The sequence below is a fragment of the Armigeres subalbatus genome, chromosome 2, assembly GCF_024139115.2.
Source record: "Armigeres subalbatus isolate Guangzhou_Male chromosome 2, GZ_Asu_2, whole genome shotgun sequence".
Lineage (NCBI taxonomy): Eukaryota > Metazoa > Arthropoda > Insecta > Diptera > Culicidae > Armigeres > Armigeres subalbatus.
This window is the reverse complement of record NC_085140.1, coordinates 386,562,892-386,770,736: the sequence shown is the minus strand read 5'-3', so window position 1 is coordinate 386,770,736 and position 207,845 is coordinate 386,562,892. Positions and strand designations below refer to the sequence as shown.

The 207,845-nt window shown below is 39.8% G+C and overlaps 6 protein-coding genes and 2 non-coding genes across 12 annotated transcripts; 5 read left to right on the top strand and 3 right to left on the bottom strand.

Annotated features, from left to right (window-relative positions):
• Nucleotides 1-341: 341 nt before the first annotated feature.
• Nucleotides 342-549, top strand: LOC134218643 (small nucleolar RNA U3). The gene has a single exon (XR_009981419.1). It is a non-coding gene; the product is annotated as a small nucleolar RNA U3 (small nucleolar RNA).
• A 12,077-nt stretch (nt 550-12,626) lies between these two features.
• Nucleotides 12,627-12,834, top strand: LOC134218641 (small nucleolar RNA U3). The gene has a single exon (XR_009981417.1). It is a non-coding gene; the product is annotated as a small nucleolar RNA U3 (small nucleolar RNA).
• Nucleotides 12,835-26,988: 14,154 nt separating this feature from the next.
• Nucleotides 26,989-68,636, bottom strand: LOC134213177 (uncharacterized). Its single transcript, XM_062691862.1, has 6 exons — nt 68,139-68,636; nt 63,963-64,143; nt 63,803-63,900; nt 63,458-63,732; nt 45,191-46,753; nt 26,989-29,224 (listed from the first exon to the last, which is right to left on the bottom strand). Exons 2-6 carry the CDS (start codon nt 63,963-63,965, stop codon nt 27,396-27,398), a joined length of 3,768 nt encoding a protein of 1,255 aa, XP_062547846.1. The 5' UTR covers nt 63,966-64,143; nt 68,139-68,636; the 3' UTR covers nt 26,989-27,395.
• Nucleotides 68,637-83,010: 14,374 nt separating this feature from the next.
• Nucleotides 83,011-153,341, bottom strand: LOC134213175 (uncharacterized). 3 transcript variants are annotated; one of them, XR_009979410.1, is made up of 8 exons: nt 153,098-153,341; nt 152,877-153,018; nt 152,316-152,799; nt 152,103-152,260; nt 151,882-152,047; nt 83,703-83,777; nt 83,260-83,637; nt 83,011-83,197 (listed from the first exon to the last, which is right to left on the bottom strand). XR_009979410.1 is itself a non-coding variant. In XM_062691860.1 (7 exons), the coding sequence occupies exons 1-7, from the start codon at nt 153,121-153,123 to the stop codon at nt 141,354-141,356; spliced, it is 1,089 nt and encodes a 362-aa protein (XP_062547844.1). In that variant the 5' UTR covers nt 153,124-153,341; the 3' UTR covers nt 140,330-141,353. The 3 variants fall into 3 exon arrangements, 2 of the variants coding, with proteins under 2 accessions (XP_062547844.1, XP_062547845.1); XM_062691860.1 differs by lacking the exons at nt 83,011-83,197; nt 83,260-83,637; nt 83,703-83,777 and adding exons at nt 140,330-141,365; nt 141,438-141,538; XM_062691861.1 differs by lacking the exons at nt 83,011-83,197; nt 83,260-83,637; nt 83,703-83,777 and adding exons at nt 140,330-141,365; nt 141,438-141,538 and having other exon boundaries at nt 151,948-152,047.
• On the top strand, nt 85,452-123,683 carry LOC134213174 (dnaJ homolog subfamily C member 7). Of its 2 annotated transcripts, none has more exons than XM_062691858.1 (4): nt 85,452-85,862; nt 120,773-121,023; nt 121,957-123,006; nt 123,073-123,683. In XM_062691858.1, the coding sequence occupies exons 1-4, from the start codon at nt 85,636-85,638 to the stop codon at nt 123,198-123,200; spliced, it is 1,656 nt and encodes a 551-aa protein (XP_062547842.1). In that variant the 5' UTR covers nt 85,452-85,635; the 3' UTR covers nt 123,201-123,683. The 2 variants fall into 2 exon arrangements, with proteins under 2 accessions (XP_062547842.1, XP_062547843.1); XM_062691859.1 differs by lacking the exon at nt 85,452-85,862 and adding an exon at nt 119,858-120,130.
• On the bottom strand, nt 104,292-110,044 carry LOC134213173 (zinc finger protein 27-like). The gene is made up of 4 exons (XM_062691857.1): nt 109,585-110,044; nt 108,083-108,814; nt 106,716-108,018; nt 104,292-106,247 (listed from the first exon to the last, which is right to left on the bottom strand). Exons 2-4 carry the CDS (start codon nt 108,807-108,809, stop codon nt 104,519-104,521), a joined length of 3,759 nt encoding a protein of 1,252 aa, XP_062547841.1. The 5' UTR covers nt 108,810-108,814; nt 109,585-110,044; the 3' UTR covers nt 104,292-104,518.
• A 5,997-nt stretch (nt 153,342-159,338) lies between the features above and the next one.
• LOC134217333 (uncharacterized) lies at nt 159,339-159,958 on the top strand. Its single transcript, XM_062696080.1, has 2 exons — nt 159,339-159,560; nt 159,616-159,958. Exons 1-2 carry the CDS (start codon nt 159,432-159,434, stop codon nt 159,898-159,900), a joined length of 414 nt encoding a protein of 137 aa, XP_062552064.1. The 5' UTR covers nt 159,339-159,431; the 3' UTR covers nt 159,901-159,958.
• Nucleotides 159,959-170,114: 10,156 nt separating this feature from the next.
• LOC134213172 (zinc finger protein 558-like) lies at nt 170,115-173,390 on the top strand. 2 transcript variants are annotated; one of them, XM_062691856.1, is made up of 3 exons: nt 170,115-170,323; nt 170,544-170,733; nt 170,829-173,390. In XM_062691856.1, the coding sequence occupies exons 2-3, from the start codon at nt 170,599-170,601 to the stop codon at nt 172,098-172,100; spliced, it is 1,407 nt and encodes a 468-aa protein (XP_062547840.1). In that variant the 5' UTR covers nt 170,115-170,323; nt 170,544-170,598; the 3' UTR covers nt 172,101-173,390. The 2 variants fall into 2 exon arrangements, with proteins under 2 accessions (XP_062547840.1, XP_062547839.1); XM_062691855.1 differs by lacking the exon at nt 170,115-170,323 and adding an exon at nt 170,384-170,495 and having other exon boundaries at nt 170,605-170,733.
• The last annotated feature ends 34,455 nt before the right edge of the window (nt 173,391-207,845 follow it).

The following is a 207,845-nucleotide window of genomic DNA, read 5'->3' as shown; positions in this document are numbered from 1 at the left end:
AAATTATCACCTCATGAAGATGCACTCCCGCAAACTTTGCACTCGGCTTGTACACAAGTTTTAATTCCATTTCTAAAACTTGCATATAAATCAATGAATTAACCTCCGTCAAGAATATGTCCATCGTCTACCAGTGGGTAACAGTGCATCACGTATTCACCACACTACTACTAATACCGCTACCTGCCAGTCCACTGACCTAAACAGAAAGCACGTTGTGTGCGCTCTCCATTCATAATTTTCTCAGAGCGCAAGCGTTTTTGATGAGTCGTATCGCTGGCACATCGCTAACGGGACAAAACCGTGTGGAATGAGTTGACTAGATTTCTCTTGAATTAACTAAGACTGTGCTTCACAGGATCATTTCTGTAGGCAAGTTTTCACCACACGTTTTTTCCGACAGGAAAAGATATCCCACCCACGATGATGAGAAGTAGTGCCCGGTCTGGAGCGTGAAACTTGGTTTGGATTTGTTCTATCTTATTAAGATGGATCTCCTTGCCTTTGAAGATCGGCTCTCTTGCAAGACTAGGTCGCGTTCTGAGTGGTTATTTTGATAGTTTTTAAATTTGAGAAAAGTTGTAAGATGACAAAATTCTTCTAAATATATTTCGAAAACTCAGTGCACTAAGTTATTTACAAATTACAATCAGAAAAGAAAACAGAATGGGGAATGAAATTGAACGCATTTTCATATACGGCAAGAAGTCATTGAATTTAAAATGATTTTAAAAAATATGAATACTCGCGCTTAGAATCATAGGGGCGTAACTACTTTAATGGAATTCGCTTCGTCGATGTTTCCTTTTTGTTAATGTGGCGAATTTTGCCAAATATTTTATTGTTTATTTATTTTATTTGTTTTTTTCAATGTTTGGTGCATTCGACGCAGAATCCTGTCCCATTGTTTCCTATTATAAATTGGCCATATCGGACTATGGGCTCAAAAGTTATGGCCAAAATACTATTTTTATAATACACGCTCCACAGACAAACAGACATAACACTCGTCAAATTTCCATCGTTCACTGATTTACTGGTCAATTCAAATAATCATTAGTTGCAATTACTTGCATATTATTCGGCAACTCGGCCGTACGAAAACCATTTTTTTGTTAAATATCTTGGCTGTGCATATTCACAGCACATGTTTCGAAATGGACAAATTGATATGAAATTTGCGAAAAAGAATCCACGTGTCTTGGAGGGACTCGAACCCTCAACCTCCTACTCTCTAGATAGGCGTGATAACCCCTACACAACAAGACCACTTAAAGGTCACGTTTGCGGAAAAGCCATCAGAATCCGAGTACCAACCTCCACCGCGGTTAGCTCTCTTTTTTGCAAATTGAATATATTTCGGATGTTTGATTTGTCCAATCTCCACATGTGCTTTACTGTTGTATATAAACAGTCAAGCGAATGCACATTGTTTATTAAACGAGAGGATCGCACTCCATGTTTTTGCTTGAGTTTGACGTTTGCTCACTACCGCCATCTGGGTTGTGATTTACCCAACTAACTAAAATCAACAAATGTCGTTAGTGTTTGAACGACGATGAATTTGATGAGTAAATGTTCAATGTATTATGTCTGTTTGTCTGTGCACGCTCCATCACCGCTAGGTGGATCAATCTGAGTTTTTTCATAGTTCCTCAAAGTGGAGCGTCGCGACCCCCAGCTCGTGTAAATCTAATGGAAGGTGGCTGCAACCTCCCAGGTTTGAGCAGATTTGTTAAGAATCGTGAGTATTTCATGGTTTCTGAAGTTGTTACTGACTTATCACGATAAATAGTCCTCCTGACCTGTAAGGTCAAACATATTTTTGACGGACATCTCATTGTGTCTGTGGATTCATTAGAAATAGCACAGATAACAGATATTGAGGCTGGCATCCCATACGTGTGTAAACATCCGCAACCGTTAATTCAAATGTATTTTAAATTGGGACCGCGTTTGGCAATCGATTGGAGATGGCGCAAGGATCATTGTTATTGAAAACGCAGCCCGTTTGCGGCTGTCAAATGCATTGGCTGCGTTCGACGGTTGTTATTCAGTTGCATCCTTAGGTACTGCCGCAATCAGTTGAGTAGATGGCAGTAGTGGGCCAACGTATATCAATTCAAAAGTTTACACAGAGTTTTCAATAAAATTTGTTCTAGCTTCAATATCTGTTATCTGTGGAAATAGGAACTTTTTTTAAAGTCACCTGGAATTTCGTTTTGATCGTTAAGTACTATTTGTAAATCTTGTCGATGTTTTATGATTTGTTTAGGTGGATTATATTGCTCCAACATATATTTTATTTCCTTTGAGCTGTTTGTCGTCAATTTTGGAACGCCCAATCTACTACTTGTACACAAGTGAATCAAACCATAAATTGAAAGATTTTCATCCGGGGCCTGAACCAGTTGCTGGAAATAAAAGATATTTTAGTTACTAGATAAAGATTGTCGCTTCGGTTCCCTTTGTTCTGCTGTCCGAAACATGTGTGGTACATACCTGTCAAATCGTATGGATTTTCCTTCTTTGACATTTAGCTCCCCTATCCTCGCCAGCAAAAGATGTTCCGGACAGCGACGACAGCGACAATCTTTATCTAGTAACTAAAATATCTTTTCTGGAAATTGATGAAGAAATTTCTCGAGGTACTCGAAGATCAATGCAGAGATTTTTATGAGACTTTTAAGAATGCATTGATCTTCGAGTTCCTCGAGAAATTTCCTCATCAATTTCCAGAAAAGATATTTTAGTTACTAGTTAAAGATTGTCGCTGTCGTCGCTGTCCGGAACATCTTTTGCTGGCGAGGATAGGGGAGCTAAATGTCAAAGAAGGAAAATCCATACGATTTGTCAGGTAAGGTAATTATTATGAATAAGAGGAATTAGAAGGATTCATGAGAAGAATGTGGGTTTAAGCGTGTTTTTTTTTTTTCAAAAAAATCTGGAGTTCTGGAAGTATTTTTGGTAAATGGGAAAATTTTAATTAATTTTAAATAATTTTAGATTTTTTTATTGAATCCAGAATATTTGCAGACCTTTTACCTAAAAAATAAAGAATAAGTTCCATAACTTTGAAAATTCTAATATTGTAATACTGGATGAAAATTTTCAAACTTTAAATGTGGTGAAAAATCGGCATGAATCAACAATGTTGAATTTTAATCACTAGACAAGATCGATTTAAGAAAGTGTTTTTGAGCAGAGAAAATAAAAGTTTGGGTCTTAGAATGTTAAAGAACATCATCAATAAAATTCTGAAGCAATTCCAAAGGTTTCTAGAGTTATTTTCAGAAGACTATTTTGAGATTATTCCTGTCTTGAGGAATTGAGAGGAAGATCTAGGCCTAAGTCACTTCAAGGAGAAATTGTGCTTCTTCTTTTTCTGTTCTGTCTAAAGTAATATTGGAATTTCTTAAATTAATTGATTGATTATCCTTATTAAAGAGATTTGCAACTCTGGGCTGGCTCATCTATGAAGATTCTCTATTCTAGAATTAGAATCCACACAATAAATTATTGTGGATTCTAATTGCTTCGATTCCGTATGTGACAAAACCGGGATTAATTCATGCTGAACGGATCTAAGAGCTTCCTAGCCATCCCTCAAATAAAACAAATGATATTTTAGTATCATTCCCTCCAACCGGGAAAAAAACCGGGAATCTGATAATCGATTTTGAATCCTGTAACCAGAAAAAAATATGTTGAGTTCTTAGGCTCCATGCTCCAGAGCAGGGTTATTTTTAACCACGGCGAAATAACCATCGAACTGTCAAATTTTAACTAAAAGTTAAACGAATCGGTGTAATGGTTCACAGCCTTAGTGGAATGTATTCAACCATCTAAGACGAAAAGTCGAGTCAAGTACGAGACACTGAAGACGGCCTCACAGTTGAGGTCGAAATACGTATCTGCAAACATAACAAAACGTAGTGGATTTAAATGTAAAGTACTAAACTGTGGAATTAAATGTAAAGTACTAAACGTATTGAGTTAATAACAAAGTATAAAATCAATTAGGAGACATTGATCAATATCAACACGAAAATAGATTCAATTTTTCTTAGCTCAATCCAGAAAGTGAACCCAATTCCCAATTAGCGGAGGATCACTGTAAAGGCAATCAAGTTCAATATCTTTAAAAAATGTAGAATTATTTAATTGAGTTTCTAATTACTTTTTGGAGTAAAATCATGATAATCTAATAAATGGCACGTCTATTCAAAACACGCGGTCTTTCACGAAGCCTAAGTATTACTCGTATTACTTAAGTATTACTCGTGATTCATGTGACGCCGCCAGATACCGTTCACCTGTTTACCGCCGAGCATTGTTTGCAGCACCTTACGCTCAAACATTCCGAAAGCTCTTCGATCAGCCTCGTTTAACGTTCATGTTTCATGGCGATGGCAGTATAAAGCCACAGGAAGAATCAGAGTAGTATACAGCGCGAATTTTGTCTTCGTTTGCAGATGATGGAATGGTTCACAGCGTAGTTCACCCACTAAACCCATTCTGTGTTCACATGGTCATACTTTATTGGAGATTAGGGAGCTGCTTTCTCATGATCGATAGCCGGTCGATACTCCCGGCGGCTCAAAATAGAAAAGCCCATCTTTAAAGCTGGGGGTGTCATCGGCGTTTGGTGGTCATCATACAGGGGAAGCCGGAGTAGACGCGACCGAATTTTTTTCAGTTCATTGATAATAATTGTTATTCCTACACGTGAGTCGTGTTTTCTTTGGCAGTCACCCAAGAAGCAGCAGAAGCGAACCAAAGAAAGTTTTTTTCATAACGCATCCACTGCAGCAGCGGAGAAGATTAAGGCTCGATGCATACGTAGCGTTTTTTTCAACGCCACGTGCACGCAGCGGTCAAATAACGCAGATCGACGCTGCGTTACCGCTTTTTCCCGGTGCACACCCGCGTCTAGCGTTTTGACGCCGCGTACACTCAGCGTTGAAAAGACGCTACGTGGGCATCGGGCCTAAGAGTGTCTCTCCACTGGCGCCAATAGACGTGTGCGAAAAGCTTTTTTTTTTATTAAAGATTAAAGTCTTTATTAAAGAGACTTTCAGCCCGAGGCTGGCTCGTCTCCGAGTGCGAAAAGCTGTCGTGAAGCAGTTGTTGGATTTTCCTCCAGATACAGGCAACTTTCCCAACTTCGGAAGTAGTGCGCTGGATTCGCCTAAAGATGCGCAAAACAACGCATCAATTAGTTTGACAGATAAAACTTCGGAAAAAAGTTCGGTTCGGAAGACCCGACTGCCGATTTCTAAGTTGGTGCTACGCCGACAATATCACCACAGACAAACAGACGAAACAACTTGAACAATTTTCTGAAAAATCCATCGCTCAATTCCTCTACCACCATCTTGCGACCATGTTACACGAAACAATGTTTCGTACGACATTGTCACCAGAAGGCGCAGGAGTGAAATGGCAAACTCGAAGGATTACGACGCTAGCGCCTCTAGTCGTGAAACGCACAATCTATCAAATTTAAATTGATCGTTGAAGTCATGGTCGATGGTAATTTCTCTAGTGTTACGTCTGTTTTTCTGTGATATCACCTTTGATGTGTAAAAACTGGTAACCCAAAATTAAGCAATACCGGCGTCAGCCGAGTTCGAATTCAGATAAATTAACTGCCCATGATCGCATATTTGTAACAATCGACAAAAGTAGGCATGGGAGAAATGGAAAGATGAAGTTTATGATATGCATTAGTATGGAAATCTAACTCATTTTCAAAAAAAAATCTAAAAATTGCACAAACACTTTTCGCAGTTAAAATCGTCGGCAGCTATGTCTGCATCACTTAATATATGAGTGCAAATCAATTGTGCTATTTTTTGTTCAAGGAACATGGCACACCGGTGAAATAATTTTCCAGTGTTACAATTATGCGGTCACTATGCTCGATGTTACAAAACAACTTGGTGGTTTTTTCAAAATTTTTAAAACAAACTTTCAGATTTCACCAATTTAAATGAAAGAACTAACAATTTGAAGACAATTCATGAGCCTAACTCAAAATCGCAAAAAATGCAATTGTTACAAATATGCGATCATGGGCAGTTAAGGAATGGCTTGAAATATGTTGACGTGATACTCGCATTAATAGAAGCCGAAGAGTCATGTGCACTTCCATGATTAATCATAATGGGATGTTGGATATATGGGGTAGGGAGGTAGAGAGGTTCTTTTTGGTAAACGGTATGCCACGTGTAATGTGAAGTTTTTTCGCACAAAGCAGAACAAAATAACGCTAGTCTCGAGACTGTTTTGCACATCCAAATCATGTTCGATCACGTACCTAATAATTAACTTTCGAACGCCCACAACAGAAACATAATAACGCGAGTCTCGAGTCTGTTCTGCACATGTAAATCATTTTTGATCGCGCAACAATTAATTTACTTTTCAGAATTCAGAATTCACAGAAATCATACATTTGTATTAAATTGCTATGTTATTTAATATTTACTTTGCAGGAATCGAATCAGACGAACTTTTGAAAATCTTTCACAAACTACCCTGATTCTGATCGTCAAGATTTTGTGTTTGCGTTTTCTGTTGGTGGTATTTGGCTTGACCAAATAATTAAATGTTACTGAAAGTGATTGGCAATAGCTATATTTTTGACTATAAGATGAAAAGTGAACTAAATTTTGAATTGGTAATGAATTTCTGGTGGTGTTTCTAATGAGTATTTCTCCAAACTTACGCATTGCAATATCATAGAAAACTGGTGTGTTAAAATTTTTATAAAAATGGAGAGAAAATTAAACTGCTGTTTGAAAGAGCCACATCATTTGTAGTGAAATGAATTTGCTTTTTGATTGGACCACTCGTTCTCATTGACTACGCATTACGTTCCAATATGATTATTAGGACAAAAAACTGCAAACATTTTTTTTAGATTTTGATACGCTTGTTATTTTCTTCCATTTTCAGCCACCTTTAGCATGGCGTTGCTTTGTAGACACATATATTACCGCCTGGCTAAGGAAGGCTCTCATATCACCATGATAAATTATTGTGTAGATGTGTAATAGATTACGATGCAGTGCCCAGTGCATAATCTCCATCCAAGCCTTTCTTAGCTATTTTCAGAGGACAACGTAAATTTATCGAGTTCGGCTTCGTAATGCTCTTTGACGCTTGAGCTCCTATAAACAAGTTATTTAGACTAGAACTAAGAATAATCGATTCTCCCTAATTTTTATATGATGATTGGAAGAAAAAAATCCAGGAATCTCATTTAATAGGGGACGCTGTAAATAATGGTTTTCCAAAACATCTGTTTCAGGGAGATAAAAAAAAGTTATTCGGTACTACTCGGTAGATTGTTTTTCAAATAGTCACTAAGAAAGCTAAAGAGTTATATTTTCACGTAGTGAAAGTAGGGTGACCATATGATTTTTTTCTAAAGGAGGACAATTCACCCAAATCGTAGCGAAAAAGGAGGACATTTGGTTAAAAAGGAGGACATAAAAACATCGATCGGTTTTTGGTTTTAAATATGATTAAAAATATCATATTTGTTAGAGTTTTGCACATCAATGTTTATTGGAAGAAGTTTTTGTAAGAACCAGCAAGTAACCCAGCAAACACGAGATCGTATAACATTGCGAATAAGTGCACAAAGTGGAGGCCATATACGTACACTTGGCATAAACTCAAATAAAGGCATGTGCCTAAATCGCCTCAACCTTACACTTATTCGCTAGCACATGCAACTTTGTTTTAGCTGGGAGATAGAACATCTACTATTTTATTAGTATTACATCTCCAGATGAAATATTATAAACTGTCATTATAGTCTATATCACTTTCCAGTTATAAACTTCAAGCACCTCCTTTGAAATGGTAAGATTTTAGCTTCAACTAATTTTGAAATCAACAGTGAACAGAATTTAAACAAGACAACATATAATTCTAAAAATTTGTCAATAAATAACTGACTGAACATAAGGTTATATAAGGACTGAATACAAGATGCTTAGTACACCAGTGAAATTTGTTTCTTGAATGGCATTGAGAATCACAATTAAAGGCATGTAAAGGAGAATGATATTGTTAACTGTATCACCAAGTTCTTAACTGAAGAAATTTCAAACTGTTCAGATTTAGACTAAAGAAACTCAACTGTTCAGATTAGTTCAAATTTCTATTCTATTCTAGGCATGGCATAAGGGCTGTTCTTTGCCTGACATATTCAAGAAACGTACCGTGCGATGCGTTCCAAAGGCAATTCGATGGGGGTTAACTCGTAGAAAATTTTGAGAAGCATTTGCATTTTTCCTAATCCATTTTCCCCAATACCTATTCTTCTGTTATCTTCGACATCTGTGTTACTGTAACTCAAGCATTTAATTTCCGATATTAACATTGACTTTATTTAAAAACTTAAAGGAAAATATTTCATATTAGAAAGCAGAACACCGTAATATGTGCAACGATTAATTTGCGAATGGATCTCTGTTATTATTATTATTTATTCAGACTAAGGCCGAAGTGGCCTGTGCGGTATATAAGAGTCTTCTCCATTCGGCTCGGTCCATGGCTACACGTCGCCAACCACGCAGTCTACGGAGGCAAGTCATCTTCCACCTGATCGGTCCACCTTGCCCGCTGCGCACCTCGCCTTCTTGTGCCCGTCGGATCGTTGTCGAGAACCATTTTCACCGGGTTACTGTCCGACATTCTGGCTACGTGCCCGGCCCATCGCAGTCGTCCGATTTTCGCGGTGTGAACGATGGATGGTTCTCCCAACAGCTGATGCAATTCGTGGTTCATTCGCCTCCTCCACGTACCGTCCGCCATCTGCACCCCACCATAGATGGTACGCAGCACTTTCCTTTCGAAAACTCCAAGTGCGCGTTGGTCCTCCACGAGCATCGTCCAGGTCTCGTGTCCGTAGAGGACTACCGGTCTAATTAGCGTTTTGTAGATTGTCAGTTTGGTACGGCGGCGAACTCTATTCGATCGGAGCGTCTTGCGGAGTCCAAAGTACGTACGATTTCCAGCCACTATGCGTCTCCGAATTTCTCTGCTGGTGTCATTTTCGGCAGTACACAAATTCTTCTACCACCTCGATTTCGTCACCACCGATACAAACTCGCGGTGGGTGGCTCACATTGTCTTCTCTTGAACCTCTTCCTATCATGTACTTCGTCTTCGACGTGTTGATGACTAGTCCGATCCGCTTAGCTTCCCTCTTCAGTCTGATGTAGGCTTCCTCCATCTTCTCAAAGTTACGTGCCATAATATCTATGTCGTCGGCGAAACCAAATAGCTGGACGGACTTATTGAAAATTGTACCACTCGTGTTAATCCCTGCTCTTCGTATTACACCTTCCAAAGCGATGTTGAATAGCAGACACGAAAGACCATCACCTTGCCGTAACCCTCTGCGGGTTTCGAAGGGACTCGAGAATGCCCCTGAAACTCGAACTACGCACATCACCCGATCCATCGTCGCTTTGATCAACCGTGTCAGTTTATCCGGAAAACCGTGTTCGTGCATTAGCTGCCATAGCTGGTCCCGATCGATTGTATCATATGCGGCTTTGAAGTCGATGAATAGATGATGTGTGGGCACGTTGTATTCGCGGCATTTCTGCAGTACTTGGCGAATGGCAAACACCTGGTCCGTGGTGGAGCGTTCGCCCATAAAACCCGCCTGGTACTGCCCCACGAACTCCCTTGCAGTTGGTGCTAGTCGACGGCATACAATTTGGGAGAGTACCTTGTAGGCGGCGTTCAGCAATGTGATTGCGCGGTAGTTGCTACAATCCAGCTTATCACCCTTTTGTTAGATGGGACGACACCTTCCATCCACTCCTGCGGCAAAACTTCCTCCTCCCAAATCTTGGTAATGACCCAGTGCAGCGCTCTAGCCAGTGCCTCACCACCGTGTTTAAATAGCTCTCCTGGTAGTTGGTCAACCCCAGGGGCTTTGTTGTTCTTGAGCCGGCCAATCTCCTCCTGGATTTCCTGGAGATCCGGAGCCAGTAGAATTATGTCCTGCGCGCGTTCTCCCAGGTCCATCACCATACCGCCATCTTCGTCTGCCACATCGCCATTCAGGTGTTCTTCGTAGTGCTGCCGCCACCTTTGGATCACCTCACGCTCGTTCGTAAGAAGGTTTCCGTTTATGTCCTTACACATATCGGGCTGTGGCACGTAGCCCTTACGTGAACGGTTTAACTTCTCATAGAACTTTCGTGTGTTATTAGCGCGGTACAGTTGCTCCGTTTCTTCACGGTCTCGATCTTCCTGCTGGCGCTTTTTCCTCCGGAAAATCGAGTTTTGTCTGTTCCGCGCCTGTTTATATCGTGCCTCGTTCGCCCTCGTGCGGTGTTGCAGCAATCTCGCCCATGCTGCATTCTTCTCTTCCACTAACTGCTCACATTCGCCGTCATACCAGTCGTTTCTCTGATCCGGGGCACCGTGCCAAGTGCAGCGGTTGCGGTGCTACCAATGGCGGATCGAATATCTCTCCAGCCATCTTCAAGAGATGCTGCGCCTAGCTGCTCTTCCGTTGGAAGTGCCACTTCCAGCTGCTGCGCGTATTCTTGGGCTAGTCTACCGTCTTGTAGCCGCCCAATGTTAAGCCGCGGCGTCCGACTTCGACGCGTGTTGTACACCGTCGAGAGTTTTGAGCGCAGGCATACTGCAACGAGGTAGTGGTCGGATTCAATATTCGCACTGCGGTAAGTGCGGACGTTCGTGATGTCGGAGATGAATTTACCGTCGATTAGAACGTGGTCGATTTGGTTTTCCGTTTCTTGGTTAGGTGATCTCCATGTGGCCTTGTGGATATTTTTGCGGGGAAAGAAGGTGCTTCGGACTACCATTCCGCGGGAGGCTGCGAAGTTTATGCATCGTTGGCCGTTGTCATTCGATACGGTGTGCAGACTATCCGGTCCGATGACCGGTCAATACATTTCCTCCCTTCCTACCTGTGCGTTCATGTCACCGATGACGATTTTAACGTCCCGCAGTGGGCATCCCTCGTATGTCTGCTCCAGCTGTGCGTAGAACGCTTCTTTCTCGTCGTCGGGTCTCCCTTCGTGTGGGCAGTGCACGTTGATGATGCTATAGTTGAAGAAACGGCCTTTAATCCTCAGCTTGCACATCCTTGCGTTGATTGGCTGCCACCCAATCACGCGTTGGCGCATCTTACCCAGCACTATGAAGCCGGTTCCCAGCTCGTTGGTGGTGCCACAGCTTTGGTAGAAGGTAGCCGCTCGATGCCCGCTTTTCCACACTTTCTGTCCTGTCCAGCAAATCTCCTGCAGCGCCACGACGTCGAAGTTGCGGGGATGTAATTCATCGTAGATCATCCTGTCGCAACCTGCGAAACCTAGCGACTTGCAATTCCATGTTCCAAGCTTCCAATCGTGATCCTGTATTCGTCGCCTAGGTCTTTGCCGATTATATCGAGTCGCATTATCTTTTATATTGTTCGTAATGATTGGTTTTCTAGGCGGCTTATTGGGCCTGCGCAAACCTCCTGTCTCGTCGGAGGGCCGTCGTGTCAGGGCTGTTTAGCGTCCCACCTAACACCAGGACTTGGGCTTGTGCGCTTTGAGCGGCACACGGTCGCTTTGGTGGAGCCTACTTGCGGATACATGCAGCTTTTTATAGAGGTTTAACAGGGCCCACTGTCAAACCCCACCACATCCTAGGCAAGCCCCACAACTCGCAGATGGCCTGGGGAGGGATCGTCAAGCCCTTGGACATAGTCCCTGCTGCCCGAATCTCTGTTACAGTTACTAAAATTACTACAGAAAAAAAAGTTATTTTTTAAAAATATCCAAAAAGGAGGTCATTTTAGCGCAAAAGGAGGACATCTGATTTTTAATGAAAAAGGAGGACATGTCCTCCTTTAGGATACCACATGGTCACCCTAAGTGAAAGTGATGATAATCTTTCCTCTTTAAACTTTTCTTAGATTGGATAGAGCTTCGAACCAAGTCCGTTTGCCTGAAAATCACGCATATCAATAGCTAACTAAAGTACGAAAAGCCCTCAATATGATTAAAATTGCAATCAAATCTAACTGAAGTGTACTTGTTCAAACCGTCAGATTTAGAATATAATATGATAACCTCTATACCCCCAGACAACCCAGACAATTTCTTAAAATTTACCTGAAGAGTTCATTTGGTATTTTAGCAATTTATATTTTTGAACTCATCCAAAGATTTCATTGAAATGTTCACTACCAAAATTTCTAAATCCTATTTCTCAATGATCACAATTATCAATTATCACATCATGAAGATGCACACCCGCAAACTTTGCACTCGGCTTGTACACAAGTTTTAATTCCATTTCTAAAACTTGCATATGAATCAATGAATGAACCTCCGTACGACGTCTACCAGTGGGAAGAGGTCTTGATAACAGTACATCACGTATTCACCACACAACTACTAATACCGCTACCTGCCAGTCCACTGACGTAAACAGAAAGCACGTGGTGTGCGCTCTCCATTCATAATTTTCTCAGAGCGCAAGCGTTTTTGATGAGTCGTATCGCTGGCACATCGCTAACGGGACAAAACCGTGTGGAATGAGTTGACTAGATTTCGCTTGAATTAACTAAGACTGTGCTTCACAGGATCATTTCTGTAGGCAAGTTTTCACCACACGTTTTTTCCGACAGGAAAAGATATCCCACCCACGATGATGAGAAGTAGTGCCCGGTCTGGAGCGTGAAACTTGGTTTGGATTTGTTCTATCTTTTTAAGATGGATCTCCTTGCCTTTGAAGATCGGCTCTCTTGCAAGACTAGGTCGCGTTCTGAGTGGTTATTTCGATTAATATTGAACTTGCGCTAACTGAAAGATGACAAAAGTTTTGTATGATTCATGTACTGCCGTTCTACAAATAATTGTCCCATGTTACATTTGATGAATAAAACCAAACTCGAGTCAACTTGTCCCACTAATTTCAGAATCGATTGGATCTTGAAATTTCACAAATATTTTTGGGATGTTATGAGCGTAGGCAACACTATTCCAGGACATAAAACGAATCACTACTTATTCAAACGGTTTTAAGTCTCAATTATCATCAAACAACAACTTCATTTGTACAGTGGGACAAATTGACTCGAGTTTGAGATTTTTCATCAAAGGTAACATGGGACAATTATGCGTAGAACGGCAGTATATTATTTTTACAAATTACGATTCAAAAATAAATGAGAACGAACACCAGCATAAGAAGAAAATCATTTGAAATCAGTAGGTATGGATGAAGTCAATGATTTTAGAAAATTAATACAAGATTAAATTTTCCTTTGGTTAATCCACAAAGAAATCAACATCGCTTGTCAAAATGCACGTTGTGGTGTGGTCATGTCCCAATTAGCGGACAATCACTGTGAAGACAATCAAGCTGAAAATCCTTAAAAAAAATATTTTATTTAAAACTCGCTTTTTTGTAGTAGAATCATTATGATCATATAAATCTAGACCAACACTTGAAAAGGGCGTAAAATCCAAAATTTATTCCTTCTGCTTCTTCGTCTACATATAAATGTAGCTATATATGTAGACAATGAATCAGAAGGAATAAATTTTGGCTGTTACGCCTTTTTCAAATGCTAGTCTAAAAATAAGCACGTTTATGAAAAACCTAAATGATTTCGCGTTTCTCGCATTTAGCCTTGTTCTTCTTCTTCTTATTGGCATTACATTCCCCACAGCGACATTGCCGCCTCGCTGCTTAGTGTTCCCAAGGAACCAAAAGTTTCTTTAAGAGTACGTTATTCGCTTAATCAGCTTTACTGAGCTGCCTAAGCGAAAAACGTACTCTTAAAGGATCTTTCGGTTACTTGGGTTCATTCAGCACTTCCACAGTTATGACCGAGAGGTTTCTAAGGCTAGCTATCATTTTTGCAATCGTGTATCATGAGGCCAACACGATGATACTTTTATGCCAAGGGAAGTTGAGACAATTTCCAAATTAAAAATTTCCTAGACCGGCACCGGGAATCGAACCCAGGCGCAGGCATTAGCGATTGGCCCAGGGGCCAGCCAGGATCGAGTCCAGTGGAGAAGGATACTCCATTCGGCGTATGTTCATCGAAGATCTGTAGCCCATTAAGTATCAAGAAAGAACACAATTTTTTCATAACTTTTGAATGAAACAATCGTTTTAATATTCTGTCTGTGCTCAAATAAACTTGCGATATCTATGCTCTGAAGTCATATTGACCCCAAATTGAAATTGTTTGGTCAATTCTGGATTTTTAGGGCAGTTTCGAAAGATAATTAAATCATCTTTCATGACGTTACCTAAGATTGATCATAGGTGGGCGGGTACCTCGTAGGGAGGAATTTTCGTGAAAAGGTAACAGTAACAGTAACCCAGTTCAAGTAAAAACCTTGTTTACCCATTTTTGGGTGGGTGACTTTTCACAAAAGATATTTTAGTTACTAGATAAAGATTTTATCAAAAAATGCAAAATCTAAGCAAAGTTCCATGTGGTTCCATAGTCGAAATATAGGGTCATACCATTCCGACTAAAGAATAGATACTGATGGGTGTTTGATACCGTTATCTGCATTTTTTTAACAATGGATGCGTGCTTTAATTGGTCAATCGATTATCAAACCAATAACGATATTCAATTCTAGAATTGAGCGAAATAAGAACCACTTTTGTGCAAAATTTGGAACCATATCCTATTCTCATGCGCGAAATAAGGAACATACAATAGTCCCAAATTCATACCGCAAATTTTTGTATATAGCAGCAAAATTTGCAAGTAAATTTTTTTTATCCCAGAATCATTCCACTACCTACATGTTTTTCAATGAACGTTTTAACTTCACAATGTTCTGAAAACTAATGCGAGTATAACAGCTTCTAACTACTATTATTCTACACGAATTCTGGTCTTACTTCTCTCCATTATGAACATAAACACTAAATTAAAATTAATTTTTACCTTTAATTTTTACCTATTAAACATTGAAAGCAACACTTAAACCCGAGCAAGTTAGCCATACAAAAACATACTTAAGTCAGTTTCCTTAGCCGTGCGGTAAGACGCGCGGCTACAAAGCAAGACCATGCTGAGGGTGGCTGGGTTCGATTCCCGGTGCCGGTCTAGGCAATTTTCGGATTGGAAATTGTCTCGACTTCCCTGGGCATAAAAGTATCATCGTACTAGCCTCATGATATACGAATGCAAAAATGGTAACTTGGCTTAGAAACCTCGCAGTTAATAACTGTGGAAGTGCTTAATGAACACTAAGCTGCGAGGCGGCTCTGTCCCAGTGTGGGGATGTAATGCCAATAAGAAGAAGTTAGCCATACAAAAACATACTTAAGTCAGTTTGATAAGATAAGTCAGTTGAAAATATTTATAGTTCTAATAACGGCAACGCGTGCTTAGGGCCATCTTTGGCGTTGTGCAAGAGAATGGTGTGTGGCGGCGAAGGTTGAAACAAGAGCTCGCCCAGCTCTACGGCGAACCCAGTACCCAGAAGGTAGCTAAAGCTGGAAGGGTACGATGGGCAGGGCATATTTCAAGAATGCCGGACAGCAACCCTGCAAAGCTGGTGGTTACTTCCGACTGGCAGGTTCAAGAAGAATTGAAGGACATCTATCTAGGTGGATTAATCAGGGTTTTTGGTGATATTTTTGGATTCTTATATGGAATCTTTTGAAATTTCTTAACTAAAAACTTCAAATCGAGATTTCTCGAGATTCCTCCTAGGGATTTTTTAAAAAATTAGTCCAGAGGTGCAGAATTACCACAGAAATCGAGCCCTGTACTTGGCTTTGATGGACATTTTTATTTTATAATAACGGTCTACCGGGGCACCGTGAATATGTGAATATGTACATTATGTGGAAGATATTGATTTGAAAAATGTATTGGAGGTAACCTTACCTGCAGTATGCCTGCGCTCAAAACTCTCGACGGTGTACAACACGCGTCGAAGTCGGACGCCGCGGCTTTACATTGGGCGGCTACAAGACGGTAGACTAGCCCAAGAATACGCGCAGCAGCTGGAAGTGGCACTCCCAACGGAAGAGCAGCTAGGCGCAGCGTCTCTTGAAGATGGCTGGAGAGATATTCGATCCGCCATTGGTAGCACCGCAACTGCTGCACTTGGCACGGTGTCCCCGGATCGTGGTCGACTGTCGGCGAATGTGAGCAGTTAGTAGGAGAGAAGAATGCATCATGGGCGAGATTGCTGCAACACCGCACGAGGGCGAACGAGGCACGATATAAACAGGCGCGGAACAGACAAAACTACGAGACCGTGAAGAGACGGAGCAACGGAGCAACTGTACCGCGCTAATAACACACGAAAGTTCTATGAGAAGTTGAACCGTTCACGTAAGGGCCACGTGCCACAGCCTGATATGTGTGAGGACATAAACGGGAACCTTCTTACGAACGAGCGTGAGGTGATCCAAAGGTGGCGGCGCCACTACGAAGAGCACCTGAATGGCGATGTGGCGGTATGGTGATGGACCTGGGGGAACGCGCACAGGACATAATTCTACCGGCTCCGGATCTCCAGGAAATCCAGGAGGAGATTGGCCGGCTGAAAAACAACAAAGCCCCTGGGGTTGACCAACTACCAGGAGAGCTATTTAAACACGGTGGTGAGGCACTGGCTAGAGCGCTGTACTGGGTCATTACCAAGATTTGGGACGAGGAAGTTTTGCCGCAGGAGTGGATGGAAGGTGTCGTGAGTCCCATCTACAAAAAGGGCGATAAGCTGGATTGTAGCAACTACCGCGCAATCACATTGCTGAACGCCGCCTACAAGGTACTCTCCCAAATTTTATGCCGTCGACTAGCACCAATTGCAAGGGATTTCGTGGGGCAGTACCAGGCGGGTTTTATGGGCGAATGCTCCACCACGGACCAGATGTTCGCCATTCGCCAAGTACTGCAGAAATTCCGCGAATACAACGTGCTCACACATCATCTATTCATCGACTTCAAAGCCGCATATGATACAATCGATCGGGACCAGCTATGGCAGCTAATGCACGAACACGGTTTTCCGGATAAACTGACACGGTTGATCAAAGCGACGATGGATCGGGTGATGTGCGTAGTTCGAGTTTCAGGGGCATTCTCGAGTCCCTTTGAAACCCGCAGAGGGTTACGGCAAGGTGATGGTCTTTCGTGTCTGCTATTCAACATCGCTTTGGAAGGGGTAATACGAAGAGCAGGGGTACACGAGTGGTACAATTTTCAATAAGTCCGTCCAGCTATTTGGCTTCGCCGACGACATAGATATTATGGCACGTAACTTTGAGAAGATGGAGGATGCCTACATTAGACTGAAGAGGGAAGCTAAGCGGATCGGACTAGTAATCAACACGTCGAAGACGAAGTACATGATAGGAAGAGGTTCAAGAGAAGACAATGTGAGCCATCCACCGCGAGTTTGCATCGGTGGTGACGAAATCGAGGTGGTAGAAGAATTAGTGTACTTGGGCTCACTGGTGACTGCCGAAAATGACACCAGCAGAGAAATTCGAAGGCGCATAGTGGCTGGAAATCGTACGTACTTTGGACTCCGCAAGACGCTCCGATCGAATAGAGTTCGCCGCCGTACCAAACTGACAATCTACCAATCGCTTATTAGACCGGTAGTCCTCTACGGACACGAGACCTGGACGATGCTCGAACTAACGCGCACTTGGAGTTTTCGAAAGGAAAGTGCTGCGTACCATCTATGGTGGGGTGCAGATGGCGGACGGTACGTGGAGGAGGCGAATGAGCCACGAGTTGCATCAGATGTTGGGAGAAACATCTATCGTTCACACCGCGAAAATCGGACGACCGCTGTGGGCCGGGCACGTAGCCAGCATGTCGGACAGTAACCCGGTGAAAATGGTTCTCGATAACGATCCGACGGGCACAAGAAGGCGAGGTGCGCAGCGGGCAAGGTGGATCGATCAGGTGGAAGATGACTTGCGGACCCTCCGTAGACTGCGTGGTTGGCGTGGTTGCAATTTAGCAATAATTATAATATTTAGCAGTTAAGGTTTCGGTGAATCAGTCAATCTCGTAAGTGTATCGCAAGCTTCTTCTTCCATTTCCATAGCACTACATTCCAACTGGAACTTGGCCTGCTTTCCAAAGTAATCTATTAGCATTGTTTTAGTTATTAATTGAAAGCTTTATATGCCCGATATTGCATGAGTAGTCAATATGTATCTTGTGTGACAAATACAATGGATACACTATGCTCGGGGTGTCGAGAATGTTTCCCACCCGAAAATATCCTAGATTGGATCGAGAATCGAACTCGCCATCTCCGGTTTCTGAACCTTTGTTCGCAAGGCTAACTGGAGACCTCAAACCAGCATAGAAGTCAAATTAATGCAACTTACAGGGCTGCACCAGCTGGTGCAGTTCGTTTCTGCTAGCTTACACGCGCGTTTTCTCTCAAAACCTTGGGGGTGTTTGACGGCAGCTTCTCGCTTACGTCTATTGATGCCAGTAGAGAAGCTCGGAATCTTCTTCACTGCTGCAGTGGATGTGTTCTGGGAAACTTTCTTCGGTTCGTTTTTGCAGATTCCTATGTGTCCAAAGTCCGACGCAACTCACATGAAGGAATAATAATTATTATCAAACTTATTTATCGCGTCAATTCTGACTTCCTCCATAGGAAGACCACCAAACGCCATTATCAGCCCAGCTTTCACGATGTGATTTTCTATGCCACCGGGGTTTTAGACTGAGGAATCATAAAATGAGTACTAATTTGCTCTGACCCCAACATCTTAATAATTATATCTATGACCAGAGTGCGTAATGCTCACTCAATCTCAGGAGATAAATCTAGACCAACATTCGAAAAGGGCGTAACTGTTACGCCCTTTTCAAATGTTGGTCTAGAAATAACGAAAACAGATTCAACCTGGGCTTGAAAATCGCTTGCTTTGGTTTCTCTCATCGAACAGAAAAGTCGAAAACCTGTACATTATATAATGCCACGTAGTTCAACGTCACCTTTGCGTACAACCCAATTGGGCTGCACCTTTGAGTTTTTTCATAAATGTTGTACAAAATACAACATCACGCGTGCTCGAGTGTTAATTTCATTATAATGAATATTTAAGCTAAATTAATGATTTTGTGTGTGTTACTTCTACGTGAAGTTAAACGATTTACAATGATATGGAAATGCTAATATCATCTTCCAAACTTAGACGTACATGTTCATGATAGAATTAGAGGCGAAAGTATAGAATTGATAGTTTCGTTAGGATACGGCAGGCATGAAGAATGTTTTTATAGAAGTCGATTTGAAAGCGAGCGGAGGGCAATATTTGTGATGGCACATATCACACGACCTTCCTTCTGCCAAGCTCCCGTATGAAGGGGGAGGGAAGAATATCAGTGTGGAAGCTGATATACAGGGGTTAGGCAAAATGATTGAGATAGGCAAAACTTGGCCCAAATTCAAATCCTTATAACTTTTTGAAAAATTGATGAAATTGGACAAAACCGGAAGCATTCGACGGCAAATTTAGTCAAGATTTAGGAACATGTGCGGTCACGAATACTGGCCACCGGACACCGGAGATGTTCCGGATTTTTGGAGTCCATGTCAAAAACACATTTTTTCTGCCGCTCGTACTTTTGTGTGGTTTGAAGTTACATCGATAAACACTATTTTCCTAGAAACTAGATCTTATTGAAAATTGAATGCGGGCTGTTGCGGTAAGATCCGTTGAAAAATATCCGAGATATGGCCATTTCAGTGAACCTGGTTCCGGATACTATGGTCAATTATGTATATCCTTCTAATCACGTATATATTATCCGGTACCATATCAATATTGGTATCAAACTTCAAGATTTTTCATGGAGATGCTTCAGGAAGCATATGCAGGACGATCAGTTGCCCTGACCACTCTATGGTAGGTTCCAGGTGCCCCGGGGGAAGTGGCCAATTTGAAAAACGTTCAGAACCCTATCAATATGGGTATCAAACTTCAAGATTTTTCATGGAGATGCTTTAGGAAGCATATTCAGGATGGTCAGTTGCTCTGACCACTTTGTAGTAGGTTCAAGGTGCCCCGGGGAAGTGGCCAATTTGAAAAACGTTCAGAACCCTATCAATATGGGTATCAAACTTCAAGATTTTTCATGGAGATGCTTAAGGAAGCATATTCAGGACGATCAGTTGCCCTGACCACTCTGTGGTAGGTTCCAGGTGCCCCGGGGGAAGTGGCCAATTTGAAAAACGTTCAGAACCCTATCAATATGGGTATCAAACTTCAAGATTTTTCTTGGAGATGCTTCAGGAAGCATATTCAGGACGATCAGTTGCCCTGACCACTCTGTGGTAGGTTCCAGGTGCCCCGGGGGAAGTGGCCAATTTGAAAAACGTTCAGAACCCTATCAATATGGGTATCAAACTTCAAGATTTTTCATGGAGATGCTTTAGGAAGCATATTCAGGATGGTCAGTTGCTCTGACCACTTTGTAGTAGGTTCAAGGTGCCCCGGGGGAAGTGGCCAATTTGAAAAACGTTCAGAACCCTATCAATATGGGTATCAAACTTCAAGATTTTTCTTGGAGATGCTTCAGGAAGCATATTCAGGACGATCAGTTGCCCTGACCACTCTGTGGTAGGTTCCAGGTGCCCCGGGGGAAGTGGCCAATTTGAAAAACGTTCAGAACCCTATCAATATGGGTATCAAACTTCAAGATTTTTCATGGAGGTGCTTTAGGAAGCATATTCAGGACGATCAGTTGCTCTGACCACTCTGTAGTAACTTCCAGATGCCCCGGGGGAAGTGGCCAATTTGAAAAACGTTCAGAACCCTATCAATATGGGTATCAAACTTCAAGATTTTTCATGGAGATGCTTAAGGAAGCATATTCAGGACGATCAGTTGCCCTGACCACTCTGTGGTAGGTTCCAGGTGCCCCGGGGGAAATGGCCAATTTGAAAAACGTTCAGAACCCTATCAATATGGGTATCAAACTTCAAGATTTTTCTTGGAGATGCTTCAGGAAGCATATTCAGGACGATCAGTTGCCCTGACCACTCTGTGGTAGGTTCCAGGTGCCCCGGGGGAAGTGGCCAATTTGAAAAACGTTCAGAACCCTATCAATATGGGTATCAAACTTCAAGATTTTTCATGGAGATGCTTTAGGAAGCATATTCAGGATGGTCAGTTGCTCTGACCACTTTGTAGTAGGTTCAAGGTGCCCCGGGGGAAGTGGCCAATTTGAAAAACGTTCAGAACCCTATCAATATGGGTATCAAACTTCAAGATTTTTCATGGAGATGCTTAAGGAAGCATATTCAGGACGATCAGTTGCCCTGACCACTCTGTGGTAGGTTCCAGGTGCCCCGGGGGAAATGGCCAATTTGAAAAACGTTCAGAACCCTATCAATATGGGTATCAAACCTCAAGATTTTTCATGGAGGTGCTTTAGGAAGCATATTCAGGATGGTCAGTTGCGCTAACCATTCTGTAGTATGTTCAAGGTGCCCTGGGGAAGTGGCCAATTTGAAAACGTTCAGAACCCTATCAATATGGGTATCAAACTTCAAGATTTTTCTTGGAGATGCTTCAGGAAGCATATTCAGGACGATCAGTTGCCCTGACCACTCTGTGGTAGGTTCCAGGTGCCCCGGGGGAAGTGGCCAATTTGAAAAACGTTCAGAACCCTATCAATATGGGTATCAAACTTCAAGATTTTTCATGGAGGTGCTTTAGGAAGCATATTCAGGACGATCAGTTGCTCTGACCACTCTGTAGTAACTTCTAGATGCCCCGGGGGAAGTGGCCAATTTGAAAAACGTTCAGAACCCTATCAATATGGGTATCAAACTTCAAGATTTTTCATGGAGATGCTTAAGGAAGCATATTCAGGACGATCAGTTGCCCTGACCACTCTGTGGTTGGTTCCAGGTGCCCCGGGGGAAATGGCCAATTTGAAAAACGTTCAGAACCCTATCAATATGGGTATCAAACTTCAAGATTTTTCTTGGAGATGCTTAAGGAAGCATATTCAGGACGATCAGTTGCCCTGACCACTCTGTGGTAGGTTCCAGGTGCCCCGGAGGAAGTGGCCAATTTGAAAAACGTTCAGAACCCTATCAATATGGGTATCAAACTTTAAGATTTTTCATGGAGATGCTTTAGGAAGCATATTCAGGATGGTCAGTTGCTCTGACCACTTTGTAGTAGGTTCAAGGTGCCCCGGGGGAAGTGGCCAATTTGAAAAACGTTCAGAACCCTATCAATATGGGTATCAAACTTCAAGACTTTTCATGGAGGTGCTTCAGGAAGCATATTCAGGACGATCAGTTGCTCTGACCACTCTGTAGTAACTTCCAGATGCCCCGGGGGAAGTGGCCAATTTGAAAAACGTTCAGAACCCTATCAATATAAGTATCAAACCTCAAGATTTTTCGAGGTGCTACTTTTAAATGCATTTTAGAACCAGCAGCTGTCATGACCACTCTGTAGTAGGTTTCAGGTGTCCTGGGGAAGTGGCCAATTTGCAAAATGTTCGAAACCATATCAAAATGAGCATCAAAGTTCAAGGTTTTTCATGGAGATGCTTTTGGACTCTCCTGTCGAATAGAGTTCGCCGCAGCACGAAGTTGACCATCTACAAAACAATCATTAGGCTGGTCTGCCTCTATGGCCACGAAAGTTGGATGTTGCTGGCGAAGGACCAACGCGCCCTTGGAGTTTGGAATGGAAGGTGTTGCGGACTATTTATGGTGGGGTGCAGATGGAATACAATGGAGGTGGTGATGGAGGTCAATGAACCACGAGTTGTACCTGTTAGGAGAACTACCCACACGGTACAATTTTGGCGGTTACGATGGGCCGGGCAAGAAGCCAGAATGTCAGACGATAACCCGATTGAGATGATGCTTCGATAATAATCCAACCGGTACAAGAAGAAGAGGCGTGCAGCGGTCACGGTGGATCGACCAAGTGGAACGCGACCTGCGGATCTTTCGCAAAAATGAAAAACAGACGTCATATTCAGGATTTGTCATCATATCAACAAATACCTTGTCTTCCAAAACAATTTGATAATCGGCAGGCTTCACTTTGCCCTTGAGTGCCATAATAGGACCATGGCCATGTCAAGATATAGCACCCCACACAATTGCTAAGTCATGCTTGCGACCTGCTGCCATTGATGGCAGGCCATCTTACACTTGGTCGATCCACCGTGATCGCATCGCGCCTCTTCTTCTTGTACCGGTCGGATCATTATCGTGCACCATCTCAATAGAGTTGTCGTCTGACATTCTGGCTACATGCCCGGCCCATCGTAACCGCCAAAATTGTACCATGTGGTAGTTCTCCTAACAGTTACAACTCGTGGTTCATTGGCCTCCACCACCACCTCCATTAGCTTCCATCTGCACCACACCATAAACAGTCCGAAACACCTTCCATTCGGAAACTCCTTCGCCAGCAACATCCAACTTTCGTTGCCATAGAGGCCGACCAGTCTAATGAGCGTTTTGTAGATGGTCAACTTCGTGCGGCGGCGAACTCTATTCGACAGGAGAGTCCAAAAGCATCTCCATGCAAAACCTTGAACTTTGATAATGAGTATTGAGTATTTGATATGGTTTCGAACATTTTGCAAATTGGCCACTTCCCCAAGACACCTGGAACCTACTACTAGTGGTCATGACAGCTGCTGGTTCTAAAATGCATTAAGAAGTATCACCTCGAAAAATCTTGAAGTTTGATACCCATATTGATAGGGTTCTGAAAGTTTTTCAAATTGGCCACTTCCCCCGGGGCACCTGGAACCTACTACAGAGTGGTCAGAGCAACTGATCATCCTGAATATCTGAATATGCTTCCTGAAGCATCTTCATGAAAAATCTTGAAGTTTGATACCCATATTGATAGGGTGCTGAACGTTTTTCAAATTGGCCACTTCCCCCGGGGCACATGGAACCTACTACAGAGTGGTCAGGGCAACTGATCGTCCTGAATATGCTTCCTGAAGCATCTCCAAGAAAAATCTTGAAGTTTGATACCCATATTGATAGGGTTCTGAACGTTTTTCAAATTGGCCACTTCCCCCGGGGCACCTGGAACCTACCACAGAGTGGTCAGGGCAACTGATCGTCCTGAATATGCTTCCTGAAGCATCTCCATGAAAAATCTTGAAGTTTGACACCTATATTGATAGGGTTCTGAACGTTTTTCAAATTGGCCACTTCCCCCGGGGCACCTGGAACCTACCACAGAGTGGTCAGGGCAACTGATCGTCCTGAATATGCTTCCTGAAGCATCTCCATGAAAAATCTTGAAGTTTGACACCTATATTGATAGGGTTCTGAACGTTTTTCAAATTGGCCACTTTCTCCGGGGCACCTGGAACCTACTACAGAGTGGTCAGAGCAACTGACCATCCTGAATATGCTTCCTAAAGCATCTTCATGAAAAATCTTGAAGTTTGATACCCATATTGATAGGGTTCTGAACGTTTTTCAAATTGGCCACTTCCCCCGGGGCACCAGGAACCTACCACAGAGTGGTCAGGGCAACTGATCGTCCTGAATATGCCTTCTGAAGCATCTCCATGAAAAATCTTGAAGTTTGACACCTATATTGATAGGGTTCTGAACGTTTTTCAAATTGGCCACTTCCTCCGGGGCACCTGGAACCTACTACAGAGTGGTCAGAGCAACTGACCATCCTGAATATGCTTCCTAAAGCATCTTCATGAAAAATCTTGAAGTTTGATACCCATATTGATAGGGTTCTGAACGTTTTTCAAATTGGCCACTTCCCCCCGGGGCACCTGGAACCTACCACAGAGTGGTCAGGGCAACTGATCGTCCTGAATATGCTTCCTGAAGCATCTCCATGAAAAATCTTGAAGTTTGACACCTATATTGATAGGGTTCTGAACGTTTTTCAAATTGGCCACTTCCCCCGGGGCACCTGGAACCTACTACAGAGTGGTCAGAGCAACTGACCATCCTGAATATTCTTCCTAAAGCATCTCCATGAAAAATCTTGAAGTTTGATACCCATATTGATAGGGTTCTGAACGTTTTTCAAATTGGCCACTTCCCCCGGGGCACCAGGAACCTACCACAGAGTGGTCAGGGCAACTGATCGTCCTGAATATGCCTTCTGAAGCATCTCCATGAAAAATCTTGAAGTTTGACACCAATATTGATATGGTACCGGATAATATATACGTGATTGGAAGGATATACATAATTGACCATAGTATCCGGAACCAGGTTCACTGAAATGGCCATATCTCGGATATTTTTCAAAGGATCTTAGCGCAACAGCCCGCATTCAATTTTCAATAAGATCTAGTTTCTAGGAAAATAGTGTTTATCGATTTAACTTCAAACCACACAAAAATACGAGCGGCAAAAAAAAATGTTTTTTTGACATGGCCTCCGAAAATCCGGAACATCTCCGGTGTCCGGTGGCCAGTATTCGTGACCGCACATGTTCCTAAATCTTGACTAAATTTGCCGTCGAATGCTTCCGGTTTTGCCTAATTTCATCAATTTTTCAAAAAGTTATAAGGATTTGAATTTGGGCCAAGTTTTGCCTAACCCCTGTATCTCCACAGCTGATATTGAGCCAGTTTGCAGTTGCAGTTTCTTCTGGAGCCCATAGTAGCCCGACTTCCACAGATGATGCGCCTTCGTATTTCACGACTAACATTGTTATCAGCCGTTAGCAAGGATCCGAGGTAGACGAATTCCTCGACCACCTCGAAGGTATCCCCGTCTATCGTAACACTGCTTCCCAGGCGCGCCCTGTCGCGCTCGGTTCCGCCCACAAGCATGTACTTTGTCTTTGACGCATTCACCACCAGTCCAACTTTTGTTGCTTCACGTTTCAGGCGGGTGTACAGTTCTGCCACCTTATGTCATCCGCGAAACAAATAAATTGACTGGATCTGTTGAACATCGTACGCCGGCTGTTACACCCGGTTCTCCGCATGACACCTACTAGCGCGATGTTGAACAACAGGCACGAAAGTCCATCACCTTGTCTTAGTCCCCGGCGCGATTTGAACGAACTGGAGTGTTCGCCCGAAATCTTCACACAGTTTTGCACACCATCCACCGTTGCTTTGATCAGTCTGGTAAGCTTCCCAGGGAAGCTGTTCTCGTCCATAAATTTCCATAGCTCTACGCGGTCTATACGCTCTATACTGTCGTATGCCGCCTTGAAATCAACGAACAGATGGTGCGTTGGAACCTGGTTGTTGGAAATAAAATAATGATTTCCTTCAGTGTGCCAGTGAGCCCCGTTTACCCCATTGTACGAATGCATAGAAATTAGATTAGTATGATTGCAAAACAGTTTGAGAGCAGTGAAAATCTACTGTTCTGCAGTTCCTAGTTTTTTTAGTAATGAATTCGTTAGGGCAGTCGTAACCCGGGAATAAGATTTAAATGTAAGTTTACTGAAATGAATTTAATTATAGTAGTTAATTATGTATAATAAATTATAGTCTTGAAGCTGCTCATACAGAAGCTGCTATTGAGAGGTCTTCATTTCTCCCGACACATTTACACCCTAACACTGGTATTCACGGCATTTTTGAAGGATTTGCCGTACAGTAAAGATCTGGTCCGTTGTCGAGTGGCCGCAAACGATGCCGGCTTGATAACTTCCCACGAACTTATTCACTAATGGTGACAGGCGTCGGAAGATGATCTGGGATATCACTTTGTAGGCGGCATTAAGAATGGGACTCATTGTGTATCAACGGTATTAATGCTGTCCAATGAGCAGCTCGAAGTAGCTCGAAGTTGTTCTTGTCACGCTCATGCCCGTTTGTTGACAAAAAAGAACGAGCAGGACGGGAACAACTTCGAGCTACTTCGAGCTGCTCATTGGACAGCACTATTATTAACAATCAACGAAAGGGAGGGCTGTCGCAAGGTGAAAGAAAACTACAGTAAACCATTTTGTTTTTCAAATGTCATTACTTATATTATAAACAAACAATAGACATACAACAAATTCATAATATTTCTTACGCATTTTATTTACACTTCTGAAATAATCCTAAACGTTTATTGAATCATTCATATGAAACCCTTATAAACCTAAAGAAAAAAATTATATTACAAAGAATTACAACTATCAGGCTTGCGTAACTGATTTGTACCTTCTAGGTTTACACAAGTAGCTTTTCAGACTTAATCGTACATAAGAATAAAATGCTGTTAAATCGAATCCTGCCTTATAGTTCTGTCGATGTGTCTAGTTACCAGTCTAGAGAAAGGTATGTGCTTTAAAACAAGCTCATAATTCAATTGTTTTGTTTTGCTACACTATTATCATACACTATCACTTGGGGTTTGTTGATTCTACCATTTCCGGCCTCCGCCACGATGGTTGTTTTGATTACCACGATTGTTGTTCAACCACGGAGGTCGATAGTTGCCACCGCGCGGTCCACCTCGATCATGGTCACGATTATTATTCCAGTTGCCACCATCTCTTCGGTTTCCACCGAATCGATCCACGTTACCACCGCTGCCAGCACCACTGCCACTGCGGTTGTTGAAGTTACCTTGATGGGGTGGTGGGACACGGTTGTTTCCACCATTGTTGTTGTTGTTGCCGCCGAACCACGCAGGTGGAGGTGGAGGACCATTTCGGAAGTTCTCATCTTCTCGATCATTTATGTGCTGCATCGGATGGGGTCCCCGAACAAAGTTGTTTTGGAACATGTTCGGGTGCGGGTTTCCCATATTTGGCCCTCCCATGTTCGGTGGCATATTATGGTTTATATTCATCTGTCGCATCATTGGAGGAGCTCCACCGGGGGGACCGTTGTTTCCGCCCATTGGTGGCATTCCTTGGCCCATCCTGCCTGGCGGGAACATGCCTGGCAGCGAACCGGGATTCATGCCAGGCAGATCCCAGTTACTGTTGTTCATAAACGATGGGAAATCGTTTGCTGCGCCGGGGAAGAATGGGGAATTGAACCCGGCAGACTCGTGAGGGGGAGTAGACTTCGGTTCCGGCCAAGGCATATTGGTGAAATCGTTTACCGAATCTGGATTACCGGTAACATCGTCCATAGGGATATGAGTGGGTTCGGAGATCGAGTACACTTCGACGTCCGGTTCGGCAGGGGAGTCGGGGATCATATGCCGATTGAAATACAAAGCTTGCAGGACAGTTCGTTCACGATTCTGCTGGAGGCGTCTCTCTTGACTGTTGACACCTTCGGGATGGGGCGGAACGTTATCGATGACAATCAGCGGTAACCAGGGTGTTCGTTCCATCATCATATCGTCGGTGTTCACCTTCCTAGCCAGCATGTACTTGTTTCGTTCATCGACACGTTCCATGTGTTTAAGATCAGTGAAGGTTCTGGTCACGTTGCATCGTTCGGTAACGTCGAGTTCAAAGTATCGAACTTCCTCAAGTTCTTCCTGAGCTTTCCACTTCAACTGCTTTTTCGGACCCTTGCGTCGATGGATCACCAATACTCCTGGTGGACCGTTCGGCCCACAACCTGGACCAGGAAGCTTTTTCTCTGGAAGTTCCTCTTCCATCTTCTTCGCTACATCATCGCTAACGGAATCGACCAGATTAGTTTTATCGTCACCTTCATCGTCGTCAATGATCGCACATTTTAATCGTTTCGGTCTCTTAATGATGTCGTCTTCGTCATCATCGTCCGGTTCAGCCGGCGTCTCCGGAATAGATTCGGATTTTATTTCCTCACCTTCCTGAGGCGCTGTTACTTCTTCTGTTTCCTTCTTTTCTTCCGGAAGTTCTTTTTTGACCTCGGCTACGTCTTCAGTGTCCGCGAGCGTGTCGCGGTAGAATGACATTGGCGCCACAACTACCTTCGACGGTGAGCTAGGCTCTGCTGGAACTGGTGAGGTGGGTGCGGCTGCAACCGGCACATCTTGTGTTGTGGCGGACTGGTTTTCTGCTTTTGGACTTGTTGGCGGTGACGGGAGAATGGACTTTTCCGGTGATGCTGCCTTAGCAATGATCGGTGTTTTGTCGGGGGTAGGGGTTGTCGGTGTAGTTGGGGTGGTTGGTGTAGCAGGAGATTTGGGATCGTGATGTTTGCCCTGATCCGACCCACTAAGTTTCCGTTTGCGTTTCTTTACATCTTTTTTGAGCGTAGCGGATAGCGCATCCATGAACATATCCGACTCTATAAGGGATGCTGCAATGAAGAGAGAAATAGGTAAGTAGGTTGTTCACTGTTTAGTCAAAATATAGTATTAAATCATTGAGTTTTGAACGTTTGATCACGAGAAGGAAGTGTGCATAAAATGTTGCGCGTTCTGCAGAACCTAGAAAGAGATTAAATATGTTTACAACTTAACTAATATAACATGAGAAATCATTTGTTAAAGAAAAATAAACTCGACGGCTTATGAATTAGACTTCTAGGCTTAATTGTGTACATTTATTGCATAATATGAATATGATGACAATATGATCATAATCAAGTTCGGTTTTCGAGCATAGCTGACATATTTTTGGAATGGAACAAGTTCCTTATGGTGGAAATTTGAAACGATACTTGCTATTGAAAATAGGGCGATACAAGAAAAAATACTCTTACCTTTTCCCTGTAACAAAATTAGTCACACCAAGTTGGTTTTCATGCTTTGTCAATCAGGAAGCGGCATATTCTGCGCATTCAGTATGGGGGTAATTAGATATGAGTTTCATCTTCAGAAGTACGTTTTCGATGATTCCAAAATTATTCTTGTATGTGAGTGTCACCTTAATGCAAGAATTAACAATATCAATTTCGTAATTTTTGCCAATTTGACTAAAAATGCGTTGAATCGGAATAGTGTGGTCATGGTATTGCTACAGATGTCAATAAAATATTGCAATAACCCCATAAATAACATTCTATTATGCAAAAGGTGGGGACCTCGATCTAAATAGATAAAATTGGTCCTATATCGAGCTCTGTGCTTTTTTTACTCCGAGCGTTAAACGTAGAATCGTTTAAGAGAGATGCCTACAAATATCGAATCATGATTGTTCCAAATTCAAAATTTCCGCCCCTCGCTTGATCCTAATCAAGCCCCCCAATTGATTATAAATCCATTCAATGTAAAGAGGTCCAAAATTCCTATAAAATCACTGAAAAGGTTTTAGTTTCTTAAATTTGTTTAATTTTTGCAAGGAATGATCGAATGGTCGTGCACAGAATGTAATAAAGCACTAAAACAGAATGAAGAGAATACCATAATCTTAGTTTACAAGACCATAATCTTAAAATCTCATTTAATTTATAAAATCACTGTGTATATAATGTGCGTGAAACATGACCCACGTGGTTCCTACTACTATCATATAGTACCTTTTTATTATTCCATCGCTCTCCGTTTGGTTTGGTACTTGCCTCTTCCTCGATAAATGGTAGCACCATTGTACCTACCCAGACAAGCGTGTATTCGAATGCTGTTGGCGGAAGTTGATGCGCATGAGCAGACTGTAGACGTAGAAGGTGAGCTTTCCTCCTCACTGCATCGAACCGTTGAATCAATTTAAATTTGGCAACGTCTGGCCAACAATTTGTGTATTCATTTATATTTTTTTCAGCGAAATTGGTTCGGGAAGCCCGATTGAGAACATAATTACAAAAAGGGCAGTGGGTATGTTGAGAACAATTCCACAGAGCATTATAGGTACGATGATTAAATAAACTTTTATGTGGGTGATGTACTTTGGAACTCATTGTTTGCCTTGAAAGGCATATGCATGCAGCATACAATCAGAGATGCCTGCAATGTGTGGTTTTGCGCGCGCCTACAGAAAGTGCACGCGCACCACACAACACATATCGCGGCTAGCTTCGATAACATGCGCATGTTTTTCATGGCAATCAATACATTCCTGCATACACAGCCCAACCCCTAATAAATCAGCCGAAAACTAAGTAAAAGTTCACTCGATCGTCCTACAATGTTTTGTTGAAATTTTCCCTGGTCTGTCAACTCCATTGGATGAGTATCATAAAGTTTGACCTGAACACCCCCATAACAATGTAATAGGACCCAAAATTACGCCATTTTTTTCAGGAAAAAAAATGAACATGTACCTCTTAAATAGCTCATTTAAACCAATTTTAAGTACCATTAGTTAAACTATTGAAAACAATAAATTTACAATTGATTTACAATCAAAAACTTTTTTTTTCATTTTTCACTAATTTTAGCTATGCCAAATAACTTTTGTTCTAGCATTTTTCTCAAAAATGATTCCCTCCTATTGAAATCTAAAAAAAGTCGTGAGCGGAAAAGGGGTAATAATGTGAAAATGCTTACTGATGCTACAATCGTTGTTGGCGATCTTGACCCACTTTTCCCTACTCAAAGATGTACGCCTATGCATGTGAACGTTGTTTGTCCTCATTGCTCGTTCTCTTGGCTCTTATTTTAAATTTTCAATGGGAGCGTCCACAAATTACGTAACGCTTAGAGGGGGGAGGGGGGTTGGTTGAAGTGTGACGACCCATACATAATTTTTGGATGCTTCATACAAAAAATGTGACATAGGGGGGAGGGGGGTTGAAAATGCCCAATTTTTGCGTTACGTAATTAATGGATCTTCCCAATTCTGTTTTCCCAAATCATGTCTCATTATTTTCTACTGAAAACGGGTCAAATTTAATAGGACGAAAAGTAAAAAATGTTGGTTACATAATAAATTATTAACAAAGCGAAATTTAGATTTTTATATTGAATTGCAGCCTTTTTAGTCCAGTAGAAAGACACATAGCTATCAACAAGTCCATACTTGGCGTAATTGAGTTAAAATTATGCCGACTGCCTACTTCAAGCTTCATTAGTCACACGACCTACAAATTTACGCATTTTGAGGAGGCGTCCATAAAGCACGGCGCCCTTTAGAGAGCGTGACTAATGCCGGACCTGCTTCACCCACAATAAGACTAATCCAGGCCTGGTAGCGATGAACGCCATTCAAAATAGTGACTTAGTGACCAACGATGACTAAAAAAGTGACCAAATAGTGACTTTTAGTTTCAGGAAAAGTGACCAAATAGTGACTTTTGTATACAGTTTATAACCAGATAGTGAGCAACAAGTTGCATTAACATTGTTACGGTGTAATTCGTAGACTAAAAACTATGTAGCGATACTCATATTTATCCTTAATCCATATCTAGAATGCTATCAGAAATCAAGAAAAGACAAAAATAAAAATAATAAAATCACGTAGTTGGATATTGGAGAAGGTATTCGTTGGTTAAGTTAGAAACTTGCAGTTTGACCATGATAAATCATATTTAATTACACTACAAAAAAGTATATATTAGCCGGCACGGAAACAGGTAGGGAGTTACAAGTTTATAATTTCAGCAACGATTTTGAAGCAATTACAGCATTGTGGTAATAATGTTTGCTAAGACATCAAAACAGTCTTTGCTCAGGTAGGTCGGTCAATCCTTTCGATTGTTTTTATGGGTGTTTGTATGAACCTCGTGTGAAACATAACTCGGTCTCTGTAAGAATTCTTAATGGGAAGCTAATTTAATGCAACTTCAACTGCTTGAAATTCACAAAGTTGCGGATAGTTGCAGTTGCAATGTACATGATTTCATAGGGTACACCGAAAACACAGATTCTGTTGATGTTTTAGGGTGGAACTCTTTGGAACTTTTTTCTGAGCTACAAATTACTTTAAGTTTAAGAATGTTCATCGATTAATATTTCAACGAATTTAACATTTCTGTTTCTCGCATACAAGGTCTAACTTAAATGATTTCTTTTGTTTGCAATACAATATTTTTTGCTTAATATTAGATATTTGATTTACGAGTTGTGGCTTCGTGCAGTAAAAAATCCGTAGGAACGTTTTTATGGACCTTGTTATTTGAGAGAAACTTCTGGTTGACTTATGCTTAACCATTCATATAAGTTTTCAAGCATATCGTGACACATGTGACTGTTCTCTAATCTTCCAAAATACGTTCATAAAACAGGAACTATATACAAATACTTTTATGTGCAGAATATGCTAGAATACGAATTTCCAAAATTTAATTTTTGTCTATGAGTCAACGCACTGTGCGACCTTATTTCCAACTAAAACGTGCCTAACATGCATACAAAAACAGTATGGCTCTCCGGGCCTCCTATAAAAAGTTCATTTTTGGAGCGAAAATATAGCCTTTACGTATACTTTGTATACGAGAAAGGCAAAAACAATCATAATTTGGGATGCCAAAAATGTCCTAAATTTGATCGCTAGAACTCGAGATAATGATCCTCAAACATGAAAGCACAGCGCTTTCAGCATATTACTTCAAATTTATACATTGCTACCAGATTTACATTTTATTCGGTTGATAATAAAAGTAGGTATACACGATTTTTATTTAAAACTTTTTTCAACAATAGGTGCAAAAATAGTGACTTTAGTGACCATTTTCCGAAAAATAGTGACTTTAGTGACTTTTGGATGCAAATAGTGACTTTTTAGTGACTTTTGACTTTTAGTCAAAATAGTGACCAAGTCACTAAAAAGTGACTCGCTACCAGGCCTGCCAATCAAACAGTTTTGTTTCCATTGAGCGAATGCAAATGTGACACCGAATGCTTTTCTCGTGCTTAACCCTTCCACCCAAATCTTTTTTTTAAGCATTTCAATAGGAAGAAAGCAACTTTGATAAAAATTCTAGAATAAAAGTTATTTGGCATAGCCAAAATTAGTGGAAAAAAGAAAGAAAAAAGCGTTGAAATGTAAATCAATTGTTACTAAATTGTTTTCGATAATTTCACTATATTTACATGGAGATTAGAACGAGGAAATTTTTTTTTCAATTATAGGAGAAGTGTACCGGTTTTGGCCACATTGCCTTATTTGGTCAACCCAAAAAAATGCATAATTTTCAAAAATTATCGTTCAGTTTATACAGCATGGAAGCCTGAAGCTCCGAACACAATTCAGCGGAACGGCGACGGAAACGGAAAATTAGGCAGAAAATATATGGGCTAAGTGTGAAATCTGCGTGGGAGCCTTAAGCGATATACCTCCTATTCTGCCGTAATCTGAGAAAGTGACGTAAGCGCCAAATTACAACAAGCATGTTTTCTATTTTTCTGTTAAAAAGCTCGATGAGTATTACTCGTTAAAACCATTTTTGGAAAATGGCGTATACGATTCAGATTACGGTAGTATTGGAACTATTGAAACCTACTAAAATGGCTTTATTTTCGCAAAAATGGTCAAATTTGTAGCCATGGCGAAAACCGGTACAGTTACCTCACTGATTATAGCGCATTTCCATCGCATTGCTGCTCCTGGCGCGAAGGATAGCAAAAACAAATTCAGGCTACTATGTTGCACTGCACGTTTCATTGATGCCCTTTAAGTCAAAGATATCTAATGATCATGACATGACTAAATATTCGCTACTTGTATTCAAATCGATTACTAATTGGCGATTACTCAAGATGCGGATTTCCTTGAGTATAATCTCTTGAGTATTCTTTTAAGCTATGCAGGTTTTCTTTTCACCGGCGCTTAATATGGAAGCGCTATAATCAGTAAAATGAAAAATTTAATTTCTCTGCGCTTAAGACTTAGTGAAGAACTGAAGTAATTTTAAAATTCACAAAAATATTGAAAACAAATTCTCCGCATTAATTTCCATGCAAGCTTGAAACGGCTTATGCTAAATCAGCTCAAATTTTTGGAGGACACTCAGAACATGAGACAGAATCAGATGGACGTGGTGGAGCGAAATCGATTTTTTGACCCACCGTTATAAGCAGTTCAAAAGAACCAAAAACCTTATTTGTTCCAATATCCACACTCAGTTTTTATTTCTGCAGCTCGGCAAAAATCCGCACAGCCGTGCGCCAGCAAAATAAAAAACTGATATTTCAGCAGAAATGACGTTTGTTAGCTGATTTTCGGCAAAATATTTGCTGATTTTCAGCAATTTTGACAGATATCTCGGCAAAAAACATGATTGCTGGGGCACGGCTGTGCGAATCTCGGTAAAAGTTGACCATTTTGCTGAGATCCCGGTAAAAAAAATTAAGTGTGTCTAATTGAATAAAAGCTGCAAGGTACCTGTCATCTACCATGGCAGACACAAAAGTGTGAATCACCTCTTCTTTCGTGCAAAGATAAGAAATTATACTCAAGCTACCCCTCCGTTCACAAAATAAAAAAAATCAGAATGTGACTAATGGATAAGATTACCACCGAGTAAATTGTGTATAAAAAATATTTGAACCGTTTGTTTCAGAAACTGAATATGTGACATTTTTGGCCAAAATGAGATTTTTGTGTATTCTGGGGGAGGGAGGTCTGTTATTTTCTTACTCTGTATATAAACAAAGCATAATTTGTATGGGGAGGGGGGGTCCGAAAAACCAAGAAAAATGCTTACGTAATTATTGAACGACCCCGTATGCAGTTTCTCAAACAAATGATTCATTTGGTACCGTGTCGAAGCTCTAGCACTTAATGTGTCACGGATCACAAGTCCAAATGTGGCTACGACAATGGCCGACCGTCAATGCGCAATTTTCACACGGCACAAATGACGATTATCTATCTGGGGTCGAATTGTCTACGGATAGATTTTATCTCGGTCTACAAAAAAAATCAAAACTAGTTTAATACCACTTGATTTTTTTAACGATTTTCTGTAAATTTTGTCATGGGGTCCATCTAATTTTTTATCAAATTAAACGGCCAGAAACAAATTGCGGAGAAAGCGAACCCAGTGGAATAGGTGATCCGGGGTGCTAGAGCGGGGCATCGGGGTAATTTTTTTGGAAATCGTCGATCTTTCGAAATCATTCGGAGATCCAAACTATGCACAAACCAATGGCACACTGCGTTAAAATATAACTCAAAGGATGTTGCAAAATTTTTCAAAAGAAAGTACGTTACTGGAACTTCTTCAAAATGAAAATATAAGCTTCGAAGATCGATTGATCAAACCATATGTAAAAAAAATCTCATAATTCCACCTAGCGGTGTTGGTGCCCGTCTCTTGCAAAAAAAATAACTGAATAATATGAGCGAGTATTTTTAGCGTGTTTTGGGCAAGGAAAAAAGTATTTTGACCAGAACTTCTAATCCTATAGTTCAATCTGGCCAATTTTCAACAGCAAACAATGGGACAGGATTGCCCGTCGAATGAAACTTGTTGCGAGTAGTTCGGCCAATGCTAAGTTCCAAAAAGTATGCCTATCAAATTTTGTGCACACACACACATACATTAAAAGCGACATACTCAAACACATACAGTCAAAAGCGACCCCAGAGTAATCACACTGAGTATATTTCAGAATTATGTATCTTATAGGGCTGGGTGGGGTGTTTCGTGTTCCTTGTTATTCGGAATTGGGCCGGCACAAATTTAATTTTCTTCTTCTGTCTCCACCCCCTCGATTTTTTGTGATTTTATTTTATTTGAGGGGGAATTCAGAATTGTATTGGAAAAATAATAAAATATTGAGATTTTCCAGAAAATTCTTTAAAAAAAACTTTCATCAGTTTATTTATGTATAGAGGTTGCTGGCGTTTAATCATCTTTCTCTTTCAAGCGCAAAGGAAAGATAGGATTTGTTTTCATCGGGAAACGTTTCCCGATGAAAACAAATTCTATCTTTGCCGTGCGCTTGAAAGAGAAAGATGATTAAACGTCAGCAACCCTTATTTTGTATTTCCCACCCCCTTCGTTATCCAAAGGCTAACAGGACAAAAGAAAGAATTCGTATTTGTTCCGGCCTGTACCTCAAAGTAAAGAACCGGACAAGAATGTCTATCTGACCCTTGGACTCGTAAACTACTAGGGCGATTCAAATATGACGTCCAATACTTTTGGAATTTTTCGCTCCCCTCCCCCCCTTTCACACTTTTTTGTCTACCTAGTACATGTACAGTAGGGTGGCTCACATTAGCATGAAAAAAAAACTTTTTTCAATTTTCTTGATGGACCGTCCTCTTATTCGGTTCTCTTTGATGCCCTGATATTCTGGACAAAATTTCAGCCAAATCGATCAACGTTTGGGCAATGCTAAGTTCGTTGGGAGTTTATATGAAAGATTTATGTTTGTCCGACAGTTATTAGCATTTCTCTGAAGTGGGGTTTGAGCAAATTTTGTTTCTATTACCTTTGAAAAGAAATAATTCATCCATACACTCTAGTAAAATGCTAATATCTTTGCCTAATAAACTCTAATCTTCTCTCGATTTTTAGCATAACATTCTGTATTTAATTCTACAATAACTGAATGAGTAAGTATCATAGTTCTTCATTGTAAATTGTGCCGTCCAAATGCAAATCACGGATTTTCGATGTTTCTGCATACATTTTTCCATATAAACTTCCAACAAGCTTAGCACCGCCCAATCGTTGACCGATTTGGCTTAAATTTTGTCTAGAACATCAGGGCATCAAATAGAACCAAATAAGAGAGCCCATAAAAAAAAATTTAAGTGTTTTTGAGCCACCTTAATGTACAGTCACCCAACCTTGGACCGCCTCCCCTCCCTAAAATCACGGACGTCATTTTTGAACTACCCCTTCTGAACCGATCGCTGTGAAAATACGTATGCATGGGTTTTTGAAGGCAGAGAAAGTTATTATAATGGTTCGAGAAACCCCTCCTCCTCTGGAAAAAGGGGAGGGGAGGAGCTTCTCATACAAATGATACACAAATTTCTATATAACTCGAAAACTAACCAAGCAAATCGAACCAAATTTGGCATGTGAAGGTTTTTGGACGCAAGAAATGGTTTGAGTCCCCCCTTTGGCGTAGCAAAGCGCACCGGATAGCAACTATGGCGATGCGGAAAGCGGATAAAGTTTGCGTTTTCTCCATACAAATGCGTCCCATTCTAGTGCATGCACATCTTAAATCGCTATTCGTCTTTGAAAACAACAACGCAGGCAAAGTTTGTATTTCATTAGGGTCTATGCGGTAACTATTTTCGTGTATTTTTCTACATTTTGTTCATATAAATTATCAAAATTATTCATTCAAATGAACCCAGGTGGTCAATAGTGTTGAAAAACATTTATAAATTCCTTTGTACATCAGGTCTAATACAGAGCCGCATTTGAGGCAGAATAATATCTGGTTCAAGGACAAGCCTCCCGGAATCCAAAACAAAATGCACTCACGTTTTCAAGGGCACCCCATTCAAAACGGGAGCCACGCACAACTCATTTTTATTATTTCACGCATACTGTGACGCAGCAATGCTGGAATAATAAAAATGACAGTTGTGCGTGGTTCTGTTTTGAATGGGGTGCCCTTGAAAACGCCAGTGCATTCAGTTTTGGAAGATCAGGCAACCCTTAGTTGGGCTTATTTTTGAAAAATTCAAATCTTTTACTTTGAATTATTAGTAGTTTTATGTAAACTTTCTAATATATGTTTAAACATGTCCAAATCGGAACCATAATATTTGATTTCTATTGACAATTTTGATTGTCATTTTTTCATCTGTACTGCTTTTATTCAATTAGAAACCGCCTGCCATTGGATAAAGGTGAATTAGCTACCAAGGTTTTTCTTTCAAACTCTGAGTAGAATGAGTTTCCAACGATCCCAAAGATTGTATATGGACTGTATATAATGGATGCGGTGTAGCAAGATCGGTAGCGCAAAAAAAAAATCTCTGGAGAAAACAAAAATAAAAGCACACTCTCTGTGGCTACATCGCTGGGTACAATAATTCCTTTTTCTTCGATCATTGGTCATGCTGAGCTAAGCTTAACATATTAAAGCTTAAATTATGAGCAGCTAATTGTGCACAGATCTCAAGAACAGTTTTATATAAAAATTTGCCTCCCTCGTACGCCTAGAAACTGAACGAGTTAGACTAATCCAGGAGATCATATTAAATACGTAGACAGTCCTTTCTATTGAGGTCAAAATACGTATCTGAATAGATATTTTTTACGAGCCGAACAAAAAAAAATATTTTTTTTAAAATATCTTGGCTGTGCATTTGCCGCACATGTTTCGTAATGGACAAATTGATATGAATTTCGCGAAAAAGAATCCACGTGGCTTGGAGGGACCCTCAACTTCCTACTCTTTAGATAGGCGTAAAAACCCATACACAACAAGTATGAACAAAAAAAGTATGACTATTTTTTTTAGAATACCTCTCTATTCGATCCAATAACATAACTCTAGCAAGACGCATCAACTAAAACCCACATACAGTATATACCGTTCCGTTTTTATTACCCCCTGGTAATAATGATACAGTAATATCCCAATTTTATCACCATCCATGATATGATTTGTAACAAAATCGGAGAATTTTTCATTTTAATTTTTTTAATCTATTTTGCAAATATGAATTAGTGCCTTAAAAAAGGCAAAATGAGTTAACGGTGCTCATTATTTCTTGTCGAAAACGCTTTCAAAATCCTCGACAGGTACTCAAAAATTATTCATAAATAACCACAGACAGTGAAAGTTATTTTCATGAAAATCATTGTTGTTTGCGATTTTATTTACGAAATATAATTGATAAAATCTTATCACGTAAAAGCTACCACTGTGTGATAAAAACGGGCCATCACCGTAATAACGTAAATCGTATTGAAAATCCACCAACTCCACTTCTGGTACTATCCCCACCAAGGCTACGATGACCGTATACATATAAATGAATGCGCCAAAGTCTTAAGGCATCCTTCCAAAAGATCAATGAAAACTGGCGGGCAAACTTTTTGTATAAAACCTCTAATTTTTTTGTCTTTATTTGAGAGGTTTTCAGCCCTAGGCTGGCTCACATATACATCTCTCTAAAAGTGGGATGTACTTTGTGGATGGCCCGTAACACTAGTATCAGCAAAATGGCGTATGCGTCAATTAGCCAAATACGACAGATAATGCTTATCACCCGATGGGACGATTGATTTAATAAAATTTTCCAAATGAAGTATTTATTGAGATTGTCAGTGATGACAGCATGATGACGAGACAATTTAGGGATTTGTCATACTATGCTTTATTCAAGGACAATTATTGGTGCTATAATACGTCGTACATACATAAAATAATTAATTATCACTAATCGAAGAGATAGACAGGTCGAGAATAGTTCTTAAATAAATAATGAAGTCCCCCAATATCGAAGGTCAACATTTATGAACACTGACCCCCACATGTATGGGTTACTGCTTTGTAACAATAATTAGTCATTCCGTTTTGCATGTTGATCAAATGGGAATGACTCATATTAGTGCATGGGCCATTACTGTGGGTCTGGTTTACATGCGAGTTATGTTACGTTGGGGGTCTCCAGCAGCCTTGCGAGCAAAGGCGTAGGATTGCTAATCCGGAGATGGCGAGTTCGATTCTCGGTCCGGTCTTGGGATGTTTTCGGGTTGGAAACTTTCTCGACACGCTGGGCATAGTGTATCCATTGTACTTGCCACACAAGATACATACTCATGCAATGGCGGGCACAGAAAAGCTTTCAATTAATAACTGAGGAAATGCTAAAAGAATACTTGAAAGTTGAAAAGCAGGCCAAGTTCCAGTTGGAATGGCTACATTCCAGTTTCTGGCTACGCCAGTGGGCGGGAGATACTTGCGTTTTCAATTACCGTGATAAGCTGGGCTACAAATCCGCAAGAAAAGCCCCAATGTACTGAATTATCTTCGACCAATTTTTAATTTGAGAGTTGGCAGTAGCCTGATCTTTTAATCATTGCCAGACATCATAGCCTGTGATCAAAAAAGGTACCGAAGACGCCAATTTAAATTGGGTGACGGATTGAAGAACATACTAAGTGTACGATAATGGAGCCTAATTATGCGCCTTTTTAGCAACGTTTAAAAAATTGCAAAACAAGATCCCAAAATTATTATTTTCAACACTTGCATGACAATGTTGTTATCTCAGGCAAGGAGGCTATTCAGAACCACAATCAAAATGGTATTTTGAAAACTATCAAACAGTGCGCAGGGTTAGAGAACCTGTGCAGAATATGGTGCTTTCACGGTTTAATTGTGTTTACCTCAAGCTGTTTTCCTTGAAAGCCCTCTTACTGAGGAAGTGCATTTAGAAAACTAAGGGCCGATGCCCATGTAGCCTATTTTTCCTAGCTGCGTGCACGAAATGTACCCAGCATCAAATGTAGTCTTGCATATTACTCCATTTGATGCTGGGTACCATGCGTGGATGCGGTGTGCATGCAGCTTAAAAAAACCGCTACCTGGACATCGGCCCTAAGTACTGAGTAAGATTCCAGCTAATTGCCAAAGTTTGTGAAGATATTCAAGTGTTTCCTGTTCGTATTTTTTTTCGGATGAAGTAAGCCAAGTGAGTCATTCATAAGAGCCTCTTTCTCTCTACTCACGCAAAAATTATGCTTCTGACCAGGAGCACACCCAATCACACTTTTGAATCCGCTCTAGTCCTAACAATTCTCATGGATTTGTGTTCACCGTTGTGATTAGGGGCGAAGTGAAGGTGAAAGATAACTAAAATAAAAATACCCACGTCGAAAGTCGAACCAGCAGAAGGAAGTGCATGCTGTCTGTGCTGACTAATTTAGCTGAGAGTGTTGGAGACGGTGGTTGCTTTGATTTAATAAGTCGTTGATTTGAAACCGGAGTCCGAGTAAATATCAATTCATCAGTTCATTTAACTTTTCGGAATATGCAAAAATGTTAGTTTTGACACGCTCTTGTTTTACGCATAACTGTCCTATGTGCGTAGGAATCCTTGCAAATATGGGACAAATAGGCGTATTACGGCAGTATGTACATATTGTAGTTTAGTGAGGCGGGTCCTTAAAACCTGAAACTACCGCACCACCCCGCAATATCTGGCACAGCCTATGGTTATAAATAACCCTATTGCTGATAAAACTCAAATGGGCCAGCTTCGGAGTGTACTTTTGAAACCACGATGAGGAAATAACCAATGAACTGTCAAATTTTGTATTCAATGGCACATAAACTTAGAGGATAGATGGAATGTCGAGAAACCGATTGTAATAAGGATAGTTGGATTTGCCGAAGCCATGCCGAAGCTGATGGAGGGTTCGATTCCCGATCCGATCGGATCCCTCTCTGATCATTAGAGTATCATTGCATATATTCCAAATTTTAAAATCAATTCTCGGGTACTTATTCCAATCTGATAGTACTCCCACGCAAACCATCACCACAGACAGGTAGGGGAAGCCTTCGGCTACTTGTTGGTGGCGTTGGTTTGCGTTGGAGTGCCATCAGATTGGACAAATTGAATTTTTGTTTATAAAATCACATACATCGTTTTGAATAAGTACCCGAGAATTAAATAATTTAAATAGATTCTACATTGAACTAGATTATTCAGGAGATTAGATTAATCATTGTAAAATACTTACTCCCTCACTGTTTTTAATAATTAAAAAGGACCCGATCGTTGCTTTCGGAATTATGACCAAATATTATTCTTTAAAGAATATATCAAAAAAACTAGCATTGAAATTTTGATCGTGAAGGTAAATATAAAATAAATTATGTTATTGTCACACAAATGAATATTACCTAGCGAACAGATTCATCATCCTTTTTGTCTAAGAATGCGGCGCCATTTATTTGGGGACACCACTTGGTTCAAAAACGTTTGTCTTTGAGAATTATAGCGTGCTTGCGACGAGTGTTCCCCCACCTCTGGCTCCACCAATGTCTAAGGGTGATGGCATGCTGAAGCATCGAGCGATGCGGAGCGCGTTCCAGCACTCAAAAAGCAGAATATCAGCAAGAGGATTTGTTTGTTTTGGACGCGTTCGCGCACACACACGCGTCAGTATTTCATCGGCCTAAGACTCGGCAGTTTTAAATATACATACTGAAGGTCGTCACAAAATTAGATCTAAAATCATTGAGATCAAACCGTGATGGGGTGAGAATTGTGGGAAAAACCAACACGATTACATAGAAATCTTATCGTATAGTATGATGTGGCAATCAACATTATATTTGAAAGAGAACAGAGAAGTCTGATTGCAATATATCAACTAGAGACGTCAAACTCCCTGATTTACACGAAGACTACCCCTACCCCCTTGGGGTAGAGAACCATTTGGGGAGTACCCCCTATTCCCGTCCAAAACGTTCATTACTCGATCGCATTACAACCGAGTTACTTATTTTTTAGTACATGGTTAGTTTCTGTCGACATCTAGTGATGTACAAAAAATCAAGCCATTTGGTTGGAACGCGGTCGAGTTATTAACGTTGCGGACGGGAATAGGGAGTGCTGCCCAAATGGTCCCGCTCCCTAATTTTGAATAAGTACCCGAGAAATGGTCATTGGTTGAGTTGATCAACCGTTCTTCGACACCTTTTTCGTATGGATAGCAACGCCTCTCGAGTCCACTTTCCACTGAAAGATTAACTTACTATATGGATGGCCATCAATGAAACTCACGTAAGAATGAAGCTTGAGTTTTCTAAATCATGTGTCAAAAATTGCACGACGGTGCCGAATAGAGTGCGGCTAACAAAATGTATTGTGGTGCGCACTTTGTGGAATTTTAGTGCACACCTCGTGTTGCTTGGTTGTAGATATTTTGACAGGAAACTTGAAAAATCATCTAAAATTGCGCTCAATAAAATAAACCCAACTTTGTCGAATTAAAGTATTACTTGCCCTCGCTCTGAATATGAGACAAAACTGACAATAGTAAAACAACCTTTTTCGGAGAATGCATGTACGTACATAGTTCACGATATTTAATGCGTACGAAACATTTCTTTTTTTGTACTGGGTAATTCATACACAGCAAGATCAACGTCCAAATTGACTCACAAATAGGAAAATGGGTGCAAAAAGGGACATGTCATATGAAAGATAAGGAACATCATACCCCTTGCCTTGATTAGAAGCTATTCAGACTACGAGCTTTATTACTTAATAAAATGTATCTTGATATGAAACGTCATTACATTATTTCCGGTCAAAATCAGATGCATAATCTTTGAAATCAAGTTACTCTATATCATACGATATAGCTCATACTCTGAATAGCCTATTCTGGACGACCGAGACGACCACTTCGTTCCCCGCTCATTTTTTTCTGACGTAAACCAAGCCAATCAACTTTCGAAAATGCATTGCAATCAGGAAAACGGAACCTTTAGCCTCTGAACAGACGATTTAATCAAAACAACCACCCATAACCAAACATTTGCCTTTTTTTCGCAGCATTCACAGACAACAGCAAGGGATACGATACCTCCCCAACGAAAACAGTTCAAGAGCACCCCCTTGCTAATTCGGCTTTGGACACGAAGGGATTCCGTACGGTTACGCTTTGTATTCGTTTCTTTTATTTGACTAGGACTTTTTTTCTCATTTGACAGTTACAACCTCTTAGATTTTATTCACCATAATGCTCATTTGCTCGCCCTTGTTCCTTCCGGGGGTGGCAGTGTGATTTTTCTCGTGCTCGTATTTTGAACGTCATGGTAAAATTGCATGCCCCACCGAAAGTTACAATAAGTTACAAGAGCGAGAAATTTGCTTGCCGCAACCTGAAAAAAACATGTTATCGTTTGGCACAGAAATACAGTGCGAGAGTGACTTAATGTGAGCTTACAATCTAATGGCACATATAGTAATTAGAAAATTGCTCCGTTTTCCATCGTAGTCCCCAAATCGGCGCGGGTTGGTTGCAAACTTGAACTGCACGCACTCACGCACTGCCGGAGCCTTTTTATCATTTGAATAGGGTTCGTGTAAAAATAAGACTAATATTTAAGTATCTTACTCATCGTTGCTCGGTGGTTAATAATCTCTTCTCGCTGGAATCCCTCGTTGTCCTTGAACAAATCCCACGATGTTTATAATCAACCGCTACTTTATGATTTTAATCTACTTAACAGCATTCACAACGGACAAGTTAGTCAAAATAACTTGATAGAAAAATTCAAAAAAGTTCTCTAATCGAATGTCATTTTTATACATATTTCTAACAAAGCATTGTTTCTCATTGTTTCGCACAACTGACACAATTTAACCACAAACCCATTGTATCCCACCTTTCGTTACGCGGCTATTGAATATGCACACTTCCAACCGTGATCTGAAACGAGACTAAACAAACTCCCATGAATAGCGAGTTGTACCGCCGGATACTTACGTTGCCTTTTCGGTGGAATCAATTTTATTGCACCAGGACGATCGGCAGGCTCCTCGCGAGCCTTCTTCTCTGGAGGTCCCTCCTTGGAAGATGGGGGCGGCGATGGTCGCTTGTTTTGATGAACTGTTCCGGTAGCGGTTGAACCTATCACCGCTGGCGTTGTCGATGGTTTTTTCAAACCCTTTCTTGACGGCGGCGGAGGAGCTTCCTCAATCAGGCCATGGGATCGGAACTGTGAGTTGAATGTTTTCACCGTCTTCGGACGATGCTCAGCGTTGCGAACTTCGATCGAAATTGAAGCCTTCTTAGTGTTTCCTGGCGAGGCCTTGATATCCTCTGAAGCACCTGCTAGCCGCTCATCAGATGCATCTTTTGATTTTTTAGATGATTTATCCACCTTACTACTCGACGGAGAAGACAGCTTCGAATCCTTATCTTTGCTGGAATGACTAGATTTGTCTTTATGTTCGCGATGTTTATCACTCGAACTACTGCTGCTGCTTTTAGAGCTGCTGGATGATTTTGAGGACGATGAACTTTTGTGATGATGCTTGCTGCTGCTGCTACTACTGCTGTTGCTGCTGTTGTGTCTATCCTTTTCCTTGTCTCGGGAGCTGGAGTTGGAAGTTGAACTCTTGCTACTAGAACTTGAACTTGAGGATTTGCTTTTACTACTGCTACTGTTATGCTTCGAAGATGAAGAAGACGAAGAAGACTTAGACGATGACGACCTATGGCTACTACTGCTAGATTTCTTGTCCCTATCCTTATCCCGATGTTTATCTTTATCCTTAGAGGAACCCTTATCTCTACAATCTTTACTTCGCTCTTTTTCGTCACTTTTCCTTCTATCTTTACTCTTTTCAACATCCACTTCACTTTCTTTCTTCTCATCCTTCATAGAGTTATCTAAATCACTTTTGTTCACCGATTCCGCAGAGTCCGTTAGCTCAACTTCCGGCACATTTTTTTCTTCAACTGTTTCCATCTTGTTATCTTCTTTAACATCATCTTTGTTATCATCCTCTTCGTCCTTCTCTACCTCATCTTCATCGTCCCTCACAGATGCATCATTTTTCTTAGTCGGGGATTCGACCTTTGCCAACACTTGTTTGCCATTTTTCATTGTAATTTTGAATAACAGTGGAGTCTTCTTGTCGTTGCTCTCTGCTACTGCATCGCTGAAAGCTTTCTTCGTTTCTGCTACATCTTCTTCGTCTTGTTTTTCCTCCGAATCCTCTTCAATTGATCCATTTTCAATGGTTTCCGCACTAGAAGTTCCCAACGGATCGGTTTCCGGTAAGACCTCTTGTTCATCTTCGACAATAGTCTCATCCAATACCTCTTCGTGGGGTGCATTGACAACCTCTGTTTGTACGTCCTGCAATGCATCTTGCTCTTCATGTTGCTTATCCGGATTCGTAGACGAATCGTCCAAACTGGATGATGGTGTTGCCAACGTCGATTGAGAAGATGATTGTGATTGTTGTTGGCCTGAACGAATATCATTACGTGCTATCTTGAGCCATTGTTCAACAAGCTTGGATGCAAGTAGACGAACTCCTGTGGAAGAAACAAGAAAAGAGGAAGCGCGTAAGATGCGTTGTTTTTTTTTATATTTTGGTAACTAGTTCAAGTTGCTCCTATTCTGGTTTTTTATTCAGAAATTTTTAAGCATTTTTATATTTTAGTTTTTTTCGTATAGTAAAAAGCACGCATTTCACCGAAACTAAAATATTTTATTTTGATAAAAGCGAAGATTAAAGGATCGTCACGCTTCTTGAAAGGCCTCTTCTTATCCGTAAAGCGTGACGTACTTTTTGGATGCACAATAGACTGGCCCAGACTTGTATGGGCTGAAACAAGTGTTGTCGAATTCTACGGGACACCCTCCAGGAAACATATGTAAATGCACGCGCGCCAAAACACATAGGGGTGATTCAAATATGACGTCCACTACTTTGCGCACGTTTTTCATGGTATGCAATGAGTTCCAAAGTACATACACAACTCCTGATAAATCATCCGGAAACTGTACAAAAGTTCATTTAATGATCACATAATGTTTCTGTGGAATTGATCTTTAACATATCAACTAGCTTTGTTGCAATTCTGAGCTCAATCGGACATCCTGGGCCAGTCTAATGCACAATCATCCTATAGTATCGAACACTCCCAAATATCGGCACCAATATTTCAAAAGGACAAAAACTACTTTTGTAAACAAGAGCTTCTCATGTCGCTGGTGGAATAATTTGTACCCACACGCAAATATTGATATGTATTGTACAGTAATATCCCGATTTTATCACCCTCCTATTGAATTTTAGAGTGAAATGGAACATGTGAAAAAATCGGAAAATTTTTTATTTTCATTTTGTTAATTCATTTCACAAACATGAATCAGTTTATGCCTTGGAAATGCAAAATGCGTAAACGGTACTCGTTATTTATTGTCGAAAGTGCTTATAGAATCCTTCACAGGTATTTAGAAGTAATTCATATTATTAAACCACAGGCGATAAAAGTTATTTCATGAAAATTCTTGTTGTTTGTGTCGAAAACGTGATAAAACAAGGTGTAACAAAATCCGGGTCAACACTGTATTTCCAAAACAAAAACAGGTATTATTATGAACAATTTGACCTAGTGTGTAATTTTTTAACGGGTGGTTAGAAAAAAATGATAATAAACATATGAAAACTTCAACATATTTGTAGTTCACTGTCAAATTTTCAGCCCAATCGATCGTTTTGGTACAAAGTTGTAGCTTGTCAAAGTAGGGCATTTTGTATGAAAAACGGCCTCCGCTGCTATACAAAAGACTACTCTAATAGGGAAGGTGGGGGTAAAATGATCACGTGTCCGTATCATGTGGATCTTACTGCTTGTTTCAAATTATGAGTACGGCATGTTTTAAACATTCAAATTGTGTTCAATGATGATTTAATGTAAACTATGCCTGAAATGCTATGGGGATGTTTTTTGTGTGCAGTATTTAAGCTTTTTAAAACATAAATCAGCAAAAGTAAACCGCATGAGCCTTGGGGATTTCAAGCATAGTCTATTCAAAAATTGTGTACTGGTTGAATTGATGATTTATCTCAAAATTCGATTTTTTGAGAATTTTTAAAGAAATTGGATCCTGGTGGGGTAAAACGGACACACGGTTTGTATGACAGTTGATATGGCGATGTTAAATTTTACATTATTCTAATTGTGACACTCCGGCATTGGGCGCTGGCGAGGGGGGAGACCATATGACTGGATGAAATGTACAACTCCATAGACAATGCATATACTACAAGTAGCTACAAATATATTGTGTTCTGATTCCAGCTTCATATTCTTGCTTATCTGATATCTGATGTCTAGAAAAAAATCTTCATATATTGATATGTCTCTATCTCAGAGGTCAGAGAGGCAAGCCTGTCTGGTTTGTGCAAATACTCGCATTATTTTATGCTGTCGGCACTAAATTCGCAGAACATCTATGCAGTACTCAAATTTCACCAAACCATCAACAGAACAGCTCACTTGTTCTCGCTCCGTATAGTGCCAGGCATTTGGTATTTATTATTTGTTGATAATCTAGCAGTAGCTTCAATAAAAATCACCTATGGGCATTCTGGAAGATATTCTGGAAAAGATCAATATTGTAAAACATTGACTTCTGTCAAAAATATAAACTAACTTTATTTGCGTAATAAGTAACCACATTATTACAAAATTATCGAGTTAACTTACGTTCAATTATCGAACTCCGATTATTATTGAGTTATCTCAGAAGACATCAGAGAAACGTGTAAGGTGTAATTCAACCAAATAGCCAGAATTTGTCTGTGATATCTATCGCACCAGGGATAGATACTTCATACAAAAAGTGTGACATGGGGTGAGCGGGGTATAAAATGCTATTTTTGCGTTATGTAATCAATGGATCTTTCCTGCGGTACAGTTTTCGATCAGTGAAGTCTCTGAAATGTTGCTTTCAACTATGTGGGTTCTCTTTCCGCCAGTGTTTGGAGGGGAAGCGCTGTAGCCAGTGTAATGAAAGGTTTAGTTTCCCATACTGGTTTTCATACAAACTTGAACCGGCTTGTACTAAACCAGTTTTAGTTCAAATCGGTTTTTGAAGGACACTCGGAGCATGGGACGGAAACGAATGAGCTACTAATATTCTTTGTTATTTTTTTAAATACGACACCAATACTACTACAGCAACAGTTCGCTAACTGGGCGCCTTTTAACTGAACTGTTTTTTAACTGGGCGTTCGCTAACTGGGCCAAATCCTAATTAAAAAGCAGTTATCCGTCAAAAAACAACAACAAAGACTCGGTGACGAGGGGGTTCTGAATGGTATATTCTTTAAGCTTCATGTAAAACACGATCACAACAATGCATCGCGAATTCCCTCGTCAGCCCAGTTAAAAAGCGGCATTCGTTAACTGGGTTGGTGTTTTAGCCCAGTTAGCGAACGGTTGCTGTACATTATATGACAGTTTTTATTGTACCAATACTTTCAAAGCTTTGTTTTGGTGCTCAACCCACCTTCACCTTAACAACGTTTTTCAGCATCATTTGGGTTATACTTTAACGCAATGTGTCACTCGGTTACGATGAACTGAACTGAACTCTAGAAGTAAAAATGCAAAAATATACGTTTTCCATACTAATTTCCATGCAAACTTCAAACGCGATGCGGAAGGCAAGGAAGCAACCAATCGGACCCAAATTCTGCACAGTTGTTTGGGACCCATAATGGTTTAAAAAACAACTAAATTGACTTCAAGCTATCGTAGTGCTCCAGTTTAGGATTCACGTAACTGGCCCCAATATTACAACGTTTTCTATGTGAAAATTACGCGATTCCTTAGCTGCCGATTCACGGCAGTTAGGGTGTCCATATTTCTCCCTTAATTGATTAGCACATTTAGTGTTCTTCCTTCTCTTCCGGTTGTCAGGAGTGTACACAGGTTTTATCACAATGAAATTAAATTGCAATATCCCGATGTCAAAAGCATACAGTTGCATAACTGCCGTAACTGTGTGATTATTGAAATGGTCAGTAAAGATATGGCATCGCGATACCAATTGGAGCAAAACTGGAAGAGAACAATGCTTTGCGCGGATAAAGAGTTTCGCATTCCATTACATATTTTATATGTCGCGCCGCCACCAAACCGGTCCCCGCGATTGAGCACTCGCGATGCGACGCGAGTCGCGACAATTTGAATTATGTCATTAATAGTGCGCATCATGCACGCGTGGATGTACTATCATGCGCACGGGGGAAGCCCATATGGCATAATGCCATTTGGCATAACGATTTAAATGTCTAAAGGCCATTTGGCATAAAGACCATTTGGCATAACGACTATTTGGCATAATTTGTTGGGTACCTCGAGGCCATTTGGCATAACGACCGTTTGGCATAATGACCATTTGGCATAATCCTCGAAAAATGAATTAAACACAACGGGCCGTTTAGCAAAACTACCATTTGGCACAAAAAAAGGTTAATCGTAGGAATATATCGACATTGTTGTTTCATAAGGGCGAAAGTCGCAAATGTAAACATTGACTTCTTCTGCTGATTTCAGGAAGGTTAAAGACTTTTGGCAATATTTTCCACTTCTGTTTGATAGAAGGCGCGGAGCGCCACCAGTTCCAAGCTGGGAGCGCTCCTAGTTGTTGAGACATTTGCAGGAAAAGGCATTGTTTACGATTGCGAGTATGCATTTGCCCGGGATGAAGCAAAAAAGAAGATAACTCCTTCTTTAAAAGTACGTATTTGCCCGGAATAATGCAAAAGAGTAGATGACTCCTTCTTTAAAAGTACACAGGTAACCAGTAAGCATTATATAAAGCATTTAGGTGGCATTGTATGCGCCTTTACTGCAATACATTAAATGCCTATAAGCCCTGTAGTCGCCATTGGCTCAATGCCCACGTAGTGTCATTTCGACGCAGAGTGCACGTGGCGTCAAAAAGACGCAGGTGTGCACCGGGAAAAAGCGGTAACGCAGCGTCACTACGCCGATGCACACCAGCGTTATTTTAACGCTGCGTGCACGTGGCGTTGAAAAACCGCTACGTGGGCATCGGCCCTTTAATGCTATTTTAATGCTGGTTTTGGCCCAATATATATGGCTGCTTAAATGCTCAATCCTACTTTATCGATAAAGTAGAAATTTCGCTGAGTAGCATTTATTCAGCATCCGAAATGCTGAATAAATGCTTAATTTTAAAAACAAGAAAAAGGTTTTTTTATTGGCATTTTTTTCTAATTCTCTTACATAGTTTTTTTTTTCATTTTATATCGTTATTGTTATATTTTCATATTTGAAATGGAACATATTTTTTACTTTCTTCGAGCGGGATTCGAACTCGCGCTCTTGCCACCCGACGCTGTAGTTGTCATCGCCCTTACCAGCTGGGCCATAAGAGAGAGATGGTAGTGGGAATAATTTTGCCCAACATAAACATTACGCCCCTCATCCAGTTGCAATGGAACAGCTACAGTAGTGCTGCTTTAATGCATCCATCGAAAATAGTGCAGAGGAATAATAAAATGTAGCCAAACTATGTAATTAGTCATAGGGTTAGGTTAACGACAAGTACTCCTGTCAATGGTCGGAATGGAAAAAACATTCTGCACGTACCGATTTCTTTTCTCATATATAAGTTCATTGGATAAATAGTCCCCGCTTTATGATTCCATGTTGGAAAACGTTTGACGTATGAATACTACAGGCCTTAAAGTGGCACTAATGTAGCTGTTCCATTGCACTTAACGAAAAACAACATTGTGCATTCAAAATGCTATTATAAGGCTATGCCTCACATGATTGCTTTGAGAATGCTTATTTAGAACAGCCAGGTTTTCGAAATGCTTATTTACAGCAAGGAGCATATGCAATGCCAGTATAATGCTACTATAGTGCTTACTTTGATGCTTATTGGTTACCTGGGTAGTTAAGACAGCCTGGTCATCTGGTTCACGGATTGTGTCCCAGTCTAGTTTTTAGTGGCGGGAGTGAAGAGATTTTGACACGATAAATGAATTATCCCGCTGCCCAGGTAACCAATAAGCATTAAAGTAAGCACTATAGTAGCATTATACAGGTATTATCAGGTACAAACTTAAAAATTTAAAAATGTCTTGTGATATTCCGAGAAGTTTAGGCCAGGGCCAGAATCTAGAAAAAATGGGACATCAGAAAGTTTGTGAAATCTGGGGTATTCTTAAATCTGCAAAGATCTAAAAATCTTCATAATCAAGAAAGTCCTTTAAACAATGCGTCAAACAACGACGGTCGTTTCGTTGGACACTTACATAATATGGGGCACACACTTGTGGTATTCGTACCATGGTACAAGGCGACAAGAAAATAATTTCAAGGCTATCTTTAATGAGACAATAATTGGTATGGCACTCATTACCATTTTTGTACCATGGTACGAATACCACAAGTGTGTCCCCCAAATAAGACAATGGACGACGGTAGTAGACCAATGAAGAATGTTTCGTTTATCGAAGACTTTCCACGGCTAAAGCGGAAACCGAACTCTCAACTCATAATACACATAATATAATTAAAAATATGCTCAGACGCCTGTCGCCGTACAGCCACGAGATTTAGATTGTAAATCATTTCTTATTTCAAATATGTTTAAAAAAATTGTTTCTATCTGGATGTCGTAAGTTGATAGGAGGAAAATCTCATTGACGATTTGATATGCTTTCAAAATATGGTGTCCCGGATTGGTCCAAGAAAAATCTGATCACTTTATATTAAAATAAAATTTCGAATAGAAATATTGTGTTTATTATACAGTAGAAGGAAAGTCCAACCCCGTACTGCTTACCGTTTTAACCCTTAAATGCGCAATGTTGTTTTAAAACAACAAACCGAAAATACGTTTAATGTTAATGATTTCAATGGTTATTTACGTTAAAAATATTTCCGACGATTTCTAAAAAAATCGCCTTGCGCCTTTAAGGGTTAAATTAAATTGCTTTTAGATTTTTTTAAGAAGAGTGTATAACTTCTTCGTACGCTTTCCCGTGGACATTTTTGCCTTTCCTGTACAACAAAGTTGTACCGAAAAGCTATCATTTCACTCCAAAATCGAACTTTTTATAGAAGTCTCGGAGACCCATGATGTTATATACCAATCGTCTCAGCTCGTCCAGCTGAACAAATGTCTGTCTGTCCGTGTGTATGTGTGCATATGTGTGTATGTGTGTGCACACTAGGGTGGCTCAAAAACACTTTCAAATATTTTGATGGGCCGCCCTCTTATTCAGTTCTATTTGATGTCCTGATGCTCTGGACAAAGTTTCAGCCAAATCGGTCAACGTTTGGGCGGTGCTAAACTCAGTGGTGCAATTTATCAACAATGCCTGCTGAGTGTGATTCTTTTGTTTTGTATTTTTCTCTTGATAGTATTCACCCATGCATTTATATAGGGCCGTCGTATTCACACAGCAGCGAGTGAACTGAATGGACTGTCACTGCGGGCTGCAATGAGAAGAGAGGTCTTTTGTTTACTTTATCTGTGATTGTTGCTGCTAATCATTTTCAGTTTTCACTGCTAGGAAGTGAGTGTGAAGAGGGAATGGTATCAATATCCAACAAATTTCAGTCACTGAGATTGGAAATTCGCACCACTGGCTAAAATCTTTGGAAGTTTATATGGAAGAATGTATGCAGAAACATCGAAAAACAGTGATTTGCACTGAAACTTGATTATGCATATGTACAACATGTGATAGATTTAGTTCGGAAAAGGTATTGGAGGTACTTCGGTGTTTGTCCACCGCAGCTTAGCGGGTCCCGCTAAACTGCGGTGGACGACGGAGGTCCTTCGTAGCTTAGTAGGGAAAGCACCTGTCATGCGAACTGGGGTCGTGGGATCAAACCCCATCGAAGGGGCGGTTACCCTCCAATACCTTTTCCTAACTAAATCTATCACATGTTGTACATATGCATAATCAAGTTTCAGACATAGTAATTAATTTCCACTCCGGGTGGCTTAATACCCGGCATATAGGCAATTAACTTTGAATGTACTGAGTGATTTGCAGTTGGACGGTACAATTTACGATTAAAAATATGATACTCATTCAGTTTTTGTAAAATTAAATACAGAATGTTATGCTGAAAACCGCGAGAAGATTAGAGTTCATTGGGCAAAGATATTAGTATTTTACTGGAGTGTTGTATGGGTGATTTATTTCTTTTCAAAGGTAAAAGAAACGAAATTTGCTCGAACCCTACTGCAGAGAAATGCTAATAACTTCGCCGCGCAAACACTAATCTTTTCACGATTTTCTGCATAACATTCTGTATTAAATTCTTCAAGATCTGAATAAGTATCATAGTTCTTCATTGTAAATTATGCCACCTAATAGCAAATCACTGTTTTTGGATGTTTAGCACCGGCCAAACGTTGGCCGATTTAGCTGAAATTTTGTCCAGAGTATCAGGGCATCAAAAAGAACCGAGCAAGAGGGCGGCCCATCGAAAAAATTGAAAAAAGTTTTTTCCATACTACGATTCAACAACTGAAACACGGCATCATCAAAACGACGAGGACTGGACCGACATTGAAGACAATACATCTAAGGGACTGTCCATATAACACGTGGACAAATTTGGGGGGAAAGGGGGGTTATGTTGACTGTCCACGGTTCATGAAGAATTGTCCACGGTTATCATTAGATGTTAATTTAACCGATTACTTCGATTAATTGATTCATCGTTGTGATAATCGATTAATTTAGAATCAATTATTACTCAACGATTAATCGATTCAATAATCGGCAAGAATCGAGAGCAATCGATTAGATTAGTTAATAATAGATTAATCGGGATTTTATGACATTTATGGGCATCATCACCGATACATGAATTCATTCTCGCAAGGCAAAATGTGTCGTTTATGCGCCCTCGCCAATGTAGGGTAAAGCCCTGTCCGCAACATGCACTGTGAAAAACCGATTAATCTGCAGGATCTAACCAGTTTTGCATTTCTCGTACACTAAGGGGCAAGCCAGAGTAAACGCGACGTGCGATGCGACGCGACGCGACAGTGCAATTTGACAGCCTGATGATATTGATTGTTATTCTTTTACGTGAGTCGCGTCGCGTCCATCGCTCGTCGCGTTTACTCGCGTTTTTAACATAACCGCGAGTAGACGTAGGACTTGTATGAACGTAGCGTATTAACATTTAAGTTCTAACTTTCGGATCTATGGAGTTTGATTATAGTATTGATGTTGGAAACGACAACTTCCATGCTGTGTAGAATTATTAGCAATTTGTTTATTCAAAACTTCTGGAAATAAAACTAATAACTAAATAGGGGGAATGACGGCTTTGGCAGGTTTTGTTCTATTATTGTCAGGGGGGTTTTTATAACTGATTATGCTCAAATTCGGCCTAAACATTCTTTGCATATCAAAGAATATTTTGGCCAAATTTCATTAAATTCGGTCAACAAAATCCCCCTGACAATAATAGAACAAAACCTGCCAAAGCCGTCTTTTCCCCTACATAATTAGAATTGCTTTGTTTCTAACTTTTTAGCCCTTATTTACTCAAGCAAATGTAGGGCAATTATAGATTTCATATTGGTGATAGTATTTGAAGTTTTAAAATTGTATTTATAAAATTTTCAAACTTGGGCTAAATGTGCTATTTTGGGGAAACTACCCCGTTTCCAATCAAATAAATACAGCACCAATTTCGTTACTTCTTTTTGCTAACATGCGTGCTTACTGCTGAAAAAATCACACTAATACGAAACAAGTCAAGGAGCAAAAACCCTACTAAAATAGAGGGGGTACTGCTAATACATCAACGAAAAATTATTTAATGTTTTGATTTCAAACTCCGAGTCTACGTCAAATTTAATAATACAATTTCTCAGAAAATGAAAAACGAAGAATAAGATAAAGTTTATTAAAATATTCTCCTTGAAATTATTTTTTGCGGACCTTTTTAAAAGATTACATGTAATACAGCGAAATTTTCTAATCTAAAATAGATATTAACACTATTGCTGATTGTGCATCTTTAATTGCTAATGCCTTCTGCAAATAAATGAAAGTAATCGTTTTAATCAAACTTTTATTTTTATCAGTGTAGTTGATTTTTTTGCTGGGGAATCAGAACTGTTATAGTACCATGTTTCAATGTACGTATCGTTTAGTAGCAAGCACAACTTAACATATGGTCAGTCATATGACATGACTCGTACCCATCCCGGGATCATGTGGATTATGAAACCAATCACTTTTCGTGGATGAGCAGACCAAATCCCTCTCATTTTATTCTTCTCCATCCACCACCGCTGCCCTCGCTGGCTCAGTCATCATCGGCCTCTAGCCGTAAACTCCGAGCGATGCGATGGGCGATTGCATCCATCGCAACCGACACCACTGCATCCGACCATCATCAAGCACAGAATGATAAAAAAAATGCGCCCACTTCTTTCATGCATATTCGCAGACCCACCGGCAGTTCTACCGCTGGTGACAGCATGCTGTCGCTGTGTAGGTAAACAGCAAACGAACGAATGAAACAAAAAATGCGCGAGCAAAAAGCACGTCAGTACGCGCTGCTGTCACAAATTGCAATGACTCGCCTCGCACACGGCAGACACTGCTTATTTTATACACAAAGAAAATCTTCCGGTGGACCCGGAGGCCCGTGACATACCGCATTCTGATGTCCGTGTTAGGAATGCACGGGATTGGTTACATTTGAAAATTTTACTGGCTTTGACAAGAATTGAAATTTTCAATAGCTTATGGTTAATAATCTTAAGTTTCAATGAAATAGGCAAAATGGTGGAGAGTGTCCGAGTCGATTGATATATAAATCTTAAAAATCCATCGAAAGATAAAGGCGCTAGTAGCGTTCAAAATCTTCCCTTCCAGCGTAACGCTCTCGATTTCCAAAAATCTAAATGACACCCAGTATAGTAAAGAAAGACGTAAGTCCTACGTCAAAACCTCGAAAGTCCGGCCATACATTTGTCGGATCAGCAGGGGTATACTGTATTCACTCAAAATAATTGTTACTTTAATTCCACTAAGGTACAGTGGGGTAAGTGGGTAAATGGGGTAAGTGAAAAAAACCCAAGTATTTCACTGATGAAGCACAGAATTATTCAATTTCACTTCACAATCATACAAGGCCATTCAAATCAATGCGTTGAATTAGTGAAACATGAAATAATGAACCATTTCAGCATGCGAGAGTAAAAGTTTATCAACCTTTCAAGTTTATCTTTTGCACAAGTTGTTTTGCGTGTCAATAAATACAAATATTTTTTATGTTGGTTTCCATAACACATTCAATTAGTGCATTGATAAGTTGGTTTTCTTTGTAGTTCTGAATTCCAGCCACAAAAATATTTATATGAACATCAAAAAATTTAAAAAAAATATTTCATTGCTTTGCCTGTTTTTTACCATGGGTGGGGCAAGTGAAAATTTTCCGACACTGAATGCATTTCTCTATTTTTCCAAAAACAAATAAGTTCTGTTAAGCGTATATAAACAAATGATACCAATTCGAACTTATTCGAAGGTTTTTGGTTATTACAGTGATACGTGGTAATACTAAATCAGGAACCCAAAGTGCCAAGCCTGTCAGTGTTTTAAATAATCCATGTTTGATAAATAATTCGTGAAAAAATGTTATTTATATAACTTAAATACAAGAATCACTACTATTGCAAATATATCAACAATTATGATATATTTAGTTGAAATTAAAAAAAAATTATTTATTTGTTAATGTAGACTCTTCTACTAAAATCATAAGTAGAGTGTTATTTAAAACACAATATGATTCCAGGTTTGATGAATATTTCAAAGATAATTTCTCTGCATTATCGCCAACGTTCATTATCTTACTATAAACCTGAAATAGAAAGTAGTGTTAGACACTAAAGGAGATGAGATATTAGATCTCAAAAAAATTCAAGTGAAGAAAACATAAAAACATAAAAATCATTTAATGGAGGCACTCTAGTGCCCTTTGACTTTCATGTAGTGTCAAAAAGCATCACAACAGATCATAGTTATGCTCTATTCAGTATAATTATCATTTGCATGAAATATATGAACAGAAAATGTGTTCTTATGATGAAAAATCTTCTTTTTAAATCATTTTTTCACTTACCCCACATGTGGGGCAAGTGAAAAATTGGAACCGATTTTTTTGTTTTCCAAATATTTTGTACCCTAAAAGAATTTTTCAAAGATCTTGTTCGCAGACATATAAAGATTGGATAGATGATTCGTTATGTCATAAATATGATCAATTTCAATATTCTATTCAACTTTTATGACTTGATGAACATGAAGAATATGATTTCCTTTACCCACTTGCCCCACTGTACCTTAAATTTTATTTTATTTTCTACACTCAAAATAATTTTCACTTAAGAGTTACATGAAAACATATGCGGATATTTTCCATCTAGTTTCGTTTGTAGAAGTTAAATGATTTGTTAGTGATGGTACTCACTGCTCTCAATTCACTACAAAATGTAATTAAATTTAAGTGAATTGAAATTTCAACAAACACATAGATTTTAAGTGAATTGGAATAATAGTTTGCCAATACCCGTGTGAGTGTAAGTAATTCCCGTCCACTAGAGACGGACGGGACCAAAAACGGAGTTATGAAATAATTATTTCATACTCAAGTTAATTTTTGTAAATTGCTCTCATGATGTTTCTGCACAATTTTGCATTAGCGATTGATGCAAAACATAGACTTTGGTCTGAGTACCCCACTCATATATTTTTCATACATTCGTGACAAGTAGTATTCACTAGAAAAGAATATAGATATCGTTTTCTACGTTTTCATTTAAATTTCACTACATTTCTTTTTGGAATGCATATGACATGTGAGTAAGTTTTATTTGACACAAGTAAGGTCGTCATAAATGTAGATTTTTAAAGCCTACCTGATTTTTATAGTGGATATTAAGTGACAATTAGTTTTGAGTGTAGTGAATTAAGGATAATGAGTGCCATCACTAATGAATCATTTAAGTTTTACACCCGAAACTAGATGGAAAATATCTGCATATGTTTTAGGGTAGCTTCTAAGTGAAAATTATTTTGATTTCGGCAGCATGACGTCACGAATGAATTCGGTCCTCGTCAAATGAACTTTTTTGACAGTTCAGTAGTACTTTCCACTGACTCCGACAAGGGTCGAGTTCGTGATTGGTTGGCTGCCCCCGAGTCCTACAAGAAGTAAGATTACATACAGCCTAATAGGCTAATAGGTTCATTATTTCACGTTTGAGAGGTGCCGAAGTTCATTTTGAATGGGCTAGGAGAACCGGATGATTGTAAATGGTTGAATCAGGGTTCTTATATCAGGGTTCACTAACTTCAACAGTAGATGGGAGAGCGCGGGGGTGAAAAATTCATTTTCAGTGCAAAACATAAACAAACTCGGTGGCTGCCCTATATAAAAATCCAAAATGGCTGAATCATGAAATTAGCATACTGCTACACCTGTTTGTATTCACCTTGGGTAGAATCACAAAAAAATTCTACCACAGCATGGTATAAGGCATTTTATGAGACAGATCGAAACAGCTGTTTTTCTCGTGTTTATCTATTTTAACAATTAGTTTAACTAATAACTAAAATTAGTTTGTACATAAAGTCCGTTTGTTTGGGTGTTTGGCGCAGAACATTCCAATCCAATAGGTCGTATCATCATTTCTACCTGTTTTGCTTTTCGGTTACTAGGACTTTGCTGCCCATAAATTCATATCAGTCCCATGTTTGCTTGATTTCCCATCTTCATAGTACACGGTACACGGAAAATTCAGGGGGTATTTAAAAAGCTGTGAATGTTCAGGTTAACCGAGAAATTAATGAATTCCAACCGCGTAAAAAAACCTGGGTGTAATTTTAAATAGAAACTAACCAAAAGTTAGGTAAATTTTACTCAACTTTTGTAAACATGAAATTACTTAACGTTGGGTTCCCACACTTTACTGCCCTTGTTGGGTTGTTTTGCTTTTCATTTTATGACAACAAAGGGAAGAGGGAAGGAGATGCAAGAGAAAAAAACGTACCTAAAATTAATTAGGTACTTTTTTCTAACCGTGTACAGAAAAAAAGATTTTCATAAGATTTCCAATACGTGTCGCTAGATTATTCATACACTGAGGATACTGGTCGTAAGACCATCATATACGATTCTCTTTTGGAATTCCGCCGCAAGAAAATGTATTTATTTTCATACAATTCACTAATGGAATGCATTTCATACGACAATCTTATGAAATATTTTAAGTGCGTTTAAAAAAATGTAACCTGGTTTCAAACCATGGACGTCGTGATTAGGAGGCGTGTGATCATACCACACGCCCATCGACGCTTCAAGGAATAGTCTTACTGAATATCCAATAAAAAGATAGATTTGACTGAAATAAGATCTTAAGATTTTCATAGTTTCAAATTATGAAACATTACATTCCCATAAGTTTGGTCAAAAGATATTTTAGTTACTAGATAAAGATTGTCGCTGTCCGGAACATCTTTTGCTGGCGAGGATAGGGGAGCTAAATGTCAAAGAAGGAAAATCCATACAATTTGACAGGTATGTACCACACATGTTTCCTACAGCAGAACAAAACTTAACCGAAGCGACAATCTTTATCTAGTAACTAAAATATCTTTTGTTTGGTCATATGAAAATCCTCAGTATTACCAGTTAGAATACCATTGTATTCTAACGATAAAATTCTGAAGAAAACACGAATAAAAAGTAAAACGTTACTATCATTATTTTGTGTTCGAACCTAACGGAATGCTCACGGAGAATCATACATTCATACCAAAACAGAACATTAAATGTAAATAATCGGGACGCCGCAAAACGTCTCATAAAATACCTTATAGCCAATGGAATCCAAAATAGTTAAAAAAATCACGACTTTCTTTAACGGTTTATTACGCGAGATTAGAAATTCAATAAACATCAAAACTAGTTCCTTTTTCTGGACCAATTTGGTAAAAAATTATTATCATTATCAATCAAATAAATAGGTATATGTATGTATTGCCGATTTCACCAATTTGAAGAGGTATGTGTAGATTGTGATTTGCCGGCTTCTTTTTCTCACACTCACTCTCATTTCGGTTTGATCGATTTTTGTTACTGAAATTTACCCAATTATAACCCATTACTAAATCACATGTAAGCGTGTACACTAAATCGATCCCCGCCATGGTTTGACGTCTATTTGTTTTCAGATTGAGCACTCACACACAAATACACTGCCAAAAATATCTATATAAGATATATGTGTCGCCGTTATAAAATTTTGCAATAGCTCCACCCTAATATAATCGATATAGATCCACTCCACACATAAATTAAATAATTGCTAATTCTAGACCACACATAAAGTTTATTTGGATATATATTTTATTAGTAGTTCGCGTGGAGAATGATTATGTGTGCGCTTATATACATCATAAGTTAAATCTATGGATTTTTGCCAATAAATATGTGTGGATTTTTAGTAGTGTATTATACACGGAAAATTAAACTTTTTTGAGTGTATTGAGTGTGAGAAAAAGATAACTGTGAGAAAAAAAATCTCGCAAAACTCTTATAAAGTGCAAAAATCGCAATACATACAACTAAACAAAATCGTTGAATTTAGCGCCCTATCCTCGCCAGCAAAAGATGTTTCGCCAGTGACGAAAGCGACTATCTCATTCTACAGTTTAAAACCTCTATTGATCAGAGTGTATGTAATTAATTAAATTAATAAATTATTAAAACTTATAAATTAATCAAATTAATTACATACACAGTTAGAAATAAGTACCTCCACTCCCTCTTTCCTTTGTTGTCATAAAATGAAGAGCAAAACTACTCAACAAGGGCAGTAAAGTATGGCAACATTAAGTAATTTTATGTTTAGAAAAATTAAGTAAAATCTAGTTTGTTTCTGCCTGAAATTAAGTTTATTTTACTTAGGGCCGATTTCTTCACCTCCGCTTAGTGCTTAAACCCGGTTTAATCGTATGGGTAAGCACCGCTTAAGAGTTAAGCGAAGGTGAAGAAATTGGCCTTTAATATTTTAAGAAAATATCACTTAATTTCAAGAAAAATTTTGCCTAATTTTGGGTTCTCACACAAAACCCCCGATTTGATTGAAAAGTACCTAATATTAGGTACTTTTTTTTCTAACCGTGTACACTCTGAACTCGCTCTAGGGCAAAGTGCCACATAATGGACCCCAAACCAATAGTGGACCCTCCAGCCATTTTTGCATTATTACAGCACAATGTAAACATTTTGCTATGAAATTCCATCGGGAGAACCTACCTTCCAGTTCTATGATTTGATTACATGCATTGGAAATGCTATGGAAAGTAAAAATAGATGATTTTTTACAATTCTAAAAAAAATAAACACGAGTGTGTCTATTATAGGAATATTTTGGGGGGTCCATAATAGGGAAGAAGAACGTCTCGAAACGGAACATAAAAATCAAATGAAGTGTCGACTATAGGGAAGCAATTTCCTATTATGGACCCCCAGGGGGTCTACTATAGGGCGAATTCAGTCAGACTTTAAAATGTTAATTTCAACGAATAACGTCGAGTATTTGCGTGTTTCATGTATGTATCGTGAAGAGGAGATGCAGAGCTTGATATTTGATATCACGCAGAATTAATATTTTGAAAATTTCCACTCCTTATGCCAGGAAGAGCAAAATTTCCCTACTAGGGGGTCCACTATTGGGCATTTTACCCTATGAAAAAGTGTTCATTTTTAGTAAACAGTTCACCGCTCAAACGTCATCGTGGTCATTCGGTGCACGTCCTCATTCTCCATTTTGAATGGACTTGCATGCAATTTGTCAATATTGTACTCAACAATGTTGAATATAGAAATTGATTAATAGGTATTGCAAACAAAAAAAAAACGTGTAATCGCATATCTGTCCCATATGAACAGGAAAAACAGGAAAAGAAAACGATGAGACACAATTACAAACAACGTATAAGAACAAACATGTTCAATAATTCAAATTTTGATAAATAAGACCAGGAATTTGATCTAATGCCATTTTTTATCAAAGAATGCGTTTCGACGGCATTTGCGTTCAACTTTTTGATTCCACAACAATGTAAACAAGTATTCTGGAAATACATTCATGATACACGAAAAAACTTTACTCACCCTCATGTGTGCTATCTTTGGATAAAGTTTTGACCAGCTTGGGAGCGGTGTTGCTCTTCAGCCGTTCGACATCCACTGGACAGCACAGCAGCAGCTCCAACAGTTCTTGTATCAATGGCCAATTCTTGGTAGTGATCCCATCGGCAAGCCACATGTGCACCAAGGACCACCCACCGGCCGCCATAAACTGTCCCAGCAGTTCTGTTTCAGTGCATTTTAGAATTTGTATGTAAATACACTTGGACACGAGTTTTTTGGAGAACTTGGCCATCAAACTGTGGATGAAACGAAAGAAAACATTTGTAATGTTCCGTGGCTACTCTTCTTATATTAGGTAATACTCACTTAGCAAGCCGTTTAACTTCATTGGCACTCCGAATACCACCGTTTGGGGCCAATAGCACACTAAGGCACACCAAAAGTTTCAAAGGGTCTATCCGTGGCTATAAAACAAAATTAAAAATAAATTAACTCTTTTCATAAAACTTCTGTGCAAAATACTCACCATTTTTATCCAGAGCAAAAATCAGGAACCCTTACAAATGTTACAGCTTTATTTCAGTAACTTGTATGCAATCTAGTGTCAATCGCCTCGAAGAGCTGTCACTTCTGCTTCCTGTTCACCACGTATTTTCTTCGCGATTTTTCTCCGCAGTATGTTTGCGTCTTTTTTTCGATTCTCAAAACTAAACAAAAAGTACTTTTTTAGTAAATTACTCACTTTCTTCAACACTCTTTGGATTAACAGCTTATTTTTGAAGGTTTCAGGGAATTATGGATTCGCAAATACTGCCACATAACTAAACTTTCAAATTGTTCTATAAAAAAAATATCTATACACCTAAGTGAGATGCACCCTCTAATCTCTAATAAAGATTAAAGTGGATTTCTACAAGAAAACCGGAGACTGCAGCAGTTCATGATTAAAACCTATTTGAAAAAATAGTGCTGTCCAATGAGCAGCTCGAAGTAGCTCGAAGTTGTTCCCGTCCTGCTCGTTCTTTCTTGTCAACAAATGGGCATGAGCAGGACAGGGAGAAACTTCGAGCTACTTCAAGCTCTCATTGGACAGCACTAATAATGGAGCTTTTCAAGCAAGTTTGACTTCGCTGTCAAATTGTACATGTGCACTGGGTGCACTGTAAGGCTGATGCCATACTGGGAGAGAAGAGAAGCGATTAGAAGAGTTGAGAGGGAAGCGAAGCGTCCGCGTGCAAGCTACCTCAATGAGCGATGTATGGAAATCGCTTATACCTGGCATAGTGGAAGCGATGAGAAGAGGCGAGAAGCGGTAGCCAAAGAGGTGAAGCAGTTCGTAGAGTGCTTTGCCGCGCGAGATCGCAAAGGATCACTTCTGTATGTTTGTTGATTTGAGTTTACCCTCGTTCGCAGTTGTGTAAAATGGCTGTGGGTGAAAAGTATTGCGGGAGAGGAAAGCAACATTGTTTATTTTGTTAATTTTGTTAATGAAAACATTAAAATATGTATGGTTTTAGCTACATGTACGGAGCAAATCTGATGTATTTCGTAGTAGCGGTACTCATTAAAATTGGGAATATTCTGGCGCAGTCCATACATTTAGAAACACTTTGGAACAAAAAGCACGTATTTTGTTGTTACCACAGACAAACTGATGTGGAGCTTGTTATTTTAATATCGTTCTCGTATTTAGGATTAGTTTTAAATGATAGATTTTTCACGCATCTGTAATGCGCGTTTGAACCGAAAGAAATTGTTGTGTTCAATCGCTTTGATATTTGATTTTACACTGAAGTCGGTTTTTACGCGGGAGATACGTACCGTGTATCTTGAAATTCCCGTTAAGGTGACTCGGGGAGGCACTAAACACCGTGTTATTTTTCCTATCTTTTGTCTCTTTCTAGGATTCTCACCTCGTAACTTGGAGCGGCGTATTTCGGTTTTTACTTGTTTGATGTAACTGTAAATGTATCAGCATGCAGATTGCGAGTAAGCACGCGCCGGTGATACTTTTTCAAAGTCATATTCGTTGTAGTAAAAAAATAAGCATTCAATGATGAAAATGATGACGATTTGATGATTGTTCGGTTATCTAGATTTAAACAACGTAAATCTAGATAACCGCAGATAAAACAACTTCAACGAAAATCGTGTTTGCGCAATTACTGGTTATTTCTGCATGCATAATAAAACTTCGGGAACAATCCGATGGATAAGAAAATTGCTGTCCCAATTTTTGCCGACTATTGGTGGGACGGTTTCCCCGTTTTTTCTGCGGATTTTTGGGAGATGCGTTTGTTTACGCCTTTTTTCAAAAAGGTGGCCGAGACAAAACGATTTTTGTGGAAGTTGTTTTCATGATGTACGTTTCTGCCGAGTACAAATCAACTATAGAAATGTCGTAAGAGGAACATCCATAAATTACGTAACGCTTGATGGGGGAGGGGTGTTGTCGGCGAAGTGTGACGATCCATACAACATTTCCAGATGTTTCATACAAAACGTGTTACGTAGGGGGGGGGGGTGTTAAAAATTTCCCGTTACGTAATGAATGGATCTTCCATAGGAGCAAACGTAAAATAGGAATAAAACATGGCCCAAAAAGTTTTACCATAGCTACGCTTTACGTCTGTTTGTATGTGGTGATAAACTATCGCTCACATCATAATATTGCGACATTCTATAAATCAAGACAAAATTTTCAAAACGACTTATCTGCTTTTGTAAACAAAGATTCAAACGACGATTTGACGAATCTGATAGCTCTCCCACGCAAACCAACACCACCAATAGGTAGGTAAAGGTTTCCGCTACCTGTTGATGGTGTTGGTTTGCGTGGGAGAGCTATCAGATTCGTCAAATCGTCGTTTGAATCTTTGTTTACAAAAGCAGATAAGTAGTTTTGAAAATTTTGTCTTGAAATCTCCCCAACACTCTTCTTCTTTGTGCTAAATGTGCTTGGAGAAGCAAAATATTCTCCATCTGACGAAATCCATGTTTTTACACTTGTATTTGTTGCGAGATCAACACTCTGAAAAACTCTTTCAGTATGTCATGGCTCGCTTTGATCGCCGCTTCACTTCGCTTTGCTTATCTCCAACCTCTTCGCTTCGCTTCTCTTCGCTCCCAGTATGTCATCAGCCTACACTGAAAACCAAAACTACCCAAAAGTGGGTTGTTTGCACTCAAAACCGTGGTTTGGGCCAATAACCCAAATTTGAGTAAAATGACTTTTCTGGCACTAGGTAGTTTGCCTTTAATCCCATGTAAACAATTTACCCAAAGCTGAGTTTAATTTATCCAAAGCGGACCTTGATCAACCCAAAATAGAGAATATTGAATTTACTTAAATTTGAGTTATTGGGCTGAGCAACCTCGGTGAGGTGTTTGCATCTTGCTCTAGTTTTGATAGCAATCATGGGAAAGAAAGGGAAAACTACCCAAATTTGGGTAAATTTTTTCTGCGATATTCTCAATAGTGCGTATATTGAACTCAAAGTTTGGGTTGATTTATCTGTCCGTGTATGACACTGACAACACTACACAACTAGTGCTGCCATATTCATAGACTTTTGCAAATTAAACTGTACATATTTGATTGATGGTATATTTTTTAATTAGACAACCATTACATACACATAAGAAATAAAAACTTTGTGTTCCATTATTAAAATATAATTTATGCTTAAAGCAAAATTTGACCATAGGGATGTAAAAACCAAATGCGATCGTAAAATACAAAATATCGCAATATCGTCTATAATAGACCCTATAGGGTCTCGCCGACATTTCTCACCACTAAGAACGCACGGTACGTGGTTGCAAACAATCCCATTTGATTTTGCCGTGACAGCTGCTCGTGGTTGCAAACAAACTGAGTAAAAGTGTGAGTGAAATGTCCGTGTACGTACACGCTCGCAAAAAGCCTAATAGGATGTCCAAATTCCAAAAATTTAAAGGCGGAACAAAAATCGATTAATTCGAGATAAAAAAAAAGCTTAGAGATTCACCAAAATCCTAAAATTATGGGGCGGTGTTCTTTAAATGCCTGTATAAACGACTAAGCGTTATTGAATACAAACAAAGAAGTGTATAATACTTTCGCCGCCCTTTACCTAATGATTTTAATTGTAATTTATTAATCATACAATTCCCTATCGGTTGCACCTTATTTCAGGTCGAGGCAATTGATGAATGAAATTTAATGAATCTCACTATCGCATGTCTTCTTTTAACTTCTCGAACTCGTCAATTACTCACCCGATCATGCTAATTGTTTCCAATTCCGAAGGTGGATTTATCGAAAACAGTACATCTGGCAGGTAATCTTGCTTAGGGTCGATTTCTTCACATCCGCTTAGGCCTTAAACCATGTTTAAGCGTATGGGTAAGCACCGCTTAAGAGTTAAGCGGAGGTGAAGAAATTAACCCTTAGCAAGAATATACGAAAATTAATAAACTACTGTCACTTGAAGTTTAGTACACTTCAAAAATTGACAGCTCTAATGTATTTAGTAATGACCTACTGGCAACACTGCCCGTCAGGAATGTCATGTTTTACCTCCTGCGGTACTATGCCCTGGGGCCCACTTCAAGGATTTTGTGCGAGTCATCCTAATTCCCTACAACCTTCAAATAAGCTTATAAAATAAAAATCGTCACTGTATATTCCTGAAATATTCAATTTAACGTAATAACTCACTCGAAATCCTTAGAAATCTCCTGCCGTCCACTAATAAATTAGATTTTTCCCGAACTACGATTAACAGTCCATAATGTATTCTATATGTCCGTTTTACCAATTTTCGCAGCCTTTATTTTATTTTACTTGGCTGCCACCACAACGTAAAAGTGGAATTTTCTCGAATGTTCTTCTCCGCAAGGCATGGTTTCTAAGATGGCGGCGTCGACGATGACCACTGCGACATATGAAAATTACTGATTTCCATGAAAAATCATAATCATGATTTTTACCCCGTGCCGTTGTGGTAGATCTGCGAGAAACCACGAAATAAACGCGAATTAACTTTGTTCGATGGCCGATTCACTCGAAATAATGGTAAAAACGATAAATGAGACTGGGGCAAGATGGAGGAAAATTGCCTGAAATCCAATTTTTGCTAGCCTTCAGTGAAATATCTACTTCTCAAACACAATCGTAAACACGTCATAACTCACCAAGCGCTAAAATCTTTCTGAACAAAGAACATGAGCGGCGGCTTGTTCCTACTCCGATCCGAAGTCCGAAACAGGTTCGAAAAAGCTCGGCTGCCAAATCCGAAAAAGCTCAAACTTGTGAAGTTGGGCGATAAGCCTTTTCATGAGACGTTTCAAAATCAGCTGATGTTGCCAAAAGACATTTTAGTTACTACACTCTGAGAAAAATCTATACTAAATAGAGTCATTCTAACTGCGGCTATTCGCCTGGTTGGCCCCGTGTTCGTTTAAATGCAGTTTATTCTAAGATTAGTACTTGGATTAGTATAACTTTGATAAATACGGTGTATAGTATATAGCAAAGTTATCGTTGATATATACTATATACTATATATACTATAGTATTACTTAGATGAGATCTATTTTGGATTGAATTGTTTCGAAAGTTTATGTTTACAAATAATACAACAAAAAAGATTTCTGTTGATATTTATTGCGCTTTTACTTTTATACTTTTTATACTGGCTGATTATAAATTTAAAAAATGCTCAATTCGTTTGAATTTTAATCGAAATACGATTAACTTAATTTCTGAGTGTAGATAAAGATTGTCGCTGTCGTCGCTGTCCGGAACATCTTTTGCTGGCGAGGATAGACCTGTGCAAGACTTCATCAAATTCACTCACCCGATGGATTTTGACATTTGAGCGGGTCGTCTTCTCGAACAAAACAAGACAAAATTTTCAAAACGACTTATCTGCTTTTGTAAACAAAGATTCAAACGACGATTTGACGAATCTGATAGCTCACCCACGCAAACCAACACCATCAATAGGTAGGGGAAGGATGCCGCTACCTGTTGATGGTGTTGGTTTGCGTGGGAGAGCTATCAGATTCGTCAAATCGTCGTTTGAATCTTTGTTTACAAAAGCAGATAAGTCGTTTTGAAAATTTTGTCTTGAAAAGTTCATTTTGCGTTCATTATGCGACCCGCTCAAACGTCATAATTTCTTGGGGGAGTTCATTTTGCGTTAGTCTATCCAGCTTTCCACGCTCGGTAATGGCGGCTTGTCGGTGTTTAAAAATCAATCAGTCACTGTACTATTTGACACTAGCTGGAGGAAAACTCACTGGGGAAAAGGCCTTTTTTCCCTTCCCCTCACCCACACGCTTACTTTAGTTCACCCAAATATGCACTCAGAATAATCAACCCGTTAACGTTACGTGAAAATTCACGTAACCACCAAATCTCACTCACGCCACTAGCTTTACCTGACACCCATGCAACGTAAGTGGTGTAACATGATTATTAAAGCAGATTAACATCAAATTCGCCTAAATAAACCATATGATTTACGTGAATTTCAGATAACTGGGCATGTCACTGAGCTGAGAACTCACTCAGACTGTTGTTTATTCTGTCAGAAAAATTCATCATAACCATAGTCATTAATTAGTTAGATATAATTATTAATTTATCTACAATCCTGATCTCCCATGGGTATGCAGGAATCATTGTTTAATAGGTTAGTACTATTTAGTTGTGAAACATATTTAAACATTCTGAAATACTACTTTCAAAATCGTTTGCAGCGAAATATAATCGGTTCTCGAACGACAACTGCCCACCACTAAGCCAACCTAACGCAGTTCGCAGGCATCAGACGTGTCCACCGACGAAATTGTTAATCAACACCAGGGGGGGCTACAAGTTTTTTTTTTCACAAGGATGAATCAAGCCGAAAAATACTGAAAGAACGGCACATTTCATGGAAAACCTGACAACACATGATATGCCGTCTTTTTAGTGGGATATACAGTCTTTTTCAGTACTTTTCGGTTTGGAAAAAGTTATGTCGTTCCTCCTGTTCAACACTCTAATGTATTTTTGTTAAGATTTTCAATCTCGAAATAAAAACTGGAAAATAATTCGGTTTTATATCATTCACTTTTAATTCAGCAAAAGAAAAAAATCAAATTCAAGTCATGACAGAAATAAAACAGTCACGTAATCTTCATGTGACATGCTAGTGACAGCCGATTGGGTGGAACTGAGTTCCTCCACCTTTGACTCACTTAATTGTTACGTGAAAAGTGCTGTGGAAAAATACCACGTACTTTTTCACGTAAATATGATGGGAAGATTATTTTGGGTGTGGGTGAAGAGTACCTAAAATCACCAAAAAGTGCACATACCTAGATATGGGTGAATCACCATTTACCCATATTTGGGCGTTTCGTTAGGAAAAGTGAATATTACCCAAATCTAGGTACTTTCTTGAGCTTTTACCTGGGGATCGTTTTTATTAGGGACTCAAAATTGCATCCTGTATGTTCTGATTTCCTTTTAATTTAAAAAAAATGTTTATAAAATTATACGTGATAAAAATCATGTTTATTTGTGTTCTGTTTATGATATACATTTCAAGACAATAATAAACTGATTAAAAGGGTTAATAATACGTGTGGGAGATAATTTATGTCGTGATTTTCTTGTAGAACCATCTTAAAAGGCCGTTACGAATTTAAATTTCTGAATCAGTAGTGGTGCTCGTGCTGGCGACTTATTGCTTACATAGCTGATGTTGTGCCTTATTGTGTCCAGTTTTGTGCTGCTGATGTTTCCGTGGTCGGCATCGTCGGCCCCGATGATTGTTGACCACGATAGCTCAAATACGCAGATATTCGGCACACCATACAGTGAAATAAATTGTAATTTAGCATAATATCTGTCGTTTCATTGTGCATGTCGATATAAATCCAAATGTTCGTTTCCACTGCTGCGCGGTGGACAACGCTCGGGCGGAAACATCTGAAATTCAAAAAGAAAATGTTCATGAAAGGTAAAAATATGGTGCCTCTTGCCATATATAGACAATAATGACTTAGTTATACTCACCAGTAAATAAAATACATCTTAGATGCAATCATTCCAAATAAAGAGGAATCACATTAATCACACCGAGGTTCGCACTGGTATCCATGATGATCTAGACTGAACGAGAATATTATTTTTTTCATCCAAATATGGGTAAGTTCATTTACCCATAAATGGGTAAAGCTGCTTCACCAATATTATAGGTGAACTTTACTGACTTTATTGGTATATTTCACCCATAAGTATGGTGTACTCAAATATGGGTGAATCAAGTACCCATAAATAGGTAAAGTGAACTAAGCAGGAACGCCAGTGAGCTTTCCTCCAGCTAGTGTCAAACAGTACAGTGACTGATTGATTTTTACACAGCAGCAAGCCGCCATTATCGAGCGTGGAAAGCTGGATAGGGGAGCTATAAATGTCAAAGAAGGAAAATCCATCCAGCTTTCCACGCTCGATAATGGCGGCTTGCTGCTGTGTAAAAATCAATCAGTCACTGTACTGTTTGACACTAGCTGGAGGAAAGCTCACTGGCGTTCCTGGGTGAGGGGAAGGGAAAAAAGGCCTTTTCGCCAGTGAGTTTTCCTCCAGCTAGTGTCAAAAAGTACAGTGGTTGATTAATTTTTACACACCGACAAGCCGCCATTACCGAGCGTGGAAAGCTGGATACGATTTGACAGCTTGGTACCCAACATGTTCCGGACAGCATAAAGATAGCCTCACACCTCGAGAATTTGATCCGCGGATTTTTTCTCCATGCATTTTTGCATATGCGATGTTTTCGGGATTTGGACACGGAAAATCAAAATCCCGGCCCCCTTTAAAATGCACGGGGACCAAATTCCGGCGGAAAATTTTCCCGAGGTGTAAGGCAGCCTTAACAAAGAGAACCGAAGCGACAATCTTTATCTAGTTACTGAAATATCTTTTATGTTGCCGGTGACTGACAGTAATGGGCCAAACACAATGGATACCTTTGCAAACGTATCAATTGTGTTTGGCCCATAACTGATAATATTTAATAAATATTGATTTAACAGGAATAAGAGTCGATTTCTTCACCTCCGCTTAGGGCTTAAACCAGGTTTAAGCGTATGGGTAAGCACCGCTTAAGAGTTAAGCGGAGGTGAAGAAATCGGCCCTAAGCCATTTTATAGAAAGCTCAAATGACCGGAGACATAATATTTACATTTTACAAGGAACATGTGCGAAAATGGAATGAAATGATGATGATGATGGTTTGCATGCAAAATTCACCAAAATAAAGACCGACCCGTCAACTCAAAATTTCGATCAGCTGTTCGAATCTGTCTCATAAAAAGGCTTAAGCCCCAAACGCAATACAGTGAACGTTCGCTAATTGGGGGTTTTCTAGTTGGGGCGCTTTTTAGTTGGGGGTTCGCTAATTGGGGCGAAACCCAATTAAAAAGCAGCTAAACGTCAGAATGTGATGTCAAAAAAGAGTTGACGTTTTGTTTCCGTGTTTGGCGGGATCGATATTTTCTGGCGCGTAAAATTTTCCTTTGTTCAATGCAAAAAGTAAACAACATTGACGCTTGTCAAAACGCCCCAATTAGCGAACGGCATTCGCTAGTTGGGGTGAGGTCGTGCCCCAATTAGCGAACGATCACTGTACAACGGAACGGCGACGGAAACGGAAAATTTGACAGTTAGCCCATATATTTTCTGTCAAATTTTCCGTTTCCGTCGCCGTTCCGTTATACAGTGTGCAGTGGTACAGTGTGCAGTGGAGAGTGTGCAGTTTGTTTTGTTTCGCAGCCACTATAGTTTTTCGATACGTTGTGGTCTGATCAAAAACATCGCGAATAGTACTGACGCGTGCTCCCGGTTTTTCGACGTCAAGTTGTCTTGTTTCGCGAAAGGCAAATTTTAGAAATTCAAATTGTGAATGTTGAAAATGTCTCTGATTTGCCACTCTTGTGCCGGTGACGCAAACGAAACCCACGTCAAATGTGGAGGATTTTGTAAAGCGATATTTCACCCTAAATGCACCGGTCTTTCTGCCGACGCGCTTGAGATGGTGAAGGATATCAATCAAGTTTTTGGTTCTGTCCATCGTGCACCTCGTTGATGAAGGATATGCGTTTCCGGAATACCGTTCAAGCTGCCCAGGAGGCTGGACATGAACAAGCTTCTAATTATCATGGGGATATTTTGGCGCAGCTTAAGTCTGAGATACTGACGGAGCTGAAATCTGAAATCCAGACGAATTTTACCAAATTAATGAATTCTAACTTGCTCACCCCGAAGGCAACGAACAGAGTTATACTGGAACCCCGGTTTACGAAAAAACGGCGCCTTTTCAGTATGACTAACGATTCTGTCCCAGTTACGAAACCTAATCTCTTGCTCGGAACCGGCAGCACTCTTTCGCCCTCATCAGAAATCAAGACAGTCCCTAAGCCCCAGCCTAAATTCTGGCTTTATTTGTCGCGGATTGCACCAGACCACAGACAAACAGACGTAACACTAGAAAAAATAACATCGACCATGATTTCAACGATCAATTTGAATTTGATTGGTTACGCGTTTCACAACTAGAGGCGCTTGCGTCGTAAACCTTCGAGTTTGACATTTCACTCCAGCGCCTTCTGGTGACAATGTCATACGAAATATTGTTTCGTGTTACATGCTCGCAAGATGGTGGTAGAGGAGTTGGGCGATGGATTTTTCAGAAAATTGTTCAAGCTGTTACGTCTGTTTGTCTGTGACCAGACGTTTCAGCTGATCAAATTGGCGAATTGACAAAAAAGCGTCTTGAAACCAATGACGTTCAAGTAGCTCGTTTGGTGCCTAAGGGGAGAGACATAAGTTCGCTATCTTTTGTCTCATTCAAAATTGGAATAAATGCCGAATTGAAATCGAGAGCGCTTTTGAGTTCGACATGGCCTAAAGGAATTCTTTACCGAGAATTTTGCGACGACAACTCTAGAGAAAATTTTTGGCGACCAAAACCTCCACCTGCGACCAACGATCCGCTAGGCATTCCGGCGGAAACAGAAATGGTGGTAATCGAGTGATCCTAGCAACTTCCTTCAGCATTTCACCGGGACGCATTTTTGCCGCTAGTTTCATGGAAGACCCCAATCCCCTCAACACAGTCGAGCCTCTCCTGCCAGCGACCTGCAGCCGTCCCGGTCCTGTGTTTGAGACCGGAGAGGGGGTCCTCCAAAATCGTCCTTCAGGCAAGTACGCTCCTATTCAAAACATTTTGCTTCCTGAAAAAATCCCTGTTTCCAGTCGACTATCAACTGAACAACCGCCTTCAATTCTAACCGTTTCGACAACTGCACGCAAGTGTACTACAAGTTCTATGGATCAACTGTATCCTTTGGACACCGTATGCAATCATGTAAACCGCGAAATCTCTACGACCGAACCCACTGCTGTGTGCGAATCTATGGAGTCATCTGACAAAAGAAGTTGTCTTGGACAACTGAGCAATCAACAACCGTTATTCTGCTGTACAGACGGAGACGGGGTCTTCCGAACTCCTCCTGCAGGCAAGTACGTCGTTATTACGAACAATTCCTTGCCTGAATCGATTATCGTTTCCAGTGGAACTTCGTCAAGCCGAACCAAGTCTGCTGCTAACGGAACACCGGGACGCTTCAGTGTCACAAGTCCTAAGGAAGCCCCTATTCCTCCCATCGCAGTCGAGCCCCTCCTGCCAGCGTCCAGCAGCCGTCCCGGTCCTGCGCATGGGAAGGGAGACGGGGTCTTCCGAATTCCTATTTCCGGCAAGTACGATCAATCAACCACCGCCTCTCTTCCTGATATTATCCCGATTTCCAGAGCAACAGCCCCCCGTCCGAAATCGCACGTTACTATGTACTACCAGAACGTTGGCGGAATGAATGGTCTAGTGGAAGATTATCGACTAGCGGTCATGGATCATTGTTACGATATCGTAGTTCTGACCGAAACTTGGCTAGACTCTCGCACAATTTCAAGCTATATTTTTGGAACTGGATACGAGGTTTTTCTATGTGATCGAAACTCGAATAACAGCAGGAAATCGACAGGAGGTGGCATCATAATCGCTGTAAGTTCTAGGCTGAAGGCATCAGTAATCGAAGACGATTCGTTCAACACCGTGGAGCAGGTTTGGGTATCTATTCAGCTCGGAGGCCGTAAACTATTTGTTTGTGCGGTGTACATTCCTCCAGACCGAACTCGAGACTTGGAACTCATCGACACGCACTGCCGATCAGTCTTCTTTGCGTCGGAAATAGCGTCTCCCAACGATGAAATCATCGTTCTGGGCGACTTCAACCTTGCAGGAGTCGCGTGGGTTCCAACTCACAACGGTTTCCTACGCCCTGATCAGGAGCATTCCTCGTTTCATCCGGGAGCTCTCAGGTTGCTGGATAATTACAGTACTGCAACGTTATCTCAAGTTAATTGCATCGTGAATGAGAATAATCGCTTGCTGGATCTGTGCTTCGTCGGCGGTCGTTACACCGCTCCATTTATTTCCACTGCACCTGTTCCTTTGGTCAAGGCTTCCCTCACCATCCATCTCTTGTAATCGGAGTTGAGAATGATGACGTCCGTGACTATGTTGGTACTTCAACGGCTGTGTCATATGTTTTTCGCAAGGCGAATTATTGCAGTATTGCCGAAGTGCTGTCTAACTTGGATTGGCAGAGTATCCTCGTCCCGGCCGATGCAAATATCGCTGCACAGACTTTTTCTCATGTCTTGGCATATGTCATTGACAGACATGTTCCAAAGAAGATTGCCCATACCGACTCTAAGGTTCCGTGGATGACAAGCGACCTTCGTTCGTTGAAAAGGACAAAAAGGCCGTCCTGAAAAGGTTCACAAGGTTCCGCACTCTTCCCTTGAAGCACCATTATGCTAGGCTGAACAACGAATACAAACGGTTAAGTCGTTTCTATTTTAAACGTTACCAGCGGAGGATACAGCAACGGCTTAAAACCCACCCGAAATCCTTTTGGAACTACGTAAACGAGCAGCGTAAGGAAGTAGGTCTCCCATCGTCCATGGTCTACAATGGAGACATGGCTTCAACTCAACAAGAGATTTGTAGTACATTCAAAGTTAATTGCCTATATGCCGGGTATTAAGCCACCCGGAGTGGAAATTAATTACTATATCTGAAACTTGATTATGCATATGTACAACATGTGATAGATTTAGTTCGGAAAAGGTATTGGAGGTAACCGCCCTTCGGTGGGGTTTGATCCCACGACCCCAGTTCGCATGACAGGTGCTTTCCCTACTAAGCTACGAAGGACCTCCGTCGTCCACCGCAGCTTAGCGGGTACTGATGAAACCAAATTCCCAGCACCAGGTACCAGCCGATCTCTCGCAATACATTTTCAGAACTAACTCTCTCAAATGTATTTTGTACACATCATGTCAACCAAGTAGGATGAGTATTTAGTATTGTCCGGCTCCTACACACTTGCTTCATCAGCAACGGCGCTCAATGAAGTAGGGTTGTGTGAGGTTGTGCCAGTTTGGTCGTCAGATCCCAACACGACCACACAAGCGAAGAGAGATCGCCACTCGAGATCAGTACATTCAAAGTTAATTGCCTATATGCCGGGTATTAAGCCACCCGGGTGGAAATTAATTACTATGTCTGAAACTTGATTATGCATATGTACAACATGTGATAGATTTAGTTCGGAAAAGGTATTGGAGGGTAACCGCCCCTTCGGTGGGGTTTGATCCCACGACCCCAGTTCGCATGACAGGTGCTTTCCCTACTAAGCTACGAAGGACCTCCGTCGTCCACCGCACATGTTGTACATATGCATAATCAAGTTTCAGACATAGTAATTAATTTCCACTCCGGGTGGCTTAATACCCGGCATATAGGCAATTAACTTTGAATGTACTGATCTCGAGTGGCGATCTCTTCGCTTGTGTGGTCGTGTTGGGATCTGACGACCAAACTGGCACAACCTCACACAACCCTACTTCATTGAGCGCCGTTGCTGATGAAGCAAGTGTGTAGGAGCCGGACAATACTAAATACTCATCCTACTTGGTTGACATGATGTGTACAAAAATACATTTGAGAGAGTTAGTTCTGAAATGTATTGCGAGAGATCGGCTGGTACCTGGTGCTGGGAATTTGGTTTCATCAGTACCCGCTAAGCTGCGGTGGACGACGGAGGTCCTTCGTAGCTTAGTAGGGAAAGCACCTGTCGGGATCAAACCCCACCGAAGGGGCGGTTACCCTCCAATACCTTTTCCGAACTAAATCTATCACATGTTGTACATATGCATAATCAAGTTTCAGACATAGTAAAGAGATTTGTAACCTATTCTCGGCCAAGTTTGCTAGCGTGTTTGTCAATGAGCGCCTCTCTAATGACTCCATAACCAGCGCAGCGGGTAATGTACCCTTAACGAATCAAACGCTAAACGCTGTCGATGCAAGTACAGATGCCATAGCGAGAGCAGCCACGCGGCTAAAAACGTCGTACAAATCGGGACCTGACGGTGTTCCGTCGGTTTTCCTAAAAACGAACATTTCCTGCCTTCTGGACCCACTTCATCGAATTTTCCAGCTCTCCCTCTCTAATGGTGTATTTCCGTCCTGCTGGAAGACAGCTGAAATGTTTCCTGTGTACAAAAAGGGAAGCAAGCGCGATATAAATAATTATCGAGGAATCACGTCGCTATGCGCTGTATCGAAGTTGTTTGAGCTGGTCGTCATGGATCCTCTAAATGGTCACTGTAAACATTATATCAGTACCGATCAACATGGCTTTATGGAAAAACGTTCTACATGTACGAATCTACTGTGTCTTACATCATACGTTACAGACAGTATGCTTGCTTGTAATCAAACAGATGTAATTTATACGGATCTAACTGCAGCATTTGATAAGTTGAACCACAGCATTGCGATCGCCAAGCTTGACAGATTGGGAATTGGAGGCAGCCTACTTGCATGGTTTGGTTCGTACCTTACTGAGCGCCAGCTGACAGTTGCTCTAGGCGATTGTCGCTCGGAAAGCTTCTTTGCGATGTCTGGCATACCGCAGGGTAGTCATCTGGGACCGTTGATATTCCTTCTCTACTTCAACGACGTGCATCTAGTTCTAAAAGGACCGCGATTATCATTTGCAGATGATCTTAAAATGTTTTTGCGCATATGCTCAATAGCTGATTGTCACTTACTACAAGACCAGATCGATGCTTTCGCTCATTGGTGCGATCTAAATCGACTTGTAGTTAACCCGAAAAAGTGCTCGATCATAACTTTTTCTCGGAAGAAACAACCGATTACCTTCAACTACTGCCTGTTCGGAACGACTATTGAAAGAGTGCACTGTGTGAAAGATCTCGGTGTTCTATTGGACTCCAAACTGACATACTCGGATCACATTTCATATGTTGTTGATAGAGCATCCAGGTCTCTTGGATTTGTGATCAAAGTGACAAAGACTTTCACAGACATCTACTGTTTCAAAACACTGTATTGCTCTCTCGTGCGATCTACGTTAGAATACTGCTCTGCGGTCTGGAGTCCAAACTATAATAATGGTGTCGAACGCATCGAATCCGTTCAACGTCGATTTATACGGTACGCACTCCGCAACCTTCCCTGGAGAGATCCGCTACGACTTCCTCGCTACGAGAGCCGTTGTCAGCTGATCAGCTTAGAACCTCTGTGTATCCGAAGGGATATATGCAGAGCATTAACCGTCGCCGATATTTTGCAAGGAAGAATAGATTGTGACACTCTTCTGCGGCAAATAAACATCAACGCACAACCCCGACAACTGCGGAGTAACCTAATGCTAAGACTTCCTTTTCGTCGCACAAACTATGGGCTGCGTAGTGCTCTCCATGGTTTGCAGCGTGTCTTCAGCGTCGGTGTTTGATTTCCACTTGACACGAGATGTCCTCCGCCGGTTCTTCACATCATTTTTTACCGACCAGAACAATTGACGCACATAGACTATAGTTAATGTATTTGTGATTGTATTGTATTTTAATCCTTGACAATGTTTTTAATGTAGTGATGTGATATTGTATTTATATATATATATTTTAAACCATCATTGGGGCTGTATCAAGTCTGTTGATGTAATAAATAATAAATATACAAAATAAATATACAAATTGCGTTTGGGGCTTTATTGTCATCGCTAAGAAGCGTTTATTATAATATATACATTAATTAGGGTTTCTGCGAGCATGTACGTACACGCACATTTCACTAAAACGAACACTAAAGCTCCAAATGCAATACAACGGAACGGAAACGGAAAATTTGAAGGTTGGCCCAAATATTTTCTGTCAAATTTTCCGTTTCCGTCGCCGTTCCGTTGCATATTGCGTTATACTAATGACACACTGATGGTATTCGTACCATGGTACAGTTAAACCTCCATGAGTCGATGTTCTATGACTCGATATCGACTCATGGAAGCAAATTATGCCATATTTAAAAATATTTTCCGGGTTACTGTGATGGTCCCTTGAAACAGCTTTCCAAAGAAATTCTCTTCCCCATCTCGATATTTCCATGAGTCGATGGTCCCTTCAATATCGACTCATGGAGGTTCGACTGTACAAGTTGTACCACAGGTGTGTCGCCTTGTACCATGCTGGTACAACGTGGAAAACCATGGTACAATATGTACTAGGGTATATAACCGTGGTATCCAGGTTTCCACGCTCGGTAATGGCGGCTTGTCGGTGTGTAAAAATCAATCGGTCGCTGTACTGTTTGACACTAGCTGGAGGAAAACTCACTGTCGAAAAGGCCTTTTTCCCTTCCCCTCACCCAGGAACGCCAGTGGGCTTTCCTCCAGCTAGTGTCAAACAGTACAGTGACCAATTGATTTTTACACACCGATAAGCCGCCATTACCGAGCGTGGAAAGCTGGATACCACGGTCCTTGTACCTTGTGTGTCTTTAGTATCAGAAGCTTTGACGCTCGGTAATGGCGGCTTGCTGCTGTGTAAAAATCAATCAGTCACTGTACTGTTTGACACTAGCTGGAGGAAAGCTCACTGGCGTTCCTGGGTGAGGGGAAGGGAAAAAAGGCCTTTTCGCCAGTGAGTTTTCCTCCAGCTAGTGTCAAAAAGTACAGTGGTTGATTAATTTTTACACACCGACAAGCCGCCATTACCGAGCGTGGAAAGCTGGATTAGGGGCTTAAAAATATTTTGAAAGATCTTCAAAAAATTAAATGTGTTCATGTCTTAAAATCTGGCATCGCTGTTAGGTCATCAAAAGGCCTTACAGGCCGTTCATTCCTGGGCCTGGTGGTTTCATATTCTGCGTTTCAAATAATTCAAACGATCATATGACCACTGGGAAAGCATCAGACGACAGAAATAGACCAGTGCATGATGACGTAGGTTGACAGTTCACAGAGCTATTTCACCTGGACTTAGTCTCCGGCGAAGCTTCCGATAAAAATGTTTGGTCATTTTATTCGCATGTAGATGTCCTTTGTGATTGATTTCATGCTGAATGCAAAGAATACCACTGAAATACTCGGATCACAGCAATTTTGAACTAAAAATATGAATTTTAATTTTCCCCTTATCGATTTTTCTTCTAACACCTTGTAAACAAGCTCTGTGAACTGTCAAAATAAGTGAGGTTAAGTTAGAGTTTGCATTGGTCTATAGAAATCAAGCAAAATTTTTCATAACGACGTATGTAACAAAAGTAAACAAAACGAGGTTTTTAATACAACGTGACAATCACACGCGGCTTTATATAATACGCATCGATTTTACTGATTTCAGATCTTAAAATTCTTTAATTCAATCTCTTTACGAATCGACGTACACGTAAAAAAATAACATTATATGTTATGGCAAAAAACCATTCGAAAATACTTATACTCTTCATTATACCACCTAATGAATGATCTCATATCAAAAAGCTAATAACATTCATAAGTTAATAAAAAGTATAAGTTTCGGGATGTATGTGACTAATGCGATGTATAAGTTTTTTCTTATACATATTATTAAGCGCCTGCTTTGGCAAAAAAGTATTAGAAATATTAATAATAAATAACATTAAATTTTTTTACGTGTATGTCAAAAATCAATTTTTGAAGTCTCACTGTTACATACGTCGCTTTAACATATGAGAACTAAGAGCGACCTATGTACCAAAAAAGCAAAACAAAACAAAACTGCAGTTGCGTCAATCGTGCACTATGGAAAACCGACCAATGTACAACGACGTGCGTGCAGCATACCGGTGTATGTATAATTTTATCGTTTTTCACAGTGAATTTGAATGAACTGAGATTTGATGTGAAGCCCAAAGTATCCATTATTTTGACAGCTTCATATATCATGAAAAAATGGGTCTTTTCAACTCTTTAATGGGTATTGTCGAGTTTACAGTGACTGTGCCACCAAAGTACTCTTTAATGGGTAAAATAGTAGCCATTATGAACTTAAATAGTTCAACTCAATAAAAGAGTAAACAGCGTTTACTCATTAATGGGTAAACGGCTCGTACGTCAAATTACAGAGTGATTTTTACCCATTATTTCAAAAACGATTTTTGGGAATATGTGTAAAAATCACTCTTTATTATTTAAAAAAGTATTCCTGAAAATATTATAACAAATTTAAATTAAGTAATAACTATACTGCCGTTATACGCATAATTGTCCCATGTATATAGGGAATCCCAGCAAACATGGGACAAACATGCTTATGACGGCAGTATATAACTATGCCAAATCAGCGAATCAAAAGTGGTCTTTTCTGACAGCAAAGTGGTTGCACAAAAGGACAACTAGATGCGTCTTATCTCGTCCCTGCGCCATTTTATTGACATTGAGGCGTGAACTGATTTTAAGGAAATACTTGTCTACTATAGATAGTGGAATATATAGCGGGTGCTTATTAACGCACACATAAAATGTATTTGTATTTTTTTTAGATTTTTGCCAATAAAAATGTGTGGAATTAAAAATATTAGTGCATCAAACAAATCAACACACTGATGAAAATAAGAAAAATGAAATAAATTTGATTTAATCCATTTCAAATTAGAAAATTTCGCCGTATTAGCGCCGTAAATGTTTTAAAAAAAGTCCGAAAAAAATAATTTCCAGAAGAATATTGTATTTTTCACGAATGAATATCGACGAAATTCAAGAGTTGTCAATTTGGTCTTTGAAGGCCTTTTTGACAACCTTTTTATAGATTACCTTACACGCTTACTTCAGTTCACCCAAATATGGGTGAAGAATACCTATAATCGCCAAAAAGTGCACATACGTATTTATGGGTAAACTGAAATTTACCTACTTATAGGTAAACTCGTTTCACCCATATTTAGGTAATTTAATACGAGCGTTTTATAGGTGAATTTCACCCATATTTGGGTTATTTTTTCGCGTTTTTTATTTGGGACCTAAAAATATTTTGCGATAAATAAAATATTTACATGTTAATTTTTGTATAATTTTATTCAACATGTTTTTTATTTTATACAATAACAATATCAGCATGTAACAGTATAAAAGGCGCTCCTCCCTGTTGATAACAAAATAATGGGAATCACGCCACCACTACTATACTGCCGGACATTCCCGATTGATGATCCACTACGCAAAGGATTTCCACGCCTCTACAGATGATGGTTTCGTTTAAGCTCCAGATTCTAGTAGATTGGCTGGTACCAAATAAGTGACGATCACATCCCAGACGGAATTGATAAACTGAAAGTAACGAACGCAACAGTTATCCATAGAAAATATTTTCCTAGAAAAATTAAGCTTACCTATGAAGAAATAGACACGGCGGGTGCAGCTTCACGATCATGATTTACTTTTCAGATTTCCTCCTTTTTTCTGCGCCGGCCGAATCAGTGTGCTCTCTTGTCAATCCAACCTGTAGCTCCTCTAGCTGCATGCAAACAATCAGGCTCCGGAGAGGATTCGTATTTACGGCATTATCCGTCCACAGCGCTTTCATCATTTTTTCCTTTCAGGGGCATCGATAGCTCTGCGGGCAAAGAACTCCGGATGAGCTTGCATTCACCGGTCTGGTGCACGTACAGGTCGATAAAATCGTCCGGGTTCGATGCTATCCGGCAACGAGCATCAGGGAAATAAATCGCTTTGTATGTGCAGTTCCGGAAAAATAGCCTCAAGTTAATCTGAAAACAACAAATTTGATCTTTTAATAACATTAATTTTGTCCAGCAAATTTAAACCTACTTACCGATAAAGTAAACAACACCGGTTCCGTATTTCTTCGGCTTCGGCCAAGATCAGTTTCTTTTTGTTTTGCCATCCTCTGTTTGGAAATTATCAAGGAAGAAAATTGATATGTATTGTCAAGCATCAATTCTAAAATGTTTTATTTTTCAACCAAATATGGGTAAATCAAGTTACCCATATATAGGTAAATTAATTTTTCTAACAATATTGGTAAACTTTACTAATATTCTTGGTAAATTTCACTCATATTATAGGTATTTTATAAGATACCCAAATATGGGTGAATCAGTTACCTATTTATAGGTGAACTGAACTAAGCGTGTAATTTATAAGCACGTGGTCGATTGAGAACAATGGGACTGAATGTAAACATCGAAACACCAGCTGTGGTTTTGTTGCACTCAGGCAAATGAACATACGAAATACATAAGGCAAAAATTATGAATCTACAAGATTGCTGAAATTGGTTAAAACATAAGTTCCTCATGCTTTTCATATTGAGCGCTTTGATTTCATTATTGGGACGTATGTAGTTAATTCGTTGCATGTAATGAATTTCATAAGGCACCTTTTGGTACTTTGTTCAAAGCTAAAATGAAAAAAATCATAATGCATTTTATGAAAAACATCATGCTCATTTTATTTACCCTAATCGGAAGGAAGAAGTTTCTGTCAAGAGAATCATGTTCTTACATATTGCAAATTATTCAAGTCGTGCGGCTGGATTTGACATCGAGGTGGTTTGAAGAAAAGATAAAGTGGAAGTGTTCTCAAAGTGTCAGCGGTGAATAACATAAGTGTTCACCGGTGAAATAACAATTGCACCTACATGCGCAAAGTATCAGTTTTAATTTGAATGAGATACATAAATTTTTCTTCGAATGTAGATTTTGAAACGCGTCCGACACCGCTTACTTATTCATACCCCCTCGATGTCCTCGATTAAGCCGAAACGCGAATTTGAAATCACGCATAACCATGAATGAATCAATTTTAATTACATATTTAATTTTAAAATAACATGGTCTAAATTCGAGAAAATTTTCAATATGCTCAATTTAGGAATTCATAATGCAGCATTATGGATCGATAATATATTGGAAAATGCAATAATAAATTTATAACTTCGCATTATGAATTCATTAAGATGTTTCATAAGAATAAGAAATAAATTCATAAGGCGTGATTATGGGCTCCAAATGCTACTTCTGCAATTCATAAGGTAAAGGTTATGGATTTATTCATGTCTAGCGTACAGCGTTCATAATGCTTCATTGTGATTTCATAAATCAGACTTAAGAAAATGTTATGTTTTGTACTGACCATGAAAATTTATTTCATAATGAGTCCTTTTGAATTTTAAACCCAAAACTTGTGGCAAATTTCCAAAAGGCAGAATTATGATATTCGTTAGCCAATTTGCCTGAGTGTGTAAAAATGATCAGCTTGGAGAGCTGAGAACAATGAAATGGCGGCAGCTGTCACGATCTTGAAGTGAAATGCGCACGGTAACCATCAGCGAAATCGAAAGCGAAATCTGAGAACGACGGAATTTATTTCATGAAAGTCCAAATGGTGAAAAAAATCGCAATATTTTTATTATACATACCGAGATACACAATAATTATAAATAAATTACAAATTACAAATTACAAAAATTAAAATAAATCTTCACGTTTGGCAACAGTGTTATGCACCTCATCGGCCTCAGTGCGGACTGCTCTGGCGTCGGGCTTTGTTTGTGCGGGTGATTTTTCGTGATTTTTCCTTTCGTTTACATCCAAACTCTGGAGCAAAAAACGGACATCGGTTCGTCATCTCCTGTTGTGTCGCCGCGGATCGAATTTATTTTATTTCAGTGAAGAAGAGATTACAAATTGAAGAAGTTTTACGCTACAGTTAAGAATTTTGTGTAAACAGAATCTCGTAAAACCATGTCGGCGGAAAAAGTGATCGATTTGATGGCTGACGAAAACGACGATGTGATTTTGATTGACGACAGCCCCAAATCCAGCTTCTCGGTGGATTCTTCGGTGGATGCGGCCAGCACCGGGACCGAGCCGACAGATCAAAAACCATTCGCAATGGAAGATCCCATTCCGGTGGACATGGATTTAGATATGGATGATGAAGTTATTCAAATTCCCATCAGCAACCAGACGTGAGTACCAAATTGGGACCTAATGTATATGAATGTCATGGGGAAAAATCCTATTAACTCGTATTGGACTCTGATGCAATGTTGCGTAAACAATGTGCCTTTTTTAATATCTACTTTATATTGCACAGATTGTTACACAAATTTGGTAATTTTATTTTGTAAATTTAAAACGTGAAAAGTAGTTTCTTATGCGTTTTGTTTATTGTTAGTGACATATTTAAATGTAGGAAAATCTTCAATAAAAACAAAGGGCTCTTGTAGGGTTTGATACATTGTGAATGCTAGAAATTTTTTAAATCTAGCCTTTTTCACGATTGGATTCCAATCATATGATTTGTTTATATTAATTTGAAATCTAGTAAAAACGAAGATTGATTTAAATACCCCCAGGGAGGGGGGGTATGCACCCCGCCTATATTGACTTCTATGACCCTCTATTAATTTCATCATCTCACAGACGTTCCTAAGCGATAGTGTTCATGTGGTCACTGTTGGGGACGTGTTGATAAAATAATAGATTTTTGGAACAAGATCCCGCCTCATTATCAATTTTTATCAAGTTTCACTTTCAATATCACTATGATCACTTATGATTATGAACAGCTATCTTCTTCATTGGCGCTTTGATGTTGCACGAAGAAGAAGAACTCTTCTCAAAAATTCTAAAAACAATTTAATTAAAAACGGTAAGCAGTACGGGGTTGGACTTTTCTTATACTGTGGTTTAAGTGTAATATTAGAAAATAAAATTTCGAATAGAAATATTGTGTTTATTATACACTGCCCTTCTACGCATAGTTGTCCCATGTTAGTTTTTGTGGATTTTGACTTTTCACCATAGAGCAGTCTATTTTGATGTATACTTTTAGAAAACTCTAAGAGATATCGAACTGTGTTCGGAAAATCATTGAAAACAACATCAAGTCAACTTTGACAGATCCTACAGCTCAGCATAGGGAGATCATTTTAAAATGCTTATAATAAATTCTAGACAAAATGTAATTAAAATCTGATTGATGTATGATACGGAAAAAGTTCCGAACGGTATGATAGATACATTTTTGGAAAATATTCAAAAAATTGAGATAAGTTTTCAGATATGTAATTCAGAACTTTTTCCGCACCGTACATCAATCAGATTTTAATTACATTTTGTCTAGAATTTATTAAAAGCATTTTAAAATGATCTCCCTATGATGAGCTGTAGGATCTGTCAAAGTTAACACCGTCGTGTGTCTTCTTCTTATTTTTACTTGGATTCGTCTATTTGTCCCATTGCTTGGTTTCTACGCAAAATTGTTTCGCGGTGATTAAATTCATCATTATGGCGGATTCTGTTATTTTATGGAGCAACACACATTGAAATAGCATTTTCTGTTTAGATCTTGCAATCTTAGCCTGTTACACTGGTTTAATGGGGGCAATTTGTACAATATTCATTCTAAGCGATATAATCACTTCAACCACGTGGAAGGTTCACTTCCATAGATAAAAAGCATGTTGAGACATATGTCAATCGCAGTAGTCATTCACGAAATCATGCATTGATCGGGGCTGATATGCGTAGAAATCATAAAACAAACTGCTCTATTTCTCGGCATAACTGTCCCGCCAAACTATTTTCATGATCGTTGTCGCAAATTCTATTTGTGAGTAAAAAATAAGAATGATTTCAGTGAAATTAAGTCTTTTGAATGGTTCTGTGATGTAATAATCTTATATTGCATTATGGTTATACGACAGCAATGAAAATTAGTGTTCAATTTCAAATAACATTTTCTCATTTGTCGTTTTTTGAATTTGGTACAAGCATGGTTCTACGCATGTAACAGTAAAAGAAAAGTCCAACCCCATACTGCTTACCGTTTTTAATTAAATTGCTTTTAGAATTTTTGAGAAGAGTTTTAAAAACTTCTCCGTATGGTTTCCCGTGGAGATTTTTTCGACTATCATCTTTCTGCTTCTTTTTCTTCATGCAACAAACCGCCAATAGCAATTGGTCAATTTATTTTTAATAAATAAATTCAATTTTTTTTTTATCTTTAACGCTTCGCTATTATCTCGATCATATCAGTATAATTATGTTTATTTTGTATATCACTATCATTACTTATGCGCCTTTACTTGTTTTCCTACTATTTCACTTTGAATTCAAGTCACATATAAATTACCTATATTTTATTTCGTTTGGTCAAATTGAGCCCTTTAATGCAAGCGATTTTAAATTGACGTCCAATTCAATTTTGAATGAAATGTTTCGGTAGAAGCACCTTAATTTTATCACAAGTCAATAGTGGAATTCCTAGCGTGCGTGATATCAATACATTTACATCATTTACTGTCGCACTTCTGTCAATGCTCGATAGATAAAGCGAGAATGTTTCAATGGGAAATGGGCAGCTATCAATTTCACCAGAGATGTGAGAATTCGGTAAACTAACTGGCGTAGAATGTAGACAGGGAGCGATCGGTTCGAGTTGTTTAACGATGCTTGCAAGTGTTTCCACGATGTTCGCAACGGTTTACTTCAGATCGTCTATTTCGTCCTGCATTGATCGCGATGGTTCGGTGCAGGCAGCGACATCAATTTGCGTACTATCTCGTTCCTTGCAAAACACATCCATGCACTTGTCGCACATCCAGATAATATTACGGGATAATACACACAGCGCAGCTTCAGAAACACCAACACAACTTGCGTGGAATATTTTGGCGTACACACCGTACGGTCATTGTAGTTGTTGATGAGCTAATTGCATTTCACACAATGGTTTTGTCTGTGAGAGCCACCCTATGCATCTCGTAGTTTCAGACACCAACAGCAGCAAAGCAAACCGTCGCCAGATCAGTGATAGATCATTGCAGATGGCTTTTGTTCTATCGGTTGCACGACGGCCGGCCAACGTACATGACCTAGGCCAACGATCACTTTGCCTTTCGATCGTGCCTTTGGTGACGTCATTGATATGAGATAGGCGATAGGAGAGTGATAACATCGGCTAGGTGATTTGAGCAGGAGATATGGGCTATCATAGCTTTTAGGTAGTACCAAACTCACCACATTATTGCTCGGGTTGGAGACATTAGAGAAATCAGGAGATTAGTTAGTTCGATTTCATCCACAGTCGGAAACGGTCCTGCGAGGCCGATTATACGTGTTTAGTTATAAGTTTTTTTTGTTAGAGTTAAGTCGAAATACATGTAGCCTGTTAGAGTCCGCGTTTCAATAAAGGTGTGTTTTTGATAAGTGCCGCGTGTGCGATTATTATTGTCCATGGAAGTACCACCGATCGAGCATCCCACCTATTCCGCTGAGCTATCATCGCTGGTCCTGGTATCCTACATAATTGGTCCTTTGGAACCGGATGCCTGAGGACTGTACCAGCAAGGACCCAACGCTCGATTACCGCTAAAGGACAGCGTACACACCACCCATCACCAAACAATAATTTCATTGTGTTCCACGGAAGAAAAGGAGTACCGCCATCATCTCGCGGGTTAATTATCGAGGCATAAAAGGTTTATCGCCATCGCATCTGGTGTCAAGGGACATCAAAGGATTCATTGTTCTCGAGTTTGCGCGTCGCTTGGGTAAGCACCATTGAACTCGGGACACTACCTCTGGAACTTGGCTCCTTTTGGATGATCTGGAACGGCTTTCGGTTCGACTGGACACTACCCGGTTCGGATTCCTGTTTCTCCAGGTAATTAATCAAAGAATAGTGTATGTCCTACCGAAGCATAGGCTACCGTGATTCTAACACCATTTTCGACTTCTATCTGGACTAAACACTCTTCGACACCGGCATTTGGACTCTTGATGACCAACCGGTCCTGGTGAGGACTATCCCAACATCTGAGGATTTCCATACCCCAGTGCTATACTTGCATCGGCTACCTGCAACCTCGGCATTCGGACTGGAAGAGAAGATCGGATGCGTCGCATTTGCGTGCCCCTTCATTCATCATCGTGCATCATTCACGTCATTCCATTCATCCTGAGAGCTTAGTGCAATCAGCGGCTCTGGTGGCGGCATTCATCGTTACATCGTGGTGGTCATTGCATTGGCGCTAAATTATTAGTTCCGGATTGGACCCTCTCAGCTACGAGTGTATTCATCAACCCTGGTTGCGGTCTACTCGTGAAGTGCATCTACCAGCCCGGCTTGCATACCGCATCTACACACGCCAAGGGATTCCACCAGAAGAGGCGGCGACATCGATTTATCGTCCAGGTTAGTTAATTAGAGCTAGGTATATGTCTGCCGAAGCTTGGGCAGCAGAAATACACGTATTCATTGAATTTATATCCTCTTCGATTGCGTGGACGTGCCCTTAATTTTCCGACCGCATATTTCGGTCGGTTTTGCTGAATTTTGGAGATTTTGGTACGATTCTTGAGTGATTGATTGGTTACAACTGGCGTCGAAGTTTGAGATTGTGAATCATCGAGAATTAGAGCATTCACTCAACCGATTGGACAATTGCGAAACTGTTGGTTCCTCCAGGTAGGCTGCCACGGTATATGTTCCGTCGAGGCTGGAGATTTTGTATACTACATACTGGTTTTCCCTCCTCTCTATCCCTCACGTATAACCGAGAATCATCTTGCGTAGTGGCTGCGCGGGCATCGCTGGAGCTGACGGATTGGCGTTGCTGATCATCCTAGCTGACTTAGCTCAGTGTTTTGCTGTTAAGGTCAGTTAAGCTATAATAGTGTGTGTCTGCCGAATCGAAGGGACTCTACGGTATATTACATCACCTCTCTTTCTATCCCATATTGGCAACCACCCTATTGAGGAACGATGGCACCATCGAAGAAGCCCGTAAAGAAGATGTCATCGCTTAAGCTGTTGATGGTCAAATTGAAGCAGATTGAGGCTGCTTTCAACGATGTCTATCGGATTCAGTAGGGGGATTCAGGAGGCTACATCCCTCACACAGATTCTTCTTCGGCTGGAGAAAATTGACGATCTTTGGGAAAGGTACGGTGCTAATTTGGTGGAAATTCAATCTCACGAAGATTTCGACGAGGAGGATGTGGACGACGAAGGTGAAGGTGATTCTCTTAATAAAAATAGGCAGGAATTTAGTGATCGCTACTATGAGGTTAAGGCAGTTTTAACAGACCAGGTTAGGGAAAGACAGGAACCAGCTACATTGAACCAATCTGTACTAGGTGATCCTCCAGCCCCAGCTGCACTCGAACGTGTACGCCTTCCGCAGATTCAATTGCCAGCCTTTAATGGGGAGATAGACGAATGGTTAAGTTTTAGGGATCTGTTCACTTCCTTGATCCATTGGAAGACAGATTTACCCGACGTCGAAAAGTTGCACTATTTAAAGGGCTGTCTGCAAGGAGAACCTAAAACCTTGATCGATTCTCTTCAGATCACTGCGGCCAACTATCAGGTCGCATGGGGAATGCTGACCAAACGCTATAACAACAGCAAATTGTTGAAGAAGCGGCAAATCCAGTCTCTTTTGAAGCTACCCGTTCTCGCTAAGGAATCTGCCTCGGAGCTACACCTTTTAGTTGAAGGTTTTGAAAAAATCGTGCAAACTTTGAACCAAATCGTACAACCGGGCGACTACAAAGACTTTTTGCTGGTGAATCTGCTGTCGTCGCGTCTAGATCCATGTACTCGTCGTAGTTGGGAAGAGTTCTCTTCAACTAAAGAACAGGATACACTGAAGGAGCTTACCGAATTCCTTCAACGACGCGTCCGCGTCCTGGAATCCTTACCTTTCAAGGCTGCAGATTGCACGAAATCAATCCATCAACCCGCATCCAGGCAGAAGGTATCTGCTGTAAAGAATAGCTTCAGTACCGTGCAAGTGTCCGGGGGACGCTGTCCAGCTTGCACTGGGACTCATCCTCTGTTCCAGTGCGGCACTTTCCAACGAATGTCGGTGGCGGATAAGGATTCGTTACTACGGTCGCATTCGTTGTGCAGGAACTGTTTCAGGCAAGGACATCAAGCCAAGGAATGTCAGTCCAAGTATTCCTGCAGAAATTGTAAGGGTAGACATCACACACAGGTCTGTTTTAAGTCGGAAAGGGATTCCAACCCAAGGCCATCATCCAAGCAACGTGGTACCAACGTGGCAAAAGGAACCCCAGAACCCACTCCATCGACATCTGGCTCCACTTCACCCCAAGTAGCTAACCTGGCGGCTACGGACAGCTTGGTGGCAGGCACAGTTCACCAATGCTCGTCGAAGGTTTTGCTGGCAACAGCAATTGTCGTTGTTCAGGATGACGAAGGCAAAAGGATTCCTGCTCGTGCTCTCCTCGATTCGGGATCAGAGAGTAATTTCATTACCGAGCATCTCAGCCAGCGGCTGAACGTCTTTCGGAGTAAGGTTGATATTTCGGTTCACGGCATTGGTCTGGCAGCAACCAAAGTGAACCAACGGATTGTGGCTACGATTCGCTCTCGTCTTTCGGAGTTCTCTCGCCAGATGGGCTTTCTGGTACTTCCGAAGGTAACAAGCAATCTTCCTACTGCTAACGTCAACATCGCTGGTTGGACAATACCTAAAGGAGTCGAGCTCGCCGATCCATCGTTTTGTGTGTCATCAGGGGTGGATCTCGTTCTTGGAATTGAAGCATTTTTTGACTATTTCGACTCTGGCAGGAAAATCGAACTTGGAGCGAAAAATCCAGCATTACATGACTCCGTATTTGGTTGGATTGTCAGTGGAGGATTCTCCGAAGATATTCAAGGTTTGCAAAGCAGCTGTAACATCGCAACTACAGATCGATTAGAACATCTACTAACTCGATTCTGGGCCATGGAGGAAGCAGACTCCACGAATAGCTATTCCCCCGAAGAATCTCGCTGTGAAGCCATCTTCTCGAAAACAGTTCAACGCAGATCCGATGGCCGCTATTCCGTAGCACTTCCCAAGAACGAAAATGCCATTTCCAGGTTGGGAGAATCCAAGGAGATCGCATTTCGGCGGTTTCTGAGCACCGAACGAAGGCTTATCAAGGATACTAGTCTTCGGAAGCAGTACATAAGGTTTATGGAGGAGTACCTGCAGTTAGGTCATATGCGAAAGGTTGAAGAGGATCCAGAAGCCACTAAACGATGTTTTCTCCCTCATCATCCGGTGGTCAAAGAGGCCAGCACCACCACTAAGGTCCGCGTGGTGTTCGACGCCTCCTGTAAGACTGCTTCGGGATTGGCGTTGAATGAGGTATTGCTGGTAGGGCCAGTAATTCAACAGTCTCTCCGATCAATCATCCTTCGAAGTTGCATGAAACAGATTCTCTTGGTGGCGGACGTTGAGAAGATGTCCCGGCAGATACTTGTGCACCCTGAGGATAGGCCATTCCAATCTATTCTCTGGCGTCCGTCTCCTTTGGAGGAGGTATGTGTGTACGAGCTGAACTACGGAACGAAACCGGCCCCGTTCTTGGCAACTCGTACACTGACTCAACTGGCCATGGATGAAGGAAAACGGTACCCGCTGGCGGCGCAGGCAATTACAGAGGACACGTACATGGACGACGTCATCACCGGCTGCGATAACTTGGAGGATGCCAAGAAGATACAGCAGCAACTAGACGAGATGACAAGATCCGGTGGTTTTCAGCTTAGGAAATGGGCGTCAAATTGTGCTGAGGTCCTGAAGAGTATCCCGGACGACAATCGTGCAATTCGTCTGGCGGAAGGCATAAATCTCGATCCAGATCCATCGGTGAAAGCATTGGGTCTAACTTGGTTACCCGGAAAGGACGTATTCCGCTTTCAATTCGACGTTCCACCGGTCGAGTCAGTTGATACATTGACAAAACGGAAGATTTTATCGATCATCGCTACTTTGTTTGACCCGTTAGGGTTCATAGGCGCTACTACGACCGCTGCAAAGGTGTTTATGCAGCTACTTTGGACGACCCTAGACAAAAGAGGTCAAAGGTTGGACTGGGACCAGCCATTACCTCCGACGGTGGGTGAGTCCTGGAGGAAATTTCACGTTCAACTGCCAATTCTCAACGAAATCCGGATAGAGCGATGCGTAATCATTCCCAACGTGGTGGATGTGCAGATCCACTGTTTCTCTGACGCATCGCAGAAGGCTTACGGCGCATGCCTATATATTCGCAGCCAAGCGGTGGACGGAAACGTGAAGGTTCAGCTGTTATCCTCGAACTCTAAGGTTTCCCCTCTTAAACCTCAAACAATTCCTCGTTTAGAACTCAGCGGAGCGTTGATCGCTGCTCAGCTCTTCGAAAAGGTGCGGCAAGCAACTAACCTTCAAGTTCGAACAACATTTTGGGTAGATTCTTCGTGTGCTCTACGGTGGATTCAGGCTTCACCTTCTACGTGGTCCACATTTGTCGCAAATAGGGTTGCGAAAATCCAGGAACTCACGGAAGGCTGTGTTTGGAGGCACGTAGCTGGTGTTGAAAACCCAGCAGATTTAGTTTCGAGAGGTATAGGACCAAAGGACATCGTTAACAACGGTTTCTGGTGGCACGGACCGAGCTGGTTAGCTAAAGAGCGAAGTAATTGGCCAAATTCAAATCCTGATCTAAAAGAAGAAGGCGAGGAGGAAAGAAGACGTACTGCAGTTGTCGTTACAGCATCAGCAGTGGCAGATTTCAACGAAGGTTTCATTTCCACAACGAATTCCTACACTACGTTAATTCGCCGCGTAGCTATTTGGCAGCGGTTGATACGATCGCTTCAAACACCGGAGGATCGTCCAAATGGGTTCTTGCGAGCAGATGAGCTACGGCAAGCAGAATGTACTCTGATACGGAAGGTTCAAGAAGAGGTATTTCCCGACGAACTACTGGCGGTTCGGAAAAAGGAATCAGTAGGAAGAAGGTCGCCACTACGATGGTATCACCCACATGTATGCGAAAATGGTATTCTCAGGGTTGGTGGGCGTTTATGTCACTCGGACGAACATTTCGATACCAAACATCCCATGGTACTTCCGGCAAGACACCGTTTGACCAGGTTGATTTTCGAGCATTATCATCTCCGATTGCTCCACGCCGGTCCGCAACTTCTTCTGGCAACGGTTCGGCAACGTTACTGGCCTCTTGGTGGAAGGAATGTTGCAAGGCAGGTGGTCCACAAATGCATAACGTGTTTCAGGTCAAAACCAAGACAAGTGCAGCAGTTCATGGGAGAGCTGCCGTCATCGAGAGTCACGGTTTCGCGTCCGTTTTCTAGGGCTGGAGTGGACTACTTTGGTCCGGTATATTTGCGACCAGTACCACGTAGGGCTGCTGTGAAGGCGTACGTAGCCATTTTTGTATGCATGTGCACAAAGGCAGTACACATGGAACTGGTTTCCGACTTATCCACGGAGAGATTCCTGCAAGCACTCCGACGTTTCATCGCGCGCAGAGGAAAGGCTACCGACTTGTATTCGGACAACGGTACGAATTTCGTTGGTGCCCGCAATCAGCTGAAAGAACTCTTTCGGCTTTGGAAACATCCCGATCATCGACGATTCGTGTCCACTTTTTGCGCCAGTGAAGGGATTAGCTGGCATTTCAACCCTCCCGGTTCTCCACACTTTGGAGGATTGTGGGAGGCGGCTGTACGGTCAGCTAAATACCACATTTTGCGAGTTATTGGCTCCAATCCAGTTTCTCACGAGGAGATGTCTACGCTCCTTGTACAAGTGGAGGCCTGCTTGAATTCCAGGCCACTGACTGCGATGTCTGATGACCCGGACGATCTTGAGCCTCTGACCCCGGCGCATTTCTTAGTTGGCAGTTTCCTACACTCACTTCCTGAGCCTGACTTACGGTCGCTACCCACGAATCGTCTTAGGCAGTACCATCTGACGCAGCAGCACCTTCAGCATTTTTGGGATAGATGGAAGAGAGAGTACCTCTGTCAGCTTCAAGGCAGGGCCAAACGTTGGTCACCGCCGGTACAATTTGAAGTCGGTCAGCTCGTCGTCATCCAGGACAAAAACCAACCACCGATGCGTTGGCGCATGGGTCGTATTGTACAAATTCACCCCGGCACAGATGGTGTCGTACGAGTCATAACCCTGAAAACGTCGTCAGGAGAATTGCGACGTGCAGTGGAAACCCTATGCCTACTGCCAACCTCTGAAACAGCTACCAGCCAAACTTAAACGCACACCGTCCACCCTTTCCCATCCAAGTCGAAGAGGATTTATTTATTTGCAAGTACAGAAATCAACATTTCAGGGTGGGCGAGAATGTCTGTGAGAGCCACCCTATGCATCTCGTAGTTTCAGCCACCAACAGCAGCAAAGCAAACCGTCGCCAGATCAGTGATAGATCATTGCAGATGGCTTTTGTTCTATCGGTTGCACGACGGCCGGCCAACGTACATGACCTAGGCCAACGATCACTTTGCCTTTCGATCGTGCCTTTGGTGACGTCATTGATATGAGATAGGCGATAGGAGAGTGATAACATCGGCTAGGTGATTTGAGCAGGAGATATGGGCTATCATAGCTTTTAGGTAGTACCAAACTCACCACATTGCTCGGGTTGGAGACATTAGAGAAATCAGGAGATTAGTTAGTTCGATTTCATCCACAGTCGGAAACGGTCCTGCGAGGCCGATTATACGTGTTTAGTTATAAGTTTTTTTTGTTAGAGTTAAGTCGAAATACATGTAGCCTGTTAGAGTCCGCGTTTCAATAAAGGTGTGTTTTTGATAAGTGCCGCGTGTGCGATTATTATTGTCCATGGAAGTACCACCGATCGAGCATCCCACCTATTCCGCTGAGCTATCATCGATGGTCCAGGTATCCTACAGGTTTGACATAATAATTTCTTCGGATTACTAAAGCAGCCGAAATATCGTAATCGATTTTTATGCACCGTTGTAAAATGTTACAAATCGCTTTCGAATGCACAAACGTATTACACGTTTTAGACAAATATATCACGTACAAAAACGGAGCGGGTAACAACACCTTCGTTCTCGATCGATCTGCGTGTGACAATGATTCACTTTACGGTGGCAAAGTAGAGCTTCATCACGCCTATTCCCTAACTATTAGTAAAAATTATCGAGAATGAAGCCGCCATACATAAGATTGTGCATATACCATCATTTTAATGTGTGGTATTTTTTATTATGGCTCTTCGAAATGAGACATAACAAAATAAGACTGGCACCACGATCCTAGTTTTAAAAAAACTTCTACTCAGTGAATCCAGCAGTCAATTCCCTACGAATGTCTTGAATACATTGTTTATCAATAAATGCCTAGCTAGCTAAATATAAGCGTGGCTACTACTCATCGTCACAGGGAACGCATCAGAAAAGTATTGCCAATAAGAAGAGAACTCACATCATTATCAGTGATGAAAGAGGCCTCTGCCTGACTGCACTACCATTCAAGGCTTCAAGACACGATGTCTGTTTGATCACTTGCACATGCGTTAAATAAGTGCGCCAATGCCTGATATGTAACGCGGCACCAAACAAAAATAGTCAACATGTGATACCACCACGACAGGATATGGCTTTGGTTGCCATTTCAGTGCTGATGGCGTATCAAGGTCACATATCGGAGGGGAGGGTCCATATTCCACGTGGGCAGGTTTAGGTCAACTTTAGATACCCCCTCCCCCTGCGTGGAATTGTTCTTTTCAAAAATTTGTATGTATGTATGCCGGAGAAAATGTTGGAATTTTTCGTTGAATGCAGCAAAATAAGGTAAGAATGGTTAAATAAACCATTGCATCATAACGTCATATGACACATTTTTTTACTCTTATTCAAATGGCGAGTGAAGTTTCATGAAAGCAATGTTTAAATTTTTTTATATGGAGTTTTTGGCTCGTGCAATCGTGTATTTATCAAGGCGAAGCATTGTCGGCACGGCCGGTAAATGGGAGACTCGGTGGCCGATTCGGTCGCGAGAAATGTGCCTAAGCGCCCTGATTTTGGAGGCGCGGGTAACCCCTTCAAGCAGTTTTTGCAGAGCAACGTGTCCGCCGAAAAAAGGAAGAAGCAGCAATCGCAGCTGCCGCAGGTGCAACCGGAGCGGAAGGAGAAGTGCCGGCCCGTGTTTGTGAAGGGCGAGGGCGTGAAAGTGATGCCGGCAAACAGGGACCATAATCAATCCGTCGTGGAGTTCCTCGAGGTCCACAAGTATGGAAACTACACTCATGACAACCCCGGCATGAAGGCGCTCAAGGCTTTGCTGCGAGGGCTCCACGACATGAAGGAAGAAGATCTCATTGCGGAACTCGAGAGCTGCGGCCTGAAGCCAGTGGCCGTGCACAAGATCGCTCGTCACGACAAGACGAGGAAATATCGCGACCAGCTTTACCTGGTCCACGTGGAGGAGGGCTCCACCACGTGGAAGGATCTGAAGTTGGTAGGCGTTGTTATAAATTACACCGTCGTTGACTGGGAGCGATATCGGCCAGTGCACTGCGATGTCACGCAGTAAACCAACTGCTTCAACTTCGGGAACGGCACCAGAAACTGCCGCATGAAACCAAGCTACAACAAATGTGGCGAACCCCATCTGCGGCGACAAACATCGGGCTACAACCAAGGACTGCTCTAAGCGGGCGGCGTTTTTAGAAATCCGGAAGAAGGCCTCCACCAAAAGAACCGTTTTTCTGCTCTCAACGAGGCAAACTTTCCGGCCATCCCGGCTCCCCGACGAGCGATACAAATACTTCCACCTTTGCAGCCACACAAACGGCTGGCGGCCGCTGCAGCATCAATTCAAGCTCCAACACCATACGCCCCATCCACCAGCGAATGGCCCCCACTTCCTCCCCCTGGATTCCATTGTCAGGACAATGAGCCCCTTCCGGCCGACAGCGACCATTCGCTGTACACATCGGAGCAGCTAGTTCCAATTTTCACCCAACTGGCAACACGACTACGCGGTTGCAAAACACGCTTCGACCAGATCTTCACCCTGGGCATGTTAGTCATTGAAAATGGCTGCTAGGGTGGGTCTTGTCAATTGGAAGGCTTGCTCACTTAAGAGCTCATTGAGCTGGCTGGTTGCCTCGATGAGAGAGAAAGATCTACGTGGCCTTCATCAGGTGAGTGTACATATTTCAAACTTCCGTGTGGTGAGACTGGATCGGTCCAACTCCAGGGGAGGAGGTGTGTCGGAGTAATCATCCTCATCGCGGCCCTCTGCCCAACTCAAGCCAAGGACATCGATGGCACATCGGCCGCTCTTCGGAGGGACATTGTCCAGCTTACGCGGCGAGGCAAGGTCAGTGCATCATTGCCGGTGACCTGAACGCGAAGCATCAAGCCTGGGGCAACAGTCGCGGCGCGGCAGTCGAAACTGTGCCATCTGGAGCAACGACATGGATGAAGGCCACTTCACGATCCTGAGCCCGGATTCCGCAACTGGGCCGAAATAGGTCGTCACTTTGTCAGTTGTCAGTCGTCAGTTCGCAAAATCTTGGAACAGAACATCATCAGTCCACACGAAGCAGCCGTTAACGAGCATGCTAACAACATCCATCTTATTCCCAACGACTTCTCGGAGGTGTTGGAGATCTCAGCTGGCGAATTGACGGCCTATATCAAATCATCGAAGAACATGAAGGCCCCAGGTTTCGATAACGTTCTGAGTCTCGAGCCCAAGCCCGTTCTTTGAGCACCTTTCGCTGATTTTTAATTAGTGCCTCCGGCTCAGCTACTTTCCATCGTCTTGGAAGTCAGCGAAAGTCATCCCCATCCGTTAGCCTGGGAAGGATTCTTTCTTCCCCAAAAGTTATCGTCCCATCAGCCTTTTCTCAGGGTTATCCAAGCTGTTCATCACCTGACTTGAGTCTGCCTAAAATCTTGCTCGAGAAACAGTTTGGTTTTCGACGCGGTCGATCAACCGTACACCAACTGACCCGAGTTAACCCTTTATAAGGCAGACGAATCTAAACAATAAATTAACAAAAACAACAATAGGACACAATGTTGACATGGTATTAAACTCAAATGTATGTTTGTTATACATTAAACAGTTCAGAAACATTGAAAAATTGGTGGCAATATAGTTGCCACTGCCCGTCAAGCGGGACAACATTGGTGGCAATATAGTTGCCACTGCCCGGCAAGCGGGAAAATATTGGTAAATAGTTGCCACTACCCGGCAAGCGGGACAACATTGGAGGCAATAATATAGTTGCCACTGTCCGGCAAGCGGGAAAACAGGGAATAACAAAAATAAATAAAAGATTTTTAAAAATTAGGTTTTATGTAAAACCAGTCAAATCAAGGTACGTTACATTTTTTGGTGAAGAGTCCCAGTTGGAAAACGCATTACCTATAAGTGAATTTTTTTTTTGCTGTTTTGTTCCACACAGTTGTGGTCGAAATACGTATCTGCAAAGATATCGAAAATTAATTGGTGGAATTAAATGGAGAGTACTTAATTCGTCTTAGATGGTTGAATACATTCCACTAAAAGAGCTTTATATATTTTTCTGGGGATGAAAAGCTTATTGCTTTGTTTTTTTGTGGGATGAATATCGGAACTATGGGATTAAGTCCAGGAGCAGTAACCCTAGTTGTTAAAAATCCGACGTATATGCACTTTTAATCAGTTAATATTGATGAAAACCTTAGGGTGTCCGTATTGTCCTTTAATAATCATATACCGTGACATGCCCTATTACCGTGGGGTTAAGGACATGTCCACAATAAATTCGCTATATAAAATTCAATTTGTAACAATCACCCTTGAAAACTATGTCACTTTTATCAATATTCAATACATTTGAAGAGAAAAATATGTTTTGCACTTCAACTCATAAAAAAAATGAAGAAAATAGTATTCGACATTTGACTCATGAATATGCCTAATACCGCGTACATTCCGATGAAGATTCCAAATACCGCGCAGAAAATTGCCTAATACCGTGCCCTATCAAACAAGCTCAAATGATGAGCTTAAGAGCACATTTACAATAAAATATGTAAATAATTTAATCATATACAAATTTCAATTAAATTATTAGGGCATACATACTAAAAAACGGCATAAACATAGATACCTACTGGGAAAAAAAACATTTCCTTGGGAAGTTAGCAATTTCTCAATATTGACGGTTTAAAAGCGTTTATTAATTTTTCAAAAAATTTACTACACATTTCTTTAGGTTTTAGATAGATGATATTCAATCGAGTGTCTAAGTAGATTTGAGGACAATGGGAGGATTTGTATTCAGTTGAAAATTACATTTCTAAAGGAAACTGCACAGGGAAAATATTTACGTCTATAGTCTGTGGTAAATATCGCATAAATGATATTGTATTCGTATGTGCTGAACGACACAATAAAGAAGATTTGTATGTTCATTAGATGTATACCATCTTCAAGTCTTCCAACAGAAGTTTTTCTTTGAGGAAGTATTGGAATAATACATATTGCAATATGTAATTCATCTGAATGATGCTTCCCTAGTAATCCTACGCATAAAATGTCGTAGATATTTAATATGAATGTTTCAATACCTATACGATATTGTCTAGTGGTCTATGTATTCAATATGATGGTTACGTTTTATTTTTCTGAGTATCAACTTCACGGTATAGCCTAGTCACGGTATTAGGCACTACTGGCGAAGAAGATGGCCTAATACCGCGACAATTGTTTTTATCAATAAAAATGCAAAAACAAGAAATTTAAATACCATTTCAGTACCCAGCTCATTTTTTATAGCTGTAAAACTGGGCTCAATGAGATATTGGAAGTAAATATCATTTAAAAATCAAGCTACAAGACTTGGAAATATAACCATAATTTTAAGCGTTTTGCTAAGCGGATGTAACTCTTGGCTGGTCGAGCCATACATTTTCACATTTATTTTTTAGCGCCTAATTTACGTCACAAATACCCGCAATAATAATTTGCTAACATTTTCTGATATATATATTTGTGTATTTCAACAAATAATGTGATGTGTATGACAGACAGTACCTCTATATTCATCATTTTGGATAAAATCCACGGTATTAGGCAATGCGCGGAATAAGGCAATCCATAAGACAGCTGCGATCAGCTGACGATTTTTGTTTACCTTGATTTTTTGACAGATTCTGACCGGACTGACATAACAATTCAAAGGAAATTGTTAAGCGCGGTTTACACCAGAAGTGAGTTCCGTTCAACTGCATACACAATTTGTTTTGATTTCGATTGTCAGTCCCATCGCTGAATGTCCTCATGGATAGCCTAATTAGGGCAGGTCACGGTAAAGTGCAAATAGCAAAAATGTGATGCCCAAAATACTGTATTTTATGCTTTGTATATAATTTGTTTTTTACCTTTTTTTTTTTTTTCCCTGTCCATGGATAAGGGGCTTGACGTTGATATTTCAAGTGTCTTAAAAAGATTTTTATTTTATTTTTATTTTTGTTATTTAATAGAGTGCTTTTTTCAAACAAAGGTTAAGTTCAACACTAAATTAAAAATTAAGATATTTTTCCATTTTTTATATCTCCTTCACAAGAATATCGTTATTTTAATGGTAATGGTTTGAAAATAAGCTCCGTAGAGAAACTTTTATCACATCTTACTTAAATAAGGTCAACAGTTATACCAAACACTTGAGGTACCATGCCTCCAAGTTAACTAATGGTTAGTGTCGCACGATCTAACAACAACTGCCTATTGGTAAATTTGGAGGTGCCGGCAGGGCTTAGTAGGGGTCTAACTAACATAACTCTAATACTAACAAGACCCTGAAACAAACGCTTATCCAAATAGCATACATCTATTTATACTTGTAGTAGTAACTAACAATAATTCATTTTGTACCCGTATACTGCCGTCATACGTATGTTTGTCCCATGTTTGCTGGGATTCCCTATATACATGGGACAGTTATGCGTATAACGGCAGTATAGCTGAAGTAGAAGTAGAATTTTAGTAGTGAAAAGTAGAATTTGTAGATTTACTAATTTGGCATTGGAGATAGTGAATGTATCTATTATATCTTCTCGGTAATCTTTTTATTTTAGTCTCTCTAGCTGCATGGATCAACGCAAAAAAACTGTTTCTCTCTTCCTTCTATTAGGTTAGTTAGAAAAATTAGCGGATATATAGGGGACATGACTTAGTGTTTCTCGTATTAAGACAAATTCGCTGACCTTCACCTTATAATAAAATAAATGACCGATAGTAAAATAAATGACTGAAATTTAATGATATCAAATAAATAATAAAAAACGAAAATAAATACATGACCATCGGTGGACAGAAAGACAAGAGACAGAGTTCTGTTTAGAATAGTTAATTGAGACCATTGCACTCACAAGATAGAGAATAACTAGTACCACTATTATTGCTACAAGACTAATAACTTAAGAAATGAGGATAGACCATATGATGCGTTCATCCACTATTATATTGAATATTGTATACCCTGAATCTGAATAACTGAATTTTAGACCTCATTATTTTAATAAATAATAAAGGTTTGAATATTAGAAAAGGGAATAGAACTTGACAAAAAAAGCAATTACGGAACAACTGGACAGAAATTTTGTATAATGATCACTATTAGACTACTGAAACTTTAACATATGACATTACTGTGACTGATAGGATACAATTAACTCGACGACGTATTGACAAACATCCGATACTCAACCGTGTTAAAATAAGGGAAGCTCTTCAATGTGTCCATTTATTACAATAGTACTTAAATTAATCTATTTTGAAACTACCCTACCAGAATGATATCATTACATCTTTATTCGAAATTGTTACTTGAAATGGCAACAGTACCACCCGTTGTCAACATAGACTACTATTAGGTATTGAATGTCGGCTCCAAGTAACTAATAATTAAATTTACATGTTAACTACTTATTCAGAAAACATCTATGTACATGTTGAGCTTCCATTATTTGTTCGGTTTATAATTGACAGACTGTAGATAGAAAGAATAATGTTTCGGTATGATCACAATACAAACCCAGGCCGCAGTGACCTAGTGAGCAACATAGCTTGAGTCGTCTGCTAGTATTGTGTATCACATGGAGAGCCCAGCCGAGATACCAGTCTATTAAGACTACAACTGGTCAACTCTCGAAAAAAAAAAAAAAAAAAAAAATTTGTTTTTTACCTTTTTTTTCGGAGGTAAATATTATATGAATAGCCAATAGTGCAAAATTATATGACTACCATAACATCGATTGCAAAAATTGGCTCAGACCCTTTCATTCTTATCACATTGGCAACCAATCCCCCAGATTCCAATAAAAATTTCGCATGAACTTGTGGCGATCTAAAATCTGGAAAAATAAGAGCACCTAGTTTCTGGATGGTCCCATATCGTGAACATGGAAACTTAAGTCAATGGATCGATTAACAACTGTATACAAATTTCTTATGGAGCGATAAATTTAGGATTAGAAGATAACTTGTAGCTTTCACTTTCGGTTCATTGATAAAACAAATAGTAACAAAAAATTGTTTTCAATTCCATTTTTATTCCAATTGTTTAATTTCAAAAATAACTTATACTATTAAAGCAAGATAATAAGTTCTTTGTATAACTTTTATTACAACACTTTTAATTAGAATACTTTCCATCCAAGTATATTTTTACTACTGATTATACACCGAAACTGAAACAGCGTAAGCATCAATAAAACAGAATCATAACGCAACTATGTAATCAACAATTATTGTAAGAGTTAAATGTGTACTGGCACGTGTAACAACAGCTGAGAGCGATCGTCGAACACTGCCAGGCAAATTTCGCATTGAAATACTTGTACCAGGGGTACAGAAGGATCTTCTAGTTGCTGTAGATTGGATCCTTCACTTTCGCCATCATCGGTTGCCAAGGGATCTTGTTGCAATGGTTCTTGTTTGGGGTTGAGCAACGTCATCGACGAAGAGGGAGATGGCTGATGATGTAGGTCATTCAGCAGCATGGCGGACAGTTTGTCCGGGCTGTCTTTTTCCTGTTTAATGTTGATGGATGAGTGCGAGTCTGGAGTATATGCTTCCCGTAGGAAGTTGACTTCCCGTTCCAACTGACGCCGGGTTAGACGTTGACTGCGTAGAGCTGAAGTGAGCGATTTCTGAGCAGTTTCCTTGTTGATTTTCTTTAGCTGCTGCTTGCGATTACCTTTTCGAGATTTTGGCACGAAATCGTCTTCATCGTCATCGTCCTGCTCATCTTGGCTGTTGCTGTAGTGACTAGTTTTGGGCGTGGCCATGATGACCGCCGGTGGCACGTTGTTGTTAGTGTTTTTAATGGGAGAACGAAGAATTTCTTCTAGGTCGTTGACGATATCGCTGTTGTACTTGTCGATATATTTGTCCTTGCGAGAGATTTCCATTAGGAGGTTTTGATTCAAAAGATCTTCGTAGTTAGGGACCTCTTGGTGGTGGCGTTCGGTATTGCTGCTGGATAATGCATCTAAAGCATCTTGGTTTGCTTCCGATTGGTCTTCTCCGTCGTCTTCTCGTCCATCGTCCAGAAGGGGAAAGCTTTCGGATGAAATCTTGTCGGATGGAATTTCCCGATAAGTTGGTACCGTGCGGTTTTTTGATCTTTTAAAATCGAGAGTAGAGTATGAATTAGTAGTGCTTTCCGTCTTAATGTCTTTAGTAATGACGGTCTTCGTTTTGCGCTTTCCGTCATTAACAGTTATGCGTGTTTTTTGAGTATGTATCATACGAGGCCTTGATCCAGATGATGATGAACTGGGTTGGTTTGCACAATTTGATCCAGGAGAATTTGATTGCTTTGATACACGCCCTTTAGGAGATTCCGTTTTGATATATTTTTTCTCACTGTTGGAGACGAGTACAACATTGCTTAGTAGATTTATCCCGTTGTCATTTACGGTAGAGGACTTGCTATCAACGGATGTTGCAGCTAAAAGGTCATACGAACTTATGTACTTAGGAGATGCTATTAATTGAGTGTTTGAATTTCCAGTTCCGTACTCTAGCAAAACGTCAGCAGGATTTCTAAGTAAATCTTCGTCTTCACCATGTTCTTGTTCTGCTACTTCGTATGTAACTTTGGTTTCTTTCTTCCTACCTTTTCCGACATAAGGTGATTTTTCCTCATCATGAGCATTCACCTTTTTTCGCCGTCTATACTTTCTGGGAAACGTAGCCGGTTGTCTTTTCATGGCCGTATTCATATCGCTGTGCTGGATCAGATGTTGTATCAGCTGCATGGAGGTTTCGAACAGTTGACTACAAACGGCACAAAAGTATGGTTGTGTGGTGGTACCTCGTTTGCTGTCTGGTGCGGAGTGATGAGAGCGTATGTGCTCTCGGAGAACCACTCGCTGATTGAAGGCACGTGGACATACGGAACAACCATACGGCTTTTCACCGGTATGCACTCGCTCATGTTTGCGCAATGTTCCTCCATCGGCAAAGGCTTTCCAACAGAAGCTGTAGGAAGAGTAATAGAAACATTAATTTAGTATGAACAAAAAGAGATGGTTTAGATTATTAGTTGAAGGTAAAATAAAAAAAAAAAACGAATTTTAATTTAATAAAACGTTTACCAAAATCAAAGAATTCATGGTAATTATTGCTTTTATAAACGTTTCGTGTTTTTCGATTTTCTAAACATGTGATGAAACAGCCTTATTTACAGACACGAAACATTAAAAGAAGGTACATGCTCATAGTAGTAACAAATGTATCTTAATTTTATTAATGTAGTTGATGTTTGAAGAACAATTTAAGAACATTGTTGTTTATCCAGTCTTTAACTCAAGTCTAATTATCATAGGGTTATGTTAACTATTAACCGCTATGAACTTTACTCTAAACATGAATAGGTACAGGTACGTTATTATTCATTTACAAATCGTTTGGTATTTTTTGTACTTATGATTCAGATGTTCAACTTACCGGCACCCGTACGGCCGCTCCCCGGAGTGAATCCTCAAGTGAATTTGCTGTGACGACCGAGAGCCAAAAGTTTTGCCGCACTCATGACAGGGGAACTGTTTGGTTTTCGTATGCGAGTGGCGATGGTTCATCAGACTGCGGCCATCTGGAAACTCTTCCTGACATATCTCGCAAAGAACCGTTTTGTTACGATGGGAAACCATGTGTCGTTTGAGGCGGGCCTTGTTGTGAAACGCTTTACCACACTTGGAGCAACTGTGCCCGCCAAAGTGCTTGGTACGTTGCCGCGAGTGCTCGGAGGTGTGCTTCAGTAAGACTGCGTGATTCTTGCATGACTTCCCGCATATCATGCAAGAAGTTTCTGTCAGCTCTGGACTGTGCTGTTTCTGGACATGTTCTTTAATTACTCGTTCTTCTTCGAAAGTCTCTCGGCAAAGTTGGCACTTGAATATTTCAGAGCGTGCGTGCACTTCTGCGTGGGCTAGCAAATCCAACGCCTCCATAAATGTTTCTCCACATACGTTACAGGACAGCGGTTGTTGGGATTCAACTTCTTCCATTTGATTGTCCGTTTCTTCATCATCTTCATCTTCTTCCTCCATCATTTGCTGTTGATGCTGATGACGTTGTCGCACGATCTGACTTATCGGTTCGACTTTTGTCTCTCGCACTGTGTGAACCTGTCTTATGTGGCGTTTTAGTAATTCCTGTTTTGGGAACATTATACCACAGCTGTCGCAATAGTACTGCCCCTCGATATCCTCTTCGACAGAGGGAAGGTCCTCTTCGGCATTTTCCAGAAAAGTCGTTGCTGTTTGAAGTGTGGATAACTCTGTTGAAACTGCTACCAAATTAGCCGCATGTCGCTGTCTGATATGCTCCTGTAGCATTACTCGATCCCAAAAACGATGTCCACATGTTTCACAGTCGAAAGGAGAATCGCCCCCGTGAATTCGGGCATGTGAAGCTAGCGCTTTCTCCCGAGCAAATGAAATACCACATTTTTGGCAAACGAATGGCTTCCTATCGTCAGTCACAGGATACCTCGGCGGAAGGTTAACAAAGGGTTCCACCGATGGGTTGAATTTGGTTTCCTGATGCTGTCTCTGGCGTCTATTGATGGCAGATCTTTTACTCGATTTGGAATTACTGGGCTTTGATCGGGACTTTTTCGGTATTTTCGTCGTTGATGCAAGCGGTGGCTTATAATGCATGGGCGTAGGAATTAAAAGATCATCTTCATCTTCCGAGAATGATCGTCGTTTTAAATTGGGTGGTGGAGATCTTGACAGATCATATTCAACTGTAATAAAATAAATCAAAATGATATAAAATTGGTTATAAATATTACGCATAAGATTACTTACATTCATCTGTATCATGTCGCATCGTATCCTCCTGATCAACGGGGGCAAAAGCGTGTAATTTAAGATGGTTTAATAAATCACCCCGTCGCATATACTGAGCTCCACACAAATTACACACGTGTGGCCTATCGTTAGAGTGGGCAATCATATGGTTCATTAGATTTGACTTTTTTCTAAACCGTCGACTGCAAAAATCGCACGGATATGGTCGTGAGGTGGTATATTCATCCTGATCTGTAGGAAGTGGCACCGAAATATCATCTTCGGTTCCACCGATCACCGTTGTTGCACCCAACTGATCCACCGTCACTTGGACGCACTCCTGTCCGTCGGTTTGAACCCAGTCGTCGGTAATGACTTCCTCAGTCACCTCACACTCCATATATTCTTGTCCCTGTTGCACCACTTGCTGGTGCATGTCTTCTGACTGTACGTGAACCACTTCACCCTGGATCAACGAACCGTCATCAGCAGCCATGTAGATTAGGTTTTCTGGAGGTATTTGGTCGATGCGTCCAATGTCGTTTTCATCTACAAGGAACTCTTGGCCGTCGTGTGTTTGCAATATGATGTGTTCCGCCTGACCGGTCAAGGCGGAATTGCTGCTGAGGTTCGTTGATACAGTTTCGATCAATTGAGCTGGCCCCTGTCCGGGTATATTTATGATCTTCATCTTGGTGTTCGGCTGGGAGGGATCCCAAATGGTGAACGATGTAGGATCCATCATAGGTTCTGGAATCGAAAGGTTGGTTGAGAACGAATTTATTCACTCATTGGTATTTTTATCATATTCTCATATTTATACATTTTTGATCAATTTATTTACACATAATTTTTGAACTAAATTTTAATTAAAACCGGCGACTATATAGTAAATTGAATTGTTTCGTAACAAAACATGGCATTTTAAAATATGCATGGATTTTGTTTTGTATGATTAGACTATAGGAAATTCTTATTCTTTTTGTATGTTTGGTAACAATATTCCTTGTTTTTTTGGAATATTTGCCTTGCATTTTTAATAGATTAAAAATGAATCGCTTATTAAAATCGATGTTTACTATCTCATTCATTAGAAATAATCATTGATCAAAACAGGCCATTGTTTACCAGCTGGTGCGGCACACGATTTCAATATAGTTTATTCTTCATTGATAAAAATAATTATTGAGCATGTTTATGTGTGTGAGTCTCTCTTTGCTCTCTCCTGAAAGCTCGGAAAAGTGAGCGTAGTGCAGTTGTAATTGTAGCAAAAACGTTTTATTCACCTATTGGTGTGCGTGTATTCAAGCAACCAGAAAAGCAATCATGGAGGAATGTCTACTCCGATTGAAGTGAAATGCAATTTCTAACCTGAAATCCACGAATATATTTTTCTGAGGTTATGGACCAAGAATGAGGTTATAGCATTGATTGCATTCCCAGTCAAAACAAACCACCCGCTACACCCCAATCAGCTGATTGTAAACAACAACAATGGAACAAAACTGCAGAAAACTTACCCGAAGAAAATATCGCCAAATCACCACGCCGAATCTACTGCTGCGCCATAGGCGACCGATACTGCCCAACTAATATGTATCAGAGGAAAAACCACTGAAGACGAACAAAATCGTCGGAAATCACTTCGAACCAACCAGCTTTGGTCCTAATACCTACTTCTTGTTCTTAGCACTTTACGGGAAATGTCTTTTTGGATTGCGACTGCCGCACACTACGTTACATCACCACGTTTTCGGGCGACCTGCTGAAAGGTCAAAAGCAGTCACTTTGGCTTTCTTGGTTCCGGAATTTTTATCATCTTTCAGTATGGACCAAGTTCAACTTTATATTGCACTCGGTGTCGGGACTAAATTTCCTTTATTTGGATGAACATAACCACGAAAAAAATTTTGCTTGCGCGAAGTGACGACGACGGCAACTAACTACGAACCAACACACACCACAGAGTACAGAATACGAGCCGATCTTCTGTAGTGAGAGGTCAGTGGTTGTGGCTTGTGTGTTTACACTCGTATAATCGCTCGCTGTCGCAAATACTATTGAGGGAATTGAGAGCATATCCTTGAATGGTGTACTATAGCGTATACGTGATTGAAGTGTTGGTCACGAAAGCTGAGAACACGTGTGCGAAAGTACCGTAGAAGTAACACACATGGGACTGCGGGGACTGCTTACTTCTTTACATTGATAATATAATTATATAGATTATAGGGTAAAATGCCCAATAGTGGACCCCCTAGTACCGAAATTTTGCTCTTCCTGGCATAAGGAGTGGAAATTTTCAAAATATTAATTTTGCGTGATATCTAATTCCAAGCTCTGCATCTCCTCTTCACGATACATACATAGGGTCTGTCTCATTTGGAGAATTAAACTGAAATTAAACTTAAAAGTGACATTTCAATAATTATCAAATAACCCTGCCCGCAGAGCAAGATTACTTTTGACAGATATCGAATCATTTTCCATCGATGTCTTATTTGAATTGCTGGGCAGCACCAGCCATTCTTATTACCGGGTTATTTGCTAATTTTCGAACTGTCACTTTTAAGTTTAATTCTCCAAATGAGACAGACCCATAAAACACTCAAATACTCGGCGTTATTCTTTGAAATTAACATTGTAAAGTCGGACTGAATTTGTCCTATAGTAGACCCCCTGGGGGTCCATAATAGGAAATTGCTTCCCTTTAGTCGACACTTCATTTGATTTTCATGTTTCGTTTCGGGACGTTCTTCTTCCCTATTATGGACCCCCCAAAATATTCCTATAATGGACACTCTCGTGTACGTGTTTATTTTTTATAGAATTGTAAAAAATCAGCTAATTTTACTTTCCATAGCATGTTCAATGCATGTAATCAAATGATAGGACTGTAAGGTAGGTTCTCCCGATGGAATTTCATAGCAAAATGTTTCCATTGTGCTGTAATAATGAAAAAATGGCTGGAGGGTCCACTATTGGTTGGGGGTCCACTATTGGGCACTTTACCCTATATGGATGGTGTCAGCGGTATGTACACCGTGATCAATAGATGAATCCAAGTAAAAATAAAAAGAAGACACACGACAATGTTGATTTTGACAGAACCTACAGCACAGCATGAGAAAATAATTTTAAAATGGTTATAATTAATTTTAGACAAATTGTAATTAAAATTGATTGATGTACGATACGGAAAAAGTTTTGAATTACATAGTTGAAAGCTTATACTAAGGATTGTAACAGTTTTGTTTCAAGAAATTTCAATTTTAAGCCACAGTGCAATTTTGCCCATCCTCATTCAAGTAAATAAAAAATACATACGATTCAAACGTTGCCACCGAGCAATGTAGAGCGCATTTTCTCTACCTATGCACTATAAAAGAGCCGCCGTTCGTCACATCGAGGTCAGAAAGTTCCCGTCGATAGGCAAATATCGACCAGCAGCAGCTGCAGCCGAAAACCCAAGCCTGGGTAGGATGGATTCGCATCGGGCGATCATCGCATCGTTTGCCGTTGATCATTTGGCTGATCGCAGCTCGCAGCAGGCCGTGCTCTCGGCATCGTACTGCATACCCGCCCACCACCAACGGTCAGCAGGAGTCGGTTGGGACTTGTAGTTGTCACTACAACCGAAATTTTAAGAGTAATTAAATAATTTTGCAACATGTGGTGTGGCTGAGAGGGGCGAGTGGTATTATACGCACAACTGGAACCGACCGCAATGCGGTTGGTTCTTTGGAGTTGCTGAGTCAACTCAATTTTGTGTATAAATGTGGTGAGATAGTTTGAATCGGAATAGTTTTGAGGAATGAATAAAGTGAATGTGGCTCGATTGTTAAATTGAAAGTGAAGAGAACAGATTCCGCAATAACGGTTTTCGGACCACGACGTGGCCGACTAGCAAGCTGGGCAAATTAAAATGAATCTTGGCAATTCCTTTCGAGGAATTGGCGCAAAAGCCAAGTTTTTAAGCGGAATTTGTTCGTCTTCACTATTTTGATAATTTTATGATGACTCCACCGGAATAAACCGTTACATTTGGCGCCCAACGTGGGGCACAATAGGCTAAATAAGGTCATCTGGTGGAGTGTTGTGTAATTTTGAATAATGTTATTTTAGGAAATTTTTAGTTTTCACAAAGTGGTGAAACATGGTTTTTGTGTAAAATAAAGTCTTCTGCGACAGATCAGATGCATTCTCAGGTCATTAAAAGTCTTCGATGTAAGTTTCGGAGCATTCAGTACAAAAATCTTCTGTGAAAGACCAGAAGTACTCAAGTCTTCGACAGTTAGTTTGGAGCATTTTTGTAGTTTAAAAAGTCTTCTGCGAAAGAACAGATGCATAAAAGTCTTCGGCATTTGCTTGGAGCACCATTTCGTAGCATTAATTTTTTTGATTAGGTTTAGTATTACTTAATAATATAAAATTTCCTAAAGCAAATTTTCTCTTTTTTACCCCGGGAAAAAATGAATGTAACAGTTTTGTTTCAAGAAATTTCAATTTTAAGCCACAGTGCAATTTTGCCCATCCTCATTCAAGTAAATAAAAAATACATACGATTCAAACGTTGCCACCGAGCAATGTAGAGCGCATTTTCTCTACCTATGCACTATAAAAGAGCCGCCGTTCGTCACATCGAGGTCAGAAAGTTCCCGTCGATAGGCAAATATCGACCAGCAGCAGCTGCAGCCGAAAACCCAAGCCTGGGTAGGATGGATTCGCATCGGGCGATCATCGCATCGTTTGCCGTTGATCATTTGGCTGATCGCAGCTCGCAGCAGGCCGTGCTCTCGGCATCGTACCGCATACCCGCCCACCACCAACGGTCAGCAGGAGTCGGTTGGGACTTGTAGTTGTCACTACAACCGAAATTTTAAGAGTAATTAAATAATTTTGCAACATGTGGTGTGGCTGAGAGGGGCGAGTGGTATCATACGCACAACTGGAACCGACCGCAATGCGGTCGGTTCTTTGGAGTTGCTGAGTCAACTCAATTTTGTGTATAAATGTGGTGAGATAGTTTGAATCGGAATAGTTTTGAGGAATGAATAAAGTGAATGTGGCTCGATTGTTAAATTGAAAGTGAAGAGAACAGATTCCGCAATAACGGTTTTCGGACCACGACGTGGCCGACTAGCAAGCTGGGCAAATTAAAATGAATCTTGGCAATTCCTTTCGAGGAATTGGCGCAAAAGCCAAGTTTTTAAGCGGAATTTGTTCGTCTTCACTATTTTGATAATTTTATGATGACTCCACCGGAATAAACCGTTACAGGATACACCTGTGGTACTTGTACCATGGTACAAGAGGACAAGAAAATTATTCCAAGACTATCTTTGGTAAAGACACAGATAACAGATGTTGAGGCTGGCATGCCATACGTGTGTAAACATCCGCAACCGTTAATTCAAATGTATTTTAAATTGGGACCGCGTTTGGCAATCGATTGGAGATGGCGCAAGGATCATTGTTATTGAAAACGCAGCCCGATTGCGGCTGTCAAATGCATTGGCTGCGTTCGACGGTTGTAATTCAGCTGCATCCTTAGGTACTGCCGCAATCAGTTGAGTAGATGGCAGTAGTGGGTCAACGTATATCAATTCAAAAGTTTACACAGGATTTTCAATAACATTTGTTCTAGCTTCAATGTCTATTATCTGTGGTAAAGACAATAATTGGTATGGTACACCCAAACAAATCTGCACGTTGTTTCTACCTGAAAAAGTACGTAGATTTTTTCCACCTGAAATTCACGTAACTTTTACCTGATTTTTCGATAGAATTTTCATTCTACGTGAAAATCAGGTAAGTTCTACCTGAGTTTTGGATAGAATTCACCGGACACGTAAGTTTCACCTGAATTTTCTGAAGCATTTGCTGTTACGTGTGCACGTAAAATGTACCTGAAAATTCAGGTGGAAACAACGTTTAGATTATTTGGAGTGTACTCATTTCAAGATTCTTGTACCATGGTACTTATACCACCAGTGTGTCATTAGTATTATCTCAATTTTTTTGTATATTTTCTAAAAAATGTATCTATATAATATAGTTAAGAGCGGAGCAGTATGGATACGTTTGCGTGCGTGTTGACAATTTTCCCATGGAAAATCTGCCAAAACGCATGCAATAAACATATCCATTCTGCTCAGCTCTTTAGAAACTTTTCCGTATCATACATCATTCAGATTTAAGGTGACTCGGGGAGGCACACAAACACCGTGTTATTTCTCCTATCTTTCGTCTCTTTCTAGCATCATTAGAGTAGAGTGGGGCAAGAGTGCGCGTGGGGTAAGAGTACGTTTTCGATTTTTTGAAGTAATAAAAAAAGATAAACTAGCAACACTGCATCAGTTTGACAGGTATTCTGGCCAACTATTATCATGTGTAATTGTAAACGATTTGAATAAACAACAAGGGAGATATGGAGTTAGATAACTTTTTGGTCATTTTGCTAAAAATAATTGAGTTTCCGCAACTAGTATTTCATTACCATATATACGTTCAATCAGGTGAACATTATACCATTTCGATAACCTATTGTATAGAGTACTTTATGGAACAGAACACCAATCCGTTTGGTTTTCCAAGAAGTCAAAACCATTACTTGAATCATTTTTGGAACTGTGGGGTAAAAGTACGCAGGAATCGGTGGGGCAAGAGTACGCATATGAATCTTCAAGTTATGATGTCAAACCCGTATCTCCGGCCGTAATAAAACTTCTTGCAAAGCGTAAAGATCAACAACTAAGAAAAAAGGGACAGAATTCGAAATTATCACAAACTTTTAGGATAAGTTGAAGTAATTCGGTGTTAGAAAGGACTTAGCGAACAAAGCACTGAAGCGAAATAATGAAATTGTATTAGGACTTGTTGTACACCTGAACATAGTACGAAAACACAATTTCATCTAAATGATAATTTCATTTAATCAATAGAAACATTCATAAATTACGCAACGTTTAGCTGGGAGGGGTTGCGAGATGCGTGACGATCCATTTATTTTTAGAGGTTTCATACAAATAGTGTAATATAGGGGGGAGGGGTGATGAAATGGCCAAATTTTACGTTACGTGATTGGTGGACTTTCTTTAAGAAAAATGCCTTTGTATACGCCACGCGAAACCTGATATATATTTTTACCTCTGTAGTTTTTTGTATATATAAAAAAACAATGGTTTTTCGAATGAAAGTGCACATTTTAGGACCCCCTCCCCCTTGAAGAGTGGCGTAATCTTTAAACATTCTCTAATATATGCTCATTAAACATCAATTAAATGTTATTAACTCTTATTTGTGTTAATATATACTCAAAGCACATGATTGGATAAATGCGTACTCTTACCCCACCCGATGCGCACTTTTACCCCACCGGTGGGGTAAGAGTGCGTTTTTCACTTGTCTTGCAATAAGGGTTCTACTAAAACGAATCTCAATAATTTCAATATTTTTTCCACTGGGCAACATAAAGGAAGAGTATATGAATCATCGACACTGATTTGATATGCAGAAGCTTACTTCATAAGGGCCACATGATCGATTGAAAACCAAGTGCGTACTCTTGCCCCACTCTACTCTACGGCGTATTTCGGTTTTCAGTTGTTTGATGTAACTGTAAATGTAATTATCAGCATGTAGATTGCGAGTAAGCACGCGCCGGTGATACTTTTTCAAAATCATATTTGTTGTAGAAAAAAAGTTAAGCATTCAATGATGAAAATGTTGACGATTTGAAGATTCTTAGTGCTTCCCGTGTCACCTTAAATTACATTTTTTCTTGAATTTATTATAAGCATTTTAAAATGATCTTCCTATGCTGTGTGTAGGATCTGTCAAAGTTAACACCGTCGTGTGTCTTCTTATTTTTACTTGGATTTGTCTATAGATAGGGGAATATTCCACTATCTATAGATTCGTCTACAAGTTCGGATAAACTTTCAAAATGCAATAAAATAACGCAAAAAAAATACCATACAGGGTAGCTGATGCGTATAATAGCATATTTAGATTACACCAACTTGATGCCTATCCCCATACATGCAATTTTTGTGTCTAATATTTAACACTATAATTATCTTAATAAATGGTGTAATCAGAATAGTCTATTGACATTACTGTCTTGCCAGTATAGCTTTGTTTTGTCTTCAAAGCACTGTTTGTGTAGATGAACCACCGACAATGGATGAACTCTGTTGTGTTTAGTGACCGTTGCGCCTACATGAGAAGCAACCAGTAGGAAGCCGCAGTATTCTATTTTATCTCGAGATGCATAATACCGACTGGTGACAGACGTCCGGAAGTCGATTTAGCAAATATTTAGAAATTTAGGATGGCACGATAGCACATAACGATAGTTATTCCTCCGTAGTTCACCAGCAGGTAATATATGCTCTTCTAAATATTTGGAGATCAAAACCGTCTTGGGGAAGATAATCATCAATCAAGGCCATACATCCCGTACATGAACAGGCATACACCGGAAACCTCGCTTGACTCGGCCGACCAAACCAAATGGCTCCTGGTGGTAAAGTTATAATGCCGAAACCCGGGGAAGGCGCCGATTAACGATTCGTCAGACAAATCCCTACAAAACGAAAGCGGAACGTACCTTTCTCAGGGTGTTCTAAAATTATAAATTAAAATTAGTATGGATGTACTCAGCCATAGCTATGGACCGATATCGCCATCGGAAATGAAAAAATACGAGCAGCATTAGTGATATCCGTTTGTTATGTTATGACCTGTTATGACATTTGATAGCCAATGAAAAAGCAATGCTACCTTGATCGTTTTTATTAAAATAGTTCAACTTTTCCTCACCAGTTAGCGCAATTGTCACGAAAAGTTGTTCCCAAATGGCTTGTATGGGATTTTCAAAAGTGAACTATCTGGTACTTTACTTTATTTGATTGCTCATGAAACTTGAACTACGCACATCACCCGATCCATCGTCGCCCTGATTAACCGTATCAGTTTATCCGGAATTCCGTTTTCATGCATTTGATGCCATAGATGATCCCGATCGATTGTATATACGGCTTTAAAGTCGATAAATAGATTTTGTGTGGGCACGTTGTATTCGCGGCATTTCTACAAAACCTGACGTACGGCGAACCACTGGTCTGTGATAGAGAGTTCACCTATAAATCCCGCCTGGTACTGTGCCATGAACTTTCTTGCAATTGGTGTTAGTAGGCGGCATATAATTTGGGAGAGTACCTTGTAGGCGGCATTCAGCAATGTGATTGCGCGCTAGTTTCTACAATACAGCTTATCGCCTTTTTTATAGATGGGACACACGACACCTATCATCCTCCTGTGGCAGAACCTCATTCTCCCAAACCTTGGTAATTACCCAGTGCAGCGATCTAGCCAGTGCCTCACCACCGTGTTTAAACAGCTCTCATGGTAGTTGGTCAACTCCAGGGGTTTTGTGGTTTTTCAGTCGGCCGATCTCCTCCGGGATTTCCTGGAGATTCGGAGCCGGAAGTCGTATATCCTGCGCACGTGCTCCCAAGTTCATTACCATACCGCCACTGTTGTCTGTCACATCACCATTCAGGTACTCTTCGTAGTGCTGCCGTCACCTTTGAATCACCTTACATTTTTTCGTTAGAAGGTTCCCGTTTATGTTCTTACACATGTCGTGTTGTAGTACGTGGCCTTTACGTGAACGGTTTAACTTCTCATAAAATTTTCGTGCGTTATTAGCGCGGTACAGTTGCTCCGTCTCTGCACGGTCTTGATCTTCCTACTGGCGCTTTTTTCTCCGAAAAAATAAGTTTCTGCGCCCGTTTGTATCGTGCCTCGCCCTCGTGCTGTATTGCAGCAATCTCACCCGTGCTGCATTCTCCTGCTCAACTAACTGCTCAAATTCGCCGTCATGCAAGTCGTTTTTCAAATCCGGGAGCATCGTGCCTAGTGCAGCGTTTGCGGTGCTCCCTATGGTGGATCGAATATCTCTCCTGCCATCTTCAAGAGACGCTGCGCCGAGCTGCTCTTCCATTGGAAGTGCCACTTCCAGCTGCTGCTCGTAGTCTTGGGCTAGTCTACCGTCTTGTAGCCGCCCAATCAGAGATGCATCCTGAACAGAACATGTACCAAGAGCGTGCCTTGGCGGTCTTAGTTTTGAACTCTGAACACAGTTCAGTGTGCACTGGGTTGGTACGCAAGCAAAACGATCATGGTAACTAAGATTCCTTAGATTTGGAACTATGCAAAAATATACGAGCATGCTTGATTTCTATATTTACGTTAGATGCCGTTAGACGTGTTCTATTATAAAAAATGAGTAGCATGCCGTCGCTTGAATTTGTTTTCCTAGGATACAAGTCGCTAAGTTAGGTCAGTGCTCTTGAACAGTGTGCAGTGTTCAGAACGTTTTGAACACGAACACGCGTTCTCGTGTTCAGATGCATCTCTGCGCCCAATGCTTTGCTGCGGCGAACGACTCAGACGCGTGGTGTACGCCGTCGAGAGTTTCGAGCGCAGACATACTGCAAAGTGGTAGTGATCGGAGTCAATATTCGCACTGCGGTAAGTGCGTAGGTTCGTGATGTCGGAGAAGAATTCACCGTCGATTAGAACGTGGTCGATTTAGTTTTCCGTTTCTTGATTAGGTGATTTTCATGTGGCCTTGTGAATATTCTTGCGAGAGAAGAAAGTGCTTCGGACTACCATTCTGCGGCAGGCTGGAAAGTTTATGCACCGTTGGCCATTGTCGTTCGATACGGTATGCAGACTATCCGGTCCAATGACCGGCTATACATTTCCTTCCTGCCTACATGAGCGTTTATGTCGCCGATGACGATTTGTGGGCAGTGGGCATCCATCGTATGTCTGCTTCAGCTATGTTAGATTAGAACACTTCTTTCTCGTCGTCGGGTCTCCCTTCGTGTGGGCAGTGCACGTTGATGATGCTATAGTTGAAGAAACGGCCTTTAATCCTCAGCTTGCACATCCTTGTGTTGACTTAATGCAACCCAATCACGCGTTGGCGCATCTTGCCCAGCACTATGAAGCCGGTTCCCAGCTCGTTGGTGGTGCCACAGTTTTTGTAAAAGGTAACCGCTCGATGCCCGCTTTTCCACACTTCCTATCCTGTCCAGCAAATTTCTTGCAGCGCTACGACTTCGAAGTTGCGTAGATTATCCTGTCGTAATATGTGTTTAAAAGGGGCCCTCCTTAGCCGTGCGGTAAGACGCGCGGCTACAAAGCAAGACCATTCTGAGGGTGGCTGAGTTCGATTCCCGGTGCCAGTCTAGACAATTTTCGGATTGGAAATTGTCTTGACTTCCCTGGGCATAAAAGTATCATCGTGTTAGCCTCATGATATACGAATGCAAAAATGGTAACTTGGCTTAGAAACCTCGCAGTTCATAACTGTGGAAGTGCTTAATGAACACTAAGCTGCGAGGCGGCTCTGTCCCAGTGTGGGGATGTAATGCCGCTACTAGGTGGTCCACTATTGGACATTTTACCTATGATTAAAAAAACAAATTAATCATATGCACCTACGTGAAAGAGGAAAACTTATACTTTCGTGCAGTGAGTGTTCTAGAGATACTGATTTTTTGAAAATAAGCCTCTTCGGACAAACACACCGTGTGGGGCACTTCCAGCGTGATGTAAATATTTATTGCAGTTCTAGAAATCGAACCTCTACTGTTAATCGAATTTCAGTTCAGTGGACTTGCCTCGTTCTTGCATTCTCACCTATTCTCACCACTCCGTCAGTGACAATTCCACCATTTTTTGATAAGCATCAAATCGTATTTCTCTTGTCTGTCAGTTCGCGTGGTGAAGAGCGTGTGCGTGGTTGTTGGTTGTCTGTCTTCCTGGGTGAGGTCGTGCTGTTGCCTTGGTTTTTACTGCGGCTCACTAGAAGAGAGCTTCCTGAGTGGATTGATTTTCTACTTCGATGTTTAAACCTTGTGAAACAAAATTGAAAATCATTTTTGGCTGATAGGCCGCGCTCTTCTCGTGTGAATTCCATTGTCATCTTCTAGATTTAGTATTCGGGAACATTATTCCGGATAGAATGGAGATCGAAAACATAAGGTAATTTGGAAATTTAGTATTCATTTTGCATAATATAGGTCACCATCGCTGAAGAAAGTGATTATTTTATATGGCGAAGGCATAAAACACCTATTTATGACATTTTGGTTTCAACAGTACTTGGTATATGTTCCATATGTGGTATGCAAACATGATTTTCAGTACAGTGATGTCTTGATTTTCGACGCATCTACTATTGTACATAATTAGGTATCGGATAAAAAAATATAATTTTCTACAATGAAAAATACTATAATTTTTTCTTCAAGATTTTCCTTTGTCTTAAGTTTTATTACTTTTATTAATATTAAATATTACTTCCAAGAAAAGTTTAAATTATGAAAACATATTTTTTTTTTGCATGACCAAACCAGCATCCTTCCCACGTATTTATGGATATTCATATTTTCATAATATTACAGCTTGAAAACCATAATTTTAATCACTATAATGATTAAACTCGGGTGTGAATATCAAGATTATACTGTAACTGGTTTCACACTGTATTACTGCCATTGCCGACGGCAATTTATCTGGTGTATTTATAATTGAAAAAGATAACTGTTTGGTGGATTTATTGTGACTGTGATTGCACTTTGTCGATTTCTCTGTGTTTTGATTTCCCACTTTACTCGTTTACAGTTTGGCCGAGGAGAAGAAGAACACTGGAAACGACCTGTACAAGATCAAGCGGTATGATGCAGCACTACAACTATACACGGAGGCGATCAACCTTTGTCCGGAGACTCCAGCGTACTACGGAAACCGGGCCGCTACCTACATAATGCTCGGCGACTACAAATCCGCCCTCAGGGATGCCAAACAGTCGGTCCAAATTGACAGCAACTTCGAGAAGGGCTATATGCGAATTGCCAAATGTTCGCTAGCAATGGGTAAGATATAAGTATCTATTTATAATCGGGTTGAAATACATCCTGCAAGACTTTTAGTAGGCAAAAAACGGCAATGAAATTGCGCATGAAGCTTCTGAAGTAAGAGGAGTGTTGATTATTGCATGGTTCAAAAATAAACACCCAAAAATGTTGAATCGTCAACCTGTGCTTAACTGCTTATTTGATAGATTTTTTTTCAAGTGGTTTGCTCTTTTTATGCATTGCGATTTTTGTTTGTAGAGCAAAGGTGCTCATTTACGAAAATTAAATAAGCTCGTGTTCTGTTGAATAAGCTATATCTTCATTATTTTTCTGAATTTTTGGGGTCAACATTTTGTTATAACTATGTTGTATCATAAATGGTTGGGGTTCTGCCAAACCGCCCAAGCGACTTATTGACTGACTTGTGATAGTTTGTTCGTAAAAGGAAAACGGAAATGTATCAATTCAGACGTACATTTGTTGAAGGATATACTCAATTATAGGGCTAAGTGATATCCGATATGATTTGTGGTCAATTGAATTTGTTAAACGAAAGCTTGGACAGAAAAATGGGACATTTTTTGTTGGCGCTTCGTGTGATGAGGGTCATCATCTTCTTATTGGCTTTACATCCTCCACTGGGACATTACCGCCCCGCAGCTTAATGTTCGAGCCATGCTACCATTTTTGCATTTGTATATTATGAAGCTAATACGGTCATACTTTTATCCCCAGGAAAGTAAAGGAAATTTCCTAGAACGGGCTGGAATCAAGCCAGTTCTTCGTCATTCAAATTAATCGATTACTTCGATGAATCGATTAATCGTTTAAATTATATTCATTTTTAGTACTGCGTACAATCATGGTTGGGGTGACTCATGCGAGCAAGCACATTTTGATCGCAAAGAGGTGTTGGTTGATAAACGTTACATTAACGGTATTTAATTTTAGGTGATTTGATTGGAACTGAGCAAGCAGTTAAGAAATTCCTAGAGTTGGACCCATCCAGCCAAGCACTGAAGCCCGAGTTGATCAGCCTGAAACAATTGCGCGACATAAATGAGAAAGCTGCCAGTTGCTATGACAAACAGGACTACCGAACATGCTTATACCACTGTGATAATGCCATCAAAATAGCCCCTGCAAGCATTCACTATAAATTGCTGAAAGCTGAATGCTTAGCAATGTTGGGCCGTTTTGACGAAGCTGGCGACATTGCTATCAGCATAATGCAGTTAAATTCGACCAATGCCGACGCGATCTATGTGCGTGGACTGACGCTTTACTACAGCGATAATTTGGAAAAAGGTCTTTTGCACTTTGAAAGAGCATTACAGCTTGATCCGGATCATAAGAAAGCTAAATCGATGCGAGTCAAAGCTAAGCAGCTTAAAGAACGCAAAGAAAAGGGTAACGAACTTTTTAAAAGCGGAAAGTTTAAAGAAGCGCAAGTTGTCTATACAGAAGCGCTTGCGCTTGATCCAATAAATAAGGACATCAACAGCAAATTGTATTACAACCGAGCCTTGGTGAATTCCAAAATTGGAAACATCAGAGAAGCCATCACAGATTGCACCTGCGCGTTAGAAAATAATGAGAGATACATGAAAGCATTGCTGCAAAGAGCTAAGTTACAATACAATTTGGAAAACTTCGAAGAATGCGTGAAGGATTATGAAAAAGCGTTGAAGTTTGAAAAAACAATGGAAATCAAGAACCTGCTTAAAGATGCAAAACTACAGCTGAAAAAGTCGAAACGTAAGGATTACTATAAGATTTTGGGAATAGGCAAGCAAGCATCCGATGAGGAGATCAAGAAAGCATACCGAAAACGAGCTCTCGTTCACCATCCCGATCGGCACGCCAATTCGACGGAGGACGAAAAGAAGGAACAGGAACGAAAATTCAAGGAAGTTGGCGAAGCGTACACGGTTCTTTCCGACCCTGTCAAGAAGAGTCGGTATGACAACGGTTATGACATTGAAGAGCTTGATCAAGCTGGTATGATACGTCTATCATTTCCAAACGGGGGTAAATGAAATAATTTTTATTTTATATTTTCTGCAGATGTTGACCCACAACAAATGTTCCGGCAGTTCTTCCAGTACCCCGGTGGCGACTCCAACTTCGGTGGTGGATTCGGCGGCGGTGGTTTCGGTGGCGGCGGCAGCAATTTCACGTTCCGTTTCGGTTAAGCGCCAAGCTAAATTTGATCGGAACATTTGCATCACTTAACACTTTTAGAAACTTTCTCTGCTAAGCAAAGTGAAAAAAACCCACAGGTTAATATCGATAGTTTAAAGTTGTAGTTTCAAGATATATGACATACGCGTGGAAAAAAAATACAAGAAGGAAGAGAGCGTTCCGTCATTGTATTTTTTTCTGTCTTCAGCAGCAACAGCGCAGTAGCGGAGCTAATAGTGTTCTTGTCTTATTTTATAATTCCGTGTTATACAATCTATCTGGGCCGTAATTGTTCTTCTGTGGATACACAATGGATTAAAAATAGTGATAAATGGTACATTACGATAAACAAATCACTATTACCCTAAACAAAAGTGTAATCTTCTGAGCATGCAGGACAATGAACAGCTCTTGCAAATTTTAAAAAACAATATTGACATGTAATCAGCTAGATTGAAATACAATACAAGCATGTTAGATGTCCACAGAATAAATGAATGTTTTTTTTAATGAATATCCTATCCTTTAAAAATATTTCAACCAGATTCCGGGCCACCCCTACAAAGATGCAATTGAGATGTCCACATTAGACAATGTGAAATTTTTCCGGTAATGTGATAATGTTTGTGTCAGTTCCTCCAACTAGGAAACAAACAAACAAACAAACAAACAGCAGGGTGTCGGCTCAAATTTGAGAATAAAATTCCCTGACTTTCCCTAACTTTCCAGACCATTCCTCAAAAAATTCCAGGTATGAAAAATGTTTTTTTTAATTCCTAGAAGCGTATGAAAATCTATGCATTAGTGAATCCTTGAAGTCCACTTGAGTTTCTGAGCTACTGGAAGCCTAAGTAAATGCGCAGAACTCCTGAAAGATTTTCTAATTCACATCTTTTAAAAATTGGCTTATAACATTATATGTTTTCTGGTGCCTTCTGGTGCCTAGACTACTGACGGACTTCTTCAAATCGATAAAGTTTTTATTATTTTTCTGGAAATTTGTGTGAAATCTTGTATCTTTTGACACGACTTTTGAACTCTTTTCAAACAATCTAGAAATCCTTCTAATGCATAATGCCCTTAAAATTTTCTTGCAGATTAGGTATTTTCGTGAACATCGAGAAACCTCTATTGGCATTCAAGTATACTTACGGAGTAAGAATTCTTATTCACTCTCTGTGGAGTTTATGGACTTCTAAAAATAGTTCGAACGAACTGCTTTCAATCTTTCAGATAATCAAGAATGCAATCCCTGCAAGCTCAAATAAATCTATGTAGCACTTACAGTGAGCCCAGCAAAACATTTTTATCACTGCAATTCTTTAAATAATTTGGTCTGAATACACTCAGGTCGTTTAATTTTTCTCGATTGTGGCCTTCGGTTTAAATAAAACAATGGACTTATGCAGTGGCGCTGGGAGTGGGTGGGACAAGTAGGACATGCCCTGCGCATGAAAATAACTGGGTAGGACAGTCGAAGCATTGTCCTAGTCCCTATCTCACAAGTCCCACAAGTCCCTATCTCACGCTTCCACGGGTCATCCGATGACAAAAAACCGCCAGCTAAGGTTCTTAGCTTGTAGTGCAGCCTGGGAACTGTTGTCCTTCTGACATCAGCTAGAGTGAGAAGGTACGCCTCGAGCGTCTGTTCACCAGGAGGTGCGGCTCAAACAGCGTCTGCCTGGTACCCAGCGGCTGATTAACGAAATGCTGTATCGCGTCAACTATACCTAAGGTGGCAGCCCCATCATCGCGATGTAGGTTACGCGACCGAAGCTTACTGAGGCCTCTCAAATACCACGAAAAATGGAGATAGAAGAAAAAGAGAACGTTATTTTTGGCAACCGACCCGGCAACGAAATAAGGACTATGATTGGAAACTAGGTACCTGGAATGTCAGGACCCTAAATGAACCTAGACGAGTGAGCCTTCTGGCTCGTGAACTGCAGAAGGTTGGAGTGAACGTGGCCGCTATTCAAGAAGTCCGATGGCCCAGATCCGGAGAACGTGAATTCCGAACCGTGGACCCCACGACCAACACTGCATTCAAGTATAACATCTATCACAGCGGCGGTGAAAAAGCAGAGCATGGAGTTGGTTTCGTAGTGATGGGCAAGCAGATGAAGCGAGTGATGCGGTGGAAATCCATTAACGAACGAATCTGTGTGTTAGGATACGGGTCAAGTTCTTCAATTACAGCCTAATCAACGTTTACGCACCCACAAACGATAAATCCGACGACGTGAAGGACACGTTTTATGAATGTCTTGATAAAGCCTATGGAAAGTGCCCAAAGCATGACGTGAAAATTGTTATCGGAGACGCTAACGCTCAGATCGGTAGAGAGGACTTTTTCCGTCCCATAATCGGTAGGGAGAGCCTTCACTCCGCTACCAATGACAACGGCCTACGGCTGTAAATTTTGCTGCTGCCAGAGGGATGGCCATCACTAGCACCTACTTTGCACGAAAGAACATCCGAAAGCACACCTGGAGACACCCAAATGATGAAACTTGCAACCAGATAGACCATGTTCTGGTAGATGGGCGCCATTTCTCGGATGCTATCGATGTGCGGACATTCAGAGGTCCGAACATTGACTCTGATCACTGCCTCGTTGTCAGTCAAATTCGATCACGGTTGTCAACTATATCGAACGAAAGATCACAGCGAACGATGCGTTACAATATCCAGCGATTGTCGGCGGAAGGAGTATCGGCTGAGTACCGCCAGAAGCTCGACGAACGGATAAGTGCAATCACCGTTAGCGACAACATCAACGATCTATAAGAGTCGAGCCATGGAGCGGTGAGCACAACAGCACGAGAAGTGGTAGGCACTGCACAGAGGCGACCCAGGATGGGTTGGTTCGATGTGGAGTGTCAGAGAGTGACAAACGAGAAGAACGTTGCCAGAAGCCGGATGTTGGTGTCGGGTACCCGATCGAATAGAGATCGGTACAAAGAAGCAAGAGCAGCCGAAAAACGAACCCACCGCAGGAAGAAAAAAGAGTACGAAGAACAAGTTATTAGTGAGGCGCAGGAAAAAATGGAGCAGAATGATATGCGGAGGTTTTATGAGTCTGTCAATGGCGTGCGAAGAAAGACAGCGCCATCTCCCGTCATGTGCAACGACCAACAAGGGAATTTGCTGACAGATAAAACTGAAGTGGCTGCTAGGTGGAAGCAACAGTTCGAGACTTTGTTGCATGGAGGTGACGGAGCATCGGTGAGCAGAATAATAATATAAGCGACGATGGACAATCTTTGCAGTCGCCTACACTAGACGAGGTTAAAAAAGCTGGATAAAGAGCTGAAAAACAATAAAGCTGCGGAGAAGGGCCAGCTCCCGGCTGAACTTATCAAATACGGTAGTGAGCAGCTTTATGAAGTTCTGCACCATATTATGTCGAAAATATGGGAAGACGAGGAAATGCCTGCTAGCTAGTTGGACGGCCTCATTTGCCCTCTATTTAAGAAAGAGCACAGACTGGAGTGCGCCAATTATCGAAGAATAACCCTCCTTAATTCGGCGTACAAAATTATGTCCCGTATTCTGTTCAACAGATTAAGACCGCTTGAAGAGTCCTTCGTCGGTGAATACCAAGCAGGTTTTCGTGAGGGCCGATCAACGACGGATCAAATGTTTACCCTGAGACAAATCCTTGATAAATTCCGGGACAACTTGCAGACACATCATCTGTTTAATGATTTCAAGGCGGCGGACGATTCAGTGAAACGGAATGAATTATGGCAAATTATGCTTGAACATGGTTTTCCGGCGAAACTGATACGGCTGATTCGTATAACGTTGGACGGATCGAAATCAAGTGTAAGGGTTGCGGATGAAATATCGACGTCATTTGTTACCTTAGATGGATTAAAGCAGGGTGATGCACTCTCGAATCTACTGTTCAATATAGCGCTCGAGGGAGCGATTAGGAGAGCTGGTGTGCAAAGAAGCGGTACCATTATCACAAAATCGCATATGCTCCTGGGCAGTCTTCAAGGTGCAGCCCCGCGCAAATGTTTATCCATGCTGCCGCACTCGAATGAACATTCGCTTCGGGCTCGAACGTGCACTCGGAAAAATGAGCATGAACTCGAGCGTAGGCTGGATGCTCATGTTTTGCACCGCGCTCACAGCGGCGCTCGAACATTGATGTTTTCAGCGCGGCTGTGAGCGCCGCTTTGAGCACGGTACATAACATCGGTTACAATCAACAGACATTGCTTGGTTGGCTAGGCTTAGCATTTTGGTGTTGAAACTCTAGTTTTCATATAGGGGGAAAGACGGCTTTGGCAGGTTTTGTTCTATTATTGGCAGGGGGGTTTTGTCGACCAAATTTTATGAAATTTGGCCTCAATGTTCTTTGATATGCAAAGAATGTTTAGGCCAAATTTGAGCATAGTCAGACATAAAAACCCCCTGCCAATAATAGAACAAAACCTGCCAAAGCCGTCATTCCCCCTAATTGAATTTCAATGGTTCGATGATACTTTGTTCGTAAAAGTAAAAAGGAACTTATTTATCTTCTTATTATGCGCGTAGATATTTGAAATATCCTCAATGACAGAGTAAAAGGACATTCTACGAAAAACATAAGCATAAGGAAAGTCCAACCCCGTACTTCTAACCTTTTTAATTGAATATATTTTAGACTTGTTGAGAAGAGTTTCAAAAATTCTTTCGGTTGCTTTCCTATGCCGCTCAAGTTTACGATATTGGAGGACGATTTGGTAATCCGTGATTTTTTTACCTTCAGTCATTATCAAAGTACATCATCGGAAACCATGTTCGAATAATCAAATATGGATCGTATATTTTGTGTATAAAGGGTACCTATCGCAGAACCCGAAATTTATAGAATTTTACGTAATGTGACTAAGTTGTCCGGCACTGAGGGATTTCTCTCTACTTGGGATGAAAATGTGTGTACATATTTTGGCAATCACCTTACGGTGTCTTACGGTGTCATTCAGAATGGCTACCCTGCGGCTCACCAACACAATCTTACAATTACCCACCTTTTCACTGCGAATAGCACCGATCACATTAGATTTATTATGAAAAACCAAACCTGACCACCATTCCCCAAGAAAAAGTATCAGAACTAAGTTTGAACCTAAACCTACTTATTGTCAAAATAATCGAATCATTTAGTGCACATTTGGCGTCGATTCAATGAAAATAAAACTAAGTGAAAAAATTTCCTCTTCCTACCGCGCATGCCAACGACATCGTCGGTTGCTCGGCGTCGGCAGCGTCGTATGCAAGCAGTCATTGATCATTACTAGGGATCCTACATTCAGGGTCTGTCTCAATTGGATAATTAAACTCAAATTAAACTTAGAAGTGACAGTTCAATAATTATCGAATAACCCTGCTATGCTGGATGAGCAGGATTACTTTTGACACATATCGAATCATTCTTGATCGATGTCTTATTGGATTTGCTGGGTAGCACGCAGCCATTCTTATGGCCGGGTGATTTTTTAATTTTTGAACTGTCAGTTTTAAGTAAAATTAAATTTAATTCGGGAAATGAGACAGAGCCTATAGGATCCCTAATCATTACCAATCGCAGCAGGCAGTGATGTCAACATGAAATCCTGTGAAATCATAGTGAAAACATGTAAAATATCGAAAAAATAATAAATCTCTCTCCAACCTGTTATCTATTAATGTTATAATTATATCTTCATTATTCTACTTTGGAACGTCTTGAAAAATAAAAAGAAAACGCAGTAAATTTCAATTATGCTATTGGTGTGTTTGAACAGCTGGCAACAATGTCACGATATGTGAACATAAACAGCTAGCATCATGAAAAAATAAAACATAAATATCAACGTAAATCAAAGCTAATCTGTTGATTTTCGGACACATTTCGTTAGTTTATGTCATAGTTAAACTGTATTGAGTAATCCTGCGTACAACTCAGACTGAAATCGTTCACATTAATGCAATGTTTACGGTAGTCGGATGTTAACAAAACAAGTGGTTATTTTTGTCTGCCTTGTAGATTGGTAAGTGTTGGTAGTCAAGTTTCACACGACTACTAATCTTAAGTTGATGATTTTTATGGTACAACCACAAAGAGATTGGAGTGCCACCGCAAGTCACCTTAACAATGAAGTATTTAATTCACGATTATATAAGCCTCCATGTGAAATCGGAATTATTGAACAACTAATGCATACATTTTAACTCACGTACTTTACTATGTATCTACCTACTATAGAAAAAAAAAACAATTCTATATGTTCAACACAATTTGTTGAGGGTTTGTGGAAAACAAAATAAGTTGACACACAGTTTACAACATCGAAACCTTTCTTCTTCAGTGGATCTACATTTCAACTACAACTTGACCTGTTTTGAACTAAGTGTTCCCTATTAGCATTTAAAGGAACCGTTATAATTGAGGCTTTTCTATGCCTGCCATTGTATACATGTGTTTTGTGTATCTTATGTAGAAAACACAATTAATATACTATGTCCAGGGCGTCGAAAATGTTTCCCTCACGAAAACACTCTAGACTGGACCCAAACATGCTAGTGGCAATCAATTAACTAATCCGTTTATTGTACACTTTTTATGTTTTTATTTTTTTTAGGAAGATTTTACATTTCATTTGCTTCCCCAATTGAGTTTCATTCTTTTAATAAAGCTGGATAGAAACAATAATGTTATGTACCATCTTTGCTAATACACTAAATTTTCATGTTAAAGTTAGTTTGCTTCACGTTTTGGATTATTTTCAACAATAAAACATAACGCGCTTGCTTTTCGCATACTAAAGGGCCACGCAGAATGGGTACTTTTGCGAACGTCCCGTTTGATGCACGCAAATGCAAATGCTGAAAGCACAACTTGTTTTCATCTACCAACTCCGATTCATCTTTTTTTGCTACGCCGCTCAACTATGGCGAATGCGAAACGTGCCGCATAATCGAAAAGCATCGCGCTCGGCCCACAACCTATTCTCACAGCCTCAGTTCTCAGCCTAAGCACACAGTCTGAGCACACAGCATGCTGGATGAGCACACAGCCTGAACACACAGCCCAAGTTTTGAACTTGAGCTCGAGCCTGAGCTGAGCCGCACGGCGTTCATTTTTCGCACCCATGTTCGATGCTGATGGTGAACACGAGCTTGAAGGAGAACGCGCGCTCGGGATGAACATGAACTTGCAAAAACTGCACTCAAGCTCAGCGCCGCTCATGTTTTCGTGAAGACTGCTCCTGGGATTTGCGGACGATATCGATATTATCGGAATTGATCGCCGTGCCGTGGAAGAGACTTTTGTGCCTTTTAAGAGGGAGACAGCGAGGATTGGACTCACGATCAATACCATCAAAACGAAGTACATGGTCGCTGGCAATCAACGTGGGTTCATTAGTGGTGGTGGTAGCGAAATGGATGGTGAAAAATTTGAAGTGGTAGAAGAATTTGTGTATCTTGGAGCATTAGTGACGTGCGATAATGATGTTACCCGTGAGGTGAAAAGGCGTATTGCAGCTGCAAATAGGGCTTATTACGGACTTCGTAACCAGCTTAAGTCCCGTAGTCTGCTAACGAAAACAAAACTCGCGCTGTATACTAATCTGATTCTTCCGGTGGCTTTATACGGCCATGAGACATGGACGTTAAAAGAGGCTGATCGGAGAGCTTTCGGAGTGTTTGAGCGTAAGGTGCTGCGGACAATACTCGTCGGTAAACAGGAGAACGGTATCTGGCGGCGTCGCATGAATCACGAATTGTACCAGGTGTATAAAGGGCTGGATATTGTTAAGCTTATACAACACGGCAGACTACGGTGGGCTGGTCACGTTGATCGTATGCCGGAAGAACGTCGAGCGAAGATATTATTTAGTAGAGAACCCAGAAGAGGCCGCAGGCTTCGTGGAAGGCCGCGTACACGATGGCTTTTTGCAGTTGAAGAGGACCTGAGGTCGCTCAATGTTCAGGGCGACTGGAAGCGGTTGGCCCAGGATCGAGTCCAGTGGAGAAGGATACTCCATTCGGCGTAGGTTCATCGAAGAGCTGTAGCCCATCAAGTATCAAGTAAGTATAGCTTAGATTAACTTAGCTTAGCCTGACAGTACTTGTCAATGGTTGACTGATCAGAATTGGTGTAAATTTCGCTACGATCCAACTGAATGAAGGTTGGAGTTTACTTCCTATTCTGGATGTACACGTTTCAGCAGCACTCAAATATGAAGCTTCTTAAAGTTTATTTGAAAGCTGTAGGAATCACAAATATACCTTCCTTGAATTTAAAATTCGGAGTAACATTATTCTTGAGATTTTTGGAAACCCATAAATACTACTGTACTACTAGTACTGAACACCCTGAAAGATTCTTGGACGATAATAAACATTACTGGTAGATCGTACCGATGTTTCTAAAGATTTCTAAAGGTTCGAATTCCTAGAAGTTTGTGATAATTGCTTGAAACCATTACATTTTTTAGGTATAATATTTACAGTAAACCATAATCAATTCTGGAATTTCGTAAAGATGTTTAAAGACATACTCCTTGGAAATATTCTATAAATTCTGGATATGTAATGACTGTCCTAATTGTCATAGAGAGTTTTATAACTTATCTGAAGATGTCCGGAAACATCTCTTGAAATCCGAGAGGATCTCCGGAAAGTCCTTCAAATTCTTTAATAGTAGTTTGTGCAACAAGTTGCAAAAAGATGATTTTTTCAGCACGAGTTGTTCGTTATATACTACGAGTGCTGAAAAAATCGAGTTTTGCAACGAGTTGTACACGCTATTTTTTGCAATGACGAAAAATGGACTTTAATTTGATAAATTTGTACCAAAAATGTACAGTCTAATTTTCTCCACATGATCATTCTTACCGATAAATTATATTGCTGCAGAGAACAATCGGATTCCATGTTACCGTGCCACATTGCATAGTTTGCAAAGCCGTGAAGCGATAGATGGAAATTTTTGATGTCATGTCCATCAAACTATTTCAATTATTACGCGACGCAGAGAATACACTATTTGAACACTTACCCAAGCTCATTCAGCAAAATGTAGTCATGTAACTACTGTTCTGATGTTGGTTTTTCATTATAGCACCCAAATGAGTGCTGTAATGAATATTATGCAACCCATTTGAGTTGCATAATGTTCATTAAAGCACCCATTTCGTTGGTATGGAAAAGTAGGCCGTTTTATCACTCAAAGACGAACTGTAAACCAGGTATTATGATCAGGAATTGCAAAAAAGTATTTTATAGATTTGATAACACAGTTTTTGTCCTACCCATGTCTCGGAACTTGGCCGCGCCTCTGGACCCATGGAAAAATATCCAAAAAAAATTAGGTCGTGTTTGTGAAGAAATGACATAACTCGTCTCAAATGCTAAGCGGAGCTACACCTACTCAATTTATTTAATCGATTTTTTGTCGTTTTTTTAAAAATGGTCTTGGAGTCTCAGCAACGTTTTATTTATAGAAAGTTCAACTACTATCAAATAGATGTCAGACAACTGCAACAAGTAATGAAACTTATATAGCCACATCTAATAGAGTTTTTTTGAAGAACTCTTGGAAATATGTTTGATTTTTTTTTGTTAAATTTCTTGGCTGTGCATATGCACAGCACATGTTTTGAAATTGACAAATTGATATGAAATTTGCGAAAAAGAATCCACGTGTCTTGGAGGGACGCGAACCCTCAACCTCCTACTCTCTAGATAGGCGTGATAACCCCTACACAACAAGACCAATGAAAGGTCACGTTTGCGGAAAAGCCATCAGAATCCGAGTACTAACCTCCACCGCGGTTAGCTCTTTTTTGAAAATGTAATATCTTTCGGATATTCTCCATCGTCACATATGCTTTCTTTTTCGCAAATTTTTTTTTCAGTTTGTCCATTTCGAAAGATGTGCTGCGCATATGCACAGCCAAGATATTTAACACAAAAATGATTTTCATACGGCCGAGTTGCCGAATAATATGCAATTAATTGTAATCAAGTGTCGGTCTTCCACCGTCATTAGTCGTCTGAGTAAAAGATACATACATACGATTTGACAGTTTAGTACGACACATGTTTCGGACAGCAGAACAAAGGGAACCGAAGCGACAATCTTTATCTAGTAACTAAAATATCTTTTGTCTGAGTACACACGACCGCATGCGACAATCACACTCATCAAATGCTTTAGCCAAGCAAGCCTTTGGCACAGCAGAGTGTGATTGATTCGTATTTCATACAAATCCGCCCAGCCCGTTGGTAGGGGCATACCCGAGCGAAGCTTGAGAGCAAATCGATAACTTATTTTGATGTTGTGAAATCGTTGATTCTGATTACTTAATTTGCTATATTTTTGGCCGTTTTAACGGTTAAAATAACAAAACGTATAGCAGAAAAATCTTACTGTGACATCAAATCGAAAACTATTCCTGCTATCGATGAGAGTAAATCGAAAACTAATTTTGATATTGGTTCCGATTAAAAAAATAAGTACTCAGTTTGATGTCAGATCATACGATTTAGAAATTTACAGCAAAATGAGATCAAAATATGTAATCAATCATGCTGATTTATATTTGAAAACAAATTATGATTTCAATTTGATGTCAAAAACAAAATATGTTTTCTTTATGCTCTTATTATGTTTTCAGACTTTGCTCGGGTAGAGTGAGATGTTTCTTGAATAATAAAACAAGGGGGCTCGCTTGACTGTGGCTATACAACAGTAAAAGCTCCCCCAGACCTAACCGATTTCATCGCCGCGACGGCGACAACTAGTCGCCGCGATTCTGTTGTTGGGTCACTGCAGGCAATGTTCTATTTACGCTTCCATACCAACGGCGACAGAATCGCTGTCGCCAAGCGATAGAATCGCGTCGCCTGTGTTTGGGTGAGCCTTGAAGCACATGTGACGATTGGACAAATCAAGCATCCGAAAGATATTCAATTTGCCAAAAACAGCGGTGGAGGTTAGTACTCGGATTCTGATGGCTTTCCCGCAAACGTGACCCTTAAGTTGTCTTGTTGTGTAGGGGTTATCACGCCTATCTAGAGAGTAGGAGATTGAGGGTTAGAGTCCCTCCAAGACACGTGGATTCTTTTTCGCAAATTTCATATCAATTTGCCCATTTCGAAATATGTGCTGTGCATATGCACAGCCAAGATTAAAAAGAAAATGATTTTCGTACGGCCGAGTTGCCGAATAATATGCAATTAATAATATATTTGAAAATTCCTTAGCATATTATTTGTATGAATCCCTTCACAAAGACATACAGTTCAAATTTGAGTAATTACCATCCAATCCACCAAGTTTTTGCAGCGGAGCTTTTGAGAAAAATCTACTGAACATCCATCGAGGATCTCCAGGATAAAAACTTTCGAGACAGCTTTTTAAATCATTTTATTTTTTTTATGTTTCAGTGAGAATTCTAAAGTAATTTCTGAACATTTTTTTCAAAGATCAGTCAGAATATTTCTTGATAAAATTGTTTTATAAACATAAAAAGCAGCGAACTGAAACTGAAACATTACCATTGACAACATCCTCTTGCGTCCGAGCATAATTATGGAATATCGAGTAACGTTTAATTGAGACCAGCGCCATAATGGTTCGAAGGCAGCCAAAACCTCAAGTTCAAAATTTGAAGAATTTCTGTTGAGTTTTGACTTTGTTACATCATTTTTAATTGAATATGATTGTTGATTTCCAATCAAAAACGCTGTTTGACAAAGCGTTTAGATCAGCATCGTACGGTTTCGATTACATCGCTTAACCCAATATTACTTCAAGACTGCATTATCAGGGTCTTAAATAGTATGCCTATGTCAAATATAGGTGACAGATCTCAACTTAAGTTAACTTTATATACAAATTTATTTAAAATACTCACATTTGTTTTACTGAAGTGCTCCAAAAGTATAGACACAAATAAGTGTCTATAATGATTCTATGCTCATTACAAAGCTGAAAGCAATAGCTTTCTATTATTCACTATATACTTTGTTTTGCGAAAAGTTGCGATACGCTGATTTTTTACCGTTTAAGTTTGAAATGTGCTTAGTATTTTTTGGTCTGTTTCTATTTGAAACCTTACAAATGCGAATTTTTTGTTCACAAGACTTTAAAAATGCATTTTTTAAAATTATTAGTGTCTTACTTCAAAAATTTTGTTTATTATTCCGAAATGCAGACAACTTTTTTATGGCATATGAAAACTCATAGTATTGAATATAACCAATTAAGCATGGCTCATCACTTTGCAATCAAAATGATTCTACCTATAAAGGGTTTTAAGGTCTCATGTTTGAGCTCGAGCTAAAACTGTAACACACTATTCTTGCCAGCAATAGACAATGTTGGTACTTATATTTGAACTAAAAGCTGAAAAGAAAAAAACTATTTGAACAAGCATGACAGATGAATAAAGCTACCCCTATTCCATCAATCAAATCACACACTACTACTTTATTTGACTTTGCTTAAACGATAACATTTGCTATTTCAATAGTCATTCAAATTTTTGAGAGTTGATTGTAATTGAACAGAGCACAAGCCGTTTGAAGTTTGTATGAAATTTACTACGACAACAGTAACTTTAGTCAAGAAACAACGTTCCGCAGCCCTGTCCATTGACCATTTGAAATATATTAATACGTTGTGAACAAAAGAAATTTAGCAAGCAAATAGATCGTCTTTTGTCTCGTCTTGTCTTAGCCCATGGACAGCCTGTATTTAACAGGCAATTATTTTGATAAGAAAATTATTTAGAGCTTTTTTGTGGAATATCTTAATTTGTCATAGGACGAGTCAGTACTACCCCATTTAATTCCACCACTTGAGTCAAGTACGAAACAATGAAGATGGCGTTACTGTTGGAGTCGAAATACGTATCTGTAAAATAACAATCAAATGGTGGAATTAAATGGAATAGTTTTATGGCATGTGAGATCGTCTTTGTTGCGAAACGATCTGTTTTCAAAAACCGAATTTAGCAGTAATATGAAAGTATTTACTATTCACAGAGATCCCGAAAAACGGCTGTATATTGCCAAAGTAATGCTTCGAACACCCACGATCAAGTCTTTATGTGACAAAAAGCCACAAAATACCATGATACAAGTGAATCCTGAAGAAAATATGATCAGAACACATCGGTATAGAGAGATATCGAGATAGGAAAGTTATCGAGATGTAGAAAGCCAAAATGTATGTAGATTAAAGGAACCGAGGAAACCATCGACATAGGGAGAGACGTCGGGATATAGAACATCGAAATGTAGAGAGTCGACTGTATATTTGTCTTAGAAAATAAAAACGTTTTTTTTTTCTTAGTTAGAACTTTTATTGATTCATCGCCTTATTGTGAGTTTTTCTCTTATTTTTATTTACCGCATAGCATTTATAACGATCATCGCATATATTTTCTCGTGGTGATAAATTCCATTTTACTGTGCTGATTCGGTTGGTTCACTCTACAATTCATAAAATTCATTGCAGTCTCAGCATGATCTTCTTCTTCTTATTGGCATTACATTCCCACACTGGGACAGAGCCGTCTCGCAGCTTAGTGTTCATTAGGTATTTCCACAGTAACGGCGAGGTTTCTAAGCCAGGTTACCATTTTTGCATTCGTATATCATGAGGTTAACACGATGATACTTTTATGCCCAGGGAAGTCGAGACAATTTCCAATCCGAAAATTCTCGCATAACTTTTCAAAAGGACCTAAGTAATATTTTTTCCATGAATTAATTTGAGTACTGCAAGCAAAAGCTTTAATTTTTTTCTGTTAATTGAGCTATTCAAATAATTCAAGAAAAAAATGTTACATAGGTCCTTTTGAAAAGTTAAGTGAAAATTGCCTAGACCGACACCGGGAATCGAACCCAGCCACCCTCAGCATGGTTTTGCTTTGCAGCCGCGCGTCTTACCGCACGGCTACGGAGGGTCTCAGTATGATATCAAACATCAAAACAGACGAAACACGTTTTTTCATACTGTTGAAGCTCAGTCAGCATTGGTTCTTATAAAATGGTAAATTAATCTATTATAAAACTGAGGTCGAAATGGCCTGTGAAAAATATGTCCTCGGTACGTTTCCAGCCATGAAGTATACGATTCACCTTGCTAGCTGCTGTCTTGTTACTCACTGAATCACTAACAAAAACCACTTTAAGCCTAGTACACTGTTACTACAGTACAGGCCCGGACCACGCAATCGTCCGGATGATCACCCAACAGCTGATGCAATTCATGAATCATTCGGCTCCTCCATGGTCAACACCACCACAGTTAGCATATAGTACTTTTCTTTCAAAAACTCCATGCTCTCCACAAGTATTGTCTAGGTGTTGTTTCCATAGACCTTCAAAATCTTTTTTGGGGCATTTGAAAATATGAAAATGCAACAAAATGTGATTATTCCTAATGTGGTTTTATTGATTTATGTCAATTCTCGCATGGATCACATTAAACAGATTTGAAAATAATTCTCGATTGCAGATTTAAATAATGGTTATCTATTCATGTTAATAATTTTAGAATTCAAAAACAAATTATTCTACATACAATGTATTTATAATTGTAATTTCCATTGCAAATGTTTACAAATTTAATATTTTTCATTAAAGGATTCATAAGTTCAAAAAATGGTTAATTGTTACCAAAGCTTATATAGTCGCGTATCTCACCGCTGGGTTCAGGACGTAACCCTTTACATGTTTCAAAGAAACTCGAGTACCCGAACTATATTCACATATTCTGTTCCGTCGTCTCCTTGATATAATTCAGTACGTCTAGTAAGACTAGCCGATTGTATTGCGATACAAAGTCCAGAAACAAGCAAAACGGGGTAAAAAGTGACCCTAGTGCAGTGTACACAACTTATTTTCATTTAATACGATATCAATTGTTAAAGTTCGTAATCTTAACAGGTTATCGGAATGCGTGGAAAGTTATCGATAAATTGAGTGAAACAGCTGCGGACCAAGGATTAGGGGCCTTCCTTAGCCGGACGGTAACATGCGCGGTTACAAAGCAAGACCATGCTGAAGGTGCTGGGTATGAGAAGTTTCTTGTCAAGTTACTAATCAAGTGATGAAATTCATAGTCTGAATACTGAATCCAGTTTTCCGCGAGCGTTAATTACCGCCAGCTTGCCTATGGGCTATATAGTCTCTGATTTGACGTTTGTGGAGGTCAACTGCACCCACCGTTCCGAGCATTATGAACAAGGCCCAACAAACATTCACTAGCTCTAACATCAGTGTGGTGATTCAATTCAGCGCTGTGTTGAATTATGTCTGTACTATTTCTTATCGCAACATCTGTTCAAGCTTTGTTCACACAATTTTGTTTGGCGAAGTTATACAGCTACAACATCTCATTTTAAAAAACAACTTTATTATCTGATTCGTTAAACCTTTAATAAGCATTTTACTAAGCCTTAATTTAGCTACATGTAAATTCTTCGAAAATAATAACGCATTGAAGAAAAGATCTCCAATGAACGTATGTTGAAGGAATTGCTATTTTCCTATAACCATTTAAATTTTCCTAAATCGGGTCATTCGGCGGTTAACGTTGGCTCACTCAATGCATAACATATTGCTCAGCCAGTCATAGCCATCGCACAGTGGGAAAATATGTACAAACGATTTTAAAACGATAAAATAAAATCCGTTCCCAATGCTTTTTATGAATTTATGAAAATTAAATCAATTTATATTTGGCCTTCCTCAGAATCTCCTAATAATTTTCCTAATTTGGTGAGAGAATTCCATTGTATATACAAATAATTGAATTAAAACTATTTTATAAACTGCATATGAAATAATCATCAGGGCACCCGATTGAAGCGATTTGGATAGGAAGAGTGGAATCGCCAACTTCCTATTGTTAACATTTCGTGGATAGAGGGCGGGCTCTTCTCCCCATCTATTGGGTCAATCTGGGAAACGAGGGCGTGTTTGTATTATTATTTGTACGAACTTCTGGAAGGAGATTGTCTATTCATCCCGTGGATTTTGCATAAGTGTCTCTGCTTATGAAACCACCCCACCCATTTTTGGCCCTTCATACAGGAGTTTGATTAAATGCAAACAATAATATAAACATGATCAAATCGTTTATCAGATATGGCCAGTGCTATCGGCAGGTGCCTTGCTACAATAGATGGAAGTATCATCATCATCATCATCCTCAGAATATCCAAATAACCAATTGCGATATGATTTCAAATGCTGAGATTATTCCAATTTCGCCGCAATAAAGATCAATATTCATGCGTATTGCGATTCTACACATCAAAGATTCAACAATTTCCCGACGTTAATAAAGAAGTTTGTCCGCCTTTCAGTAAATATAAACAACTTCATAACTACACCCAGACACTACAAATATGTTTCATACCGGTCAATGCGTTCCGCATGAATGCATTTTTTTTTCATTGCTCCAACAATTTTGTTTGTTTTAATCTGTTAAATGTATTTCTCCACGAATATAAAAAGCATGCCTTGAAAATACATGATTATGTTGGATGCTATAAATTAAATTGTCCAGATCCAGAATCTATATTTTCTCTCAAACACAAAAAAACATGTTTTCTTTCACTGTGCGATAGATCAGTTAAATGCGAAATCCAATAGTTAAGAAGGACAAAGGTTAAGGAGGATGTCTAATGCTTGCTTATTAACTTACTATTCAAACTCAATTCGACCACCCTTTTAGAGCATCACATCATAGTCGAACAGAGAACTTCAAAAATCATTACTTCAGCACATTGACTTTCCCAATGTGTTGAAATGTAATAAATCTAAAACTTTAGTTCGACTTCAAATAAAGGTAGTAAACAAATAAATTGGTCATGTGGAGGTCAACTGCACCCACCGTTCCGAACATTATGACCAATGCATGTGGTATATAATAGAGTGCTGATGTAGTGGATTCCTCCCTTCTTATTTACCATATTGATCAACATTTTCGGAACAGTGGGTGCAGTTGACCTCCACAAACGTCAAATCAGAGACTAGCCCACAGGCAAGCTGGTGGCCATTACTGCTCGCGGAAAACTGGATAGGCTATTGAAGGAAAACGGTTGTTTTATCGTAATAAATATGAGCAACATTAGGTATTTAATTTCGATGTGTATCCCAAGTGTTTCGTCTGTTTATCTTCGGTGTTATATTTACCATTACATTTTTTTTATATTTATTACCGTCAGCCTATTTTCCTCACGAGTGACAACTACCGACGCCAGAGAGACGAATTCCACACCTGAGTCCTGAACTCACGTGAGGCCGGGACCTACCTACCGTCTCTACCGAGAGAAAGCGCGGTCACACATTTTTCGCCTTAAAAAGGCTGACGGCGCTGACTGGGATCAAACCCATGCCCACTGAGATGGAAGGCAGTCACACTTATCACGCGAGACTTGTTTAAAAATGTTCTCTGATTCGTTTTGATACAAATCATTAGCAGTAAATAATTTAGAACTATTTAATATATCTATCTATGTCTATAGAATTTTGAATGAATAATTAACATTAATACAACTTGAGATATTTTAAATTGGATACCCTATTTGGAACACGTTATTTATAAAATATTATTGCGCTATAATGTGCTGAAAACATTACCGGATTTCACCTTAGCGGAACGTGTCATTCTTTTATTATAATAAATCTCTGTGTTAGCTATCTTATAAAATTGCTTTTTTTGTTTCTAAAATTGTGAATGTTTATAATGATACTACTGTGTCGTTGCTTGTTCCATTAGTCGTTCGCATGGACATTGCTTAATCCATACTATATGTAGATTAACAGTTTGTATCATTTTCATAAAAAAAATATCTATCGTTCGATAACAGATCACTTAATACTGATTGCTTCTAGCAATTACTAAGATTCGTGTAACCAATAGTCCAGAACACTATATCTCACCAAAACGTAATATAGTTCGAAAGTAGCACTATGTGGTAACAATGGCGAATTACACGATCTATTGGTTATTTTGGGATATTTTCTGAGCAGAGCGGTTTTGTTTGATATTAGTGTAATATCATCAGCTATAACCATTCGTAGCTAGAAGACAGAAAGTAACAGATAGTATTGTGTAGATTATATATGCTTTGCTTGAATTTAAAATATTGTTACCTTGCCCGCTGTAAAGAAAACAATTGAATATTAATGTTACTTGCAAATTGCAAAAGGGTATTGTGTAGGTAGGCACTTACTTTGCGATGACTGCATTGGTTGTAGCGGTTGTGCGATTTCTTCACAGCATCAATAATTGCATCGCGTACCATGTTGGCGTCCATGTGGTCGTTCCAGGCGGCTACATAAGAGGAGACTTAATATTATGCATAAGAAAAAAAATGTGTATCTATTTTACAAAAGTCACATCAAATCCAAAACTTATACCAATTTTCATTAACTTTAGCTTTCGAAAACTATTGGTTTGATAAGACAATTATTTTGAGCTTTTAGTGGAATATCTTCACTTGTCATAAGACGAGTTTGTACTATCCAATTTAGTTCCACCTCTTTATTGTACCTTGACAGATACGTATTTCGACCTCAACAGTATGTTGTTAAACCCACGGGTATGTTGTTAAACCCACATTGATCGTATGGGTAAGCAACGCTCAACAATTGAACGGAGTGATGATATTAGCCTAAAGCAGCGGTTCTCAACCTGGGGTACATGTACCCCTGGGGGTACCTTCGCTGGCCCTAGGGGGTACCTCGGACAAAAATGCGTAATGGCGGACGTATTACAATTTCGATGAAATATTATTGAAAGAGTTTTCATAATTGTGTATTTTTTATTTTAAAAAAATATATTGTACATAATATGCAATGCGATCAATAAATCCCAATTGGGAGGATTCAATTCCACAATCAGAACAATGTATGAAGGCCTGTGGAACAAAAGATCAAACAACACGTTTGCTTCTTTGCTAGAGGATTAGAAGGATCCTTATACGCTTCTCGGAACCCTTTTTCCAAGCACCTCGAAGGCCTCCTTTCAAGTGGTTAGGTTGCCTTCTTTCAAGAGGCTCGTAAGCCTTCTTTTAAAAGGCTTGGAAGCCTCCTTTCAAGAAGCTCGGAGGCCTCCTTTCAAGAGATTCGAAAGTTCCTTTCAAGAGGCTGAAAAGCCTCTTTGGGGCTGTCCACAAACCACGTAGACCGAAATTTCACTTTTTCAAACCCCCTGTCCCCCTAGTAGACTTTCGTAGACTTTTCCGAAAAACTCCCCTTCCCCCCTTGAAGTCGACGTAGACTTTGCCAAATTTTACAAAACATCATATGTGGTTGGAAAAAATTCGGAAATCAACCATGTTTTAAGCAATTCAGCTATTCAAATCCATTTCCATGTAAACATTATAATGAAACTCGAATTTCAAACATAACAAAATCCAACAAAACAAAAATCAATTTGAAAGGAAATCAAATTTAATCCTCTGTCCATAGCGCCTGAAATCAAATCTCAAAGCCAATTACTTTATTTCCTGTTGAATTCGATTCCTCCTTTAGGTGTGTGCCACCATCGTTGACATTTTTGCATTTGCGAGCCACCGCTTTAAACTTGTCACGCATCTGTCCTATAATTTGCCAGTTCAAGTTTGTAAAAACCGAAGAATTTACAGAATTTCAAAAAAAATTGGAGTAGAAATTCCGATAATGTCAAGTCTACATTCCAATAAGTTTTGCGTGGAAATTTCATAAAAATAATACTCCAGATAATACTCCAAAGAACTCTCCGTGATAATTCCGATGCTTTTCTTGAAAATTCCATGTAATATCCCGGTGAATAATCATTTGTTGAAATCCCATGCATTTTCTTATGAAACCCAAAAGTTTCCCCGTTAAAAAACCCCGAGTAATTTTCCGTTAAAATTAAGAATTATTTACCGATAATTTTAAGTTTAAACGGACATTCTGAAATATTTCTAGTGGAAATTCAAAATTATTTTTTAATTTCTTCTGCAAATTTGGAGCAATTTAATGAGGAAATTTAAAAAAAAATCTTAGGAACATTCAAAAAAAAATTCTGAATAATTCTCGGTGGAAATTATGGAGAATTTTCAGTTGAAATTTTTGTGAATTTCAAGAAAAAAAAAACAATTTTTTTTCATAAAACCTATAAAGGCTTTTTTTTTACAAAAATTGCAATTTTTTTGTGGAAACTCCAACAGTTTTTGGAGAGAAATTCAAATAAATTCTCGTGGAAATTTTCGAAATTTATTGAGAAATTCCGAAGATTTGCCACCAATAATTCAAAAGAATTTGCGAATTCCAAAGAAATTTACTAGGAATTTTCCATGGGCATTTCGAAGAATGTTGCTTATATGTCCAAAGAATTCCTCGCAAAAATTCCGAAGAATTTCTGAAATTAAAAAAAAAAAATTAGGCGACTTCCCAAAAAATCTCCAGTGGATATTCTGAAGGGTTTCTCGCGGAAATTTCGGAGAACTCCCTTTACAAGTTCCAAATAATATCTTTTGGGCATTCCAAAGACTTTTTTTTTTGATATTCCAAAATGCTTCTTTTGAAAATTCCGTTGAAGTACGACATAATTTCCATAGTTTCCAAAGAAGTTCCTGCCGAAAATGAAAAAAAATAGTAGAATCTGAAATCATATCCAAGTGAAGATTTTTGAAAAGTTTTCGAAAGTTTTATGGAATACTTTGCTCAACACAGAAGATTTTCTTGGTGAAATCCATGACTTTTACTTCAGTAAAATTCATTACATGGAGAAATACACAAAATTATTTCGGTAGAGTCATGCAAAAAAAAACGGAAAATCCTAAAAAAAATCAACAAGTGAACCTCGCACAAACCTGCTGTATAATTCGTTTTCAAAAAAAAAATAAAATAAAAAAGTATACGTAGACTTTTGGTATACCCCCCGTCCCCCTTCGTAGACTATCGTAGACTTTTTCGAAACTCCTTCCCCCCTCAAGAGTCTAAGTGGTTTATGGACAGCCCCTTTCCAAGAGACTCGGAAGGCTCCTTTCAAGAGGCTCGGAAGCTTCCTTTCAAGAGGCTCAAAGGCCTTCTTTTCTAGAGGCTCAAAACCTTCCTTTTCTAGAGGCTCAAAAGCCTCCTTTCAAGAGACTAGGAAGCCTCCTTTCAAGATCTTTTCAAAAGGCTCGGAAGCCTCTTTTTAAGAGGGTCAGAAACCTCCTTTCAAGATGCTCAGAAGCCTCCTTTCAAAAAGCTCAAAAGCCTCCTTCCAAGAGGCTCAAAAGCTTACTTCCAAGAGGCCCCAAATCCTCTTTCCAAGAGGCTCGGAAGGCTCTTTTTAAAAGGCTCGGAAGCCGCTTTCGAGATGCTCAAAATCCTCCTTCCAAGAGGTTTGGAAGTCTTCTTTTCTAGAGGCTCAAAAGCCTCTTTTTTTAGAGGCTGGAAAGCCTCCTTTTAAGAGACTCGTAAGCCCCCTTTAAGGTCCTTTCAAGAAGCTCGGAAGCCTCATTTCAAGAGGCTCAAAAGCCTCCTTTCAAGAGGCTCAGAAGCCGCCTTTCAAGAGCCTCAGATGCCTCCTTTCAAAAGGCTCAGAAGCCTCCTTTCAAGAGGCTCTGAAGCCTTTTTCCAAGAGGCTCGGAAGGATCCTTTCGAGAGGCTCGGAAGTCTACTTTCAAGTGGTTCGGAAGCCTCCTTTCAAGATGCTCGGAAGCCTCGCTTCAAGAAGCTCGGAATTCTTCTTTCAAGAGGCTTGGAAGCATACTATCAAGAGGCTCAGACGAGTAATTTCAAGATGCAAAAAAGCCTCATTTTAATCTACAAGAGGCTCAGAAGCCTTTAATTTAGAAGCGCGGAAACCTACTTTAAATGCATTCAAAAGCTGAAAGGAGCTTCCCTTCAAAGGGCTCGAAATTATTTTTTTCAAGAGGATTGGAAGCCTATACTTTCGAGAGGGGGTACCTCAATTAATGCAAACGTTCGAAGGGGTACCTCTCAAGAAAAAGGTTGAGAACCGCTGGCCTAAAGTATTACTAATGGCTGATTTCTTTACCCCCGTTAGCAATGTTTAAGCGTGTGGGTAAACACCGCTTAAGAGTTAACCGGAGGTGAAGAAATTGGCCATAAGTGCACGTAGAAGCGATACGAAACCCGGAGACACATAGTTTATGTCAACTGTGTTTGCTTTGCGGATTCGACTACGAATAATAGATTTCGCCGCCTACAAAAAGATGGCCATTCGCAGCACATACTTCCAGCACTGCCTTCCGTACCGGTACACCTCGAAAACACCATAGCAAGCAGACTCACAATCGACCATGTTATGGTTGTTGGACGAAGCTTCTTGGACATTATCAACATTATCGATACGACCTAGAACGACTAAACCAACCGGATGTCGCCACTGCGTACGCGTAATACCTTGAGGAAGCGTTCATGGAAGAGGGGAAGATCGATGGGCCACTTTTGAGGACTGCTGGAGTACAGTCATTAAGCAACCTTGAATGGCGTATGTAAAACGGTGGTGATGTAATGATTTGTTCAACGAGGAGTAGGGACAGATTATGGAGGAGAAGGACGCTGCGCGATCGGTTGCATGGGACCCGGCAGAATGTAGAACGCTATAGGCGGTTACGGTGACAGCATTCCCGCTTCTTGCTGCAGAAGAAATGCAGCCTGGTAGAAGCGAAGTGTAAGGAGATAGAGCAGCTGAAGACCGCTCGACAAAGGACCTTCACTGTAGGGGAAGGTTGGAAGACTTGGGAGACTTGATCCCTAGTTTTGCCCTAGCGTATTTTTTAGTGTAGATCCTTCAGTAAAATGATCGTTATGTGGTGAGTTATATTTTGGATTGGCAACCGTATTCTGCAGGACGGTTTGCCTGTTTTGACCCTCCTAAAGATTTTTTAGTGGCCACGCAAAGTTTTAACAATTTCCCCTAACAATGACCAAATGCTATAACCTTTTCACAGCACAAAACCGTAAATATGCTAAATGATCTGCATTGGTCTAAATGTCAACATTCCATCACAATTTTAAGATATTTGGAATTCAAGGTGTTGCGTCAATATGGGGACATTCCCCCATTTGCCACCCATACATAAATTTGGCCAATAATTTTAAAAAAATTATAAATTTTGTTCTCAGGCGGCTATTATTGAGCATATTAAAAATGGGGATCAAGTCTCCCCAAATTCTAAGATTGCATGCACTGTCAAATTCCATATAATATGCATATATTATCAAGTTTCAAATAAAATCGTTCATAACTACACAAAGCAAGTCGGAAAATCTGCGTAAAGTGTCGGCGGCGTGTAGCACGGCGGAAATTGATTTTGTATATCATGTGTTACGTACAGATATGTTCCGTTTTTATCAACACGGTCCGTGAGTTTCAGTTGATAAAATCGGAACAGTGACAAAATCTGAATAATTTTCTTAGACGATTTTTTTTAGCTAAAATTTTAGTAAAAAGCTGGGAAAATGTGAGATTTTCAGGTTCTAACATCAATGCTAAGGGACTGCCCAAAAACCTCGTGAACACACTAGTGGGAGGCAAGGGTTTAGTGAAAAGACATAGGAAATGTATATTGATCATCAATGGTGACTGGTTGAGGCTCCTGGCAAGTAAGGAGTGCATTAAGGAAACGTCCATAAATGATGTTACGAAAAATTATGGCATCCGTTGATAACATAACAATAAATTTGAAAATATTTCACCTCCTCAACCATTTCGGGACGGATGGGTCATATATGCCCAGGGTTTGAGATTGACTGTGAAAAATCACCCAACAGAGCTATGTCCCCAGTTTCTTCTGCAAAAATGTTCATCAGGATGTCGGCTGCACAGGAAAAATATTGGAGGTCAAGATTGACTATATCCTGAAGACCTAGATATCTAAAACCTTGGGAAGATTTTGCTTCTGACAGCTTGCAGATGAATCTGAAATATTTGGATCCTATACCACATTGTTTAAAAAATCTGAACACTCAATCAAGTTTAGTCATCTTGATCGTTGAGACAATGATCAGTTTTCTGGAATACGAGATGCTCAAGGTTCTCCAAAACGTTCTCGAATTTAGCCCACGGTATCTACCGAATCAACCAAGGCTTATGCAAAATCTTCATCATCGGCATATACCCAATTAAGTCGAATAGGCACATGCACATCATTTAAATCCATTTTTCTCAATGATGTTCAAGGTATTCCAAGAGCCATAGCAAACGAAGAAGAAGAAGATGTCCAAGATAAAGACTTTTGAAAAATCGGTATTGAAATAATCTGAGATCCATGAAGTTTTAAAGAGATGCAATACAGTCGGTATTGATATGTGGAACAGAAAATCTTGGAAAACTGTTTGAAAAGACTGTCAAAGTAACCGTGAGAATATTTTAGTATGGCATCGTTTGTCTCAACGATTCGATATCGAGTCTTAGAACATCAACTCAAGGAGGGTCCACTGTAGCTAGTAATAGAATTAAGTGATATCCTACCAGCTCGAAGGAACTGCTGGAATGGTTATGATGTTATGCACGGATATATCATTCAGGACTTGGTTGAACGGGTAGTTCCCATGTTCGGAACTCCAGGAAATTTTAGAGAATAGAAAAGACAGTAGTAGCTTGTAAAAGTAATAAGTAACATTCTATCGCCTCAACGGACCTGCTGGGATGTTTAGCGATACACAGGTACATCGTTCAGAACTTGGTTGATGTTTACAAGGGATCAATCGCCGCGAAATTGCTGGTGGGGATTCTCATCGATTTGTTTTCGGCGAAAAATGACAAAACAAAACTTTGCCAGACTGTCCGGACGTTTCGGTCGATTTACTGGCCTTCGACCATCTTCTGCGGACACTAAAAATCACATATATTGTTAAAAAGCACATTGAATTTTACAAAATACAGGTCGGACTCGATTATCCGGGGACTCGATTATCCGGGGTTCGATTATCCGGAATTTTAGACTCGATTATCCGGAGTATTTTTCTTCTTCGAATTTTATTTTATTCTAATTTTTTATTTTCAATACTATAATATACAATATGATTATTTTAACAGTGGGACGTATCTAGGTTGTGGGAGGGGGTTGAAAAGGGGGTCGTTTTATGTATTGAAATTTGACTATAGGGTTGTATATTGCATTTGAGACAAAACAGTCGCTCATTTGACAGATGAAAACGTAACCTCGCCACTTCAGAACGATGTGTTTGGGTGCATAACACGATGGTTTTTTTTAGAACAAGGCTTTTTTTTATCAGAACAAGACATGAAAACGAATTGCTCGCCACCTGATACAAAGGCGAAAAAAGGGGCAGAGAAATATTTCCCCCACCGACGTTGTGATAAAACGCTTCTTTCTAGTACAATTGCCATAGAGGATCATCTGTAAAACAAGTCAAAATGCTCCATCAGCATCAATGTCCTTACAATTGGAATTTTTCTAAATGAATTTATCTTGCAAAATATCACCCTTTGAGGAATAATCCATTAATTTCATATCGCAAAAATCGCGAATTTCCACGGAAAAATCTTCAGCAACAAACGGAAACACGTTACCAAAAAGAGATTTGGAGGACCTTTAAATGGTTATTTTATGTGCCGATCATTGCCTAATGTTTTGATTCTAAAGACCCCCTTTTGTCTCCATCGGAAACGGAGTGTACCGAAAGGCTATATGTTTGCTCCAAAAACAAACATATTTTAGATGACTCGGTGATCCATAGTATTATATACCGATCATCTATGGTCGGCGAATTGGAGCCCATTTTTTGGCACTTATCTTTATCCAATTTGCTTGCGACTGGTTGCATTTAATGGAAAATCCTATCAAGCTTCCCCCTAACACACGTGACCGAAAAATCGCGACGCGATTCTAACGCTTGGCGAATGCGAGTTGGAGTGAAAGAGTAACTGGAACATTGCCTACAGCGACCCCACGATAAAATCGCGGCGACTAGTTTTCGCCATTGCGGCGATGAAATCTCTCAGGTCTGCGGGAGCCTTTGGATTGTTTCCTATTGAAAAATTGATATATCGAACAATTTACTCAAAATTTTCATTGCTTTCGGTTGAAAATTGACTAGATCAAATTTTGGGTTCAGGAATAATGGCCAAAATACTATTTTTTGTACAAAAAGTGCGTAAATGTAAATAGTCTAGTTATTATTTTGGTACCTTTTCTCAACCAACAAGTTCGATTCGAATGGAAATCCTGTCTCATCATTTCGTGCAACGCGCATAACGTTCAATATCGACTGCCGTTACATCCTGGAGAATGTTCGATTTCATGCACCGTCTCGTCAACTCAGGAATCGTCAACTGTTATTCTTAGCATTAGACTTATGCTGCAGACTATTCAACGAAGTGTGTTGTTTTTTTCGATTTAATGTTAGTAAATATTTTTTTTTAAATAGGATTAAGTCAAACAATCAGTCTGTACAATTTATAAGCTGAAGATGATGTATAATAAATAAATAAATAAATCATTACATATTGAAAATTGGCTGGATCGGACTATGGACTGAAAAGTTATGGCAAAAATACTATTTTCTCTTATACACCAGCAAGTCACTGATACCGTTAGGCGGATTAATCAGGGATTTTCCGAAATAATTTCTGACTACACCACTGTAAATACAATAAAATAGTTTTTCGTCATTTAATTGCAGATTTGATTTTTTTTCTTCTAGTGATTCGATTATCTGGAGGATTCGATTATCCGGAGTGAAAAAAAAATCGATACTCCGGATAATCGAGTCCGACCTGTAATAACATACAATCTTCCAGTCACTTATTTTCTAACAGACAGCCATTACTACTAACTATTGACACACTCAAACAAAGTACAATCTTTACATTCTAACTGCTATTGGTATTAGTTCTAAGTTTGCTAATAATAGAGTTGTACGCATTTTGTAAATTTGCTGAGTCTTTTTGCTTATTTACTACATTTTCGTCTCCTTTAATCTTAATGTAAAATGTTTCTGCAGTCAGTCTTGTGTTGTTTTTGCTTATTTTGTCAAGTATTCTGGTTTTTTTAAAGTCAAAAATGTATCCCTATTCTATAGTGTGCTGTGATAAACCTGTACCGGAAATGTTTTTTGTTTTCACATTGTATGCTGGTCCAGACGTTTATATAAAAACTGGCTTGTTTCACCGATGTACGATTTTTCACATGCACCGCACGGTATATCATACACTAAATTTGTATTTTTGTTTTTTGGTATTACGTCTTTGGTTTTCGTAAATAACACATCTTTAATTTTGTCAACCGGTTTGTAAGCTACTTTATAGTCATGTTGTCTCAAATATCTCAATAGTTTTTCTCCTTCTGAAGTAATGAAGTGCAAACAAACCCGCATCTTGTCTCTTTTCTTTCGATGGGGGAAGTCGGTGAAGAGAAATCTTGTCTTGTTAGTTACGGTTAGTTAGTGCTTGAAATACTATAAATACAACATTTGGCCAGACACTAACCCACGTTATTTAATTTTAAAAGCTAAATCTCTAAAAAAAAATGGTTAAATTTTCTTGTTGATAAAAACGGAATAATTTTGTTGACGAAATCGGAGCGTGACAAAATCGGAACGAGATAAAATCGGAACATATCTGTATTATATTACAAAATTCTTTGTGGAAATTATAAATAAGGTCGTAATCGTAGATTTTTTTTATAAAAATAGAATTTAATGAATCGCTTTGCGTTCATAAGCACAAAATAAAATTTAAAAAACACGTGGTTCGGGAGCTAAACGGCCCTCCCCCTCCCTATACAACCACGTGGTTTCAAGACGACCCATAATGCACAAATGACCTCTTCGTCCAAACGATTTATTCGACCAAAGAACCAGTTCGACCGTACGACATTTCCTGACGTATGTCCATATCGGCCAAATTATATTTTCAGTGAAATGGTCCTTTCTATCATTTCGGCCAAACAATATTTTCGGCTAAACGACTATTTCAAACAAGATCTTCTCACGTCGCCGGTTGGCTAATTTGAGCCTACCCACGCAATGCACTGATGGAAGCAGCGAATCCTCTTCATTAGAATGGCGCTGGAATGCGTGGGTGGGCACACATAACCCCACCAGCGACACGAGAAGCTCTTGTTTATAAAAGCAGTTTAGCCCTTTAGAAATGTTGGGTCCAAAATCACCAGATCGTTCAAACGACATTTTCGGCCGTATACCCATTTTGACCAAATGAGATTGTTTGTTTGCTTGTTTGTTCGGTCAAATGATATTTTCGGTCAAACAACTTTTGGTTTTGTGATCTTTGGCTAAATGGTTTCGGCAGAATGACCTTCTGGCAAACGGCTCTTCTTCGTTTATAAATTTGATTTGAACGAACATTCTTTGGAATATCCATAGAAAATACTTCGAAAATTTCACAGGCAAATCTTTGACATTTCCTTAGAAAATTCTTTAGAGTTTCTTTGAACAGCTATTCAAAATTTGAATAGATATTTTTCAATTTTAGTTTTGGTTTTGATTTTAAAATATCAGGTATAGGTAAATACTGTTTAAGAGATAAGTGGAAGTGAAGAAAATGGCCCTAAGCGTACAAGAAAGGCACAACTGTTGGAAGAAAGATTTATCCGACATTTAGGCTTGAATACAAACACTAAATATCGTAAGATAGATCTTCAATCACCGTGTGCCAAGGGCTAAGAGGCTTACTCCATATACTCAACTTCCCCATTTACTCACCTGGCATACAATCATTGAAAATGGAAAGACTCTTGAGCGACCGCTTATTGTACTTGGGAGATATACCGTCGTAATTGTAATGAATCATAAGCGCATCGGTAAACAGGCGTTGATATGTATCGCTCAGTGAGGTATCGTGCGTTTTCAACGACTTCAGCAGTGTAATCTGGAAAAAATTGAAAATTGAGTTCTCCGTTCCGAAACGTTGAGTTTTTGCTTACGAATTTCTCTCTGGTAACGGTACACGTTCGAATACGGCGTTCCAGGCAGTCCAACTCTTCAATAGTTTCCAACGGAAATCGCATACCCTCGATTGCAGTCGTTATCACAATAGGCTTATGCGTATGCTTCGTCAGCAATGGCTCGCTCATTGTTGCACCTGGAAAGAATCGATGAAACGTACTGACATTAACAAATATCAAAGTAAATCCTACTTTCCGTATCATCTGTAATAGTCAAATCCATCGTTTTCGCGTTGCTGATATCGCTGTTATCCTGATGCTTTCCGTTGCATTCGGATAACTGTTCGTCTCCCACATCCTGTTTAACGGGAATGTTCACAGTGTCTGTCAGTTCAATGTTACTAATAACGGTAACGTTTGCTCCGTCACTACTACTGCTAGTGACTATCACATCTTTTTCAGTTTGGTCCACGTTAGGTTCTACTGATTGCTTGTAGCCTCCTTTATCGGGCAGATCTTGATCTGTATGTTTTTGTTGATTTATCTCCGACGCATTGTTGTCATTACTCGTTGCCTTCAGTTTATTAGCATCATTAAATGGTCTTGATTTATGCAACTTGTTGAACCTATAAATTTCATTACTACGCAAACACTTCGCCCTGAACAGCAGAAACTCGTCCAACTTGAGCGCACAATCCTTGCAAATCAGTGAGGGGAAGTCGAAGTCCTTGGAAAGCTAGGCAGAACGAGGGAGAAACGGTATGTTGAAGACGTACAATGACTAATTAGCATATTTTGTGGGTTGCAAATTACCATAATTGCAGTGCACTCGTAAATTTTGTCCACGAGGGTATCGGTCGTTTCCTTGTTGTCGCATTCGAAGATAGACTGTGCGATTGCTTTGTCCGATAGGCATAGTCGACACTTGCTTTCCAGGTTCGGAATGAGATGTTTTCTGCGGGAAAAAGTTAACAAATGATTGAAAACGCTGCATTTAGTTGATAGTTGATAGCACTTGAGCGAAAGGCGAATACTTGAACACATTTCTAATCTTGGCCATTGGTCATTGGTTGATTTGAGTGTGGGGTATGATTTCCGCTACTACTGATAGAATTCGACTAAACTTATACTATTTAGTTTCTATTTTTCACAGCAACTAGTTCAGAGGCGCATTGTGCCTATGGTTATCAGATTGGATTGTGATGTTTTTTTTACAGATGCAAATGACAGTGTGTACTGTTACAGATTGAAGCGATTCCTAGTATATATATCATGTGCTTGTAGCAACAAATGATTCTTGGAAGGATGCGCATGTCCTTTTTGAGGGTGTTGTCGACTACACCGCTCTGCTTTACACACCCATCCCTGAAGCATATGAAAGGAAGTAAAATTATCCATGCACTGAAAATTTGGCACAACTGATGATTTATCCACATAGTTGTGAGCTTCTTTTTTGCTTCCATGAAGCAACGACGCGATTTTCATGAAGAACGAACCCACTGTCCTTAGCAGAAATGTACACGTTTTATTGACAGTTTAATATTACGGTGATTTTTTTTCAAGCTGTTATATTTTATTATATTATTATTATTACATTTTATTATTATTATATTTTATTTGTATTATATTTTATCATATTTTTGTACTTAAGGTGAGTTACGGCGGCGTCCAAAAATGGCAGCCACAATGGCCGTGCTATCCCTCACCTCGCGTTTTTGCTCGCACAAATGTGAATATTTAGGCGGTTAGCACATCTGGAAACCATTTTTTCGTGTATGCTGCAAGTGAGCAAAGGTGAAAAACTACTTTCCGTTTATGTCTGTCGTTTACTTTTCGAGTTATGTGCCCTTCAAAGCGCTATGTAGAATTTTAATTGGACTCCAACGCGATTCACCTTAACTGTGAGTGTTTTGTAATGTACCCACATACTTAGACATAAACATATGCAATATGCATACATACAAGGACATTATATCAATTTGTCGAAGTTGTTGAAACCTAGTACTTGCTTCTAAAATTGTTTGCCTAATTTCGTATTAATTTAATGAAAAATATATTAAGCTCTTTTAGTGGAATGTATTAAACCGTCTAAGACGAATTAAGTACTGTCCATTTAATTCCACTAGTTAATTTCCGTTATCTTTGCAGATACGTATTTCGACCACAACTGTGTGGTCGTCTTCAGTGTCTTGTACTCGACTCGACTTGTCGAAGTCGAGTCGAGTACAAGACACTGAAGACGACCACACAGTTGTGGTCGAAATACGTATCTGCAAAGATAACGGAAATTAACTAGTGGAATTAAATGGACAGTACTTAATTCGTCTTAGACGGTTTAATTTAATGATTATTTTGTCGGAAGTATTTCAACCATACATGAACATGACGAAATCCCACGGAAATTCCTCCAAAGAAATCACAGAAAGTTCCTCTAGGAATTCCTCCGGAAGTTATCCAAGGATTTTCTTCGGAAGTTCCTAAAAGAATTTCTCTGGAAGTTCTTCCGGAAGCACCTCCCGGAATTCCACAAAAAAATCCTACAGGAATTCCACCGGAAGTTCCTCAATAGATTCCTCCGGAAGTTCATCTAAGAGTTTCTCCATTTATTCCTTATGGATTTCTTCTGGAAGGTACTCCTAGAGCTCGTTTTGTAAGTCCTCATTGTATTCCTCCAGAAATTCCTTCGAAAGGTTATTCACTTTCAATCTGTGGATATTCCAAAGAAATTTTCTCTGTCAATGATTTCCGCTAAAATTTGCTTCGAAAGTTCAAGCGTGAATTCCTCCGAAAACTTCCCATGATTTATTTTTTAGATAAGCTTTCTCGGAAATTCTATCAGTAATTCCGCAATCAATTCCTCTGAGAAGTTCTATAAAAGTTCTCTCTGGAGTACCTCCAGAAAATCCTCTAAAACTCTTTTTAACTCTTTTACTTCTCCAACTCAACAAACTTTACTCAAACTCAATTCCAGAATTTACCGCCGACAATTAAAAAAAAATCTCCAGGTAGTTCCTCCAAAATTTCTGCAAGAGTTCACTAGGAAAATTCTCTAGGCTTTATCCGATAAATACTTTCAGAAATTACATTTTTTTTCTATAGAAGTTTTATTCGAAATTTCTGAATTTTTGTGGAATATCTGAAGGAATGCTAAAAAAAATCCTGGTACAATTCATGGAGAATTTTTTGAACATATTCACGAAAAAATTCCTTGCATGAGTTCCTGCAAAAAACTTTCAGATAAGTTAAAAGGATTTCCCGATGGAGGCATTCTCGAAGGAATTTCTAAAAAAGTTTCCAAATTTCAAGTGAAATCTAATAATAATTTCAAGGAAGTTCAAATGAAATTTTTCATAAAATCTCTGACTCAGAAATTCTTGAGGAAATATCTGTTAGCGTTCTAGGAGCATTTCCATAAATTCTCAAAGAAAATGTGGGACATTTCTTGAATAATTACATTGTCAGGCGGTTTTAGAAAAAAATATGTTTGGCCGATCATACGCTGTATAACAATAGGCCAAGCGGCATGGCCAATTTTCACATGGCAGCGGCGCACAGGTCTATTATTATCTTATCATTATTCTGTTATTATTATTATCGCATATTATCTTATTATCTGAATTATAGAAAAAATCACTTTCTGCTCCTGGATATTCCACCAGAGAAATTGAAAGCAACAGTGTTGTACAACAACACCATACACAATACAACTTGGTTGTACAACATGCGACTCCGCCCACCACAAGTCTGAGCAAAATCAAACTGTTTTGATTTCATCCGACCAACTTTGCAACTTTGAAACCGTCCGTCCGACAGTCGTACAACTTTCCCACAGACGGTCCGACTTGGCTCCGACCGAACCAAATTTCCTGGGGGCGGAGTCAAAGTTGTACAACACGTCGGTGGGCAAGTTGTACTGAAAAAACAGTTGTACAAATTGCCCACAGACAATCCGACTTTGCTCCGACTGAAACAAATTTCTTGGGGGCGGAGTCAAGATTGTACAACATGTCGGAGCGTGTATGGGGCCCCTTAGATATCTTATATATAAAAATGAAATGGTCTGTGTTCGTATCCGCATAACTCAAAAACGGCTGGATGGATTTTCTTCATTTCTCCAGCAAATATGTTCGTAATCCTTTCCGACGGGTTTATATGATATTTCCTCATGTGAAAACCATTAATAAAGTTGAGTAAATCGTGAAAAACTAAAATAACGATTCGAATGGGAATTTCGCATAGGCAATTATCAACGCGAATTTTCGCCTACTATGCAGGACAACGTCTGCCGGGTCGACTAGTTGGATATAAGAATGGCGCGAGCCATTTTTGATCGGGTTTCCGCAGACAACGGGCCGTTCGGAGAATGTTATTTGCCACTGCCTTGCAAGCGGGAGAAAAGGCAACAGCAAAAATAAATAAAATATAAAAAAAGGGTTTTACGTAAAGCAAATCAAAACAAGGCACATTACATTTTTTAGCGAAGAGTGCTAGTTTGAAAACGCATTATAAGTGAATTTTTTTTTGTTTCGCACTATCGTCAAAAATCTAAAAACCAAATATACAAGAAAGGCAAAGCATTTTTCACTCCAATCACGCCATAATCCAACACATGAGATTCAAAATAATTATTACCAATGGCAAAAAGTATATCTTTGTCGTCTTTTTTCAACGAATTATAACTGAAAATCCTTCTTCCACTCGAAACTTACGACCTGTTCGTAAAAAAACCGTTCTTAAATTGACATTTCAATTTTTAATGGCTCAAATTCATCTGGTGCGTTACTAGGTAGCAAATACAGCAACTACATGGGAAATAATAAGTGGAGCTCTTATTAACAAGAAAAACATATAATTTGTTGGTGGCAATTATGCTTATTCTACGAGTCGAGTGACGTGAGGTGAGTTGATTTTTACAATTCTTACGTGAGGTGATCATGTTATTCAAATGGGACTATACGACTCTTCTCACGTCATTCGAGCAATCTCAAGTCTCTCCACTCGTAGAATAAGCTCAAATATAGTTGCCACTGCCTTATAAATGGTTAAACCGCTCTTTGCGGAATCCCGATCAAAATGGCTCGAGCGCCGGAAAGCAGATTTCTTGTATTCAATAAATAAAGCCCGTAAATTTCAATGGACGGAATCACTAACAGAAACCAAGCTTCCACACCAAACGCCGATGCCACCGAAACAGTTCATTTTCGCAAATAAACCTATCTTTTCAGAAAATGCTGGTCCTGAGAAGAACCTATTTTCATTCCCCAATGCGCCTTTCCAACAACTAACTGACACCACAATTTGTAATAAATTTTCAATATCGCCACTGGCGACGCGGGATCGCAACAGTGCTATTTTTTACCTTTTCTTCATATAAAATGTTCGTTGAGGTTGAATGATCTTGAGCAACACGCCATCGACTACCACCAATGCGATTGGTTTCCATTGAAAATGTTACCAGCGCCTCCGTGCTGCTTTGATTCGTCCGCTCTGCGTAAAATCTTGTTCAAACTGGGAATTAGATCCAAGCCCGCAAGTTGCTAGATTTTGATGTCTGTGTTTGTAATGCATGTACGTGATTGGTTGGTTTACCTATTTCAAAACTTTTTATCAATTATCGATAATAAATAGTTAAAAATCAGTTTTTTCATATAAATACAAAGAAGCATTGACTCATCCTTGATCAAATGGTAAAAAAAGTAGAGGGCTGTATCAAAGACACGACCGCAAATTGAACGCAGAATTACGTACGATGCAATAGTGGATTCGAAATTCGATCATAAACATTTTATGCATATTCATGCCTGATGGGTAATAGCCGAAATGTAGACAATTTACTGAAAAAGTGAAATTTCAACACTACCTGACGAAATTGAATTTTTCAATAGTGAAATGCTTTTATTGAGAGTTTATTGATCGATTCATACCAAAATCTTCAGAATCCGTTGAAAAACGACTGAGTTATTGGCTTTTACTTCCTGACCACTTTTCGTGACGGTCTTTTCGTGAAACTTTGAAATGATCCCCCTATCTTACCGAAAGACGTAATTCTACGTCAAAAAATTAAAATCCATCGAGAAACGGCTGAGATATTAAAGTTTGAAGTCTATCATATGTTCGTGACGGTCCCCGATTTTCGTAATCGTAGTGTGCCCCAATATAGTATCTTTTCTACGTAGTCCTACGTCAAAAATAAAAATCAAACATGAATAGAATACTACTGGGGGAAACCGGCGACTTTGTTCTATTTTGCTTCAGATTCAATCTAGAATAGAGCTCGAAAATTTGCAATGAAACTAAATCATTGCTGATTTTACTCTTACTTAGTGAGATAGATTATCTGAAGTCTCGAGTTTACTTCTATTTTTCTGTGCTCAGGGAGGGCACCTTGTTTTTTTGAAAAAAGTGGCGAATTCAGAGATACTCTTCCTCTTGTTTTTGTTAATGATCAATGCGTATGAACATTGAGACCTTCCAAGAGATTTTTTTCCGTGACCGGCGTTCTTGTAGTAGGGGAACTGTTCCGTTTTCCATCTTATTGAACATATATTGATCGCATCGCAAAACAAAGAAATACAGCACCAATCTTGTCGCTTCTTTTTGTTAACATGCGTTCTCACTGCAGAAAAAAATCATCAAAATAAGAAGCCAACCAAATTCCTTTTCATTGCTGTGTTTTTGATGGGATGAACATGGGAGCTATGAGATAAAGTGCCGAACCGTTACCAAGCAGGAGTATTACTTCCGCAAAAGACCTTTATGAATGAAGGTGCGAGTCCATACAATGAACGGTATCAATAGAACTGTTGAGGTTGAAATAGCTTTAGGCAGTAAACTTCCTGCAGCAAAGCTCGAGAGTGTGTACAATGCGGCAAGAGTTTGGCGATTTTTTTTTAAACTATAAAGTTGTTCTGATAAGGGGGAAGCCGAAAAGTGTGGGTATGGCATAGGAAAATATTTAGTTTTTTTTCATTCTTTATTTAGGTGAATTTTTAAATTTCATAAGTTCTTCACTCATTTTGAACTTCCGCAAGCAGGACAAATCACCGTCGAAGGGCTGCCATGTTTTTCCTCGCCTCTTTTGGCCTAAACAAGTTGTACATCATCAAACCATTTCTAATAACTATGCAAAATTTCAACTGCGTATCTCTCAAACAACTGACAGAAAACTGTGCAAAAGTCGCATGATTTTGACCTCACAAGGTAGAAGCCCCCCATAACCTACCCATAACTTGTTCAGAAGAGGAATTTAGGAACTTCACTGGAATCGATTACTAGAAATTGTAATCTAAGAAGGCTGTCCACATTGGAACAATCGTATTTCATATCCGTCATTTACGAGAAGCAAAATTTTTAAAAAGCAAAAAAAAAATGATTCCAGCGATTCCACCTCCCGTCAAGTTTCAATGGACTAAAGCATATCTTCTGCGTCCAATCGATAACATCATTTCACATCCGGATGCCTTGCTTAAACATCCGTTTAGACCCTCGTATGAATCGGTAAGCTGAATCGATTTTTATTCCTTACAGCAAATTATAATTTTGCCAATTCCAGCATGGTGCCCCCGATTTACCATGTTTGCTCCGATACGATTACTTCCGCATTTGGAAGCAGGAACACTCAAAATTTCATGCAATCAAATGTGCACGTCTTCGAGTACCGAAAAAGAAGTTTTCACCCTATCGCAAGAAACCTATCCGAGGAACATATTGTGGTGCTGGATGTAGAAAGAATCCGGCAACAAAGAAACGCTGCATCATGAAGAAGTTCTGTTCGGTCGCTGCCAAAGTAGAATGTCACCGTCAGCAGATCCCGGGTGTTGCACGAGTTTGTTGCTAATGTTAGAACTGATCAGTATGAACAATGCAATAAAATGATAAATAAAATAAAACTTGTTTCTTTGCGTATCTGAAAAATGTTTTTCTATTCTTACTCATAAAAAAACAGATTTAATCTTACAAATAAGTAAATAGTTTGAATGAATAGGTACAGAAAAGCAATTGAAACTTTTAGGATTTCATTATTATTTATTTATTTATTCAGACTAAGGCCGAAGTGGCCTGTGCGGTATATAAGAGTCTTCTCCATTCGGCTCGGTCCATGGCTACACGTCGCCAACCACGCAGTCTACGGAGGGTCCGCAAGTCATCTTCCACCTGATCGATCCACCTTGCCCGCTGCGCACCTCGCCTTCTTGTGCCCGTCGGATCGTTGTCGAGAACCATTTTCACCGGCTTACTGTCCGACATTCTGGCTACGTGCCCGGCCCATCGCAGTCGTCCGATTTTTGCGGTGTGAACGATGGATGGTTCTCCCAACAGCTGATGCAATTCGTGGTTCATTCGCCTCCTCCACGTACCGTCCGCCATCTGCACCCCACCATAGATGGTACGCAGCACTTTCCTTTCGAAAACTCCAAGTGCGCGTTGGTCCTCCACGAGCATCGTCCAGGTCTCGTGTCCGTAGAGGACTACCGGTCTAATTAGCGTTTTGTAGATTGTCAGTTTGGTACGGCGGCGAACTCTATTCGATCGGAGCGTCTTGCGGAGTCCAAAGTACGTACGATTTCCAGCCACTATGCGTCTCCGAATGTCTCTGCTGGTGTCATTTTCGGCAGTCACCAGTGAGCCCAAGTACACAAATTCTTCTACCACCTCGATTTCGTCACCACCGATGCAAACTCGCGGTGGGTGGCTCACATTGTCTTCTCTTGAACCTCTGCCTATCATGTACTTCGTCTTCGACGTGTTGATGACTAGTCCGATCCGCTTAGCTTCCCTCTTCAGTCTGATGTAGGCTTCCTCCATCTTCTCAAAGTTACGTGCCATAATATCTATGTCGTCGGCGAAACCAAATAGCTGGACGGACTTATTGAAAATTGTACCACTCGTGTTAATCCCTGCTCTTCGTATTACCCTTCCAAAGCGATGTTGAATAGCAAACACGAAAGACCATCACCTTGCCGTAACCCTCTGCGGGTTTCGAAGGGACTCGAGAATGCCCCTGAAACTCGAACTACGCACATCACCCGATCCATCGTCGCTTTGATCAACCGTGTCAGTTTATCCGGAAAACCGTGTTCGTGCATTAGCTGCCATAGCTGGTCCCGATCGATTGTATCATATGCGGCTTTGAAGTCGATGAATAGATGATGTGTGGGCACGTTGTATTCGCGGCATTTCTGCAGTACTTGGCGAATGGCGAACACCTGGTCCGTGGTGGAGCGTTCGCCCATAAAACCCGCCTGGTACTGCCCCACGAACTCCCTTGCAGTTGGTGCTAGTCGACGGCATAAAATTTGGGAGAGTACCTTGTAGGCGGCGTTCAGCAATGTGATTGCGCGGTAGTTGCTACAATCCAGCTTATCGCCCTTTTGTAGATGGGACACACGACACCTTCCATCCACTCTTGCGGCAAAACTTCCTCCTCCCAAATCTTGGTAATGACCCAGTGCAGCGCTCTAGCCAGTGCCTCACCACCGTGTTTAAATAGCTCTCCTGGTAGTTGGTCAACCCCAGGGGCTTTGTTGTTCTTCAGCCGGCCAATCTCCTCCTGGATTTCCTGGAGATCCGGAGCCGGTAGAATTATGTCCTGCGCGCGTTCTCCCAGGTCTATCACCATACCGCCATCTTCGTCTGCCACATCGCCATTCAGGTGTTCTTCGTAGTGCTGCCGCCACCTTTGGATCACCTCACGCTCGTTCGTAAGAAGGTTCCCGTTTATGTCCTTACACATATCAGGCTGTGGCACGTGGCCCTTACGTGAACGGTTTAACTTCTCATAGAACTTTCGTGTGTTATTAGCGCGGTACAGTTGCTCCGTTTCTTCACGGTCTCGATCTTCCTGCTGGCGCTTTTTCCTCCGGAAAATCGAGTTTTGTCTGTTCCGCGCCTGTTTATATCGTGCCTCGTTCGCCCTCGTGCGGTGTTGCAGCAATCTCGCCCATGCTGCATTCTTCTCTTCCACTAACTGCTCACATTCGCCGTCATACCAGTCGTTTCTCTGATCCGGGGCACCGTGCCTAGTGCAGCGGTTGCGGTGCTACCAATGGCGGATCGAATATCTCTCCAGCCATCTTCAAGAGACGCTGCGCCTAGCTGCTCTTCCGTTGGAAGTGCCACTTCCAGCTGCTGCGCGTATTCTTGGGCTAGTCTACCGTCTTGTAGCCGCCCAATGTTAAGCCGCGGCGTCCGACTTCGACGCGTGTTGTACACCGTCGAGAGTTTTGAGCGCAGGCATACTGCAACGAGGTAGTGGTCGGATTCAATATTCGCACTGCGGTAAGTGCGGACATTCGTGATGTCGGAGAAGAATTTACCGTCGATTAGAACGTGATCGATTTGGTTTTCCGTCTCTTGGTTAGGTGATCTCCATGTGGTCTTGTGGATTTTTTGCGGGGAAAGAAGGTGCTTCGGACTACCATTCCGCGGGAGGCTGCGAAGTTTATGCATCGTTGGCCGTTGTCATTCGATACGGTGTGCAGACTATCCGGTCCGATGACCGGTCTATACATTTCCTCCCTTCCTACCTGTGCGTTCATGTCACCGATGACGATTTTAACGTCCCGCAGTGGGCATCCATCGTATGTCTGCTCCAGCTGTGCGTAGAACGCTTCTTTCTCGTCGTCGGGTCTCCCTTCGTGTGGGCAGTGCACGTTGATGATGCTATAGTTGAAGAAACGGCCTTTAATCCTCAGCTTGCACATCCTTGCGTTGATTGGCTGCCACCCAATCACGCGTTGGCGCATCTTACCCAGCACTATGAAGCCGGTTCCCAGCTCGTTGGTGGTGCCACAGCTTTGGTAGAAGGTAGCCGCTCGATGCCCGCTTTTCCACACTTTCTGTCCTGTCCAGCAAATCTCCTGCAGCGCCACGACGTCGAAGTTGCGGGGATGTAATTCATCGTAGATCATCCTGTCGCAACCTGCGAAACCTAGCGACTTGCAATTCCATGTTCCAAGCTTCCAATCGTGATCCTGTATTCGTCGCCTAGGTCTTTGCCGATTATATCGAGTCGCATTATCTCTTATATTGTTCGTAATGATTGGTTTTCTAGGCGGCTTATTGGGCCTGCGCAAACCTCCTGTCTCGTCGGAGGGCCGTCGTGTCAGGGCTGTTTAGCGTCCCACCTAACACCAGGACTTGGGCTTGTGCGCTTTGAGCGGCACACGGTCGCTTTGGTGGGGCCTACTTGCGGATACATGCAGCTTTTTATAGAGGTTTAACAGGGCCCACTGTCAAACCCCACCACATCCTAGGCAAGCCCCACAACTCGCAGATGGCCTGGGAGGGATCGTCAAGCCCTTGGACATAGTCCCTGCTGCCCGCGGATTTCAATGATCCCCATAATTACTACAACTATAAATTGAGGAAGAGCTCTAGAATGTCCCATGAGGCAAAATTCCGTTTCGGTATTCCCCCATAATATATATTATATTTATCGTAGTTGAAATGTAAGGCAGGTGAGAAAAAATCAAAATATTAGACAGGAAGGTATGAATGCTAGAAATGGCTAAATTTTGATGGAATAGCTAAACTGCCGCTAACCGCAAGTCGAGCACATCTGTATATGGGGCTCCACATACAGATGTGCTCGACTTGCGGTTAGCGGCAGTAAAGGTGTTGCTGCAAGGCAAAACGCCTTGCGATACTAACTTACAATCAACCACGCGGCTCCACGCATTGTCCATAATATTATAAAGAAAATTACAATTTTTAAAAATCCTAAATTTCCAATATTTGCTCAGAAACACTGCGCCAGCCGTTATTTCATGAGTTACCGCTTGATGCAAGAACGCTGTCTACGAGAACAATAGCGTGCGTGCTACAATAGGTGGAACCGGTTTCACGGATTTCACGAAATCGGCCATATCTCAGGTGTTTGTTGTCTTGTTTCTGTAAAAAATATAAAAAGGGTCATCATTTCACCCAAGTGAAAAATACAAGCGCTCAAAAAATAACATGTTCGACATGCCCTCAAATAATCCGGATTATCTCCGGTATCCAGTGGTCTGACCATGGATTTGAACAAGTTTTCCAAAACATGATTTATTTTCCCGTCGAACGCTGTCAGAACCAAAGAAATCGGTTGATATTTCACGGAGTTATGGCCATTTGAATTTTGATAAAATTTTGCCTGTCCCGATCATTCAGTTCAACCCTTGTATTATGTGTTGCGTTCTTGGCTTAGCAGTCTTATCATTAACTCGAACGAACTATAATGTTATTACTCCGACGTTTCGGTCCGGATTTGGGACCTTCTTCAGGGATAAAGAATTGATCGCTCTTGTCCTAAAACTTTTAGCCTGTCTGTCTTGTCTGTGTCGGTCGTACATTTGGGAATCGGTGTAATAGTGTCTAGTCGGAATAAGATATCGGTTGTTCATTGGTTATGCACTCTAATTTTGTTCACTATATGTTCAGTTTAATGTTTACTGGTACGTGAACAACAGTTCACCAGTTTTAGATCTTTTTCTTCTTATTGCCATTACATCCTCACACTGGGACAGAGCAGCCTCGCAGCTTAGTGTTCATTAAGCATTTCCACAGTTATTAACTGCGAGGTTTCTAGGCCAAGCTATCATTTTTGCATTCGTATATCATGAGGCTAAAACGATGATATTTTTATGCCCAGGGAAGTCGAGACAATGTCCAATCCGAAAATTGCCTAGACCGGCACCGGGAATCGAACCCAGCCACCCTCAGCATGGTCTTGCTTTATAGCCGTGCATCTTACCGCACGGCTAAGGAGGGCCACGCCAGTTTTAGATACTCTCTTCCATTAGCGTGGACATTTGCTCACATGATTTTAATAAATTTGTGTGAACCATGGACATTCGTCATACTCCCTCGCCCCTCCCCTCTGCATCCTAAGTTGTCTACATGCTATCCAGCTCCTAACTTAATACATATATCGAATGTCACAAAAAAAATTCAGAAATATTCACTAATTCTGCCCTGATATAGACGTCCACCAGAAAATTAAAATGCCTGTTACATTATGCTTATCGAATGTTTTATTGTCGAATATAAATATTAAACGTATTTGTAATCCAGCCAGAATCCCATTTAATAGAGCAGCCGTACTTTTAGTGGTAGCACTAACAGTGGAGGTAGTGGGGCTTAATGAGATTTTTCATAATTATATACTTTATAATGGTTTCAGTTGATGCATCGTGCTTTCGCTTGAAAAACTGTTGAAAACAATGATTATCTTTAATAAAACCGACTCCTTTGGACTTATAGTGGTGCAACTGTAACAATAGTGGCGAGTCTCATGAGAAATCAATGGATTGCACCACTATAGGAACCAACATAATGTTTTAATTTAGTCCAACAGTGTTTACCATCACTAAAGAAACAGTGTACCCATTAGTGGTGCAAGCAATATTTGGTAGTCGTTAATGTTAAATAACACAAATCTCATTTTTGTTAGAAAAATTTATTAGTTTATCTATTGGCTAAGATAATAAAGCTGTAAATTTCCTATAATTATCGAATTTAAAAAAATATTATTTCTTTTGTGGATCTAGGAGCAGTGTGGGCCCTTCCATGGAAAAACTGTCAAAACGTACGCAAAAGTGTCCATTGTGCAGGGCTCTTGGAACAATGCACCACGTGTCGGCGGATCAGCATTCTGATATGAACCGTGCGTGGAGACGCGTAGTACATTGTAGTTAAGTCCAGCTAGGGCGTTTTGCCTCGCCGGAATGTTAGATGTTTCATAAAAATGTGGAAAATTTCGATTTTTTCAATTCTCTTGTCAATTATTTTGACACTTTTTTCGCCTATCCAACATAATTTTACGTCTAGTTCTGAGATGGCTACTGACAATTTGAGGGAATACCTAAAAGGCGTTTAGCATCGGGTGGTGTTTTGGGGCCTCTTCCTCTCCTGATACCTCCACCATTGGTACCATTACCTTATAAAATATCGGAAGCAATTTTGCACCAAAGTGTTCATAAAAAGCGGAACTTTTGTCGCTCTAAGAGAGAAGAAAATTTTATCCTTTACCAACGCCTCTCTTCAATTTCGATTTTGTTCGTATGCATGCGCGATTTGGAGAGGTAGGTACTCAGTGGGTACCAAACCGTGCACTGCCAATGAAGAACGCTTTGAAAATCTATACATCGCCAATTTGGGTTGAGGCGGATGGTTGATGGAAATAAAGGTTCGTCAGCAATATAAAATTTCCATGACGATTTAGAAATTTTTCATTAAAAAATGGGAAATTGCCAATAAAGAAATCAGGGTATGAGAAATAAATAAATATAAAATATCCACAAATAATGCAAAACTTCCATAAACAATAGAGAATTTTCCTCAAAACAAAAATAAATTTGCAATTTTAAAAGCAAAATTGCTATTATGAAAGAAGAACTTTCCATAAAGAAATCAAAATGTTCCACGGAAAAGAATACAAAATATCCATAAATAAATTAATGTTAGCAATAAACAATTACAAAATTTTCCACAAAATAAATCCTTTTTTTTCATAAAAATTAAAAATTTTGAAAGCACAGAAATACAAAATACAAAAAGCAATAAAATTGATTAAATTTTCCATGAACTTTAAACGCCTTTAAAGAAGGGGTCATCTATGGAAAAATGCTCAGTTTTATTTCTTTTTGTATATTTCATCATGGAAATTTTTATACTTTTTTATTGCTATTTATTATTATTTTTCGTGGAGTTATAATTTTTTGTGAAAAAAACATTTATTTTATAGAAAACTTTGTAATTGTTTATTGTTATCAATATTTATTTATGGAATTTTTGTATTTTTTCCGTGGAACGTTTGATTTTTTTTATGGAAAATTCTTCTTTATAATTGCAATTTTTGTTTTTAAAAGTGCCATTATATTTTAGTTTTGTGGAAAATTCTTAATTGTTTATGGAAATTTTGCAGTATTTGCGGAAATTTTATATTTAGTTATTGCTCACACCCTGATTTCTTTAATGGCAATTTCTTATTTTTAAGGAGGAGTTTTTATTTTAGTTATAAAGGGGAACCGCGTCGCGATTCTATCGGTTGGCGACTGCCATTCTGTTGCCAGTGGTACGGAAGCGTAAACGGAACATTGCCTGCCGCGACCCAACGATAGAATCGCGGCAACTAGCTGTCACTGTCGAGGCGATGAACCTCAATGTGTGAATGATACATCACAAAGCGTTGTCGGCTGAAAGTTCCGTGTTGATCGTTGAAGCATCATGTGGTGGCGGTGCGGGTTGTACGGTATCGTACAGTAAAATACTATGCGCCCCCATCGCATCATTTTGGTTGCCTGTTTGCGTAAATATTTTCCGATTATGTTTGCTCAACCGTCAAATTTGTCCAAAACATATAACAAATGCATATAATCCAAATATATGTTTGGATAACAATGCTCAGTAATCTATCGATAATTTTAAAGCTGCGAACAAAATTGCAATGCACAGGTCGCACAGGTCAATTCGATCATCTTGCAGAATCCAAAATACGTAGGATTTCCAGTCAAGATGCATCTCCGTCTCTGATGTGGGCTTCCTTCATCTTCTCAAAATTACGTGCAATAATATCTATTAATAATTATTTGCGAGCGTCTTAGGGGAAAATATCAATGTTATCGGCGAAACCAAATAGTACCAAAATTTTACCACTCGTGTCAATCCCTGCCCTTCGTATTACCCCCTCCAAAGCTATGTTGAATAGCAGACCTTGCGGTAACCCTCTGCGCGTTTCAAAGGGACTCGAGAATGCCACTGAAACTCAAACTACGCACATCACCCGATCCATCGTCGCCTTGACCAATCGTATCAGGTTTATCAGGAAATCCGTGTTCGCGCTTCGATCGATCGATCTGATCTCGATCACATGCGGCTTTGAAGTTGATGAACCCCACCTGGTACTGCCCCACGAACTCTTTTGCAATTGGCGTCAACGGCATACAATTTCGGACAGTACTTAAGGACTGTATCGAAAATAAATTATGAACACATATGTTTCTGAATGAAATAGGATAAATTGGAAAAAGCAGGTAAAATAGTTCGACGATATATTTCAAGTTTCATTATTTATAGTTTTAGGGAAAAATAGATTATTCAACAAAACCTGCATTATTTCACCGTTTATCGAAGCCTTTTTTCACTTTTTGCCAAATTATGAATCGACAAAAATGCTCTAGTAGGGAAAATGTTCCATTTTCCATCTCACTGAACATATATTCATCTCATCGCAAATACGGAGCTATGTGTTCAAAACTCGAATTTAAATACCTCTTCCAAATTGCACTGATATCGTTACGATTCTATCGTTGGGGAAGATCCATTAATTACGTAACGCAAAAATTGGACTTTTTCAACCCCCCTCCCCCCTATGTCACACTTTTTTTATGAAGCATCTGAAAATTTTGTATGGATCGTCATATTTCACTCAACCCCCCTCCCCCCTCTAAGCGCTAGGTAATTTGTGGACGTCCCCTTGGGTCGCTGCAGGCAATGTTCCAGCTACGCTTCCATACCACCGATGACAGAGTCGCAGTCGCCATGCGATAGAATCGCGTCACGTGTGTTTGGAAGAACCTTAACACAATAGGGGAAGGGGGGCAATATGCCCTAGCTAAGCAAACACTGCTTTATTGTCTTATTTGTAACGCTATTCATGGGTATTTTTACATTATGCAACAGTTAAACAAGATAGCTAGTGGATGGCATTCAAAAATCTCAGTCATATTGATAATATTCACATTTCAAAAAAGTGGTGATATTCTGTTGCCGGAAAATTCATGAGGCAAAACGCCTTTTAGCTGGCAGCTCCTAGGGAACAAAACACCACGCGTCGGCAAATCAGCATTCTGGCATGGATAGTGCGTGGAGATGCAAGTACATTGTAGGTTAGTGCCACTAGGGCGTTTTGCTTCGCCAAAATGTTAGACGTATCTTTAAAATGTGGAAATTTTTCGGTTTCCGACCTTCCCATACACTATTTTGAAACGTTTTTGTCCTAACCTACATAATTTTAGGTCTAGTTTCGTTACTACCATCTTAATGACGGTAAATATGAGTGAAACCACAAAAGTCGTTTTGCATCGGGGTGTTTTGGGGCCTCTTCCCCTACCAATCGCCTGGAAGCGATTGCGTGAGCAAAGCGATGGAGACGCAGGTCCTTTCATATGATGCCTCTTTTGATTGCTAATGGGACATAGGAGAAAGGCTGCAAGAGCTCAATGTAAAAGATGCTTTTGATTAAAAAAGTGTCAATATTATTGCCGTCTAACACTTAATTATACTTGTCATAAGACGAGTTTATACAATCCCATTGAATTCCACCACTTAATTGTATCTCGACAGATAAGTCGAGTCAAGTACAAGACACTGAAGACGGCCTTACTGTTGAGGTCGAAATACGTATCTGTCGAGATACAATTAAGTGGTGGAATTCAATGGGATTGTATAAACTCGTCTTATGACAAGTGAAGACATTCCACTAAAAAGCTCAAAATAATTTTCTTATCACTTAATTATAATACTACAAATATATCATTAATCATGCGGTCTTAAAATAGCAGCTTCGGCTGGAATGTAGGGTGCTGTTCTAATAAATTTTCTCTTTACTGAAGCACCTTCCCGAATTTTTACCGGTTAAAATGCTCAAACCGTGATTCTCACAGCCGAGGTCGGTGAATGAAACTAATTGTGTACAACACATCGAAGTCACAACAGTTGAATTTTCCATCGTACTTAGTGTACTACACTACGTTTAGACAGATCAAGTGAATTGAACAACTCAGTTGAATTCAATTGACTTGCCAAAAGTTGAACTTGTTCAACTTTCTTTTCTTTCAAGTAAGTTGAATGTAGGTAACTAGACGTGTAATTCGCGTTCAATTGACTTGCCTTGTCCAAACTACGCTGTTAGACCGTTCATAGTTCTCCGTGCCTCCCATTGATCCTATTTTTTTCGTTATGTGAACGCGCCTCATAGTGTTTTTCGGTAGCGATTGCTACCTTCCCCATTCTACCCGTTTTGAAGTTTCTCTGTTCCATACATCGACAATGCGCTTCATTCTGTCAGTGGCCTCGACTGGGTTCGGTTTGGTGTTGTGTGTTTATCCAAGCGACAGCCTAAGCTGAACTGTGTAGATCGTTGTAGTGTTGGTCGACAAGACCCTCGGTCGTATAATTTACAATTTGATTAATTTAATTATCATTTAACTGGAAATCAATAGTTTTTCTCGATGTAAGCCAAGAGAATTGCTAAGCTGCAGTATTAAATGTCCCAGAAGGTGAGTGAATGTTTCCGTTCGGGTAGCAACTGTTGGAACCTTGGCACTGTTGGGTGCTGTGAATGCAAACCATCATATATTATAATCAGTGGGATAATTAATCACTTTATTCATGTTATTCATACCAAAGAAGGGAGAGAAACCATTAATAATGACTTGGCTGGATTTGCTGGTATTCATTTTTTCTTTCTCGTTTTTTACTTTATTCTGCTCGTTTCAGTCTGGCGTCGAATACAATAATAATAAATTATAATTAATTGAATTTTTGATACAAAATGGAGGCACGCTGCAGATTGTGTTTCGGGGAGTGCTCGGAGATGGAACGTATATTTCCGGACAATGAGGACGAAGATGATGTAGATTGGGAATCTCAGGTGGCAATAAAAATCTTCAAATGTACCTCGCTACAGGTAATACACATCTTACTACATTAGAAGCATTGGAGAAGCATGGCGAATTGTTGGAAGTGTGACCCACTTATTAAACTTATTTATTTATTTTCCAGTTGCCAGTTGATGATGATGATTTAACTGCACAAATTTGCAAACCTTGTATGACAAAGTTGGATGAATTTTTCCAATTCCGTGTAACATGCCGAAAAAACAACCTACAGTATTGCAAGCAGAAACAGAATGTGTCAGCGTTGGTAAAAACAGATGAAATCATAATCGAAGACGGTACGAACGAAGAGCAAGATAATGAGGATTTAAATTTGGATAAATTAGATGAAACTCTGCTCCGAGCATTGGAAGGCAAAGATGTATCGATGGATGGTTCAACTTTTGATCATACTTTTGGTAGTGAGGTGAAACCAGAAGATTTGCTCAAAATAAGTATGGGATTTAATCAAGATCAGTCCATGATAACTGAGGAGCCTGTTAGTTCCAGTTCGGTAAGATGCAATGGATGTGGAGAGGAATTTTCTACAGATTTCGAATTGAACCAGCACATTCAATTCTGTGTATCCCAACCAAAGGCTGAGGGATTCAACTTGCAAATATCCAATGTAGTTGGTCGAGTCGATCTTAGTTGTTATATTTGTAACAAAATGTTTTCGACCATGCAAGAACTCAAATACCACGAATCGACGCATTCCAATACTAACTCTATGAAATGCAATTTCTGTCTTCAAACATTCACCTGCTCACGTACTCTCAAGTTCCATATGGATCAGCATAAAGTGAAAAATACTCTACCGGATGGTCGATTCAAGTGCGACCTGTGCGATGCGACTTTCAAGCTGTATGGAAACTTGATCATCCATCGTAGAAGTCACACAGGTGAGCGACCATATGCGTGCAATATCTGCGGCAGAGCGTTCTCTACTTCCAGTAACATGAAAACGCATATGAACGTTGTACATTCGCAAGATCGCCCGTACAAGTGTCAACAGTGTTATAAAAGTTTCAACTCAGAGCCTCGGCTTCGGTCTCACCTGGAAACACATTCATATGCTCTGGCGGGAGTTGCAATGGGAAGCAGCTCTAGCGAGTCTGCAGGTCCTGCTGGTGGAGGAGAACTGTCCAGCACGTGTAAGATATGTAACAAAACCTTCAGTCATCCGTCGTATTTGACTATTCACTATCGAGTGCATACCGGCGAACGGCCATACCAGTGCAAGTTTTGTTCCAGTGCGTTTGCGACCAGCGGCAACCTGAAGGTGCACATGAGAATCCATGCCACACAGAAAGTACGGCCATATAAATGCAACATGTGCACCAAGTCTTTCCTTCATGCCAGCAATCTGTCAGTACATAAGAAAACTCAACACTATTAAGAATAAAGTAGCTTGGTTGAACAGTTTACTATAAACAAATAGGAAAATAATTGCTTTGTTGCATTATTGTTAGCGGATTGATTATTAAACCGTTTCAGTGAAGTTTAGGCTTTAATTTATCAATTTAGTATGTTTATTTTTTTTAAATTTTTATATTTAACCTTAACTTATTTTAGATTATATCAAGAAAAGTATATTGTACAGTACTACATATTGCCTCATTCGGTAGATAATATTCAAGAATGTCGAAATTATTGGGTAGGAGCAACTCGATACTTTACGTCCCGAGTAATAATTGATACTGTCGCTAACTAGCTGTTTTATAAAAGTGTAAAGCAATACCAATTATTATGAAAAGTAACCGCAGGTCATTCACATACTACACAAAACATCAGATTTCTGCTAACCGGTCTTACTTTATTTGTTGAATATAAGTGGAAACATATATTCCAAATTTAGAATTTATAGCAGAGGTCCTGAGGGAATATTGAAGTTAAGTTATGGGAATGGAATGCATATTTATGAATATGAATAATGGAAACCATCTCCTTATCAATGTTGTTGTTGATTTTCCTTATTTGCTTTTTATATATCACGAGAAAGGAACCTACGCTGTTAAAAATTGTATGGAATGGTTGAATAAGTGTCCACTAACAAGAATTATTCTTTACGTTTAAATTAGCTTCGAAATAATTTATGAAAAATTTGTATAGAGTTTTTTTTATTTTCGAGAATAAAAAAGTGTTTAAGAAAAATTATAAATACTACTTTAAGGAAGATATGATGTTTAAATCTACTTTCATTCAATCCATTTGTTTTTAACATTTTTATATTATATAAATTTTAGAATTTTGACATTTTTTTCCTTGTGAAAATTAGATTTTTGAACATTGCCATCAAGATACTCTTTATCAAGTAATAATACCAGTAGCATGAATATGCTCTAAAGCAATGAACGATAAAATGCTTCAAAAAGGTTACCTATAACATTCAGTTTTACATATGTGTTCGACTTGCGGTTAGCGGCAGTATTGATTTGCTTTTGCTTATAATGGGTTAAACTAGGTTGACTTCAGGTCTTTGTATTATAGCTTCCAAGATTATAAGACCTTAATTTGAGATTTTGTAGGTTCAGCGTTAATTTGTTAACGTCTCATTCATATTCAAACATGCAGGATGAATCTAAATATTAGCTATTGAATATAAGCGTATTTTTTTTGTTAGAATGGAACTTCTCATTACAACCGAACAATAAAAATAAAATAAAATAAAGTACTTACATACATATAATTCACTCGTATTTCATTTATTCAAAAGAGCAGTAGCATTGAATACTTGCAAAACTTTTTATTTTAAAAGTACACCAGGTATCTAACTTCATCGAAATAGCGATTGGATTGATTCGGAGGAACAAAAACCATGCTTGTTGCAAGTTCCATGAGTTTTTTTCTTTTTTAAGCACGGATGTCGGTGACATTTTTGTGTTTTTGTAGCATACGTATCTAACATAACTGCAAACATATGTTTATATGAGGTCCTTAAGTTTTGCAATCAATTAATTTATTTGCTTGAGCTAATGAAGCTAACCCGATGACTTTTGTGCCCAGGGAAGTCGAGAAAATTTCCGATGAAACGAGATTATGTTGCATTTTTTCGATACTTAGTTTAAGCAAGTTGATAATGATATGATGATATGGAAATGCTAATATCATCTTCCAAACTTAGACGTACATGTTTGTGATAGAATTAGAGGCGAAAGTGTATAATTGATAGTTCCGTTAGGATACGGCAGGCATGAAGAATGTTTTTATAGGAGTCGATTTGAAAGCGAGCGAAGCGCAATATTTGCAATGGTATATATCGCACGACCTTCCTTCTGCCAAACTCCCGTATGAAGGGGGAGGGAAGAATATTAGTGTGGAAGTAATACACTCAAATCATTATTTAGTGTACTAACCCTGGTGGGGGCATCCATCAATTCGGCTGTTGTTGATCGTCGGTACAGCAGCAGTGCCTTTCTCTGCTTTGTTCTCTCCGAGGCAGCTCAGTAAGTTGCAACGAGACGGACACATGGAGAAAACAGAACTGTGCAATAAAAAACCTATTCGATTAGATGCTGATGTCATATTATAAATTTAGAGACAGTACTCGTCGATAGAAAACCCTTCCGCACGCGATGGTATATGAGCAAATCAAACCACCTTCTTTTTGCCAGTGGAGATATATCAGCTTCCACACTGATATTCTTCTCTCCCCCTTCATCCGGGAGTTTGGCAGAAGGAAGGTCATGCGGGGGGATATATGCCATCACAAATATTGCCCTCCGCTCGCTCGACGAGCTGCTGCTGGAAATATGCTCGACAGGACAGAAAGTGTGGAAAAACGGGCATCGAGCGGCTACCTTCTACCAAAGCTGTGGTACCATCAACGAGCTTGGGAACCTGCTTCATAGTGCTGGGCAAGTTGCGCCAACGCGTGATTGGATGGCAGCCAATCAACGCAAGTATGTGCAAGCTGAGAATAAAAGGCCGTTTCTTCAACAGCATTATCAACGTGCACTGGCCACACAAAGGGAGACCCGACGACGAGAAACGACGTTCTATACACAGCTGGAGCCAGACATACGATAGATGCCCACTGCGGGACGTCAAAATCGTAATCGGCGATATGAAAAGTAGACAGAGAGGAAATGTATAGACCGGTTTTCGGACCGGATAGTCTACGTACCGTAACGAGCGACAACGGCCAACGAAGCATCAACTTTGCAGCCTCCCGCGGAATGGTAGTCCGAAGCACTTTTCTCCCCGGCAAGAATATCCACAAGGCCACATGGTAATCAACTAATCAAGAAACGAAAAACCAAATTGACCACGATCTAACCTACGATTTTTCTCCGATATCACGAACGTACGCACTTACCGCAGTGCGAATATTGAATCCGATCACCATTCACCATATTGTTGCAGTATTTATGTCTGCGCTCAAAACTCTCGACGGTGTACAACACGCGTCGGAGTCGTCCACCGCGGCTAAACATTGTGAAACGTTCTACTCTGCTCTTCAAGCAACGGCTTTAGCGCCACCTTCTTATCAGAAGGACCGTTTCTCTGTCTAAGCCCGGTATGAGACCACCCAAAGTTATCGATAGAATCCAAACTAAACAAATTGGCACACACAATCAGGACAAACTAAGTGGAAACTAAGGCAAAAAGAGTAATAAAAAACTTAATTCACCGAGTGGTGACACTGCCTTTCTCGCATTTAACCAAGACACCAACCTTAAATGGCGCTTACATAGTTCGTTTCCATTTTCTTAATAACTTTTAAACGCAATGGTCGATCGTTATCGAATTCAATAGTGATCAACTAGGGTTTGTCCCTCGTCGAATGCAACATGTTGCGAGAAAATCAGTTAAGAATTAGTATATGAAAAAGTGACTAATGTTTTTCGGTTTTCATGTGCACACACACATACACAGACACACACAGACATTTGTTCAGTCTGTCTGTTCAGAGTCGATTGATATATAACATCATGGGTCTCCGAGACTTCTATAAAAAGTTCGATTTTGAAGTGAAATGATAGCCTTTCGGTACAACTTTGTTGTACGAGAAAGGCAAAAAAGAAATGGAAGTCAACCAGAACTGAGCGGCAGAAAACGTCTAAGCTAAATACTCATCAATCTTTAAATCAAATAAATTTCAAAACAATCAATCAAATAAAAAAAAACAGGCAAACAGACGAAACAGCTTGAAAATTTTTCTGAAAAATCCATCGCTCAACTCATCTACCACCATCTGGCGAGCATGTGGTGTTTCGTATGACATCGTCACCAGAAGGCGCTGGAGTGAAATGTCAAACCCGAAGGATTACGACACTAGCGGCTCTAGTTGTGAATTGCGTAATCATTCAATTTCAAATTGATCGTTGAAATCATGGTCGATGGTATTTGCTCTAGTATTACGTCTGTTTGTCTGTGCTAAAACTTTACAAACTCTAAAATAAATCGAAACGAACTTTTCAAATCAATAAGAATTTAGAAAGTTCTTTGAATAGGACCTTTTTCCAAAGCAAATCAATGTTTTTAATGTTTATTGTGACATTCATTTGCACCTAAACCTTTACTGGTGACGTCACGCATTTGACTGGCTCATTAACTAGATTTACAATTTTCGGATTTGATCAGAAGATTGTTGGTACACGTGTCAATCTGACGTTAGCTTCGCTGGCTCGCGTGTAGGCTGATACAGGGTAGAGGCGTTCCTGAGGTTGGTGGAGAGTGAGCGAATTGGCGTTGCGTTACTCTTAAGCCCCAAACGCAATATAACGGAACGGCGACGGAAATGGCAAATTTGACAGAAAATATATGGGCCTTTCGTTCGTCGATCGCCAAAAAGTGGATCATGGATCGACAAATCTCGAACGCAAGCGCTTGCTGAATTTGGGTTCTGGAATTTCCATCGCATGCCCACTACTTTCCTAGCCGGAACAATCTTCGTCTAGGCGTAGTGAAGCGTAGCCGGCACAACCTTCGACTACCGTGCGCGTGGAAAGCACGTGACCCAATCCTAGAAAGACCGCCCACGTTGGATGGGCTTCACGAGGCCACATTTTACTAACAAACATTAAAATTTTCTACTAAAGAGGCTTACCTGAATAGTCACAATTGTTTCAATAGAGGTTATTATTTCCTGGCCAAACTATCCGAACTCTCCAAATTATGCAAACTAAAATTTGAATTAAATTATTATTGCAGACATATAAAATACACGCGAACTTACTTCAAATAAAATATAATCTATGAATTATTGAAGTTTTTCTTTTTTAACTAATTTTATTTGCTAATTATCTTCTTCTTCTTATTGGCATTACATCCCCACACTGGGACAGAGCCGCCTCGCAGCTTAGTGTTCATTAAGCACTTCCACAGTTATTCACATAAATGCATTCATAAATCATGAGGCCAACACGATGATACTTTTATGCCCAGGGAAGTCGAGACGATTTCCATTCCGAAAATTGCCTAGACCGGCACCGGGAATCGAGGTTGAAATACGTATCTGTCAAGGTACAATTAAGTGGTGGAATTAAATGGGATTGGTCGTTCGCCGTACATTAGGTATTGCAGAAATGCCGCGAATATAACGTGGCCACACATCATCTATTTGTCGACTTCAAAGCCGCATATGATACAATCGATCGGGAGCGATTGGACTACGGCAGCTAATGCACGAAAACGGATTTCCGGATAAACTGATACCGTTGATCAAGGCGACGATGGATCGGGTGATGTGCGTAGTTCGAGTTTCAGGGGCATTCTCGAGTTCCTTCGAAACGCCCAGAGGGTTACGGCAAGGTTATGGTCTTTCGTGCCTGCTATTCAACATCGCTTTGGAGGGAGTAATACGAAGGGCAGGGATCGACACGAGTGGTACAATTTTCACGACGTCCGTTCAGCTATTTGGTTTCGCCGACGAGATTGATATTATGGCACATAACTTTGAGAAGATGGAGGATTGGACTAGTCATCAACACGTCGAAGACGAAGTACATGATAGGAAGAGGCTCCAGAGAGGACAACTTAAGCCACCCACCACGAGTTTGTATTGGTGGTGACAAAATCGAGGTGGTTGAAGAATTCGTGTACTTGGGCTCACTGGTGACCTGCGATAACGATACCAGCAGAGAGATTCGAAGACGCATCATGGTAGGAAATCGTATGTACCTTGGACTCCGCAAGACGTTCCGATTGGTGCTGCTTACCATCTATGGTGGGGTGCAGACGGCGGACGGTACGTGGAGGAGGCGAATGAACCACGAGTTGCATAAGCTGTTGGGAGAACCATTCATCGTTCATACCGCGAAAATCGGAAGGCTGCAGTGGGCCGGACACGTAGCCAGAATGTCGGACAGAAATCCGGTTAAAATGGTTCTAGACAACGATCCGACGGGAACAAGAAGGCGAGATGCACAGCGAGAAAGGTGGATCTATCTAGTGGAGGGCTATTTGAGGACCCTCCGTGATTGGCGGCGTGCAGCCATGGACCGAGCTAAATGGAGAGGATTTTTATGCACTGTCCAAGCCACTCCGGCCTTAGTCTGATGATAAATAAATATTATCAACACTTCCTTTCCCTCCAAAGTAACGGTGAAGATGGGTGTGGCCAGGAGTAGTAATCCTCATGCTTTTGTGATTTTTGTCCTAGGTTGTAATCAAGGACCACACCCATCTTAATTTCTGATAGCAATATGAATTAAAATTTCAAAAGAAAAACATGAGTATCACTGGTGTCCTGTCTACGAAGTACACCGTAACTATGTTAACGTCTCTAAGTTGCTTATAATGAGGTTGCTGGCCGTTTATAGTTGCTTTTAATGGAATTGGTTTTGAAACTGTGGAAGTTTATTTGAAACACATTTAGCAAAAGGAATTGCTCAACAGCAAGACTATCGGCTCTGTCAAGTGTTATACATGGCTGAGCCTATCAAATTAATATATTGATAAGAAAAATACCACAACTGTTATTTTATATCCGAGTCGAAAACCCTAATTTGCCGACATTACAATGAAATCCAGTGTAATCTGATCAAGCATGGGTGCGTCTTTCCTCAATCAAGAAACAACGCAATGTTTTTGTTACTGGTAGCAATAAATGCTCTGCTTGTCTTTCTACCCGTCTTTAATAGCCATATTCAGTGCAATCTTTGCAAAGAATCTAATAATTAGTGAGATACCGACACTTCGTCGTCGTAAGTTTATGGAGGCTTTACCTGCTCTCTGACAGTCATTCACTACCGATTTGGTATACCGACACGCGCCATCAGCGTAGGTCCAAACCAATGACGGCACAGTTCGTTATCTATGGGGTATTGTTACTTATTATTCTTATCCACAATCTAATCTGACAAAATAAAATAGCGATGTCTAAATGAAACAACAGCTGATTTCGGAAAGAACGCCACTCATGCTTAACCTTTGGGGACCTCATGCACCGCTGTGAAAAATAAAACACAATAAAAAAACACGCTTGCACAAAGCGTTGTATCCGTAGATCAAATGTAGGTAAAACATTTTTTTTATGGAACTCCATATTCATATTCAAAACTCGATTAACTTAAAATCTGGTCGCAAAAATCCAACGAGGTCACGTTAAAAAAATACTCAATTGTTGAATTGGATTTCAGTTTGGTAATTTTTTTTTGAACCGGTGGCCCGAGAGATGATTCTGGAAGATTTGAACATATTCCAACTTGCGTCAAATGTTGGTCATAGTCTTCAATGGCCATTTAAAGGTTTGACCAGATTTGGCTAGATGTAACTTCTGCAGAGGGACATCTTAGTGATATCGTGACCATATGGGTAGCTTCCAACGATGAAGACCTTTTCCCACTGACTACTTCCCACTAAATTGCTTCAAATTTCTCCAAATCGGGAGATATCGGCCTATTCGTCAGCTGAGGCTGTAGAAGAGTAGAAAAGTCACACGGGATGTTGCTTAACTAAAAAATGGTTGAATAAAATGGTTATAACATTCTAGTGCAGGGTAATGTTTCTAACATCTACATTTTTCATGTGCTTAATTCAAATGATAAACCATTGAACAATGTTATTTTTTTTCACTGTGAATAGAATACATGAGTGGTGAAACTAATAAATTATCATCGTATTGATACTGAATCGCTTTCAAGAAAATAAGTTTTCATGTCTTACAACGAGCCATCCTTTTTTGGTACTGGGCACTTTTTGGCTCATTGCCCACGTAGCGTTCTTTCAAGGCTGCGTGCGCGCGGCGAAGAGAAGAGATATCAATTTCCACGCTAAAGCTAAAGCTTTTTTTTCATACGGAAGTTGGCATATGGAAGGTAGTGCGATTTTTATCGTTACAATAAATTGCCCTCCGCTCATTTTTAAATCCATTTCTATATAAATTTCTTCATGTCTGTCATATCCTACCGGAAATATCAAATCTGTAATTTCGCCTCTAATTCCATCATGAAAATGTATATCTGGAAGGAAATGTACATTGGAAGATGATATTAGCATTTCCATATCATTGTAAAGGGGTACTCCTTAGCCTCGCGGTAAGACGCGTGGCTACAAAGCAAGACTATGCTAAGAGTGGCTGGATTCGATTTCCAATGCCGGTCTATGCAATTTTCGGTTAGGAAATTGTCTCGACTTCCCTGATCATAAAGTATCATTGTGTTAGCCTCATGATATACGAATGCAAAAATGGTAATTGGCTTAGAATTCTCGCAGTTAATAACTGTAGAAGTATTTAACACTAAGCTACGAGGCGGCTATTGCCCATTAGGGGATGTAATGTCAACAAAGAAGAAGAATATAATTGTAAAATGTGTTTAACTTCACGTAGAAGAAACACTCATTTTATTATCAAAAGTCATACTTTTTGTTAAAAAATGTCCATATTTTTTTATGATATTTTATTATTGCCTCCTCAAATTAATTATTTTTACCAAAAAAAATCGAGGGGAGGAGACATAATTATGCTCATTCTCGTATGTGGTGAGGCGTTTTGAATAATGTGACAATTGTCGACCTTTGCAAATGTTCGGCTGACAATGTCCATGTCATCCGCCAAACAAATAAATTGAAAACCGTACCTTGGCTGTTACACCCGGCTCTCCACATGACACCTTCTAGCGCAATGTTGAACCATCTCACCTCGTCTTAGTCCCCGGCACGATTCGAACGAACTGGAGTGTTCGCCCGAAATCTTCACACAGTTTTGCACACCATCAACCGTTGCTTTGTTGCTTCTCCATTCGTCTTAGGACAAGTAAAGACATTCCAAAAACAATGTTCTTATTATTATACATTGTTTGGTGGTGAAGTGATTTCTCTACACGCACAGCTGAAAGTATGCTCTTTTGGGCAGAAATACACTCTTTTGCGGGAGAATGGGACTACCCACAAAAGGAGTAAAATTTGATGCATAAAAAGAATAAGTTTTACACACTTTTCCTGTTTTTATGCATAAATGTTAATCATTTGTGAATAAAAGATAGTCATAATTGTGCATAATATTTATTCCTTTTTGTGTGTAGTCCCATTCTCCCACGAAAGAGCGTACTTTGAAGTCATAATTGAATACTTTATAGTCAAAAGAGCATACTTCAAAGTCTTTTGTGTGTAAACTTTTTTAACAGTGTATTACTCTTCAAATCCCGTCTTGTTTTTTGATAACCATGGTCGTGAAAGCATCTTATTGACTCTTCCTACACATTAAACATATGCATTTTATAGAATGCACGATTGTTAAATCACCTCTATTTTTGTTCATGATTTGAAATTGAAATTGTACCTAGAAAAAGGAGATTATGAAACTTTTGTCTGTCTTCTACATACATATTAGATTCGATGATGGACATTTGTTTAAATACCTGAATGTTAAAATGCAGTTCTACAAAACTTATTAAAATATGGAGCAGTAAAATTCATTATGATAGTTAACAGTAGTCTGCAACCTAAAAAACCGCAATGTTCGAGGAAAATTCCGCAATACTGATATGAAGCTGATAAATGCCATACTGACTAAACTTTTTTTTCTTGCTTCAATATTCCGTAACACAACATATTTATAACGAGGCTCCTCTGTACTGGTGGTCATTGGTCATAAATCATTATGCTTCTTATCTTACATAGGCCTGTTTTGGAATATTACAATCTACACTCTATTACAATCCTGTTTATCTTCTTCATATCTAAATGTTTTTATTTCTCGAAAAAAGTTGTCGCTGCCTTTGCATTAATTAGAATTTTCTCGTTCATGACTGAAGCGAAGAAAGCACCCACCTCAACATTCCAAAACACACTGTTTAAAGCTACACCGTGGGAAAATTGTTTGTCGCTAACGAAGTTTTCAAATCTTTTACCTTTACTAATACTATTCTTTTAATTTTGAGTTTTACGTACAATTGCTTCAAACACATAATCTTTTTTGATCATGGCAATATTATCTCTAAAGCTTGTTTCGTGAATTACTACTATTCCATTTTAATCCACATTTACGGATGCGTATTAGAACCTCAACAATAAGGCCATCTTCAATGTACTTGGTATATTGTAATTTTTACGTTGATTCTACGTCTGAAGTGATTTTTATGTTGGTCCTTAATAGATACTGCGTAAACCGAAGCATAAACTACATTCCACCTGTTACTTGCCCAGCTACTATATGGCAGCATTTCTATGTCTGCCTTTGTAGAAATATACACATAGTGAGAAAATATTAGCCATGTTTACTTTTTAGTCAAAACTCCATTGTTCGCAAATCGAATAAAACTATATTACCTGTGATATTACTGTGGATACCAGAGGCGCATCCACGTTCCAAGTCGTGGATAGGACAAATAGGAAAAATTACTATTCAGGAAACAGTTCTGGTGTTGAGCAATTGCATATTTTACATATATACCATTCTACATATGAAAAATATGGGCTTCCGAACAGAATTCTGACAAAATTTGTAAATTTTTTATCGATTTCCACAGCAAATATTACTTTTTCAATTAGCATGATTGTACATTTCGTAGTTGCTCTTTTATTCAAAACGATAGTCAACGTACGATAAGGAGAGATAAATTAATTCGACTATCTTGGTTCAAGAAGGATTGTATTATACGAGAAATAGCCATGGATAGCGACTAAAAGTTTCAGTTTAAGTTGCTACTTCAAGACATAAAGACGAAAATCATGTTCCTACTGCACAATCACTGAAAATTGGTTAGAAAACTGCCCATAAAGATGGAGAAACGTTCATGATTTCGTGAACTAACAAGTTCATGGTCTCGGGAACAACACGTTTTCTGGAGCGGTGTATTGTTGCATATTTGAAGCAAACACAATGCAGTAGGCCTGGCCGCTTTGACGTTTATGGCATACCACTGGTATGATGTAAGCCCAATATTGACAAAAAATATTGGGCGTCATCTAACTTTGTACTGTTTCCGTAACGCTGGTTAGATCACTTTTACGTAGTGTGTTACGGTGTAAGGTCTACCAAAAAGAGCCCTGGCTTAATCCAATTTATAAGCTTTGCAATAAGTTGTTGTAATTAAGGATTCATCGTATTTAGTCTTCCCTACCAACAGCAGTCTTTGAAGAAAACATTAACTTTACCCTGCTGTTGATAAGGGGCGCGTCTTCAATGAGATTGCTCTCTATGAAGGGTCTAAATAGCGGGACTTTGTCATAATGCTCTTGAGAGAACAAAACAAGAACTGTATCGAAACCGATACTGCATTGCTTCTCAATTCCGGAGGAATTCCTAGAAGAACTTCCGGAGGAATTCCTAGAGGAACTTCCGGAGGAATTCCTAGAGGAACTTCCGGAGGAATTCCTAAAGGAACTTCCGGAAATTCCTTTAGGGATTCCTGCGAAAGTTCCTTCAGGAATTCCTCCGAAAGTTACTCTAGGATATCTTTCGGAAGTTTCTCTTGGAATTCCTTCGAAAGTTTATCCAGGAATCCCTCCGGAAATTCTCACAGGACTTTGTGACAACTCCTCCAGGAATTCCTATTGTCTATATGGACACGCTGGGTCGCTGTCCGTTTGATATCAGGCGTAGTTGACATGGTAGATCAATTGAACTCATCTCCCGGATAATTTGGAGAACCTAGATCATCTGAGTTGGACATATTTTAATGGTGAAACATTCGCACGGGCTCTATGGACGCATGTGCCTGAAAGTACAACTATTTCCCTTGATTTTGGTGAAAATTCAGTCGTCATGAATAAAACAAATTCAGTTCGCTTTTATAACAGGGTATGTGATTTTTATTTCTAAAATGGACATTCCGTACGGTAGCTACGAGCCTTGATTGATTCTGATTCGCCAGCATCATTAGTAGCCTTTGTCCGGACATGTTGGAAAGCGCGTGAACGACCTGGGTCATCAAAAAATAGTTTAACGACAGTATTCTGGACCAGCAAAGCTTACATTCTTGGGTTTTTGACAAATTCGTCTCATCGGTTCAACTTTTCCAACATGAAATTTCTCGACAATTTTGGAAAACTGGCAGACGCCAAATTAAAATGGTTGGGGTTCTGCCAAAACCAGGGGTCTGCGAAGCGTCCATGTTTCTGATGCCAACATCAAAATCATCAATTAATTTAATACGAAGGCGTAATTATAATCGTTGAAAACTGCCATTGAAAATATATTTTAAATATCATGATATTTTGGCGAAGTAGAACGCTTAGTGCCGATCGAAATATGAAAACTTATTAAAGACATCAATATTATTGTTGAAATACACCTCGCATTCATACTTTCGCACAATTTCTTGAAAAATGATGAAAAATAATTACGTCTATTTGGAAAAAATCACTTCGGAATAGTGATTTGTTTACAAAATAGAATTGTCAGTGGGAAACCCAATTTCAATAGAACAATGGGAAACTCAAAGATGTTGGCTATTGTCAAACGTAGTGGGTAGGATTGGGGGTGCCAGATACCTGGCCAAAACACACCAAGCACCAACAAAAAATCACCATCATTTTGGCTGAGCCCCGACCAATTGATCAAGCGTAATAGACATCAATTGACATTTTTCTTGTTCTTCTGGAAGGAGGCCATACAGTGGCCTTCGATCTTCGGATAGACTGTTTAAGGATAGTACGATGCATTAGGAACCACTTAGATTAATCACACCATGATCAACCTACATGAAATGGACTAAGCCAGGCCTAACAACACTTTTGGGAGCAGGAGAAGATTTTTAAGCTTCCATCGTTTACTCTTTCTAAGCAACTAATCATTAAACACTTAAATTCGACCTAGCTAAGCGACGAAAGGGGATGATTTATGATCAGACTTTCGTTTGATGATTCTAAGCCAGCCCTTGGCGATTCTCTCGCCGTATTTGTAGGAAGCCGAAAAGAGATGATCCGAAAGTCAATCGTCAGTACACATCTTTCTTGCGCGAAACGATCCAGCAGCGAATGTTTTTATCTGCCAAATCTGCCGTTACATGTCGTATCCGACGCGTCATCATCGGGAGTCTCCTTCAACGACAGACTGATGGCGGGACCAAATCATAAAACTGGACTTTGGAACTGGAGGATATTCCGGTATCGTTGCGCCTCTCGAATGGGTGCCATTCCATGTATATGTGCTCTACGGTAGAGAAAAAAACATAAAAATTACCCTTCAAATATTTATTATTTTCAATTACTTACCAGAATGGAGAATTTTGAATGTTCCGAATTGACAGACGAATGAGCATCAACAATATTTTTTTCGCCTACTTTTTGAATTACGTTGACCAATTGTCAAAATTACTTTGGTAATTTGATCAAAATTTCCTTGACCAATTTCCTTAAGAACTCCATACTAAGCTTAATGGAGTAATTCGACATACACTTATACACTAAGGATACGGGTAACGCTACAATACATCTAGTGTGCACAGTGGCACACCCGAATAGGAAAAAAAAATTGTCTGGCTGCGTTTGTGTTCGATAAGATTAGATTAGATTCTACCTCGGAAACTTTTTGAAAATTTTATGCATCGTAGTGATCTACTCCCAGGAAATCGTATGATCGTCAATTATCTTTTGGGGAGTTCAGAACCTAATCGGACCAGATTTCATGCGAGGTTAAAGATGTTTGTGATTTTTTAGTTTTAAATAGAGTTTCCAGTTTCTACAAAACTGTTTTCTCTTGGACTTCTGATATATTTAACTAATAATAAGTTCAACTGTCTAATATTTTATGTGCGCCTAGAGATCTACCTGGATCTGGATCTAAAATAATTACCTAGATGATGTCTTCTCCAGAGAATCATGGGTAGGACAATGCCTGGGTCTGTCCCACCCAGGAAAATTCGTGCGTAGGACATGTCCTACTTGTCGTACTCACTCCTGGCGCCACTGGTGGATACATGTGTATACATTAATAGTTGTTTGTGCAACTAGTTGCAAAAAGATGATACTACGAGTACTGAAAAAATCGAATTTTGCAACGAGTTGTACACGTTATTTTTAGCAATGACGAAAAATGGGCTTTAGTATGATAAATCTGTAGCACAACGATACAAACTGATTTACTTCACATGGTTTTTCTTAACAATAAATCACATTGCTACAGAGAACAATCATATTCCATGTTATCGTGCCACATTGCACAGCTCGACAAGCCTTGAAGCGATAGATGAACTTGCCTTTGGAAAATTCTGATGTCATGGCCAACCAATAATTTAACGCGGTTTGAACACTAAAGCCCCAAACACAATGTCAGCGGAACGGCAACGGAAAGTTTGACATGTTAGCCCATATATTTTCTGTAAAATTTGCCGTTTCCGTTGCCGTTCCGCTAACATTGTGTTTGGGGCTTTACCCAAGCTATAATTCAGCAAAATGTAGTCATATAAATACTGTTCTGGTGTTGTTTTTTTTTCAACTCATTTGCATTAAAGCACCTATTTCGTTGTTATGGAAAAGTAGGCCGTTTTATCACTCAAAAACGAATTGTAAAACAGGTAATTTGATCAGGAATTGCAATTTTTTTATGTTTTGATCGATGTCTCGAGATGGGCTCTTCTGGTTGTTTTCAATCTTTGCTCCATGTTATGGTGCCCAATCTTGCTGATACGTCCATTCGTTTTGACAAAAAATATATAGGGCAACTGCGCCGATCTCCATCTCACTGAACATATGATTATGCATCTAATCACGAAACAAAGAAAAACAGCACCTATTTCGTTGTTTCTTTTTTTTTTTCAACATGCGTGCTCACTGCTGAAAAAACACAGAAATGACAAATAAAATTGGTTTCCATTGCTTTGTTTTTGATGGGGTGAATATCGGAACAATGAGATGAATTCCAGGAGCAGTTCCCCTACTTACCAGCGTGCTACAGCGTTCTTCAGTTGTTGTTTCTGGCGTCTTTTTCGATAAACCGAGAAAAAACCCAAAAAAATTTGCGAAGGAAAGGAAAAAACCAAAAAAAATTGCACCATCCTGTATCTTGCGCGGCATGCATAATGGATAAACAATTCCAGGGATTTAGATATTTTTGCCACCCGAAATCATTCTACACCGGACTCAAAAGTGAATTCTACATCTCCGGGTTGGCAATCCTATGCGTTTGCTCACAAGAATAATGAGATAATGATACATGACCGAAACAGTTATGTGTAGGTTTACGACGGTTTAGGGTCATTTGGCCAAATGCCGTTTGGCCGAATGTCGTTTGGCCGAAAGGGTCATTTGGCCGAAAGGGTCATTTGGCCGAACGCCATTTGGTTGAATGCCGTTTGGCCGAATAGTTGAAATACGTTTCCTTATGAAGGGAGAAGGAAGAAAGAAGAAGAAAGAATGAAGAATGGTGCAGGAAGAAGGAAGAAGGCAAAAGGAAAAAGGGAGAAGGAAGAAGGAAGAAGGAAGAAGGAAGAAGGAAGAAAGAAGAAAGAAGAAGGAAGAAGGAAGGAGGAAAAAGGAAAAAAAAGAAGAAGGAAGAAGGAAGAAGGAAGAAAGAAGAACGAAGAAGGGAGAAAGAAGAAGGAAGAAAGAAGAAGAAAGAAGGAGGGGAAAAGGAAGAAGGAAGAAGGAAAAAGAAATAAGGAAGAAGGAAGAAGAAAGAAGGAAAAGGGAAGAAGGAAGAAGGAAACGGGAAGAAGGAAGAAGGAAGAAAGAAGAAGGTAAAGGAAGAACGAAGAAGGAAGAAGGAAGAAGGAAGAAGGAAGAAGGAAGAAGGAAGAAGGAAGAAGGAAGAAGGAAGAAGGAAGAAGGAAGAAGGAAGAAGGAAGAAGGAAGAAGGAAGAAGGAAGAAGGAAGAAGGAAGAAGGAATAAGGAAGAAGGAAGAAGGAAGAAGGAAGAAGGAAGAAAAAGAAGGAAGAAGGAAGAAGGAAGAAGGAAAAAGGAAGCAGGAAGTAGGAAGTAGGAAGTAGGAAGAAGGAAGAAATAAGAAGGAAGAAGGAAGAAAGAAGAAGGAAGAAGGTAGAAGAAAGAAGGAGGAAGGAAGAAAAAAGAAGGAAGAAGGAAAAAGGTAGAAGGAAGAATGAATAAGAAAGAAGGCAGAAGGAAGAAGAAAGAAGGAAGAAGGAAGAAGAAAGAAGGAAGAAGGAAGAAGGAAGAAGTAAGAAGGAAGAAGGAAGAAGAAAAGAATGAAGAAATAAGGAAGAAGGTAGAAGGAAGAAGGAAGAAAGAAGAAAGAAGGAAGAAAATAGAGGATGGAAAAAAGAAGAAAGAAAAAGGCAGGAAGAAGGAAAAAGGAAGAAGGAGGAAGGAAGAAGGAAGAAAGAAGAAGAAAGAAAAAGGAAGTAAAGAAGGACCACTAGTAAAATGAGGTCAATTTTTTTAACTATTCGGCCAAACGGCATTCGGCCAAACGACCCGTTCGGCCAAACGGCATTCGGCCAAATGGCATTCGGCCAAATGGCCTGACACCATTTACAACACATAAAACATAACAATTTCAAACTTTGTCATTTCTAAAATGAGTGAAATGCCACTAAGTTGTGAAACTCCGTTGGCTTTAGCTTTGTTATGGTCAGTTTGTAGGGATCTTTACGAACTGATCAAGAAAGACTATTCACCGTAACTATATTACTAAAATGAAAACTTCCCCAAAAAAATTAGGAAATTGGCAATAAAGAAATTAGGGTATAAAATTTCCACAAATAATGCAAAAATTCCATAAACAAATTCCACAAAACAAAAATAAATAAGCACTTTTAATACCAAAAACGCCATTATAAAAGAAGAATTTTCCATGACAAAATCAAAATGTTCCACGGAAAAAATACAAAATTTCCATAAATAAACCAATATTAGCAATAGACAATTAAAAAAAAATCCACGAAATCACGAAACATAAAAAACTTTTCACGAAAAAATCAATAAAGAGTAATAAAAAAAATGAAAATTTTCATGAAGAAGTATAAAAAAGCCATAAAACTGAGCATTTTTCCATAGATGACCCCTTCTTCAAAAACGTTTGAAGTTCATGGAAAATTTCATCAGGTTTATTCCTTTTTTGTCAACCGTCTAAGACGAGTTTAAAACTTTCCATTTAATTTCACTAAGATTTGTTATCTTTGCAGATACGTATTTCGACCTCAACTGTGAGGTCGTCTTCAGTGTCTTGTACTTGGCTCGACTCGAGAGCTTAAAATATTTTTTCTCCTTTTTTGTATTTTTAAATGGAAGTTTTCTAATTTGTTTTGTTTTGCTCTTTATTGATTATTTTGTGGAAAATTTTGAATTTTTTATGAAGCTTATGAAGCTAATCGGTAATCAACTATTATCTTTTGATAGTTTTACAACTTGTTCATTTTTATATATATGTTAATTTTTACTAGTTTTTCGTTTTAAATAGTTACACATGTTATCAAACATATTTCTGTAGTATTTCTCGTAGTGCAAACCAATGGCGACGCTGGGCGCTTATTAAATGCCTGAAGACAGTGCCCGTTCGTGACTCTATTAGATCAAACGTTGTTGACTTTTACTCTGTGGTCTGGTGGTTTTCACTACTTACGAAGGCGTCTCTGTCATCACTGGCTGCTTTGAACTTTGATTGAATGAGTACCATTGTTGACTTTTCGGCTATTGTTTGGTAGTGAGCTTTTAATCGACTAGAAACTCTATCAAGCTTTATCGATGGTGCTTCATTTGGAATTTTCCGATGTCACTTTATTATGTGACTGTGGCATGGTACATATATTTATGCGTACTAGTATAGGCACGCAATGCAAGACGTGGCCAATTCGAGCGGGTGATGATTGAAATTTATGTTTCGGCTTAATTCCGTTTGCATTACGACTTTGTCTAGTGACGTGTGCTGGGTGTGCAAATCTAGAAGATAAGTGTTCGCCTTGAATGAAAATGCTGAGCAATGCTATTCTTGTTCGAAACAATTAGGTTTCGCAACTGATTAGAATGGGCTATTTTTATCTTTTGGCTTATTATTTGCCGGATAAGATATGCGCATTATTATTGCCTTAAAAATGAAACGATGAAAGCTATACTTTTTATATGAATTGATCTTTGTTACAGGCATTAGGGAATTCGTTCTGTCATTTGACTCGAATCTAAAAGCTATTTATAAAAATACGTTGATACACATAATCACATGAAATGATTATTCAAATGGATTATAGTATTACCTACATATATGAAAATTCTAAGAGGAATTATTATTATTGATAGTATGTTCTATAGTGCAGCGGTTCTCAACCTGGGTTACATGTATCCCGGAAGTATCTTGGTTAGTCCCAGGAATCACCTGAGATAAAAGAAGTCATTAGGGGCTCTTTACAAACCACGTAGACCAAAATTTCAAGTTTTAAAACCTTTCGTAGACTTTTCCCAAACTAATCCCCCCTTGAAGTCTACGTAGACTTAAATTTTACAAAATATCATATGTGATTGTAAAAATATGGAAATCAACCACGTTTTAAGCAATTCAGCTACACAAATCCATTTCAATATGTTAACATTAAACTAGAATTCAAATTTCAAACATAACAAAATCAAGCTGAACAAAATCCAACAGAACAAGAATCAATTTAAAACGAAATCAAATTCAATCCCCTGTCCTGAAATGAAATCTCGCATATTTGTAACATTTGCATTTTTGTCGATTTTGAGTTAATGACTAGATGAAATCAGAAATTTTGTTCTAGAAAACCCGAAAAAACTACCAAGTTGTTTTGTAACATTGAGCGAAGTGACCGCATAACAGAAACACTGGAAAATTCTATCACCGATATGTCTGTTCCTCGAACGAAAAAATACGCAATTAATTAAAAGTCTACGTGGTTTATGGACAGCCCCAAGGGTAAATCCGGGTGAGATGCCGCACCTTAAAGATATTACAGCACAGACTTGATTTATAGGAGCAAATATATCTCAGCCCTGGGGCCCGCCTTAGCCGTGCGGTAAGATGCGCGGCTACAAAGCAAGACCATGCTGAGGGTGGCTGGGTTAGATTCCCGGTCCGGTCTAAAAAATTGATGTGTTGGAAATTTTCTCGACTTTCTGGGCATACAAATATCATCGTGTTAGTCTCATGATATACATAAGCAAAATGGTAACTTGGCATAGAAACCTCGCAAGTAATAACTGTGGAAGTGCTTAGAGAACACTTAGCTGCGAGGCGGCATAATGTCCCAGTGGGTGATGTAATGCCAATGAAGAAGAAGTATCTCAGCATGTGTATCTTGTGGCGTAAACAAAAACGTAAGTAGTAGCTGCCCATTCTTATCAGCCAAAAAGAGTAATATGATGATTATACACTTTTATTTATGCCGCAGAGGCCGTAAAATTTCTAATGCTGTTTTTTAATAAAGATTTTTCGTTCGGTTTTGCATAAATTCTCACGAATTCATATTTTCATTACATTACGTGAATACTCTAAAAAGCTTAAGATGTAAGTTCACCGCACCTACCTTCTATCTGCACTTTAATGAGATTTTCTTTATTTTAAGAATTATGACAAAGGTATGGCAAATGATTGGGAGGATAATCCTGCCAAAAATTCCAGACGACCTAGGCTATTTTTTCAATTATTATCAGCGTGCTCCGATTTAAATACGTTCACACAAGGATTTCGACCTAATATGTGTCATTTTTGTACTGTTATCATGCATGCTCACTACTGAAAACATCATAATAATGATAAACAAATCAATTTGCGCTCCCATTGTTTGTTTTTAAGTGTTACTAAAATGGGTAACTGCATATATCCCTTTTACACAATTCCGAGAAAACAACAAAAACTGTTTTTTGGCAAAGAATCTTTTGATTTCTTCTAGAGATGGGCAAAACGGATAACATCATTGAATTCAGTATTATGATCCGGATCATTCATATCAATACTACGTGCTATCGGCTTATTACCTGAGTAAGTTGTCAAAGCCTTTCACTCCTTTCTCCAGCTATGCTTCTCCACCCACTCAGGTTCCACATGTCAAGCTACCTGGACTGAATCTAGCTAGGTTCAGTGGAGGATGGAGGACTGGTGCGAATTCCGAGATATCTTCGAGCCAACCATCGGATCCAGGACTGATATCGGCGCGATGAAGCAGATGCAGGGTGTTGTGGAAGGCAAAGCAGCTCGTATCCTTATGCCGATTAAAATCATCGAGCAAGGATACAACGATGCGTGGCGAACTCTGCATTAGTTAACTTCATCCAGCACAGTCACTCAAGAAAATGTTCCGAGTGTTGCCGGAAGCTCGCCATACTCTTCACATGCCAAGATGGGGTGTCCAGATTCCGTCTTCTTACCAACCGTACTCGTAAACATTCGTGATGGCAAGGGTCGCACACAGGTTGCACGCTGTTTGTTGCTAACGACTGCAGTTGACGCGAACTCGTCTGCCGCTTGCAATCGCCATAAGTGGAATTGGGAATATTTCGAGTCTCGCGTCACGCCATTTTCGCTGAATAGCTCTATGCTTATACTCCCATCACTGGATATCAACCTTCCGCAATCTAAGGTGGACACTTCTGGTTTGTCGATCCCACCACACGTGACACTTGCCGATTCAACTTTTGCTGACCTCGGGAAATTGACCTGATTTTGGGTGCAGAATATTTCTTCAAAGTTGTCCGGAATGGTCGGATAATCATCGGAGTGCAGATGCCGATGCTGCAAAATTCCGAATTCGGATGGGTGATCCTGAGAGTTCCTGAGAATCCAAAGCAACCCACGTATAGCCAACATAATTCCGCCAGCCGGGGGTCTCCTGGCCCGAGCTCGGGGAATCGAGCGTGTTCCTGGGGCAACTATAAAGAGGCGTCGTATGATACGAAGAAATACCCATGGCTGCTTCCCAGTGTATTCCATATTTTCCTTGGCGGCTGGATGTTTAATCTTCATCTTCTTTTTCTTATTGGCATTACATCCCCATCGTGTGATTAAGGCAACGAAAGGATGGTGCGAGTTTCCTTAAAGTCTGGAAGCACTTATTGATGATCGCACGGGAGTGAATGTTGTGGGGGAGCCAACAATCACTCGAAACGAATTGAAGTGTATCTTGGAAGAAAAGCAGCCGTACCTATCTGCGAATGCTTCTACTACAACTGCCTTTAACCATTTTGATCAGTTTCAAACATTTTTCAAAGCTATCGCATGCGCCACGCACGTAGAACTACGGTTTTGAACTATGCTCGTTTTTTCATCGACAGCTCGTTGACACTTGGAAAAAAATAGCTTATAAGACAAATCTTCTTCACGAGAGGAGCCGGCCAAGGGCCGAAAATCTCGTTAATAAAGATAAATAATAAATAATAATACAAATTTTCTTTTTCTATATATGTACCTACATCAAAATAATTTCTGCCTGTCTAGACTCCGAAACTACTGAACCGATCGGCGTGAAAATTTGTATGCGCGCATGCTGCGATGTAGCAAAACTGACAGTTTGTGCGTTGCTGTTGAGCGTTGCTTCCGTATTGAGTGGTGTGCCCTGAAAACGCGAGTACTTCGAAACTTGGATTCCGTGAGAAGTGTCCTTAAAACATCGGAAAATTTACCTTGTTCAGAATTTGAGTCAAAGCGGGACGTTTACATTGGAAACTAAAAAAAGTTTTTCAGAAAAATTAGAAAACAACATGACCAACAACAAACATGGCTCTTATGGGCCAAACACAATGGACACGTTTGCGTGCGTTTTGACAGTTTTCCCATGGGAAAACTGTCAAAACGCACGCAAACGTATCCATTGTGTTTGGCCCATTATTGATGCGCAAAATTCATCCGCATACATATAGCACGTGCTCTCAAAGCATTCCATTGCGATCAAATGTTTTTCTACATTACCTTGCTCTTCCAGCTCTAACCGACTCATGCGCTTCAATAATCCTACTCTACCAGCCGATGTCCCCTTCACGTGATAGTCATGAAGGATGTCCCACGATTCTGTAGGAGGCGAGGCGTTCTTGATGAGTTGCAATTGGCTACTCTCCACCAAGTAACCAATTGTGGCGGCTGCACGCTCGTCCTTGTCGATCCATGCTTCTGTCCTTTCTGTTTTCGATTGTAGATCATTGACAACCACACGCCACAAACCAGTAATTGTTTGGTCCTTCCTTTCCACAGATCGTAGTTACCAAAATTCAAACGAACAGCGCCCGTCTTCAGTTCCATATCCATTTCTCTTCTACCGCCGATGAATCACAATGAACCACGGTTCCTCTTCAGTTCTTTCCGTCATACACGACCACAATCTATATATGCACAACAAAAATTCTCAATTTTATAAGGGACGCAATCCTTTAAGCTGACGTAATCAACCGAGATGCATATCCAATCATAACATAATATTGTGTCATATTTGCTTCAGACACCCAAAACAATATATTTGCAGTATCATTCTGTCATCAAATACCGAATGCTAGCCATTAAATGCTTCTCATTACCAAATGGCTTAAATTTACAGTAAGAATGACTGAAAACCAAAGCGCCCCGAAAGTGACAAAGTGACCCATGAATACACGATTCTTTACGCACCAGCTGTTTCGTGTCTCCTTTTTCACCTTCAGCGAAGTTGCAAGGAACAAGCAGTGGGTGGGCTGATGTTTCCCCAAATTCGTGAAATTGTAGAACATGTTAAGCTTAGATCTCCCTTCTGCTAAGCAGCAGGAATGGTAGAGTGGTATCGAACGGGACTCCCACTCATAAGATCTGGTGTTAGATTGACATGCTGGGCCTTACCATTTTTGCTACATATACTAGTTTTTTTGGTCGTGTAAAATTTAGGATACACATTTTCAGGGCTTTGTAAAAATGAATTTGAACGCAATAGTGTGTGTGTTTTCGTAGTGTGTGTACAACGTAAATGGTTTTTACTTCCCCGAGCCCATAACCTGTTGAGCAGTACAATCAGGAAGGAAAGTAAAGAACGCAGCTGCAGTTAGTACAAGCGTCTTTATTACTAAAAGGTATTATACTGAACTGAGTGAAAAAATAACAATCGCTGATTACCATAGTTACATCATTGAATTCAAAATCATCACTATGCCAACAAATCTGGCTTACTGGCAAAATCAATTGACCAACAATTATTTCATCATTTTCCTCGCGTCCAATACTTGAAAAAGTTACCAATTTTGACGGACATTGTCAAAATTGAACTACGCAAAGCTAAGTAAAACTTGTTAAACCAGTTCTCTTGTATTGAGCATGAGCATTATGACCGCACAATTCGTAGTTGCTACTCCGCGATTGACTAGAACTTGCGAAATTGTACAGAGAACACAATAAATGGGGCTTGGGACTAGCTACCCATTCTCAATGTACACGTTTCGGGAGCTCAAATATCTAAAGTCAATAACGGCGCAGGCCACGTCCTTACGGTCATATAAGAAGGGAAGGATTGTTAGTCCGACTCTCATTGCTACTAGAGACCGAGTATACCTCTACATCTCCACGATTGTCTTGGATAATTTACCTGGATTCACTTCGGCAAGTGATGCGATCTATGGGATGGGAAATAACACTCTCGCTGTCTGAAACTCTCACTTTCTGATTTATTTATTTACTCACCCGCGCAAAGCAAAACAAAATTACTGCGACCGGCCGATCGTTTTGCCTTCCGCATAAAGCAAAACTAAATTTCAACGACCGGCCGGATCCGCTTACTGGAGAAACACGACTGGACAAAAAACCATTTTTGCATTTGTATATCATGAGGCTAACACGATGATACTTTATGCCCGGGGAAGTCGAGACAATTTCCAAACCAAAAATGTCCTAGACCGAGCGGTAATCGAACCCAGTCACCTTTAGCATGGTTATGCTTCTTGCATCTTACCGCACGGCTAAAGAAAGCTCCTCTCGTGCATAAAATATGCTAGAAAAACTTGGATGAAATTTTATCAGTTTTTTTTTTTTTTAATTTCAATTGTATTTTGGCCATAACTTTTGATCCCATAGTCCGATCTGATCAATTTTCAATAGGAAACAATGGGACAAGATTCTCCGTCGAATGGAGCCTGTTGTAAGTAAATGGAGGTTGAGGATAAGTGCCAAAGAAGAGTGAGTTTATGATGAGACATGTTAATAGTTATTAGTTCATGTTTGATTATAAATAAGTTTCAATTTCTTAGTCGTTATGGCTGTCCATAAACCACGAAGACTCTTGAGGGGGAGGGAGGGGTTTAGAAAAAGTCTCCGTTAGTCTACGAAGGGGGGCGGGGTGGTATACCAAAAGTCTACGTAGACTTTTTTTTTCTTTGTTTAGAAAACCATTTATACACCAGTATTGTGCAAAGTTCACTATTGTTTGATTTTTTTAAGGATTTTCTCTGATTTTTTTGCAAGACTTTATCGAAATAAGCTCTTGGATTTCTCTAGTTCCCGTAATGCTGGGTAGACACCTTTACGTGGTGTGTTACGGGGTAAGATCTACCACGGTCACATTGCCAGCTACAGGCAAATCCTGACCCAACGAAAACCTTCCCCAATTTCCAATTCTGTAGTGCTTATGAAATTGTCGGTAAGTCATTAAGTAAATACTACACTAATCCTTCCTTCCAACTTCCTAGACGCTTCCCAACCGCAGATAGTAATACTCATGTCCCTGTAATGTTTTTCTTAGATTGGAATCAAGGATTTAACCCCCCTTGATTTCTGATAGCAGTCTGGAAAAGCATTTCAAAAATAACATGAGTATAATTAAAGTGTCCAATCTTCTAATGCTGTGCTAGCGCTTCTTTTATTTTCAGAATTGTCATCACATCTGTTACCGAGGAAAGAAGCTGACGTTACCGTCTACTAATGATGATTTTCTTCTTCTTTTCTTATTTATAGTGAACGTAGTTATTCTGAACACGACGTTAACCATCACTTGCCGAATGGAGCATTTCATAACTTTTAAATAGCTTCGCTCCCAACGAAAAATTCATTATAATATAATATTTGATTATTATTTATACTAACTGGAAGCGTTTGGTACGGGAGGTCCACGCTTTCTTCCTATCCCCTCGATTTCATGGTATGGGTCGACTTTAAGGGTTTACAAATTCTGAAGTCGCTCAGTATCTAGAAATCATCTCTGCGGTACATACTGCGTAGTTGGCCTGGCCGTATGAAAAGAAAAATGACGGAATTTAGAAACCGTCTTTTTCCAGGATGCTTTCAAGTATTGGCTGCGCAAGTATGAGATTAGATTAGATTAGATTAGATAAGCTCTTGGATTTCTCTAGAAAAATCTAATGAATTTCACTGATGTGATAGTCTGAACTATGGCTTAAAACTATATGGATTTCCCAGGAAATACTTCTGTGTTGAGGAGGAAAATTCTCCCAAATATTCTATAAAAACTTTCGAAAAAATAGCAAAATTTCCACTTGGATTTTACTGTAGATTCTACTAGAATATCTTTTGATTTTCGCCGGGAACTTCTTTTGAAACTACAAATGATTCTTTAGAATTTTCACGAAAAATTATGTCGCACTGTCGCACAACGGGGAATTCCTCGAAATTTCCGCGAGAAACCCTTCTCTTGAGTTTTTCTGGGAAGTCCCCAAGAAATTTTTCTTAATTTCGGAAATTCTTCGGAATTTTCGCAAGAAATTCTTTGGATAGATAAGCGAAATTCTTCGAAATGTCCATGGGAAATCTTCGTATATTTCACGGCAATTTCTTCGGAAGTACTAATGCTTGTTCTTTGGAATAATCGATGGAAAATCTTCGAAATTTCTAAAGAAACCATTAAAAATTACTTGGAATGTCCATAGGATTTTTTTTTAAATTTCCTTAGGAAATTGTTCCGAATCTGCAAGAAAGTAGGAAACCATTCTAAAATTCCACGAGAAATATTTCGGAATCTCCATTTAAACTTAAAATTACCTCGCGAAATAATTATAAATTTTCCCGAAAATTTACTCGGAATATTAACGGGAATAGTTTTGGAATTTAGAAGGAAATTCTTGGGATTTCAACGGATGGTTATTCAATGGGATTATTGCATGGAATTTTCAAGAAAGGCATCGTAATTTTCACTGAGAGTTCTTTGGAATATTATCGGGAAGCTTTGAAGATTATCAATTGGGATCTTCTAAGAAAATTTCAACGAAAAACTTATTGGAATGTAGACTTGACATTCTCGGAATTTCTACTCAAAATTTTCGAAATTCTGAAAATTATTCGCTTTTCTACAAATTTGAACCGGAGTGGAGAATTATATTTAGGTCAGATGCGTGACAGATTTTAAGCAGTGACGCGCCGATGCAAAAGTGTGCACACCTCTAGTCGGAGTCGAATTCAACAGAAATTAAATTAATAGACTTTGAGATTTGGTTTCAGGAGCTGTGGACAGAGGATTAAATTTGATTTCGATTTTGATTGTTTAATCACATATGATATTTTGTAAAATTTGAAAAGTCTACGTAGACTTCAAGGGGTGGGGGAGGGGTTACGGAACAGTTTACGATAGTCTACTAGGGGGGAGGGGTGGTTTGAAAATGTGAAATTTCGGTCTACGTGGCTTGTGGATAGCCCCTAAATAAATGCGGTGCTAAACCATCAGTGCCTATTACAAATCAAATCGTTGCCAATTGACGACTCTCTTTCAATGTTTGAATGTTTATAAGCTTGCGATTTGCTTTAGAAGTAGAAATGTCGTCCTTTCTATTTCACGAAGAGCATATTGTAGAAATTGTTTTTGTACTGATTCTAATCTTTCCCCGTACGTGGCTATACACACTGATCAATTTACTCCCGGTCCCGGTTAATTGAACTTCACGTGTCAGATGTTCGTTTACGAATGCTGGAATAAATAAATGGATCCGCATGATCGATAAATCGTTGTCACCGGAACAATATCTACATGGAGAAGCGGTTTCATCCAACGAGGCCTTCCTCCCCGATTTAAATCAAATGAATTTGCGTTTCTCACTAAATGGATAAATTGGAGAGCAGCATAAACAGGTCCATTATGGCACCGACATTTCTGGGTAGTCAGATGCGGTTCTCGTACTGTAAAGGTACTCAAGCGTACCCCTACGAGTAATCCACCAGCCGTTTATAAATTTATAGTCCCGTGACACTCTCTACTAACAGATGTTTGCTATGTTCACGAGATTGAGAGAGAAAGCTGCTGCAGGCAATGCTGGACATAAACTGTTTCGTGATTTGTCAACCAGTTTAATCACACACTACCCCCGCGGGTAAATTCTGTTTGTAGCTAGTAGCAGATGCTCTATATTCAACATTCTAGCGTGTGTAGATAGACCACCTGTTGGAACACCATAAACAAAGGGCTTCAAACGACTTTAGCACAGCGTGTGACTTATACTGTACTAATGCACAGTTTGCATATCGTCAATTGAAGTAGTGATGTTTTCTCTCATTTATAGATTTCCGACTAGGAATGATATAAAACTAATGAATTTATATGATATTGCATATCTTATGCTGTGAATGTGTGCGACTACCTATATATACTTATTACCATAGTATTAAGAAGCGCATTTCTGTTGGAATAAGAACCATGTTTTGAAAAAATTGGAAGAAGATCCATTGGAGTAGCACCCCCTATTTTCGTTCCTTTCGCCAAAAAACAAATCTTACTATTTTTGTATAAAATCTTGGTATATCCAATTTTGTAAGCAAGATTTTAATACAATGATTGTATTCAAATCTTCCGCAGTTGTATATCCCAAAATATCATACATATTTTGCAAGGTTGGATGTAGTTAGTCACATTTCAATCAAATGGCTATACTTTTTGAACATCATGAGATATTTACAGACATTAGCGATTAATATACAGGTCATTAATAATCTTTGGTGGCGAGAATAGGTATGCATCCCACAACAAACTTCTCCCAACGGAGGATGAAGTCCGAGCTACAGCTGATAAGTGACAGGAGTGAGATAATTATAAGCGATACGGGTATGTGTTATAATATTTTTATTCATGTCAATATGCCAAGAAATTATTCTTCTCTTGTTTCTTACTCTGGTACTATACATATATAAGCTATTTTCTTCTTCTTATTGGCATTACATCTCCACACTGGGACAGAGCCGCCTCGCAGCTTAGTGTTCATTAAGCACTTCCACAGTTATTAACTGCGAGGTTTCTAAGCCAAGTTACCATTTTTGCATTCGTATATCATGAGGCTAGCACGATGATACTTTTATGCCCAGGCAAGTCGAGACAGTTTCCAATCCGAAAATTGCCTAGACCGGCACCGGGAATCGAACCCAGCCACCCTCAGCATGGTCTTGCTTTGTAGCCGCGCGTCTTACCGCACGGCTAAGGAGGGCCCCTAGATAAGCTATTTGCGTGGATAGATTTTATCAATTTCTCAGACTTAATCAATTTCCACCATATTTCTAATATAGCACTTGATTCTTCTTCGAATATTTATGTTTTTTTCGTGTAGTTCACAAAATGGATCATTGAACCGATTCCTGTGTACAGCAGCTTTTATATGAATTGTGATACGTAATCCCTAATATATCTTATATAACATACATCCGAAAACATCCTAGTTTCTTTACATTAAAATGGTATCTGTCGCCTCTTTTAAATTATGGATGATATGAAACGAAATAACAAAAAAAATAATCATTTTTCACTTTTGAAAGTTTTGCAGAACTCTGTAGAATTTCGTTTCGAATCATCCTAAAGTAATTTATTTGAAACACCGCAAACCCCTAATGAGAGATGCTAAATTGATATTTCACACCATCAATTGGTCAAACATCATGCGGGTGAAAACACTAATATAGAGTAGTTTGCAGTGCGACTTTTAGCCATATGCATATGTAAGAAATCAGATGCCTTCGATAGAGTTACCATTCTAATTTATTCCTTTTATGATGGATGGGAATATGAGTGATGAAAAATCCCATCAATAATAGGCATAGAATCTTGAACATCACTTCCCATTATTCCACACTTGATTCATAAATCATCTATAAAGAAGATCATTAACATCTATCGGCGCTCAGTAAAGGTTCCTCCAAATACACACGACGCAACTGTCGCTGTTGCTGCGCGACTCTATCGGTGGGTCGCTCCATGGAAGGTTCCATACCAACGCGACAGACAATCGTCGCGTCGCGTGTGTTTGGGGGAGCCTTAATTCTGCAATGATATGCCTACATTTGAGTGAGCTAATAATGCAAGCGAAAGTGCTAATTAGGTTACATTCTGCTATAACTAGCTAACAAAAACCCGAACGCCTAGTGATTTTTGCTACAAAGTTACACAAATTGTTGGTTTCGTTGTAATGCATTGCAATGGTTTCCACTCGGCAATCGTGAGGAAAATTTTAAATTGCATTCCTATACGTGTCATTTTGATACGTAATATCATAAAGTCTACAAAATATACTCCAACAATATTACAAAGTACTAAGACTTGGTGGATGAGGTGAAGCGGATATGCCACATGCGCAGTTTTTCAAACTGGACAAAAGAAGAAAGTGCGGTTCTCCCAGAAATTACAATTTTATTTCAAGCTTTCAATTTTGTATTTTTGATTTGGCTTAAATTTGTATTGTTTTTGACCTAAAAACTTAATTTGCCATATTGGTTTGCCGTTTTATAAAACAATTATTCTGTTTTGCCTTTCTCTTACACTGAGTGTACGTAAAAACGCTCCAAAAACGAACTTATCATGGTAGAAGTTATGGCCAAAATTCATTTTTATATACAAAAAATGCGTAAAAAAGTCTCACTCTTATTTTAGGCACTTGTCATTGAACAATTTGCTCGCAATATATTGAAATCGATGCGGAATCTTGTCCCATTGCTCCCTATTGGGAATTGGCAGGGTCGTACTATGGGCTCAGAAGTTATGCCCAAAATACATTTCTAAATTAAACACTTAAACCGATTTGTTCGCTACAAGTCTTATATTTGTACGATATTATTTTTTTTTGAAATTGGTCAGGTTGGACTATGGGCTCATAATATTTCTTGACATGGCCCATGAAAGACGTAATAACCGCTTGGTCGTTCAACAAAAACTTTTTAGATTAATTTTGGTATTATGAAGGATAAAACAAACTGCCATTTTGAATAGTGGAAAATACGAGCGAACAATGTGATTCATATTCATTTTGTTCACATTTATCATATTATATTTTGCCGTTTCCAATGAAGAGAAATGATTCCAACACAACCAGGTGGTTTAATCAGAGGTATCCAACAATGCTTTTTGACGTGAACGGCCATGAATTCGATGATTGATGCTTGTCTATATTTATCTTATCTCAAAAAAAAAGAATAAATTTAATCGGTTCCGCTTACTAACATGCGTACTTGCCGATGGGAAATTTCAAAAAATCATATTTTGCTTTTCATTCCTTTGCTTTTGATAGGAATGATCTCATTTATATTTCTATCTAGGGGATATTACGGCTTCCGCAGGCTTAGTCCTATTATTGTCAGGAGGGTTTTGAAGTTCAATCATTCTGAAATTTTAACACAAACGTCCCAAAAACCCTCCTGACAAAAATAGGTTAAAATCTACCGAAGTCTTATTTTCCTATTTGTAATGCAGAACAATTACCTCAATATTAAAAATACGAAAGGATTAGTGTATTATCAGTTGTCATAATCATAATTAGCTGAAATAGTAGGGGAAAGGGTTCGGTCGTGGGCACCCCTACCTTTTTTTATTTTTGCTTTTCTTGTATACAAAGTAAACGTAAAGGCTATATGTTCGCTCCAAAAACGAACTTTTTATAGGAGGCCTGGAGATCCATAGCTCGACGAATTGAGGTGATGTCTGTGTGTGTGTGTGCAAAAAGTGTCACTCATTTTTCAGCCACTTATCCTTAACCAATTTGCTCGCAACAAGTTACATTCGACGTGGAATTCTGTCCCATTGTTTTCTTTTGAAAATTGGCTAGACGAACTATGAGCTCAAAAGTTATAGCCAAAACAAAATAATATTTAATAAGTGGTATGCGTTATTTTTGGGGCACATATACCTTACCGATTTGCTCACGATAAATTGCATTCGACGCAGAATCCTGTCACAATGTTTCCTATTGAAAATTATCCGGATTTGACTGTAGGATCATAAATTACTGCCGACATCGACATACATATATACATAAGAATAGCATAAAAAAGTCGAGAAAGGCATTATTACCGCTAGATGGATTAATCAGGGTTTTTCAAAGAAAGCAGATGTTTCATTCTGACAATTATCATTTGTTCGCAATATTTAGCAATACAATATTGTTTGCTTAAGGTCACTCCTGACGGAATCCAAGATTAAAAGTGCTCGCGTTTTCGGGGGCACACCACTCGATTCAGAGGCGGCGCACAACTGTCATTTTTGTTGATTTAGCTTTGCTGCGTCGCAGCATGCGTGAAATAATAAAAATGACAGTTGTGCGTTGCTTCCGTATCGAGTGGTGTGCCACCGAAAACGCGAGCACTTTTAATCTTGGATACCGTCAGGAGTGACCTTAATAACAGACCAGACAGATGCTACGAACAAATATTTTACTCGCTGTAATTCTACACAAACATTAATTTGACGTTTCCATAGTGTCGTAGAGGAACGTGTCAATAATAAGGTCTCCGATTTAAAAAAAATATATATAAATAGGAGTACTGTCCAATGAGAGCTTGAAGTAGCTCGAAGTTTCTCCCTGTCCTAATCATGCCCACTTGTTGACAAAAAAGAACGAGCAGGACGGGAACAACTTCGAGCTGCACATTGGACAGCACTAGGGTAAATCACTACTTGGGCCTATGGACCCAATTCCCGGCTCACGGTGTCTCTATGGGGAAAATCAGTACCTCTGAAACACCCACCACGCGAAAGTATATGATCTACTTTTTCATATCGTGGGTAAAGTAAAATGTTCTATCGGGGGATCTGGAACAATTTTTATTTTTTTCAGTAATTTTGGTGCAAACTCCATAGAAATCTTAAATGATAGCTGATTTAACGCCCCCATGTATGGAAATATGACCCCCGATAGAACATTTAAAAAATGCACCTACGTGAAAAAGGAAAACCTATACTTTCCAGTAGTGGGTGTTTTAGAGATATTGATTTTTTGAAAATAAGCCTCCCATTTATCAAACATTATATATATAACATTTTTAACTATTTATTTCACTCCTATTTGAGCCAATTATAGAAAAGAAAATGTAGATGTCAAACATTCGCTCTTCGTTGCAGCACCACTGAGCCGGAGTGAATCTTTCCATTTTTACAAAACGGTATCATCAAATAAACAACAAAACGGTATCATCAAATAATATACCGGTCTGACAGAGAATGAAAGATTTAGATGTTGGGAGATTGAGTGAAAATCGCTTATGCCGGGAATTGAATTAAAGTAAGACGGAAAAAGATTCGCTGTGACTGAAATTCGTGGTACACCTCGTTAATTTAAATCAAATAAAAGCTTTTTCAAACGATGTTTTGCAAGAATAGCTATTTTTAAAAGCAGAAGTGAACACCATTGCAGTATTACACGGCCCACGAAATTCAGGAAAAGTTTCTTCCTGTCGTAAATACCAATTCAAATCGAAGGTCGATTTATTTTAGTATTTTTTTTTGATTTCTTTGAAATTTTGCATCTACAACCTTTGTGATGAAAAAAACATAATTTGCATCATTGGTTTGCCATTTTGACTCTAGCCTAACCAAAGGCCTAAGCAAAAACATCTCGAATACATTAAAAAAAAACTTAACTTGAAAACGGCTTTTCCGATCGTTTTGATGTCTTCGGCAAAGGTTTAGGTAATCATTGGGGCAAATGCAATGTGAAAAAAAAATACACTGCGAAAAAAAATTGTTCAAATATTGAAAAAAAAACTTAAAAATCGATTGAGCATGAGCATGAGCATTATGACCGCACAATTCGTAGTTGCTACTCCGTGATTGACTAGAACTTGCGAAATTGTACAGAGAACACAATAAATGGGGCTTGGGACTAGCTACCCATTCTCAATGTACACGTTTCGGGAGCTCAAATATCTAAAGTCAATAACGGCGCCGGCCACGTCCTTACGGTCATATAGGAAGGGGAGGATTGTTAGTCCGACTCTCGTTGCTACTAGAGACCGAGAACACCTCTGCATCTCCACGATTGTCTTGGGATAGGATATCGTTTTAGTTACAAAGGATAATTTATCTGGATTCACTTCGGTAAGTGATGCGATCTATGGGATGGGAAATAACACTCTCGCTGTCTGAAACTTTCACTTTCTGATTTATTCACTCACCCGCGCAAAGCAGAACAAAATTACGACGACCGGCCGATCGTTTTGCCTTCCGCACAAAGCAAAACTAAACTTCGACGACCGGCCGATCCGCTTACTGGAGAAACACGACCGGATAAGAAACAAACTTTCACTTTCTTATTTATTTACTCACCCGCACAAAGCAAAACTAAACTTTGACGACCAGTCGATCCGCTGACTCGAAACAAGAGCCAACACGCACTGAACTAATTAACTTTATTTCTGGCCGCGCAATGCAAAACACAAAATTTTGGCAAATCGCGCGATCGTACGGCCGTCCGAAACAAGAGCCAACACGCACTGAACTAATTAACTTTATTACCGGCCGCGCAATGCAAAACACAAAATTTCGGCAAATCGCGCGATCGTACGGCCGTCCGAAACAAGAGCCAACACGCACTGAACTAATTAACTTTATTACCGGCCGCGCAATGCAAAACACAAAATTTCGGCAAATCGCGCGATCGTACGGCCGTCCGCAACAAGAGCCAACACGCACTGAACTAATTAACTTTACTACCGGCCGCGGAATGCAAATCACAAAATTTCGGCAAATCGCGCGATCGTACGGCCGTCCGAAACAAGAGCCAACACGCACTGAACTAATTAACTTTATTTCTGGCCGCGCAATGCAAAACACAAAATTTCGGCAAATCGCGCGATCGTTCGGCCGTCCGAAACAAGAGCCAACACGCACTGAACTAATTAACTTTATTTCTGGCCGCGCAATGCAAAACACAAAATTTTGGCAAATCGCGCGATCGTACGGCCGTCCGAAACAAGAGCCAACACGCACTGAACTAATTAACTTTACTACCGGCCGCGGAATGCAAATCACAAAATTTCGGCAAATCGCGCGATCGTACGACCGTCCGAAACAAGAGCCAACACGCACTGAACTAATTAACTTTATTACCGGCCGCGCAATGCAAAACACAAAACACACGCACTCTGAAAAAAAAAAAACTTAAAAATCGATTTTCTCAAAAAAGAATTTTTCAATATTTTTTTATTTTTTGATATGTTGTAGCAGATAATACATGTATTTTTTTGCACTATGAGTCATAATGGAGAAATGATGGACAAAATAGTTATATTTTTTTAAATAGTTGGTTTTTCAAAAATGGTCGAAATATTTGTTTTACGTTTTTATCGACGTACTTTCATAAAATCGGGTCGATAAAAACGTAAAACAAATATTTCGACCATTTTTGAAAAACCAACTAATTTAAAAAAATTATACCTCATAAAATCGGAATTCCGGAATTACAGATATTTAACACATATGAAAACCCACAGCAAAGAGGCCAGTTGCAAGTAGTTCGTGTAATGCCGTTCTATGTATGCTTGTACCAAATTGGAAATATGACTATTAAGGACTTGAGCGATTTGAGGGTACATAATTTTGAAAACAAACATTGGAGAGCACATACCTGCTAAAACAAGCATTTCTGGGAAATAACGATATGCAAAATAGCTTTCTTCCATCAGATGAGGGTATTAGTTCTGGAGAAAAACGTTTATTGTGTGGTCCAAAGTTCTCCATTGCTGTCACTGGTAGGAATTTTAGGAACATTGGCTTACAGAATTGATAAAAAAATATAATTTGCAATCATGAGCATTCAAACAGTCTAACAGGATAGTTATGCTGAGAAATACAATATTCGTCTAATGTTTTTATGTAAATCAGTCCCTCTAAAGCTTGATCCACTTAGAATTTAGCCGCACGAAATTAGACATTTCTTTGCCGAAAAAGTTCATAAAAAGGTGGGTCAGGTTTTATTATACAGGGAATTTAATAAACTTTGAAGGAAAAAATATCGAAAAATGATTCATTGGCATTTCGGATGAAATCTCGGCCTTTTCTCTCAATACCATTCGTTATTTTTTGCACAGGTCAACTTAATCTGTCATTTTTTCACACCACTTCTCCATATAAGATGGTTTTCTGATTGTTTTGCACCATTTCTCAAGTTTCCCTATGATAATTGCCTAATATTTTTCGTTGGGACGAAAATTTGGGCATTTTAGTGGGTTGATAGTTTTTTCAATAACGTCATTATCATTCGGTTCATACCATTCCATCACATCCCGTCTGTAATGGCAGCTTGTTAAGTCAGGCCAAAGCAACACCGGACAGTCGTGTGAATGAATGGGTGGCAAAAATCGCTTCTGAAGACACTCCTCCTTGTATATTTGCCCATTTATGGTCGCTCCAGTGATGAAAACTTTAGTTTTCTTTCCACAACTGCAGATGCTTTGACATACCATCAATTTGTGGGCAATCTTGCCTGCATATACATATTTGAATTTTCCTGGGGCATTACCCTTTCGTTTGGCAAGGTAAAACTTGTGTCCCGGGAATTGAAAGTCAATTTTAATATTAATTTCATTGCTCATCAAAATACATTAATTGTAATTCGTCAGAACTTGCTCGACCAGCATTCTTGTGCGATGTTTGGCAACCAGGTTCTGTTTCAGGGTTCTGTTGGGACGCTTACTGACATCATACGACTTGAAACCTTCAC

Excerpts from the sequence above, each read along its gene's own strand:
- LOC134213177 (XM_062691862.1), bottom strand. Across the intron at positions 46,754-63,457 it reads CAAAGATAGCACACATGAGG|GAGTTCGTCTACTTGCATCC; the intron begins GTGAGTAAAGTT and ends TTTCTTCCACAG. Across the intron at positions 29,225-45,190 it reads GATTCCACCGAAAAGGCAAC|CATCCCTTATAGAGTCGGAT; the intron begins GTAAGTATCCGG and ends TCTTCATTGCAG.
- LOC134217333 (XM_062696080.1), top strand. The coding sequence starts at position 159,432 with ATGATTCCAGCGATTCCACCTCCCGTCAAGTTTCAATGGACTAAAGCA. Across the intron at positions 159,561-159,615 it reads TTAGACCCTCGTATGAATCG|CATGGTGCCCCCGATTTACC; the intron begins GTAAGCTGAATC and ends TGCCAATTCCAG.
- LOC134213173 (XM_062691857.1), bottom strand. The coding sequence starts at position 108,809 with ATGATGGATCCTACATCGTTCACCATTTGGGATCCCTCCCAGCCGAAC. Across the intron at positions 108,019-108,082 it reads GCGACATGATACAGATGAAT|TTGAATATGATCTGTCAAGA; the intron begins GTAAGTAATCTT and ends ATTTTATTACAG. Across the intron at positions 106,248-106,715 it reads GAGCGGCCGTACGGGTGCCG|CTTCTGTTGGAAAGCCTTTG; the intron begins GTAAGTTGAACA and ends CTCTTCCTACAG.
- LOC134213172 (XM_062691855.1), top strand. The coding sequence starts at position 170,436 with ATGTTATTCATACCAAAGAAGGGAGAGAAACCATTAATAATGACTTGG. Across the intron at positions 170,496-170,604 it reads TGACTTGGCTGGATTTGCTG|GCACGCTGCAGATTGTGTTT; the intron begins GTATTCATTTTT and ends TACAAAATGGAG. Across the intron at positions 170,734-170,828 it reads TCAAATGTACCTCGCTACAG|TTGCCAGTTGATGATGATGA; the intron begins GTAATACACATC and ends TTTATTTTCCAG.
- LOC134213174 (XM_062691858.1), top strand. The coding sequence starts at position 85,636 with ATGTCGGCGGAAAAAGTGATCGATTTGATGGCTGACGAAAACGACGAT. Across the intron at positions 121,024-121,956 it reads CAAATGTTCGCTAGCAATGG|GTGATTTGATTGGAACTGAG; the intron begins GTAAGATATAAG and ends ATTTAATTTTAG. Across the intron at positions 123,007-123,072 it reads TGAAGAGCTTGATCAAGCTG|ATGTTGACCCACAACAAATG; the intron begins GTATGATACGTC and ends TATTTTCTGCAG.
- LOC134213175 (XM_062691860.1), bottom strand. The coding sequence starts at position 153,123 with ATGGCCAAGATTAGAAATGTGTTCAA. Across the intron at positions 152,048-152,102 it reads CCGTTACCAGAGAGAAATTC|ATTACACTGCTGAAGTCGTT; the intron begins GTAAGCAAAAAC and ends AATTTTTTCCAG. Across the intron at positions 141,539-151,881 it reads TTTCAATGATTGTATGCCAG|CCGCCTGGAACGACCACATG; the intron begins GTGAGTAAATGG and ends CCTCTTATGTAG.